At 45.3% G+C, this 276,105-nt stretch overlaps 1 protein-coding gene and 1 pseudogene across 2 annotated transcripts; one reads left to right on the plus strand and one right to left on the minus strand.

Moving 5' to 3' along the window:
* Window positions 1–23,978: 23,978 nt before the first annotated feature.
* On the minus strand, window positions 23,979–203,705 carry Kif13a (kinesin family member 13A). 2 transcript variants are annotated; one of them, XM_051170909.1, is made up of 40 exons: window positions 203,587–203,705; window positions 203,226–203,316; window positions 134,424–134,436; window positions 116,795–116,855; window positions 102,214–102,306; window positions 100,262–100,442; window positions 99,698–99,785; window positions 98,106–98,240; window positions 96,497–96,609; window positions 90,427–90,538; window positions 89,547–89,759; window positions 88,468–88,578; window positions 86,974–87,108; window positions 83,997–84,127; window positions 82,480–82,566; window positions 82,185–82,351; window positions 76,668–76,881; window positions 74,901–75,063; window positions 72,649–72,789; window positions 71,783–71,932; window positions 70,677–70,838; window positions 69,748–69,921; window positions 66,490–66,641; window positions 64,257–64,389; window positions 63,944–64,090; window positions 59,915–59,953; window positions 58,180–58,279; window positions 56,871–56,997; window positions 53,669–53,724; window positions 51,171–51,295; window positions 50,476–50,652; window positions 48,861–48,953; window positions 48,565–48,717; window positions 46,230–46,307; window positions 41,742–41,789; window positions 40,421–40,526; window positions 37,837–37,988; window positions 37,224–37,328; window positions 29,106–29,897; window positions 23,979–24,697 (listed from the first exon to the last, which is right to left on the minus strand). In XM_051170909.1, the coding sequence occupies exons 1-40, from the start codon at window positions 203,639–203,641 to the stop codon at window positions 24,677–24,679; spliced, it is 5,394 nt and encodes a 1,797-aa protein (XP_051026866.1). In that variant the 5' UTR covers window positions 203,642–203,705; the 3' UTR covers window positions 23,979–24,676. The 2 variants fall into 2 exon arrangements, with proteins under 2 accessions (XP_051026866.1, XP_051026869.1); XM_051170912.1 differs by lacking the exons at window positions 37,224–37,328; window positions 59,915–59,953.
* Window positions 30,941–31,074, plus strand: LOC127187340 (uncharacterized; annotated as a pseudogene).
* Window positions 203,706–276,105: the final 72,400 nt, after the last annotated feature.

Below are 276,105 nucleotides of genomic sequence, written 5' to 3' on the forward strand. Positions count from 1 at the left end.
CAAGCACATGGGCTTCTGCTTGATGTGCTGTAATATCCGCACTTGGGAGGCGGGAGGCAGGGGGATGGCTAGTTAGAAGTTAGCCTCTGCTTCACAGTGAGATTCTGTCTCAACAAAAGCAAAACATACAACTTCACTGTTGTTTCATTAGACATGTAAGGGCTTTGTTGCCAACACACACTCCGCTGGCATTCTGACTTGCTTCGCTACCTTACATACTTGACCTCGGATGACTCATTTATTAAATAAGAGCTTTAAAATCCACCTTAAAAAGTTGTGAGGAGCTAGTGCAGTCATTTGTGCAGAGCACTCAGTAGATTTCCTGGTGTACAAGAAATGCAGTAAATTATTGCAATTATAACCTATGCAGTCAACACACATTAAGGATGACTAATATATTCCTAGTAATTGTGTGTTTGCTTCAGCGAGTACTATAGTTAGGAGGGTGAATAAACAATGTACCTTCAAAGGCTAAATCCAGTGTTAAGATGCAGGCGTTAGACAAAAGGTCTGTGTGATCATGTGATCCAGCCTATTCGTTCAATACACTATATAGAAACCAAGAGAATTTAAGGGGCACCATTAAGGATATCAAGTTGGGCACTCAAAGCCAGAACTATAACCCAGTTTTTCCATAACAGCTGAAACAAATAACTAAATAATTATGAAGAAGAATCAATTGAGAGGAATCATAGGCTTCATGTTCCATTAGAGATCGTTGTCCTAAAGTTTATAACAACTACAAAATCAAATAGATTGTTTAAATCTGTCACTTACAAGCTGCGTGGCCTTGGGGAGGTTACTGATCCTTTTTCTAAGCTTCACTTTCCTCATCTGCAAATAGAGGGAACATGGTTCTGTCTAGAATGACTGCTCAGATAGAAAGCCCTTAGTACCAACCAGAAAGCAGCTACCAAAAAGTTATCTCCAGCATCTTTTCCACCAGCCCGCCCCAAAATTGTACAATTCAAATCACTATTGAAATCAAATTAATAAAACAAAACTTACAGTACCATTGAACTTATAATACCTTTCAGCACATAAAAGACCCTGCTGTAACCAGTTGTTCTAGGCTGTCTGACCTTAACCCCGAGACAAGTAACCAAAAATGGCCAAAAGAGTTCACTTCCTCTTCTTCTCTGTCCTCCTTTTGAGATCCACCTACACTCTCCAGGTATGTTTTCTTCCCAGTGCTGCATATGTAAGACAGAACTGTTGGCCAGCACAAGATACCGTCTGTTTCCTGGAAAGGACAATCTTCACAGCCAAGCTGTAAAAAGAAGTAACATCAGACAAATCCTTGCACTCAGGAGATAGGACTGTGAGCTACACAGCAAGACCCTATCTCTCCAACTCTCCAATAAATCAGGAAAGAATAAAGAAATAAAGGTTATGTCAAAGAACTTGAGCAAACTCAGACATAACTTCAAAGTAAAAGATTGGTAGAATTTGAGGAGACATGAAAAAGTCTACATCCCTTTTAGGCTTGATCTCAGTTATTTAATTCATTTCCCAAGTGTTTATTTAGAAAGGGAAAAGGGGGAACAATACCACAATACTCTCACATTTGTGTGATTGGTTCATTGCAGACTGTGGCAGAAAAACAAGGACATCAAACAAGTCCACACTATACCTGGACTGGTTTTTAAAGCCAGAACAATTAATAATACATCAGGGGCCCCGTCAATTCATGAAAAGACAGTTACTGCTAGGTTCTCTCTCTGCCTACAGGGACCCAGTTAAAAGTCGCTCTATTTTCCCATTTAACATGGGAACTCTTTGTCAATAACAAAGCAACAAATAAGATGCTGAACTTTTTATGGTAGATGAAGAATAGCCATTAATTAGTTTTCCCTAAGCTCAACCTGGACTGTAAATTAGTCTTCATTTATTTTTCAAAAGGAAAAAAATAGAAAATTAAGAAATGGCAAATACAAGAAATTATGAAGTTTTATATATTTATTTTACCATCTAAACAAATAAATAAAAGGCCTGAACTATAGTGTCTATTCATGCAAATTATTTCCATCAGATTGTTTTTAGATGGATTACCATGATATTCTGCACACATTTTCATATGGTAATTGCTATCACAAATTTCATTAAATAGAAAGATTTTTTAAAAAGCCAGTCTGGTGGTATACAACTAATACTCTAGCATATGAGAAGTACACACAGAAGGATTAAGAATTTAGGTCCAGCCAGAGCCAGTGAGACCCTGGCTCAAAAAGGAAAAAAGGAAAAAATAAATAAAGAGCAAACATAAAAGAAAATTATGTGGCTGGCTTATTATTCTATGTGCACAAATATTCAAAGTGGTACAGCAGGGCCCAGATTCTAAGATGTTATTGGGTAATGTGTGTGTGTGTGTGTGTGTGTCTGTGTGTGTGTTTCCTGTGTTGGATATTAGGGTAAGAAAGGCAGTAGTGATGGGAAAGTAGTTAAAGATACACGTCACTATACTCTCATTAACTTACCAAGTTCCCTGCCTTTGGGGAATAAAGTAATACTTAAGACTGAATAAATTAACTAGACTATAGTCAGGTTTCAATTAATTATACCTGTCTCATGATTGCAAGATGGCATAAAATTATTTGTCCTCCTAACTCCATATATCAGTGTCTTCCAGGCTGCATTAAATCATGAATTGAATAAACAATATTTTTGTGTGTGGCAATACATTAAAATAAAACTATCTCTCACATTTTAAGAGGCTAGAACTTTTGCTGGACCTCACAGCCAGAGTTAATAGCGCACCCTGGGGTCACTTACGACTTAAGACCGCTGTTGTACTGTGCCCCCGGCCTGTTTATTTAACCTGCCCTTAAGAGAACAATGAAACAACCAACCTGACTTGCCTTAGACTTCCCACGAGTCAACTTTTACAACCCAAGCTAATACATAGCGGTAATCTTAAATCATGTGCTCTTCCATGCCCCTGCCCCAGAACGATGAATTGTGTATCATTTGCTGAAGGCAGGAAATACAGAAGTTGAAAGCAATCTTCAAAAATGAGTATCCACTCATGGATACTGTTTGATAAGCAGTGAGGTTTGTAATACAGTTTGCTATCTGGGTCCATTGGGGTCAGGAGGAGCCAGTGACTTAATCCCTTGTAGGACTCCGTTATAGCTTCCTGTAAAGGGTCGCATTCCTTCCCCAACTGATGTTTTTTTGAGCAGTTCACAGATGCCCTTTGTTAGAAGGAGAAGAGGCACAAGGAACAATTAAAATCAGATCTTGCTCTTGATTAAATGACTCCAAGGGGAGGTATTTTTATTTATTGCCTTAACGTGACACTGATGCATCATTAGTGACTTGGCATTAATCACTAACGTATCTATTCTATGCATATTTTTAATTTTTTCATGGAAATTCAGTTTTAGTAGATGAAAGAATGACCAAACTCACAACACCAATGCCATTCTAACGTTTAAGACAGGTATTGAACCATCAGCTGGGATCAAATCCTCTTAAAATTATTTACTGGGACCGGGGCGATGGCTCATCAGTCAAGAGCAGCTCCTGCTTTTTGCAGATGACACAGGTTCAGTTCCCAGCACCCACATGGCAGCTGACAGCCATCTCTAACCTCAGCTCCAGAATCCAGTGCCCTCTCTGACCTTTGTGGGTGCCAAGCACACATGCGGTACACATGCATACATGTAGCCAAAACACTCGTAAAACAAAATGAATGAATCTAATTTTTAAAAAATAGTTTTTAAAAAGAAAACTTTTGAGAATCTATAGGTTTTTTTTAGTCTTAGCATTTGTTATGCTCATTCATAAAACTGTAAAAACAGCCTCTGTTCACACAGTGCACTGAAACATACCACTTAGCAGAATTCTCTGGAGGCTTAATATTGAGCTGTTATACAACACTAGCATTTAACACTAACCACCTATAAATGCTAACCAGTGTTATGGACTCCATCCCAACTAACAATCACTCTATGGCTCAGTTCAATTTTACTGTTTATAAAATATTAATCATCAGCTATATTTAAAAACTGGACTCATCATTAACATCGGGAGTACAAATCCATATCATTTCCAAATTTCAGTATGTCAACACTAAGGCAGTACCAAGGTTCTTTATTTTGGGGGGGAGGATGCCTAGGTTAAATGCAGTGTAAGCCAGCGTTTTACCAGGGCTATTCCCCAGCCCCAAGAGACCATGTTTAAAATTTTGACTTCTTCTGTATGTGTCTAATGCAGGGAGTGGGTAGAAGGAACAAGTACACCTTACTGAGGAGGGATTTTAATTCAGCAACATGGCTACTCTGTTTGGAATACAGACACCCCCTTAGCACACACCCCTAATCTCTCCACCTAGAATACAGGCAATACCCTTAGTATACATCTTTAATCCCAAGCAATGAAGGTAAAGTTAATTGGTAAAAGGAAGCAGCCATGTTTGAAACTGACGTCTAATTGAGAGGCAGACAAAGTGATGAATCAGAGAAAGATTTGACAGAATAAGATATGCGCAACTCTCACGAGAACAGAGAGTAAAGAGAGGTTACTTAAAAGAGAGCAGTGCAGAGAGAGCCGAGGGGGGAAGGTGGGGACCTGGGAGTGCAGGAAGGGAAGGAGGGAAGAGGCAATTTTCCCCAAAGAGTTTTAAAGAGACAGGTTGAAGAGAGAACAAACTAGATACTGGTGAAGACAGAAACAGCCAGAAGGTTAGAACAGATTGCTAGAGTTAGTTCGAGACCAAGCAGAGCAGTTCAGTCAGAGGCCAAGAGAGAGAAGCCAGTTTGAATCAGTCAGCTTGAAGAGGAGTTTGAACCAGAACAGCTGAGTGAAACCAGCCAGGCAGAGCTCAGAAAAACTAGAAAGTCAGCAGTTAAGTCTAAAAGGCCGAAAGCATTCTAGGTCTAGATTAGATTGTACAGAGGCTAGAAGCTTCCAGGACTAGGCCTAGGTTTGGAGATGGAGGCAGTAAACCTCAGAGATGACAACTACTTAAGGTGACTAAAAGTTACTTTGGGGAGCGGAGCATGTGGTGCACACCTTTAGTTCCCAGCACTTGGGAGAAAGGGGCATGCGGATCTCTGTGAGTTCAAGGCCAGCCTGGTCTACAAAGTGAGTCTAGGATAGCCAAGGCTACACAGAAAAAACCCTATCTCAAAAAATAAATAAATAAATTCATTTACTTTGGGGCTGGAGAGATGGCTCAGAGGTTAAGAGCACTGGCTGCTCTTCCAAAGGTCCTGAGTTCAATTCCCAGAAACCACATGGTGGCTCACAACTATCTATAATGAGATCTGGTGCCCTCTTCTGGTGTGCAGGCATACACTCAGGCAGAACACTGTGTACTAAATAAATAAATCTGTTTTTAAGAAATTACTTTTACACTATAGTGCGCATGTGGAGGTCAGAAAACAACTTTCTGAAGTCACCTCTCTCCTACTACCTCTCCATAGGTTCTGAGATGAAATATGGGCCATCAGGCATGCTTAACAAGTACGTTTAACTCCCAGGCCAGTCGGTGTGACTATTGCGGTTGTTTCATCTTATAAGTTTACAAACTATTTTTGTTTTATTATTTACTTGTTGGGGGTGCCTGTGGAGGCCAGAAGAGGACATCACATTTCCTGACATTAGAGTTATAAGTAGTTGTAAATTGCCCAAAGTAGGTAGGGGCTGTACTTGGGACCTTTGCAAGAGCAGCAAGTGCTCTTAAACCATGCGGTCCCTTATTTTACCTTTAAGACAGTCTGTAATCCCAGCACTCAGCAAGATGAAAGGGGCAGATTCATGATCAAGGCCAGCCTGGGCTACCTTTAGGTGAGAGCCTGTCTTTAAATTAAACACACACACACACACACACACAAACCCGAGGACTTGAGTTCAAGTCCCAGGACCCACATTTGAATTCCCCGCATTGAAGTCCCCCATGACATGCATACGCCCATGTTCATATACAAAAAGTCACACACACACATAAATAAATATGATCTAAAAGCTAATTTTTTTTTCTATAATACACCTACAGTTCTTGGGCTCTTCAGAGGGGAAGCCCACAAAGTTGTAGAACACATACTCAAAAAAGAAAGGAAAGAAGAGAGAAAGAAAGAAAATTATTAAAGGGTTAGTCTACATTTCCCCTTATTTAGGCTAATCATAAGCATGTTTGCTTTTAAGAACACTAAAGAAAACTCCAACATAATGAGATAACAGCATTTCCAAAAGCAGCAGACTTAGGGCGTTTGGCGGCTCATTAACCTCCAATAGCTAAGGGGTACTGGAGGCCAGTAGTACATTGAGGTTCTTTTTTCCTCTTTACTTCCTGTTTGTTAAGTTTCCCCTTTGCAGAGTGAACAGAGATTGAAATTTATCCGGTTTTTTTTTTTTTTTTTTTTTTTTTTTTTTTTTTTTTTTTTTTTTTTTTGGTTTTTCAATACCGTCTCTCTGTGTTAGCCTTGGCTGTCCTGGATTCGCTTTGTAGACCAAGCTGACCTCCAACTCACAACGATGTGCCTGCCTCTGCCTCCCAAGTGCTGGGATTAAAGACTACTTGTATTTTCATTGGCTTCATTTTCCAAAAGAAAATACACAATGGGTTGAGATCAAGTTTGGAGTTAGGGCATTCTTTCATCCCATGGGTGGCACATTGGTTGACTATATCAACTGTCCACACACAACAGCCAATTAAGAGGATCTTTTAAGAGCCAGTTGCAGTGGTGCCTGCCTGTAGTCCCAGCACTCTGGGAGGCAGAAGCAGCGGATCTCTGTTAGTTCGAGGCCAGCCTGGTCTACAAAATGAGTCCAGGACAGGCAGGGCTACACAGAGAAACCTTGCCTCAAAAAACAAAAAACAAAAGAGAGGAGACCGGGCATTTGGTGGCGCATGCCTTTAATCCCAGAACTTGGGAAGCAGAAGCAGGTGGATCTCCATGAGTTCGAGGCCAGCCTGGAACACAGAGGGAGTTCCAGGACAGCCAGAGCTGTTACACAGAGAAATGAGAGAGAGAGAGAGAGAGAGAGAGAGAGAGAGAGAGAGAGAGAGAGAGAGAGGATTTTAAGTCAACACCTATAACTCATGTGTCCTTGGAGCCTCACCATGGCTCATCTTCCTTGGGTCCATTATAAGATCAGCAGGAGATCATGAGCTACCAAAACTATAGTTCTTCGAAATCAAAGAGCAGACCACAGAAAGAACTGTCCAATCCAAAGCAAAGTGGGGTGAAACTATGTGGTCCTGGACTCAGTGTTAAGCAGGTATTCCCAGTGTTACCCGGCCGACTAAAGGCAACTAGAGCCTCTGAGAAAATTTATGTGAACACCCTATCCATAATGGGGCGAGGTTTCTACACATCAAAGCAAGGGCCCACCACACATGCACAGAAAACAAACAAACAAAAAAAAAAAAAAAAAAAAAAGGAAAAACACCCAAGCACTGGGGTGTGGTGGCTCACACCTTTAATCCCAGCACTCAGGGAGGCAAAGGCATCTGGTCTCTGTAAATTCGAGGCCAGCCTGGTTTACAAAGTAAGTCCAGCACAACTAAGGCTCCACAGAGAAACCTGTCAAGAAGAAAACAACAACAACAACAACAACAAAAACAAAAACAAAAACAAAATCCCCAAACCAACTAAACAAATACCTAAGCAGACAGAGGCTCCATGACACCACAGACACTTCCTACCAAATGCAATTAAGCCCAGCCCATACCTTAAATGCTTTAAAGCAAACACCTAGGTCTTGTTTTCACGTGCTTGGCTGTAAAATGTCACCCCTCGGTGAGTCAGCAGTGGTTTGTAAGGCTTCCCCAGAAGAAACACATAAGCACCTGCTGTAGGTCAACCCGTTGAGTTGACATGCTGATAGCGAGAGCTGAATTTAGCTCCGTGCTTGCTAATACCTGAGTATGGTTTCTGTACTCAGCCGTACTCCAGAGTCTGAGCCAAGTGGCACTGTTTCTACAAAGATGCAGTGACCTGTGCCCAAGACTGAAGGGGCAGCTTTGCAAAAGGCACCAGGAGGTCACCAGGGCGGGGCTCCACTGTGTCTCCCTGAGCGCCTCAGCAGGCGGGTCTGCCGACTGCAGCTGTGTTCCCTCAGAAACCAGCCTTGCTCCTTCTCCCAAGGTTTGGTTTGGACTTCTGCACTTCCTCTATCACCAACTTTAGTACAAGGTCGTTTGAAGAAGTATTTTAAGAAAACGAAACAGAGAAAAAGGCACCCTTTCTGAGAGCTTTCTGTAGTGGCTGCAAGCTAACAACAACACAGCGAGGTGATTCTGCCACAGATCCACACCACAGAGGTTGTTGGCTCATTCGGTTAAGTGTCTCTGCCAATTTTTTTTGGCTGAAATCTTCTTCTGTACGCAAGCAACACAGAAATGCGTATGGTGTGATGAAAGAGAACAGAAAAGAAGGCTGAGGCGAAAAAAACTGAATTCTGACAGAGCTACTGGGCCATTCTGAAAACACAAGCCACAACTGTGCCAGGTCCTCACCCCCTGACTCACCGTTGGTGTGTTCTCCCTCCATAAGTCAGTCCTGGCAGTCCAGGTTGGCTGCTTGCTGACCCAGACTCAAAAGCTGCGGAGCAAACAAATGGAAGAGGAGTGAAGTGCTGCAGCCATGGTGTCCAGAAGGCTGGGTGTCGCTTACGAGTTTCATAAATAATGAAGGGTTGATAAATAATCCATTGCAAACAAAGGACCCTCCTTACTGTTACTTTAGGGTTCCTAGCATTTTACATCCATGGTTCCAGACACAGACTGCATAAATTAATTAATTTGAGGATTTCATTTTGTTTACATTTACTTTTTTTTGACTATTTATCGTGTGTGTGTGTGTGTGTGTGTGTGTGTGTGTGTGTGTGTGTGTGTGTGTGTACACATGGCAAGGCACCCACGTAGAAGCCAGAGGACAACTTCCAGACTGAAGTCTTCTACAGTGTAGGTCCAGCCATTGAACTCAGCGGCAAGCTCCTGCAGCCTGTCCCCCTGGCCCATACGTAGCTATTGAATGGATGGATCTATATTTATATGGAAGTGTTATGTTTGCTTATTTCCCAGCACAAGTTTTATTTGCTTATTTATTTCCTTCATTTTGTTTTTCTCTCTTTTTGGTTTTTTGAGATGGGGTTTCTCTGTGAGCCTTGGCTATCCTAGAACTCAATCCATAGACCAGGCTGGCCTGAACTCAGAGAGTGTTGGGATCAAAGGCATGCACCACCACCACAGGGCTGGCCTGGTATTCTTTTTGTAGCCCAGGCTAGTTTCCAAACTTAACACCAACCCCGCTGCCCAAGCTTCCTGAGTGCTGACTTTACATACGTGAGCTGCCTTGCCTGGATTCACAGGTGTTATATGAAGCATTTTTTTTCCTGTGCATTTTGAAAGATAATTCAAAATAAAATGTGTTAAAATGATCTTTTTGTTTGTTTGTTTTGAGACAGGGTTTCTCTGTGTAGCTTTGATTGTCCTGGACTTGCTTTGTAGACGAGGTTGGCCTTGAACTCATAGCGATCCACCTGCCTCTACCCCCCCCCCCCCCCCCCCCCCAGTGCTGGACTAAAGGTGTACGCCACCACGCCCGGCTTTAAAATGATCTTTTATTGTTAAGAGATTTTAATATTTGAATCCCTCTTACATATATGCCCACACACATGAACACACACACGAACACACACACATACACACTTGTTCACACATGGCACTAGGGTACAAATGCAGGGCCTTGTACATACAAGGCAAGTCCTATAGTACTGAGCTACACCCTTACTACCACCCTTTCCTCTTAAACACAATTGTCCCCAGACTGTGTACTAATTGCTGTGTCAGTGGCAAACTGTAAGTCCATCCCCCTCTTCCTTTGTAATCAGCTCAACACTGCTTTCCCTGAGTGATTACGCCACAGTGAGAACTGAAAACTAAAGCCAGAAAGGTATAGACACTACCTTGACTACATAGCTTGAGGCAGGTGATAACTTAATAGTATCATGCTTGGCTAGCTTGCACAGGGCCCCAGGTTTAACTCATTAGTGACACATATACATAAGGTTGGTACAACATAGACTTTCTTTTGTTTGTTTGGTTGTTTTTTTTGTTTTTTTTTCAAGACAGGGTTTCTCTGTGTTAGTCTTGGCTGTCCTGGACTCTCTTTCTAGACCAGGCTGGCCTCGAACTCACAGCAATCCGCTTGCCTCTGCCTCCGGAGTGCTGGGATTAAAGGCGTGTGCCACTATCGTGCAACACCATACCCAGCCTGCAACATAGACCTTCAAAACAGCATTCCACACATATTTACTATGTCCCAGCCATGTGTTCTACATGTAGAAACACAATGAAAGCTTAGGTCCTTCTGCTTATGGCAAAGGGTCATACTGTTAACATTATTACTACTTTGATTAAATACTTAAACACAAATTCCTTGTAGAAATAAATATATGGCTTCATGCATACATTCTCCATTTTTATAATTTAAAAAGATTTAATATTTATTTTTCCAGGACAGCCAGTGCTACATATGGATACCCTGTCTCTCAAACAACAACAAAGATTTATTTATTTTATTTCAAATTATATGTATGAGTGTTTTGCCTGCATCTCTTTCTGCATACCACATGCATGCCTCATGGCCACAGAGGTTAGAAAGGAGCATCAGATCTTGCAACTAAAGTCACAGACAACTGTGAGCCACCCTGCGCTGCTATGGAGGAGATATCCATCTTTGTTGTTGTTGTGTTTGCTGTTTTGTTTTTAATATTTTAGATTTATATGTTTTATCTTATGCATATGAATGCCTTGCTGGCATGTATGTCTGTGTACCATATGTACACCACGTGTGTGTCTACAGAGTCAGAAGAGGGCATTGGATGCCCTTGAACTGGAGTTACAGATGATTGTAAGATACCATGTGGGAACTGGAAATGAAAGCAGGGTTCTCTGCAAGAGCGACTAATGTGTGCTGGGCATGCTGGGAGTGATGGCACACATCTTTAGTCCCAGCACTCGGGAGGCAGGGGCAGGTGGATCGCTGTGAGTTCAAGGCCAGCCTGATCTACAAAGCGAGTCCAGGACATTCAAGGCTACACAGAGAAACCCTGTCTCAAAAACAACAACAACAACAACAAAAAATACAAAAACAAAACAAAAAACAAGAAAAAAAAGAGCAACCAGTGCTTCTTTCCCACTGAGCCATCACTCCAGCCCCTCTGCCTTGTGTTTTGAGACAAAATATCTTACTGAACTATGGTACACCAATTTGCCTACCCTGGTACCCCACTAAGTGGGGTCTTGTTTCTGTGGCTCTTTTCTCTATTTCTTTTCTCTCTCTCTCTCTCTCTCTCTCTCTCTCTTTTTTTTTTTTTTTTCTTATTTGTCCTGGGGATTGAACTACGGCCCTTGTGCTTATGAGACAGACACTTTACCAAATGAGCCACCTTGCTAGCTCCAAGAGATCTCTCTTTTAACAAACCTTTAGCATTTTTTTTCTCATGTACTCAGTTTCCCCTTGTCCTCTGGCCTCCTGGGTACAAATCCCAGAAGTCTCCCTTCTTTTTCCTAGCCTCTGTCTTTTCTGTCTTTTACTCTTTCTTTCCTTCCTTCATTCCTTCCCCTGAGTGGTCACATCCAGGAAAAGATTCCGTGAATGGGACCAAAAATCCTGAGTGGTCTGTTTCCATCTTTTAAAGGGAGGATAACTCAGATCAAACGAATGTGGACAGACTTGGCTATTATTAGCTGGTTTTTTTTTTTTTTGTTTTTTGTTTTTTTTTTAGTCCCAATTATATCATCCCTTAGTTTCCTGTCTGTGTTCCAAGGGCATCACATTTTAAATTGTGGGTGTATGTGTGCATGTGTACATACCTTGGAACAGGTATAAAGGTCAGAGGTCAATTTGTGGTATTAGTTCTGTCCACCATGTGACTTCTGGCAATCAAACCTAGGTTGGTAGGCTTGGCACAGATCACTTTCACCCATTGAGTGGTCTCACCGGTCCCCACTGTGTATGTGTTTGTGTGTAGTGTATGTGTGTGTGTGTGTGTGTGTGTGTGTGTGTGTTAGCACATGTATATGCAGTTATCCTCTGTTGCTCTCTACCTTATTTATTTATTGGTTTTTTGAGACAGGATTTTTCTATGAAGCCTTGGCTGTCCTGGACTAATTTTGTAGACCAGGCTGGCCTCGAACTAACAGTGATCTGCCTCCCTACCTTATTTTTAAAGACAGGCTTTTCTCAGAATATGGACTCATTGATCAGAAGACTAGCTAGCTAGCCCAGGCTCCTCCCATCTCTCTTCCCAGAGCTAGGATTATGGATGTAGGCCACCACTCTTGGCTTGTTACATGGCAGCCTGGGATCCAAATTCAGTGTCTTCTCAGCTCCTCTTTGACTTTTCATTTTGAGACAGGCTCTCAGTGACTCCCCAGGCTGGCCTTGAACTTGCTGTGTAGCCCAGATAAACCTTGAACTTGAACTTGCTGGTCATCCTCATACACCGCTGAGAGTATAGATATGTGCCACCATGTCTGGCTCCCTGAGCCAAATATGAATATTACCCATGTCCCATCACACAAAGACTATCCCAAGAACCTACATCAAATATGAAATTATTTTCTAGAGACAGAAACAATGCTTTCATTCCTGAGAAAAGTATACACGTATACACACACACACACACACACACACACGTCCACACAAATATATCTATGTTCCAATTACTCCAAGTTTAAAACCACCTAAAGAGAAATGAGTCTAGCAAATAATATATGTACCCAAAGTCGCTAAATTATGAAGTATGACTGTGTTTTAGATTCCTTGTGTTAAATTGCTTGAGTTTGTGACAGCACTCCTCAGTTTGAGCCCACGGGTCTCCTGGAACTTCAGCTAAGGTATTCCAGGTTGGCCATGTCTCCTCTCCCACATCCCCTGTTTTTCTCAAAAGGAGGTTGGGCGTTCTGTTCTTCTTTGGAACCCACAGAAGTCCATCTAGACTGACACTGGCTACGCGAACTGAAAACCCTTCACAAGCCGTGGCTGGGAAGACTCACCCTAGGGATGTGGTTGATGACATTGACGGAGATCCGTGTGTCTATTGACTTGACTCAGCACTTCAGGTAGTGTGATTGTGACATCAGAATACTTTGTGCCATTAAACAAAGCCAAGGGGGAGAGAAAAGAGAAGGACAGGCTGAGTGGGAGGTGGAGGTGAGGACGTGGGCTACTGCCTTCCTATATTTGAAGAACTGTTTGGCTCTGGGCTTATTTAAGCTGTTGGGAACTGGGTCTTTTTCTTTAACACAGATACAGCTCAGTCCCTTGACTGATTGGGAAGTGTCATGACTGATGCCAGCTGTTTACAGAGCACTCTGCTAAGTGTCATAAATAAAAGCATCCTCCTAATCAGAATGCCATGGTTTTTCTCTCTCTGAAAGGCCAGTAAAGAGATGAAGGTACCAAAGAAATCATAGACTTGACAGGTTAAAAGGCGTGGTGAAGTTCTCTAAGGCCAGCTCCGGGCCTACCTTAGAGCCTCTTCACTTCCCCTCTAAGTGAGCATGCCCTTTGGGATTTATTCCCCCTGTAAATGGAGATATTTGATCCTTAAATTGTGATAAGAGATGTGTGTGTGTGTGTGTGTGTGTGTGTGTGTGTGTGTGTGTGTGTGTATGTAAACCCTGTTACCTGCTACTTTGGGATACTACTTCCTGGTGAAGCTGGGGCCTGATCCAGCCTCCAGGAATTTCTACTTCAGGGAGTTCAGGAAGATTTTATCAGCAGAGCTCACCCAGTGAGCCCTTGGCTAGAAATTGTGCTGTTTTAGTTCTCTCTGTCTCTCTCCTCTCTGTCTCTCTTTCTCTCTGTCTTTGTAGAGACCAAAAGACAGACAACCTTGGGTTGTTCTTTGAGACAAGCTCTCTCACTGGCCTAGAATTCATCATTTCTCTGGCCCACTTTTTTTTTTTTTTTTTTTTTTTAAGTGTGGATTTTGGGAATCAGACCCAGGGTAAAGAAAGAACTTTACCCACTAAGCTCTACCCCCAGCTCTGACTTAGACATTTCTAGTTTACATGACAGTTCTTGTTCTGAGGCTGGAGAGATGGATGGCTCAGAGCACCAGCTGCTTTCTCCTGAGGACCCAGGTTTGGTTCGTAACACCCACATGGTGACTCACAGTTGCCTGCATCTCCAGTTCCAGGGGATCTGATGCCCACTGCTGGCACCAAGCACCAGATGAAGAGATCATGTTAAAAGTTGTCAGACTCCATTTTGTTAGAAACAGCCTAACTCCATCACCAAAGACGACCAACTCTGGGAAAATTCCCTGCCAAGAGGTCAAGCTGGCCTTATACTAGGCTATACTCTGTCTGCACCCTTGTTATCCAGGATTCAATGGTGTCCTAATTCATAATTTGCTATCTCCATACTTGGTTACACTTTGGATGAACCCTGAACACTGCCAGGCACACTTTCAAGGTTAGCTAAAACTGCCTGCTTGCAAAATAACTTGAGTCAGAGCTGACACCCTGTTCCACCATCAACCCCACTGTATGAGCTTTGTGGTTTTCACCACTTAAATATGCAATACAACTTCCCCTCAAGGATGAGGTTCAGATCCTGAACTAGCCACCTCCCTGAGCTCAGAAAATAAAACTTTCGTTTTCAGCTTCTGTGTCTAAAGTGAGTTTTCTTGCCTTCTACCCCAAACGTAACACATGCACGAAAGAGGCACACAGACATAGATGCAGGCAAAACACTCACTCACATTTAAAAAAAAAAAAAAAAGAAGTAAAGCTGGGTGTGGTGGCACACTCTTTTAATCCCAGCACTCGGAAGGCAGAGGCAGTTGGATCTTTGTGAGTTCAAGGCCAGCTTGGTCTACAAAGCAAGTTCAGGTCAGCCAGGGCTACACAGACAAACCCTGTCTGGAAAAACACACACACACAAAGTCTTTGTTCTTTGAGATTGACGTATCCAGTTGGAAATCATGATTTCCTGTTTCTCAATCACTAATTCACTTATTAAATTTCTATTTAGTCATTACTGTGTCTCATCCTAGGAAATTAAGACCCAGAGATCTCAGGCTATGTCCTCAAAGTCAAAATTCGGTGACTCAATCAGTGGATATCATCTGACTAAAATTCCAGTATTTAAAAAAACCGAATATATTTTATTTGTGTATATGTATGTGATTGTATGTACACATGATTCGCATGCAAAGGTCAGAAGAGGACACTGGGTCCCCTGGAACTGCCATTATAGATAGTTTTAAGCTGTCATGTGGGTGCAGTTCGTCTGGAAGAGCAGTAAGTGCTCTTAACCTTTGAGCCATCTCTCCAGTCTCCAGGATGTGTTTTTATTTTGTTTGCTTTGAGAAGCTTGTAGAACTCTTACTATTTGGGACCAGAGAGATGGCTCAGCTGCTGAGTGCTTGCTGCTTTCCCAGAGGACCTGAGTTCAGATCCTGACACCCACTTTGGGCAGTTCATAGCTACCTCCAAGGGATCTAGTTCTTCAGGTTTATGAGGACCCTGCAGCCCCCTTTACAAATCTACACACAGACACATACATTTAAAAAAATAGACTCCCATCTAGGCATGGTGGTGTACATCTTTAATCCAAGTCTGAAAGGAGGAGGCAGAGGCACTCAGATCTCTGGAAGTTCTATGCCATCCTGGTGTACAAAGAGAGTTCTAGGCCAGCCAGAGCTATATAATGAAACCCTGTCTTTAAAACAAATTATTTTTCTTAAATATTTATTTATTTATTATGCATACAGTGTTCTGCCTGCATGTAATTCCTGCACACCAGAAGAGGGTACCAGATCTCATTATAGATGGTTATGAGTTATCATGTGGTTGCCAGGAATTGAACTCAGGACCTTTGGAAGAACAGCCAGTGCTCTTAACCTCTGAGTCATCTCTCCAGCCCAACAAATTATTATTATTATTGTTGTTGTTGTTGTTTATTTGTTTGTTTTTTGAGATAGGGTTTCTCTGTATAGCCTTTGCGGTCCTGGACTCACTTTGTAGACCAGGCTGGCCACGAACTCACAATGATCTGCCTGCCTCTGCCTCTTGAGTTCTGGGATTAAAGGCGTGCGCCACCATGCCCAGCTCCAACAAATTATTTTTTAATGAAAAAAAAATTTCCTTTCTAAAGTAGCAGCCCAAATGTCTATAACTTAATTCTCTTAGTTGTTGTTGTTGTTTGGTTTGTTTTTCTTTTTCAAGACAAGGTATCTCTTTGTAGCCTTGTCTGTCCTGGACTCACTTTGTAGACCAGGCTGGCCTCGAACTCACAGAGATCCACCTGCCTCTGCCTCCCGAGTGCTGGGATTAAAGGCAAGCGCCACCATGCCCAGCTATGACTTCATTCTGGGTTTTTAACCTACTAGAACCTGAAGTGCAGGTGGATACTCTTCCACGTTTCCTTTTCTCCTTCGGTGTCTATTCTGTTATATTACATCCATTCAGTGTTTGGATGGATTTTCACTTTTGGCTCTGTTTCGGAGTATGGCTTGGCAACAGCTAAAAGCTAAACCACCCATGGAGAAATGTGTGTCATTTACACCAGAAGCGGGAAACCACAGGACAGCACCCTATCCGACATCAGCAAGCACCTGCATTTTCATAGTGGCTATATTCTCAGCCCAAGGGATTTCAAATGCATAGTCCTCAGAGGTGGGTGCTGTCTTCAGCCGCACTTAGCAGGGAGGGAAACTGACGTTTAGGCTAAATATCCATCAACGTAGGAGAGAAATACAATGGTGGGACAGGGGTTTCAAAAGTCTGTCTTCATTAGACTGTTAGCCACGCCCTGCCATGATATGACTCTGCAGGTAAGGGTGCCAAGACTTAAGACCTGAGTTCAATTTCTCAAACCCACAGGGTACAAAAACAAGAGGATCCACTCTGTAAAGTCCAGAATTTACCATGTAGACCAGGCTGGCCTTGATCTCACAGAGATTTGCCTGCCTTTGCCTTCCAAGTGCTGGTATTAGAAGTGTGCACCACTACGCCTGACATTTTCTTATTGATATCTCCTTGGTCTTTCATGGGAATGTGGTTTTCCTTCCCACCCTGGACTTCAAGAATGAAAGTCTTAGCCGGGTGGTGGTGGTGGCAGCAGTGGCGTTGGCGGCAGCGGTGGCACATGCCTTTAATCCCAGCACTCTGGAGGCAGAGGTGGGCGGATGTCTGTGAATTCAAGGTCAGCCTGGTCTACAGAGTGAGTTCCAGGACAGCCAGGGCTACATAGAGAAACCCTGTCTGGAAAAACTAAGAAAAAGAAAGTCTTAGGAGTGGGACTCACACTTACTTTATAGATTTCAGTGAGCTTTGTTTTACCCCAGCTTTCCAGCAATGTAATTTCATTGGTGGCGGCTTTAAACTGTCTACAGATCCTTTGAAGTCTTCAAAGGCAGAGTTCACGTGTCTTCATCAGCAGCGGCAGACTTAAGAACTTCACCTCTAATCAGGAGTGTCATCAGTGTGGGTGGGCCATCCTAAAAGTGGATCCTAGCTGGGTGAGGTGGCGCACACTTGTAATCCCAGCACTCAAGGAGACAGAGGCTGGTGGATCTTTGTGAGTTCGAGGCCAGCCTTGGCTACAAAGTGAGTCCAGGACAGCCAAAGCTACACAGAGAAACCCTGCCTCAGAAAACAAAAACAAAAACAACCAAAAGAAGTGGATCCTCCTCCTCCCACACAATCCTTCAGAAAACTGAAGCTGACTGTAGCCTCGTGAGACTGGAGTCAGAGCTTCTCACATGTCTCTGAATTCTAGATCCACAGAAACTGTGAGGAGAGGGTGGGTAAAGAATCGAGCTTGCATAACATATGTGATGCCTGGGTCAGATCCCCACAGACACAGGAGGTGGTGGCACGTGTCTGTAATTCCAGCACTTGGGAGGTGGGGGCAGGAGGATCAGAGAAATTCAGGATCATCCTTGGCTACACAGCGAGTTTGGAGCCAGCCTAGGGTACATAAGACCTTGTTTCAAACAAACTAAATTACACAAGATGATGCTAATTGTTACACTGAGCCAATAACTTAAGATAATCCCCCACACCACAGCTGCTAGTATACTACAGTGGTTACAGATGTATAACACAGCGCACACAAGGACTAGCAGAAAAGGTGCGCGAATTGGCACCTCTGTAACAAGGCAGCTCCTAGGGCAAGTGGTAGGGAAGACAGCTTTCATATCCTCATTGCTAGGCAGTTTCTCTTGGCTTTGGCAGTCGCTGCGGCTTAATATTCTACCTCTGGTGTTAACTAAGCAGCCTTGACTCACTTGTGGTTAACCACAGGCTGCAAAGAACATGCCGATTCAATGAGAGTTAGTTTAAGCAATCACACAGACCTGTAGCTTTATTTGTTCACTATTATTATTGTTATTATTATTGTTATTATCATTATTATTATTATTATTATTATTATTATTATTATTATTATTATTATTATATTAAAACCCCAGGAAATGGGCGAGGGCACTGGTGATGCATGCCTTTAATCCCAGCACTCCGGAGGCAGAGGCGGGTGGATCTCTGAGTTCAAGACCAGCCTGCTCTATGGAGCAAGTTCCAAGGCAGCTAGGGCCATACAGAGAAAACCTGTCTTGAAAAACAAACAGGGCTGGAGAGAAAGCTCAGAGGTTAAGAGCCCTGGCTGCCCTTCTAGAGGCCATGAGTTCAATTCCCAGCAACCACATGGTGGCTCCCAACCATCTATAATGAGATCTGGTGCCCCCTTCTGCATGCAGGGGTACATGCAGGCAGAATAATGTACACAGAAAAAATAAATCTTTTTTTTTTTTTTTTAAGAGTAGCATGGTTTTAAAAAAAAAGAAAAGAAAAACAAACAAACAAACAAACAAACACAAAAACTCAAAAAAAACCAAAACAAACAAAACTCCAGGAAATTGGTTCTGTTCATCCTCAGACTCACTTCTGGACTAGGAAGCCCTTCGTACAGTAAACTCGGATCCGCTAGCCTTTGCCTCCTGAGTGCTGAGATGAAAAGTGTGTGTCACCACACTGGCTTTTTTCTTTTCTTGAGACAAGGTCTCACTCTGTAGCCCTAGCCCACCTGGAACTCATATGTACCTCAAACTGACCTACAGCTCACAGCACTTTTTCTACCTCAGTCTTTCAGATGTAAGGATCACAAGCACATGCCATGATGCCTGGCTTATAGAGATTTTTCAGAAAACTCTCAGGCAAGTAAGCAGGCTCAGTGCGTAAAGAAAGGCATTCGTCACCAAGACCGAGGACCCGGAGTCTGAGCCCAGAACCCAAATGGTAGAAGGAGAAAAGTGAGACCTGTAAGTTGTTCTCAGACTTCCACACATGTGCTGTGGCATACACGTGTGTGCGCGCACACACACACACAAATATTAAAACAGTATCTCCATGACTTAGCTTGGGCAGAAGTTTAGGAGACAAAGCTACAGTTAACTTCTTACAGTTATCATAAGCACCATTTCCAGGTGTTAAGACCTAAGTAGCTCACTGGGCATGGTGGTGCACACCTGTAATCTCAAGGGAGGCAGATGTAGAAGGACCTGTGAGTTGCAAGACAGCCAGGACTACAGAGAAAGACCCTGTTTCAAACAAAACAAAAAAACCTAAATAGCTCAAGGCATTAGGGGTACTGCGAGGGCAGCTGGTGGTTAAGATTATGATAACTCCAAACCAATTTTGTGGTTGCCAAGTCAACCTTATATCAATCTCTCAGAAACTCTACCTTTTGGGGTTTTTTGTTTTGTTTTGTTTTTTGTTTGAGACAGGGTTTCTCTGTGTAGCCTTGACTGCCCTGGACGCAGGCTGGCTTTGAACTCATGAAGATCCACCTGCCTCTGCCTTCTAGGTGCTGGGATTATAGGTGTGTGCCACCACCCCTGGCTGAAACTCTTCCCATTTAGGCATTCCTTTTTACAAGTACGATTGAGGAATCCTAACAAAGTCCGAAGGGCTGATCAGAACTTCAGTGCTGTGGAGAGACTGGAATGTCGCAGGTCCAAAGGCTGGTCCCTTATCTTGGGCTGGTTGCTAATCCTCTGGATCAGCCATTCCTTGCCCACCTTGGAGTCTGAGCAAACATCCTGTGAATAATAGATAAAACCTTTTCAAAACCTATTAGCAGCCCACTAGCCTCCACCAACCCGGAAGCTAAGAATGTCATGAGATAACATCTTGGGCCTACAGGAAAAGCTTCCACCATCTTGTAGTACCTGTCTCTCTGCGCTGCGACCACAGATGTATTTTAAACTTACCTTGATTTACGGCTTTCTCTGTTCTGGAAAACTTCACAACATGCCTTTCATGCTGGAATGTGGAATTTGGGGGTAACCTAAGTCTGTGTTCCCAGGCCATGGTCACTTAAATGGCCCCCGAATAAACTAGCCCTTATTCCCCTTAAGATGAGAGCTGTCTTTTTTTTTTCCATCAGTACAACATGCACTGCCCTATCAATTAGTGTCCCACATCTTCACGAACAGGGCCCATGAGGCGTTCCAGAGTTCCTTTCTCAGCGTGAGGAAACCTCCAAGATGGCAGTTACCGACTGCGGGCTCGGGTTATAATGACTGAGGCACAGCCTGTCACCTGGAAGCTACAGTCTTCTGAGGACAGTTTGCAAGGATATAGGCACCCAGTGAGCCTCCAGGTGGGAAAGAATTGTTTGACCAAGAACACACAGTGAGTGGGTGAGTGTCTCAGAACACAGAGTGTGTGTATGTGCGCGTGTGTGCGTAAGTGCATGCATGCATCTGTGCATGCATGTGCGTGTGTGTGTGTGTGTGTGTGTGTGTGTGTGTATGTGTAGAAGTTAGATCACACCTGTACAGATTTTATACTGGTAACAATTGGTCCTCAAACCTGTATTCCCCTTTTCCTCCCCTCAGAGGATTGGAGACAAATGACAGGCAGGTTAAAATTTAGACTTTGGGTTTCTGTTTTCACTCAGACCAGGGTCTACAAAAGAGCAGATCTTGCCTCCTGCTCTTCCCTGTCACCTTCTGGATTCGGGTCCCCATGGGTGAGAGGAGCCGGTAACCTGCAGGGCTGCAGCCAAAGCAGCTGCTGCTGTTGGAACTGGCTAGAAGAAAACCTGCCTCAAACTGCGTATGCTGCAGATTTAGTGTTTGGTTTTGAGTTTTGACACGCGGTCTCACTAGGTGGTCCTCCTGCCTCGGCATCCCGAGTGCTAGGATTATGCGCATGTGTCTCTAGGCCTGTTTTAGCTTTTTCTTTGGTTGTTAATCTGGGAGATGAGCTGTACATACAGAAAGGTGTGCGTGTTGCTGATAGTGTAGGAATTTGGGGCGGAGTGAATAATAAAAGCTTCTTATCCAACCGTGTGCCAGATTCATGCTCCTGTTGGCATTTACTCCAAAGTGCAGTAAAAACTCTCATATTCAATTACAGCTTCTCTCAAGATCCTTTCACTGCAGGGAGCAGAACGCTTTCCTCTTTAAATAAAGTTTAATCACATACATACATAGGTTATTAGTCATGTCCTCAGTGTTGCTCTAAGGCTTGAATAGCCTTTCAAAATAATTATTGCTCGGGGCAGTATAATTTAGAAGATAGTGTCTGCCCTTAGTGAACCTTAAGGTTTTGTTTTTTTGTTTTTAAGACAGGGTTTCTCTGTGTAACCTTGGTTGGTCTGGATTCTCTTTGTAGACCAGGCTGGCCTTGAACTCACAGAGATCCACTTGATTCTGCTGCCTGAGTGTTCGGATTAAAGTCATGCATCACCATGCCTGGCCCTCTTAAAGGTATTTTTATAAACAAGTGTTTTCCATAAGTCAATGCTGCTGTGCCCAACCTTTTATGGGAATGTTGGAAACCTGAACTCTGGTCTTCACGCTTCCACAGCGAGAAGTTACCAAGTGAGCCGCCTCCCCAAGCCCTTGGCCTGTTTGAGTTATCACTGCTTACATAGGAGTTGGAGAGATGGCTCAGAGGTTAAGAGCACTGGCTGCTCTTCCAGAGGTCCTGAGTTCAATACCCAGCAACCACAACCACCTATAATGTAATCTGATGCCCTCTTCTTGCAGTCAGTGTACAGGCAGGCAGAGCACTGTATAATAATGAATAAATCTTTAAAAAAAAAAAAAAAAGCTCACATAGCTGCTTTCGTCCCTCAGCTTATTGTATAAAATATAAGTGAGTTTCCTGTTCCCTCGGTCTATATTTTCTTCCAAAAGGGACTCGCTAGTGGAGAGAGTGCTGGCTTCTTTTCCTGGAAACTTCAAAACAGCGGCTTTCTTACAAAAGACTCTGCAAGGGCATCTTTAGCGCTGGTCCTCAGGTCCGAGATTTGTTTAGAGTCAATCCAGGCCCTACCTGCTCAATAGTCTCCTGGGTTGCTGGTTAGTCGGCAGCCTGTTGTATCACACCACCACGCTGCTGCTTCCTATAACTTTTCTCTTCAAGTAGAGGAGCCCTTCCAGGTCATGCTGCCAGGCCGAACACAGAGGGAAGAGAAGAGGCCAGCAGAAATGGGGCTGAAGCCCGGCTTTGCCACAACTCCATCGTCAGTCTCTCTGCCTTGGCTCTCGATGCCCATCAGATGAGATCAAAGTAAACTTCAAACGTGGTCAGGATGGTGCCTGGCTGACACTTTACCCTCAATAAATCAATTAGCAGCCTACTTACACTATAGCTTTGTGTATGCACACAAATACAGTAAACCAGAACAGAACCTAAGTATGTGGTCCACAGGACAACATTGGTGTCATCCCTCAGACACTGTTCACCTTGCTTTTTGAGAGACAATCTCTCATTGGTCTGGATCCACTGATTAGACTAAGCTGGCTGGTCAGTGAGTCCAAGGACCTAGCTATCTCTACCTCCCCACAGCTGAGATTACAAGCATCTACCACCATACACAGCTTTTTTTTTCCCCTTTTAGCTTGCACACTTTATCCACTGAACTGTGATTCCCATCCCCATGGTAATATTATTAAGAACTGACAATCAGGGCCGGAGAGATGGCTCAGTGGCTAAGAGCACTGGCTGTTCTTCCAGAGGTCCTAAGTTCAATTCCTAGCACCCACATGACAGCTCATAACTGTCATAATTCCTGCTCCAGGGAATTTGACAACCCCAGACAAACATGTACGCAGGCCAAATACTAATGCACACGAAATACAAATTTTTTAAAATTCAAAAAAGGAACAGTCAATGCTTTAAAATCTGAATTAGACAGTTTATATTCTAAAACACACACAAATCTGTACCAATTTAAATACAATAAACTTGAAAGGGAATATAAATTACAGTTTTTCTTTTTGTTTTAAACAGATGATAGTAAAATACTACAGTCAGCTCACTATACACACAAAACAGCAGCTTTTCAATAAAATCTCCCATATCTCCCTCACCAATGCTAAGAACTTAAAAAGAGTACAGCAGGCTGCACACATGCTCTCTCACTTGCTCTCACAACACACGTGTAGCTGTACACAGAGGTCCATTGTACAGGCATCTACAGAATAAGTACATAAAATATTTTTGTAAAAATCTCCACACACCATCCTACAACGTCTCTGCTTGCAGGAGACTTAGGGAAAAAAAAAAGGCGACAGAGCGGTCCGTATTCAATCCCCCTCAAACAAGGTGACGTGCAACAGCTCAGTCCAGCTCTTCAGCATTTCCCAGAATCAAGCAAAACGGCAGAACCACACCACAATGGGATCTAGCAATCTGAAACAAATTGATAAAGAAGCCCCAAATCAAGACTCCTCCCTCCCCCCCCTCCCCCCCCCCCCCAGTGCCCTTTCCCACTCTCAATTACAATACTGCCCTGCACATTCCACTTGCTGGGATGGGCTGAACAGGATACAGGCAATGCTGGGGTGGAGGAGGAGCCCCAGTCATTGTCAGTGGTCAGTATCAGGTCAGCAGGCCTCAGGCTAGGTGGAAGACCAAAGGTTATAGCTGTGGGAGTCCTCAGTGTGCTTAGGAAACGGGACAGGGCAGCACACGGCTCCTAAGCCGAGGGAAGTATGGCACCAGACTGGGACTGAGGATTATATACTCACACGAAACAGGAGTGGACAGCAAAGACTCATGGTTCAGTCTCAGAAGTTCTTTGGTTATAAAGAACAGCGCCTGCAGCGTTTTCTATAAAGAGGGACTTAGAAGCTCATTCTTACATAATAAAACATGTTTCTCATCTGCTCGCGTCAAAGCAGTCATCCAGGTCGCTTTGCAACAGAGTCCAGTACCTTGTGATTTTTGACAAATCACTTATCTGCATTTTAATGTGCAGATATGTCTCTGAACAGACATACCACAGATACACAATTCATATACATAATATATATTATTTATAAAAAAATCAGAGCATTGACTCCAGAGTCTGCAGTAAGAACTGATTTAAAAATGTACAAGAATAAAGTTTGAGTCTGTGGAGGTCTTTACACAGTGGGGGCATATAGGAAGTGCAGACGAAAATACTGCCACGTAGGTAAGCCGAGATTTTGATTCTTGTCCTTTCTGAAAGGAGCAGGGGCTGTGATTTGCCGTGGGACAGAGTGTGGCTTCTCCCACTGGGGAGGGGAAGTGCAGGGCTCCCCCATGCTGGTCTGAGGTCGAGCTGGGTCACAGCTGTCTGAAGATGGAGCACATACTGTCCCAGGGTGGGACGGGTGAACAAAGCTGCCGAGCTGTGGCCTGCAGGTGCATGGCTGCCTCTTACCGAGTGGCTGTGGCTTCCTGGAATACAGAGACTGGTGAGTCTAAACTCCTGGTCCCCACTTCCCCACCCCCACATAGGGCCCACCCTCCAAGAGGCTTTCTGGAGGGTCAGACCAGACTGAATTCATTATGGAATCTCAGAGAATAGGTGAAGCTTCTGTGGAGAAAAGCCCATGTTCTGAGAAGAAAAAAGAAGTAGAAGAAAAAGTTCCCAAACTGACTTTTGGTCTCCTTTCACATCCCCTAAGTACTGGGAATTGAACCTAGGACCCCATGCATGCTAGGCGAACACTATACCACTGAGCTACATTCTCAGCCCCTCAAACAGCTGTTACTGGGTATGTGTATTTGTGGGGTAGTGCGTATACACACATGTACTTCATTTGTCTGTGCATGAGGAAGCCAGAAGAGAACATTCAGTGACCTACTTTATTACTCTTTGATTGATTTATTCCCCTGAGACAGGTGAACTTGAAGCCCACCAATTCAGACAGGCTGGCTGGCCAGCAAACTCCAGGATCCTCCTGTCTCGACCCCTCAGCACTGGTTTTCCAGACCTACATGGTCACACCCAGATTTTATACAGGTGCTGGGGATTCTAGCTCCAATACTCATGCTTTCACCCTCCGAGCCGCATCTCCAGCTCTCAAATAGACTTGTATTGTCAGAACAACTTATTAAAATCAACACACGGGCTGGGCGTGGTGGCGCACGCCTTTAATCCCAGCATTCAGGAGGCAGAGGCAGGTGGATCGCTATGAGTTCGAGGCCAGCCTGGTCTACAAAGTGAGTCTAAGACAGCCAAGGCTACACAGAGAAACCCTGTCTCGGAAAAAAAAAAATCAACACACCAACTAGGGTTGTAGTTTATGGGTTGACCTAGCATCCAAGAGGCCCTACGTCCAATTCCTAGCACTGCAAATACAGCTAACTCCAGTCCAGCAGAAACCCTAATGTAAGATACTTTCTGTTCTTGCGTGGTATATGCACACGCATTTGTGAGGGAGGGTGTATCCATGTATGCAGTTGTGTGCGGGGCGGGGGTGCAGGGGGGTGGGGAGGGGGCAAGAGTTTGGTGCCCTGTGTCTTTCTCAGTAGAACTGCACCCTCTTTTTTTTCAGACACAATCTCAGTGTACAGCCCTCGCTGGTCTGGAACTCAATAGGTAGACCAGGCAGGCCTCCAACTCACAAGAGATCTGCCTGACTCTGCCCCCAGAGTGCCGGAGTCAAAGGTGTGTGCTTCCGTGTCTGGCCTTATAAGTGGGTGCTGGTGACTGTAAGCCAGTTCCTCCTGCCTGTCCAGCAGGCACTTTACCTGCTGGGCCATCTCCCCAGAGACACAAAATTCTTTTTGAAGAAGAACTGCCAGTCAAGTGTGTGCGGGGAGTGTACTTTTAGTTCCAGAGCTTGGGAGCAGATGCAGGTGGATCTTTGTGAGTTTGAGGTCAGCCTGATCAACATAGTGAGCTCCAAGACACACAGGGCTAGGTAGAGAGACCCTATCTTTATAAAAAAAAAAATTGCTATAATGCTACTATTTGAATGCAGCCAACATTTCTGTACATTATTTACTTTAGAATTTTGAGGACAGGGTCTCACTCTGTAGTCCTGGCTGGTCTTGGACCTTAGGCAGTCTGCCTCAGCCTCCTGAGTAGTGGGGTTACAGATATGGGCCACCACCTCTGGTTTATATTACACATTTAAACCAAGCTCTTGGGGGCCGGGTGTGGTGGCACATGCCTTTAATCCCAGCACTTGGGAGGCAGAGGCAGGTGGATCACTGTGAGTTCAAGGCCAGCCTGGTCTACAAGTGAGTCTAGGACAGCCAAAGCTACACAGAGAAACCTTGTCTCGGAAAACAAACAAACAAAAAACAAAACAACAACAAAAAAAAACTAAACCAAGCTCTCTGGCATGGACTTAATGTTCTATGATCTTTCACAACAAAATAAGGAAGACAACATCCTCTCCTCTTCAACAGGCCAGGCTTCTCACAATGTGACCCTCCTTTTACACTACCCCTGGGGTTAGTGAAAACGTCCTGTCCCCCACTCTACACTAATTCATCTGAACCCTGGGGGTGAGCAATTTCTGACGGGTTCACTTGGCTTCGCCACAGTCCCTTGGCGAGTACTGAGGGGTGAAAAGAGACCCTAATTCAAATCTAACAAATTCATCAACACCAACAAGGCTGGGGGATGGAGCACCGTTGGCAGAGTGACCACCTAGCATGCTTGATGCCCTGGGTTCCACCTCTAGCATATGTCTGAATGGTAGGTGGGAGGGCATGCCTGTAATCCCGGCATGGGACAGGTGGAGGCAGGGGGATCAGAAGTGTGAGGTTATCCTCCAGTCCAGGGAGTTTAAGACTAGCCTGGGCTAGAGACTGTCTCAAAAACAAACAAACAAACAACAACAACAAACCCAAAACAAGCAAAAACAAAAACAAAACCCAAAATAAAACAAAGAAGGAAAATATCAGACCAGCTTCGAGATCAGTGAAGGACCTGGAATAAACTCACCTTTACTTGCAAGAACAAAAGTCAACAATGAGTTGCTCAGTCTGTGTTCCTAGCTGCTAGCATTCTTACACTGGGGAAGCCCTTTTCTATCTTTAACGACCCCCTTCTCCAGCATGGGGCTTCTAGATTATAATCTAGTACTCTGGAGGCAGAAGCGGGAAGTCTCTGAACTCCAGACTTGCAGGCCGGTCTGAGCCACACAGCTTCTCTCCCTGTACTGTCTGAGGCTTGGTTCAGAAGGCACGGACAGTGACAGCCAGTGACAGCAGTCTCAGCAGAACTGGGAGCGGCACCATGGGTGTGGCTGTTCTATCTTCCTTCACTAAGTGCTGGTGCTCCTGTCCTGTCTGGTAAACTGTTTGTTTTTGCTGAGCTCTGATGGCCCTGTAGCTTACACAGGTGTGGGATTAAAAAGGAAATGTAAACGGGAAGGAATGGAGATTCTTGGGAATGGAATGTTTAGAAGTTGAAAATCTATCTCCGTAATTCACTTTTCCTTAGTGAAGCCCATTTTCTCCCAGGATGAAAATTAAACAACATAGTAAGCCATCAATGGGAAACATGCAAAGCCCAAGGTTCAACTGCGCTCCGCACATCTCCACCTAGGGGCACCAATAGTTGAGACAGGATCTCACTATGTAGACCAGGCTGGCCTCGAACTCACAGAGATCCATTTGCCTCTGCCTCCGGAGTGCTGAGAGTAAAGGCTTGCGCTAGTAGTCCAGCAGGGCACCAATTTCAAAAAGATCAATTCCATCCTGAAAAGTTGTGTTTTGTGGTGCTGGCGACACAACCCAAAGCCTTGGACATGCTAGCTAAATGCTCTACCCCTGAGCTATACTAACCCAGCCCACTGTTGTGTGTGTGTACGTACACCTGTGAATGCCACTCAGAAGGTAGAGGTCATGTGAGCCTTCCTCTATCCCTACCCGCTACCTTATTTTGTTTGGTTGTTTTGAGACAGGGTCTTAATATGTAGCCTTGGCTGTCCTAGAACTCCATATGTAGATCAGGTTGGCCTTGAATTTACAAGGATCCACACATCTCTACCTCTAGAGTGCTGAGATTAATGGCTAGCCACATTCATTTTCGAGATAGGACCTCAGTGAACTAGGAGCTTGGATGCTGCTTTTCTTTTCCTTCTTTCCTTTGTTCCTTCCTTCTTGTTGGTGTTTTTCGAGACAAAGTTTCTCCATGTAATGGAGCCCTGGCTGTCCTGGAACTCACTCTGTAGACCAGGCTGGCTTCGAACTCACAGAGCTCTGCCTGCCCCAAATGCTGGGATTAAAGGCATGCAAAGTCACCGTGCCTGCCAAGCTGGAATGTTTCTAAACTGATCAGCCATCAAACTCCCATGATCTATCTCTCTGCTCCACTTTCCACTTCCCTGCCAAGAACTGGAGCTACAGAGGCAAATCGCTATCCTTGGCTTTTATGTGGGTGCTGTAGACTTGAACTCCGGTCTTTGTGATATGAAACTAATGGTGACTATGATAACAAAAGGAATCACAGATTTGATGAAATACAGTAGATGGCTACCAGACTGCTTTGAGTTAGCCAATAAACAAACACGGGAGGGAGCAAACATAAAGATTAGCCGCTCGTCTGCTTGAGTCTAACACTGACTCCACCTTTCAACTAACCCATTTTCCAATTAAAGCAACAACAAAACCCAACAACTAGGGAACTGCTTTGATTCCCAAAGCAAAGCCCTTCTCCCTCAGCAGGTGAGCAGGCCATCTATGAGCTTGCTCTGCACTGGCCATCTCGCTAATCACAAATATCAGATGAACCTCTCCTGCACATCTCACTTGTAACGAGAAGCTCTAGTGAGCTGGTGTCCAGTAAGCTGTGCTCACTGAGAACATGGAACACACAGGGGCTGCCTCTGGGAGTGTTTACCTGGTTATTCTCTATCTTGGAATGCAGCTGGCCAGCATCTGGGGCTCCTTCTGGGTCACTGTTAAGGTTTGTTTCATTTGCTAGGTCCCTCTTACCAGAGGGCTCTCCAACAGAACAATCTGTCAAACCATCAAAGTCTTTGCCGTCAGACACACCCATGAACTCTGTGAAGGAATGGTCCTCCAAAATGTTTGTAGTGTGTTCTATAGTCACCTCTCCTGGGCAGAATTCTCTGGCTGGTTGGCCATTTTTGCTGGGGCCAGCATCCAGTTCTGAACATGAGGCAGTCCTGCACGGCATTCTGGAATTTTCCTCAGGGATGCTTTGGGGTGATGGGCTCCCCTTGGGTAAGGCACTGTTTTCCTCCAGTGGCACGGTGATTGTCTTATCCTTCCCCAAGCCCCTTTCTACTTCTGGAGGCTCTTGACTTGAAGCTGGTCTAAACTCAGGCGCAAGTGATGGCGCCGAGTGCTCGCTGCACTCGGCCTCCTTTGTTGAGATGGCTAGCTGGTCTGAGCTGTCGCTGGAAGGGACTGCCATGTCAGACAGTGTGGCATTGGAGGCACTATGGGAGAAGTAGCCACTGGTGAGGCTGCTGGTGGTAGGGCTCCGAGACACTGCTTTCTCCGAGGCTCTTGGGTCTGAAAGGTCTGCTTTAGACGAAGACCACTCCCTGTTCTCCAAGCTGGCATTGTAAATACTGAAGTCAGCAAACTCCACAGGCACATAAGGCTGTGCGTGCATCAGCTTCCTGCTGAGAGCTTCCAGCTCATGTTCCTCCTCTTCGGAGTCCTACAGAAATGAAGCCAAAGTCGGCCATTAGCTCCTTATAGCAACTGTCTGATTGAGACATATTTCACTCTGCTAGTAAAGGCATTCTCATATCCATGTTCCTTTCTTCCTTCCTTCCTTCCTTCCTTCCTTCCCTCCCTCCCTCCTTCCCTCCCATTTGTTTCATGTAGTTCAGGCTGGCTTTGGATTCCTTAGGGAGACAGGCCTTGATTGTCTGACCCTCGTCCCTCCCTCCACCTTTGAGAACAGGGGATTATGGGTACGCATCAGGAGCCTCTCTTTCTTAAGTCTGGTCAGATCTTGTCATCTATGGCAGTGTCTCATTCTCAGAAATGTGGGCATATGAACCCACTGTAGCCTGGCAGGAATGTGTTCATTTCCTCAGTGCTCGCTCAGTGCTCATTAGAAGGCCACGCACCCCTGGGCTAAGAAACCTTACTGGGTTGAAGGGCTGGTGTCAGCTGTGACATTTCCCCTCCTCTCAGTCAGGGAGCGGAGGCATGGCCTGCCTGAGGCAGAGGAGTGGGCTCCTTTGTTAGGTCTGACAATCTTTAACACAGGGAAGAACAGTGCGGGAGTGCCGGGTCATCTCTGCATGTTTCTGAACTCCTTTGTGAGGCTAGGGGAGTGAAAAGTGCAGAACTCTACACTCAGTGTTTGACTACCCCCTGCAACACTGAGACATGCTAATGATTCATCGACTACTGCTTTCCTGGGTCTGCAAGAAGCAGGCAGAGGTCTGCCTGGAGAGCCAGGAAGGAAGAGTGACCATAGAGAGACTTCTCCAGCATTTTGAGTGGAGAGTGAGATCTGACTCTCACACGAACTCTGATGCCCCTTCTCTGACCTGGATGGGGAGGTGGCACTCAGAGGAAGGATAGCAAGTTACCAAGAAGAGACTCGATACTCTAAGAGCATATACAGGGGGAGGAGGTCTCCCTCAATCACAGACATAGGGGAGGGGAGAAGGGGGGAAGTGGGAGGGAGGGAGGAATAGGAGGATACAAGGGAAGGGATAACAATTGAGATATAATATGAATAAATTAATAAAAAAATGAAAAAAATTAGTAAAAATAAAAAAGAGGCTTGGGAGCTTGGCAAAGGTTGGTGAATATGCCGATTAGCATGGCCTCTGCACAAGGATGACACGCAAATTCGTGAAGCGTTCCATATTTTTGATGGAATATTCATGAATGTGAGTCATTATGTAGCCGTCGTACATTGAGCAAAATAAACTTACAGATCTGATGTCAAAAAAAAAAAAAAAAGAGAGAGAGAAAAGAATTCCCTTTTATAAATATTTAAAACTTGTTTGTTTAGATCTATTTTACACAGATGAGTGTTTTATGTATGCCTGCAAGTATATCTGTGTACCACGTGAGTGCTTGCTGCCTGAGGAAGCCAGAAGGGGACACAGAAGCCCCTGGAACTAGAGTTGTAGATGGTTGTGAGCTGGCAAATGGGAACTGAACTTGGAACTTCTGCATGAGCAACTAGTGCTCTTAACTGCTGAACCATCTCTCCAGCCCTGTATTTTATAAATATTGTTAAGGACATTTAAAAAGCATTATTTATTAATGTATTGTGTGTGTGCACATATATATATATATATATATATATATATATATATATATATATATATATATATATATATGAAGAGAGAGAGAGAGAGAGAGAGAGAGAGAGAGAGAGTGTGTGTGTCTGCTTTGTGTTTGTACTTGCATGCCACAGCTCATAAGTGGAAGTCAGAGGACAACTTGTGGAAGTTGCTTTTCTCTTTCTACAGTGAGTCCCAGGGATTGAACTCAGGTTGTCAGGCTTCACAATGAGCACCTCACCTGTTGAGCCCTCTATCCAGCCTGATACATTTTTTTTAAAATATGGGGTGGAAAAATAATTGACATTTGTCTAATAATCCTTTTTTTTTTTTTTTTTTTTGAGACAGGGTGTCCTGGCTGTACTGAAACCCATTCTGTAGACCACACTGGCCTCAAACTCACAGAGATCTATCTGCCTGCCTCTGCCTCCTAAGTGCTGGAACTAAAAGTGTGTACCACCACTGCCCAGCCTTAATCTAATAATTTTAAACTAATCTCCTACATATCCAGCAACACAGCAGATATCACTTTTATTAAAAATAAACACACACACACACACACACACACACACACACAATTAGGTTTTGGAGACCAGGTCTTACCCCATAGCCAGATTGGCCCTAGAATTCACTGTTTCCCACCCTGTCTTCCTCTGGCCCTAGCCTCTTGAATGCCGAGACTATAGGTGGGAGCCACCGTGCCATCAAGCAATACTTTTAAGATGTGACTTTTATTTAAGGACTATCGAACAAGCTCCTCCTGCATGACTGTCATTGTCCCGAGGGCTGGGAATACCAGCGCTACATAACAAGAGACATGGTCCCTTCCTTGGCAAGGTACACCTTTGAATCCTTATTTTAAGAACAGTCCTCGCCTTCCTCAAAATGTCTGCAATTGTAACAACTAGATGACTGTAGAGACCCAGAACCAAACATCTGCCTTCCCCACTAAGGATACATAAGGGGGCGGTATATTATTTAGATGAGAAAAAGGGGAAGTTGGCCGGGTGTGGTGGCGCACGCCTTTAATCCCAGCACTTGGGAGGCAGAGGCAGGCAGATCGCTGTGAGTTCGGGGCCAGCCTGGTCTGCAAAGTGAGTCCAGGATAGCCAAGGCTACACAGAGAAACTCTGTCTCGAAACAAAACAAAACAAAACAAAAAACAAAGAAAAAGGGGAGGTCATCAATATGTAGCAGATGGCTATTCATAAATAAATATGAATCTCATCTGTTAAATTTTATAGTAATATTTTCTTTTGTATCTCATAATCTTATGAGATTTAGGTATCTCAAAAAAAAGTTTAAAAGGGCTGAGGGTGTTGTTCAGTTAATAGAGTGCTGGCCCAGCATGAGTCTGATCTCCAGCAGAGCACAAATCAGGCTTGGTGGCGCACACCTATGCTTGAAGCACTCAGAGGTTGGGAGGTTAGAAGACCACAAGTAAAAGGTCATCCTCAGAGATATAGTGAGTCTGAGACCAGCCTGGGCTACACAGTGAGTCTGTGACCAGCCTGAGCTACATGGTGAGTCTGAGACCAACCAGGGTTACACAGTGACTACAGACCAGCCTGGGCTACATAGTGAGTCTGAGACCAACCAGGGTTACACAGTGACTAGAGACCAGCCTGGGCTACATAGTGAGTCTGAGACCAGCCAGGGTTATACAGTGATTCAACACCATCCTGGGCTACATGAGACTCTAGCTCCAAAAAATTAATTTTTAAAGTTAGAGCATTTAACTGGGAGCCAGAGGTACATTTGGTGACACATGCTTAGGGCATGCAAGGCCCTAGGTTCAATCTTTAGAACTCTTCCAAAGGGGGGGTGGTGAGTGTACATTAGTTGTGGAATCGCCAATCTTAATTCCTTGGCTCCTAAAAGATAAGTCTCAAACATCAATGATAAAGTTTTTGAAATTAACAAAAGAAAATTTTTGGAAGGAAATACTCGCCTTGTCCTTGTATCTTTTTTTATTCTGTTTTGTTTTGAAACAGGTTTCATTGCGCAGCCCAGGCTGGCCTGGAAGTTGCTAGTAGACCAGGCTAGTCTTGAATTCACAGAGATCAGACTGCCTCTACTTCCCTAAGAATGAGATTAAAGGTGTGTGCCAGCAGGCTCAGCTAATTGTTAGTTGCTTTTTAAATTAAGTAACTCTTTTCTTTCTCTCTCTCTTTTTTCTTTTTTTAAAGTAGAGGCAGTGAGCTGGCTCAGTGTGTAAGGTGCTTACCGTCAAGCCTGAGGACCGGACTTCAATCCTAGGAACTCACAAGGTGAAGAGAGAGACCTAATTCCTGCAAGTTGTCCTCTGACCTCCACACATACGTTGTGGCGCATGTAAATCACACATATGCATGCGTACACAACTAAATACATGTAATAAAAACTTATTTTAAAAAGCAGGTGGTGGTAATTTGAATGAATTGGTAGTTTAAAAAAAAAAGCTGTGTTGCAGTATGAATGAGAATGGGGGCAGTAGCCTCATATGGCTGGATACTTGGGCCTCAGTTGGTGGAACTATTTGGGAAGGATTGGGGGCGTGGCTCAGTGGAGGGGGTGTGTCGCCAGGGCTTACTCTGAGGTTTCAAAAGGCTCACGGCATTTCAAGCTAGTTCTCTCTGCCTCGTGCTTGGGGTCTGAGCTGGAAACAGTCAGCTCTTCCTGCCAGATGTCTTCACGCTGCCGTTACAGGTCCCAGCTCTCTAAAACTGTAAGCCCAGTTAAATGCTTTCATTTATAAGTTGCCTTGGCCATGTTCTTTACCACAGCAATAGAAAAGTAACTAATACAGGCTGTGGGGGTGGGGGAGTGTAGCTCTCTTGGTAAAGCACTCATCAGAATACACAAGGGTTTGACCACTAGCATTGTGGAAAAAACACCAAAAAAACCTAAAACAAACCAACCTGCCCTCAAATGTATATGGGATGTCCTTATCCTGGGCAATGACGTTGATAAGAGGACAGAGACTAAACAGACAGTCTTGACCATCCACTCTTTTCTGTATTTTCAGATTCTGTATTCATCATATTTAGACTGAACATTGAATTTCAACTTTTGTTTCTCTCTCTCTCTCTCTCTCTCTTTTTGTTTTTGTTTTTGAGACAAGGTTTCTCTGTGTAGCCTTGGCCATCCTGGACTCACTTTGTAGACCAGGCTGGCCTCGAACTCACAGAGATCCACTTGCCTCTGCCTCCCGAGTGCTGGGATTAAAGGCGTGCACCACCACGCCCGGCTCTCTCTCTTTTTTAAAATTTAAACTCACAAAATAATGTAATTCTCCAAACTCAAGAGTACCCAATACGCTGGGTGGTGGTGGTGCACGCCTTTAATCCCAGCACTCGGGAGGCAGAGGCAAATGGATCTCTGTGAGTTCGAGGCCAGCCTGGTCTACAAAGCGAGTCCAGGAAAGCCAAGGCTACACAGAGAAACCCTGTCTCAAAAAACCAAAAAGAAAAACAACAACAAAAAAATTGTTTCCCAACATTTAAAAGGAGGTTAAAAGTTTGCTGGAGAAATGCCTTCAAGGAGGGGAAAAAAAAGTTTTCTTGATCACAATGCACGTGGGGACTTTAGTTAGACAGAATATACCGAAGTGTCATTTACTACCATATCTTAAAGGGCACTGAAATGAGTGTCCTTCCTACATGTAGCATGCAGTCAAACTCCCAGGCTCCTCTGTAGCTATCATCTTTGTGATTTGATGTTTTCCCCACTTAACTTATAAAAGTGTTATTTAGCTACAGACAAAACACTTTGACTGAAAAAGAGGGACTAGGGCTGGAGAGATGGCTCAGAGGTTAAGAGCACTGGCTGCTCTTCCCAACGTCCTGAGACAGGATCTCACAAAACAAAACAACAAAAAGGGAAGAAAATATCTAACAGTAGCTGTTTCTCTCAGGACAGCAGAGGCAGCTTTCTCAAGTCAGATCTTCGCAACAAAAATGGTACCATTCAACCTGCTCAACATCCATACATGATGCATTTGGTCATACAGAGCCTAAGAGATGTCCTGGGTTAGGAGAATCTGGTGCGGTCCTCCACTCTGCCTGCTGAGAGGGGCTTTGTTTTAAGCTTTTTAAAGCAAAGCGAAGAAAGTAACCATGGGGTGGGCTGTGTAAAGTGCTCATCTGTGTGCTGAGCAGCATCAGAAGGGGCACCTGGCAGTCTCGGGAGGGTATTAGAGCAAAACAAACGGCTTTAATTTTGTGTCTATATAGCCCACAGATGAGAGTCAATGCCAGCCGACAGAAAGACAGCCAGACAACCTGAGAGGTGCAGGCACAGCCTCTGGCCCTTTTAGTGCACCCGGTGAATGAGTCTCCTGCACTGGCGAGGGGATGGTGAGGTAAGTCGGGGATGGCTCTTTAAGATCCACGGAGGTAAAAGAGGAGTCCCTGGCATGCACCATTTTTCCATGAGAAGCTCGAGCAGACAAACAGTGCTGAGAAACAGCAGTGGATAAGGAAGAGTGTGTCTTTTCTTCCTTCCCTCTGTCAGGCACGAGGAGCCATTGCTTTATGACCCAGTAGCAGCTCGGCATGCAGATGAGTGGCCCGCTGCAGCACCACCTGAAGATGCAGTTAGTGGCTGCGCAGTGTGTGGCAACAGCTAATGGATCTCACACTGAGGCACCTGTGAAAATGGGGCTGACCCTGCTTAGCTGGGAATGAGCCTCCGCACACTGCTCACCACAGCAGACCACGGGCAGCAGCAAACATCCAATGGCCTGCCTTGACCCCATGCTCCTCCCTGCCAGCCCAAGCCTAAGGAAGCCACAGGAGAGTAAAAGGAGAGAAAATTATTTCTTCCCAGACTTCCAAACTTATGGGCTTAAAAAAACAAAACAAAACAAAACAAAAAAAAACCCCAACTTTTAAAATTGAGGCATAACACATAATCAAAAGTATCAGGGATAACAGTGTTTGAAAAATAGTATCTCATATGTTTTATTTTATTGTATTCATTTATTTGGAGGCAGGCGCTCACTCTATAGCCCAGGCTGGCCTTGAACTTGTGATCGCAGGTGTGAGCCATCTGTCCCAGCACTCTGAATGTGCAGCTTTGGAACCCTGCTGGAAAATTAAGGTTTTGCAGGCCGAATTCTACCTTGCTTGTGAGTAACACAGGGAAGTCACTCTAAAAGCCAGGCTGAGAACAATCCGGTTGGACTGTATTTTGCTGGGTAGGAAACAAAAGCTACTGGTGCTGGAGGGCTGGGGCTGGATGCTGATGGTCGCAGAGCAGCTACAAACCACACAGATATCTTGGTAGCAGCAACACAATAAAGCTTTCAAACACACCCACAGCTAAGTGCACGATTACTTACGCCAAGTAAATGCAATTCCTCTAGGTAGATTAACTTCAGAATCTGGGCAATATGCACAGACATATTAGAGAGATTTGGGTATTAGTTCAGCTGATCTTGTTATGCTTCCCTTTATAATGACCAGAGCCTTCAAAGGTACCTTCCCCCGCCCCCTTTAGCTAAAGAAACTTAAGATGCCGTGAAAACAAGTTAAATAAAATAGGAAGAACACTTAGGAAAGAAAAAAAAAAATCACAGGTCAAGGTTATATTCATGCAAAAAACAGCATTACCAAGAGCCATATTTTCATGTGTAAAGTCAGGACTCAACACGCATCTTAATATCTTGGAAAGCATTTGGAAGGCAGATTGTGAAAGGGCTTCCAACCCACCACCAGGCAACATGACAGGAACATTCCAGAACTTACAATCTTCTTCTCGGGTTTGCTACTGTGTTCTACTGGCATGCTGCTGCCATTGCTTCCTGGGGACACAATGCAGCCAGGGTTATGTGCCTGAGATGGAGGCATGCTCTGTAAAGGTTAAGACACATAGATGCATCACACACAAGAGACGATCACAGCCAAAATATCTACTAAGTACATGCATGTTAGAAACAGCGGCAACAACACTCTCATTATGTGTGAGTAACGGTAGCAGCCGGTGTTAAACTACTGGCGAAACCTGATGGGAAGGCACGTGCTCTGTGGCAAGACGCATCATTAGTTCTATCAACAAGTGAATACAAAAAGGCCTGTCACGTTTTCAAGATACACATAGGGCATCTCTTTCTCTCTTGAAAGATAAGAAAGACCAAACAGCCACCGATGCAGAAAAGTAAAAGCATGGCAATGAAAATTGAGACTTCCTACCACGGCCTTGCATGCTGGAGAAAAAGGCTTCTGCAAATGGGCTCCACGGAGTGACGTAACCCACGCATGCGTACATGCAGCGTCCAACACGCGACCGCAAAACACCGCTCTCCTAAGACAGCACCGTTCTGCCCCATTTGGCTCAGTTAACGAGAAGGCAAACGTTTACCTCTTGGCTGAGGAGAGGCCTCGCTTCCAGGGCCATCCTTTTCTTATGCTCCTCTTTTACAGGCATTAGGGGCTTGAAAAACTTTGGTGGCTGAGGAGAGAATGCTTTAAAAGGGCTGGCTGCTAAGGCGTGAGGATTCTCTGGTGGACAACCTGAGGGATGCAAAAAGGACATGAGTTTACGGAGAGCAGAGCGTGTTCACGGGCGCACAGGAGGCCATTACCCAGTGTTGGGTTCCCATCTTAAGGACATACTGAGAAGTGACTGCGTCTTGATGTTGAAGAGCTGAGCTGGAGGAAGCGGGGGTCACTGAAGCATGCCTCTAAGGGTGTATTTTGCTGCTGGTTTCCCCTCCCTCCCTTGTTTCTTGAGGTGCAAACTGTTCACCATCACAGCCCCTTCCTACTATGATGTTCTGTTCTGCCTCTGCTCCGTGCAGCCATCAGACCCTGGATTGAAACCTTTGAAACCGTGAGCCCAAATAAACCTTTCCTCCTTTAAATTAATCTTGCTCAGGTAGTTTGTCACAGCATTGGAAAATTAACACCACCACCACCCCAGCCGTGGTAATATTTGATATAACAGCAAAAGAAATATGCAAACATTGGTTCAGCATCCCAACAGATGAAGCAAGAAACCAAACCTGACAACCCGACTTTAATCCCTGGGACCTACACAGTGGAAGAGGGAATCGACTTCCCCATACTGTTCTGTTACCTTGACATGTGTACTGGTGACATAGTCACATCTCCAATTCCCCTCACACTCATGCAATATAAGCAAAATAAATGTGATTACAATGAAATAAAATAAAGACAAACCTTGCAGTTACAAAGACTTATTAAAGAGCTGATCACTTAGAAGGAATCAGAAATAAAAAATTTAAGCCCTCTTTTCTTAAAAAAAAAACAATTAACTAGCTAATTATTTAATTTTATGCCTACTGGTGTTTGTTGGCATGAATGTCTGTGCACGCTTAGGAAGGCCAGAAAAGGGTGTGAAAGCCCCTGGGATTAGTTTCCAATGGCTTTAAGCGGCCACATGGGTGCCGGCAATCAAACCTGGGCCCTCTACAACACAGCCAGTGCTCTTAACCCCTAAGCTGTCTCTCTAGCCCTTCAGCTCTTTCAGAATCCAGGAGTTCAACTTAACAGTCTAATAGGCCCCACTTGTTAGACTGATCCCAGCTCAAACTGACTCTCAACTTCTGAATTCCAAAGATCTTTATTATCTTCTGTATATATTTTAATATTTATCACTGAATGTTGTACTTGTTATATATTATTTACATAGCATTATATAGATATATGTACATATATACACACACATATATACATATATACATACATATGTGTGTGTATATATATATATATACATAAATTTTTTTCCCCTTTGAGACAGGACTTTCTCTGTGTAGCCCGATAGACCAAACCGGCCTTGAACTCAGAGATCTACCTGTATGCCATGATTAAAGGTATGCACCACCTCACCCAGTTCCCACAGCTATATTTTAAAAGCACACAGAAGCTCTTTAGGTATATTCAGTGAATGACTATTAGATACATTTTCTTATATTTCCCCTTTTCCTCAGGGTACTCAGCTCTGTGGGACTCTACCGATTTCTTAGCTTGCTTGGCCTTTGTCTCCTTCTGTTCTCTTTCCAATTCCTGCTACACCAATTCTTGCTCTTCTCGTTGTACTGGGAGATTGTGTGTTTATAGAATAAGGCTGCCATTGACCAAATTCATTTCTGCTTTCATTTCTGAGCCTGTGTTAGGCATTAGTCAGGTTTCCTTCAACATTTCAGTAGAAAAAGATGGGAGAGGTAAATTCTCTATTGGTTAAGAAAATTGAATGAGGGGGCTGGAGAGATGGCTCAGAGGTTAAGAGCCCTGTCTGCTCTTCCAGAGGTCCTGAGTTCAATTCCCAGCAACCACATGGTGGCTCACAACCATCTAGAATGAGATCTGGTGCCCTCTTCTGGCCTGCAGGTGTACCACCGTATACATAAATCTTAAAAAATAAATAAATAAATAAAAAGAAAGAAAATTGAATGAGAATCATGTGTGTTTCAGAACAAGGTCAGAACATGAACTGAAAAGTGATTTGGAGAATTCTATTTTTATTTTTTTAAAAAAACAGTTTATTGTTTTTTTTATTTTACCTGCATTGGTGCTCTGCCTGCTTGTATATGTGTGAGGGTGTCAGATCCCTTGGAACTGGATTTACAGACAGTTGTGAGCTGCCATGTGGGCGATGGGAATTGAACCTGGGTCCCTTGGAAGAACAGCCAGTGCTCTTAACCGTGGAGCCACCTCTCCAGCCCAATTTGGAGAATTTTAAATCCACACAAAAGGAATTCTTGCTGAGTGTGCCGGAGGCTCTTGCTTTGGGCCCCAGCACCATAGATGCACACCCACAACTATTATTTTGATATGTTAGACACACAGCAAAAAGAAATCCAGCAAGTGAACACTGGGTATTCTAATTAGGAAGATGGTTTCTGAGCATCTGCGTAAGTGGGATTTGGTTTCACAGCCAAGGTTAAAAGGAATATCACCAAAAGCAATCTTGCTACCACTACCTTCTTTGCTCCTGCGAGGCGAGTCCCTGGGTAAAGTCCCGTAGCATGCAACATCTTGGTAACTGGAGATGTAGTCAGACACGTCTAACTGGTTCTCAGGCCAGCCCTGCAAAGTAAAAATATAGGTCACCTGCGATGAAGTCACTCTAAAAACATGTGAAAAGAAGCCTGGATCTCAGTTTCTTTTTTTCTCTTCCCTCTCCTTCCCTTTTCCCTCTCCTCTTCTTCACTTATTTTTCTTTCTTTCTTTCCTTTTTTTTTTTTTTTTTTGAGACAGTCTGGTTATGTAGCCCTTGTTGGCCTTGAACTCACAGAGATCCATATACCTTTGCCTCCCAAGTGTGGCATTAAAGGCATGTACCACTGTACTCAACTCTTATAATTTTTTAAAGTGGCAGTAGGTGTCCCTCCCTTTAACTTCTATTGCAAAAAATGTCAAACATATGTGACAATGATTATAAAAGGAATAGCTGCAGACAATGGTGCTAAGAGGGGAAACTCATACCTCACAGGAACTCAGTCCACCTTCTCAGGAGTTGCTAAAGTTTAAGTTTCTAGAGTTTGTAAACAGTATGTAAACAGAAATTATAAGCATAGGGGCTGGAGAGATGGCTTAGTGGTTAAAAGCTGCAAAAGCCACTTCTGCTCTTCAGAGGACTTGGGTTCTGTTCCCCACACCCGAGAGTAGGCTCACAACCACCTGTCACTCCATTCCTCCCCATGCCCCTGTTTCAGGGGGCTCCAGTGCCCTCTTCTGGGCTCTGTGGGCACTGTATGCAAACACTACATAGATATACATGTAGGCAAACACGCACTTAAAATAAAATCCTCTTGACACATGCACATACTTGTACACACAGGGAAGAATTTAGGAGGTAGCCAGGCGTGGTGGCGCACGCCTTTAATTCCAGCACTCAGGAGGCAGAAGCAGGTGGATTTTTGTGAGTTCGAGGCCAGATGGTTTACAAGGGGAGTTCAGGACAGCCAAGGCTACACAGAAAAACCCTGTCTCAAAAACAAAAACAAAAAACAAAACAAAACAAAAAAATAACTTAGAAGGTAAGTAGTGGTGATGCACACCTTTAATCCCAGCACTTGGGAGGCAGAGGCAGGAGCATCTCTGAGAGTTTGAGGCTAGCCTGGTCTACAGGTAGAGTGCCAGGGCTACACAGAGAAACTCTGTCTTGAAAAACCAAAACCAAAACCAAACCCAAACAAAACAAAACAAAACAAAAACAAAAAACCCCAAAACAACAACAACAACAACCAACCAAACCTAGGTGCTATAAGCGATCTAAGCTAGCTCACCCTGTATACAGACCTTATCATCTTCATCAAAGCCAGAGAGATCCGGCCGGCTAGAGGAGACCTGTGAGAGACGAACATTTTTACCAAAATGATGATTCATATATCTAATAATTATCTGGTTTTTCTGAGAATGGGTTTCACTACGGCCTTTGCTATCCTGGGACTTACACAGTCTTCCTCCTGAGTGCTGGGATTAAAGGCATGGACCACGTACACGGATTGTTAAAGGATTACTAATATTTAGTATTGCTTTATTCTTTAAAAGAATAAATCAGCAGTTGCTCCTTAACCAGTTATATACCCAAATAACCACACAGAGAGACTAAGACCTATTTGCTTAGCCTAGAGCACAACGCTGCACAGAATTACCCCATCCGAAGCCTCCAAACTAGTATAGTTTCCTCCCATTCAGATGTCTCACTTTATACTTGCTTTTTACTCATATCCTAGGCGTGGCTCATTCCTCTTGATGTTTTCCTGGTCCTCTCTATGTGCATCCCTCCTATCCTTCCTGCTCCCCCACTACTGGACCAGGATGTCCTAGCCTAGTCTCTGTTTTGCCCAGTATTGGCTCTTCCTGGCAATGCAGAGAACAAAGTGTGACATGTTTACATAAACTTGAGACAGGGGATACTTAGCGTAAACACCACAATGCAGTGTCTAGATTGAAACCAGATAGTGGGGTAGGGAAATCAGCATTTGAATGAACAAGGGTAAACTGTACACAGTCCACAAGAACATTATGCCAACAGCTATTAATTTTCTTTTTATTTTATAAATATATTTGTGCAGATATGGCTAGAGCCTTGTGATCGCTCACCAGGCATCATGATTACTCTCAAACTGGGGTTTATTACTTTCACACATATTTCTACAATTACATGTGGACATATACTGATAAATAATAAATGGTACTAATTTGCATATTTTATACTTTGTTGGTGCTCTATTACTATGTATTCTATTTTATAAAAGTGTAATGACTTGGTCCCATTCCTCTACAGATGGCTATAGGGGCTACTTCTAATATTGAAAAACTTTTTATTTAAAGTGTGTGTGTGTGTGTGTGTGTGTGTGTGTGTTTCTGTGTGTACCATGGCAAGGCTGAGGACATATTAAAGGAATGCGCTCTCTCCTTTCATCCTATGAGTCCTGGGATTGATCTCAGGTTGCCAGGCAGCAAGTGCCCTTATCTGCTGAGCCATCTTCATGTCCTGCTTTTCTTTCTTTTTGTTTTTTTTTTTTTTTTTTTTTTAAGAAAGGGTTTCTGTGTAGTCTTGGCTATCCTGGAACTCACTCTGTAGACCAGGCTGGCCTCGAACTCACAGAGATCCACTTGCCTCTGCCTCCTGAGTGCTGGGATTAAAGGCGTGCGCCACCACACCTGGCTGGTTTTGCCTTTTAAAGTTCATTTGCTAGACTGTTAAGTTGCTTCTCTCTGGTAATACTTTTCCTGTAAAGTTTTCCACATTTGGGACTTTGCTGTTTGAATCTCTACAGTCTCATTTAGTAGTTCTTTTCTTTTCTTTCTTTTTTTCTTTTTCTTTTTTTTTTTTTTTTGAGACAGGGTTTCTCTGTGTAGCCTTGGCTTTCCTGGAACTCTCTCTGTAGACCAGGCTCACAGGGATTCACCTGCCTCTGCCTCTGAGTGCTGGGATTAAAGCGTGCGCCACCACCACTCTGCTTAGTATTTCCGTTTTTGTGTATGGGGGTATTCTTTTTAAATACTATTATCTAAAGCTGGAGCCTTGATCAGATGCAGACTCAGCACTTGAAAAAAATAGCTTTATGCATTTTTTTTCTTTATTTTATGTGTTGCTTCAGGGGAACATGTACATCTAACAAATGTCCTACACTTGATCAAGATGTCCCTTCCTCTCTTATTTTAGACTTCTACATAGCCCTGGCTGGCCTCGAACTCATAACTCTCCTAACTTAGCTCACTGGGTGTTGTGATTACAGATGTGCACCACTGTTCCCAGATCTTTTTTTTTTTTTTTTAAGTTTTATTTGTTATGTATACAGTGTTCTGCCTACATGTTTTAAGAGGGTATCAGATCATATAGATGGTTGTGAGCCACCATGTGGTTGCTGGGAATTAAACTCAGGGCCTCTTGGAAGAGCAGCCAGTGCTCTTAATCTCTGAGCCATCTCTCCAGCCCCCAAATCTATTTTTAAACTTTCTTAATATGTAATATAAATTTCTTAAAATTTTTACTACATTTATTTGTGTGTGTGATGTGTGTGTGTGTGTGTGTGTGTGTGGGTTGTGTAGTTCAGGAAATAACTTGCAGGAATTGATATTCTCTTTCCACCATGTAGGTCCCAGGAATAAAACTCAGGTTATTAGGTGACAGGTGTTTTTCCCTGCCGAGCCATCTCAAAAGTCCTCTGGACAACTATGTTTTTATGACTTACTCATTTTATTTTATGTGCATTGGTGCATGTACATCTCTGTGAAGGTGCCAGATCCCTTGGAATGTGAGTTACATTGCCATATAGGTCCTGGGAATTGAACCTACGTCCTCTGGAAGAGTGTCAAGTGCTCTTAACTGTGAAGCCATCTCTTCAGCCTTTATGTTTCTTAATAATAGTTCTTGCTCCTTCATTTTTTTATACTGTCTAGAATTCTCACTGGCAAGTGGCATTTTAATGATTTCCATTTAAGTACGTTCCATAAGAATTGATTTGTGTATATTTTTATCAGTTATATATATGCGCGTGCACACACATACACACACATACACAGTTGTATTATGAGCTCTTCCTTGATAAATAAGTCCAGAGATTGTCTTTCGAAAATAACTTTGGCTGGGTGTGGTGGTGCACACCTTTAATCCCAGCACTCAGGAGGCAGAGGCAGGCGGATCACTGTGAGTTTGAGGCCAGCCTGGTCTACAAAGCGGGTCCAGGGCAGCCAGGGCTACACAGAAAAGCCTTGTCTTGAAAAAAACCAAACCAAACCAAAACAAAAAACCCAACTTCAATTAGACAGGTGTGGTGGTGCACACCCTTAGGCCCAGTACTTAGGTGGTAAAGGCAGGTGATCTCTGTGAGTTTGAGACTAGCTGGGGCTACATAACAACAGAACTCTATTCCAAAGCAAAACACCTAAAAAGACAAAATCTTGTGTGTGTGTGTGTGCCTGGTTATGCTCATCCACATAGAGGGCAGAGTTTAACTTCAGAGTTTAACTTCAGGTGCCTTTTTCTATTGCTTCACACAGGGTCTTTTTGTTTTGTTTTGTTTTGCTTTTAATGTGTAAGTGCTCTATCTGCATGTACACCTGCAGGCCAGAAGAGGGCACTACATCACATTATAGCCACCATGTGGTTTCTGGGAACTGAACTCATGACCTCTGGAAGAAGAGCAGATTGTGCTCTTAACCACTGAGCCATCTCTCCAGTCCTTTACACAGGGTCTTTAATTGAACTCAAAGCTAGCCATCTGTAGTGCGTCTGGCTAGTCTGCACATTCTGGGGTTCTGCCTGTCTTTGCACCCCTGTTACTGGGGTTGTAAGAGCACACCACCATGTCTGGCTTTTTATTTGTATTTATTTAGTTAGGTTTTTTTTTTGTTTGTCTTTGGGTTTTTGTTTATTTGTTTGTTTTTGAGACAGAATTTCTCTGTGTGTAGCCCTGGCTGTCCCAGAACTTGCTTGTAGACCAGGCTGGACTTGAACTCACAGAGACCTACCTGCCTCCACGTCCAGCTTTTATATGGATGCCAGAGATCTCAACTCAGGTCCTCAGGCTTGTGTGACACAGTGGTTCTTAGCCTGTGGGTTGGGACCCCTTTTGGGGGTTGCAGGACCTTTTCACAGGGGTTGGGAATCAGATATCCTGCATATCAGATATTTACTTTACAAGTCACACCGGTAGCAAGATTACAGGTATGAAGTAGCAATGAAAATAATTTTATGGCTGGGGGTCACCACAATATGAGGAACTGTATCAAAGGACCGTAGCACCAGGAAGGTTGAGAACCGCTGCTCTAAGGCATCCCCCAGCCCCTCAGTATCTGCTTCTGATGTTTGCATCGCGTTCAGAAGGAAGTACAGTAGCGAGTGTGGCTCCTTTCTTCTCTGTGGCCTATTCTGAGACAGCTGTTAAGGTTTAAGTCCCTTTTGGACAGTTCTTTGGATTGAGGAAGGGGAGGAGTCCCGGGCTTTCCTTCACTCTGCTGCCCCTGGGAAGAGACAGCTGTGACTCGGTCTGGACCCTAGTCTACCCTTGCGTCCCTGCTGCTAGAAGTCATTCGTCAGGGGAACCTTTACATGAAGGGGTTGAGAAAGATTATCAGTGCAGGCAAATCTCTATGGGAGCCTGGCTGTCTGCTGCATGCCGAGGAGAAAGTCAGGCTCAGCACTTTGGGGTACCTCTCCAGGACTGTGTGCCTGTTCCTACCACTTAAGCTCTAACCTCATGTTGTCCCAGATCCTCCACCCTCAAATCCTCAGTAAGTCACATGAGCAGCAGGTCCCCGGCAGCGGGCACTCACATTGTGAACGTTCGGTGTACTCAGACTTCTCCGAATGTGCCGGGCTTTGGTAGAGAGTGCTTCCTTGACGGTGACGGCCTGCAAACACAGCAACACAACGGTGATAGCTGTGACTGTCTCCTCGGACTAGAAACTGAATGTATGTTTACTTTAGAAGATGCAGAAAACAGGAATGTAAAAACCACTTCAACTGTATGCACACTAATCAGTATTTATAAGACTTGTGCTGTGACCACATGTGTTTAAAACAAAACAAAACAAACAAACAAACAAAGAAAAAAAAAAACCATACCAAACCCAATCTTCCAAAAACATTAAAAATTCAAAACGCAAACCCGGAAAGCTGCTGAGCAGAAGACATGCTCTGAACTGATGCAAGTGTGCAGAAAAACAAACAAAGATACCCCTAAGAGGTGATGCTGTTGGGTTTTCTTGTGTTCTGATTTCAGTATATTTTACAGTAAAAGGAGATTATTTTGAAAAACACCAATTGCATCTCTCTAGTCACCCAGCACATTGTCAAGTCAGATTCGGTTTCGAAAGAGTGCACATACATTACACATCTGTCTTAGCACCACCACCGATTGCAGAATTTTATACTGTTGTTATTACTTATTATATGTTCGGACACGGAGAACCTCGTGTAGCCTAGGATGGTCTTGGACTCAATATGCAGCCAAAGCTAACTGACCTCCTGAGCCTCCTGCCTCCACCTCACAAATGCTGAGATTACAAGTGTATCCCACCACCACGCCTAGTTTATGCAGCATTGCAGTCCAAACCCAGGTATCCAAGCATACCAGGCCAACACGCGGCCAACTCTGAGGGCATTGCTTTGGGTTACAGGTCATACTGGCAACTTAGAAGCCTAAATACTTGGAAAATAGTGCAAGTGTGGTTCAGCATGAGGACTTCAGAGTCGATCTGCTTGGGCGCTCCATGGCTTTATAGCACTGCCTCGTTGTGCTGCTTCTGGCCTCCAATTCTCTTTGAAAAAATGGATTACAACAGTACTGACCGCCAAGGGGAATCTTGACCATGAAGTCATAAAATGTACTTACATCATTTGAGCATTGTGCTTAGGGGCTGAGTGTGGCAGCACACATCTTAATCTTGAGAGGCAGAGGCAGGAGGACAGCCACAAGTGAGAGACCAGACTAGTATACATATTGAGTTCTAAGCCAGGCAGGCCTCCAGGGCAAGATCTTATATCAAAACAAACAAGCACACACACAGACACACACATGTACAACACAGACACATATAACATACCCACTGCACACAGCACACGTACACATGTACAACACACAACATTTAACATACTAACATGCACACCACATAATATACAAACACATACCACACAAACACACACACACACACCACACCATACACACACACACATGTACACAACAGACATGTACAACACACATAACACACATACTACAGACCACACACACACAACATACAATATACACACAGCACACATAACACAAACACATAGCACAACACACACAACATATAACACACAAATACACACATACCACCACACACAAACACATGCATGCACATCACACACACATAAATTACCACAACACACATATACACCACGTACACATATACACCACACACAATACACAAACACACACAGAACACATTAACACACATACACATGTACAACACACAACACGTAACACACACACTGTGTTATTAATTAATTGATTAATTTTCTTTGTATCCCTATAGCCGTTTCCCCGCCCTCCTCGCCTTCTGGTCCTTCCCCACAACAAACTCCCCGCCTCCTACCCATTCCTCCATTTCTCTTCAGAAAAGGGCAGGCTTACCATGGATATCAACCAGCCCTGGCATACCAAGTTGCAGTCAGACTAGGCTCATCTTCTCTTGAGGCTAGACAAGGCAGCCCAGTGGGAGGAAAGGGTCAGCCTGAGCCCATGGGCGCTCACAGAGACTGAACTGCCAACGGGGGAGCACGCATGGCACTGACCTAGGCCCTCGGCTCATACCTTACAACTATGTGGCTTGGCCTTCATGCGAGTCTCCTAATGGTGGGAGCAGGGCTGTCTCTGACACACACTTCCTTTCACTAAGGAAATGGCTACCAAGCATCCCTTCTGGCGAACTCTGAGAGGCGTTTGCTTCATCTTTGTGCACAACTGGGGAAGGCTGGCGACCACACCCTCAGGACCACGCAGCCGCTCACCTGCCACAGCTGCACCCATAGGTCCACACAGCTGCTCACCTGCCACAGCTGCACCCACAGGACCACGCAGTCGCTCACCTGCCACAGCCCCACCCTTAGAACCACACAGCCGCTCACCTGCCGCAGCCGCTCCAGGCTCAGGATGTTCTCGACCTGCAGCACGCCCCGCGTGTACTTCTCGATGTAAGTCTCTCCGTCCGGAGCGTCCTCGCTCTCACTGCGCGCTGCCAGGAGGGCCAGTGTTTCCCGGTCCTCGATCTCCTCGGTCGCCTACAGGCACAGAAAGGAGGCGACTGTTTTTCTATGAATGGCATTTTTTCTAAGGGTTGCGATGTGCTTTGAAAGCACAGTGAACCAACACTCCCCTTACACGCTCACATACTGACATGGAAGAGGCAGCAAGCGTTCGTTACCTTTGGTATATTGGACACTATCTCATAGGTCACGCCGCACGAGTAACATATATTTATCAGTGATATTCTTCTCTTCAAACTCTGGGTGAAACTCTGGTAGAAAAGGGAAGGAAAGCTGGATTAAATTGTGTGACTAAGCCAAGGCAAACACTTTATACTCTGCAAGCTGGAAAAATACTACAAATAATTTAAGTAGTACAGATAATTTCAACAAAACAGAAAGCAAGCGAGCAAGCAAGCAAGACCCTAAAGTTAAAAAAGCGGGGCATGGTAGCTCACATCTAAAACCCCAGTACGTGAAAGCCTGAGGCAGGAGGATTGGTCATCAGTTTCAAAGCTAGTCTGGGTCACATGGTGAACACAATGGGTTCAAGGCCAGTCTGTGCTCCTGAATGAGAGCAAGTCTCAAGTGACTAAGTAAGATAAGAAAAGGCAAAGAGCAGAAAACGACCAAACCAAACCAAACATTAAACCTAAAACTCCCGTCTCTGGTTGGCTGGATGGCTTAAGCAGAGGCATTGGTCTCCATGCTTGGAGACCTGGTTTGAGCCCAGGGACCCACATTGTGGATAAGTGTACTGACTCCTATAAGGAGTCCCCCGACCTCTGCACAGGCTTTGTAGCACACAAGTGCAAACACACACACTGAATAAAAATATAAACGTAAAAAAAAACCCCTCTCTTTTAAAACACCTTCTCTGCCCAGTGTAGTGATGCACACCTTTAATCTCAGCACCCAGGAGGCAGAGACAGGACCATTTTTGTGAGCTCAAGGCTCTCTGTGAGCCTGGGCTATACAGTGAGTTCCAGCCAAGAGCAAAAGCCCAACTGTGTGTATGTGGGCTTGTGTGGAAGTGTGTGTGTGTGTGTGTGTGTGTGTGCGTGCGTGCGTGCGTGCGTGCGTGCGTGTGTGTGTGTGTGTGTGTGTGTGTGTGGTCACACAGGCAGGGGCACGGCATGCCCGGGGTTCTGTGATTTTTTTCTGTTTCCCCTCTGCCAACTGCCCTTCACCTTTCCAGGGTCTAGCCGGCTCTCCTGGGCCAATCTGAGGCACACAGGGAGGTCACTTTCACTCACAGCACCTCTGCCATGGTGTTTGGCAAAACAATAAAAGTCTGCTTTGTCACTAACATGATGGGGCCATGTCATGTATCAGCTGTTACCAACATAGTTAGCTATAGCTGCTGCCTGCAAGTATCAAGTATTAATAGTTCTTTAAAAAAAAAGTTTATCTGAGTTATGTGTGTGTGCGTGCGGTGTGAGCATGTGTGTCAGGATATCGAAGGAGGACAGAAGAGGACATTGGATCCCATGGAGCTCAAGTTACAGTCCAGTGTGAATCGCCTAAATTCGGGCGCTGGGAACCAAACTCAAATTCTCTAGATGGGCAGCAAGCACTCTTAATTGTCACGCAGTGTCTCCAGCCTGAAAGACTGTGAGTATCCTGTCCAGTGAATGTGGTAAGGTTTGTGCGTTTGGGGCTAGCATTTCCTTCTGTGGCCAACTTCATTATGGGTTCCACTACCACTGTTTACCAGTGTTACAAAACATGATATGATGCAGAGGAGAGAATTGTGCCCTTGTACACATGATGGCAAGCCAGTCCCGCCACTACCTGCTTGTTATAAATATTGGCTGCAATCCGCTTCCTCAACACCAGCTCCATAGCTGCCGGGTGGCTGAGCTGAACCGTGGTCTTCACAATCAGGTAGATTCTCTCACTCTGTGGTGTGACCCGATTCAAGTGAACAGAGTCGTGCACGGAGGAGTCCCAGGAGGCTGTGGCAGAAACCTGGGAGTAGCAGAATGTTGGGGGGTGGGGTGGGCAGTATGTCAGGCAGAGCAGTTTTACGAGACATCCCAGAGAAAGAAAATCAATTCTACTTCCCGTTATCAAATAGATTTCTTCCCTCATCTATTTTGAAAGGTGACACAGACGGGATTCTGTCAAGTGCCCCTGGTCCCCTTTCCCAAAGCTGACCACAGCAGTTTATCAGGCTGACAGGGATCCTGTACTCATGTGAAGATCTCAAGAGAGGCCTGGGTGTAACCTGTGCTAATGTAAAGATCTCAAGAGAGCCCTGGGAGTAACCTGTGCTCATGTGAAGGGCCCCGGGGTAACCTGTGCTCATGTGAAGGGCCCCGGGGTAACCTATGCTCACGTGAAGGGCCCCGGGGGTAACCTATGCTCACGTGAAGGGCCCCGGAGGTAAGCTGTGCTCACGTGAAGGGCCCCGGGGGTAAGCTGTGCTCACGTGAAGGGCTCCAGGGGTAAGCTGTGCTCACGTGAAGGGCCTTGGGGTAAGTTACCTCGTCATCACCGTGCTTTATGATGGGCAGGTAGAAGAACTGACTGCCGTGCTCCTTGGGCAGGATGGAGTTCACACCCGATGCATGGGGACCCACCAGCTGCTCATTGGCACTGAGGTCATCCGCTGACCAAGTCCAAGGCACAAGATAAAAATAGAGCAAAGAAAGTCAGCTTTTAAGCAAACAGCAACATTTAAAAAAATATACCTTTTAAATGTATTTTTCCACTTTATACCTTTTTTAAAAAAATTAATTAAAAAAAAAAAAAAGTCAGCCCCCGGCATGGTGGTGCAAGCCTGTAATCCCAGCACTTGGGGAGGCAGAGGCAGGTGGATTTCTGTGAGTTTGAGGGCAGCCTTGTCTAGAAAACGAGTCCAGGACAGCCAAGGCTACACAGAGAATTCCTAACTTGAAAAACCAAACCAAAACTAAACTAAAAAGTAATGAGTTTCATGACAGCATTTTCTCCTGTGACCTCTCTTGTTGGCTCCCTTCTCCCCTGCTGCCACGTCACGTGTGGTCCATGACCCTCTCCAGCTCTCCCTACCTTGAGATCTCTCCTCTTCATGACCCTCTTTCTAGCTCCTGCCCCTCACCTCTGTACCTCACATAATCAGATTTTTAAAAACTTGATGGTTCAAGGACTGAACCTAGGAACCTCTGCAAACTAAACCCATGCTGTGCCACTGAGCTACATCCTAGCCCAAAATACACTTCTGGTGGGTAAAGTGCACTCATAGTTTTGTTTACTCTTTTTATTCCATATCCTGCACTTGAAATAGATACTCAAAAATTCACAACAGCTATTCTTTTTCTTTTTTTCTTTGTTTTTTTGGTCAGGGTTTCTCTGTGTAGCCTCAGCTGTCCTGGATCTTACTTCGTGGACCAGGCTGACCTCAAACTCACAGAGATCTGCCTGCCTCTGCCTCCTGAGTGTTGGCATTAACAGCGTGTGCCACCACACCCAGCAGCTATTATTGTTTTAAAATACAACTGAATTAGTCAAAAAGTTGCCTTGCCAGCTTCCCATAAGATAGATTGAATACCTTCCATGTGTAGTATTATTGTGTTCTTACCACCTAAATACTTTCTCTAAACATGCTGCAGATTTCTTTTCTAGTTTCATATATTAAGTTTGTTGTCCTACTTAGACTCACATTAAATGTATGTATGTATGTATGTATGTATGCATGCATGTATCTATCTATCTATCTATCTATCTATCTATCTATCTATCTATCTATCTTTGAGACAAGGTCTATATAGCCCTGGCTGTATGTATGTATGTATGTATGTATGTATGTATGTATGTATGTATGTATCTACCTTTGAGACAAGGTCTATATAGCCCTGGCTGTATGTATGTATGTATGTATGTATGTATGTATGTATCTATCTATCTATCTATCTTTGAGACAAGGTCTATATAGGCCTGGCTGTCCTGGAACTTCCTATGCAGAGCAGGCTGGCCTCAGACTGATAGAGATCCTGTTGCCTCTGCCTCCTGAGTGCTGGAACTAGAAGTGTATGCTACTGCATCTGCCAGACTTGTGGACCTACTGAAGAGGTCATATATAAGGGATTTTGCTTCTAGAGCACACTGAAAACCACTGCACCTAAGTGTCACACTCAAGAACAACTGCTACTCTTTTCACTCTTGGAGGTGGAGCCATACTAGGCAAGTCCTCTGCCACTAAGCTATATACCCACCCCATTTCATTAAAAGTCTGTTCATCTGTGTACAAGCCTGTGTCTAAGTGCCGGTTTGCGTGTGACACCGCACACGTGTGGAGGTCAGAGGACACCTCTTGAGGGTTACTTCTTTCCTTCTCCTGTGAGGCATCTTGGGACAAATGCAGACAGTCACCTCCCAGGCCTCGCCCCACACATACACACAGCGCTTTTTACTTTGAGACAAGCTCTAACTAAGTTACTCTGGCTGGCCCTGACATTTTTTATCTTCTTGCCTCAGCTTTCCAAGTAGCTTGGAGGATGCCAGGCCCTACAACTATATTGGGTGGTGGTGGGGAACAGTCTGAACTTACGGCCTTATGCTCCATCACTGAGCTATATCCTCAGCCACAGGAAAACTGTCAGTGCAAAGGGAGAGCACAGTCACTTATGGTACCTGAGCTGCTGGGGGTTGAGGGCTGAGGGCACCAGTCAGACACCTGACCCTCAGCCCTTGCCAAGCCTGACACAGAATCTCCAGGGCCACTCCTTTTGTAGGTCCTATCGGCCACTAATATCTCAGAGCAGAAGATTTGCGTTCTTGATTGCAGTTTTCAATGTCCTGGGTGCTTTGTGTGAGGTTAGACCCACATGTCTCCTCCAGTGACCATATGTCATGCTTATGCAAGTGACAAGAGCCAAACTGTCACCTAGTGTGCCATATCAGTAATTACCAAAGAGATTTACGCTTCAAATAATACAAGACTGCAGAAATGATGGTTCTCAGCTGATTTGGATGATGCTGGGATGGGTAGGTACCTACTTACCATTCAGATCCAAGAAGAGAACTGGTATGTGTGTTTCCATCCCGGGAGGCGGGACCCTAAATTCAACAGCAAAGTTTTCTCATTAGAACATGTGTGGTTTATATTTGGTTAATTAACAGAACACTGCAGAGCCACAGAAACAGAAGGGACCTACAGTGGGGTTGTTGAACCTTCAGATGTACCGTCATGCTTGTTTATTTTATTGTGTTTGTGTCTCACACGCACCATGGCAGAGGACAATCTACAGAGTCAGTTCTCTCCTTTTACCAAGCGAGCCGGGGATTAAACTCAGGTTGCCAGACTTCATAGCAAGGGCCACTAAGTCGTATCTCCAGTGCCCATCATTTTTAATTTGTAATTTCTTAACGTAACCTTTGTTATAAAAACACGTCATGTTTTTATAACTCCCATGTTGACACAAGTCATGGGAATTACTGTAATGTATAAAAGAACTGCCAGGCATATGCACTGCATGTGATTAACTAAAACAAAGATTTATCGAAGCCTTTCAATTCAATTCAATTGAGCTCAAGGGGCTAAAGAGATAGCTCAACAGTCAGAGTACTTGCTCGTCTTTCAGATAACTCAGGTTCAGTCCCCGCATCCCACCATGACTCACAATTCTCCACAACTCTACTTCCAGGGGGTCTGACACTCTCTCCTGGCCTCCTCAGGCACCCGGCATGCATGCACGCACACAATATGCACGCAGACAAAACATTCATACACCTGAGGGGGGAAAAAAAAGAAAAGAAAAGAAAGAACAGAAGAAGTAAACAAAAGGGAAAATAGCACTGAAAACTCCAAGGAGTGGAGCACAAGCCGAGGCAGGAGGTGCTGTGTGCAGCAGAGAGCAGGCAAGTGCATTGTGCAGACTGGCCCAGCTTCATCTGAATCATCTTACAGGGCTCTTAAAGGTCCCTGGTCATATCCTTCCTCCTCTTCTTTTTTGATTTATTAAGTATTCAGTGTTTTGCCTGCATGTATACCTACATGCCAGAAGAGGGCACCAGATCTCATTATAGATGGTTGTGAGCTATGTGGTTGCTGGGAATTGATCTTGGGACCTTTATGGAGCACTCGGGAGGCAGAGGCAGGCGGATCGCTGTGAGTTCGAGGCCAGCCTGGACTACAAAGCGAGTCTAGGACAGCCAAGACTACACAGAGAAACCTTGTCTCAAAAAAAAAAAAAAAAAAAAAAAAAAAAAGAAGAAGAAGAAGAAGAGCGGACAGTGCTCTTAACCTCTGAGCCATCGCTCCGGCCCATATCCTTCCTCTTCTTAGTCACATCTAGGGTGGGACAGAGGTTGATATTCTATGAACGTTTGAGATGACAAGAGGGTAAGGTGAGGAGGAGGACTGACTAGGGAGGATTCTGAGGGACAATAAGGTTGGAATGAGCTGACTGCTCACAGGGAGCAGCCTGCAGAGAGTCGGCACACTACATACAAGGTCCAAACACAAAGGCAGAAACTGCAAGGAGAAACAGCAGGCTGACAGTTCTGTGCTTACAGACTCAGATTAGCCCATCCACTCAGAAATACCATGACACTGGTTCCCTTCCATTATCAAAAGTAGTGGGGCACCGGGCAGCAGTGGCACATGCCTATAATCCCAGCACTTGGGAGGCAGAGGCCAGCAGATCACCGTGAGTTCAAGGCCAGCCTCGTCTACATAGCAAGTCCAGAACAGCCAAGGCTACACAGAGAAACCATGTCTTGGAAAAAATAAAAAAATAAAAATAGGGCTGGGCAGTGGTGGCACATGCCTTTAATCTCAGCACTTGGGAGGCAGAGGCAGGCAGATTACTGTGAGTTCCAGGCTAGTCTGGTCTACAAAGTGAGTCCAGCCCAGCCAAGGCTACACAGAGAAACCCTGTCTCAAAAAAACCAAAAAAAAAAAAAAAATAAATAAATAAATAAAAAAAAAATAGTGGGTTGTTTTTTTTTTTTCGGGCTTTGGTTTTTCTGTGCAGCCTTCGCTTTCCTGAACTTGCTTTGTAGACCAGGCTGGCCCCAAATTCTGCCTCCCTGAGTGCTGGAGTTACAGGCATGTGCTACCCTGCCCAGCTCAGGACATATTTTTATAGTAAGAATGAGAATTAGAAGCAACAGAGCCACCATTAAATAAATATACACAAAAGACACTTTCTATGTATAATATGCATTATAATGTAGACTATATTCAAATGAACAAGCCTCTTTGTATATGTAATAGCTCTAAGTCTTACAACAGTACACAAACAGTTCTACTTACATATCAGGAATAAAAGCAAAAGAGTTCAAGACGTACAACAATGGGACTATGGCTATGTTGGCAGAGTACTTGCCTAGCGTGCACCAATCCCTGGGTTTAATCCACAGAGCTGTATAATCGGTGTGGTGGTGCATACCTGTCACCCCAGCACTTGGGGGGTAAAGGCTGAATCAGAAATTAAGGGATCAGAAGTTAAGGCCACCCTTGGTTACAGATCAAGGTTGAGGCTACATGGGAAACAAGAGACCCTGTCTCTGTACCCACTCAAAACAAACAAGGGCTGAACCTTGACACTAATCCAGGCCCTTTATTTCACCCTCGACTTGAGGACAGGCAGCAGGCTGCTTCTTAAGAGCAGACCAAGTAGTAGCTAGGTGCTCAGCTCACTGATGACATCATGTTTGAGCATGAACCAGAGGTTTCCAGCCTGTGGGTCACACCCATTGCAAATCTCTATCTCCAAAAGATTTACATTACGACTCATAACAGCAGCAACATTACAGTTATGAAGTAGCAACGAAAATAATTCTATGGTTGTGGGTCACCACAACACAAGGAGCTGCATTAAAGGGTCGCAGCATTAGGATGGTTGAGAACCACTGCCCTACACCATCGATAGCGGGCAAATTAACCACGTGCCAGGGCAAATAAGATCTTTTTCTGTTTTTTTTCCAGTATCCTTTTAAACTTCCTTTCTCAGTTAGGGGCCAAATTGCTTATTCAGAGGAAGAGGGGAAAGTAGCCTTTTACTCACTCCCCGTCAGGTCACCTTTGGACGGAGCTGCCTGTGATAGGAAAGTTACAAAAGGAGGTCAGAATGCTGGAGGCAGTTGGCCCTCCCCTCAGCTGCAGCTAGCTGTTGACCCTGGGAAGCCATCTGCATGGCTTTTGACACAGGACATGGCTCAGCACCTTGCCAGAGCTGTGTAGAGAAAGGTGGCCTTACCAGTCAGCAGGTGCACCAGGGATGCCGCTGCCAGGGGCAGGGACCAGCACTGCATTCCTCTCCTCCGTCAGCCCCACCCACTGCTCTACCAGCCTGGCTTCCCGTTCCACGTCATCTTCTGTTTTCTCTGCAGAATGACAGGAGGACATGAATGACAGCAAAAGAGAAGGGACAACTGCTACATTTAACATAGCCAGATTTTCACCTGGGGACATCCAAAATGGTTGATACTACATTCCAAAGAGGGAACTGTGGTTCTGAAGACCAAGCATGGGCATTTAGACTGAGATAGGATGTGACACCAGCTTCAGCGAGCAGAGGCCAGAAGGCGGGTGGTGTACTCCTGGCACTGTGTCTGGGGAAGGGTTAGGAATACACACCATATCTACTTTATACACTTGCTGGAACGATCCAGTTCATTAATGGGTGTGATGTGGCTTAGAAAATGACAAGCCATGTCACAAAGACAGAGGACTTAAATGTTTCCCATATGGCGCTCTGTACAAACTTTTTATTTTCCTTCATGTTCATGGTGAAAAGGATTTTACTAGATACATTTTTAAATGTTCATTCTCCTAACTCAATTCTGGGATTCCCTAGGTAGACTCATTGAATTTTCACCAGTGAACTAGGCACACACACAAACCTATACCACAGGCTGGACTAAGATGGTTTACCAAGGAGAATTTTGTTGACATGAAACGGAATGACACCCACATGTACTGGTACAGTGGTAAGTGCCCTGAATAACCATGAAATTAAACTGAGAGCACAAGGTTGTTTAGTTGGCTGCTGGCTGGCTGGCTATTTATCTATCCATCCATCCACCCACCCACCTATCCATCTATCCATCCATCTAGCTCTCTCCCTCATTTAGACAGGAGTTTCACTATGCAGCCCTGGCTGGTCTGAAACTCACTATGATGTAGACCATGCTCAACTTGAGCTCACAGAGATCCACCTGTCTCTCACGCAAAAGCTGGGATTAAAGGTATGAGCCACCACACTTGGATCACAAGGATTTTTTTTCAATTTTTTCAATTTTTTTATTTTTTGCCCACTGTATAATGCTGAAAAAGCTACTCCTGGAAGAGTTTAATCCCACGTACATTTTTTTTAAAGCATTTATTTATTTTGTGTGGGAAATGGGACAAGCATATCACAGCAGATGTGGACACGAGAGGACAGCCTGTGAGAGTCGGTTCTCTCCTTTTACCTTGTGGGTTCTGGGGGACTGAACTCGTGGTACCAGGCTTGGTGGCACATGCCTTCACCTGCTGAGCCATCCCGTGTGAACCCCATCACGTACCTTTTTTATTGCTGACTTTTTTTATCTGTTCATCTAAGTATTCCCGTCGTTTGATGAGCGCCTCTGACCATCTCTCTCTCACACAATTCAAGTCTTCTTCCTGACAACAACAGAGGGAAGGGTTCCTTTCTCTATGGAATATGTAGACAGTGACTCATGTTGTATAAGAAAGGTATTTAAATAGACTGGGGAACTTTGCATTAGGAAAGGCCATCGAATGCCACAGTGGTTAATCAACATGTGAGAAAGCAGAGGTCAAAGAATGCTCCATGCTGACCAAGGATGCTGGTACCCAGAAATCAGAGCCCCTGGATCTTCAGAAGGATAATTGCAGTGAAAGGCAAGACAAGCTCAAGCGATGCTAGGACGGGTTGATTTTTTTTTTTTTTTAACGCTGCAAGGTTTTTATGCTGTATGTGGGCACACCCACGTCTGTGTGCATGTACACGGTGGCAATTCATTGACAGATGTGTGTCTTCAAGCAGAAGGACATCATAAGCAAAGCTTAAAGCACAGACCATCAAACGGTGGGGAGAGTGACAGGCATTTATGTAGTCCATAGTTCAATGGCCTTATTATTTATGCATGATTTTTTCTGAAATGGAAAGAACGGGTCGGCAGAAAACCTTCTGAACTTGCTGAAAAGATTTTCACAGCCAACCGCCACCATAAGGATAAACAGAATTCTCCCATGCAAAGACTCCACATGCAGTCAGCCATGCTCCAAGAAACCCCAGAAGCAGCCGCTGGACTCCACTGTGAACACGGCAGGAAGCACGCCCAAAGCCGTAAGACGTTAGTGGACGGCACAGCTGAGACCTAAGAGGATGCTGACCTCCCCGCAAGACCTGCTTTTGTTCACTTTCATCCTCTCTTCGTAAAATGAGTAGGGAAGGAAAAACCATCAGTTCTTTCGCAGATACCCCTTGGCCTAATTCTCCTAATGAGGACGACCTGAGGCTAAGAGTAGATGGAGGGAATGCTGGAGCTTTTCCTACAATGTCCCCACAGCTGACATACAAGACGGCTCATTGAGGACCCAACCTTTCAACCTGGGAAAGTGGGATAGCAGTACAGAGACCAGAAAGTCACAGCATCCCAGCTGACTGCTTGGACCACGAGCCCACCATCACCCATGGTTGACAGGCTAGCTGAGGCTGGCTGGGTTTATGCACCACAACGGCTAATCCTCCCTTTCTCCCTTTCCAACAAGAGAAAGCTGCTCTAAATTCGCAACATGATGAACTAAGCTTGACCCCGATGAGAGGGGAAACTGGTTAAATAAAACAAAACAAAAGTCTGTGCACTGTCTCCAAGCCTTTTGCCCATTGCAAGTGTTTGTAGCCAAATAGCATTTAGAGTAACATTAATCTTCCAGAACTGAGAGGCAAAGTACAGTTTAGTAGAGGAAAGACAAGAGTGGACGAGAAGACTGTGAGCGACAGCAGCGTGCTTTCTGAGGTCATTCATCTTACGACAGCCACTGGGGTCTCATTCAGCAAGGCTTTACTAGCTGCTCACTGGAGCCGCCATAGTGCAGTGTCTGCTTACAGATTTGAAACTTACAGGAAAATCGAGAGAAATAACATTGTGCCCTTGATCACATACAAAGCAAATCAAAAGCAAGTGAGAAACTCTGCTGGCCCTGTTTCCGCCTCCCTGCCCTCTGCTTTGCGAAGGCTGGCGATTAGCGAGAGCTGTGCCCCATGCTCGGCATTGGCAGCGGTGGCAATACCTGATAACTATCCATGTCATTGCCATCCTCCTCATCTCTCTGGTGGGGAGAAAATAAACATAAAGGACACGCATTTTTGTTTTCTCAAACAGCATACGGGGGAAAATGATTTAACACATGTTACAATGGACGCCTCGTACAACATTAGCACTGTAAAGCCCTTCACTGAATCCCAAAAGGTTGGGAAGGATTAAATTCATCCATCCCTCTCTCTGTCTGTCTGTTTCTCGCTCTCTCTCTCTCTGCCTTCTGTGCTGTGTGTGTGTGAATGAGAGAGAGAGAAAGAGAGGACAATTCACAAGAATCATTTTTCCTTCCACCATCTGGGTTCTGGGGCTCACATGCAGGATGTCAGGCTTGGAGCCAAGTGCCTTTCCCACTGAGTCATTTTAACACCCCAAGATTTTTTTTTTTTAAGTAAGGAAAACAAATATTTTGAAAGAGAATTCTCTCAGAAACAATAGAAAGCAACACTCCTGGGCCACTGTCCTTGGTGACATGTATTCCGGGTAGTCGCTCCAAGATTCGGGTTGGTCTCAGTGGGACAGAGAAAGGCTCATCTACAAAGGACTTAGAGATTCCCTTCTCACTGAGACCCTGGCGGATGAGACGATTAATCCAAGGTTCACCCAGATGATGGCCACTCAGGACAGAAGCTGGGACTCTAGTCTCCAACCCTAGCAGCCATTCTATGGAGTTCATCACTCATGGGTAAAGGTGTCCCAGGGATACCTGGGAGGTGGGGGGGTCCCCTAAGGCTAAGGGCACATGAGGTTCTGGATTGGCTCCTGCAGGGGAAGCTGAACCACTGGAACGCACTGGTTATCAGTGTCCACTGTGGATGGACCACAGCTGCCCCAAAGGCATGGCTGCATTTCACAATAGTTACACAAAGTAACAATTTTGGTAAAAACATTAGGCAAGACAAAGAACCACGCTGAAAATTAGAGTTTGGGTTGAGACAATTTTCCTTAGAAAGGAGACTAGATACCCTGGGTTCATCATCATCATCACCATCATCATCATCATCACCATCACTACCATCATCATCATCATCACCATCACTACCACTACTTTACAGATTGGGTCTCACTATGCAATCCTGGTTGGCCTGAAACTCACTATGTAGATCAGGCTGGTCTTGGAACTGCAGTGGTCCTCCTGCTTCTGTCTCCCAAATTCTGGCATTACAGGATGCTCCCTCCACTTTGCGCAGTGAAAGCATTTATTTAAATTTATAGCAATCTTTTTCTTAGTGAGGGTATATTAGAATCATTAAAATCTAGTTATAGCTACTTTCACACGCACACTTCAAAATACATGACTGTGAAAGTCTGCTGCTATCACTGGCAGCTGTGAGTTGAACGTATGAAGAAGTGGTAGCCGAACACTGAAAGAATTGATCTTGAACTGATTTCCTTTATGAACATCAAAGAACAGACCACCGTGACACAACATTACATCTTAGACTAAAAAGGTACTTTCATCAACCAAAGCCCAGCCTGAGCTCTCAGGCTATAAGGTCTGTACCCTGTATTGGCTTCAGCAAGTAGGACAGAATACCTATATCGAACCAACAACAATCTGTAGCTATGACCTTGACCGTGGTAACAAAGGTAAAGTGATCACAGCGTGATTCTGTATGGCTGGTTCAACCTTTTCTCCTGAGGTGCTGAGGACTGAGCCCAGGATCTCACATATGTAAGTTTGTATCTTACCATCCAACCACCACTACCCCTAGCCTGAGCAGTATGCTCTTAAGATAGCAAGCAGCACTGGGCTACAGTTAACTTTTTCAAATCCACATTTTTAATAAACCATCAGTTCTTCTGTTGTTTAATTATGTTCAGGGCCGCAATGTCCCCACGGCTTGCCTGGAATTGGCTGTGTAGACCAGGGTGGCCTTGAACCTACAGAAGAGATCTGACTGCCTCTGCTCCCCAGAGTTGTGTGCCACCATACCCAGGCACTCCCCCATCCCCCACCCAAATTAGCCAAATTAGTTTTAAACTACAAATAGGGGCTGGAGAGATGGCTCAGTGGTTAAGAGCATTTGCTGCTCTTCCAGAGGTCCCAGGTTTGATTCCCAGCACCCACATGGTGGCTCACAACCACCTGTAACTCCAGTTCCAGGTGACTTGAAAACCTTTTCTGGTCTCCATGGGTACCAAGCATGCACGTTCTTCTCTCTCTCTCTCTCTCTCTCTCTCTCTCTCTCTCTCTCTCTCTCTCTCTCTCTCTCTCTCTGACACACACACACACTCACACACACACACACACACACACAAAACACTCATACACATAAAATCTTAAAAATGAAAAAAAAATTCTTATAAGCTCTTGAAGTGGGAATATTTAGCACAGCTGATGATTTTGTTATAGAAGTCAAGCTTAAGTTATACAAACTCCATGTTTTATCTGACCCTGGAGCTTGATTGAGCCAAAAGAGTCTTTGAGAATCATTGAGTCTACTTTATCATTTTTGGACAAGAAAGAAAGAATTCAATGTTTAAATGAACCAGTAAGTGAGTAGAGAATTTGGGTCTCCCGACTGTTAAGCTCGTGCTCACCCCAACTACGAAGTTAATTCCTACAGCCACTCTAGAAGTTGCTGGCTCTGTGAGGGCCTGGTCCGGAGTGAGGATGCGCAGGATTCAATTCCTTACCCACATGCCACAGACACATGGGTGTGGTAGAGAAGCACCCCCCCCCCCCCGCCCCTCCGAGTTCTCCTTCTCCTTTGCTTTTGCTCTGAAGGAAGCACGCAGACTGCGCTGCAGGGAAGCTTGGCGGGAAAGGAGGGGGGAGTGTCTAACAAGCCCCAGGATGCTGTCATGAGCTCCAGCTTCCATGAAACCAAGGGGGAACCACGGTAGAAGATGAACCGGGTCTCAGGATTGGCTGGGCTGCTACCCAGACTCCTCAGAGAAATGGAGGGAGGCGTCGTCTGTCTGGCAAGGCAGAGAGATGCCCTCTGTCACACGTGACAACTGTGCCCAGTGCCCTGGAGTGCATACATCCTTCCAAGCTTCAGCAGGAAGACAGATATTAAAGTTTACTCTCCCAGGGCACAGACTAGCTTTCTGCACTGCCCATCCTCCACAGTGTCTCATGTAGCCCAGGCTAGCCCCAAACTCACTATGTAGTTGAAGCCGAGCATGAGCCTGGACTACAGTTCTAAGTGTTGGGATGACAGGCATGTGCCACGGTACCCAGCATCTTTTCATTTCTTACTGAGAACAACAGACTTTGGGGAGGGGATTTAATGGACAAAACGATCATGATATTATAATAACAAAAAAGAACAGTAAAGATTAGTTTAATGTTTAATACAGCAACAAGTTTCTGATAACAATGCAAGTGGGTCAGGCCAGCAATAACCTTCACATACATTGGGCCAGATGTAAAAATAAAAGCATCCCCAAAGCAGATGACTACTAGAGCTTTAAGAAGTACACATTACTAGGCAATACTAAACAGATACAGCATTTTGTATTTATAAAAAGGCAACAAATGGAGATGAGATTTGGGGGAAGTTACACAGTTAAGTTTTTTGTACTCCCAAATCAGACTTTCATTGTATATCAATTTTTTTACTTTTACAGTGACTTTTATTTAACTATTTATTTTTAAATTAATATGTTGTATTTTTAACTGTATGTATGTATGTATGTATGTATGTATGTATGTATGTATGTATGTATGTATGTCTGGGTGTGGGTATGCACACGTGAGTGCAGATGCCCTTGGAGGCCAGCAGAGGGTGCTAGATCCCCTGGAGATGGAGTTATAGATGGTTATAAGATGTCTAATATGACTGCTGAATTAAATTTGAGTTCTCTGTAAAAGCGGTATGCATTTTTAATGGATGAGCCATCATCCCTGTAGTCTTTAAAAAAAAATTTTTTTTTTTTTAAATTTCTGCAGTACTGGGTATAGAGCCCAGTGCTTTGGGCATGCTCAGTAAGTGCTCTCAACCAAGCTATTCCCCCAGACTTTGGTACATAATACCTCAGACCTGTGTCTTACCTGGTAACTGTCCAGTCCTCTTTGCAGCTTGGTGGACCTGGCAGTCACGCAGCCAATGGATACTGACAAGATGGCTTCAACCATGAGTGGCAGTGTCCCAGAATGCTGTACAGGCTTTACTGTGACCTGCACTCGACGGGAGTGACCCTGCAGAGGTGAAGGCAGTGTAGATGCCAGGAATAGGGGTAGGGACGGAGGAAGGAAGCAAGGGAAAATAATTTGAGAACAGAAATGCAAGCAATTAGGGTGTTCCTAGAAACTCTAAGAGTGGAGTAGGGAGGGGACGTGAAAAGCAAACAAACACTTCACACGCCTGTCTGAGTTGAAAGACACCTCCAGTGTTGACATCCTTCGCCTGGTGCAGCTCCACTGCAGCATATTCCCCTAGCTCGTTCAGTTCCAGTATGGAAATCCACATTTCTATCCTTCGAGTTACTTCATTCCACCTGCAAAGACCACACCCCAACAGAGACGTGTCACCCAGGGCCACCATCACATCCATCATAAATGTCCACTCGTTGAGCACACACTTAGTGGGAGGCACTGTGCAGGGCCGTCCTGCAGATCCCCTCTTCAGCTCTCACACAACCCTGTGGTGTGGACTTAGGCTGCTTGACTGAACCATGCCTCACACTTCATGATGCACAAGGATTGGGGGTAGATTCCATGGGCTTCAACAAACTCAAGTTAGCTCTGCCTGTTTTTAAATGTCATAAACTTGCAACTATGTGGTGTGGACTCTTGAGTCTGGTTTATTTAATTTAGCACAGTGGATGAATGGGTCTTTTTCTGACAGGGTCTCCCTATATAATCCTAGCTAGTCTTGAACTCACAGAGATCTGTTGTCTGTCTCCTGAGTGCTGTGACTCATAAAGGCATGAGCTACTATGCCTGGTACCAATTCTTTTCTTTTCTTTCTTTCTTTCTTTCTTTCTTTCTTTCTTTTTTTTTTTTTAGGCAGGGTTTCTTTGTGTGGCCCTGGCTGTCCTGGAACTCAATCTGTAGACCAGGCCAGCCTTGAACTCACAGAGGCCTGCCTGCTTCTGCTGGGATTAAAGATGTGTGCTACCACCACCTGCCCAGCCAATTCTTTTATTTATTTTAATGTTGACTAATGTGTTCTTAGGTGGCTAATCCAGTAATTTGTTTATCCACCTGCTGAAAAATAATGTGGGTTAAGTTGCCATGAACACTATTTGTGGACTTAAAATTTAATTTCTCTCAAGTAAACGCCTGGGTGTGGGTTGTTGGGTCACAGACGAGGCAAATGATGAACTTTATATAAAACTGCCAATTTTAGGGTTGGGACTGGGGCTTGCAGGCCTTTTCCCTGTCTCCAGAAATGCTGGAAAGAGGGAAATAAGATTGAGAGCTTTCTTTTATATTATGGTTTCTCGTTTCCTTTCTTTCTTTTATTTTATGGTTTTTTGTTTTTTTTTTTTTGGTTTTCAAGACAAGGTTTCTCTGTGTAGCCCTGGCTGTCTTGGACTTGCTTTGCAGACCAGAAGCTGGTCTCGAACTCACAGAGATTCACCTGCTTCTGCCTCTACAGTACTGGTATTACAGTCGTGTGTTTCCGTGCCAGACTTGCTTGTTTATTTTCATAGTTATGTCTTTAATGCAGACTTAAGTTTTCCCTGCTATGGTTATCATGGCCTGAGAACCCATGACCATCTCAAATCTGTAACAATACCCCACTCCCAAATCCAGGCAGCATGGTACACATTAATAATCCTAGCACTTGCTGAGGCAGGAGGATTATAAATAGGGTTATATGGTTAAGCACTTACTTAAAACATCATCATCAACAACAACAACAAATACTCAACATGGAAGTTCAATACTTGGGATGTTGAGGCAGGAGACTGCCATAAATGAGGGCAGCCTAGCCTATACCCAAATCATGTCTCAAAAAATAAATTTATTTACAATAAAAAATTTGTAAAAAGGGATTTTTTTTTTTTTTACTATTTTCTACTTAGTAGTAGATATTTTCTAGTATTTTTCTCCTGCCAGATTTACAGATTTTACTTTCCATTTAAGCTTATGATTTGGGTCAACAAAATAGCCCAGTAAGTAAAGGGCTTGCTTTCAAACCAGATGACCTGAATTTAATCCCTGGGAACTAAATGGTAAAAGTCAGTAACAGACTCTTACAAGCTGTTCTCTGACCTGCACCTACACAGGCACATGAGCCTATGCGCGCGCATGCGCACACAGACACACACACAAATAATGCAATAAAAACTTTAAAAATAAACATGATTATATCGTAGTAATTTTTGTGTATGATGTGAAGGAAAGCCAAGGATTTTTCCTCACATAAATACAGCAATTACTTCAGTCTACTTGCTTGCAATGAGTCACTATCCACAGTGCCTTTTGATGCTTGGTGGCTCCTTCTAGCATTCTAATTTTACAAAGGAGGAAGTGGGTTCAAAGGTGGAGCAACCTGTTCGAAGCCCCAGGGTTTGAAGCCTGCACTCTCACTAACAGCCACAAGCTGGCCCTGACCCCTGGGCCTAACGCTCGCAGCAGGAACAAACCTGTCATGCAGCGTTCTTGTCTTCGCATGGAGTGAGTCAACCTCCCAGATGGAGCTTCCATTCCCGGCACACCTGTGGCCCCACACTTCAATCGCCAGCGCACCGTCGGAAATGAACTCCAGGAACTCTTCGCTGACAGTCACCACATAGTCCTGGGACAAGAAGTAGGCAGGAGAACAACACCCTGAGAGTCAGACACAATGGTACCCACTTCTCCGCTCCCACACTTACAGCCCGTCTCTTGTGTTTTGTAGGAAGTCGTGACGAAGCACAGGATGTCCGATCTGGAAGGGATCTAGGAGGTGACTCGACTCTAATGAAGAAAGCAACCTGTCTGAGTTCACTCTTCCGGCTGCAGGTGCAGAGCTGGGATCTGCACTCTTTTACCTTGGCTCAGGGTGCGTCCCCTGAACCACTCTGACCTCTGGCTGACCCTTGCTGCACTTTGAGACTTACTAACGGACTACCACTATCTGATTCCTTCATGGTCTAGGCTCTCACTCTAAAAAACAAACCAGAGACTGTGGAAATTCACAGGGTTCCCTGAGAACGGTGGTAGGTCACCCAGAACATTCAGTAGGCCCAAAGCCAAGCCACTTTCCTTCCCATCAGCCCCCTGGGGAGCCCAAGCAGAGACTCAGGTGCAGTTAGTGTCTGTGACTCATTTCAAGAAACAGCTATTAAGTTGACCAAACCGTATACTATCTATGTTCTTATTTCAGCTGGAAGCAGACCCAGAATTTTAGAAGGAAAACAAATATAGTGGTCAATTAGTTCAATTTACATACTTTAGAAGTGAAAAGCAAAACAAAACAAAACAAAAATCCCACAACCTCTAAAGTCGAACTGCTAACACACGGGCTTTGGGGGCCTTATGTATCTAAACAGTTGGTAAACGGCACTTAAAATCCAGTCCTTGTCTCCTGATACGAACAGCCCTGTGGATCCAAAGACGGATGAGGAACATTGAAAAGACTCTTAGGAAAACAACACCAACAACAAAAATGGGGGGAACATTACTTAGGAGGAGAAAGAAACCAGTACATTGTAGAGGGAAGAGTACGGGAGACGGCAGTAATTGCAGAGGGGGGTGAATTAGAACACGGTATAAGGACTCATAAATATGAAAATGCCATAATTGCCAGGTGGTGGCGGTACGCGCCTTTAATCTCAGCACTTGAGAGGCAGAGGCAGGCAGATCTCTATGAGTCTGAGGCCAGCCTGGTCTACAGAGTGAGTTCCAGGACCTCCAAGGCTATACAAAGAAACCCCGTCTCAAAAACAAAAACAACAACAACAAAACCCCAAAAACCAATACATAAGTAAAGAGACAGGGAGAGAGAGACAGAGACAGAGAGAGAGACTTAAAAAAAAATTCAGGCATGCCGGCCCACGCCTTTAATCTCTGCACTTGGGAGGAGGCAGAGGTAGGCAGATCTCTTAAGTTCAAGGCCAGCCTGGTCTACAAAGCCAGGGCTATACACAGAAAAAGAAAAAGAAATTGCCATAATAAGGCCTATTACTTTGTTTGCTAACTTACGTAATATTGCAGGTAAAAATTGTAATTAAAGATTTTGAGAATGTGGTTTGGCAAACACAGGTCAAGAAATGTAGGTGTGGGGCTGGAGAGATGGCTTGATGGTTTAGAGCACTTGCTCTTCCTCCTGACGACCCCAGTTTGGTTCCCAGCACCCACATGGCTCTTACAACTACCTGTAACTCTAGCTCCAGAGGTTCTGACACCCTCTTCTGGTCTCTAGGAGCACTAGGCACATGCATGGCACACATACAGACACATAGGCAAAAATAATCCTATACACTGAATAAGTAAATAAACAAATCTTAATTAAAAACAGGAAACAAAAAAAACAAACAGCCGGGTATAGTGGCACAGGCCTTTAATCCCAGCATTTGGGAGGCAGAGCAGGCGTATCTCTGTGAGTTTGAGGCCAGCCTGCTGGTCTACAAAGTGAGTCTAGGATAGCCAAGGGTACACAGAGAAACCCTATCTCAAAGAAAAAAAATGTTGGATATTCATTTTCAGAAAAAAAAAAAAAAAAAAAAAAAAAAGAAAGAAAGATCCAACAATCTTGCACATGTGACATTTTACAGGAATTTGTTCCCTAAGTTAGAGCCAGAAAGAAGAGATACAATTTACAGAGAAGCCGTCTGGACAGGTCATCCAGGGGAAGCCTCGTCACAGAGGGCAGAGTCCATCTTTGAGAAATCACTAGGTGACGGTAGCAAGTGAAAACGAGAAAGGCAAGGCTAGAACACAGAAAATAGCTTATTAAAATACGTGGCAGGGCACACAGAATGTTCAACTGATGTCTCAGCTACTCAGAGGGATACGACAGGCCCATGAGTTCAAGGCCAGCATGGGTAATATGGAAAGACTCTACCTTGGAAAATAAAATAAGATAAAAATAACAGTAATGCATTCAAAAGAGAAACATCCTGGTGGTTATATCTTTGTGAGTAAGACTGTATGTTGAGATTTTTCAGATTTCAGTTTATATAATCCCAAAGTATTTGAATCTGTAAGGAAGAACATTTGAGCTTTGGAGGACAGAATAGGCTACGGAGTGAGTCCTAGGCCTGCTGGAGCTATAGAGGACTCCTGTAAGCTGACAGATTTGGGGAGAAGGTTGCCATTTTCTTCCCTGGTGTAGCTAACGGTAAGCTGCCGATGTGACAGCCTATAGCCTCCCACCCACGCTGAGGCAAGACACTCTGAACTCAGTGGGCGACACACCAAGAGAGGGTGTGAATCTAGGAGGGTCACTGGAAAGAAGGGTTCAGTGTGAGGGGGAGGGGGTGAGAAAGGGAACTGAGCGTGAAAATGACTAAAATTCTAAAACTGCAAGATAATAATAAAAACATTTTTCTTTTAATTAATGAGGGATCTCTGAAAACAAAACACTCAAGAAGGTGGGAAAAAAAAGCTCCACACAGTTGGAAGGCAAACTGGTCAAACACCAGAACTACATGTAATGTTGTGAAGTTCACGGCAAAAAAACCAAACAAACTAAAGCAAAGCAAAAAAATCCCACAAACATTTTATTCTTTATTTTAAAAAAGCGAGAAAAAAAAAAAAAGATTTAAAAAAGAGTGTGCCCAATTTCATAGGGCCATCACACAGCTGATGTTGACTCTGTTGTGGTCATTTTTGGTGCTGGAGACTAACCCACTCAGCACACATCTCACTACCGAGTGTCACCCCTGGCCTGGTACCTCACTTTGTAATTGCATCCATACCTTACAGTGAGAGAAGGTCACCGTGTACTGGGCATCCTTGGACTGTGGGGAAGGCACATCTGGGTCAACCACTGGGGCAGCCACTGTAGACTCGCATTGGTCCCAGAATGTATACTGACAGAAGACGAAATTTGAGAGGCTTAAGGGTAGACCAGTTGCCTCTTTAATTATCACCTGAAGAGATTTAAATAATAAATTATACTTCTCATAAAAGAAATACTAAACTACATACCTTTCTGTACTTTAGTCATCTCTAAGAGGGAATCAAATCAGGGAGCCAATTCAAGGACAGCCAGGGCTACGTAACTGAGTCATCATTTGAACGTATCTGAGATCATTCATTGCTATCTACCTACCTATCTTTTTTTCCAGTGAACTCAGGGCCTCACACAGACTGAGCTGTATTCCCAGCCCATCGTTTTTTAAAAACTACAAACCACTGAGGCCTCAAACTCACAAAGATCTGCCTGCTTCTGCCTCCTAAGTACCAGGACTAAAGACGTGTGCCACCACCACCAGGCTATTAAAAAAACAAAACAAAACAAAACAAAAAAACCTAGGACTGTGGTGAAACAAGTATTGGTAGAGACTATTGGCAGCACACTCCATTTTATTCCATGGCAATTATTTAAAGTGTGTAGGAGGACATAGACAACACGCACACGCAGGCCCCCGCTGTGCACAAGGGACTTGAGTGCCACGTGGCTTTGGGTATGCGGAGAGCATCATGAAACCACGTTTGCCTAGATACTGAAGGCAGAATGTCCACGTCTGGGGAATTTCAAACAATTGCCATGAGAGATTTATTCTAGAAAAGGTGCTGCTCACAGCTGCATCTCTTGTCAGACAGCTTAACTTTCATTGTGCTGGATGGAAAACTCCTATCACCTTGTGCGTGTAGTTTGAACGTCACATCACTGTCCGCTCACCCGGCACGTCAGCTTTTTGACTCGGTGGATGACTTCCCCGCTGCTGTCCACCACTTCAAGACTCCCACTTTCACTAGAGTTCTCTGAAGAGTCATCCTCTGACACGCGCTCTGGAACGGTTCCTGTGACACGCATCACCTCCACATGGAGACGTCCAGCAACCTAGGACAGGGAACAGGGGCATCTCAGGGTGCACAGGCATACCCCGGGCAACACTGGCTCTGGCTGGCCACCTCCAGCAGTGTGAGACCCTCCTTCTCACGCCACTTCCAGGAGGGAGACTCAAGCCCCACCCTGTCAGAGATGTGCCCATCCCCTGCAACCTTCTTTTCTTACTCTGGGCCAAATTTGTCCCTTCCCAACCTGCTTTCTAGAACCATCCTGAGGTGTATCCACTTTCCTCAACTCAAGAAGCAAGGAACAGCTTCAAGGGAGCTAACATATTCTACTGGAACAGTTAGTCTTATGTTTGTTTATATAGTTATATATGCATTTATTTGATCCGGTGCTTTGGTATTCTAGTCACTTCTAGTCACTCCATCATTGACCTACCCTCAGGGACACCAAAAAAAAAAAAAAAAAAAAAAGAATGCGCTCTGCTGCCAGTGAACTCAAGGCCAAGTGCGGAAAGACAGAACTCAGAAGCAGTAACTAGGCAAAGCAGTTGGCACAAGAGAAAGGCATAGGTATTGAGTGTGTTTGGATAAATGTGTGCTCATGCATGCAGTGAGTATTCCCCGAGAACTGGTGGGCACAGGAATTTGCCAAGCACCATGCTTCCAACACTGCACCAGGCAGACATGGTGCCTACAGGGCTTAAGGAGAGATGATGGCATGTAGCTGTGTGGAAACGGGCTCTGTGGGCTGGCAACAGGCTTTTATTCCAGAAAGAATCACATGAACAAGGCAGATGGGCATGGGAAAACAAAAGAGGATCAACACACACACACACAAACACACACATACACAAACATACACACACACAAACACACACACACACATACACACACGCACGGATACATGCACATGAGTTTCTTGATATTCCTCAAAGCAGAGATTAATACAATTTCATGCCTGTCTTTTTCCAGGGACTGGTGTGTCCTCACCTCCCCCTGCTGGCTGATAATGGGTACTGCATATTGAAGTTTCACATCACAGAAGAGACATTCCAAAAACACATTAGCCACACCGATGAGGTTGTGATTCTCCTGAGCTTCATAAAAAGGGTCTCCCCGCTTCCCATAGAGCCTCTTGGCCTGAGAAGTAGGATAGGTCATTGGGTGAGAGGTCAGGAAACAAAGCACCAACTTAAATCAAGCTATTTCAAACTAGCACTAAAAATACTTTTCGTGCAAGCCTTTATAGAAATAAACAATAAGTAAAATCAGAATCATGCCCACACTAGACCCAGCACATGAGTGGAGCGTGTTTCCTAGCGGCCGCTCATGCAGAGGAGCCTCAGCTTCACTCACCCCACACCCGCAGCCTGTGCCCGATAGCCTGTTTCATGTCGTGCCCTGGAACTTGCCCCAACTCCATCACCAAACTTTCCTTTATATTACTAACATCAAATGTTAAAAACAAAACAAATCATTACATGCACTACAATTACATTTAGAACTCTACCCAGCCCTGAGCAGAGCTGGGAGCACACACAGCTAGGGGCACATGTGTACATGTGGATGAAGATGACGTCCACAGTGGCTTCCGCTGGTCTGATTTCTCGGCACACAGGACTGACAGCAAGGAGGGGCTTCTTTCCTCCTCCTTTCACTTGAGATAGAGTGAAAACAGAGCAAAATGACACCGACTGGTGTCCCCGGACTCTGCGTGCACCTGTCTGAGTTACATGTGAGTGTGCCGTGCTTGGCACTCCTTAAAGATCACACTTTATCTCCCTGGTGTAAATGACCAAACACTATGCCTGTGGTTTTCGTAAAGACAAATGTCCTTTATGCTTTGCTCCACTTACCTCAGGGACATTTTCTTTCCATTCTTGGTAAAGCTCTCTCATATCAATTAACTTGTTCTCCAACTTCTCAATGGTCCACACCTGGGTGCTCTTCCCTTTTCGCCTGGCTTGGATGGCTGGCTCACTCACTATTGCTCCTCGCTGTACAACGAAGCAAAGCCAAGCAGACATGAGTCTGGCTTCCTTTTCCACAGCTAAAGACTGCATGTGTTGTGGTGAGGTTGTAAGTTTACAAAGATGGCCAAACTTTACCACCTGGGGAACATTCTGCTCTTTTTCTCTCTCCTACATAAAGCCACGTAACACATTTTTAAAAAAATTTAAATTGCAACAAGCCCCTATAAACACATAATTACATATCCCAAATCCTCTCCAGTTTTTATATCACAGTAAATTCCTTATTGAATACTCTTCATGATCTTGGTTTTTTTGTTTTGTTTTGTTTTGTTTTTTGCCTTTTCAAGACAGGGTTTCTCTGTGTAGCCTTGGCTGTCCTGGACTCACTTTGTAGACCAGACTGGCCTTGAACTCACAGTGATCAGCCTGCTTCTGCCTCCCGAGTGCTGGGATTAAAGGTGTGCGCCACCACGCTCAGCTTGTGATCCTGTTTTTTCATAGTAACATAGGAATTCGTCATACAGATTTATCACACTCTGACTAATTATTGTTCAATTGCAAGGGTACTTCAAGTTTCTGTTACATAAAGGCCACCCTGGGGGTTGGGGCGGTGGCTCAGCTGGCAGAATGCATGCCCAGCACAAAGCCCTGGGTTACACCCCAGTTCCACCTAAAACAGATGTGGCAGTGCATGCCTGTAATGACAGCATCTGGGAGGTGAGGACAGGAGGGTCAGAGGCCCAAGGTTAGCTTTAGATACATAGTAAGTTTGAGGGCAGCGTGGAATCGTGAGACTCTAAATCAATCAGTCAATCAATATTAAAGAATAAAGGGAGCCAGGCGGGGGTGGCGCATGCCTTTAATCCCAGCACTTGGGAGGCAGAGGCAGGCAGATTGCTGTGAGTTCAAGGCCAGCCTGGTCTGCAGAGTGAGTTCCAGGACAGCCAAGGCTACACAGAGAAACCCTACCTTGAAAAACAAAAACAACAAAACAAAACAAAATCTCAAAACCAAAATAGAATAAAGGGGCACAGCCTGAGTGTATGCACATGTCTATGTCTGTGGGCTTAGACCTCCAAAACCAGTAAGACACTCCCTATCTTGCCTTCTTAAATTTAAAAAAAAAAAAAAAAAAAAATATGTACGTATGTGTTTTGCCTGTATGCATGTATGTGCACCATGTGTGTGCCCGGTGCCCTCAGACCTAGAAGAGGATATTGGATTCCCTGGAACTGGAGTTACAGATAATCATGAGCCACCAAGTGTGCACTAGGACCCAAACCTGGGTCCCTCAAAGCACCCAGTGGATAACTGAGTGAGCCCTTTCTACTCTGCAGACACAACTTCCTTGCTGTCAGGTCAGGAAAAAAAAATAGATAAAACATTATTTTCTCTCTTACAGCAAAGTTTCTTTTTAAAAAAAAAATTATTTATTATTTACCTATTTATATGAGTGTTTTATTTGCATGTATGTCAGAAGAGGGCACCAAACCCCATTATAAATGGTTGTGAACCACCATGTGGTTGCTGGGAATTGAACTCAGGACCTCTGGAAGAGCAGCCAGTGGTCTTAACCTCTGAGCCATCTCTCCATCCCCACTGTGTATGTGTTTAATGTGTGAATGTGGGAGGGCAGGTGTGAGCACAGTGAGCCTCTGGGGGCCAGAGGACAACTTGTGGAGTCAGCTGACTCATTCCACTCTTACATGGGACCTAGGAATCAAACCCAGGTCACCAAGCTTGTGAGCGGAACCATCTTCTGAGACCCAAATTTAAGTCTTTTGATGAAAACAATTAAGCCATTCAGTCCTTTGGCCATCAAATTCTGCTTCCATACTTTCATTTTTATTTTTCCCTCTCGAGACAGGGTTTCTCTGTGTAGCCTTGGCTGTCCTGGAACTCACTCTGTAGACCAGCGTTCTACCTGCCTCTGCCTCCTGAGTCATCACCTCCCACCCTTCTGCTTCCATCCTCTCTAAGGGCATTCTTACCAGCATGCTTACCCATGGGGTATATCCCAACTTGAAGGCTTACAGAGCCTGCACCCTGCTTCCCCTTAGGATGTGCTCACAGAGATGACCTCTAGAGTCCAGTCTACTATGCCATGTTCTCCCACTCTGCAGGGCCACGCCTACCTTCCTGTTGGCACTGAGGTTGGCCGCAGGGATCTGAAGCGTCACCTGGTAGTCAGTGAGCTTGCTCATTTCCTCAGCTAGGAAGTTAGCTTCCCTCACCAGGGTGTTCGCCTTCACCAGCTGCTCTCGAAGCTTGGCCAAGCTCTGCCTAAAGAGTTCATCCCTGCAGCGTCGAGGGAAAGAACACACATAGAGGTGGAAGTAAACTAGAATGGCAGGGCTGTCTGAAGGTGGTAACCAAATTAGCAACAACAACAAAACTCCTTTTAGGAAGCCATCTCCCCTGTCCACAGGTAGGTCACGAGAACTACTGTTGGGGGCAGACCTGAGGGGTTGGAGGTTGATGTTCAACGAACAAACCCTGGCAATGAATATGGTGGTATGGCTTTAATTTTAGGCCTTAGACAGCAGAGGCATATCTCTGTGAGTTCAAGGCCAGCCTGGTTTACATCAGCAGTTCTAGGCCAGCCAGGGTTGCCACAAATTTTTATTCCCTTCCTTCTTCCTTCCTTCCTTCCTTCCTTCCTTCCTTCCTTCCTTCCTTATTAAGACCCAGCGGCTAAATGACAGTCCTTATAAATACTAGACTTCCAAGATCCCTGGTTGTCATCTCTCACAGGCCTTGGTTGTTGTCTCTCACAAGCCCTGGTTGTTGTCTCTCACAGGCCCTGGTTGCTGTCTCTCACACATCCTGGTTGTTGTCTCTCACAGGCCCTGGTTATTGTCTCTCATGGGCCCTGGTTGTCGTCTCTCACAGGCCTTGGTTGTTGTCTCTTACAGGCCCTGGTTGTCGTCTCTCACAGGCCTTGGTTGTTGTCTCTTACAGGCCCTGGTTGTCGTCTCTCACGGGCCCTGGTTGTCGTCTCTCATGGGCCCTGGTTGTCATCTCTCACGGGCCCTGGTTGTTGTCTCTCACAGGCCCTGGTTGTTGTCTCTCACAGGCCCTGGTTGTTGTCTCTCACAGGCCCTGGTTGTTGTCTCTCACAATCTAACGCTTAGACTGAATTCTTTTTTTAAAATAAACTTTCTTTTTAAAAATATTTACTTATTATTATGTATATGTATATATTATTATGTACATCTGCAGGCCAGAAGAAGGCATCAGATTACATTATAGATGTCTGTGAGCCACCATGTGGTTGCTGGGAATTGAACTCAGGACCTCTGGAGGAGCAGTCAGTACCCTTAACCTCTGAGCCATCTTTCCAGCCCTAGTCTAAATTCTTTTGACCCCTCTGTAAGTCACTTCCAGACTCAACAAAACAGTTGCTCACAAGCTTCCAAACACACCTTACTTTCCCTTGTGCTCTCTGTTTCTGCTAAGCCACCCATCAGCAACCCTGAGGCTAGGGCTGTTCTTAGTATCATCTGACAAAATTAGCAAAGGGAAAGGTCTGGCTTTAAGCACCGAAACCTCCTTCTGAAAGAAAAAGCAAACAAGCCATCCAACAAACACCTCCCTACCGTCTGTCTGCATCTTTAACAGCGATCTTTAATCGATGTTAAACAATCATTCACACTTCTGCTGTCTCAAGGCCCACCAATCTAAGCCCACTACTTTGGCACTATTTTTTCCCAAAGGGTAAAGGATTAGGGATCTGGGGAGAGGGGTGGTCTGTGGTAGCTGACATTACTCTGACACACTTAGGATGGGTGATATCTCTAAAATAAAACACGGAAGGCCAAATTAGAAATGGGCCTGCAAACTCCCTTTTCCAGGGCTCTCTAGCCCCACAGCCCCCATGCCTGACTCGGGTCCATTCTTACCTCTCCTCAGCCCACTGGGTCACCTTCTGCTGGGCCGTCTGGCTGCTATAAGCCAGGCGGTCAGAGGCGCTGCTCGGTGGCTGCCTCTCCGGGGAGAGCTGCTGGCGGAGATGCTCCAGCTCCCGCTCGTACATGAGCCGTTGCTCCTCCAGGGCCGTCCTCTTCTCTTCCAGGTACTGCTGCTCCAGGACCTGGACCACATTTTGAACTGGATCTGGGGAGCCAAGAGATGAGGCAAGAGGTTGTAAGCAGCTGATAAAGGTGGGAGTCCACACGGGTGCCAGTCAGCGCTTCTCCCAGCAAGAAACGATCCCCGCCTCAGAATCTAGCCTGGTTTTGAGCTCTCTGAGACAGGCCTGATGGCTCACAGAGGAATCCTCCTGGCGTGCTTCCGGGTAACACTTGAGCTAACTGTAAACTTCCCCACCGTTACCTTCTTCAGCAGGATGAGCGTATGCTCGTGTGCTTGTACGATTCACAAACCTCCCAGCGTTTGATGGGGAGGAACTGGCTGTGGAACCATTGTGAAAACCAGGGCAGCACCGGGTTAGGAGCATGAATGAGTTGACCTTTACAGCACATGACTTCTACACACATTTAACAAGGCGTTTGTGTGTGACAGACAGGCTTCTAATTGCTCACCACAAGCTTCCCTACTCCTGAACTTCTCTACATGGGGTGGAAATAATCACAGCATACGTTTGAAAATTGAACATGTTGATTAGGTATGAGGCACAAAACTCTCTCAGGTGTTAATGCCTAAGAAGACATTTAACTTTCAGATAGAGCGGGGGGGGGGGGGGGGGGGGAAGGACAGGGGGAGAGAGAGAGACACGGACATGTCTTTGGCGGCAATTTAGTGGTCCAGGGATCTAGAACTTGCAATTGGGCGAGCAGGTACAGACAACACCTTAGCACCTCTGTGACTGGCTGTAGTGTATGCAGGTGGGACCTGACTCTGAGGAGCCACTTAGCTGGGCAGGGCACTAGTGTAGCTGGATGCCAGATCCAGGCTATTGTACATGAACAACCCCAAGTGAGCAGCCGGCAAAGAAGGAATCCGCCTGACAACCACGTGGTGAAGGGGAGAACTGTCTGTCACAGTGAGCATCTCCCAGAAATCCTGACTACCTGTGCTATAGCCCTGGTCAACTGTTCCCAGAGTTTAATTTCCAGAAAGAATTTGCAAATTGTGGAGTTTTTAAAATCACACGATCATGGTTATTGACAGATTCTTCCAAAATAGCCAATCAATTTGTACTATAAACCTAAACAGTACTCTTTCTATATTAGCATGTAAGAGAATATATTAGCCTTAAAAATAAAGTTAACAAAACAAAGCAAAAACCAAGCACTTTCATATAATTACAAGACTCTGTGAGTTGTTTTAATAAGAAATGACAGCTACCATGCCAACAGTGACTCTCCCGCCTTATCTCAGGTGCAGGGACCAGACTGACATTGCATGCATCATCTCCAAAGAACCCTGCAGCTCCCCCAGCTCCACTGGGGCTCAGAAGAACCATATAGATGACCAAGGTCACGTAGCAACCAGTGACAGCACCACGTTTTGAGCTCAGATTGGAAGCTGGCTAGTCAGCGAGGGCAAGACATCAACTTGATGAACAGGTTGATACAATGCAGCTATCCACAAAGTCACTCTGTGTTAGCACTCATCAAAGAACAGGGTCTTCAAAACCAACAAGCAGGCTGCTCCAGATTCATTACTTCAAAGCAGCATCAGTTTCCATCGTTTAGAAATTGTTTTATAGGGTTTTGTGACACAATCCTGAATGACATACTGGGGACTGAACCTTGGACCTTGTTCAAGCTCAGCGAGAACTAATGCTATTGAGTTTTACTGCCCAGGTCCAGAAGAATGTGTTTATTTATTTTATTGTATAATAATAATAACAACAATAATAAATATAACACACAAATAATAATAATAATAATAATAATAATAATAATAATAATAATAATAATAATAGTTTGGTTTTTAATATAGGGTTTCTCTGTGAAATAGCCCCGGCTGCCCTGGAACTTTCTTTGTCTCTTTGCAGACCAGGCTGGCCTCGAACTCACAATCCACCTGTCTCTGCCTCCCAAGTGCTGGGATTAAAGGATGTGCCACCATGCCTGGCTCAGAAGAACATATTTAATTCACATTCCTGCTTGCTATGCTGCAGAAACACATGTGGCCCCAGTGGCTGACACAGCAGGATCTCTAGCCAGGTTATTTGTCAAACAAGAGACCGAGTGACTGAGGCTGCTTAAAACTGCACCAGCAGCCAAAGGGACACAGCAAGAGTGCCAATCAGAGCCTCTGCTGGGGCCATAGACCAAGATGCAGATACAGGGAAGAGAGCAACTCAGTCCCTCACCTGGGCCTCCCAGGCAGGGCTCCTAGGTGGCCTCCTGCGGCTCCTCACACACAGCTCTGCTCAGAGGATAGGCTCCTTTACCTCTGATCCTCTCTCTGATTTTTTTTTTTTTTTTACATTTTATTTTGATTTTTTAAAAATGAGTATGCATATATGTGTACATGCATGTTTGTGTGTGTGGGAGCATGTGCAGAGGTGTGCATGTGAAGGCCAGAGGTCAATCTTGGGTGCCATTCCTCAGTGCTGGAGGGGGAAAAAGAAAAAGAGTGGTGGGGGAATTAAGATGGCAGACCCCAGTTATTTGGTTGTGTCATTAGAGATCAGGTTTTGTCCTGGGGCATCTCAGAGGCAAATTACATTACTAATTAGAATCTATTTTATTCATTTTTTTCATTTTTAATAAAAGTAAGAGATACTTTATTCTGGAGCTATTTTGAATGACTGTGACACAAGGACGCACATGTAGGTCACCCCAAATTCCATGTTCCAACATGGGAGCAGTTTTATCATTTTACAGAACAGAGAACGCCATAAATCAAGGCAAGTTTGAAATACATCAGTGGGTACATCAAAGAGGCAGGAACAGCAAGATGGAGGAAGCTCTTCTATAGGCCCAGGCTGCTATCTGATGCTATGCTTAGATCTGAGGTTGATGGACACTAGTGGTCTGTTAAGTTAATGATGGCAAAGGGTTTTTTTTATCTATTTAGCCACAGGATAACTTCTATTTAGACATAGAGGTTAGCAAGGGATGGCTGTTCCAGAGGGCTAGCACCAGCCAAAGGCCTGCAACATCCCAGTCTCTCCACAGCCCTGAAATTCTAATCAGTGGATCAGTCTCTGCAGGACCAGCATCTTTTTCAGGAGCTCTGTTTGACCGGGCCTCCGCTGGTCAACCATCACATTTTGTGTATGGAGGAGTGGGGCATATATTATTTATTAAATATTGTAATCTCCCTTGTAGCTAGAAATCTCATTCCTACTAATGGGCAGGACAGCAGTCTTCAGGAGAGAGGAAAAGCAAGTGAAGGGGCACACCAGGCAACCATTTCACCACTGAGCTATAGCCCCACCCCCTTCACTTGCCTTTTCTCAAGTGAACCACTTCAAAATTCAGTGACTCTGGTGTCTACAGCCAGGATACCAAAGAGTGAAGTGCCCCAGGACAGAGAGAAGATCCCATTGTTGGGGATATAGAGCCAACTCTTAGCTAGTTTACTCTGTTCCCAGCAGGCAGACATGAAAGGAGACTAGACTAATACCACCCCAAGCACGGAGTGGACAGTTCAGGAGTGCTGGCAGAGGGCATCAGAAAGGCGTTAGAAATGTGTCGTACTGGGGTTTGAAGGGAAGCCCATCTTCATGGGGGAAAAAAGTTTCTAATTTTAGATGTTGGAAACTGGCTCATGACTTTTGCCAGTCCCTAACAGTCTTTATTTTATAGCTGGCTACAGAAGAAATTGGGGAAGGAGATTAGCGTTTGATATCTATTTGCAGCCCTTGGGGGAAAGCCACCGTTGTTCATAGCTAGATTTTCTTTTACTTTACTTACTTACTTATTTATTTATTTATTTATTTATTTATTACTTTATTCATTTATTTATTTGTTGCATTTCTATGACTGTGTACATGTGTGCATGAATGTTCAGAGGCACATGGGGGTGCATACATGGGTATATGCATGTGGAGGCCTGAGGCTGACATGGAGTATTCTCCTCTATGGCTCTCTACTTTATGCATGAATGCAGGTCTCTCGCTCAAACTCAGAGCTCACCAAGGCAGCCAGTCTAGCTGTTTCAAGGGTTCTGTTTCCACCTCCCCACAGGCTGGATGACAGGAGGGCTGCCACGCCCACCCAGCTTTTACTTGGGCTCTATGGCCCGGCAGGCTGGTCCTCAAGCTCGCACAGCAAGCACTTGACTTGCTGAGCCATTTTCCCAGCTCCCCTTTTACATCTACATTCAGATGAGCTGGGTTTTACGTCAGTACTTACTCCAGTGATTCTAGCTGATTACTGAGATGATGGAGGCTACATTTGGAAGCACCATTTCCCTGAACTGTCATGCTCTCTGCAGTAATGAAGCCATTAGTAACAGCAGCAGCAGCAGCACCGAGGACACTGTCCTATGCTGCTGGGTGTGCAGGGAAGAAAAGGACAGCAGGGAGGTAACAGGGCTGGAATACAGCTGGGGTGTCATTTTTGGAAAGAAACATTCCTCACTCATGATCAAGAAGCATGTCTGTCAGGCAGAAAACCTTGGCTTCATTTCAATGCTGCCGTTAGATTTTGCCAAAGCTCACAGCACGCAACACCAATCAGCGGCCGTGCTAAAAGCCAGCCGGGCTTCCCACATGCTAAGGCAGCAGCGGTAGCTTAGAACCTCTCTCCCAGTGTTGGTGGACCAGCTTCGTCTGAAACCACAAGAGAGGGAAGAGGATCTTCAAGTAGGACCACCACGGGGACGACCACCAGGCAGACAGGCTTATGGTTGGGAAGCCACCTAGCAGAAGACGGAATTCTGAGGCCACCAGCTGATCTGCAGGGTATCAGGGTGTGTGTGTGTGTGTGTGTGTGTGTGTGTGTGTACGCGTGTGTGTGAGTGTGTGAGCACCTCGGGAGAAGCATCACTCAGGTGACTGGGGGAGGAAGGGAGGCACTGTTCTACTCGGGTAAACAGTCTGGAGAATGGTTCACTTTAAGCATCGTGTTTACCAAGGGTACCTGAGCCTATTTTGTTAAGTAAGATTCTTTGGAGGTCTAATTTCTGACTGAGTTTATAGCAAACGTTACCTTTTGTACCTGTTAGATTCTATTCAAAATTCCTGCATCCACATTTTCTCGGGGACCTTTTCTCTCTCGCAAAAATGATAAGATCAATGTTGGAAATTTTGATTAAAAGAAAATCCACTTAGTAAATATTTCCAGTCAATGGAAATGCTATCATAATTTGCTCAGAAACAAGAGGTCACTAACAGGGGCCATCTGCATACTTCCTGGCTCTACCTGAGTTCTCTCTGTAGTATTGAGGCTGTTCCTTGCTGATGGCCTCTGTGTGAAGACCCTGCTTATGTATCGGTGTCCCTCATGGGATGGTGTAGGTAGGCGCTACTGCCCCTGGAGCTCACGTCTTACCGTTGCTGTTCAGGGTCTTCATGATGACCTCCATCTGCGCAAACTCATAGTTATAGTCTGGTTCTGAGGAAGCCTCACTCGCGGCATCCAGATCATGCTCTGCAGGACTCGTCTCTCTTTCAAAGTCTTTCAGCCAATCCCGCCGCTTTCTCTTAGGTAAGTTAATTCTGTGTGTGTGTAGGAGGATTTCATCATTAGATTAAAAAAAAAAGAAAAAAAAAGCAGCCTGATTTATACTTAAATAGACAACAGAAACAAATGAAAATGAAAACACTAGAGAGCATGAAGTCACTACCTAAAAAAGTGGTTATTTCCCCATAAGATTCTGTCACCGTGCCACAGCTGGGTAGTACAGCAGACGAGGGTGCCATTTACACAGGACCTGATGGAACACAAAAGAAGATGCCAGGTGAGCGGAAGCCAGTAGCCTTGAGACTCAAAGAAGTGACCGAAACATTCTCCTAATGGGATGCATTCTGGGAAACACTTGAAGGAGTATGAGAAACAGGGTCTCTGCAATGAGCCAAGGCCAGCCAAGTCCAGCCACTGTCACCAGCAGGACAGTTTGCCAGCATTTACAAACTGGGGCTGGGGAGAGGTCTCATTGGCAAAGCTAGTGTGAGGACCCGAATTCAGACTCCCAGAACGCATGTAAAGCTGGGGGTAGTGACACACAGCTGTGCTCTTATCATATCCATGAAGACAAGGAAGGGAGAGACAGAATCACTAGATGCTCCCAGGCCAGCTAGCTCAGCGTACACAGGAGACTCCACCTTAGACAAGGTAAGTTGAAGACTGACACCTGTGGCTGTCCTCTGATCTCTACTCCGTAACACACACACACACACACACACACACACACACACACACACACACGAACACAAACACAACAGAAAGAGAGGGAGTACAGCATTACAAAACCAAAAATACACATATTTAACAGCTCATTCAAAAAAAAAAAAAAAAGTTTGCTGGTAACTCAGAAACAAAATGGGTGTGGGAAGGTAGCTAGTTAAAAGTAAATTCCCTAAAGAATTGTGAGGGAAATCTGATGACAAAATGTGGCAGATATTTTCTTTACTGTTAGTCACTTTTTAATACAATTTCTAATTAGGAAAGTCCTGGTCTCGACAGGACTCTGAAACCTGAAGTTTTGAAATTCATGCATGAAAGCATATACCACTTCAGTGTGCTAGTTTAGTCTTGGCTACTAAGGCTTTGATGTGATAGCGCTAATAAGTGAGCTATTACTCCTCAAAGTTAATATATTGTTATGATTTGAGTATGCAATATCCCCCAGTGGGTGGTGCTGTATCCAAAGGTTACGGAATTTGGGAGGTGGAGGCCCACTGGAGGAAGTGGGTCATTGGGGGCGGGCTTTAGGAGATAAAGCTACCCTGTGTCTACATAGATCCGTAGATCCGTTACTCTCTGCTTCCTGACGTCAGATGCGGTAGTGCCAGCTGTTTCATGCCCTCAGTGTCACTCCCATGAGTCATGCCTGCCGCCATGACTTCCTCGTCATATGGACTGTATCCTTTCAAACTGTGAGCCAAAATAAGGCCCTCCCTTGGTTTTTTGTTTGCTTGTTTTGGTTATGGTTATGGCAACGAGAATGGTAACTAATACACCCTCTGTAATCAGAAAGTAAATCCTCTAGGGTACCCAGTGTATCCTTAACTCTGACACAACTGAAGCAAGGGAAGAGAAAGGGCCAGTTTCCTTCTGAGAACAAGGGATAGGGGTAAGCCCCCTCCCCTCCTTCTCCCCCCCTCCAAGCCCCCCCCTCCCGCCGACCCAGGCACCACCTACCTTGCATTTTCTTTGGGCGTGAGAGTGATGTCTCCATCTGTGGCGATGTCGATCTCACAGTGCTCAGGCTGAATCCCTATTCCAAAGAGCTGGATGTCCTGAGAGGTGTCGGCACCCACCCGGGTGTGATCCTAGAACATGGAATCGAAGAGAGGAAACCAAGTTCACAAGTAACTCAACCAGAGACACCCACGAGCAACTGGAATAAATCGGTAGTGTACATAGGCCGATATGAAATGAATTACACAGGCGGTCCAGAGCATCCGAAGCCAAGGCTGGGCTGGTGTGATGGTTCAGCGGATAGTGGAATTCATCACCGAGCCTAATGACCTGAGTCTAACACCCACGAAGGAATATGGTCTTCTAGCCTCTACTCACACATAGATAGATAGATAGATAGATAGATAGATAGATAGATAAACACATGCGATAATATTTTTAAAGCCAAAAGCTTACCTGACACAATTTTTTTAAGTGCTTATTTAAACTCTACCAAACCTGCTCTTAGCCAGTGTGGTGGCACACGCCTTTAATCCCAGCATTTGAGAGGCAGAGGCAGGTGGATCGCTGTGAGTTCAAGGCCAGCCTGGTCTACAAAGCAAGTCCAGGACAGCCAAGGTTACACAGAGAAACCCTGTCTTGAAAAACCAAAAACCAATCAACCGAACAAAAAACCCAAAATAAAAATCCTTCTCCTGGATCAACAATAACTAGGTATCATTTTAAAACAAAAAAGAAATGGGTTTAACAGTAGCAGACACTGAGTTCTCATTCTGGATTAAATATTTGCAATTTAAGTGGATACCACCATGGCATTTCTTTCTTTTTTTTTTTTTTTTTAATTATTTTTATTTTATATGCATTGGTGTTTTGCCAATGTGTATCTGAAAGTGTCAAAACCCCTGGAACTGGAATCACAGAAGATGTGAGCTGCCATGTGGGTGCTGGGAATTGAACCCAGATCCTCTGGAAGAGCTGCCAGTGCTCTTAACCACTGAGTGACGTCTCCAGCCCCCCAGCATGACATTTCATCCTAAGTACCAGTTTCTCTTTCGCTCCTCTTTTCTCACGTTCTCTTTCTTTTTTTCTCTCTCTCTCTCAGCAAAACTAAGACAATATTATTTATATTATTTATTCAGCTTATTTGACTTGATTCCTTTTGAAAGATGGGTATTTCAGAACCACTAAGAAGCAGTCTTGTGCAGAGTTTTATCTCAGTATCACTCTCTCCTACCTCAGGGTTGAGACCACAGCTCAGTTGGTAAAGAGGACCCTGGTATCTATCCATACACAACGCCAGACATGGCAGTGTCTGCCTGTAAGAGACATGGGGATTCCCAGGGGCTTTCTGGCCAGCCAGTACAGCTGAGAGACCCCATCCCAAAAACTAAGGTGGAGAGTGATTGAGGAAGACATGACAGCAATCTCTGACCTCCACATGCGCACGCGTGTTTCTAATGCCAATATTCCATAGAGTAGTGAGGGCTGTGGGTTATATGACGGACAGACGCAGACCCATGTAGTTTTAATTATCTTGAGTCTCAGACATGAGGTGGGAAACTCTTCGAGACTCAATTACTATACGTCCCTGCTCATTCACGGAGTGGCTTTCAATATTGCTGTACAAAGTGTTGCTGTGCAGGTGTTACTTCTGTTTGCAATGGAGAAAATGTAAAGCTTGGTCTTTCAAATGAAGATGCCTGTGGTTGGAGATACAGCCCTGTGGCACGGTGCTTGCCTACTACACACCGGACCCTGGGTTCACAGGCCCCCCGGTCCAGAAACAATTCCTTCTCCCCAAATAACAACCCTAAGTTGACTCGTGGAATGTGAGTAGGTCAAGGGCTAGCTGTATCATGTTTCTACCTCTGAAAGAGGTGGAAAGAAAAAGATCTGCTTTGATTCTAGTTTATTCTCCATTGCGTGTTATACACCCCCAGGGCATCAAAATCCTCAACAAGGTGTTTATTTAGCTTCCAAAGAGAGTAAGTCCTGTGCTTTGGTAGGATAGGGTCCCACACAGCCCAGGCTAGCCCTTAACTTGCTATGTAGGGGGATGAGCCTAAACTCTCAATCCTTCTAGCCTACACTTTCCAAATACTGATATTACAAGTGTTTACTACCATACCTGGCTCTGATGTCCCATTTTGTGCTTAATAAAATTGTACAGTAGTTTTACAAATATAGCCCAAAAAAACTCCCTAACATCTCCTGCTATTTCAGGAGATCCATGAGGTCAACACTGCTTCGGGACAAACATGCTGTCCATCCCCGCTTTCTCGTGGTATCATGCAGGAATGGCAGGGCTTCTGTTGGCACCAGATCCGTGATAACATAGCGCTGCAAACTGACAGCTGTGTGCTTGCTCTTCAGTGCCGCCAGCCTTAATGCCACTCATATAGATGGCTGCAACACAGAACCTAGGCCCAACACAAAAGTGCACTGGGAAGCTGGAAAACCACTGTGGAGATCTCCCAGCTCGGTCAGTGCACACTGAGGCCACTATGGCAATGCTAAAAGGCCATTCATGAAGGGTGATCACAGGACAGAAGTCCTTTCCAGATGACAGGGTCAGAGCTAAGACAGACTTGGAGCTTTGCTCTTGACTCTCGCCCGGGGTCTGCCTAGGCTTGTGTGGGACTTCAGATCTTTTTAGAGTTACAATGAGGGATCTCCAAGGCCCCTTGGAATCACTGCAGTTGGATCCCAGGCACCTCATAACTCTGTCACCTTATACTTGGGTCCATCTCCTTACAGGCGTACCCTGCGTTGTCCCCTCTGCAGCCTGCCCTTGAGGGCATCATGGGAAACAAAAGCTGTTTCTCATGAGCAGTGGTGAGGGACAATACCACCCACTGTCTTACTTCTATTGAGGGTGAGGCTGGACACAAAAGGCAAAAATGCTCAGAAGCAGGCATCCAGGCCCTGCTGGGGTGATTCAAGACCAGAGCAGTCTGTCTCTCATGTGCCTTCTCACCTTTAAGTAGTAAACCAGAAGCTCGTTGAGGGCGGGGTCTGCGTTCAGGTTGACGAGGTAGCACTTGTCATCCCCCACCTTGATTCCGGAGGTCTCCAGGGAGATCCCCATGCTCTCTAGCTGCCGCTGTCGCTCCTGGTCAGGGAAACAGACAAAAGCAGAGATGCTTTATTGTTCTACTCACAAGACGTATCCATGGAAAGAGTAAGTCACTGTTCCTGGGGACAATGCCAAAGAGATGACACATTCTCGTCGGCTCAACCGAGTTTACTAAGAGCCTGCAGGACATGACAGTGCCACAGGGCACCAAGGGTGAATCACACACAATGTCAAGCTGGTAAGATACTGAAAGTCTGGGAGAGAGGACAAGACCACATAACTAGAACACAAAACAGAGTGTCAGTGTGCCATGGAGGGCTACAAAGGGCTGCATGGGTTCCTAGAAGGGGCATCATGGTGGGTTGAGAGAACATGGCAGACTGAGATTATGTGTGAGATAGATCTTGGGGCATTTGAATGAAACAACAGCAAGGAGCAAGGTCAGTTGTTTGAGCAGTGGTCACAGCAGAGCAGTCAGACTCTGGGCACAGGGCACAGATTCGGGGCAAAGGGGGAAAACAGTGAGAGATGGGGTTGGAAGAGCAGGCAGAGACCCTGCAATGATAGGCCTGCCTGTCCATGTAAGACTTACGCAATAGAGTCTAGCATGTGGCGGGGCCTGATCTAGGGCTGAGAACGTAGTAGCTAATAAAACAAAGTCCTGGTCTCATGAAAACATACATACTTGTGAGAAGACACAAGAGGTGGCTATGCTCATGAGATGCACGGTGTGGAGTGATGGAGTGATTCCAAACTCCTGCTGTATTAGCCTTTGTGACATAATCCTGTAAATGCTCACACAGCATCTTCTCATGAGTACAAAGAATCAAATGGTAAAAAAAAAAAAACACTACTGTGCTGTACATTAAAACAATTTCCACCAATCAGAGCTTTCAATGCCATACTTTGTCAAGAGATCTTTAAAACCAACAACAAAAACAATCATAATGCAGACTCTTGTTCCAAGGAGAAGCAGAAAGGAGGAAAGAAATTCTCCCCAGCATTGCTTCCTCGATGGAGTATTTCAGCAGCACAGGACCACACCCAGACTGCTGAAAGATGTGAAGCTGGTGCTTTAAAATGAGCTCGGCAGAGAGAGAGAGCAAGGCCCCAGGGCGGTGCTTCTCAACCTTGTGGGGGGGGGGGGGGCCAAAGGACCCTTTCACAATGAAATATTCTGCCTATAAGATATTATATTATGGTTCATTACAGTAGTGAAATTACAGTTATGAAGTAGCCATGAAAATAATTTCATAGTTGGGGGGTCACCACAGCATGAGGAGCTGTATTAAAGGGTCGCAGCCTTAGGAAGGGTTTTGGAGGAGGCAGGTGTCCGTCCAGGGGAGACACCAGGTGGCAGAGACTACAGTGTTTTAAGCCAACCCGTCAGCGCACCTGTGCGATTTCTTCCGTTTTCCTCAGCTTCTCTTCCCACGTAACTGTCAGCTCTTTTATCAGTTTTTCAGACTCTTCCAGCTTCTCCTTCAGCTCGGGGGCCTTCATGGCCTTTAAATTAAACCACAGATGTCAAGCTTCACAGTCCTCCCAGCATTATGCATTTATAATGGTGGCCTTGTCTGTGGTACTGCGGTGTGAACACGGTGCCCTGCACATCCTGTATCCCGCTATATGTGCAAAACATACACAGTGGTAGCTTTGTCTGTGGTACTGGGGTTTGAACACGGCGCCCTGCACATCCTGTATCCCGCTATATGCATGCTCTACATAGTTCTGAGCTACACCTCAGCATCCTTATGTCCTTCCTTGGCAAATATTAATGGTCCTTCCAAAGCAAGTCACACACTGTCAGCATGGGCCTTGGACATCTGCTCATCAAAGCAAATGGAAGAGGACATGGTTGTTCTTCTTTAAAGAAGAGGCGGGGGGCAGGGGGGGAAAGGCCAGTATCTGGAGGAAAAAAGCGATAAAGGCTGACCGGTGTTTCATTTAAAGACTGAAAAAAAAATGTTAAAGTTTAATTTTAAGCAGATTTGTTTGCCAATAAGACAGAAATCAACAGTGTCATCCATAAATGTCCCGTAGCTACAGTAACCACTTAGGAAGCTTTCTATCAACAAGACCCAAGCTCCAAGAGTAAGGAAAGGACAGCTAACCTCTATGAAAGTCTTGTGGAAACAATCTACAATGCTAGTTAGAACAAAAAACAAAACACCGACAACACGCTGTTCTTAGAATTTCCCACTGGAAGGACAAGGGCCAAGTGACGGACTGAAGCAAACGGTTAGGGAGTGTCAGGAATGACATCATTTCCCTCCTTGTCTGTAAGCTGCTAGGGCAGGAGTCAGTGTTAGTCATGTTGTTCTTTACGATGTCTCTTAGCCCAGAGCAGACACCAGCACACACTGAAATGTTGAATCACACAGATTTGACCTAGGGCTGCAAGGCAGTGTACCCTGACCCATCAGACACCCAAGTCAAGCGACTTCAGGAACAGGGCACGGCAGATGGGTTACCTCAGCCTGCGAGAGCTGCTCTCTCAGTTTCTCCACTTCCTCTCGCAGCTCTCGGATGACTTTGGCATTGGGGTCCTCATTCACCACAGCATGGTTCACGATCCTCTTGGCTCGATCTGCGTATCTTAGCGTGGACAACGTCTCCTCGTAGTTGTCTGCAGCCGGGCTGATGGTCGCTATCATAGAAGTCTGGCTGTTCCCTCCTAAATTGTCCTGTAAAGAATTTCAAATAGCACCTTGCTGAATACCACTTCATGACAGCACGTGACAAAAAGCAGGACCTAGCCACACGTGACTTAAAAAAAAAATGTAAAGTGAGAGTGCGTTAAAATTTTGCACATAATTTTATAAAAAGATGAAATGTGGCCTGTCTATATTTATAGCAATAAGTAGTACCTGTCAAAGGACATTGTAACAGAATAAAACACTACAAAGTAGTGTTAATTTGTGTCTGTATGCTGTTGTGTGGCACGTGCATATGAGTGTGCAGGCGTGTGTGCGTGGGCATGCACATAAAGAGGAGAAGAAAGATAACGATGTCTTTCTCTGTCACTTTTAATCCCCCGAGATAGTGTGTGTCACTGACCCTGAAGCTGGGTGTCTCAGCAAGGCTGGGGTTCTGGAGCTCCACTCCTCTCCATGCTCAGCTGTTTACATGGATGCTGGGGATTCGAACTCAGGTATTAAAGCTTACCCAAGCAAGCGGTCTTACCTGCTGAGCCATCCCCACCCGCCCTACAAAATAGCTTCACTGTGCATCATTAAGGATCAGGATGACAGTGCTGTGTGCTTGGGTAGCCCTGCCCACTTCTTTATAGCTGTCACCCTGGACACAGCGAAGTGTAGACAAATACGAATCCTAGGTCAACACATTCATTACCTTAAGAAGCCAAGTGAGGACCGAATCTCGATAAGGCACAAATTTGTTTTTGCCTTTGCCAGCGGCCTGGTCTGCCAGCGATGATATCACCAACCCCAAGGTTGTAAGTGATCTGTTACAAGAGCAATGAAAAGTAAGCTTTGCTGAATGTTTGTTTTCATAGAACAATAATCCTTAGGAAAACAAGAATAAAACACGCAGAATAGTTCAATCAACAGTCGGGTTAAGTCTTCCATAATATTCCCAGAAGCCAAGAACAAAGAAGAAAAGTAACCCATTAACATAAAATGACAAATTTAGAATTTCTATAAGAAAATATTATGTTTTATTATAGATTTTATAAAGTGTATATTTTAGAACCTCGAAATATGTAATTTCAAAAAATCATACTAGGAAGCACTAATTCATTCCAAATATTAAAGTCGGGATTAGTCAATCTTCAGGTCAACTTTGCACCACTCAGGCCTCTGCTCTTGCACCTGGCAGAACCTAGCGCTTAGAGCTGGGGACGTGATTCAGGATAGGGCTGACAAGGACAGCTTCACAAGAGTGAAGAGGTGCCAAACAGAAGATAACGCCGGGCTTTGCTTTCAAACTCTGCTAGTCAGAGGAGCATGTGTAACACCCAAGGGCTTTTAAGAAAATCACAGAGGCCTCTCCAGACCGACTAAATCAGATAAAGGTCTCTCAGGGTCTCTCTCTCTCTCTCTCTCTCTCTCTCTCTCTCTCTCTCTCTCTCTCTCTCTCTCTCTCTCTCTCTCTCTCTCACACACACACACACACACACACACACACACACACAAAATCTTGAGAACTTGCAGTTGACAGTACCCAAGGATGGGTCTATGCCACTTTACCACAACAGAAGCGACAGAAACAAGACGAGGAATCAATCGCCTCAAGTGGCCACTATTTTCGTCTAAGGAGTGGCCAAGGCTAGGAATACAAGGGAAGCATGGTCCATACCTGGGAGCCTTAGGGAGGGCGCTCTGCGAACTAAACCAGTGCATAGAGAAACCGAGGCAGCCAGAGCCCAGTGGTGGGGAAACGGCTCCTCCGTCTTACTTTCACCACACAGGTGGAGCTGTAGCCTGGTGTGAGGGTGGACAACTTCTCACCCTGCCTCCCCAGGAAGAGTGACTGCAGTTGACCAACATCCCACACATTCCTGGGCAGCTGCAGCTACCCAGTGCCTTGAAAGGAGTGCCCCGTGCTTTAAAGCACTTAAGAGCTTTGGGAGAGATGAAACCCCTAAATCTGCAGCCCATTAGGCAGATACTGAAGTCATGCGAAGCTGCTGACAGGTCTGCTCGGGAAGATTATTAGTGCTGCAGATGAAAAAGCCGGCCTGGGAGGCTGGGAGCACATTTAGGAAACACATCAGCGGTTTCTTTAGCTTCAGTCATTTGTGTGACTACGAACAGTTTCGTCTTATTAACATTGTTTGCTGGCGCTCAGCTTCCTGGGTGCCTGCCCCTGCCCCGTGCATCTTACAAGAAACCACTGGCTGTATCTTCACAGTAAGCGTTGCTGACTGACAGCTCCCTTAGTTGCATTTTACAGAGGAGGAAGCTAAGGGAAGGTCACAGAGCCAGTTTGGAGTTTGGAAATTGCAAGGTCTCCTCTAGGAAGCCCATTTTGACCCCAACCCCAGCTGCCAGTCACCTCTGCTAGGTTCTCATTGTTCTTCACATGTTTCCATGGCAACCTAAGTACCAACACATCAGCTCTTCCTGCTATCCCTCGAGCCCAGGGTTCCAACTTACTCAGTCGTGTGTTCTAATCAATATCCATCACACACTTGCTAGAATGGGTCTTCAAAGTTCAAGCTTGCACCTCTCATCTGAGATCTTGGAGTACACATGTGCCTTGAAACTCGGACTCTTTTAGAATTTTGTATTTGTTATATATACTACTATGGGACCCCTGGAGGGATCTTGGGCATTTCCATAATAAATATGAAGATATCCGTGGTGTGAGTAGAGATGATCAATGTAGCAACAGTAAGACCAGTGGTTCTCCATCTTCCTAATGCTGCGACCCTTGAATACAGTCCCTCATATTGTGGTGACCCCCAACCCTTGAATTGTTTCGTTGCTACTTCATAACTGTAATTTTGCTACTGTTATGAATTGTAACATAAATATATGATATGCAGGATATCTGATATGAGACCTCCAAAGGGGTTGCGACCCACAGACTGAGAACCACTGGTCTAGAGCAAGTCTGGAGGTGACCTCATGAAACTGGAGTGCTTGTGATTTTGCTTAGTCAAGAAAATTCCTGTGCCTCCTGCTTCTGGAGTGGTGATGACCCAGAGGCTCCCTCCAGGGTCACCATCCTGCTGTGGACATATTATCACAGATGTCGCGGCTTGACTCCAACAGCTTTATAATCTTATAGCCCTGGATGTCAGAATCCTCCAGACTGTATAGCACTGGACTAAAGCCAAGGCTGCATTCCTGGGGGCGGGGGCTCTAGGGAGCTGCTGTGCTCCATTTTCTCCTACCTCCCACAGGTCATCCTCATTCCTGACGCATGGTCCTCTCCTCCATCTCCCCTTGCTGTGCCTCAGGCTCACCTACATCCCTTCCATCTGTAAGAGGCCTTTGACACATTTGGTCAACATGGATAATCTCTACACCTCAAAGACCCAAACCTAATTATACCTGCAAAATCCTTTTGCCTTATAACATATATGCAGGTTTACAGCTTGGAGCCATTTGGTATTGTCCTGGCTCTCACAGTGTTTCAGGTCCTTTCGTGTTCCCAGCATCCACTACACCGTGTTTGCAGGACTCATGTTTGATGGGCCTTCATTTATGTAACATTTCCAAATGTCAAGTTTATTGGTACTTGAGCTACCTTTTATATCAGCAGACACAAAATGACCCATTCTGTGCCCTATACAAAATGATGCAAGCGAAAGCACCTGAAAGCTACAGAGAACACTAAACACAGAAGTCCCACCCCACAGAGCAGCAGGAAGGTATCCACACACCATTTGTCAGGGACCTTGGTACGTAAGTCAGAAAAAGAGTAAGATGCTAGGAGAATTCATAAGTCATGGTAGGAAGTTGCTTGGGGGATCTAGATTGTGTTACCACATAGCCTTGAGGCGATCCAGTCCAGTCCAGTCCAGTCAGAGAATTCTAAACAATAGTATCCAAACATGAGGAGGCATCACTGATACCCACGCTAGGACCAAAGGATCAGCCTCAGCTAGGCAGGCAGCACACAGTCCCTCAGGAGCTGCCTTGGACTCTGGTGCTCTCTGACTTGGCTACTGTCCGCCTGGATTTTCTCATGGGCCAGAGGAAGATACAGAATCCCTCTTATGATGCTGATGGTGGGCTGGGGCTGAAGAGATGGCTCAGAGGTGAAGACACTGGCTGCTCTACTAGAGAACCAGGGTGGAATTCCCAGCACACACAGGCGGCTCACAGTTGCCTGTAACTTTAACTCCAGGGGACACTCTTCTGGCCTTCCAGGTCATATGAACACACATGAACAGGTAACACACACACACACACACACACACAAATAAATTTTAAAAAATAATGCTGATGTGAAGATCAGATGAGCTATTATGTATAGAAAACTCAGAGCAGTGTCTGTCATCAAAGAGAACTCATCAAAGAGACAGACAAAGAAAGAAAGAAAGGAAGGAAGGAAGAAAGAAAGAAAGAAAGAAAGAAAGAAAGAAAGAAAAGTAGGCCAGCACCAGTTTCATCAAGACCACTGTGGTGGTTTGAATAGGTATATATGGTCTCCGTAGATTCATGTGTTTGAATGCTTGGCCACAGGGCGTGACATTATTTCGAGGTATGGCCTTGTTAGACAAACTGTCACTGTGGAGGCAGGGCTTTGAGGACTTAACTGCTCAAGCTACGCCTAGTGTGAAATGCATCTAGTCTCCTCCTGGCTGCCTGTTGATCAATATGTAGACCTCTCAGCTCCTCCAGCACCATGTCTGGCCCAGCACACTGCCCATGATGACAAATGGACTGAACCTCTGAAGCTATAAGCCAGCCGCAATGAAATGTTTTTCTTTATAAGAGTTGCCTTGGCCATGGTGTCTCTTCACAGCAAATGGAATCCCCAAGACAGCCATATACACGCACTCTAGACTCTCGTTTACTCTTGTGTTGCCTCACAGGCCTGTCTGCAGAGGGAGATTTGAGGGAACAGCATCAGCAAATAAATTCCTAATAAAGTGATGATCTTTGCTTTGGTGCCTTGCCCCGCCCTGCTCTGTGCTCCCAGCTCTGCTTTCCCACCCTTTCCTGGATTCTAGGGAAGCAGAGCTGCAGGACCCCCTAAAAAGGAGAGACTTTCCCAGTGTGTACTTCTGATAAAGGGGGTGATGCTTCGCACCTTACTTTTTGAACTTCCATATGCTAAGATGATTCTGTGACAATATTATGTTAAAACATCAAGCTGCACAAACATGCATGCTGAATATATTTCCCCTGGTCACATTCCGTTCAAGACAAGACCTCAGATTACAATTAATCAACAGAAAAGAGATAGCAACTGTAAGCTATTTTCTGTGGAACTTGGAATAATGATAGCAATTATGCTGATTAGAAAAACAGTCGTGATGTAATTAGTATTCATTCAGTGCAAACCACACAGCAGGCATTGTTCCAGATGCATGATGGCATTTAATCTTCGGCAATCTAAGGAAGCAGCTACTGCTCACCCTCCCCTTCACAGGCGAGGAAGCTGAGGCAGGGTGGCTAAGTCACTTGCTCATGATACAGAAGCAATGGGTGCAGGATGAACCCTGCACCGCTGCTCCTTGAACAATACTTTTGGATACAAAACTTCTTCCCTCTCAATTTGGAGAGGAGAGGGACTTCCTCCTGCTGCTCAGAAGTCATCGGAGTCCTACAGACTGAGCCCTCCTATTTGGTTCCTTTTTGTTTCTCTGGAAAACTCCAATCCCTTTTCCACCACTACAGTTTATCTCAGACTTTACCAAAGCATGGAATGCACGCACGCACGCACGCACGCACGCACACACGCACGCGCGCACATACTCCAGGCAACCAGTGAGACTCCAGGGTGGTATTTCCTCAGTAACCGTTTTACTCATCTACATTATTAATACATAAATAGCATCAGCTTTAACAAAGGAATTTAAGGCAGCCTTTTCTGTTGATACGATCTGCCATATAACACTGTGGCTTCAAGTTCACCTAAGACTGTATTGCAAGTGCTCCTTGACTTACAGTGAGGCTAGCTCCAGATAAAGCTACCTACCCTCCACAAAAACACTGTGAGTCAAGAGCCTGCCCTAGCCAGCATCTCTCTTAGCAATACAACACACTGCAGAGTGCTGGATGGACCCCTCCGGTGAGCTGTGGTTTGTCATCACTACCCATCCTGGTGGTATAGATTAATCCTGAGTTGAACCACTATCAGGGCCTGAATGTGCTTGGATATTTGGCCCCCAGCTGGTGGCTCGGTGGTGGGAGGTTGTGGAACATTTAGGGGGTGGAGCCTAGGGGGGTTGGATCCCTGAGGATTAGGCCTTGAGGTTTAAGGCAGTGTTCTGCCTCTGGTCCACTCTTCCAAAGGCTTCCTGTTCCACTCATTTCAAAGAGAGCCAGGTCCCATAGCCACCAACCTCTCCTGACCCCCATGCCTTCTGTCATGGTGGACTTTTCAACTGTGGGCCCACATATAATCTTTCCTCTCTTCAATTGTTTCAGCCAGTTATAGTCAGAGTGACAATAAAAGTAACTTCTACTACAGGCCCCCCTGAGCTGAAGACCACCTGTCCACATGACAACACACACAGACACTGTACCGCTTGGGGCAGGGAGGGTGCTGTGGCAGGGCAGGGCTCTATATTACAGGACTTTACTGCTATAAATGTCATTCACTGGAACAATAGCTGACTGCCGTTTGCCTTCTTTGTGGCTTACCCAAGGTACAGATGCTTTAAGCCATCTTGCGTTAGGACCACCATAACGTGGTGAGCACCGCCCCCTGGCCCCACCGCCACCACCCTCAAATGCAAAGCAAACTTAAGTCACCCAGGTCGCTCCAGTCACCTTACTTGTTAATGTTGCTGCCTTCTTTCAGCCGCTCACCCGCAGCTCCTGTCTTCGACACTCTCTCACTCCCCGCCAGGTCTACCAGGCTCACCTTACTGACTTTCTCCCCCGAGTTCTAACCGTAGGAAATAAGAGAGAAATGGCACACATGTAAGAAACCCCAGAGGGACAATGACACATTTATCAACACCGTAATCCACAACCTCATAAAGTGCTCAGGGTCTTGATCGGTTCACGGTTATTTGAGCCAGCAAATCATTTCCTATAAAGCTATTTTTAAAGGCTTTGTACATGGTTAGCGTACATGTGTATGCATGCCTGTGTTTGTGTGTGTGAGTGCCAGATGGTAACTTCAGTGACGGTCCTCATCTTCTGCCTTCCTTGTTAGCCACAGTAATCCAGGCTAGCTGGCCCACAGGCTTCTGGGGGATTCTCTTGTGTCTGTTCTCTCCTCTCATTTCACTACAGGAATGCTGGGATTACAGATGTGCACCGCCATATTTGACCTGATGAGGTTTATGGGGATCCAAATGCAGGTCCCCGTGTTTGTGTGGAATGGGCTTTACCCACTAAGGCATCTTCTGAGACCCTAAGACATAGTTTAGGATGGTGCAGAGATCTAACACTCCACTCTGCAGCCAGGTGAGCATCCAGGGCAGTCAGAAGTTAGACGTTTCATGGACTTTGGAGGAAACACGGGCACATGAAGCTCCTCTGCATTTGGGTCAAATTCTGCCCTTTTGAGATATGAGTTTTAGAATGAATGTTGTTAGGGTTGGTTTTTTCTCCCTCCCAACATTGTGTTAGGGGAAATTTAGTGAGAAAGAACATACATTTGAAAGTTGAGGCCAGGCATGGTGGCTCATGCCTTTAATCCCAGCACTCGAGAGGCTGAGGCAGGTGGATGTCTGTGAGTTCAAGGCTAGCCTGATCTACAAAATGAGTCCAGGATGGCCAAGGCTACACAGAGAAACTCTGTCTTGAAAAAGCAAAAACAACAACAATAAAAAAACAACAAAAGAAGATGACATCATGCTAGTTCAGATCTTTACGTATAATATTCTTTTTTTTTTTTTTTTTTTCCAGAGAAGGTCTCAAAAAGTAGAGGATGGCTGGATGTTGCGGTGCACGCCTGTAATTCCAGTACTCTGGGAGGCAGAGGCAGGTGGATCTCTGTGAGTTTGAGGCCAGCTTGGTCCATAAAGTGAGTCCAGGACAACCAACACTACACAGAGAAACCCTGTCTTGAAAAACAAACAAAAACAAAAACAAAACAACAACAACAAAAAGTAGAGGATGGCCTTGAACTTCTAATCTTCCTGCCTCTGTGTTTTTTGCAGCATTAGGGAATCTGACTCAGGGCTTCATGCAGGCTAGGCAAGCACTTTACCAACTGAACTATATCCCCAGCCCTGAAAAATCCAATTTAAAAATGCCACTATAAAAGGAGGGTCTAAGAAACTAAGTGATTTAAGTAGCACAAATGGTGAAATGACAACTGACAGTTCTCTGCCTCTGATTCCAATAATGAAATATCCCCCCTCTCCTTTCCCCCCTCCCCCCTTACGCTCCGAGCTCCCCAACCCCAAAAGGTCCTGCCTTGCCCCTCACCCCGGACTGCAGGTCATACAGCGTCTGTGTGATGATGATGTTGAACACAGCATGAGAGCGGCTGCTCTCCTCATTCATGTTGGTCGCAGCTACCGTTCGAGACTTATTTCCCTCAGACATTAATGACTCGATGTCCTAGAGCCAGTAAGACCAAAGAAAGCACAATGAGCGAACACAGAGGGGCAGCCCCACACCCCAGGGGTGAGTTCAGTACACCCTCCCACACCTTGGCCATACCCTTCGGTAGATATGGCTAGCGTCTTTTCCACACAGCACGGCTTGAGTCTCCCTCACACTTGGAGCTTTCCTCTCTCTCTCTCTCTCTGCCCTAGTTCTCTCGCCACTAACATCCAGCTCGTTCCTCTCTCGCCGCCCTATCTCTTTTCAACCTGCTAATGTCCCGTTTGCTCCTTCCTAAGTTCCCAGAAGAGGAGACGCTTACTGGGCACTTTGCACACTCAAGAGCAGCCGTTAGCTCATTTGATACTAACTCCTGTGCCTGTCACCCTGGTATGGCTGCCTATCCCCTGCTGTCTGCTTCCCTCTCTGTTGACAGCTGTGGCTCTGCAAGAGAAGGAAGCGTTCTCTGTTGTCTTTGCACCCTCCTTCCTAGTCCACACACCTGGAATGCACGGGCCCCTAGAAAACGCTTGCCGAGTGAGTGTAATGAAAAAAGCTCTCACACCGAGCTGCTGAAGTTCATGGAGGCCGCCATCTAAGAGACAGCACTCAAGGACAAATGGAGTTTCCTCGCTGTTACTAGTAAGTGACCCGATGGTGGGGGCTGAGCTCCATCACCACTTGCTGGGAAGCAGGCTTAGTCAAAGTACTGACTGACACCTTTGACTCGTAACGGCTGCTTATTCATACCAGAACCTCGGTGCACTTAAAGCGACAAGTCTTGATCTCACAGTAGCTGGATGCGCTGCTCCTCAGATTAAATTTAGCTCTATTAAGTCTTAGATGATGATAGTGTGTCTCCTCCATCTCATATCACAAGTAAATATGATTCCCTGGCATCCTTCAGCTAAAGAACTAGAAATCTGAGTTGTAAGACTTCCAAGGTAATGACTGTAAGAAATAACAGCAGGACATTCTGTCTGGGTATAAAAGCGAAGGCATGGAAAATGGATCAATCCTTGGATAAAGGGCTGATTCAGAAAAAGAGGGGAGCCAGCAGAGTGGAGAGTGCTAGAAATCAAGGCAGGCCCTTTGCCCGCAAGAAGGGGATGAGTTAACTACAGAGCAAACTACCAGATTGTGCCCAAGGACATCACTGGCCACCGTGAGGATTGGGCCCAAGGACATCACTGGCCACCGTGAGGAGGCATTTTAATGGTGACAAGAGGGAAAGTCTCAGCAACCTGAGCTCACTGGACCTTTTGGACTCACTGGGACCTTGTCACAATGATGCAGCCAGAACTGTGACTGAAGGACAATTTCCATGAGTGTGCTGGTCTGTATGCGTGAGGCTGTGAATGGCATCGATATGCCATCACATATCCACATGAAAACATGCTCAGTATCACTTATTCTGACTTAATGCTTTTTATTCTCCCTTTTATGCCACTAAAAAAGGAAATGACTCTTACCTCAAAGCTGGTGACAGCCAGCTGAGACAGACCATCTACATATGGCCCCAGGACCTTATGCTCTCGGACTTTAAGCGACTGCCTGCTCCTACAGGAGGAGGAGGAAAAAGAATCAAAGCGAATGAATCTTACCACACTTGGAAGCTTTTCCTTTTTCGTAAGCACTTAGAAACTCAGATTACAATTTAAGAAGGACCTTTTAGTGATTAGGAGGTGTAGAAGAAGTGCCTTAGACACTGATCTCAAACATTGATACTATTCTGTCTCTCTCTCATCCCAAGGAAAACCAGAGCACCCCAACTTTTTGAGAGAGACAGGGTTTCTCTATGTAGCCTCGGCTATCCTGGACTCACTTTGTAGACCAGGCTGGCCTGAAACTCATATTAGTCTGGGATTAAAGGCGTGTGCCACAACGCCTAGCAAGCTCCTCAGTTGTAGTACATGAACCAACATCAGACCAGCGACCAATGGCCCAAATATATAGATAACCTTTCCATTTTAATTTTAAGACCATTTAAAATTATGCTTCCCTTTTTTCAAGGTTTATTTCAAGCACTTGCTTACCCTTTGGGGTCCAAGAGGTCCCGGACCTTCTCATTATAAATTTCCATATACGACACTTCAACTTTAAAGGTCTGTGACTCATTTTGCTCCAGAGCGATCCTTTTAAAGAGAGCACAGCAGAGCCTTGGGATGAGGCCTAGCTGCTCAGCATGGCCCATCATGGAGAAGGACTTTCCGGAGCCTGGAAAAGAGGAAGTAGAGAGATGGAAGGGCAGGAGGGAAAGCAAGCGGAGTGCTTCAGCAATACAAGGTGCTCTCACTGACACTGAAAGACACACATACACACACACAATGGGGCACACTTGAGTTCGAAGATCCCTGAGCAACACAGTTACTCTTCTCTCCTTCTGCAAGGTTGGTACAGTCTATGTGTGTCTCTAGGAATGCATTGCTAAAAATGCTAGCCTGATAAATCCCACCTGTTCACTATGTAGTACGGAAAGTGTCGTGTGTGTGTATGTGTGTGTGTGTGTGTGTGTGCACATATGCGTGGAGAGCAGAGGCCAATTTAAGATGTCACTCCTTTTCTGCTGCCCTCGTTATTTGAGGCAGGGTCTCTCTCTGGCCCCAGAGCTTGGCAGGTACACAAGACTGACTGACTGGCCAGTGAACCCCATGGGTCTTCTTGCCCCTGTATCTGCAGCACAGGATTGCAAGCGCATGCCACCAGATCTAGCATTTCTATACAGGTTCTGGTGATTTAAAGTGAAGTCCACATGCCTACATGGCAAGCCTTTTCTAAGACGAGCCATTTCCTGACTTCTTGGCAGAGTCTTGCTAGGATATACATTGCATGCGTGGAAAAACCCCAGCATCACTAAGGAACACAAACAGCATGCCATGCTGTCTGGACCACACGTTATGCTGCCTGGGCTCTCTTACTGCATCCTTGTGGCTATGGGACGCAGTAGGAGGCAGCATTATTAGGAATCATTATTTATTACCACTTTGAAAGAGCAACAGTTCAGAGGAATAATAGCTGGGCCAAAACTATTTTTTGATTTGCCTGCTTTACTCCACCTGCCATCATCCTCTGGGTGCCCAAGTGGAAGTCTTAGGGAGTAGGGGAATTCTGAAAATGTTTGCATTGGTTCGACTACAACATTCACACTGAGAAGCTGGTGATTACTTTGCCAGTTCAAATGCAGGTTAAAACTATAATTTGAGAAAATGACGCTTAATAGTCTGGAGCTAGCTACACTCGTTAACACTGAAATTAGGCAATTACCAGAATTGATGCACTTTCAAAAAGCGAGATACTGTTGACTGTATGAGTCAGTTTAGCTCAAAACATCCGGAGAATTTCTCTGGGCCCGCCCCCCTCGCCTTTTAAATGTTAGGAAATTGCATATTTTTTAAGATATGGCAGCTCGGTCTCCATATGGGTCCCCCAGTAAGGGGAGCAGGGGCTGTCCATGCCATGGACTCTGTTACCTGCACTTTGATCACTTTCCCCTGGTGCGATGCCTTATCAGGCCACAGAGGAAGAGGATGCAGGCAGTCCTGATGAGGCTTGATAGGCTGGGGTCAGTTAGTAAGGGGAGAAGGGCTCCCCGTCTCTGGGGACTAGGGGAGGGTAGGAGAGGGAGAAGAGGGAGAGAGGGTGGAACTGGGAGGAGACGAGGGACAGGGCTATGATTCAGATTTAAAGTAAATAAAATTAAAAAAATAAATTTAAATTAAAAAATACTGAACAACAACAACAAAAAGACATGCATGTAGCTCAGTGTACACAATTCATGCTTGCCACACAGGAGGTATGGGGTTCAATCCCTGGCGCCAGAAACAAACAAAACAACGAGAAAGAAACATTTATTCATTTAGTATTTTCATTTAAGCGCCATGGGTTAAATCCAGGATTTTGCACGTATTGGGCAAGCATTTGTACAGTGAACTACATCCTTTTAAACACTTGTTTCATATCATTAACTGTAATGAAGGTGACCTCTTACCTGTCTGGCCATATGCAAAAATGCAAGCATTGTATCCCTGAAAAGCTTTCTCAAGAATTCCTTCCCCAAGGCACTTGAAAACAACTTCTTGACCTAGAAAACAAAGCAAACATTTAAGACTTATTAGTTTCATGTGCACGTCTGGGCACCCACAGAAGCCAGAAGAGGGTATTGGATTCCCCGGAGCTGGAGTTGCAGGTTGCAGTGAGCCACCTGCTGTGGACATGGTCCTCCTGAGAACAGCAAGCATTCCTAACTGCGGAGCCATTTCTCTAGCTCCCAAACAGATGTTTAAAAGTAAAATAAAAAGGATGATTTGTGTGGAGGTGTGTGTTTTATTTAAAGAGACATATTCTTATTTTATGTGTATGAGTATTTAGCTTGCATGCGTGGATGGATGGATGGATGGATGGATGGATGGATGGGTGGGTGGGCAGGTATATACCACATATGCAGTGCCCTCAGAGGCCAGAAGAGGGCATTGTATCCCTGGAACTTAAGTTACAGACAGTTAAGGCACTGTGAGAGCTCTGGGAACTGAACCTGGGTCCTCTGCAAGAGCAGTAAGTAGTCTTAACAGTTGGGCCATCTCTCTAACCCTCTAATAAATGTATTAATAACAACCTTCTCTTGGTTCCCTCCTCTCAAAATTTAAAAGTATACGGAATGCAAATACATATTACAGTTATATATCAGAGTTTAACAAATGTAGTTCCACGCAGATAGGGCCTTGCTGTGTGCCCAGGTTGATCTCAAACTCACAAGACCCAGTGACCCTGCTTCCCCTAGCCTGCTCAGGACCTGAGACTACAGGCACAGATCGCCACAGCTGGCCTGCAACCGCAGTGCTGCTCCTAAACTACAGCTGAATACCTGGATAAATTCATGGTTCTATATCAGAAAAAAAAAAAAAAATTCTCCAAATTCACACGGCGTTACTTCTTCATTTCTAACACCTACCATCGAGTACACGGCTTACTCAAAACACGTTGGTAGAACACACAGATTTTTTTTAAGCAAATAGAATCGTAACAGCTTTTTCTAAGCACACAGTGTGTTGTAAAACGTGTGTGCACATTGCTCTCCAACTGCAAATGAAACACTCTCTTAAGTCAAAGTCAACTACGAGACTCTCGGGCTCTTTTCATACCCATCAGTATCTCCTATTGCTTTCAAAGGCCCTTCCTGACTCTATACGCACTCTGGACCCCACTTCAAAAGACAGGCCGGGCCTTAGTCTGAAGCTCAGGCTTGACTAGGGAGGATGCAGAAGAGGAAGCTTGGCTGTGTGCAGGCTTGGTAGAATGTGGTCCTCAACCAGTCGCCAGCCCACTCTAAATCTTTCTCTGCCCAAGCAGCTGATCACAGCAATCCTGTTTGCCAGGAAGGGGTGGGAGACAGTGGAACAGGAGATCTAGCTACCTGGCCATAATTCACAAGTTCAATTCATCTAGCTTGGGGTAAAAAAAAAAAATCAAGAGTGTAGGGGCTGGAGATATGGCTCAGAGGTTAAGAGCACTGGATGTTCTTCCAAAGGTCCTGAGTTCAATTCCAAAAACTACATGGTGGCTCATAACCATCTATAATGAGATCTGATGCCCTCTTCTGGCCTGCAGGTGTACATGCAGGCAGAGCATTGTATACATAATAAATCTGTTTTTAGGTCTAGATAGGTGTTCTAAGTTGATAATGACAATATGTTATGGAGAGTGATTTACATTCAGAAATTTAGATGCACCAAAATAGGAAAGATGTCTTCTTCAAGGCTGTCAAATATAAACAGCCAAAACACTAAGAATGTAACATTTACATAATTCCTGATTGTGTTATGGTTCTTCTTGCTATAGGTAATCTATTGGTTATATGTGTAATAATATAAATGTATATATAAAAAATAAAAATAAATAACAAAAATAAAAAACAAACCAAGAATACTATGTTGGTTCATATTCATTGTCAACTTGATGGGATTTGAACTACCATGGAAACACACTTCTGGGCGTGTCTATGAGGGTGTTCCCAGGACAGTGTAACTGAGGAGGAAAGGCCCACCTTGAGCTTAGGTGGCATCATCTTCTGGGTTGAGTTAAAAGAAGCAAGCAAGCTGTGCGTAGCACTCATCTCTCCCTGCTCCCTGACTTCAGGCACAATATGACCAGTGTCCTCATCCCTCCTGACACCATGCCTTTCCCACCACAAAGAATAGCCCCTCAAAATGCAAGACAAATAAACACCCATTCCTTCTGGTGGCTTTCTGTCAGGTATTTGGTCACACAAGCAGCTGCTGGGGTGAACTTTTTTGAGCAATGGGTAAAGACTTCCTTGTATTATTCAAATGCTGAATTCTGTACCCAGAGAGGTGAGTATAGGCCAGACATTGGCACTGTCATTTTTATTAAGCTTCTCTTGCCTCAGTATTTTGTAAATATTCTCCAACACTGTCTGATTAGTTTTCATAAAGAGCTGAACGCCTCTAGCAAAGCCAAGAGAAGAGGGCAGGACATGCAGGCAGAGAGTGAACTCAGGGGGAAGAGTTTCTTCAGGCAGGAGCAGAGAAAGTTAGATGTATGAGGAGAGGTAATGAGCCACGTGGCAGAATGGAGATTGATATAAAGTCTCTGTGTCATTACTTGGGAAGGTGGAAGTCCAAGAAATTCCCATTATAGCAAACAAAGGAAGTGAGACAGGTGCAAGGGCCAACGCGTGTCCTCAACATTCGCTGGTTGGAAAGTGGCTCCTCAGAGCAAGTGTCAAGAGGCGGGCCCTTTAAGAGAAGACTAGGTACGCCACCAGGGCTCTGTCTTCCTGAATGGGGAAATGCTGTGATAGAATGTGGAGTTTGTATCACAGGAGTCAGTCTGTGCTAAAGCCTAGGATGGCCCTTGTCACCCTCCCATGACCTGGTGCCTTCTACAGCAAGGAGACCCTCAGCAGACGCCGCCCCTTAATTCTGAATGTCTCAGCCTTCACAACGAAGTCACAATAAATCTGTGTTTATAAACTACCCAGATTCAGGGATTCCTTTATAGCAGCACAGAAAAGATTGAGACAGTTTGAGCTAAGGAACGGACTCGGAGCAACATCTCCAAGTCATTAATAGATCAGCAACTTCAATCTCTTCCAGGACCAGGTAGTGAAATGTAACACTTCTGAATTTTGCTCCTGATGCTGAATAGGCTGGACTTGGGGCGGGGGAGGGTAACTAAGTGTTTTCTTTCTTTCTTTTGAAAGATTTATTTATTTATTAATTACGTATACACTGTTCTGCCTACATGTACACCCGCTGGCCGGAAGAGGGCACCAGATCTCATTATAGATGGTTGTGAGCTACCATGTGGTTGCTGGGAATTTAACTCAGGACCTTTGGAAGACCAGGCACTACACTTAACCTCTGAACCATCTCTCCAGCCCCGACATTAAGTGCTTTTAAGGGCAAATGACAATATCTTTTCTGTGGCTGAAACAGAAATTAAAGCTAAAGATAAATAGCTGGAAAAACATCCAATAAACAGGATGTGTACACTAAAATGACATGAAAAAAATAACCAAAGAATTCCCTGGTATATAAAGATACAAGAGCAACTGTATTTTGCTATGTATTTTTTATTTTCTTTTTTGATACAGGTAGCCTTGAACTTCTGATCTTACTGCTTCTATTAACTCAAGAGTAAATTTAAGGCCAGGCATATGCCTCGGCACTTGAGTGGAGGCAGGCTGAATAGGAGTCCAGGGTCATTCTTGGCTACAAAGCAACTCTAAGGCCGATGTGGGATACATGAGACCCTGCCGCTAAAGCAGCAGCAGTAGCAACAATAACGGCAACGAGCAAAAGGGAGTGAATTTCAGAGTAAGCTATGTCCCAACTCTAGATAATACTAAACCAGACAGGAACCAATTACTACTTCATATTTATGCAGCTAAGAAGAAGGAAGAGACGGATTACCCATCTACTGTCTTCTCTGTAGTCACACTTTATAGATTTCTATCATTGGACCCTCACACTACACAGGTAGAACAGGTGTATATATGATGGCAGGTCACCAGGGTCTGACAACTTGTCCTCTAACGAGACCTCATTGCTGGCGAGTATAAGTAGATGTTTGCCCACAGTCAGGAACGCATATTGTAGACACTGGTAATCAGTCAGAGGCTCCCACCTTTGTTCTCCACGGTAGGTCATAAACTCTCAGAGTTTATCTGGAGCTTTATTTGCTTGTTTATTTGTCAGTCTGGCTTCAACTACTGGACTGTGATGGCAGGTTCACTAAACCTCTGCAGAGTGTAAGGCATGCAGCAGGCATTACTATTTGCTGAATTACCCCTGGGTTGATACAACTGCTCTCAGACTTATGTATTTCTAACTAAGGTCCCTTGCCTCGTCAATGATAATTGTCATTGCGAGACTATTCTTTAAGCTTAGGAAGAAATAATACATTGTAACCGTATACACTTTGGTCGAAGTATGATTGATTCTGACATTTCCATAAGTCCCAAGGGACGAGAGTCAACTACTGGCACACGCGAGACGGTTAGGAACAGATAGGCCAATAGAGCATGTTTGGACAATTTCAATCATTTTGATTTTAAAACTTACCATTCAGGCTGGAAAGACGGCTTAGCAGGTGAAAGTGCTGGATGCACAAGCCTAGCAATCTGTGTTCAAGACCCATGGCCCGCATAAAAGTGGAGGCAGAAAAGCAACCTCGGGAAGCTGTCCTCTGGCCTCTAGCTGTGCTCTGTGGCACATGCAAAGGCACACATCACACACATGACTATAAATAAAAGTTTAAAGTACAAATTATTTTTTTCTGATGCAGTCATCACCTAGGCATCACAGTAATAAACCCACAGAGAAAATATTACCTAGTCAGAGTTCTACTAAATATATGTATATGATTTTAGGGAACAGTTACGTGGCTTAGGCTTTCATGCTTGATAACAGAATACAACTCAAGCTTGTGACATTTACATTTACTTATTTTGTGTATGTGTGGATGCACATGTGGAGTCAGAGGAGACGGTTCTCTCCCTTTCCCATCACGTGAGTCCCAGGAATTAAGTTCGGGCCACAGGCTTGGCAGCAATCACCTTTACCTGTTGAGCCATCCCATCAGCTCCGCGGCTTGTCATATTTAATAGAGCTTCATCCATGCTCTTAATGCGCAGTAAGTGGACTGCCTGAGCCCCATGTCCCTTTGTAAGCCAGTTGGTGCACCTTCCCTTGCTTCTTTTCTTACTGCACGCTAAAGACATCAACCGTTGGTCTATCGTACACGTTGCAAACATCTTTTGCCACTTCGTCATGAAACATTTTTTGATATCTCATATTTAAGCTAGGTGGCTGTAGCAAAAGACTTTGGTGATAGCAGGTAATTTCTACATGTGTACACGTACACAATGTAATAAAAATAAAATCTTTACACCCCCCCCCCCCGCCACCAAGACTGGGTTTCTACATGAACTCACTTTGTAGACCAGGCTGGCCTCGAACTCAGAGATTTGCCTGCCTCTGCCTCCCCAAGTTCTATTTTTTTGTTTTGTTTTGTTTTGTTTTGTTTTTCGAGACAGGGTCTCTCTATTTTAGCCTCGGCTGTCCTAGACTCACTTTGTAGACCAGGCTGGCCTTGAACTCACAGCAATCCACCTGCCTCTGCCTCCCAAGTGCTGGGATTAAAGGCGTGCGCCACCACACCTGGCTCCCTGATTTCTAGAAGTAAAGGTGTGAGCCACCACTGCCCAGCCCTAAATACAAAATTCGTAGTACCCAAATCCTTTCTCTTTCCTTTGCAGTTTTTGCTCACAGTCTCTACACCCAGATTACACAGGCGTTCACTCACAGGTTCTTTTAGTTGTGAGTGCCGCCTCTCGCCAGCTGAGTGGCCTTGGGAAGCCCTATTGTCATCAGTGGCAAACCCTGAGCACTCCCCCACCTGACGAGGTTGCCAGGATGGTTACAGAGGCAGCAGCCACAGAGCCAAGCCAGTGCAAAGGTGCAAAGCCTGGGGTGTATTGTAGCCAGTACCTATAATGAATATCATCCTGCCGTTAGTTTGGTGCAAACAAAGAAGTCACCGGCTAACCAGCGTTCCTTCCATCTTTGCAAGAGTTCTGTGTGGTTTCATAGTTTTAAGGGTGAGAGAAGACAAGACGCGGTCCTTAGGAAGGAATCATCTGCTGCCATTTCCCCCTCCCCTCGCTTTATTTGTGGTCCCTCTAGTAAAGTACCATTGACAAATGTAAGGGAGAGTGTTTCTCATGTTGGGGGGGGGGGGCGGTGCACATCGCGTACCTAGGGATGACAAGAAAACAGGACATAATTTAGGTGAGAGCGTGCTAAGGCTCACGATCGAGTACAGGCAAACTCGGTCCCGTTCTTTTGTAACATGAGGACAGAAGGTTGCATGGGGGAAAGAACACAGCGTAATGAACAGCATCGGCAGCGTGGTGAATGGGACCGCTTCTATAGACTTCTCATTATTTTCCCACCCTGAGGCTGTGTGAACGCACGAACCCTGGCCTGCAGTTATGCTCAACCAATTCCTTTGTTCAGTGACCTTCAGGGAACCACTATTACAGGAAGAACAGCTGTGAGAGCGGCTGAGGTCCAAACCATTAAGCAAATCTTCAAAGCGCATCGTCACGTATCCGTGGTGCGGCCCCTGTCCTCAGCAGCCGCAGACTCTGCAGGCAGCACAGGGATGGCTTCATGTCACTCTGCCTTCGAACACTGGACATTCCAAAGAGCCACACAAAGACCATGGTTGACCCAGATGAATGAAGGGCTTTCTTCTCTCTCTGCAGTACTGGGGACTAAACGCAGGGTCTGGCACATGCTAGGTAAGCATTCTACCATTCAGCTATATCTCCAGCTGTGAGGTTTTTAAACTTTTGAACAAACATTTTGTTTTGTTCACATCTATGTATTTTTTTTTAACCTAATAGTCTTTCTCAGTCTTATTCACTGCCTTTTGAACCTTGGCTCATTAAAAAAAAAAAAAAAAAGCATCTGTTTATGCTGCCTGGTGGGAACCAGGGAATTCAAACATTGCCTGGGCAGAACTCATAAAAGACACAACATCCCCACCCTGGATATTTCCCAATTACAGTTTACAGTTTATACTCAAGCAGAATGGAGTGCTGTTTGTGTAGGGGAAAGCCTACAGGGAAGTTCAGAAGCCCTGTGGGAAACAGAAGGATCTATGGGTATTTGTTCCCAACCCAGACAAACAGAGCAAAGCCACAACACTGTCCAACCCAAGAGGCCTATGGTTTCTCAGCAGAACCAGTGTCAGGGAGGCCCCTCTGGAGACTCGGCTTCACATGCCTGGTGTGCTGAGTGCACAGGGCATGCCGCGTCTGACCTCACTGTTAATAAGCATGGCCACTGATGCCAGTTTCCTTCAGGGTTTATAATCAGACCTCCTATGACCATGTGGGCAAGTCATAAAACACGGGCATGCCCAGTGAGACCTGTAACAATGTCAGAGCAATAAAAGGAGCTCCTGTGTGGGATTTCTGCGAGGAGACTCACAGTCTGAGTCACCCAACACTGAGTCATGTATGATTCGGATCTTTGAAGAGCCAACACCACTGGGTCTCTGTATGTGGACATCACCTGATGCCTTGGGAAACACCAGCAATACAAGGTAACCATGCAAGGGTCCCAGGCAATGCTCTTTACAAAGCAGGGTCCTGATAGCAAAGCGCTGGAGGAGATAACTGAGAATGAAGGGGAAAGAGCAGTGTATTAGGCCTGTGGCCAACATCTGCCTGCTGACTGGGCACCGGACCGAACATGATGGGCTGGGGCCTAGAAAGGGGCAGGATGAGAAGAAGGGGTATGACCCACGCGGTTCATGATCCCCATCTTAAAAAGCAGATACACAGACACACCACAGTCAATACAACACGGAAACAGGGTGCAGCACAGTCTAGACTTACACAAACAGAACATTCGTCTACACAGGACAGGACAGTACCTAAGATTGGAGCAATGCCACAGCTTAGGTCTTCAGGGTCCCCAAAGGCCCACAAGTTTAAGATTGCTGTCCACGGCAGTACTGGTGGGGGGTGGTAGAATCCTTAAAAGGCGAGAACCTAAATGGGTCCTTGGATTATTGGGGTGGTGGTGAAGCTTGGCGAGTATATGGAACCTCAGTTTCTCCCTCTTCTTGACCTTGAGGTTAGAGGTTTTATTTCACCTCACAGTCTAGTCATTATATGTGGTCTCAGAAGTGAGGCACTGGGGTCAAGCAGTCATGACTGGGGGTGGGCAGGGCGGGGGGCCCTCCAAAGCTTTCCTATTATAAATTGTGACTTCAGGTTCCCTGTAGCTATAGAAGCTAACCAATACAAACACAGTCCAGGATCTAACTGGTCTCTCAAGCCCCTTCGCTTCTCCATCTCTCTTCTCTTTGGAGATGGAGGGGGCAGGGCGGGGAGCCTGGCTATGGTATCTGTGAGCGGCCATTCCTGGGCCAGGTTCTTTAGGAAGGTGGTGTTCTCTCCACACAGGGCTGACAGCCACAATAATTTTGATGAGTCTGGACTTGGCAGGGGCCCAGCTCCAGCCCAGAGCACCTGGCGAGAGGGCAAGAACAGACAGGTCTTGCTTGTGCACCTCAAAAGGAGGAGGGCCTAATTTGGATGAGGTTTAAGGAAATTCCTTTGTCAAAAGCCTTTGGTGTGTGGAGTGTAGCTCACAAAACTTCTCACCTTCAGAGACTTCAGGCCATATTTAAGCTAAATGAACCCAAACTACCGTTCAGAAAAAGGAACAAAGACTTAAGGCAAAATTTAATTCTCAACCCACTTCAGAAGTTTACCATGAAGGGGCCCAGTAAAGGGAACTTGAGAAACTGGGCCACGAAGTGAAAGGAAACCACAGGGCATTTTCCAGCGTGGCATCCAAGGGCTATCAGAATTGCAGTCCAGGCAAGTGTCACTTGTACCATTGCAGGGAGTGACTTACTCAGACAATGTTTCTAAGCCTGCTTGGGACACTGCTTGGGCCGGGCATGAGCTGGCTCTTTTTGTGTTGTTGTTGCTGGATAAAGTGGCTGACTCACAGGGGAGGAGGGCAAGGAGGCTGCAACCCGGGCACCGGTGCCAAGGATGAAAATAAGAAAACAAAGCAAGCTCGACTGGGAAGCCTGTCTCCACACGAACGGCTGCAGACAGAGAAGCGTCCTTTGTCTCTGACAGCATTTTACACTGCCTCTCTCCAGTAAGGTAGCAGGCTCAAGCCTACTGCCACCTCTAGAACTATGGTGGTCACAGCTCTTGGGGGAATGTTTAAACAAAGCTCAACCAAGCACAGGAGCTCAGGAATTTGGATAACAGCTGTCTGGAGGGAGATGCGATTACTAACTCTCCCAGCTCAGCTCCTCACCAGGGCTTCTTAACAAAACTCAGCCAAGGCTGAGGGGGATGAGAAGTGTCCAGGACAGGGGTCGAATCCGTAAGCCATCAGTAGCGTGCATCACTGTTTTTTGACTCAATCTACATTGGTCACTGCGTTCACCTCTAAAAGGTAGCAGGACCTTCCTGAACCTCTATTTTCCTTTCTATTAAATGCAGACTACAGCATTTCCTATCTAACTGTATGATCTGGTCATTATACCCCCTCCTACATGTAAAAGGCTTAGCACCGTGCTGGGAACGTGGAGTATAGACTGTACTTTATATCACGGTTATTATTATCTGACCCTCCAAACACAGCTAAGTTAAACAGTGTTTCTGGGTGCCAGCAAATACTCATAGGACTAGATATGGTGAGAAAAAGGAAACCATGAAAGAGGTGGGGTGGGGCAGGATTAAAAAGGGGTATCTGGAGGCTGGGCTGCAGCTCAGTCAGTACAGTGTGTGCATGGTGTGCACAAGGCCCTGGGTCCCAGCTCCAGTACAGGCGATAATCCAACTCTTGGGAGGATAGAAGCAAGATGGTTAAAAGTTCAAGGTCATCCTAGCTTCAAACACAGCAAGTCTGAAGTCAGCCTGGGATACACAAGACCCCGTCCAAAAAAATTAAAAAGGGACCTGAGGGTGGGGTAGACACTAGAGGTAAGAAAAAGACACAGGTATAATAAGCACACACTATAAATGTAAATATACATATGTATTGACTTTTCAAAAGTTCGTAAGATTAGCTTGCTTGTTTACATTGTGGGCATCTTTACCAACTAAGTTTTGCAGAATTGAACTGCACATGGGATTCACAAACATCCATCACCTGCATTGATACGGGTTCACTGCAAGCTAGACCCTAACAGCCTCCGCCAGTTGGGGTATGTTTTATAAAGGGTCAGTTGATTTGGCTTCCAAGCCAGTTTATGTCGAAATGGAGGTCTATGCAATTATATACTTGAATTAAACAAATGCAAAAGAGAGTTTCTGGGCCACTGAGATAGCTCAGCAGACAAAGGTGCTAGCTGCCAAGCTGGACAAACTAAGTGCCACATGGTGGAAAGAGAGACCTGAGCAAGCTGTCCTCTCCCCTCTCCTGTCCCCTCCCTCTCTCTCTCCCCTCCTCCCTGTTTCCCTCCCTCCCTTTTCCCCTCAATTACAAATGCAATGAAACATTCAAAAGAATTGCTGATCTTAATAAAACTTAGAATGCTCTAGAACAACTTGATAAAGGTGAGTCACTAAGAGGTGGTCATGTTCGTAAGACAATTTATGAAATACTAGGAATGGGAAAAAAAAAATCAAACCTGGAAAGAGTTTGTACTCAAGTTTTTCATTTGGTTAGTGGCTTTCAGAACAGCAGGCACCATGCATAATACATGTCTACTTTAATAATGTTTAAACAGCCAACCTCAGTGTTCCTGGTGACCGCACGAAGAGCTTTTACAGCGCCGTGAAACCGCTAATAATGACCAGCCATTTCCTGGATGCACAGACTTTGCTGAGGCTCTCCATTCATCCTCAGATTCATAATAATGAAGCTCTGTTCGGACTCCTACCATTTGGGCCCAAGGAGCCTGAATCCAAGAGCCTGTGCCTTCTCCAAGTAGTCACCCAACAGAACACTCCACCAGTCAAACTCACAGTGTGCTGTTCCGCTGACAATTTGCTGCAATTTAGCAATCGCTAGCTCTTAGAATGCTAATTCTGGTGCAAACCATCTCTGTTGCCTTACTATTCTTGCTTCCCTTAAGCAAAGAAGTAAGTCATTTCTACCTCTGAGCACATAAAGGCCCCGGGATGGGGCATGCAGCTCAGCCCTTCGCCTGGAGGCACTTCTTTAACCTGACCCAGCATGAGCAACGTGAGAGGAGCCAGAGTCAGCAGCCCACCTTTTCTTCCAGGTTGTAGGGTATCAACAGATGCCCAAGAACACATGGTTTCAGCAAATTTGAGCAACACACCATATGGCCAATGTTCGGACTCTTCCAGGCTAGCGAATGCCATCCACACTGACGCCTGCATAGACCACCTGCCTACTGGTCCTTCTTCCCTTTAAAAGATGTCTGCTCTTAGTTTCATTTGCATATTATGTGTTTGTGTGCTGCACCACATGTGCTGGTGCCTGAAGAAGCCAGAAGAGGACGTCAGATCCTCGAGTCACAGGAGATTGCGAGCTACCCATGTGGGCACTGGGAACCAAATTTGTGTCCCCTGGAAGAGCATCAAGTGTTCTTAACCAGTGAGCCATCTCACCAGCCCCCCAGCCTGCTTTTCAGACCTTCAGCAAGATTTAAAGATAAGCAGGCAGGATATAGATGACGAAGCTATTGGAAATCACTTTTCTACCGGCAGGGCTCATTTTAGGAAATGAGATTTTTAATATATTGATTTCCTCATCAAGAAGGCCTTAATTTCTGTTAGTATGGTGTAACTATTTACTAAGATGGCTCAAGTTTATCACTATTGACTCTAACATGGTCACTTTCTACTTTTTTAATGAGATCTATGTGTGGTTGCCTGCTGAGGTTGGGGAAGAGATGTGTTCATGCAGAGAGGCCAGGTTTGAGGCATCTAAGCAGTCTATTGACTCGTTTGTCTCCTCTTCCCAGTTAATCCCACCACAAAGACTTTTGCTTCTGACTCGAAAATACCTGCCAGAGATTTATTATGCCAGCCTATCAAGAGGGCAAAAGGAGGAAGAGATGCTTGAAGTGCACAAGGCTCCAAGCACGCTTCGCTTCCACGCAATGCAGATGGCTGAACAAACCAGCCTTTGATTTGTCACAGAAGTCGCCACAGCTGTGCTGCCCGCACAGAATGGATGATTCAGCCTTATGGGAGCCATGGCTGCAGTCCCTCCTTTACCTCATCCTGTCCACAGACGAGGAGAAAGGTTATCTTTATCTCACCAAAGCCTAGCAGCTTGTAGCGAAACCAGGTGCCATAAATCCCAGCCTGGTGCGTTTTCTTGCCAAGGTACTGATGCCACTCGCTGTACTGACCGTCATCACAGTGAGACAATGAGACACATGAGGAGTCATCTTTCATGGGACAAGTACTAGGTAAAAGGTATAGTAACACACACAGTGCAAAGGTGGGGGCCAAGCATCAGAACCCCATAGTCTGATATAAGAGCCCACATTCCTTAGGCACTCCACCCAAGCCCTGAGGTGCAGTTCCAGGGGAACTTCCCAGTTTCATGTTGAAAAGCCAGAGGGTGGAGCATCTTGCAATAGCTTTTAATAAACAGAAAAACTTGACTGGGAACTTAATGCTCTGACGTAGCACACAGCACTTGAGGGCCCTGGCATCCTTGGCTCGCTCAACCCATGCATTGACCAACCCCCACTCAGCCTGCCAGACCCCAGTTTTGAGAGCTGCTTTGAGCACTCAGACTCAGTCTCAATGAAGCCATTATTCATGGGGCCTGACAAATAGGTTGGTTTCAGGAAATCTGTGCTTTCCTCTCCCCATTTCCCTTATTTCTCACCAGAGAATAAGCGCTCCCATCTTAATGTTTCTATTCACAGTTAAGAATTGCTGTTTCTTTTAAGTGAAGAAAACAGAAATCACATTAGTACGGAAACAAAAAATTTCATTTCCAAGCAATGCATTTTTTTTTAACCCAGATTCTGTATAACATTCAAACACCCAGGAGAACAGCAACCCTTTGCTAAGAGTTATGTAATAATGAAGATCTCTACAGAATAAGAAAAATGCTTCTCCTCCCCTCAGCATTGTAAAGACGCTTTGTTCTATGAATCAAGAGACCTTATTTCAAGGTTAGCTGAAACATACAAGTTGAATTGATTGTGCAACCAAAAACTGTGCCAATGTTAGGCTACCAGTACATTAAAAATCATTTTTTTATCTACTTATAATTCTAACCATAGTGTTTATCAGATCCTAAATTCCATAGATATCTTCTCATCTGGATCCAATGAAGTTGTGCTTGGCTAAAAAGAAAGTTTGTGGGCCCTGAGGGCTACAGTACACAGTGGTATCTGCAGGCAGTAATGGAAGACATGTGCTGAGGGGATAGGGAGGGAGGAAAACGGTCTCTCCCACACATTGGCTTAAGCAGGCCAGGCCAACAGCTTCAGTTTTTCAGCACACTGGCCTCTACTTCTTAGCTTGGCTTTGAGAATTTCCTGTCACCACAGCCCCACTGCACTCTCTGCTCAGGCCCCTGCTAGCACCATGCCCAGCCCCCTCCCTACAGGAAACTCCAATGGAGTAACACTTAGAGGCATCTATGGTTCTAGTCAACCCATATGGAATAGGTACATAAGAGCTGCCATTGCCATTTTATAGAAAGCACAATGAAACACAGAGAAGTTAAGCACTTATCCCAAAGAGTCAAGGCAGGGTCCTGCGGTTTTAACTCAGACCTGATGTCAAGGTCCGCTGACTTGCCTTGGTACCATGACACTTCATGTCGGGACACCTCCTGCGTTCCTCTTTAGACCATATGTTCAACTTACTGTTGTTTTTTTCTTTTTTAAAATCAGCAATTAAAACTGGTATTTATGGTGTTACATACACACTTGAACATATGTATATATTTTGGAATAGCTAAATCAGGTGAATACACCTACCCTCAATACTTACATTTTCCCCATCTAGGCTTAATTTATATGTTCACTTTCAATGCCATCTCTATGATATCTCCCTCAGCAACTGTAGCTGGTCCACGCTGTTGACTCAGGGTTTCTACAGCGCTTAAAACCTGTAAAGTTTAGGCTTGACCTGGGTGTACCCCTGAGGCTATTGATAGCCTTAAGAGGTGAACACTAAAAGCTTAAAGGGGTTTTGAAATGTTGGTGGTATGGGGGGCACCGCCAGGGTCTTGCTACTTACACTTAGCACTGCCTGGCCTAACGCAGGCTATGTAGGTCAGCCTTGAACTAGAGGTAGGTCCTCTTGCCTTAGCCGCCTCAGTGCTGGAACCACAAGTGTACACTGCTACCTCTACCCCTCGGCTGAGGTTTTCAAACTGAGTCTAAGGCTGCTTGGCCAGAAAATGGCAGAGCCAGATCACCGCCTTTCCAAATCCACCTACCAGAATGGCAGAGTGGGCTTGAGACACGTGGGAAAATGAAAACTCCAGAATAATTAGAGAAAATACACCTAATGCAAAAGGCCAGAAGCCCAAATGAAATAGTCAACTTACCAGCATATTTTGTTGTGTTTGATTCATCCATGGACCAAAAACAATAATCAAAGGCAAACACCTGAATGAAAGAAGAAAATATTAAGGTTAAGAATTAACTCCAGAATTAGACTCAGGCCAGGAAAATACTCAAGATAAGAGGATACTTTCTATTGTCTTGGTTTTTTTGTTTTTTGTTTTTGTTTGTTTGTTTGTTTGTTTTTGTTTTTTGGTCTGTTTTTTGAGACAGGGTTTCTCTGCAGCCCTCACTGTCCTAGACTCGCTTTGTAGACCTTGAACTCCCTGAGACCTGCCTGCCTCTGCTTCCCAAGTGCTGGGATTAAAGGCGTGCATCACTACTGTCCAGCAGGTCACTATTTTCTAAGGAGGAAAACTGAGGTGGTTTGGATGCAGTTTCCCTACAATAGGGAATTCATATGAAAACTACTATTTACCCAGAATTCTAACAAGCAGACCATATCAACCAGGTATTTGATTTAAAAATATTCTTCCTAGGAACCTCCAAGTCTAGCAGCATGCGTGCTCTGGAACCTTCCGGCTTGCTCTCCCACACCTTGTTAAGTAATGTTATACAGGTAGGTGCTTACTCACACCAGTTCCTCTCTTAGCCATCCGCCACGCATACTGCCATCTCTAGCACAGTGAAGGTCACCCCCTTCACATTCTGGGGTTCCCTTTTCCCCTCACTGTTCCAACATGCAATCCCTGGCTGATTATTTCTGATGACTCCACCATCTGTTCTTGCAGGCACTAACCCTCCATAGAGCTACAGAATGCTGACCAGGCTCTTTCTACACAAACACTACTACCTGTGCCATTACTGTCAAATGTATTTAAAACAAAACAAAACAAACAAAACAACAACAACAACAAAAAAAAAAACAATACTGCCCAGTGCGTGTGCCCCTGGACAGCCCACGGAAGAAGATGAGATCGCACTGGAAACCGCACAGTTCCGATTCCCAGGGGGAAAGCTTTTCAAATTCCTCCTTTCAGCAACCATTTAAATGTCTGGCCTTCTCAGTTCTTGTCCTCCTTGGAGGGCGCTTACTAACAAATAATGTTAGCTTGCAAACTCCCACCTCTCAGGGCGGCCTCTTTCTGGAGCTGCACACTGGGGTTTTTCCCACCTGTGCAGGGATCCCCCATGTCTTCAACAGGCACTGGAAGGGACAGGCACTGAGCAAACCCAGCGGGGCAGTCCAGACTGGACATCACCAGCTCCGTGCCAAATGCTTCCGCTGCTCTTGCCAGCCCTAGTGGAGCATGGACAAGTCACACACCCACTCTATTTTCATTTTCTTCTTTACTTCCACCCTTCAAAATGCTTTATACTGAAGGCCCAGGACAATGCATTTTCTTCCAGAAAACATAGCTTGATTACAACCAAAGCCCCCCCCCCCCACCTCCTCTGAAGTCTCACAGAAATGCTTAATCCTTTTCTATGCTTTTTTTCTCAATTTATTTTTCTATTCACATGACACAAGTGGGCTCAACCTTTTGATATGTCACATGCCACTGTCATCGACACACATGGTGGGTCGAATTCATAGCGACCCTGGCAGACTGGCCTGAGGGCTGCAGACTGGACTGGACAGAGGTGGGTGATCTGTGAATGTCTTATCTCCACTTGTACCCTAAGTTCCCTGAAGACACAACCAGAGCTAGTATATATTTGAATCCTGCAATATCTATATTCATTGCTTTGGAGTTATTTATTAAATGATTAATGGCATTGGAATTTTGCAAGGAAGTAGGTACTTTTATATATATAAAAGTCTTAGATGTGCTGGGGAGATGGTTCAGTAGGTATTGAGTGCTTGCTGCACAATTATGAAGACCTGAGTCCAAATATCCAGAACCGCAGGGGACTGTGGGGCACTCCTTTAATCTCTGTACTCGGGAGGCAGAGGCAGGGAGCTCTCTGTGAGTTCAAGGCCTGCTTGGTCTACAAAGAGAGTTCCAGGACAGTCAGGTCTATTTCACAGAGAGACCCTGTCTTGAAAAACAAAAACAAAATGCCCAGAACCTATGCAAAAAGCCAGATGTGATCACGTGTACCCGTAACCCCAGCAATGAAGGAGGGGTGCAGAGTCAGGAGGATTTCTGGAGCTACCAGCCTAGCTCTAGGTCCAGTGAAAGACCCTGTCTCAAGGAGTAAGGGAGAGTGAAATACCACAACTCACGTACCTATGTCTAGCCCATCCCCTCTCTCTCCCCCTCGTTCTCTCTCCTTCCTGCCTCACTCTCAAACATACCACAAATAGAAGAAAAACAGAAGACTCCCAATGCCTACAATAGTTCCATCAGAACACACAGATCCGGGCATATGCGGTACACACAACTTAAACCATTAATTCCAGATTCAAATTTGATAGTGACATACCCACAAAAACCAGCCTTCTAATGAACAGCTACGAGACAATAGTTTCAGCCATAAAGTAAAGAACGTTTACTGCCCGCAAGGGTTTTTTCAATGACTCAAAAGACCACACAGGCATAAATCCCCATAATCCTCCTGCCTTTGGGCAGGACTGAACTCCAACACTGCTCCCAAGAGATCTGTGTTGCTTTACAACATTTCCAGAACTGGAGATTCTATTATCTCCCCCTGCCTCTCATGAAATCGGGTAATATTTATCTCTCATCCTCAGGGCATCTGTCTCTGTCTTTCACCTAAGGCAGCTCCCCAACCTTACTGTAAATGGTCAGTGTGGGCTATTTTCCAATTTTTAAATATCTTCCCTAGTGTCCTCTGGATCACAATGAGGCTCTTCACTAGTGCCTACATAGAGTGGCAGTCACACCCACCGCACACTGATTTTCACAGTTTGCTCTCTTGTATACTGTGGTCATCACTCTACTGGTTTCTGTATGCAGCGCCACTCCTCGAAATGAAATCCAGCCCAAGCTGCGGCATGCACCTGCCAGTTACACTCACTGCCCGTTCTGCAGTACTTTCTAACAGTTAAGTATTTGAAGCTGTTTCTACTAAAAAGAAAAAAAACCTACAAAATTAATTTTCCATATTTCTCCTTTAAGTTCTAGACAAATATGAAAATGCTACCAAGGGTAAAGGGGCTCTGAAGGCATTAAGAGATAGAGGGGTTCTTTGCTTGTCAAGCACAGACCTCTCCTTTAGCTGTGTGATGTCCTGAATTTCACAATTGTTGGTCTTGGGCACGTTAGGATAGTGATCCCTCAAGCCAAATATGAAGTATAGTGTTGAAGTTTTATATATATATAAATAACAGTGGCTGGTTCTCTTAGCTTATTTCTTAACCTGGCTATCATACAAGTAATTGAGACTCTTTTATAATACAAGGCTTCACAACACAATCTGAGCAGTTTAAGTCTGTTTTTAATACTCTGTTTTTGAGCAGAACTAAGAAACTTCTCTGTAGTTTTATTTTATTTTATTTTTTTATAAAAGTTCTTGCTAGGTTACTGTAAATTCTGTCCCTTGTTGGATGCCATTTGTGAGGTAGGATCACCTGGGCTACTTGTCTCGGTTTTTTGTTTGTTTGTTTGTTTGGGTTTTTTGTTTGTTTGTTTTGTTGTTGCTGTTTTTTTGTGGCTCAACCTCTTAGTCTGTAAAATTTATAAACTTTCAAAGTTTTATATATATTTTTATTAATATATGTATGGGCTATGCACTGAGCACAGTTCAGTTAAAGATGATTCTTTGTAAAACACATTTTTATCCATGCCATTTCAAAGGATGACATCATAAGTCCTGAGGAATCTGTAGCTGCAGATCTTTGGCCGTGCACCGTTGAAGTCCTGGCTGGAGCCATTTTCTTGTCGCAGTCAGTCTCTGAGCTGTTCCCATGTGGAGAGATCAGCCAATTATGTTACCTGATTGTTTTGCAGTTTGAAATCATGTAAGTTTAGACTGATAAAATTTAGCAGTATCCTTTTTACCTATGTCTTTTATTTTGATGCCTCTCAAAGGTGATGTATATTACCATTATCATATTGAAATTAAAGCAAGGTTTTATAGATCTTAATAGCCTCTTCTGGGCTCCCTGGCACCTGTTGTATTAGGCCAAGCCGCTACCTGTCATTGGTGAGAAAAACCTCACATTTAAAGAAACAAGCCAGTTGCCTGCCATCTTACCTAATAATTTTCAAAATTGTTATTTACATATAGTTTGTTACTGTAAGAAAAGAGGGAAATGTAGGCATAAGGTTATTGTGTAGTTTACATTCTGATTTACTGTCTAAATGTGTAAACTCCATTCCCCAATTGTCCCCCTGTTACGTCAATAAAGCTGCTTATGGTCAAGTGATGAGCAGGAGAGAGACTAGGGCTGGAGTTCTTGCCAGCCAGGGGTAGGGGTGAGGGTGGGGTGAGGGAATGGGGGGGTGGGAGGGAGGGTTAGGAGAGGAAGCAGAGGAGGAGCCACAGGGAGCAGTCCAAGGAGAAAGGAGACCTGTTGTCTTCAGCAAAATCCCACTCTTACCTCTTAGCCCTGCGTGTGTAAGATGCACGCCAGCACCAACTTCCTAGCAGCCTGCTATACACCTGCTCCAGCTCCATCAGGCTCCTTAAAAAACGTTAGCTCTGCATTTCTGTGAAAATGCTGAGCGCACAGTGAAGCTGCTGGGGCTGTTTTTAATAAGACAAACCCACTGAGCGACATATATCTTGAAGTAAGGAGGCTCCACAATTGGTGAGCAGCATGCCATACAAAATCTCTGCTTATTGAGAAGTGTGATCTCTGATGGCATTTCAGCAAAACTCAATTGTGCTTATAAAAGAAAAGAAAGGAACGAAGGAAGGAAGGAAGAAAGAAAGAAAGAAACAAAGAAGGAAAGAAAGAAAGAAAGAAGCATCATACATGCTCCAAGGAGGAGCAGAAGGCATCAGGGTTCTGAGAAATGTGGTCTGCAACTGTTTTCCTAATCCATTAAAAACAAAAACAAAAACAAAAAACAGATTTGGTGGTACAAGACTGTAATCCTAGCACTTGGGAGGCTGAGGTAGGAGGGTCAAGAATTTGAGGCCAGCCTGGGCTACACAGAGAGATCAAGAACCCAAATCAATAAAATAACAAAAGGCAAGCATGAAGGTACTTCAACTGTATGGATTCAACTGTATGTATTCTGTGGCTTTCTTCATTTCCTTCCCTTTTTTTTTCAAATCAATGTATTTTTTATTTTACATGCATGACTGTCTTGCCTACACCATGCACATGGGTAGAGCAGAAGAGGGCATCAGGTTTTCCCTGGAACTGGAATTACAGGCAGTTGTAAGCTGCCTGACATGAGTGCTGGGAACTGACTGACTGCAGAACCTGGGTCTTCTTGCAAGAGTAGCGAGTACTTTTAGCCCCCAAGCCATCTCTATAGTCCGTCTGTGGCCTTCTTTGATCCTGTCTAGTTTTGTGCCTTCATTAAAGTCTCTACCCACAATTAATCACACTGCATTTACTTCAGGGAGCAGTCACTAAAGACCTTCCACTAAAGAACTGCCACTCTCAGTTTGAGCTGCAAATACTTGTCAGTTATATTTTCTGTCCTGTAGTTGCATAAATCTAGTTAAAAATATCAAACAGCTGGGCATAGTGGTGCACTCCTGAAACCCCAGGACTTTAAGCTTGAGGCAAGAGGATCAGTCGTTCAAGACCAGCTTCACCTTGGGGATACGAGACCCCATATACCCACTCTCAAAAAAGACAAAACAGAAAATAATTATTACTTTAAAAAATGCATGTATTGTTTTAAAAAAATAATTTTAACGTGCCTTTAATCTAAGGCTTATTATGACACAATAATTTAATTTTACATGAAGAAAAGCTTGGAAAACAAACCTCCATTTCTGCAACCTGAGTCAAAGCATGTTTCAATTTTCCTTAAATTTTTCAATGTTATCTTAAATGTCATTCCTTTATGAAATCTTGACTATGGATACTTCTTTTTGAAAAATTCTTCTTCTTATGATGATGTGTATATATGATACGTGTGTGCAGGCCCTTGTACTACATAGCACACATATGGGAGCCGGAGAACAACTGTAGGACTCAGTGCCTTTACCTGGGTCCCAGAAATTACACTCATATCATCAGGCTTGGCAGCAAGCAGCGTTACCCCTGGAGCCTTGAGCAACTTCAGAATATTTTAATTCCTCTGAACTCCATGCCTGCCTAATCACATTTGTGCACATGTAGACACATATCTCCACTCATGTATGGTTCCCTTTGCTTTGCTATATTATTAATTATTAAGAGGTCAAGGGCTTTGCTCTCACGCTTTATGACTCATCAAACAAAAAGACCATGAACATTTGCATTTTAGTCTATAACGGCTTCTTGGCAAATATACTGGTTAGTTTTATGTCAACTTAACACAAGCTAGAGTCATCAAAAAGGAGGGAACCTCAATTTTAAAAAAATGCTTCCGTGAAATGGGGCTGGAGGCAAGCCTGTAGGGTACTTTCCTAGTTAGTGATGGATGGGGGAGGGCCCAGCCCATTGTGGTGGTGGTACTAGGCCTGGGATGGTGGTGGTCCTGGGTTCTGTAGTAAAGCAGGCTGAGCAAGCCATGAGAAAGCAGGTCAGTAAGCTCCATCCCCCATGGCCTCTGCGTCAGCTCCTGTCTCTAGGTTGGTACCCTGTTTGAGTTCCTGCCCTGACGTCCTTCAGTGATGGACTACAATGTGGAAGCATAAGCCAAATAAACCCTTTCTTTCCCAAGTTGCTTTTGGTCCTGGTGTTTCATCACAGCCATAGTGACCCTGACCAAAACCGTGAACTATCTCTTCACTGAACAATCTTGCGAATCTGTATTTTCACATATAATGGCTACTTAGATGTTATTTTTGTCTTTATGAACTCTCCCTTCTTTCCCAAACAGATGGTGCCATTTTACTTATTCATTTGTCTATTCTGGTTAGGGCTGGCCACCTCCTCTGCTCTGCAGTCTCCACCAATGACCCAGGAAGCTTCTGGTACTGCACAGTGTGAAGCCCAGGGTCAAAGAAGGAGGAGGAGGAGGAGGAGGAGAAGAAAAGAGGAGGAGGAGGAAGAAACTGAGTGAACTTTTCTGTTGTGGATAGAAGGAAAAATGCTCCCTACAGGCTTACATGTTTTCACACTTGGTCCTCAGCTGACGGCAATTTTAGAAGGTTGTGGAAGCTTGCCAGAGGAAGTGGGTCACTGTGGGCAGGCACTGTGTTCTTATTCCAGCTCCATTCCTTCTCTGCTTCCTGACTTCGGACACATATGACCAGCCTCCTGTCACTAAACCTTCTCTGCTATGATGGACTCTAGGCCCTCAAACTATAACCTCAAGTAAATCCTTCTTGCTGAAGTACCTTCCTCCTCTCAGACCGGTGAACTGTACCAATCTTTACCCAGGTCGGCTTCTACTGTTTCCCTGACTTCCTCCTAGTAAAGCAAATCTTCCCTCCACTGGGTTTTCTAAGTCAGCAGCTCCACCTCTCAGGTACCCAGTATCTACCAGCAGAATGGCCGCCGACAGAACGCCAAGAGTATCATAGGACATGGCAGCCATGGTTATCACTGTTGGCATCATCTACGGACAAGCTGCCACCTAGTACGAATACAATGTGTAGAATGTTGGTTATGGACCAGGCACCCAGTTCCCTGCTTTGTATCCTCATATCATTTCTTTCTCCCTTCCTAGGGAAGGCACATGCTCAGAGTTCACGTAAGTTCATGTGCAGAAGTGCTGCTGCTCTGTACATAAAACACTAGTGCAAAGCACATGACTTCCTAGCTCCCAAATCTAAAGTGCTTAAGAAGTCTGCTCCATGTGGAGTCCTTCTGTTCTGGATGAGGGAGTGGATCTCTCTCCTCTCCTCTGGCCTCACTGCCTCTATGAGCCATGAACCCTGGGTTCACATCTGTAGACCCAGCTGCCCATCCTGTATGCTCTCAAATCTGTGCCCAAGATCACATTGCAAACCTCCATTTCTCCAGCTGTAGGAATACAGGCCTGCTGGCATTCTTTTTCCTTCCTTCCTTCCTTCTTTCCTTTTCTTAACTTTGTAGTTTGCAAGATGACAATAAGAGAGATGTTTCCGGTCTGCCCATGTTTTACCATGTGATGCTATGAAACTGAGTCACACCAAAACACAAGGAATGTTCTATATTCCATTTCATGTTGACATTGTCAATGTTTCTTTTTTTCTCTGTCCTATCATCAAAATTATTATAAAAAGTTACCCATCATATGTGTAACTAATATATGTGAGTTATGTTGTTTTTGCATTAACCCTCACTTAGAAATCCCAGACTGCAACTGCACAGGAAGTCTGTTGATCCCAGGACCGCCATTGCTGATGCTATCTGTAGAAGTCACTAGACCATGCACAAAGTTCAGCCTGTGTCTGAACACAGCTGCCACAGGCCAGGGAGACGAGTACCAGAGCCTTACCACTGAGTTCTGTTGACAGCCTGTTTAAAAGTCTGTCAGGTCATTGCTGCCTTTTCACAGTGTAATTAATCATTTCCTTCACACACACTTGTAACTACACAGCAAACAATGTCTTGGGTTACACAGTCAGTTGCTGCCTGCCTGAAGATTTCAAAGCAGCTATCAGCACCTGCTACACACCCACAACAAATAGAGCATTGCCCCCAAGCTCAGGGGCCTCATCATATCCAGCACAGGAGGAAACTATGCTCTCTGGCAAGTACTATCATAGACAGGGACTCAACATTCCAAGCGGGAAGAGGGAAGATGTCTCTTTTAGGAACCCACCCATATTGTCATCCAATTAAAGAGGAAATTTGAAAACAGGAACTAATTAGTTTCTCCCAAACCTTGTGCCAAGACTTTAACAGCAGCACAGGGCTTCCACTTAACACCCACCGGGTGTATGTAAACTGATGGTGCATACTCAGTGATCCATGAATTCAGTCCCAACTCCTTCGAATACTGTTCAGTTCATGTTTATGACTTTATCAGCCTCTCCCAACCTCCAGGGTCGCTGGCTGTTGAGTGGAGGGGGAAAGAGACATCACTTCCTCCCCCTATGTGCTCTTTACTGGTTCTCTCACAGCCCGCTTAAACTTCTCCAACAATGCATGCAAAAAGGCAAAGTGGGCATTTGGTAAACATGAGCTATTCCTTTAACGAACACCTGATCTTGAAGTCTACAGCCCATCCGCCATCTTGACAAATGGCTGCTGCCTATCACAAAAGAATAAACCACCTCACTCTGACATCAATTGCCACAGGAGGGATTTGGACCTTGTCCCAAAGAACTCACCTAATGTGCTTTCCACACTCTGTGGGATAAAGCCCACTAGGTACTCCCAGAGAGAAGAGGAAGCTAACTGGCTTCAAGGCACCAGGTCCTCAGGTCCAAGAGCCTGAGGCAGCCCAGTGGTTGCAGAGTCAGGAGAAGACTGAGGGAGGTTTGCTTCTGAAGATGTCAAGGCAGGATTCTGGAGGCTGTCTCTGGTCCCAGAGGCTTTCATAGTTCTGGAGAGCAAGCTGGACCATGGCCGAGATACATGGGAGATAAAGATTTTCTCTTTGGGGGCTGAGAAGTGTGCAGCCTGGTACCTTACCACCTGCATCTACAGGCATCCTTGGGCACAGAACACAGTGACAATAACTGGCTCTCAATAAGGCCAGGCACAAAAGGGACGAGAGGTAAATAAGTGCTGAAGAAAAGTCAAGACAAAAATACAGTAACGTGTTTCTGAAGGTTTTTGGAAAAAAATTAAAAAATGAGCCAGAATGACAATGTGTGATAGAATGTTTCAAACAACTCCCTGGCCTCCTTGAAAGGGTTCCGTGTTCCCACTATGGCCTTGTTACCACCTGGACCTGCAAAGAGGAATGTAATCCCTGATCCCACTAACACCAGGTTGGCCACTGACAGCAGGCTCTGGGGAGCCGCCGGGATTGTGAGCCTCTGCCGCAGCATCGTAAGTCCCAGGTGAGTCAAACCCTTCAGATTAGAGGCCAGACTGAAGCCACAGCTGACCTGGGCTGACACCTGAAACTTTACGGAGACAGACAGTTGTTGTCTCAAGGCACTGAGCATTTAAGGGCGTCACTGCTGCTGCGTCACCCGGCACGAGCAGACCGACACAGGGCAGCTGCAGTGCAATAGACCGGCTCTACATTCCACGCTGTGTTCTCCATTCCCAGTGTATCACGCATCTGCAGCTAAGTCAATTTCTTGCAGGCATGCTACTGCTTACATAACCCGAGTACATGAAAATCCTAAATGACCTTTCTCACCTACCAGATCAAGATCTGACTCTAAGATTTTCTATAAGCTACCTTTCCCGTTGGTTTTTTAACGCACAACTAACCAGAGCGTGTGCAACTCAAGACACCTTCTCTCTCCCCACGCGATCCCCCCAGCCCCCCATCCCTAACCCCAGCACTGGTAACTGAACCCAGGGACTCATGCACACTAGACAGGGCCTCTCCCCACTGAGTTACACTCCCAGCCCTTATTGCTTCCTAACGTACCAACCGCTTCCTTATTTCTGTGTCTATCTACATCACCATCCCTACCCCAACGCTCTGACTCGGGAAACCTTGCACACACCTGCATGTCATCGCGAGGCTCCGTGTTCAGCTCTGAGCTTTTCTTTCTGTGAAGTCAGGAAGACTGAAGTGGTGACAGATGGTGTGTAGGAGAGCCCATCATCTGTTACTTAAAAATACCTAAAAATACCATGCGTGTCTGATCATTCACGCTACGCTGAGTTCTAGAGAGCAGAGTCCGGCCCTCCGACCACTCTGGCGGGGATATAGGTAGATGGGGAAGGGTAGGCTGCCATTGAGACATGACAGCAGGACCCCAAGACCCAGACACAAGGGCAGAAGTTTAACCAGGAAGGACACCCGCAAAAGCTAAGACCAGGTGCTTGTGGCTGAGATGTAACTACGAAGCCATGTGTTTGTTGGAGCAACGCAGCCCAACAAGGCGGCAATGGAGCCACATATGTAATTCAAACTGTTTTCATAACATATTTTTAAGCAAAAGAGAAGACAAAGTTGTTTTAGTAACATATTTTAGTTAACCTAGTACATCCAAAATATTTATGCTACATTTTTTTCCTCTTTCACCCTTGAAATCTGCTGTGTATTTTATACTTACCACATAGCTCAAACCCCAACAGCTACACAGTGCATGCTCAGAAGCCTGGCCCAATACTTTGTTCTCAGAAGAGGCAGCAGGAGGCCACCACAGAATCAAAGACCAGACTGAACAAAATCAAATCTCAGATGGTAGAGCTGTGCAGGTTCCCTCCTTGCTGAGAAGCATTTATAAAGACAGCTTTTAGTGCACTTACCAACATCCCTTTGTTTTTGGAAGACAGGGTCTTACTGTGTAGCCCAGGCTAGCTTCAAACTCTAGATCTCCTGCCGTGGCCCCCAAGTACTGGTATAACATACACATACCACCAAGCAGGGTTGTCAGTGAGCTCCTTTAAACAATATGGGCTTTGAAAAGTAACTCTTTGAGCAGGGGCACAGCTCACAGCTAACACGTTTGCCTAGCATGTGCAAAGCCCTGCGTTTGAGCCTCTTCACAATTTTTTTCAACTGAAAATTTTAATTCATACGATTAAAATATTAAAATAAATCATACAGTAAACTGTAAGGTATTGTTGCTCACAAATTTATAATTAGCAAATTGACTAAAACCAGATATCACTAAATGACTGGAAGGTATTTTTATTTCTTCCCAAATGCTTCCTTTTTATTGTCCTGCCCAATCAAACACAATGGATAAAATAACCTTTCTTTTCCATGTGCACCAGTGCTCAACAAAATCCAGTTTATCAAAAGATGGCTCAGCCAACAAGCAACTGCAATGCTGACTTTGGACTATGACAGGCAGACATCTCTCGTACCCTGACGCTTATAGACAAAGTCCCTCTTCTTCTTAGTCTACAGACATATAAGCCAGCGTCTCCATTTTGTCTAAAGGGCTAATGCTCTGCAAGGAAACAGACCTCACTCCCCTGCAGAGTGTTCATCAGGCCGGAGGATCAACGGGCAGGTATCTGAGATAAATGCTTCTCCACTCAGAACAACTTATAAAATCCGATGCTTACTAGACAGAGAACACCAGAACATTAGTCACATAGCAATTGCTATTTGGGGGCTTGTTCTCTGTCTGTGGCTGTCTGTCCATCAGCAAGTTAGCAAGCCCTGCTCCAGATGACTTGTCTGTCTTTCCTTGCTTCACTCAGTAGTGTGTATGAGCCATGGGCACTGTCCAGAGGAACCACTGTCTTTGTTACTGGCATGTAGCTTCGCCCACTCCAGAATATCCTGGATTAATGACTGAATGGTAGAGCATCCAGCTTCTCCCATTGGCGTCTTCTACTTCTTAATATGCACTGGAGGTTCCGCTGTGCCTTTCTGTGGGTGGATAGCTCATTTCTCTTGCCCTTGAAAGATACTGTATCAAGAGACCGAATCAGGATGCATTATCCACTCTCCTGCTGGAGATCATCCTTGCTTTAGTGTTTGGCAACCATGAATCAAACTGCCATAAACACTTGTGCGCAGTGATACAAACTTTCAGTTGGCTTGATCACTGGGGTCGTGTGGTAAGAATATAATTAGGTTTTTCAGGAGCTGTGGGCCATCTTCCAGAATGCCTGCACCATCTGCCTCATTTTGCCAGCAACAGTAGAGTTCCTGCTGTTTCACGGCCTTCCTTTTGGTTCTGTCAGGCCTGGAGATGGTAGGTTCCTAAGGGTGTGCCGTGGTATCTAGTTGTGTCAATGTAGATCCTCTAATGACATGACGGCACCTTTAGTCATGTATTCGTTTGTTTGTTTGTTTAATACCTGTGCATCCTCTTTGGGAAAATGTCTATTTGGATATTTTTGTCCATTTTTAAACTGAGTTTTCTTTTCTTTTCCTGAGTGTAAGAGATTTTTGTATAATTTGGAAACAGTTCCTTTATTGGGTATTTTCTAAACATTTGTCCAGCATAGAGCTTTTCTTTTTACTTAACGTTATCACTGGCAGAGGAGAAGATTGCATCTTTTTTTCTCTTATGTCATGCTTTCAGCTTTGTCTTTGGAATGTCACCCCAGAGCCGCGGTCACATCCTCCCCTGTTTACCTTATGAAAGCATTCCAGAGTTGTATTTTACATTGAGGCCTATGATCCATTTTGAATGAATTTTTTTTCCTGAAGAATGGAAGCTCTCAGTTTATGTCTCAAAAAAAAAAAAAAAAAAAAAAAAAAAAAAAGAAAGAAAGAAAGAAAGAAAGAAAAGAAAAGAGAAGAAAAAAAGGGATCTTCGGTTGTTTCCACATCTTTTGTCTCTTTATCATCTCATTTTAATATTATCTACTAACTTATCTTCCAGTTCTGTCAGCCTCTGTTTTCCGCTTCATCTAATTTGCTATGGAATCTTAATACAAAATTTCCAATTTCGGTTTTGCACTTTTGAGACTGAGAATTTTTAGTGAGTTATTGATTTCTTGAGTTATCTACTATCCACTTCTTGCTAACATTTTTTATTTTTACTGAATTAATTAATTAATTAATTAATTATTTTTTGGTTTTTCAAGACAAGGGTTCTCTGTGTAGCCTTGGCTGTCCTAGACTTGCTTTGTAGACCTGTCTGGCCTCAAACCCACAGTGATCTGCCTGCCTCTGCCTCCTGAGTGCTGGGATTAAAGGTGTGCGCCACCACGCCTGGCTATTGCAAACATTTTTTTTTTTCAAACATTTTTCAATCTGAGTTTTTTTTTTTTAATCTCCTTGAACATAACAAATGCGTTTAAAGTTTGGGCCTGATAATTTGATATCAGAAGCATCTGTGAATCTATTTCTTGCTTTTATTTCTGCTGGTTCTTATTCCTTATTTTGTGTGTACTTTCTTGATCTTGGAATATTTGTTTTATTCTGTGTGTTTGCTTTGCATCGCTAAGGTTGAACCTGGGACCTTGTGCACACTAGGTTAGTGCTCTGCCGCTGAGACACAACCGCTGCAATGGACAGTTTTTAAAGATGGCTGTGGAATCCCAAGAGACATGGGGTCACATCTGTTTCTTCCTGCAGTTTCTAGGCACCTGGATTCTGGGATTGCTTTATTATGACATCAGGCCTTGAGGTTTCCTGGACCGTGCAGTGATTTGGTATGACTTATTTGTTTTAGTTAGTGTTTTTTGTTAAGTTTGTTTGTTTCTGAGACAGGGTCAGGGTCTTATCAAGTAACCCTGGCTGGTCTAGACCGGCTATGTAGACCAGGGTAGCTCTGAATTTGTGGCAATCCTGCTGCCTCTGTCTTCTGAGTGCTGGCATTACAGGCTTTGCTCTGTCCTAGTCAGAGTCTCACTGTGTAGCCCAGGTTATCTGGCCTCAGCCTCCTGAGTGTTGGGATTACAGGAAGGTGCCACCACGCCGTAACCCTATGACTTTAGACCTGACAACAACCACCTGCGGCTGACTCCTGTTTGTTTTTCCTTCACGTGCCACCTAAGGCCTGGTCTCAACCTACACGGACTACAGCACAGAGAATTTAGCAGGGCGTCAGCTCTGGCAAGGTCTGTATGAACCCCTACACCTTTCCTGTCCTACAAAGCTGCCAGCAACTCTGCTCTGCCTCGAAGCTGAGTACTGCACCTGAAACACTAGACTTGTCTCTCCAAATTTCTGAGGGTTTTTTGGAACCTTAGTCTAGTAACCCCTCACTACCTCTGATATATCTCTAGTTCCTTCAAGTACAGGATTTATTTATTTATTTATTTATTTATGAGATAGGGTTTCTCTGTGTAGCCTTGGCTGTCCTGGACTCGCTTCATAGACTAGGCTGGTCTCGAACTCACAGAGATCCACCTGCCTCTGCCTCCCTGAGTGCTGGGATTACAGGTGTGCATTGCCGTGCCAGACTCAATCACCAGCTTTAAAAACATAATCACATTTATGTACCTGTGTATGTATGTGTGTGAGTGGGTACATGAATGCCAGGGTGTATGTGTGAAGGTCAGAGGACAACTTTGGGGAGTCCAATTTTTTCTTCCATTGCACAGATGGGTCCTGGGGCTTGAACTTACATCTGCACCCCAAAGACAGACTTTAAGTGTTTCAGATGAACTCAATGGATTCCCTGGAGTGTCATTTCTGACCACAAGGTCAAAACGGGAACTTCATCCTGCGAACTTCACACACTTGGCTCCTGAGGTCCCAGCACAACTGACTTCACATTGCACACGTACTTAGCTCCCCACCATCACAGTGCCAAGACCAAGCCTGCTGAACATACAAGTTGCGCTTCCCTGAAATGCTTTGTTAAAAGGAATCACCCCATCTGCCCTGAGGCCCCTGATCCCTGGTAGCCCAAACCCTGTCATCTTATAGAGTTAAAAGTGCCTTTGTTTTTCTCACTTATCTTTAATGCATACATACCTTAATCCACTTCTGCGTCTTTAATATATTTTACTCTATTTTATCCCTTATTTGGCTTTAGGCCAATCTTTAGGCTTCCCAGATGTTCTTCACGGAGTGGATACCGGCTAGTCAGTGTTTCAATGTTATGTTCTTCACATGATGGTTAACACTAATGTGAGTTCTGTGAATTCCATGGGTCATCTTGGGAATAACAACCTTTAGTATACACTATGTATTCAGGTGCGAATGCAACCAGAATGTTCTGCGTGGAAGGCAGTAGAGAGTGTTAAACATGCTTTTGTGCCTTGCCGGCATCAGTTGCTTTTCCTTCAGTGGGCGGCCGCAGGTGGAATGGCTCCAGTAACACACTGGCTTTTTTGTGGGAACCAAGTTTACTCCTTACCAGGATGAATATGTGCTTTGAGACCTCTGGGAGTAAAGGAAAGAAACAGACAACTAAAGGAGCACACATCCCCCAGGAGCAGAACACCTTGCAGACTGTGAATTTAGGGATGGCGATCTCTTCAGGGAGCACTCAGTGAGCACTCAGGGAGGATGGTCGTGATCCTCCAGATCTGGCCATGATGAACAGTGCAGCTCACACTAGCTACCGCCTCTTTCTGAAGACAACCCCTAATTTTTATTCAGGGCATGCCTCCCTTGCTGGAGTTCAAACTCTCAGTGCCAGAGATAATAGGAATGACGCCTTCAATAAATACAAAGCACGAAATAACATTTTATCAGTTTTCCATAATCCAAGAGCTACATTAGAGTTTTCTTCACAGCCCCAGGGGAAGTAAGTCTGTCTCATCACTCTTCCACATTCCCATATGTCCTAGATTCTGACCATATGGAGAAGGAGTTTGCCCTGATCCTATCTTACGTAAGATGGCTATAATTAGTGTCACTAGCCGGGGTTGGTCAAATTTCTGTTGGCCGGAGGTACTGAACATCTCTCTTACACTTAGCAACAGGCTCCCTGGTGATAAAATACACTTTCTCTTACTTAGGCCTGGTCACTCAAATACCTCCGCATGCCTACTCCATGTACTCTTGAACTTTTGGGGTTTCCATCAGTAAAAAAGTGTCATCAAAAGTTGGCCAAGGCAGCAGGGCAGCTCTAACTAGCGGTCATTGTAATGAGCTAGGAACCCTGACAGAACATACAGAATCAGGGTGGGGATGGATCATCTTTATCTGAATGTGCGGAGGACCATTCCAAAGATATTAATTCTTCTCAGCAGGACAGAAGATTGTCTGAGCAATTTACTGAATTTCCTTCTGGAGAAGCTATTTCCACTCTTCTGATTGTCTTGGTCACAACTGTAGTAAACCGCTATAACCCAAAGCAGCATGGGAGGAAGGAGTTTATTTCAGCTCATACCCTGAAGTCTATGATCCAGGGAAGTCAGGACACAAGGACTCGGAGGCAGGAGCTGATGCAGAGGCCAGGGAGAGATGCTGCTTACTGCTTGCTCCTCATGGCTTGTTTAGCCAGCTTTCATTTCTTGTCTTGTCTTTTCTTTCTTTCTTTCTTTAAATCAGTTTTCTTTTTCTTTTTTGAGACAAGATTTTTGCCGTGTAATAGCCCTGACTGTCCTGGAACTCTCTTTGTAGAGCAGGCTGGCCTCAAACTCACAACGATCCGCCTGCCTCTGCTTCCTGAGTGCTGGGATTAAAGGCATGCGCCACCATGCCCAGGTCAGCCAGCCTTCTTATAGAATCAGGACCACCAACCAGCCCCGGGGTGGCACCACCCACAGTGGGCCAGGCCTTCCCACATCAATCACTAATTAAGAAAATGTCCTACAGAGCTGACTACAGGTGGGTCTTACAGGGGCATGTTCTCAATTGAGAGCCCCTCTTCTCAAACGACTCTAGCTTGAGTCAAGCTGACATTGAACTAGCCAGAACAGTTACACCAACCACCTCGGTTCTCTACCCTCAGCCTATGAGCCAACAACTACTTCTCCTTCTTGTCCCTTTCCATAAGGACAGGACAGAACCAATCACCTGGCAGGCAGCTCTACAGAGTCCAGCACCTTCTAAGACTAACAGTGGGTGCCAGTATTTTGCGAGCGTAGAGTAACGTGCTGACTTTACATCAGGGCCTGCATAAACTGCTGGCTCAGGCTTAGCTTTCAAAACTAGAATGTTAGTCTTAGTTCCTAGGTGGTCAGGACTTAGCCATGGGTTCCTGTGGTGAGTTAGGCTCCTAAATGCATACTAAGTCAGTACTGATGCCCAGTTCCATGCCAGTACTTACCTTGGGAGGTTTTCTTCGTGATGAAAAGAAAAAAATTCAATAGCCGAGATACAGAAGGTTGTCAACACAATGGCCACATCAGAGGGAAACAATGAAAGAGAGAAAAGAAAAGGAAAAAAAAAAAACAAAAACAAATTCAGCAACTTTGTAATGGGATCTGGAAAAAAAGTCACACGTCACTAGCTGTCTACGGTGACAAAAGCTCTCGGTGTAACTCGGAATCTGCGCACACATAATAAACGTCTGCCCTGGTCTTACAGAACAGATGTGGACATTCGTTGACAGGATTTAACAGTCCTAGGAAATGGTAGTGAAGGAACATGGGGTTACAGAGACACTACAACCATTACTGCACATAGCTAAATTCTTTTAAACCAGCTTTCCATGTAAATTTTTCTTCCTGGCTCCCACCTTATTTCTTTGAGACAAGGTGTCATGCAACCCAGGCTGGCCTTAAACAAGGAATGACAGAGGATGACCTTGAATTTATGACCCTCTTGTCTCTGCCACCTGAGTGCTAGAATTACAGGCAGGTACCACTCTAGCTGAGTCCTGTGGGGTCAGGGATCAGACTAAGGGCTTCACACATGATAGGCAAGCACTCTTACCACCTCAGTTATGTCAAGGGCCAAACCACCCTCAACACATCCCATCTCCTCCATCCCAACTAAGTTACATTCCAACCGTATGTTTGAACTTTTGTATGTTAGTGCTGAAATATACACTTATTTTCCATTGTTAGGCACATATACTCTGATATATATGAACCATGGCGCTAGATGGTAAGTTTTAGGTAAGGTTGGCCTACGTTAGGAAATTACTCTATCTCTGAGCCACATCACCAGCTCTGCAGCGTTCATTTTTTCTTGCTAACAACTCAGAAACGATTACAATTACACTCAAACAAAATACTGAAAAGCGAAGGTTTCAAAGTAAGGTGATATAAGGTTGGTGTGCTTTGTAAATACTGTCCTTATGCATAAAACTCAGAACGTGAATTTTGATTTTTAGGGTGTGTATTCCTAAGACAGTTCTCGGATTTCCTGATCATACTCTTGCCTAACTGTCAAGGAATGGGGACTTTCTCTATGCCTTCACTGCAGTCAGAACCACGGCATCAGAGAACTAAGCTGAGGTGTGATGGTGCACACCCCCACGCCCATACCCAAGTCTGTGAGCAGCACAGAGGCAGGAGGGTTGCCACACATTTGAGACAAGCCTGTTCTACGCAAATTCCAGAGGGACCAGGACTACAGAGCAAGGTTATGTCTCACAAAGGGGGGTTAATTTAATTTAAATTCAAGGCAAGAGACACGTGAATCAAACAGGGGGGAGGGGTAAAATGGCACTGGGTTTTCTCCAGCACTAGGTTCAACCATCTCCATAGAACTCCAAGGGCCCCCTAAAAAGTCCCGCTCAGAAGTGAGGGAAGAAAGCCCATGGGTAAAGACAGCTGGACAGCTCTATACGTCTGACTGCACGCAAAGAAAATCACGGCGCTCCACTGAGGTTGAGGCTGAGGCTTCCTTTTCTTGGAATTTCATGAATCAGCCACAAGGAAATCAGCCTGTGTGCTTGCCTACCTCGGGCAGTGGGGATTCGATATTTGGCTTCTAGTTTTTGTCTGGTCTAACTGGTACCCAGGCTGTTACTAAGCTGAACAAATGAGTGAGTCTAGCCATCCAACCAAGACAGGTCCTGAGGATGGCGCAATGAAAACGCACAGGTGTTTTTAATTCTAACCAGGCCAGAAGTTTCACTCTATACTCAGAGCTTGAGTTTTCTGCAAAGAACGTTCTCTTAAGACTCATCTGGACACATCTGCTTTGTGCAAGAAGAGGAACGGAGGTCTAATGCCCTGCACTTTTAATGAAGCCTCTTGCTTTACTTTGTAATTTTATTTGATTTTTTACATTTTTGAGCCACTGCCTTATTTGACAAAGGAAAGGCACTTGAGTTATGTTAGGGAATAACAAGAAACAGCATGTGCTGAGTTAATAAAATTCTGCCATCCCTGAGCATCCATGGGGATAGACCCCCAAATCCATGGACACTCAGTTACCTCATATAGAATGTTATAGAACTCACATATAATCTATGTTCACCTTCCTATGTATTTAAACCATCTCTAGGTAAGTAGGCATAGCGCTGGACTGTTAAGGGAGTAATCAAAGTATCTGCCAGTCCGTACAGGCCCTTTTAATTTTTGAATATTTGTGATCTGTAGTTGGTTGAATCAAAGGACACAGAATCTACACAGAGGACCCGCCATACAACTTTCCATTTTAACTAGAGTGATCCAATTACACGAGATAGGCTAAAGGGAGCCTCAAAGAGCGCTCCAGGGTCATGACAGCATAACTTCCACTACAATCCCACAATGCTCGTGGCTAGCAGCAAGGAATCAGTGTTTTGGTCTGTAGCCAGTGGTACATTTCCCCATGTAACCAGCCAGAAATTCCACTCTCCTCTCTTCACTGACATTCCAAGAGGATTTTTTTCCCCCATGCCTCTTGGGGGGAGAAAAAAAAAAAATCAATCCCATGTCAGCTTTTTAGGTGCTTTGAAAAGTGCACCCTGTCACTTGGGAAGACAGAAACTCACCTTGGGAAAACAACATAACTCAGCTACTTTTGTCTGTGCTGTGATGAAGAACGGCTCAGGGGTGGATGTGAGGCTACCCTCACACACTCAGTATTTGGTCTACAAAGCAGGAAAGCACTCTTCTAACATATAACAGTCAAGCTCTTTAGAAGGTGGGAATTAGCAAGGGGCAGCCGAGATGCCAGATAGATCTCCAGAGGTCATGAGACAAACTGGAGGGGCGCAAGTCTCCCTGGGCAGTTAGGTACTGCTAGCACGTTGTTAAGCCCTGTTAGATCACTCATCTTGCTTTCTTGTGCACACAATATTCCCAATGGCTTTTTTTTAAATTAGTTTTTATTTTTGTTTTAATTTATGTATTGTTTTTATTTTATGTGTTTGTGTGGACCTGAGTATATGTATGTGCCTCAAAGCACAAGTACAGCAGCAGTGGCCAGGGAAAAAGAATGAGACCAGTGCCCTAGGGCCAGAGTTATTGGTGGTTTTGAGTGCAGATATGGGTGCTGGCGACTGAACTCTGGTCTATGTACTCTTAACCGCTGAGCCAGCAGCTTAAGGACTCAACCTGGCTAGTAATGCCTGTATGTCACTCATCTATGGTTATGAACAAACACTTTCGTTTTCTTTTTGAGACAAGATTTTACTATGTAGACCAGGCTGGTCTTGAACTCACAAGGGATCTGCCTGCCTCTGCCTCTCGAGTGCTGGGATTAAAGGCGTGCACCACCACACTGGCTTTATTTTTTAGAGAGTGTGTATGTGTGTGTGTGTGTAAATCTGTGTACATATGTGTATGCGTGTATGTGAGTCTACACATGTATATGAGTGTGATTTATTTATTTGGGAGTGGTCCAGAAGCTTGGAGTGTGGGAGTTGGCTCTCCTTTCACATGTAAGTCCCAAGGACTGCACCCAGCTCATCTGGCTTTGCAGCGATCGCCTTTACCTGCTGAGCCACCTCAGCAACCAAGAGGCTCCTTTTTTGAGCTTTATGTCTTATATTGGAGTGCTCCTTTTCCATCTCTGAATTTGTGTGTTAAAATATCTTACAGCTACAGACAGCTGGGATGAAAGGTGGAACAGAAGGAAAGTGACGTGCATCAGAATCACGCAGAGGTGCTGCATCCCTACTTCCTAGGCCATCCTGCCCACTTTGCCCACACAGCCAGGACCCGGAAAACACACTGACGGTGAAGGACAATTCCTACCATTTCTCCTTTTGGGGACTATTACACAACTTTAGACCACCTTACATCTCTTTTCCCTCCATCTTGAAGTTTCAGGGTAAACTGAGGTTGGGACTCTGACCTCAGAACAGAAAGGGCAGGTGGGAGCAGGGAGCTAGAGGAAGCTGATGTCAGGACAGATTTCTGGAAAACCCCACACATTTTTTCAAACCCCAAATTTAGAGAGTTATTGTAAACTAACTCCACAGACAGTGGGCTCTTCATACCTAAGGGACTTCCCCTCTAAGTGGACTTTGATATTTTTAATATAACACTGCAGTGATGGGCGCTTTACATGGTCCTTACTCTTAGAGCAGTGAGCAACACATAACTGGAGACTGTTCAGTCAAGCGCACACAGGAAGACAGCACTCACTTTGCCCAAAGTTCCACCCGGAGGAGACAGATGTGGGAGAAGAGGGACTGCTCTGCGGCAGGCGAGAACAAACAGCTGCCTGCGTCTCCATTATCAGGTTCCAGCTCAAAGAACCAGAGGGAGGATTCAGCTGGGTCTCAGGAGACGGAGTGTGGAAGGGTGTGTTGGCCCCAGAGGGGAACGGTGACGTGTTGGGCAAAACCAAAAAGGGCTCAGCCCCTATCCTGGACTGGTTGAGCCAGCTGTTAGCAATCTGCTGGAGCTGAAGAAATAGCCACAGGGGCTGATACTGATACAGACAAACCCGGACAGAAAGGAGGAACAGGGAGGCCAATCTAGAGGAAATCTTGACATGCTGCCTAGTGCAGTGTGAGTGACAGGACAGGAGCATCCCTGAATCCCTTCCTTCCCACTGGCCACTCTCTGCTGTCTGTCATGGGTGAATTGCCACAGTGACACACGCACACACACACACACACACACACACACACACACACACACACACACACACACAAACATCCTCCTCTCAAACCTTCTCAATTATCAGGTCACGACTGACCTGGATTAAAAGGCAGAGAGAAACAGCCTGTTGCAGACTCTTTCTGAAGCACCGAGCAGAAGGCCGTTTCCCACTTTTGGAAGTTCAAGGCTTACCTGTGCCATAGCAGAAGTTCAAGATGAGTGTGGACAACTCAAAGTTAAAAGAGGGTGGGGCCAGAGGTCATGGGTAGAGCATTTGTCTAGTGTGTGTGGAGGTCCTAGGTTCAAACTCCAACACCAAAAAAGGAAAAAAGAAAGAACTAAACAAGCCTCAAATATCTGGGACTGAATGAATGGTAAAATAGACTTTAACAACATTTTATATATAGTGAAACTTATTTTATACCAAAAAGCAGCATTTTTTTTTCCTTCTGAAACTTTTTGTTGTTGTTTGCTTTTAATTGCTAAGTAAAATTGCTCAGAAGTTCATTTTCCTGTGTTCAGGTGATTAATAAAGTTTACTGTGAAGTATAAAACTTGGATGACTTTGTATGAATACATCCATATGCTATTAGCCTAAAATAATGATGGCCATGCTGTCTTCTCTGTACTCTTCCAAAATTGAACTGGGTCCACAAAACACACAGAATCTTCTAGAACCACATGACGTCGTTTTGTGTAATGGCTATCCGTCAAGACTGGCTTCTCTGCCTTGTTCCCAAATGTTATTATCAATGTGGGGCAACACCCAAATCAGTCCTCAGACAGCACAGTTGGGATCACAGACGCCAGGTAAGCCCACGTGCAAGGCCAGGACTGTCTCTGTGGAGCATCTCTTTGATGCGTTCACCAACAACTTCCCAGGTCTGGCTCCTGATCACTATGGCTACGACTCCCCAAGGATGGAGACACCTAGCGAGAAGTCACACTGGGCTTAACCAAAGCAAAACGAAGCAGAGAGGAAAAAAACAATGGGTCTTGGGCAGTTTTCTTGTCCTGTCTGCAAAAGCATGCCACAGTGCTGTTTGCCAAACACGACAGCATAGAGCACATGGACTGGACTCAAATGCCAGAAGTGAGCTGGGTGTGTTGGGCCCTGCAGTTCCGATTACTCAGAAGGCTGCGGCAGAAGGAGTACTTGAGTTAAAAAAAAAAAAAAAAAAAAAAATACCATATCAAAACCATGGCAAGTCTAGAGTGAGGCATTCTATGAGGTCAACCTCAGAATACAATGTGTCTCTGTCTAATTGAGCCTTTTGGGAGGGGTCAGTGCTTCTTAATTTTCTGTTATTACTTTTATTACCAAATTAACTTTCCAGTCATGTGAAATCTTGTACCACTTATCTATGATACCATAGCGATAATATTTTTTCCTTTTTCCAGTCCTGGGGATCAAAACCAAGGCCCTCACACATTCAAGGAGAAGCACTCTGCCAGTGAATGACATTTGACTTTCCTATATTAAGGAGCCGGAAACTAACTCCAGGCTCCGTGCAACAGCTCCTGAAGGTCTAAGTGAAGGCCCACAGTGGCCTTCTGTGAGAGCCTATCGCAGCAGCATGGCGGTTACAGGCGTAGATGCTAATGCTGAGCCTCACCCAATCTCACACCACTACCATGTAGCAAGGTGGCACTGGACATGATGTTTGAACTTTCAGTGCCTCGGCTCTCCCAGCTGTCACGCAAAAGGTGTGGCGAAGGTTAGCTGAATATTCATGAAGCCTTTGGAGGAAATCAGAGTAACACACAGGCTGCAAGAGCCTCCACTCTCAGCCGCTTCTTTTACCCACAATGCCTTCTCTGCACCTGGCACCTGCCGTTCTGACGCCAGATGTCTGTTAACACTGACAGCCTGCAGGACAGGCCACTTGAGGGCTCCACACCAAGAGGCCCCTGACTCAGCAGCCCACTCACGCTGCAAGGCATCTGTGCAGAGCTATCTACTTTCAAGGTCACATTGAGTTGAGTCACCAAGGCTGGAAATTATGCCTATTACAAAATGAGATCTTAGGAGGCATACGACGGGCATCCATCCCGTTTCCAACACAGACCTGGGAACCGCATATGAAGGTACCAATGATATACGTGTGACAGAAACCACACTGGTAGCATTTAAAGCAATGCCTTCCTCTAGGTTACAATGTACATGACTTTAAAAAATCAAGACAACACAACAGGAATAAAAATCCTTGGTTTTTAAACAAAACAAAACAAAACAAACAAACAAAAAGATTCAAAACAGTTAAGAAGAGATCCATAGATCTATTTTAAAGTCCATCTACTCTGCACCCAGGGGTCACAAGCAGGCCAGTCTGAGGCCAGTTTGCAAAGGTTTAGCATCACTACAAGGCAGTTGTAGATTTCTCTTCCTGCTATGCCAGACACCGCGCAACACCAGCTGTGACACCCACGGCCTTTTCATTACTTCCATATGAATTACAAGCATCTCATTTGCACGTGCTATTTATGTGGTCAAAAACAGACAAACACATCATTTGCCCATTAGGCAAGCTGCCAACAGGAACCCAAAGAAAGCCTTCCTGACAGAATTCCTCAGGCCCTGGAAAGTCCAGCCCCAAATCCATGATTTGGGCATGTTCTGGGGGAGGGGAGGGAAGAGGAGGGGAGGGAAGAGGAGGGGAGGGGAGGGGAGGGGAGGGGAAAGGAGGAGTGGGGAACTCAGAACTGGTAATCCACACAAACTCCCAGGTGAGGCATGGTCTGACTGAGCCTGAGGTATGAACAAGAGGCCTGAAGCTAAGCGGTTTTCCCTCTGCTGTGACCAGAGCTGCTTGTCTGCAAACAGGCAACAAACAGCCTGCACCGCAACTTCCACCCTACCTTAGAAAGCAGCAAGAGAAAGGGAAGATTGTTAAATGCTCTAAATTGACAATCTGGATTATAAAGGCACCAGCACCACTCCAAAACTAGAAAAGGCCAAATCAACTTCAAAGATAAAAAATAAAAAGGAAAAAGGAAAAAAAAAAGTGAAGCCATAACTTTACGGAGCTGCCAGTGGGGCCTGTGTGGCCACCAGAGGCTCTGCTGTGTATCCATGACAACCAAAAGCTTTCCTCACACTCCCTCACCATCTCTGAGAGACAGACACTGACGTTATGGAGCATATGCTATATGCTACAAATCATTCTTGACACCTTATCTATGAGTCCTGCCTTGACCAAGAGGTAGAAATTACTGTCTCGTTTTCTCAGATGAGTAAGCACATGGGGGCCCGCAGGATGACTCAGCAGGTAAAAGCACTTGCTGCCAAGCCCAAAGATCTGAGTTCAAATCCCTGGGACCTACATGGAGGAATTAAAAAACAACTCCCGCTAGTTGTCATCTGACCTCTACCCATACATGGTGTACACACACACACACACACACACACACACACACACACACACACACACACACACACACACGATGTTGAAAAAAAAAGTTTCCTTTACAAAATAAACTAAGAGTGATCGCAGGCAAGGCAGTAATGAAAACCTAGTTCAGACCTTTTGGGGCTACCCTTCTACTCAGAATGTCTTTCTACTACTGTTCTCTTGGCTTGAAACCCTGTAACAGCTTCTTATTCTTACAGGGGAATGGACAGACAAATCTCTGACTGTGTCCACAGAATGCGGTCCCCCATTCTTACCAACCAAGCGCTCATCAGACCCTCCCTCTGCCAGCAACCGCCACCCCTACCCCTCTACCCCACACTGCCTCCCTCCGCCTTAGCATAGGACCCTCCCTTGAGACCTTCCCCCAGCCCCCCATCCTGGGCTCTGACTTGATTATTGCTCCTTCTTTGGCCCTTTCTCCGCTTTGCAGCAAGCTGCTCCAGAGTGATGACCAGGTCCTTCTGGCTCACTTTCGTCTATGGCCAGCTTCTAGAATTGTGGGTCACGACCTCATATGTGGTTACGTACATAACATGGGGGGAAGGGGGTCACAAAAAGCTTGACAATGGCAAATGATTAAACATGCAATGACTAAACATGCACTCAAATCACATGTGTGATGAACCTGGGTTTTTCCAGGCTTGCTCGGTTTGCATCCTGACTTTACTGCTGGGTGCACGAGCATACCAGGTGATGCTTATGTACTCTGCCTGAAACACTGCGGCCCAAATTTAAAACTACCATGTGTCAGGCATCAGAGTGTCTTTACTGTACATGTAACTGTCCAAACCAAGCTTCGCGCTCTGTCCTTGCTGCCGTCCCTCAGCATCTAACAACAGATGAATCTATCTTTGTTGGATGGTACCATGTTAGAAGGCTTGGCTTAAAAATTGCTGTTTGAGCTACTGGCGTGAATTTCAGGGTGTTTTGGGTTTTTTTTTTTTTCCTTTTAAAAAATCATTAAATAAATTTTGGCTTGGAATTAGAAGAGAATTTCAAATAAGTTCTGAAACGGCTCCAAACATTCATCTGCTAATCTGTATTGTGTGTTTATGAGGAGCAGTGTTCTCATCACTGACAATTATAAAATCAAAATATTGATCAACTCTGAAAATCAATGAAATTGCTTGACTCCCTGAGTCAAATATTCAGCCAGGAATTCATTCTTTAAATATAAAAAAGACAAACACATCGATTTCATTGGTGCACAAATTTGCTTTCATCTTTAATAAAAAAAAAATAAGTACAATGGAAAAACTGTTTGAATGTAAGCTTCACTCTCAGTGACTGACTTCTATGGCTGTGCTATATACCCATATACCCAGGTCACATGAACACACAAACACTTCTTGGACAAGGTCTAAGAAGCTCATGGTTGGCACTGCTTGCTTCACTCTTCTTTCTCCAGACAAGGTTGGCTGGCACTCGTCCTGGGCTCTCACCTGTCAGGTCTGACAGTGCCTGGGTATAGGAGAGTATGTTCACAGAAAACAAACACACAAGCAATAGGAATCTGGGAACTGTGTATGAGAAGGATTCGGCTATTTATGACTGGTAACACTTGAAAGCGGTCTATGTTTATATAAAATATATTTACTACTGCAGGAAAAAATTTCTTTTATTTTGGTCAACCACCCATTTCAGTCTTTTGGAAATTTTATAAAGAATTACTCTTTTACAATGTCATAGATAGGTGATAGGTAGGTAGGTAGATGATAGATAGATAGATAGATAGATAGATAGATAGATAGATAGATGACAGCACTTTGATCATATACACACTCACATTATCCTGGCTTATTCTCCAACTTCTTCCCTACAAGTTCCCCCCCCCCCCCCCCCCCCCCCCCGCCCTTACTAAAAGTCTTTTCTCTAAGGATCTGCTTGCTGGCTTACCTAGATTATCCCATTGTCATTAGGCACCAGGTAGCAGACAATGGCAGTCCTTGCCCTCAGTGGGCTTGTGCGTCCCACGAACTAAATGGACCTCATGCCCTTTGGAGCTGACCTGATACTGGGAGACGACAATTATGCCACGGGTGTCTGTTTGTGAGACATCTTCCATCTGCCTTCAGGGCCTTCCCCAAAGTCTGTTCTCCCCTCCTCAAGCCGTAACCCTCTAGGGGAGCCTTCCGCAGTGTGCCGCCTCTATCCCCACCAGTCCTGTCCTTCGCTTTCATGTTATTGTACTCAGTTTTCTTTAAACCACCTGAAGCCTCTTCACTGCATCTTTTTTGGTTACCCAACTACAGAGCACCCAAAAGCTATCGGAGCCACGGAAGGAGGAGTTTCAACTATCTTGTTCCCTGCTGCCAGGCGGAGGGTCTCACGTCTGCCATCCAAGTTGAAGCAGAGAGTCCAAAGGAGGCAAGTCACAAGTTCTAAGCCACCCTGGGCTACACAAAAAGTTTGAGACCAGCCTGAGCTATATAAGCGTAAGTGTGTGTGTGTGTGTGTGTGTGTGTGTGTGTGTGTGTGTGTGTGTGTGTGTACACAGCTGGAGAGTGACTTGATAAGCTGAGAACAAGCTCCTCTCCAGCCTTTCCAACAGGAGGTGGTCAGTCCTGTAGAGTACAGTCCACGAACAGGGCTGATCTAAGGCTGCTTGAGAATTTCAAATGCTTTGTCAATGGGAGGAAACTGGTAGGTCACACTTTCCCAAGGTCTAAGTCTTACCGCTTTGATGAGTAACTGCTTCTTTTCCAAGGCCTTCACCCATTCTGCATCTTGAAGTAAGCGTCTCTGAGTACCAAAAACATGTGTTCCACAGCCCCCACTGCTGATACAGAGAGCTGCTATGCCCGCTCCACCTGCCCATCACCTCACTTTCCAGCACACACAGCACAGGAGATGGCCAGGGAGGAGCAGGGCAGGCAGAGGTGCCACCTGACTTCCCGACAGAGGAACGAGAGACAGAAGCTGAAAGCCCCTGCTCTGGAAACCTCCAGCATCAGATGTGTCAGAATGGCAAACTGGGTGAGAACTGGTGTTGGAAGGAATACACTTCAGTTATTTGGAAAATCAGTTTACATCAAATTGCTTCTGGGCAGGGAAACATGAACAGCTTATGCAGGTGGAAAAGGTCTGGTTGGGAGTAAGAGTAAAGATAGCAGACCATTTTCAATTGCTCAGGATGGAGCTGTTTGGGTTCGTATTTGAGTATTTGGGGCAAAAAGTGTGCCCACACAGGTTTTACCTCAGCTTCAGACTCTACTACAGGTCCAAGGATCAAGAAAATGTACAAAAATATCCAACAGAAAAAAAAATATGAGGCACAAAATAAAAGTATGTGATCTAATATACCCAAATCACCAGACTTTGAATATGCTGCTAGCATGTTTTCAAAAACAACAATAAACAGGACAACTCAGGGCTGAGGGTAGCTCAGAGGACTGGTGTTAGGATTGTTAGCACCACATAAAATGCCAAGTGTGGCAGGGGATGTGTGCCTGCAACCCCAGCGTTGAGGGCATGGAGACAAGTGGGTCCCCAGAGTTCCCTGGCCACACAACCTAGACAATTAGTGAGCTTGAGGTTCCATGAGAGAACCTGCCTCAAAAAAATAAGGTATAAGAGTGACAGAGAATCCAGGTGCCATTGGCACACACATGTAATCCCAGCATCAGGGAGGCAGAGGTAGGCGAATTGCTGTGAATTCAAGACCAGCCTGGTCTACAAAGTGAGTCCAGAACAGCCATGGCTACATAGGGAAACTGTCTTTTAAAAAAAAAAAAAAAGTGACAGAGCGTCTGGCCTCAACATACACACACATGGACAAGTACTTCCAACCACAACCCCACTCCCAGCCCCCACACAAAATCATAAGAAGAGTCATCTTCCATTTTTTCATGCACAGAATCTCTCTCTCTGGAGATAATCACAAAATTTTTAAAAAATGAGTTAATTTTTATGCTCCTTCTATATTTGTGAGAATAGCAGTCCAAAAAGAATGAATATTTAAAGATTTATTGTTTTGCTTATGTGGATGTACTGCACACCACATATGTGCCTAGTGCCCACAGAGGCCAGAAGAGGGTGTCCGATCTCCTAGAACTAGAGTTATAGCTGTTTGTGGGTGCTGGCAACAACATCTGGGTTCTTCGGGACAGCAGTAAGCACTCTTAACCTTAAGCCATCTCCCCACCCCTGAATATTCTGTAAAAGCCAAAACTTCATTCTCTTCATCAATATGTAAAACCATGTCTTCGCTCTACTCCCATTTAAAGGTAAAATACTGCTTAAAATAAATATTCTAAGTCAAACCTGGACTAAATACAGCCTACTCTGAAAGGCCTTTGTCACATTCTCCTGAGACAAGTGAATAGGGAAATTACTAGAAAATTTTCAGGTAATCCTGAGGCCTGGCCCGAGGGAACCAATGTGAATAACAGAAAACATATTTCTGTTGCAAGGCAACTTCAGAGGAGGGCCCTGCAAGGGATGCTAGGAGTGGCAGGAAGGTTGGGTGGTGGTGGTGGTGGTGGTGGTGGTGGGTGGGGCTTCAGTAAACAGACAGGTTTTTAAACCCCTGGCTCTAATTGTCCCCTACTGAAGCATTCATAGTTTGACGGTATGTGGAGGACTCTGGGAGGCTCTGCAGTAAGCAAACTGATTTCATTTTATTGTACCTTAAAGCCATCTCCCCCTCTACAGTATGGAGTCACATCCAGCACAAGGAAAGTTGAACAGAGCCAGATAATACAGAAAAATATATTCCGCATCTTTGCTTTATAAAGAAGAAGAAGAAAAAAAACCTTATGCACAGAACTACTTTTTAACAGTGATTCAAGTAACCCCTTCATGTAATCCTTTTGGAATTTTCTAAATTTGAAAATAAACGCAAACAGCTGAGCGTTTTACTAGTGCTGTGGCCACTCGCATAGGGGTATTTTAAAAATGAAACACTGGGTGTGCCCATTTGCTGGCTCCCTCAGAAAGGACACAATGGAAGGGAACATCTGCCAAGACCTAGGAGAAACAAGGTGGAGAGAGGAAGGGAGGAGAGGCCAGCAAGGCAAGCTCAGGAAGCAAAACTCCACTGTCTTCCTGCGCACTGAACACCAGGCTGAGGCTCTGGGGTGCCTAGCTGGCCCCTAACCACCTTAAACTTATAACTAAGTAATAGCCCTAGAAGGAATGCCGTAAAAGGGAAGGGCTTGGGCTGGCAAGACTGCTCAGGACATGAAGCCTCCATCCCCAAAAACCACGTTTAACAACATCTGGGTGGGGGAGGGCCTGTGAAATGGCTCAGCAGAGAAAGGCACTTGCCATGAAGCCTGGTGGTCCGAGTTGGATGGACCAGGTGGATCGCACATGGTGGAACTGATTCCCACAAGTTGCCCTCTGACCTTCCACATGGGCTTTGTGGCATGCACACCCACACGTGCACTGAATATTTTTTATCTAGGTATGGTATCACCCAGTTGTAATTCCAGTGTGGGGAGGCAGAGGAGAGAGAGCAAGATTACCAGCCACCCCGCCTAGCCTATTGGCAAGCCCCATGCCAGTGAGAGAACTTGTCTCAAAAAATAAAGTGCATGGTAAGGTTACGCATACACACATGTACACATAACCCTGTACACACATGTGCACATATGCCTGTACACACATGCACAATACACCTGCACACACATGTGCACATATGCCTGTACACAAACATGTGCGCTCACACGTATACACACACATATACAGACTAGAAAGAGAGGAAGAGAAGGAGAAAAGCCCATCTGTCCAGTTTTGCAGAAATAAGGCATTTCTTTCAGACTGAGGAGAATCAAGTCAAGAGCTGGAGATAATCCCTAAAAGGCCTTTCTCTAAAAAGTAAAAAAATAAAAAATGTCCATGGTTATAGTAATGGAATTCCCACCCTGGGCTCCAGATCTGGCCATAGAGAAAGCAACTGCCTGAAGGTTTAAGAGGCCAAGGGATGTGAAAGATTCTGAGTCATATTGTTCACCACAAAACTATTAAAAAGGCAAATCTGAGAACAGAAAAATAGTCCCACACACAACCTAATCCTTTACAGCTTGGCTCCTCGTCTACCGTGACAAGAGGCCCACAACCGCACGTTGAAAGAAGTCTTTGACTAACATATTAAGTATGGTTCCATTTACATTAGACTTACTTCAAAAAACAAAACAAAAAGGTCAAAACTAAAAATAAATCGCTTGGTGGTGGGGAGATCATGGTTAAATGTAAAACCACTTTGCTGAGAACAAGAAAGACACATGATGAAAACAAAATTGGCAGGGCCAAGTAGGGGTACAGATTAGTGTCCACCCATTTCCTGAGGACTGGCTCTGTTTCTTCGGCTGGACACAGGGTACCATGGGTGCATGTTTGAGCTGTCATTCTTGAGTTACGCATAGCTCAGATACTTTCAAAGATAATGTGCTAAATAGTTTTTAAGTGACTCTTCCTCAGTCTTCAGGAGAAAACAGGATGAACCAGGAGAATTCAAGTAGTAAGAGATTTCTCAAGCCCAGAGCTGCCAAGAATGGCCCAGGAGTTTAGTTAAGTCTTCACAATTAAGACAAGAAATTCTATTAAGTTTCCCGTGGTCCAAAAAGCAGGAGGGTGCCACACCCTGGTGTCTGGGATTGTGGTGGCGGTAGGCAGTCTATATTTGTTTTGTTTTGTTTTGTTTTGTTTTGTTTTTTTCCAGGCAGGAGAAAGACAACACATGATGCTGATTGATCCTCTTCACAGTGACTCCAGGAAAGAACACGGGTTCTCTAACAAACTGCCCCAACTACCCGGGCCACCATAAGACAATAGGTGCAGTCTCTTCCCAGGCTCTATGGATTCCACACAAGCCCCTTAACACTTTCCTAAAGCCCCCCAAATCTCCAGTCAGCTGTTTACCACATTTGAACTGCAAACATGATAGAAGTCTTTGCTTCTTACTCCGGCATCAGTAAAGATGGAACTCCCCAGTCACTAGGATGCACCCAGCTTAGATGCCCCAGTAGAATAACTTCCAGTATCCGAAAAGTAAGCTCTCTCAGACCCAGGCCATGTCACAAGCCTTCAACACCTGAAGCACCAATGTGCAAAACACACTTTATTTTAATGTCTGATTCTGGAACTTTAAAATCATTTTTATTTAAACCTTTTCCCCTCAGTACCAGCATCACTGGATGGTGAAAACTATAAGGTACCATGGGCAGAGACACTAATTACACATTTGAGATATTATTTCTTAGGATGCTGAGAAACGTCACATACTCAGGTAGACACAGGACCCAGTCTTAATTTGAAATGTTTTCCTGACAACCAATTACAAAACTAGTTACAGCCGGGTGGTGGCAGCGCACGCCTTTAATCCCAGCACTTGGGAGACAGAGGCAGGTGGATCCCTGTGAGTTCGAGGCCAGCCCGGTCTACAAAGTGTGTCTAGGACAGCCAAGACTACACAGAGAAACTCTGTCTCGAAAAACCAGAAAAAAAAAAAAAAAGAGAAGAAAAAAAGGCAAAACTAGTTACAGCTGCTTCAGGTTGAGGCTCTTTCTGCACAGTGTGGATCTAGGATGTGCCCATGGGATATTTTGAACTCTGTTGACTCGAAGTATAGCTATGACCTTTGTCTGATATAATAGCAGACATTTCTCCTTGGATTAATCGATAGAAGTTCTTTTGGAAGTAAACGCTGCAGTAATAGGACCTGACAGGTCAAATGAAATATCTATAACAGTAAATAAAATTCCCACCAACGGCAGTCCCTCTTAAGTGAAGTTCGTGCTGATGGTGGACAATATTTATGCTTTTCCCCAATGGTTACCAACACTACTGAGCAAGGACAAAGACCTCTGGGAAGGACAGCATTAACAGCTTGGAAGAAGTGGATCAGAAGGGGCAAAACACAGCAGAGTGTGACATCACACACCTGTAACCCAAGCACTCAGGAGGCTAAGGCAGGAGGATTGTTGTGAGTTCAAGGCTAGCCTAGGCTCTGGTGAGGTCCAGATTTTTTTCTGACTGCTGGCTGGAGTTGCGTATGAAGTAAAAGCTTATCTGGTTCAGAAGGGACAGCAGCAACAAATCCTTACCTAAACCTAGCCTGTCTGTTCTGCCTGTACCTAACATCACACAGCTCCCAAGAAAGTAGATATAAGAACACCTACACATCCACGTCTAATTCAAATTATCCTCCTGCCTTCATCCAGACATACTCTTCAGAAGAGAGGAACCGATACCCAAGTGGGAGGAGCCTCTGAGTGGAAACAGAGGCCAGCACGTGGCCTCAGGAGATGAGAAAACACAGTGATGCCAGAGATGTGCAAGGCTAGAGCTAACAGACTTGCTGGTGAACTAACGAGAAGTGGGCAGGTGCAAGAAGAACCAATGAAGTTGGACATTAGTGGCTCATGTCTACAGTCCCAGCACCTATGGGACAGGGGCTGAAAGGGTGCCATAAACGTCAGGCTATCTTAGCTACATGGTGAGTTACAAGTCTGTCTGAGCTACAGAGTAAGAGCTTGTCTCAGAAGATAAAAATAAGAAATCAGGCGGTGGTGGCGCATGCCTTTAATCCCAGCACTTGGGAGGCAGAGGCAGGTAGATCGCTGTGAGTTCGAGGCCAGCCTGGTCTACAAAGTGAGTCCAGGACAGCCAAGGCTATACAGAGAAACCCTGTCTTGAAAAACAAAAACAAACAAAAAAATCATTTGTTTTTCCTGAATGAAGAATAGAGTTGTCTTTTACTAAAACTTGAGGCTCCTGGTGAGAGAGGGCTTAATAGGGGAAAAGGGGCATTTGGCTACATAAGCACTAAGTCTGAGATGATGAAGGAGGCAGCCAGGATAGGTACACAAGAAGTCAAAATTAAAATGTGTAAGGCCCGGAATCTGAATGAAAGTGGCCTAGTCTACCAGATAGCATAAGGCAAGCACATGCACAGGGGCTTCTTCACAGTCACTCTGAAGAGACCGAGCCTCTCTGGCATGCTGCCAAGAGAAAGCAATTCTCTTTTCTGCATGCTTGCTTAATTAGGAGATAATATAACAACAACTTCACGGGAAAGAGCAGGTTATTTATGGTGTGTGTGTGTGTGTGTCCGTGTGTGTGCGTGTGTGTGTGCCCATGTGTGTATATGCCCATGTGTGTGTGTGCCTGTGTTGTGTGCCCATGTGTGTGTGTGCCTGTATTGTTTGCCCATGTATGTGTGCCCATGTTGTGTGCCCATGTATCTGTTTGTGTGTGTGTGTGTGTGTGTGTGTGTGTGCAGATGCATGAGAATGCACATGTACACTGAATTTAAACAATGTTTTCCACCACAATAATTAAGGAACACATTCGATTAATAGTGTTCGCTCACTCAGAATAAAGCAGGCACTAACATAACAATAAAGGTTAAGACACACCAGAATGTCAGACCTGGAAATTAGTTATTAATGACGAAGATACATTGGAAGAAGAGAAGCAAGCGGACAAAAAAGGCTGTGCAGCCATACAAATGGCTATGTTTATTAAACCCATCACTCATTCCTCTCCTGCCCCCAACTGACTGACACAGCACCACAAGAGGCTGCCAAACTCCCAGCCTGTGTAAACCAATCATCTTGTGCTAAAGGCGGCAGGACTGAGCGCGTGTGAATCAGTCTTCATGTCAGGCCACTGTTAATTCTGGGCAGAAAGCATTTATCGTTGGCTAACAGACGCTGTGGCTGAAATATTTGGCTCCATGACATTCTCACGTGTCCGTGTGTCTCCGTAGCTCAGGTGGTTGTGTGAACAAACTCCACAATGAAGTTTAAAGAACTCCTGACTCCTTCTGAGTCCTTCTGGCCAGAAGAGACCACAGGAGAGAACCAGCATTTCTAGGAGACACCACACTGCTCAGGACCTGGGGACACCATTTTGCCACGTCAGGCGCCATCACCAAAGGCCACAGAAGCCATGATGAGCCACACTTCACTGACCAAAGCAGTTTTCAGGACAGATCGGGGAAGAGAAAATCTAGAATTTATTTTGCACTGCTCCACCTTGTACACTAGAAGCAGACTGGAGAGGAACACTGGACCTCCCTACCAACACCTGCTCTCCGCTGTCTGCATCATGGTGCCCATGACACGGTGACATCAGAACATCAGGGTAAGAAAGGTCTCCTCCAGCTCTGGGGAAGGCCGAGTATGTCAAACAGCACCACAAAGAGAACCATTCAAAAAATTATCATGTTTAAGCCAGGTGGTCGTGGCGCATGGCTTTAATCCCAACATTTGGAGGCAGCGGTAGGTGGATCTCTGAGTCTGAGGGCAGCCTGATCTACATAGGGAACTCTAGGAGAGCCAGGGCTATGCAGAGAGAAACCCTATCTCAAAAAAAGAAAAAAAGAAAAAAAAAAATTCATGTTCAAAAGGACATTTGCAAAAACAAATGGCCAAGGTCACAGCAGATCCTGAAGGTCAACTTCAGAATGACCTGGGTCACACTAACCACTCGGTGTGACTTTAGAAATTCTGGCAGATAACAGAAATGTGAAGGAATGTTACATAAGAGCATGGACACTAAACATAACACAGACGCTAAGCAAAAGACTAGGAGCCAGGCCTGGAGAAACGGCTCAGCAGGTGACGGTGCTTGTCCCCCACGCCTGCCACCTGAGTTTAAGCCTTGTTAAGCATGATGGGAGAAAAAAGACAACTCCCAAGAGTTCGTCTCTGACTGCTACATGTGCACGCATAACATACAGACACATTAAATAAAACATAATACGAAAGATTATGAACACATCCTACCTCCAGTGACCCACTTCTCCCAAAAAGCCTCTGTCTCCTTCCACAACCTCCCAAACCAAGTGTACCAACATGTAATCCTGTCTTAGTCACTGTCCTACTGCTGTGAAGAGATGCCATGATCAAGGTAACTCCTATGAAAGAAAGCATTTAATCGGGGGGGGTTGCTTACAGCTTCAGAGGGTCCGTCTGTTATCATCCTAGTGAAGAGTATGGCAGCATACACAGTAGCAGGCTTGGTGCTAGGACAGTAGCCAAGGGCCACGTCCTGATGTGTAGGCAGCAGACAGAAAGAAACACTGGACCTGGTGTGAGCTTTTGAAACCTCCAATCCCACCCCTCAGTGGATGTACTTCCTCCAACAAGGCCACACCTCCTAATCCTTCTCAAATAGTTCCACTTTCTGGTGACTAGAGCCTATGGAGATCACTGTGTGATTCAAACCACCACAGAGGCCATAGGGGACAGTTCATATTTAAACCTCAACGTCCATTTCTAGACAAAACTGAATCCAGGACCTGGTCTTACCTTCTTGTCCTGTTTATCAGTAATGAGGCCTCACACTGAGGTTGACCTGCACATAATTACACCGTTGTGATGACCAACAGCCATCAAAGGCACACGGGAAAAAGACAGGTGACTATAAGGTAACTGCTACATGAGACTCTAAAAAAACCCTAAGTCAAAGAATACGAAGAAAGGGGGAGCTACACTCACCTGCAATGCTTAAAGCTTTAATGTGTGGCCTGGGTGAGCCTTCTGGCCTATGAAGGCTGGAATGAATGGCCTGCCACCCTAGTTATGATGTGTGCAATGGAAGCCAGGGCAAAAGTAGCAATTTGTCTTTAAACTTTCATCCATACTCATCAAGCCACTGTGGGGCATTAACTTGGGAAGTCAATGAATTGTCAGCTTGCCTGGGACTCTAAGATCCTGTAAAGACGGATCACAAAATGCCTAGGCCCTTGGCTTCCTCATGCAGCCAGTGAGTGAGGAAATGACAAACATTCCCTAGGTGAGGGAACAGACTCAGGGATTTCCAGGGTTCCAGGGAGACGGTAAGTACTTTAACTTCCTGGAGACCGGGTTAGGGAAAGAATTTAGTGCTGTCAAGAAAAACACGACTCAGAGGCTACCTCGCTTTTCCTCCAGTTGCCTGACCTCATTGTCCTTCCCCAGCCAATGCCTCTGCCGAGCAGGCCGCGTGGAGTGGAGAACAGACCAACACCGGAGACCTGCCAAGCTTTGCCAGAACCTTCCTCAGGACTGGAGATGGGGGTGGAGTGTAAATAAGTTTCTATGAAGGGGGTGGCAGTGGTGCTGATTCTGCTGCTGGTGTCACTCTGGGGCTTTAGGGGTCAGGAGGCTTGCCATGCTGCTAGCCAGCCTTCTCCACAGCATTTGCAAAGCTGACATGTCCATTTACAGACAAGGGCCCGATCCCAGAGGTCAGTCGGCTGGCCTGAAATTTGATAGACTCAAATGCACATGCGCAGCTACTCCTCTGGGCTCTAAGCCCTGTGTTTTCTACACTAGTTGACAGCAATGCTTATTTTCAACCAAGAAGAGGCCTTTCTAAAAATATTAGCAAGATACATGCATATACACAGCTTATGGGAGACTCTTGAGGTGTCCTCACATGCAGTGTGGTGCACATGCAAATCCTGAGACCCCAGGGCCAAACTTCCTGTGACGCAGTGTGTTTTCTGGTGCTAGGGTTTTGTGTTGGCTCACTGGTTACTGGCTTATTCTGAGACCAAAGGTAGAATTATCATGTTGGTCGTGACTACTTTACTACCTTAGACAAAATCATCTCTCTTCTTTCATGTCCTCCCAAAGGGCTACTAAAGACAATTCAAGCGCATGAAACAGCCTCATGGAGAAGCATGGGGCATGGCCTAAGAAGCCATTCTAAGTGGAATTAGTAAGCACCTACTGGATGCATGTGCTCACAAATAACTGATGCACGAGATCCCTGGGAGAGATAAGGTCCCTTTAAAAAAAAGATTTATTTTTATTTTTAAGGGTGTGCACCTAGGTGTAAATAGGTGTACCACGTGCACCCAGGAGTCCACAGAGGTCAGAATCGGGCACTAGATCCTCTAGACCTGAAGTTAAAGGTGGCTGGAGCCACCATGTGGGTGCTAGGAACCAAACCAGGGTCCTTTACAACAGCAATAAGTTTTCTTAACCACAAGGCCATCACTCTAAGGCCTCAACTAAAGCCCTCCTATATGGCTATATTGTGGAAACACCAGGGACAATACGCTGCACTGCGGAGTATTTGGTTTTATAATGCCAATATGATAAGACTGCACAGAAAAGGACAATAAACACTGCACGTGCCCATGAAAAGTCAAAAAAAAAAAAAAAAAGAAAGCCTCAAAATAAGTACAATACTTCTGCTGATGATAAGAGCCACACCCTGTCATCAGAAACAACAAACTCAGAAAAGTGCAAAGGCAAAATAAGAAGCCTAGACATGAACAACTACTGGTGACACAAAGGCGGATTCTCCTTCCAGACTCTTCCCCACGATGCTTTTCAGACAGGTGACCAGGCTGAACTGTATCAGCATCAACTGCAAACTTCCTTCAATGACACCTCTGCCCACTGCGGGCCTACTCGACAAGACAGTCTAGGAGCGAGACATGGCCAGGTACTTCAACAAGTCCTCAAGGTTATGACACTGTGGTGTGTTGTACTCTTTGCTCACATGTACACACACGCACGCACACACGCATGCAACTCCCCTCTCTCCAGAACGAGAACGTGGAGCACACAGTGTTTAAAATTTAAAGTTCACACTTGGCGTCAAGTTCCTATTTTGAAAGCTGCCTAAATATTGCATAAACACTTTACCGTGTGCCTCAATGCCTTGCACACGGGCCGGCAGTACTGCAAAATGGTTCATATAGCAAATGCAATTAAACACCAAGAGCCAGCCAGACCAAAACACTGTTGGCTGAATATCCGAGTCATCTAGCAACGCCAGGGCCCAATGAAACCCACTTTAGCCCATCTGAGCGGTTACATAAGGCGCTTGAATTATTTCTGAAACAAGGAGCATCTGCATTAGCTGCTGTGCATCCTGCCCATGGATCTATTTTTGGTTCCTTAGAAACTTGATTTGTTGTTCAACATTTTAGCACCGAACAAACATTTCTTGGCTCATCAATGTGACATGTGGGAACTATCTCCTAAACGCTTTGGTTGTGCCCCACTCCCCAAGCACAACAGAGAACCTCTGCACAGTCCTGGGACGGGGCTCACACACTACCCCATAGGACTATGCCACAGGAGATGTAGGAAGGAGGGTGCCTGAGACCACAAAGGAAGAAAATGGGCTGGGAGGGAGCAGGGCTTGGCCTGGCCAAATTATTTCTCCAGTTCTAGAAAATGGGCTGGGAGGGAACAGGGCTTGGCCTGGCCAAATTATTTCTCCAGTTCTAGAATACAAAGTCCTCTAAAAGTTTTTCACAAACTCTAGAAAAACCACAATTCAGTAAAACTGAAGAGAGGGTCCAGTTTGTTTGTTTTTCCCCCTCACATTCACCAGTTATCTTAACTGGAGAACAAAAATCAATTCATAGGAAAACTCAAGTATGTCATTGCTAGTTTACAAGAACACAAAACAAAACCAGTGACTACAAAACCAAAAGCAACCCAAGCCGTGTTACCTTGACCTTGTCATTAAACCTTTTGGGGCCTCAGTTTCCTTTCATTAAGAAATGGAGCCAGGTGTGGTGGTGCATACCTTTAATCCCAGCCCTCAGGAGGCAGAGGCAGGCGGGATCGCTGTGAGTTTGGGGCCTACAAAGCGAGTCCAGGACAGCCAGGACTACAACAGAGAAACCCTGTCTTGAAAAAAAAAAAAAAAAAGTGGAGTCGACTGCGGTGGTACATACCAGTATTCCAGTTATTCAGGAGACAGTCTGGAGAATTACAAGTTCAAGGCTAACGGGGCCATAGTGTAAGACCCCAGTAACAGTACACATACTGTACAGTGCAATGCCACACAGGGGGCAAGAACAAGGAGGAAATGCCAGGTACGGTGGTACATAGTGTAAATCTCATCATTTGGGATACTAAGGCAAGAGGATTACTAGTTCAAATCCAGCCTGGGCTGCAATATCATGGCCTTGTGAGCTGCTTTAAGAGTTGCCTGGATGGGACCTGTATAGCATGTGCCAGTGAGCAATTTTTTTCTCTTTGACAAACAAAAAGAGGGCATTCCAACTGCACCCATCTGCGTCAGCAATCCCAAAGCAGCACAACACAGCGGGGCAGACCCCACAGGAAGGCACTCTAGGTGAACCCTCAGCAGAGCCCCAGAACCGGGACTGCTAAAGCTGACCACACTACTTTACAGCTGAAGACATGGCTAACTCCCAAACCCCACTGAGCCCAGTCTCCCCATCTGGTGGGTTTCCCAGAGCATTGAGGGGCAAACCAACTGCACGAACATCTTGGAGCAATGGCTTATCTATGCACGCAAGAGTCCTCATATCATTGGGAGGGCGAGAGGTTCCCACCTAAGAAACAAGAGCTAGAGGGTGGCCAAGGTCTGGGGCAGAACATTTTCTTGGCATGTTATTAGGTCCTGGCTTTTATCTCCAGCAGCAAACAAATGCCTGCAAGCATCACTAGTATTCTAGAAACCGTGAAATACACCTACATGACCAGGACCTGGCGTCGCCAGAAAGGCAGTTTAGGCTAAATGAGAATTGGGCAAGCAAGATGGCGTAGGCTGACTGTGTGAGCCTAATGACCTGAGTTCTATCCACATGGTGGACAGAGAGAACTCCATCTACCGAGTTGTCTTCGGATCCCCACATGTACAATGGAACGTGTGCACAACACACACACACACACACACACACACACACACACACACACACACACACTTGTGGGGGCAGATACTGGAGTTCACATCTATGCTTTGATGGCAAGATGGAAGGAGGCAGAGGCAGAGGCAGAGTAATCACCAGGAAGCTGTGTGGCCAGCCAGCCTGGCATACACAACACAGTCGAAACAAAAGACCCTGCTCAACAAGGCAAAAGAGAACTGACTAAAGCTTTTCCTTCGATCTGTACACACAGAGTGAGAACTAAGCATGCAAACCAGTCCCAAATCCTAGCAGTGAGTGACGACCACAGTGAGTATTGCAGCAGGCTCTCTCTAGGAAAAGCAGCCAGGACCAAGGACTCAAAGCAGCTCAAATGAAAGCCATGTCGTTATGGGCCATAATAGAATCTGAGTTCAAAGCAGTCCCTCCGCCAAGCTATGTCGCCTCTAGTTATTTAAGCATGTCTGCCATGCCAGCAATCGGGAGGGTCAGATGTCCTAGGCCATCCTCCATCACACAGTGAGATAGGGGCTAACCTGGGATACACGGACCCTGACTCGAAAATGAAAAACATTTTTTTTTTTTTTTTTTTTTGGTCAAAGTGCACAGTAACTGATGAAAACAAACACCCCAACCAATACAAAGAGGAGAAATATAAACCTAAGACCGCTCAACTTCAAAGTCTCCAGTACCATTCTTTGCATAAAGAAAATAATTAGATGAATGAGAGAGAAAGCAGAAACAGAAATCAAAATAATGCAACAATTGGAATTTTCACACGTTTACAGTTTATTGAGCCAAGGTGGAGTCAAATGGAATCCAGACAAGTACTGCCAATCAGCAGTCGTAAGTTTCCCACCCATCGCCTAAGTCAGAGGATGGGATTCCTCCCCCCTTTCCCTGGTTTTGGGACTCCCCTAACGACCCTGATTGCGACACTTTTGCAGGGAACAGGGACTGACTGCTGAGTCTTCCCTTCTGGTTGATGTAAATGTTCCTGTCATCCTTGCCAACCTACATCGGAACCCTTCATCTAGGACATTCTCCCTTGGGTGAGACCTCCCTCTACCAGCACAGTTCCATCTCCCTCCCCTCTTGTTCTTGTTTGAAACCCTAGCACTAGGTAGCCGCGTCTGCTCTCAGGCCATGCCCTTGGATTCAGTCCAGCGCTGAAGAGCTGCTGGAACAGTTGCGTGAATCTCATCAAGTTAAACCTTGCTCAGGGGACGCCCTGACAGGTCACTGACTTCTACTCTCCCCATGGGAACAGCCCATTCGTAGTCCCTTCGGGTGACTTCTGGGATGACTTCTGGAGAATTTCAAATCCTTATGCCCACATAAAGGACTGCTAAGGTTACACACCTCTGCAACCAGACTTAGACAGATCCAAAGATCCAAAGCAAAACTTTTAATTACCGCCAGCAATGGGGTAAAATGGAAGGAGGCTCCTGATTTTCAAGCCTTTTCTTTCCTTTGTTCTCCCAAACATTTCAAATGTACATGTAAAGGGAATGTTCTCCCTAACCTACTAACTTTGACTTCCACATACATCTTCCAGAATGCTGCCAGATTTCCTACATCTGAGACATCGTCAAAGCAACTACCCACAGGCGCTCTAGTCCAGCCCCACAGATCATGTCAGCTGGGCCTGCATGGTCCCTTCCAGCCACAGAGGTTCTCAGACCCTGGATTGCAAATACAACAGCCTGCCTTTTCTGGACCTGGCCAACATTTCAGCCTTTTAAACCCCAGTTGCCCCACTGTCAGCAGAAAGCAGTCAGAGACATTGATTTCTTCATCCCTTACCCACTTACAAAAGGCTGGAATGGTGTGCTCCAGACCCGGGACAAACAGCTCCAGGTTCTCCCAGCATTCCTCAGTCGCTGTCTGCTGCAGGACATGGCTGGCATACCCTGCCCTCTACCCTGAACTTTGCAGGGCAGAGCTTTTCCTTCCACTTCACCTGAACATTTTGTTGCTCTTGCTCTTTTCTCTCTCTTTCCCTTGCTTGGCATCCAAAACCTGCTTCCAATGAACCTATATTTATATACTTTAAATTACCTTACATGAAAAGCAATCCAATGTCCTCTTTTTTTTTGTTTTGTTTTGTTTTTCAAGACAGGGTTTCTTTGTGTAGCCTTGGCTGTCCTGGACTCACTTTGTAGATCAGGCCGGCCTCAAACTCACAATGATCTGCCTGACTCTGCCTCCTGAGTGCTAGGACAAAGGCATGTGCCAGCACCGCCCAGCCTCCTCATTTTTAATTATAGGAAAAGGGAGGATTATTAGCATACTGCTCCACTCTGCTTAGCAACCAATGATGTCATTACCTACCTACCACTAGGTGTGGCCCTCCCCCAAGCTTATAAAAAGGCAAACCCATCTCTGTCTCTGTCTCTCTCTTCTTCCTCTCTTGCTGTCTCTAGCTCTCTGTCTTTCTCTCTGTCCCTCTGGTTTTCCCCCATTTCTTCTCCCCCCCCCCCATGCTCCTACAATAAATCTTATGCCATGTATGTTGAGTGGCGGAGATTTTATTTTTCATATGTAAAAGTAGTCCTACAGGAAATGGCTCAGCAGGTGTGGTCTTAGGTATTAGTAAGCCCCAGGGCAGAAGCAATGGCATCTGCTCCCTTCACCTGTCTTTACTTGCAACACAAAGCATCAGACAAGCTTTTCTCCTGGTGGAAAATTCTGACTAGTTCACCCCATGGGCCAGCTCAGCAGTACTGCTTAAGAGCCACAGGCCCCTCCCAGGGTTCATCAAGTGCCTTTCTGACATATCACTCTGCCCTGTTTTATGGAAGGACAATGCAGTGTAACTATGGCAACACAGCATTGGGAGTTTTATTTTCTCTTGGAAACCAAGAGCTGTCTTTTGTTATTCAATTTCATCTATACTATGTCATTCGGGAGGGTTGAGACTATTTATTTATTTATTTATAATAGGGAAAAGTAAGCATTTAAGTGAGAACGATAAAAGGAAGCATTCTGGGGGAAACCCAGGAAGATTTTCTGCATTATGACAAAGAAAGGTATAGTTGATCTCTTCCACTACTGACTACTGGGCACAGGGAACTGGCCTGAAGTGACCTTGTGAGGTGGGGGTGTGGCATGCATGCAATACTTACATGCCCTTTGGCAAGGACGATGCCTTTGCCAGAGTTCGGGTGTGGAAAAGAGGCTGAACAACACCCTAATCCTAAAGAGGAGCTTCTGTAGTGCTTGCAGCTAAACTCAGGGCTCCCTGCCTGCTGGGCAAGTGGTCCAGCACCAAGCTAGGTAGGTCCCCTGCTCTTTGGTCAGGAGCTTGGAACCCTCCCTGCTCTCTATGCTGAAAACTAGAGGTCAGAGGAAATGTTCCAGCAGGTAGCATTCTTCCCACATAAACAGACTTAAAAAGACAATGAAAGCAATAACTTTCATGCTGGCGGAATGTCAATGCCATCCAATGTAATGTGTGACTCGGGTTTTTAATCAGCAATTTCCACATATAAAGACTGTATTGTAAGGATCCAGGAAGGAGTGCAGTTGTTCTAAAGCAAGATATTTGTGTTCCTCTCTTCAGTTACCCCACAGCTGAAGCAACAGGAATTCCCCCAGGATACCGGGAAAGCCTGAAGCCTGGTGTCAACCCGACTAGCAACTTGGGTCCCAGAACAAGATTTCGTGATTTAACAACTTACCAGGCCATCCTGCAAGATAAGCAAGCCCATACAATGATGGGCCGATGGCAGGAAGGACCACATCTTGACCAGCATGGCTTAGTTATACCTGCCTCTTGCCCTCGATTTAAACCTAAACTTGATGTGATAACTTTCCCAGAATCCACGTGGGGGTCATTAGCCTTCCACTTGCCCCTCACCCCAACGTGGCCACACTGAGCAAATCTCCTTTATCTGCTGACTTCCTCCCTCCCCTGTCCCCTCCCCACCACAGCTGGCACTAGTGGGGACAGGTGGCCCTATCTGCCTTGTTAGGGCTGCTGGGCTGGGCTTGGACCTTCAAAACCTTCAAATAAAATAATCTGAGGCTTCCAGTGCTCCCTCGCCTTGCAAGCAGGACCTCTCAGAGTACAAACTCCTTGACAGCTGGGCCACAGCCGGCAGGCCACCTTAGGAAGGCCTGCAGCAACTATACTTGTCAATCCCAGATAAATAATCAACAAATCAAGTGGATTTGTGGCTGTCTTAGCTATCTTAATCATTGACCCAAGTAAGGTCAAATTGTTAGTGGTGATTCTCTTTGAATGAGGTCAGATTGGAACTATTTTATTTCTTTTAATCTATGCTATTCCATAACTCTCAAGTTCTCGAACATAAATCTTTTAGTGTTTTTGTAAACTTTCTCTTTCTTTCCCTTCTTTTTCCTATCCTCCTCCTCCTCTTCATCTTCCCCTCTCTTGGTTGCTCATTCCCTCTCGCACATTAGCTGCTGTCTTAAGGAAATGTCACAGCCAGGTTGAAGCTCCAGCTCTGGGTCAGTGCTGCTGAGCCCTCCTCCCACGCCACCCATGCACACAGTCATGCCACTGGGGGAAGTTCAGTGCCAGGACCCCCTGCATCAGCTGACTCTGCTGTGGGTGGGTACCACTCTCCTTTAAACAGATGCTTGTGTAGCCTCTTCTGGCCCCAGCTGCTGGACAGCTCAGTTCAGAGGAAGCAGCCCGCTCTCCACTGCCCTCCCCAGTGCTCAGAGATTAAGGGGATCTGTGTGTGGCATCTACACAAGCTGATGGAGCAGGTCACATCTCTCTAATTGGTCAACCCATATCTTCACATCTGATGGCATCTCCCCGGAAGTCCAGAGACTGGCTTCCTCCAAATCCCCCTTGTTTACCTTATTAGAATCCTCCCAAACCCATCAAGACAAACAACTGTCCTCCAATCTCCTTACTGAGCATCCCTAGGGTAGGAGGGTTATCCTGCCACCGGAAGATTCCAGCATCACTCCCGGAACTCAGAGGGATTCACTCCAAGCCATTGCCTGCTCTCTAAGACACACAAACACACACACAAACACACACACACACACACACACACACACACCCTGTTACTCCTTCCCCTAATAAGAATATATTATGCCTTATCCATCTGGTTTTTGATTTTCACACTTCATATGACTTGTGTGCACATTAATAAATGAATGTTTTCTCCTCTCAACTAGTTTTTTTTTTTTTTTAATCAATTACTAAACCTTCAGAGAGAAAAGTGTGAACATCTTGGAAGCTTCCAATGTCCAGCCCTAGCTAGTCTGTAACTTATATGCTCCACGAAGAGTAAAGGGGTCAGGGCTGACAAGATGGCTCAGTGGGCACTTGCTACCAGGCCTGATGACCTGAGTTCAAATCCTGGGACCCACATGGTGGAAGGAAAGAACCAACTCCCACAAGTTGTCCTTTGGCCTTCACATAATGTTTCACAGCACACATGACCCCCAATAAATACATAAATGAAAAGAATTAAAGTAAAGGGATACTGGCATATCTTGCAAGAGCCAAAGAAGCAGAAGCAACACCACAAGTTCAAGGCCAGCCTGGCTACATAGAGAGACCCTGCCTCGGGAAAGAAAATTCAACTCTCTTAAAATCCAGCGCTCTTTTCCTACATGTAAGAGATAAAGTGGGGCTGGGGTGAGCCCCTTTATAGTCACATGACTGTTGTCTAATAAACAAAAATGTTCGGACATTAATCAGGCATATAACCAAAAGCCAATTTATCCTATACTGATTACTGCAAATGAAGCCTTTTAGGATAAATTACCCAGTTCCAGCCAAATTAGAATGCGGATAAAATCTGAGAGTTTAACTAGCTAGAAAGATGCCAGGCTCAGTGGTGCATGCCTGTAATCCCAGCACTCAGGCAGATTTCTGTGAGTTGGAGGCCAGCCTGGACTCCAAAGTCCAGGACAGCCAAAGCCAAAATCCTGTCTTGAAATAAATAAACAAAACAAAACAAAAATACTAGCTTGAAAGAGACCCTTAAGAAATGAGCATGGGGGACTGGAGAGATGGCTCAGTGGTTAAGAGCACTGGCTACTCTTCCAGAGGGCCCGAGTTTAATTTCCAGCACCCACCTGGCTGCTCACAACTATCTCTAATTCCAGATGGTGGCCCATGCCTATGATCCCCACACTAGGGAAGATGAGGCAGAAAAATCACTACCAGTTCAAGGCCAACCTGAGCTACACAGCTGAACTCTATCTCAAAACAACAACAACAAAACAAAAACAAGAAACAAACAAACAAAAACTAAGGGAGGGGAGGGAGAGGGGGACTTTAAAATTATAGTTCTCCTGCTCTTTAAACCTTATCTGCTTTTTTAAAAAAGATTTTATTTATTATGTATACAGTGCTCGAAGGCCAGAAGAAGGCATCAGATCACATTATAGATGGTTGTGAGCCACCATGTGGTTGCTGGGAATTGAACTCAGGACCTTTGGAAGAGCAGCAGAATAGTCAGTGCTCTTAACCTCTGAGCCATCTCTCCAGCCCCAACCTTATCTGCTTTTATTTTATACTGACTACACAGGGGATGTTTGTTAATGGGGGGAGTTCTCAGTGAGAACACACACACATGTACCCACATGCATGTGCACACTTGAGCACACATGTACACAGACACACACACACACAGACACACACACACCCGACCCCTCAGATCTCAAACACATTGATGCATCATAGTTCCAAGCAATTCTGCAAGAGAAAAAGGAAGTAGGGAAGAGAGGGAGTTGTAGGTTGTATGCAGGCTGGTGCCAAGTACCCACACCTGCCATTTCACGAAATCACAGAATTCTATAATACGGCTGTTATTACCCCAATTTATAGATGAGATTCGGTGAGACAGGACACAGCTCAGGGGCAGAGTGCTTGCCTAGCATGCATGATGCCTTGGGGTTGATTCCCAGTATCATACAAACACAACAAATAAAAGCTGGAGTCTTGTGAGGCTCAGAGAAACAAACACCCTGAAAAGTACCAATGTGACAAAGCCAAATGCTGGACTCAAGTAACATCAATAAGTATAATTCTTAAGACCCATGGCATACTTCTGATAGCCACATGTCTTTCCATGCAGCAAATACATGTGCCATACGTAAGGGAGTGCTTCCCCTCAGAGCAAATGAACAGCAGTGCCCAGGGAGCTGTTAGGTAAAAGTAGGAACTGGGCTGGGCGCGGTGGCGCACACCTTTAATCCCAGCACTTGGGAGGCAGAGGCAGGCGATCACTGTGAGTTCGAGGCCAGCCTGGTCTACAAAGCAAGTCCAGGACAGCCAAGACTACACAGAGAAACCCTGTTTCGAACTCCCCCGCCCCCCAAAAAAAGTAGGAACTGGCTATTGACCATCCAGTGTGGAAAACAGCAACCAAAAGGTCTGGTAATTGCAAGAGTAGTCACTGCCAGTCAGGTCAGAAAGCCAGGGGACAGCACACTGTGACCACAGAACAGACTGGTGAACAGAGCCGGCTTTGGGAGTGACTGCAAGCTTGGCCCTATGCTTCTTGCAACTTCTGAGCCAAGACTGCTCATCCCATAGTCCTCAAGACATGGTGAATCCGAATGAGCCACTTGGATAATGTGACAAACCGTCTCTCCATGGAGACCCGGGAAGAAGTCTTAGACACAGAGCCCTGGGAGATTCAGCTTGAGAGGCAGAACTGGAGACTGACAGTGACGGGCATCTGTGCTCAGACACTGCTGCTTTAATATACTCACTGTAACTAAAGGAGGTGACACACCATCACGGAGCACGGGGACTGACAGAATTAAATGCCCAACAAAGACACCCAAGACCTGAATGGATGGATGGATGGAGGAAGGGATAGTAAAGAAGCATGCATCCAAAATGGTGAGAGTGAACACAGAGAAAGGCATGCTGTCTTCCCGAAGCTCAGAGGGTGGAGACAGAGGATGGGAGTTCAGAGCCCTGCAGCCACCTGTCAGCAGGCTACAAAATCCTGTAACTCCAGCTCCAAGGATCCAGCACACAATATCCTCTTCTGACCTCCAGGGCCAACCTCCTCCAACACACACTTCTTGCTTTACACACACACACACACACACACACACACACACACGTAAAAATTAAATTAAATCTTTAAAGACTTCACAAATAAAGAGAACCACCTGTCCACTCTTTTATATTTTATATAGTGGTCATTTGAGCTTATAATGTATATAATATGGCAGCCTTGAGATGTGTGTGTATGACTTGGACCTAAAACTAAATTCATACGAAGAATGAGGAAAAAAACAAAACAAAACACCAAAATTCTCTGTCCTTCACTCTCTCATCATATGCAGAAGCTTCCCTTCAGTCAGCTTAGAACAGAAAGCCTTAGGAACCTGAGGTCCCTTTGGAACCTGCATCTGCTAAATAAATAATAAATAAATGGCTACTTTATAGGCAGGGTGGATGCAGTTAATTTTTATTTACTCATTGCATAAAGCCAGTTCAACGCAGCCAACCCATCTCATGAAATTTTATAGCCCAGCATGGCAAAACTCCCATGAAGACAAGGACATGGGTCATTTAACTCTAATATAAACACAATTGTTAGGCAATCAAATTGGCACAAACTACTTCTTTAAGATGCCTATTAATTTGTTCCAATTAAGAAAAGAGACACGATTTACATCTTGGGAAAAAAATGTAAGATGCACTAGAACGCTGGGCCCTCTCAACTCCCTGGTCCCAGGCATCTGCTACAAGTATTAACGGTGTAACAACAGAAGCTGTCTGCAGACAGCATTTCCTGCAAGGAAGACAGAAGACATTCTGGGCTTATTTTATAACAGATGTTTCAATTTCTGAAATCCAGTATTTAGCAAAGTGGTGGGGATGTACTTCAGGGAACACAACGGGGAAATGTGTTACATTTAATGTGTTTGTATTTATAACGGCCCCTTGAGGCCGTTCTATTCAGGCTGATTACTCCTTCAACATTTGCTGTCACTGAACAGATCTTAAAAGTCTGAGAGTGCAACTGTTGGAAATGGAAACAGGTCTCACAGAGGTGTGTTTCTGTGGGGGGAGTGGGGAGGGGTACTCTACACATTCACAGGTAGAACACTAACAATCTCACCACTGGATTTTCTTCACGTGTGCATGACATCTCACCTTATCACCACTAGTCAGAGGCCAGCTGGGCAAGCTCCTCTAGAGCCCAGACTTGGGGACTAGCAGTAGCTGCCACCCCAGTACGACCAAGGCTCTCTTGGTAAGAACACAATGGCTTCCATGGAACAAGAAAGTCCTTACTAAGTCCTAGATCCTGAGCACTGCTGAGAGAATTCTTCCTCTGGGAGACGAAATTTCCCAACAAACCAATGTCTGATTGCACCGAAGCCCAACTTGGGAAAGCAGTGAGTTTACTGGGCTTACTTCCAGAGCATGGGTACCCCAAGGCAGCCACACCACTCAGCACGGATGTTGACTTCCCCATAACTGCGGGGATGGAGTACCCTCTTCTGTTAACTTTCTGCAGTCCACACACTTAAACACCTCCTTCCAACTACGTGATCTCATACAATTAGGGCAGAAGGACATACAAATGGCCAAGAGGCGCAGGAGGAGTGGCCAAGATCTCAGGTGAGGTGTTCCAATGACCCTCTTCATCTCCTTCTGTGAGGAATGCCTCATTAACAAGTCTATCTTGGGGGGATCTTGATGAAGATGAAGGCTGTTTTATGAACAAGACAGTGTTCCACAACACTCCATGGACTCTTCCTACATTCCTTCCTCCCTGTTATGTGTGATATTTCCTAAGCCTTGGAGGAGGTGACACAGATGGCTGATTATGCTCTTTCATCTTTGGCCAGGCACTGGACTACCATGCCACACATTCTCAGTCATCTGATCTCAGGAGCTCAACTTGCTATGAGTCTCTGGAGAGGCTCACTGTGATAAGCAGCTTCCCTAGCCAAGGCTGATAGCAATAAACAAATATTTAGAAGATAATCCAACAGACATATCATATTCACTTAACAAAACAATAGCAGGTGATTCCTCACAGGGACCTATGGCCTCCTGAGCCATTAGTTTTATGCCGAGCTCATAGTACCACGTGTGAATTCCCCCTTCAGAGTGCGCCTTAAAGTTAATCAGGAGGTTAGTTACATCCGTAACAGTCTGTGCCACTATTATACTGGCTGGCACACCTTGCCTTGCGCTTCTATAACGCAGACCCAGAGTCCTCCTCTGTGCAGGACTTCAGGTCCAGCCTGATTTCTCCAGGTCCTGCAACTAAAGGGTGCGAGGCCATCAGCAACAAGGCCTCCACCACCAAAACCTGGCATGCACCCAACAGCAACAGCAGCAATAACCTTTATTGTTTTGGAGAGCTCTAAGATCTCCTTGGCCAACTAGTCACAGAACCAAGCCACCCTTAGTACTGGGACTCCCATTTAAGCTCTGTATGGCTTCTGGGAGTGCCTTTCTCCACCCAAACAGGGTGACACTGCTTTCCGGCTCTCTCGCCACTGCTTCAACCATTTACAGCCACCGGGGTGTTGCAGAGTTTCATCAGTCCCCCTGCTGAGTACCATCTGTGTCTTACCCAACCATAAAACCCCTGAGAATCCCACAGTTGTGCCTGGCCCTTGCATCTCTGCAAACTGATACGCTCCTTCAAGTGCAGAATAAATGTGCAAAGCATTCAGAGGTCAGGATTATATTATCTGCATAACGGAATCCTTTTATGAAGGAAGAGAAGGATAACAAAGCAAGGTGTGAGGCCACCATCCCATGACAAACAGCGGAGCTGTGAAGGCAACCTTGGAGACGTCTCTGAATGTACCTATTTATCTATTCCAAGTGACTAAAACTTGGTCTTGGAGTTCAACAGTGAAGGAGATAGATACTAAAGAAAAAAAACAAAAACAAAAACAAAAACAAAAAACAAAAAAACATTTAACAAGATCCAAAAACTCATGAAAAAGATTCCATCCTTTGTAGCAACTATTTTGTCAAAAGGAAAATGCTGGCTACCGGAGCATGAATGGGTACCTTACTTAGCTTTCTGTAATCCATGGTCACTTTTCCTGAACTGCCCTGCTTTCCTGATTCTGGGATGGGACCACAGGGTCTCCCTGTATCTTTGCACCCTCCATGGGCTCACTGGGCAGGCTCATACTCAGCCCTGCCCAAGGCCAATGGGAAATGAGGCTGCATTCACCCCTCACCCGTACTGTACTTGCTGCTCAGGCTGGTTTACTGGGTCTGAGAGGCCCTAAGGTGGCACTGTAGCAGTACCCACCGCTGTTTCTGCTCTACCAGCCACACCTGGCTGTTCCGGGAAGCCTGGGCTGGTCACACAGTTTCTACCTCAGCAGACATTTTTAAGACGAGCCCTCCTAACCTAGGAGGGCTAACTGCCCACTCCTGGGAGAGACTTGATCTTCTCCTGTATCTTTTTTTTTGGTTTTGCTTTTTTCAATCACTGATGCCTTCCGTGAACACCCCACACTAATGGGTGGCCAAAACCACTGAAGTTTAGTTCCCATCTCAAGGTCCTTGCTGAATAAGGTTTGTCTGTCCTGAGAATTTGTCTCCCATGAGAGGTGACACAGCCCCTGTGCCACCAAGTCAATTGGGCACCACCTGAGACATCTCTCATTCGAAGTCCTTTGCTGTGTCAGGGACGGCACCACTTGCTCCAAACCTTCAGCCATTCCCCGGGTGTCTCTGTACCTATGCAGCGGTCATCACTTACCAAGCAGTTGGGCTACTTCACAGCACATAGGAAAGAACTTCCCTGGAGTTTCCCCAACAGAAATCCCACCTCTTGAGGGCTTGTGTCTTAGTTACAGGGCTAGCTAGCCACTCACAGCAAAGGCAATGCTATGGCCACTACAGTAAGGAAGCTCACTGTTCCTCGTATACCCCCCAACCCCCTATACCCCCCACCCCCCATGTTGCATAGGCAAGGATGGCTGTGTCAGGATCCTCCCTACAGAGCCTCTGTCCTCAGCAGGTACAGCTCAGCCCTCACAGCAGGGGCAAAGCCATTGATTTTTTTTTTTTGTCAAACTCATCTTTGGGATCGACTGTGCCAAATGTTTCAAGAAGTCCTTCCCTGGGGAGAAATGATCATTTATCCTTTCCTCGAAAGGTCCCAACCACCAGAGCAGGGTTCACCAAAGCTCATCTTGGGGAAATCAATGAGTTTATCAGGCTCACTTGCAGAGCATCGATGAAGGGTTAACTTATGGGTGCTCGGGGTGACCTTAGTATTACCTGAGAGAGTCACCCCAGCATGGATGCTGACTTCCTCATACACGGAATCTCTTTTTCCTTAACTTTTCAGTTTATGTACCTGAATTCTTACACTCATGCACACACACACACACACACACACACACTTAAAAAAAAATATTTTTTTAATGCATAGCTGGGTATGGTGGTGCACTTCTTTAATCCCAGCACTCAGGGAGGCAGAGCGAGGTGGTTTGATGTGAGCTGGAAGCCAACCTGGTCTACAAAGTGAGTCCAGGACAACCAAGGCTACACAGAGAAACCCTGTATCAAAAAAAAAAAAAATAATAAAATAAAATAAAATCCACCGTAGGTATGTTTTCTGAAAGAACGATTAAAAAGCTGGAGAGATGGCTCAGTGGATAAGAGCAGTGGCTGCTCTTCCAGAGGTTGTGAGCTCAACTCCTCACACCCACATGGCAACTCCCCCTGTCTATAACTCCAGTTCCAGATGACCTGACACCCTCCTCACAGGCATATACATATACCTGTATATGTATATGTGTATATATATGCAAAACACCAATGCAAACAAAAGATTAAATTATTAAAACAACAACAACAACCAAGCTGGCCTGGTGGCCCACACCTGTCACCTGTAATCCCAAGCACTCCAGATGTGGAAGCAAAAGGATCACAAGTTCAAAGCCAGGCCCATCTAGCAGCCAGTTCACAGCTAGCCAGGGCCACATGAGACCCCGTCTCCAAAAAGCAAAAAGAACAAGACAACAACAGAGAGCATGGCTTAAGCCGCTGCTATCTCGGAACCCGAGCTGCTGCGCTTCCCGAATGGAGGACGAAGACAGGCTGCTCTGGACTGTGTCAAAATACTGAGTTTTAACTAAGCACCCCTGCTGTGGGGCCTAAGCACCTACAAGTTCTAATGAGCTCCCAAAGAGGGCCACTCCGGCAGGTTTGTAAAACCCCCTGAGTGGCAAGGGATGAGAGCACGGAAAGTATTTGTTATGGACAAAGTGTGACTGCCCAGCTGATTTTACACTGGGGAGGAAATGCTGTGGGTGAACCTGCAGAACAACCCCAGAGAGGTCTAAGAGCAACCGCACAGCCTTTCTCCTCCCAATCCCTGTCCCCCCCCCACCACCACCAAGATCCACCTGCAGAACAAAGATAAACACCTCTTTCCCACTTCCAGACTCGGTGGATGGTTTTTCCAGAACAGACTCGCAGCAGGCTGTGTGGATAGGGTTTGTTTATAGGCACATAATTAGCTTGACAGCAAGCAACAAGTATTTACATCCCAAGTCTCTCTAACAAGAATTCTTGTCGTTTTTAATGATCAACTTTTTAATTGGCTACGGCTTAGCCTATGTAATTGTGCAGCAAGCTTTAAATTAGCATCTCCAGGAATGGAATCCATTAGGCAACTCAAGTATATTATTCTCATAAACCCATTAAAAAGCTGGTTCACTCCTGCTGCATTTCAGCCAGCCTGACCCACCAACTCCGTTCTAATTACAGTAAAGAAAGTGGAAACAACATTCAAACCGCACATATAAGTGAGTCTAGCGAGGTCAGGCGGGTTGAAAGCTAATTTAAGTAAATACTTGTTCAAGAAGAAGGTTGGGCAAACAAGTGGAAGTGTTAAGAGTACATGTTCATTTAAGAGTACATGTTCATTTAAGAGTACATGTTCATTCATTTTTTTTTTTTTTAAGAGATAAATCAGAGGCTGAGGAAATGACTCGGTGGCTAAGGGCAAAAATGTGAGTTCTGATCCCCGTACCCACATAAAGATAGGTGGGGGGGGGGCGCGGTCAGAGAGACGAGAGTGGCTATGGCTTAGCTGGCCACCAGCCCCTCAGAGAGGCACTCATGGGGTTAAGGCTGCGTCCAATAGAGGTCACCCCACAACTTTCTCACCTCCGTGTATTTGCACCCATACATGCACAACACACAAAAATCAAACCCAAGTCAGGGGTGGCATGGCAGGGCAAGTAAAGCGCTGAGGACCTGAGTTATGATCCTAGAACCCACATAAAGCTAGAAAAAGAGACAGTTTTACAAAGCTGTTCTTTGACCACCACGCATGCACCATGGCATGGAAGCCCACACATGCACATATATCACATATACACGCACACACACACACACACACACACACACACACACACACACACACACCACACGCACCTGTTTAAAACAAATGTACAAACTACGCACCCTTGTATCAGACCACGGCAAATACTCCTCCTGGGGCAGTGTAACAAGTCTCAGTGTTCTAAGGTCACAATGACAAGCCAATGTGGGATTTCACCAAACTTCACCCAGGGGACCAGTGAGTTTGTTGGGGTTATTAACAGAGCAGGAAATGAGACATTACTGGCAAGAGGAGGGGCGGCTGGCTACACTGACGCAGCTACATTTGAAGGTCTGCACCCAACAGGGATGATGACTTCCTATCGCCGTGTAGATGAAGCCCCTCCCCTCAACCTTCCCCATCTGTATCTTCTGGCTCCTCTCCGAGCTCACAGAGCCACATGCAATTAGGGCAAAACTGCATACAACTGATTGGGAGAGGTGGCTGGGCACTACCACCCTACCCCTATTCCCTCCGAAGAGGGAAGACAAGTAAGCAACAGGCCCAGGAGGGAGCTGTGGTTAGCAGTGAGTGTTAGTCTTGGCAGTGTGTGGCACTGAGTGTAGCCCTGTACAATAAAAGATAAACACTATTACAAAAAGCTTTAAAATAAAGGAAACTGAAACTTAAACACTTCCATATTTACGAGATCAACACAAAGGGAACAAAACTTAAAACCAGCTAAGGTTATCTATTTTGACTCGGTTTTGTGTTTCTTCTTAGCTTCAAAGTTCCAAAAATTTAGCTGTTCTTTGAATTGTCTGTATTTGATAACATTCTTAGGAAATACACACTTATATTTTAACTACTGCAGAACCTGATATGTTTAATCTGTTCTCCAAGAGAGTGCTGGGATGGCTAAACCAAAGCAGGTACAAGGAACCCTGTAGGGAATGCATAGGTCTTTGTTTTGATCCAAGTGTGGGATGGGGAACGGACTTGTGAGAGAACAGGTGATGCTCATCCACTAGAAGACACACCACCTCATGCCGGGGTTTGGGTTTTGCCAGCTGAAACACATCTTAGTACAGACTCTGAGAGGAGATATACATATGAGCCCAAACCGGGACAACTAGGCTTTTTCGGTCTTGGTATTGTTTGGCTGTTCATCGATCCACTTCAAGACACTTCTAGAGAGACTGCTCCAAAGAACGCTTCAGGGCTCCAGTCTCCGGCTGCAGTTCCAGATTCCTGTAGCAACTTTGGTAGAATTGCTGGTCTGCTGAAATCCTGCCAACTATGCCAGGGGAATCGCTCCCAGGTACTGAATCCAAAAGTCTACTTCTGTTCCCATTAACCCTCTTTTCTCTCCTATCTAGGGTAGGTGGGTTGGAAGGGAGATATAAGCATTAAAGAACCTCAAATAAAGTAGCCTACAGGACCCCACTCCAAGAAACTCATTATTAAAACAGCCTGGGTTAAATTTTCTATCTAGGATGCACGTGGCCTCAGAAGTCACCACACAGGTCCACAAATTCCTGATTAAAAAAGGAATTGTTTTTTGCTTGGAACAGGAAATGCAAAGGATCAAATATCTCAACCACACGTCTGTGTGTCAGGGGAGACGACGAGAACCAACGGACTCAATCTACAACGTAGGTTTTTCACAGTTAGGGAACGCTGTGTGTAAGAGACAGCCCCGGTGCTGACTCAGGACTGATCATGAATTGTCTTTGCTTCTTTTGTAGCATATTAAGGCTTGACAGGAGCAGATGAGAGTGTGAGTTCTTTGAAAGGTGAAAGTGTGGGTTCTTCAAACTCCACAATGCGGCATTTTTCAACAGTAACTCTGGGATTTCTTTTTCTTTTTCTTTCTTTCTTTTTTTTTTTTGAGACAAGGTTTCCCACCATATCCTAGGCTGCCTTTACTTAGACTTGGAACTCACTATTTAACCCAGGCTGGCCTCAAACTCATAGTAATCCTCCTGCCTCAGTCTCCCAAGCGTGGGCTTCACAGTCACAAGCCACCAGTCCTAGCTTCTTGCTCCCTTTACAACAGTACAATCAGTGTGAATACACAAGTCACATATACATCCCAGCCTGAGGGATGAGTGAAGAAGACACACACCAAGAAGATCCTCCATACACCACAGCTCATTAAAAATTTACGTTAGTCTCCCCTGGGTCAAAAAAGTACTTTGCATAGAAAAATTGATCGTGCTCAGGATTGCTCTAAGTATAAATCTTTATGGGAAAAGCCACCAGCGTGTACCATCACTCACTGGTACGTTAATTACTAGTGAGACAGATCATATACCAACAGCTTTGGGAAGCCTCCACTTGTATTTATTGCAGTACACAAAGAGGCCTTTCTGCTATGAGTTAAAGCCACCCACAGCATTTTAATTCTGGCCAAGGAGAAACCACAGACATAATAGGTAACTACGCATACATCCCAGCACTATTAATATAAACAACTGATAGTCTGGAGACCTCAACTGGAGCCAGGGGTCTCTAAATATACTTTGGGTTTCAGTGCATGCCTCCTAAGGAAGATAGTGAGGCTAAGGATAGAAAAAATGTGTGTCTAAGCACAACCATAAAATACTCTTGACACTAGTATTCTTTCTTTTCTAGATTTGTGGGAACTTCTGGGACCCTGACAAATGCATATGAACTCTCCTCCTTGGAAAACACATGCACACAAACGTGTCACTTTGTAAGTGTAAAAAGCGAGCCTTTCGATGCCTACAGAATGGCAAGCTAGTGGGCCAAGATGAGTCGGAGTTGAGAGGCAGCGAGGTCACTGCCATCGGGTTTTGATACTGATAATTATAATGGCTTTTATAGTCTACTGTCATGATACATTTCCTACAAAGTGCCTTCACAAATTTACTCTGGCTAGCTCTCTTCTTCAACCAAGCCTTGCACTAAGACAATTATTAATTCCAACCAATTTACTGTCCATTCATAACTAAAGCATCTACTAAGAATGAAAATGGGGGTGACCCAAATAGTTCCCCGGGGTACAGTCAGCAAGCAGCCTGGCTGTAGTCTATAGGGAAGCTGTAGTCTGCAGCTACTGTCCCAATTGCTTCCCTTCATCTTCGTCCCTTTGTAATCCCTTTTCACATGTAAATTACATCTGGCAGAGGCTCCCAGAGCAGCGTATGGGCTCTTTTCTCTTTAGCTCAGTAAACATAAAATTGAAAATCTTTGCTCCCTCACATTAAGTACAAGAAAAGCCTAGAGCAAGCTGATTCAGTTCCTACGAGTGAGAGGGGATTTGAACGGATCTGAAGGCAAACTTTTGCGTTTGGTTAGAGGGACAGAAGATTAAAAATAGAACTCCTGAAAAGCATGTGCTGCGATAAAGCGAATTGCTAATGGCTTACCAGAGAAAGCACGGCGATTACGGCTCTCACTGGTCAAATTTACTTTCCGATACTCTGGCAGGGGCAGGCAGCAGACCCTGCGCACCTTCCTTTCCTATGTGTTACCTGCTAGAGGACAGCTCACAGAACTCTATGCCTTTATTTATTAATTAAAGATGTAATTTGTGTGTGTGTGTGTGTGTGTGTGAGAGAGAGAGAGAGAGAGAGAGAGAGAGAGAGAGAGAGAGAGAGAGAGAGAGAGAGAGAGAGAGAGAGAGAGAATACAGGTGCCTGCAGAGGCCAGAGAAGGTGTCAAGATTTCCTGGAACTGGACTTACAGGTGGTTAACTGTAAGCCACCTGAGGCTGAATGTAGGTTCTCTGGAAGAGCAGCAAGTGCTCTGAACTGCTGAGCATCTCTCTAGCCCCTCCTCCACAGAATTCTAACAAATGCTTTCTTTATTCCACGGCTGGGAGCATGAGGAATTACAGTGGACTAACTGCCTCTCATTATTTACCTAGGACCTTCTCAAACATGCGCTTTCCTTTTTGTGTTTTGGGATCCCTTGGCTCAGTCACTGTTAGTTAAACCAAAGATACTGTATGCTAAGTCCCTGTCATGCTAAGTCCCCATTGTAACACTTTCCTAAGTCCCTAGATCAGCCTGGAGAAACCAATGCCATTTGCTTTCTGAGACTAACCTAAAAGGTTAATTTATGCCAATTAGGTGTTCATGCTTCCTCGTTGCTGCATGAATCCTATCAAATTTAATCATCTCATCAGCCACTATGTTTTATATTTAATGATAATGCTACAAAGCCTGGCGCTGTGGCGCACCCCTGTAATACCAGCACTCTGGGTGGCAGAGACAGGCTGATCTCTGTGAGTTCGAGGCCAGCCTGGTCTACAAAGTGAGTCCAGGACAGCCAAGGCTACACAGAGAAACCCTGTCTCGAAACCCACCCCAAAAAAAGAAATGCTACAGACAAACACGCTGTCCCCTTTGACAGGCTTGCTTGGTGTCCGTATTTCCAGGGCCTAGCCACAGTGCATTCAGTTTCTTCACACTGCCTGGAGGGTGCTGGTGAGCAGACGGAGCTCACTTGCTGCTGGCACCGGGCTCTACTCCAAGCACTGGAGCACTGACACTCATCTACCCTTTGCAGCCATGTGCACATCTTCCTTTACAAATGAAACTGAGGCTGGGTGAGGGCAAGCAACCTGCCCAGAGTCACACCACATCCAAATGTCAGTCTTGGGCTTGCACAATTTGCTTGCGGGCGCCTCTGATTTAACCGCTGCTTTGTTCTGCCTTTAAAACAGATCAACAGTCAAGACCCCTATGTAGGAGGGCCTCAAAGAGGCTGCCTTTTCACAAATTTAGTAGGAGAAAGCCTTACCCATTTTCTTTGTCCCTAGCCTTGAAAGAGCAGCCAAGATGGAAATAAGAAATCTATAGTATGGTTCCAATATGCAAAAACCTTAGCATGCTAATAAGGAAGGGGAGTTATTCCTCTGTAATATTGGGAAAGTTCTATTTATCACAGCAGGTGTGGCCAGGATGCATGCGGAAGTCAATACAACAGCCGGATATTGTGACTTAGTGCCCCACCCCGACCCCATGCTTGCCCTCTTCAATGCTGCCTTGAAGTGGAACATCACAGTAGTCTCAGAAGCACAGCCTGAGGTCCACAGGCCCCGCCTCCATCCAGAAGACATTTCCAAAGGTGGGATATCTCTACAGGCTATCACCAAACCCTGCTACAGAAGCTCCTTCTGTCCAGTGACCCAACAGGGACACAGAAGACATAGAATGCTCTTCTTGTAACGGATACCAGCCTCAGCAGAGCCTGCGGCTTCTGTCGTTACACTTCAGCCTCTCCCACGGTGAAAGTCAACCAGGCCATAGTCCCCAACCACGATCGTCCACCACCGATCCTTGCCCTCCAACTCCCGAAGGAGCTTGTTTCCAAAAACTTTTCTGCATTGTTTTTCCCCCTCTGTTCTTGCATTCCATTTAGCAAAAGAGGTTGTTCAAAAACCTTTTAAGAAGTCTATATTTGGGGACAGATGGCTCACCAGTTGAAAGCGTACACTGCTCTTGCAGAGGACTGGGACGCAGTTCCTAGCACCTACAATGGGCAGCTCACGACACCTATAATTTCAATTCCAGGAGGATCTGATGCCCTCTTGTGGCCACGGTCGGGCAGGGCAGGTATGTGCATACAACCCTTCCCCTACTCATAAACATATTTTTTACAAAAAAGTTTAAAGACTGTCTATCTATATTGGGGGCTAACAAGATGGCTCAGTGGGTTAAAATGCCTGTCACCCAGCATGACAACCTGTGTTGATTCCACCCAGGTGCCTCCTACAAGTTGTCCTCTGACTTCTCCATGCAGGCTCCCCCTCCAAAACAAGAAAGGAATTTTAATATTAGAAGACTTGGGTCGGGCGTGGTGGCGCATGCCTTTAATCCCAGCACTTGGGAGGCAGAGGCAGGTGGATTGCTGTGAGTTCAAGGCCAGCCCGGTCCACAAAGTGAGTCCAGGACAGCCTAGGCTACACAGAGAAACCCTGTCTTGAAAAAAAACAAAACAAAACAAAACAGAAGACATGGAACAGTATCTCAGGAAGAAGGCCTCCAACTGTACATATCTACTACCTAAAACCCTAGATATTATGAAAGCTTTGAGTATCTGAAATTGTTAAATAAAACACCTACAAATACTCAAATACATAGTTGTTGCTTACAACAGTAGTTCACAATCTATAAATAGTAAAGTATTTTCTATAAATATAGAACAGCTGTTACTTGAATTTTGAAAGGCAAGGACTACATTTAGGTAGTCTAATAATACTTGATTTTTTTAAAATCAACTATTCTTGTATTTCAGAGAATTTAATTCCATCCCTTTAGCTTTACTTTCAATATACAATGTGACAATCCAATTCATTCTTCTTGTGCAACTTATTCTCACACTGTAACTTCATTTATTTCATCTCATCATTCAGTTTTTTTATTTCCCCAAACACTAAACTTATTGTAACCAATTACTGACACGCTTCAATATATTCACAATGTAATTTTAAAAATCCAGTTATAACATTCTATGAACAATTCTAACATTTTTGTGTCACTTACATCTAAATTAAAAAAAAACTCTATCCAGGCACAATAGCATACACTCTTAATCCCAGAAGGTGGAATTTTGGAATTAAAACTTATCCTTAGCTCCCCAGCAAACTGAAAGCCAATTTAGCCTTCGTTACACCCTGTTTAAGAAAATATAAAAAATAGCCAGGCAATGGTGGCACAAACATTTAATCCCAGCCCTTGGGAAGCAGAGGCAGGAGGCTCTCTGTAAGCCTGAGGCCAGCCTGGTCTACAGAGCAAGTCCCAGGATAGCCAGGGCTACACAGAGGAACCCTGACTAGAAAATAAAAATAGAAAAAATTACTGTCAGTGAGCAACAGACTTTACCAGTCCATTATACAGGTCGCTATATAAACAAAATAAGGACCTAGAGAGGTGGCTCTGAGATCAAGGGCCTGCACACTCTTTCAGAGGACCTAGGTTCGTTTCTAGCATCCCTATCTGGTGGTCCCTGCCCCTTGTAACTCAGCTCTGCCCTCTGCTGGTCTCCAGGGACACTGCACTCAGATGCACAAACTCCTACATATACTCATGCACATAAAAAATAAAACTAAAAAAAAAAATTACTATGGCAGCACATTTTATTGCATCATTATGTCATTTTCCAAGGTCACTGTGTAAGGAGCAGTAAATTCTTTATCATGCATTCGGTGCTGACTGAACACCTTGGTACTAGGCATAGGAAGACAAGCCAAAGTGGCAGACAGCCAGAAACCTCCTAAGAGGGTCTAAGATACTATCATTTGTGTTCACACAGCCATACAGGAAGCTCGGCCACACCCTTAACTCAGTCAGGCCTCTTCTGTCCATCTGCTGAACTCCATCCATCATCCTGTCTTATATCTGGAGATAATACACAAAACGTTCTGTGAAATATTCAACTGCCACCAAAAATAAAATTCTCGGAATACCAGATGTTTCTCTGTATAAGCACATGAGAGTTGAGGGTTGGAAGGCAGGAGAGGAAAGAATGTATTCTTAGAAAAATAAACTGGCTGGAAACAGGCAGACGGAGTTAACAACCCCAAACAAGCCGGTCTCAGCGAGGTCTGTTTAGGCAACCAGAACTCATATGGAGTCGGGAAGGCCACTTTTAACTGACTTCACTATGCCTCACCTTAACTCGAAAATCAGTGCGGACCTCAGAGGCATCTGCTGCATGTCCTTGTTGGATAAAAGCCCTCTGTTACCACCAGTCAACTCACTCCCCAACAGGATCTGACAGGAGTTAGCCACAGTAAGAAAACCTTGCTAAGAAAACCTCACCCCCAAAAGGTAACTTTTCTGCTTTCTATAAGTGCGCTTTCTAAGTGGGATTTGGCTAGCCAACAGACAAATGGCCATTTTAGAGAAATAACCTTCGGAGGTTTTAGCTGAAGGAGCATCAGTTACAGTTGGGGTGGGGTACGGAACTCCCTGCCTTTCCCCAGTGGCTATGTTAGACAGCTGGAGAGATGGCTCAGAGTTAAAAGCAATCACTGCTCTTGCAGAGGACCCAGGCTTGTCTCCCAGCATCCACATGTTGCCTCAAAGCCATCTGTAACTCCAGTTCCAGAGGATCCAACCCCTTTTCCGGCCTCCACCAGCCCCAAGCAGGTGTAGAGCACTTATATACATAAAGGCAAAACACTCATACCCATAAAATAAAAATAAGTAAAACTTTAAATTATTGTTTTCAGGGAGTGGGGATTAAACCAAGGCCTCATGCATCTGGGTGGGTGCTCTGCCCCTGAGCTACACCCTGCCCTGAGAGACATTTCCACTTAACCACTCTAAGAGACAGTCCAAGGAATGTTAAGTGAAACACAGAACTGTGCATCCATCCTACAACCGTGGAGTAGAAACAGCAAAGGAAAAGGGGCAGAAGCTAAGGGGTCCTCACTGACATCATCCCCAGCGGATAAGTTCAGAGTACCAGCTGAGCAATCCCTAACGCAAAATCTGAAATTCTCCAAAAAACCCAAGCTGTTTCCACTTTAGTTTGTTCCCCACTAGGGATTAAAAACTCCAGGACTTATGCGTGCAAAACGCCCGTCCTATAAGAGGGCTGTATTGTCCAGCTTCAAGTACCCGGCCTCATGGGATATAAGTCACAGGCATAATGCAAGCCCATGGCCAGGGCTGGAGCCCAGGAAGTGGGCGCTTGCCTCACACAGGCGAAGCCCTGGCTTCAATGCCTAGTTCCAACCCTGCCAGGGCAACACAGTGAGACTCTGCCCTTTAAAAAAAAAAAAAAAAAAAAAAAGCATAAAATTGCCTTCAGGGTATATGTATAAGATACATGTAAATATGAATGAGTTTCATATTTAGACATGGCTCCCATCCCTATCTCATTTTGTATACAAGCAAACATCTAAAGGTCTGGGGAAAAAAAAAATCCCCAAATCGAGAATATTTCTGGTCCTAAGCATTTAAAGACTCCTAAAACTCAGCTGGCATTATCTTTTTCTTCTGCCCCATAACAGCGTGGAAACAGTATGCATCTAACAGTTAAGACAGTTCAATGGTCCACTGGCAAGGTCTTCCTTCCTTTGTAGGACCTAGATACTGACGCCTTATCAATATGGCAATAAATTGGAGAGCAGGTTTCAAATAGCCACCAATGTCATGTTTGTCCTAGAAATGCCGAGAAGACATTAGGAGAGGCAACAAGTGAGCAAGGGAACCAGGGCTCTCCTTGATGAGATGAGCCAGCCAGAAGGAGGCGTAAAGATCTGAATCTGAGGGGGGTGGGTCAGGACACCCCCTAGCACCACCCAGCCCTGGGAACAAGCATGCTGGGAAAGGAGTGAACTACATGCCTGCCTCAGTCTGTGTGTGCGATTCAGGGAACCGTGAGGAAAACCCCATGGTCCTCTCTGCCCCCTCTTTCACTTAGAAGAAAAGCACAGCGGCCCCTGCGGCTGTCCACCTCAACTGGACTCATGCTCCGGCATAACTCACATTTGATTTCCTCCATTAGTTTGGGCTTATTGATGACTATGTGGTTAATGGAATGAGGCTTGTGTTATCTGCCAGCCCCAAAGCTTCTTATATGGGCGCATTGCTTATTTGGACTGCAGAGCTCACCATCCCTTTGCCCGCTAACCTGCTCAGTGCGCACAAAGACAATAGGTATCCCACAGAGTCTAATTACATAACCAGGAAGTCTAGAGAACAAAGAGTTTGCTTCCTGTGGCAAGCTGAGACCAAGAGAAATGGGAGGGTGCAACAGTGTGTATCTGGAACCTCAGGACTGGCAAGTAGAGGTGCAAGGGTCAGGAGTTCAAGGCCAGCTTGGTACACAAAGTGAGGTTAAGGCCAGATATATAATGACTTAAAGTCCAACCCGAAATACATGGAATCCTGTCCAAAAAGGGGGGGAAGAGTAGAGGGAGGGGGTGGGAAGAAAATAGGAAAAAGGCTGGGGTTGCAGCTCAATTGTAAAGTGCATCCTGGATGTGCAAGCTGCTGGATTCAGCCCCCAACACGACAAGAGAGAAAGTGGGTGAGCACAAGACCAAGTGAGCATGCTCAGGAAAGAAAGCATGAGAGAGCAGAGACTTTTTTACATGGCAGATGATTGGCCAGTGACTCACACAGGTCCCAGAAACCATCTGGGTGATGGCAGCATTCAATACCCTGATGCTGGTGGTGTCTACAGGGTACCTCCAAGAAGGCCACCCTTGAACGAGTGTGTTTTATCTTAGGTAAATTATACCTTAATAAGGGTGGGCTGAAAGTCATCTGTTATGCAGAACCAAACTATTTAGGTTAAGGCAAGTCAGCTCCATTAACTTCTTTCATTCTGTTTACACTGCCTGCGTTGTAGCTGTTCCATTACTTCTCATAGAACATAAAACTTTTTTTAAAAAGTGTCAATGTTATTCGGGTAAGTCCAGTTTTCTAGTTTTCACATGATGTGATCATTTACTAGTCTGAAAAGGTAGCCTAATAAATTTTATCTGTGGCTCTTAGAAGATGACATCATCAGCTGAGGGTGCAGCTCACTATACCTTACTCTGTACTACAGGAAAATGATAAAATAATGAGGAGGAGGAGGAAGAGGAGGAGAATTACTACTGAGTGAGCCACTACAGTAAAAGGAAGACAAGTGTATAAAAATCATGGAAAATGTCAGTTATTATAAGAAATAAAATATGGGGTTGGCACTGTTCCACAGAGATAGAGCAATGTTGCTTTCTCGAATGGAAAACAGTATTTTCAGGGATTTGGTGGGAAATAAACAGAAGCAGAAATGATACTCTAGGTAAAATTTACACGCACGCAGGTCACACTGGATCTGTACAGCTCCAGGTTTGGCTCAATCTAAATGTGTTTTAGGATCCTAAGAAGTAGAGGGACATCCACTGATGCTCGTGTGCCCTAAATGAAAGGCCACGGGCTTCCTAGGCTCCTCAGTCAACTTGCTCTAGTACTTCTTAATGCTGCTCTGGATATATCTAAGGCATGCTGAATCTTTAGACATTTAGACAAATATAACCTGGTGATAAAGAAATGTCGTTTTTGTCATCCTGATGGTGCACTCGGACGATCTCAAGCCTTGGGAGGCTGAGGAAGGAGGGGTATACGTTCAAGGAGAGTATGGGTAATTCAGTGAGATTCTGTCCAAAGTTAAAAATCAACCAATCAATCAATCAAACAAGAGGACTCACAAGCACAATGTTGCTGGAGCATCCATCATCTCTTCTTTATCCCTCATACTGAAAAAGGAAGGAAGGAAGGAAGGGAGAAAGGTAGAGGAGAAAAAAAATGTTGCCACCAAGGCCAGGCATACAAACCCTCTGAAACTTGACTGTCCAAGAACAGCTTTCAAATGTGACAATCAAATGCGGGGAGAATGGAGCTCTTGTCTCTTGTCACATCGCCAACAGGCCATTTCAATGGCCAACCATTTCAGCAATTATTGAGAGAACCCAGCCTTCAAATGCAGAAACTGGTTTCTGGTCTTTGCAAAATTTCACAGAGCTCTCACTGAGTCAAAAGTTCCGTTCTCTTTTTAGCAGCAGGAAAGGGGGAAAATATTACAAGTGACTCAAAACAAAGCAATTTGACTGTGCATCGTTTAGCGGGTGTTTCCAGGGCGACTGAAGATGCCTGTGTTGTTAGCTCTCAGGACGGGCCCAGCACGGAGCTTGACTTCGTTCATGTCTGTTAGATTCACTTTTATAGTAACAGATACATTTTTTTCAACAATAACTTTAAATTAGTCCAATAGCCACAAACTCAACAAATTAAAAGCTACGTATCTGAGCCCAGAGAAATGGCTCCTCAGGATAAGGCACCTGTTGCCAAGCCTGACACATATTTAACCCCTGAGATCCACATGGTGCCAGTTGTCCTCTAACCTCCACAGGTGTGACACAGTATGAAAGCACCTTTACACACACACACACACACACACACACACACACACACACACACCACACATAAATAGATAATGTAATTTTGTTTAAAGTACTAGTTTGGAATAGGGTTAAAATTTTTGAACGTATGTGGGTTAAAAAAAAAAGAGGTGAAGCTAAAATAAAAACCATCAATGTTAACTCATCAAAGTTATGCTATATTTTTCATTTCCTCTAAGGTGGTCCCACAGAGCAACTTAAGTACACATGGGAAACGGCCTGTTTTTCCTATTTAGAGTTTGTTTCTAAATTTTTTCCACTAAAAGGATATATATTTTTTGAAACAGTAAGTATTCAGAATTTTGGAGTGTGTTTTTTACAGTGAACAAATAAAAAAATTCTGAGGACTAGCTAAAGGACCACAAATAAGAAGACTCTCACACTGGGCATAGTAGGGTGCACCTGTATCCGAGCACTTGGGAGATTCATGAGTTCAAGATTATTCTTAGCTATACAGTGAGTTCAAGGCCAGCCTGGGCTCTATGAGAACCTGTCTCAAAAAGGAGGACAAGGAGAAGAGGAGGAGGGAGGAAGAGAGAAAGGAAGAGGGAGAGGGGGGAGGGCAATGAGAGGGAGAGAACAGGAAGAGAGGAAGGAGGGGAAGAAGGAGAAGAAAGAAAATGACAAAAAAAAATTCTTGTGGGTCAAGTATGGCAACCTGTGCATAAACAGAGAGAGAGAGAGAGAGAGAGAGAGAGAGAAAGAGAGAGAGAGAGAGGATGACTAATAAACAGAGCATCCTGGGAGTTTCTGCATGGACCAGGCACAGAATCAGCTAACTGCATCTTCCAACCCGGTAACTGTGAGAAGTTATTTCAAAGAATTTTTGCTCCCAATGACTGTACTACTTGTGTGTCATTCCTCTGTCTTGTGCTCTGGTTCCCACTAAAACAGCGAACACCGAGCACTTTATCTGGCTGGTAACACCACCGTGAGTGGCAGCAGTTCACCCAAGGTCACCCAGATTTATAAGGTTAAGTAGCAAGAGGCAAACCTACGTGGGCAATGAGTTCCTGGCTAGTGTTCTAGCACGGCTTCACTAAGGGGCAAAAGAAAATCCTGAATAATTTGTCAGGACCTAGGCTGGCTCTGTGGTGCAGGGACCCCCGGTGGTATGAGTGCTTCCTCAGAAGCAAAGTCATCTGAGGAAGAAAAGTTTGTAGAAAGGAGATGCTAAGGAAAGAGTGAGAGAAAACTTCAAGGAGATGGAACTGGGGCTCAGAGGAAATGTGTGATGCAGCTAAACACTGTTGCTACCTAGAGGCTGTACACAGCGGCCACTCCTGGAGCTTGAAGAGGAGTTCTGCATCCCAGCGGTAAAAGTGACTACACACCTGCCACGGAATGCATTCAACTGCTGACGGTCTGGTAAAGTATTTTATCTCTAACCTGTGTTTCCTAAGTTTCCAGAGGTGAATAGATGCCATGTTTAGAACGAGAACTAACGGCATTAAAAACAAAGTTACCTGAGCTTAAAAAAAAAAAAAAAAGGAGGGGGGGATAGGTGCCAACACAGGCAGATGTTAGCTGTGAGTTCCTGAAAAGCCATTCAGGCATTGTTAGGATTAAGCATCGTCGTCGCCATCATCATCATCATCATCATCATCATCATCATCATCATCATCCTAGGAGACTGGAGTTGTGGTTTAAAGAGAGATTATTTCTTAGCATGCAAGAAGCCATGGTTTGATCCCCAACCCCACAAACAACAACAACGAACGATGACAGAACTAGAACCTCTTCATCCAGTGCTTTGACGTTTGAAAAGTTCCGGGGAGAAGGGAAAACAACCCCACTCACACTCAACCACCGAGAAAAAATAAAAAATAAAAATAAAAAATAAAAAGGAAAAAAATTATTTGTCTCAGCCATAAAGGAACAATCAAAACTTTGTAACAAAGACTGATCCCAGGAGCCAAGTCACCTGTTTAGTCTCCAGGGTTATGAAGCATGCCAGCATCCAGGCTGCCACAGGCCACCATTTCCCAGCTAGTTTTACTTCCGACACTCTCTGCGTGGTTTCCTGCTCTCAGCTGGCCAGCCGTGTTCTTCTGCCCTCCTACTGAGACTTCTGGCCACGGGACTCTGCTCATGTTTGGTAACCAGTGTATGATGTATCACCAGCAACTTACTGGCCAAGAGCTTGTTAAATAAAAATGGAAAGCTTGGCTTGGCCATCTCTGTAAAGTATTACTAAAGACCTGCTAACATCTACCAATGGCTTTCTTTACAATACGAACACAGATTCTAAGTTATCCCTGCAACATGCCATTCTCATGTAACTTCCACGCCAAGGTCCGCATGTTGAGAGAATGCCAAGAATGCCGTGTGGAGTGACAAATCAGGAGCATCACCGGTGCGCATGCTCCAGACAGGACCATAAAGCTTTGACGTGCTTGCTTTGCAAATACATCAATAGGCAGCATAGATCCAACTGCCACTTGGGAGCTGTAGGGTGAGACCTATCTAGAGATGCCCTCAGCCCTCAGGAGGAAGATGAGTAGTGGGCATGACATTCACCGGCAATGACTCCAGCTGGAGCTGGCTGGAGATGCTGACGACTGGCCATTGGCTCTCCTTCCTCTCAATTCTTTCCTCTCTTCCCACAGCGAGGGAGGCTCACAGGAATGTCCAAGCTGGAGCTGTGTAGTCCCGTGCCCCACCAAGTCTGAGACCACGCACCACGCCACAACATAGACTCGGGGGCCTTTCTGGAAATGAACTCCTGGTTCCATGACTTTGCCTAAAGCACAATTCTCTCTCATTAGTTCCTGTATAAACCCCAAGCTAAGGCTGCTAGGCAGACTGTGCAGTCAGTAATCCTTTACAATGGGAACTCCTGCCAAATACTGGGTGACCTTTTGGCTGAGTAACCATCCCTTATGTCATGGAGTGCTAAGCAGTGGCAGCCTCTGCCTGTCAGCCCAAAGCAGCGACCATCAACGGGATTCAGCTCTGGAGCTGCGCTTGGACAGCCCTGCTCCAGCCAGCGCAGTGGTGGAGAGCTTGCCAAACATGCACACAGCCCTGGGTCCAAGCCCCAGTACTGCAGAAGGCTCAGGAAGGCACAGCTACCCGCCTTCCATACTGCTGTGATCCCAAAAGCCACACAATAGCACAGAGCCCACTATTATGTAATAACCTAATGCAGAAATTAGAGGCCTCAGAAGGCCCACACTCAAGTGAAGAACCGCAAGCAACAGGACAGTCTGCGGATCATCCCAGCGCAGACCTGTGGCCCCAGGCACAGCATCCGCGAGGCTTACTGTACTCCATCTCAAAGCGTCTAGAAAAGGCACCTGCTACGCATGCGCAGGTCTCAATTGCTGGGGGAAAGAACAGCAGAAGAGATTCTGCCTGCGATTCCTCTCTCTTAACCCATGAACTCTGCTGCCAGTGCTGCGATCCTTCCCTCACAGTACGATTTACTGTGTTTTATTCAAGGCAAAAGGGCTTGGCTATGTGGCTGGAGGAGAGGTGCAGTGATGCTTAAACAAACGAGTCTATGGATTTTTAGTGACTCTACCTATCTGCTCACTATCCCCCGTGAGCCTATTGCTGACATGACTAGAAAGAATTCAGCAAATGAGAGGCTTCAGGGAGCGGGGGATTCCCTGTCACTAACCTCCCAGGCCACAGCTATCAACCATCCAACTGTGTGAAGTCAGAGATTGCCGTTTGATTAATTTCTTTTTAAAAGCCAGTCATCAAAGCAGACAAACTGCAGTTGGTATATAATCTATCAGACTCATTTATTTCCACACCACCATTGGATCGCCTCTCAGAATCTGGCCACGCAAACATAGCCATGCTCTCTGTGTCGTGCCTGGAACAGTTTCTGACAGGCTCTGATTAGCTGCTAATTAGTAAAGATAACTGCACATGTTTAAGGCTTTCTCTTTCTGATTTGAGGCCCAAGGTGACCTAAGGCATACTGCAGACTCCTTACCCTGCTCAGCGGCAGGACCAGGCGCGGTTAACCGGACCTCGCCTCCCAGAGCCCAGCCTGCTGTGGTTTCTAGAAGGCAGCTTTCAGTGTGGTCTGGAGAGTCAATTTCCTCTAGGCTCATACCTCTTCTCTCCCTTCCTTGCTCTCCTTTCCATATTCTACCTTCTACTCTGATCCCCCATTGTGTTCTTTCTTTGCTTCCAAGGTGAGCCTGAGGAGTGACAGCTCGGTGGGAGAGAGGAGGGGCAAAGCGAAGAGCGAGACATCTGTTCTTTCATTAGGTGTCTACTGCTGTGATAAAGCCATGCACTGAGCCAGCTTGGGGAGGAAAGGGTTTATTTCTGTTTACAGCTAACAGTCCCTCAGGAAGGACAGCCAGGACAAGAACCTGGAGGCAGGCACTGCTGAGCAGAGGCCACTGAGGAATGCTGCTTACAGGCTTGCTCCTCCTCCTCATGGCTTGCTCAGCCTGCTTTCTTATAACCTCCCGGGACCACATGCCCAAGGGCAGCACCTCCCCCAGTGGGCCTGGCCCTCCCACATCAATCATTAAGCAAGAAAATTCCCCTACAGACTTGCCCCAAGCCAATCTGATGGAAGCATTTTTCTCAGGCGAGCTTCCCTCTTCCCAGATGATCCTACTTTTTTATCAAGTTACCAAAACAAAAACAAACAAACAAAAGCCTAGCTACACACCTGCGCTTCTCCTTTTCATAGCCACGAAGCTTGAACGCAGCCAAGATGATGCACATGGCAGAGGGAAGGAAAGGCCACGCATGCACGTGTGGCCTCCTCTGCACACCAGACAGGCTGCAATACGCGGAAATTTCCCCTCCACCTTCTGCCTCTTTGGTGCAGCACCCCTAGGCCCCAGGCCCCAGCTTCATTCTTTATGCACACGCGCTCTTCCTCAGGAAGTCTTCCTCCCCGCGGGTAATTCACATTGCACAGATTCTAAACACAAATTCTTCGCCTAAATGAATAACTGCCAACTGCCCAAGGGACAAAGGGCGACCAATAAATAAGGAGGTTCCCTCTCCACAGAACACACTGTGCCCATCTGAGAGAGTAGTGTGCCTGGTATCCTGTCAGCTAAGAAGTGGGGTGTGCCTGATTGGAGACCCCGACAGGAAATCATTAAAATGCATGCTGTGTGCTAGGGAGAAGTCTGGGTGGCTAAGTCACACCTGGTAGCTAACACTCACCCGTTCTCAGCTCCAAGGGGACCAATGCCCATAGCATCCACAGGCACCATCACTCAGTTGGCATATTCCCATACACATAATTAAAAATAATAAAACAAAAAAAATTTTTAAATGTATGCCTCATTTAAATAAAAGGTTGTCAGAAAACCGTAAGACTTAGAGATAAAATTGTGAGACTTGCTTTATTCACTTGTTTGAGGTAGGGTCTCTTGGTGAGAGACCCTGAAGGGGCAGGAGCTCCCTGGCCTTCATTTCTAGGATTATAGGAGTGAGCCACACTATATTTCCCTAAGATTTCCTTCCTTCCTTCCTTCCTTCCTTCCTTCCTTCCTTCCCTCCTTCCTTCCTTTTCTCCCTGTCTTTTTTTTTTTTTCCTAAACTGCTATTTTTAGGTACCAGACAGGAACTTCCTTGTTGAAAGTTAAAATGAATAAGAAGCCACAGGGGAAGCAAAGCCAGTCGGCCATCCTCACGTGTCCCAGGGTAGTAAAAATAGAACTGTCAACACCTGCCTGCCTCACAGCCCTTTACTGTCTGTATTTCTATCACTACACTCAGCTGTGGAAACTGAGGCACTGTGCGCCAAGCTAAGGGTCCGTCCTGGATTTTCCAGCTAGAAAGTGGTAGAATCAGACTCCAAGAAGCAGTTTGTCTCCCTAGTCCACTGCACCCGGACAGCTAGCTGTGTATGGCAAGGATGCCTCTGAATGTGGTCCAACTCAGAGCTGCAAAGATGCTTTTTTCTGTATGAGTATTTTTTATAACTATTGTGTGGTTCTCAAGAGTTAAATTTGTACATGACAGCCTTACCACACAACGACAAAAGCTTGGACATGGCTCCAGGGTCTAGGCCGACACACAACCACATCACACACACACGACACACATGCCTGAGGCATTACACAAAGCTGGTTCCTTACGTGCCACTGATCTCTACAGAAACACCGCAAAAGGCAAACACGGAGTTTCTCCACGTCGAGTGAAAGCTGTGGTTCAGAAGCAGATTAAGTGGCTCTAAATCTGAAAGTCTAAACTCCTAAATATCCTAAAACACGAAACTTCTTGAGGGCAGCTATGTCCCAGATAGGAAATTCCATACCTGAGCTCTTGAGATATGTCACAGGCAGAACACGAGTGCACCGTATACATTGCATGAAGTCACCTGCAGGCTAGGTGTATAAAGTATAGATGAAACAACTTGGCCCTTAGCCCCATGATGCCTCATTATGTGCACACAAATACTTCGCAGTTTGACTAAGTCAGAAGGCTGAAATACTTCTAGTCCCAAGCATTTCCAACAAGGGACATTCAACCTGCCCAGGGTAGCTTACAATAACTTAAAAAAAAAAAAAAAAAAAAAATCCTGCATAGGCTAACTACTAATGGTGGATTAGCTCAGTATGTCCCATTACAGACAGACAGACATAGCCTGCCACTTAGAAAACCCAGGGTTAGGCTGAAGAGACAGCTCAGGGGGCAGAGGTGCTCACCAAGTCACTATCAGGCCTGATGACCATGGAAAGAGAGCAGCGACTCCCTCACACTGTTCTTTGTCCTCTATAACCACACAGCACTATGGCCACATACACAAAACAAACAAGGAAAGGTAAAATTTTTAAAGAAAATTCAATATAGATCAGAATAAAGGCAACTCCTTGGCCATTTTTATTTTATTTTTATTTTTTTGGTCTACTCTAACTTCTGGGCTCTAGCCATCCTCCTGTCTCAGCCTCCTAGTAGCTGGAACTACAGACACTCGCTATCACACCCTACTGGCCAGTGTTTTAAGGTGGTGAAATCCTATAACCATCTGTGCTCTGCAGTAACCGAAGACCCAAAAAGCCCAGGAAACTCAAATTCTTCTTCCGGTAGACAAAGCAGACATCAGGGAAATCCAACTGCATACCACTGTCCGGGGCCAACTATATTAATATCCCTTCAGTCTCCAGGAGAGGAGAAAATGAACGTGTCAATTTTTCAATAAAAAGAGCTGAGCACAGTATTATAGCACACACCTTTAATCCCAGCACGTGGGAGGCAGAGGCAGATGATCTCTGAGTTCAAGGCCAGCCTGGTCTATACACTGAGTTCCAGGACAGCCAGGACTATGGAGAGAAACCCTGTTTCAAAAAACAAACAAACAAACAAACCAAGAATAAGAAAAAAATTTAAATTTAAAAATCCAAAAGTAAAATTGGCTAGTGTTAAATTCTGAGGTTACCCCTTCCCTGGCTCTTTTTGTGGCTCTTTTTGTCTTCCTGCTGCTTGCTTGGAACAAGTTAAGGGAAGTTGGGAAACTCTAGGTTTTCTTTCTAGAAGTGTAAGGTTGTTTTTTGTTTGTTTGTTTTGATTTGTTTTCATTCTCAGGTCTGAAATCCAAGGGATAGCTGTATGTTAGTCTTTGAGGAGAAAATAACTGACTAAATAACAGCACGGCTAGAGAGGATTAAACAAGAAAAACATTGTTAGGATAACGGCAGCACAACAATTCCAGAAAAGCCACTGACATCGTGGATCACATGACAACGATGTAGACCGGTGAATACTAACTAACCGACCATCAAAGCCAGCAATGCCTCAAGGCTCCAAGACAACCTGAGAAGCAGGCACCACCATGCTGAAGTTCCCCCACTTGCTCTCTCTTTGTAACTCTATAGCAAAGCTTCAGATGTTTAACTGGATCCACGCTGCTTAACTGAACACCACTATCTTGATAAGCCCTCCCTACCGCCACTCTCCGCGCAATGACCTCAATAGGAGTAGTTTCTCAGGACCTTCCTCAACGGTGACAACATCGCCATGCAACCATTCTACCTTCCCATTCCGGTTTGAACCATGAGGCCTACACGTCAGTGAACTACATAAAGAGAGGCAGTTAAGGGTAGAAAATGAAAAGGGAAAATATCAAAACCTCATTCCACTTAAAACCTCCCATCACATCCTCAGATACAAATCATTCAGGTTTTAGTGTTTTTAAATTTATGTACATGGGCTGTTGTGGGCATGTGCGTATGTGTGCAGGTGCCTGTAGAGGCCAGAAGAGGGCGTCAGATCACCTAGACTAGAGTCACAGGTAGTTGTGAGCCATCCAATGTGGATTGTAGGAATGGGATTCTGACCTGCAGGAACAGCAATCAGCAAGCAATCTTCACTGCTGAGCTGTCTCTGCAGCCCTCAGCTACAAATCGTGAACATTCCCCCACCCCCACCCCACCCCACTCCACCCCCGAAGCCGAGCAAGGTAGGCGGGCAGGAAGAGCACCCACTGCTGACTGATTCACTAAACTCCAGGCTAGAATGTTTAGTGTTTTTAAAGACTTATTTACCTTTTGCCACAAACTGCACAAAGCTCTGTGGCTACATCCAGAGCTCAGGGTGACTTTGTGCATAAAACCATTCAAAACAGAATATGCCTGCATAGTTCACCAGCATTCTCCCCTTTCCCCCCGCCTGCTTCTCCTCTGAGTCTCCCAGCTTGAGAGCTGTGAATGTCTGTGGGCACTGGTGATGGCTGGGTAGTCCAGGGAGTGTCTCTCAGAGCCAGCACAAAAAGCTGACTGAGAAGGGCTAAGCTTCCCTTTCCTCAGAAGCTTCCTTCCGGTTCCATGTCTTAAAAAAAAAGAAAAAAGAAAGAAAGAAAGAAAAACCAAAGGCCCAGAACTTGCTTCCTTCCTCACAGAATGGCAAACAGATGCCTTCCTTGAGCTTGACAGCAGCAAAGCTCATCACACCTGCAGTCCAGACTCATAAAGGCTACAGGGAGCCAAATCTCCATCCTGCTTATGAAGAAAAAGGACAAAGCTGTAATTCCAGCTCTCCGGAAGTGGAGGCTGTAGGCTCTGACATTCAAGCCAGCTGTGGCTACATAGAAAGCTCAAGGCTAGCCTGGGTCATGTAAAGCACTGCCCTGACCTCAAAAGAAGGGGTTACTCTGCTTTTGGGCTGAGGTCAAGTGTAGAAGTCTTAGGGAGAAACTACAGTTTGATAGGCTGTAACAAAACCCTCAGAAACAAGTCAAGCCAGAGTTAGTGAAAGCACAGACTGCTCTTGCAGAGGACCTGACTTTTACTACCAGCAGCCATTTCGGCGAACTGACAACCACCTATAACTCCAGGTCCAGGGCACATCTGACGCCCTCTTTTGGCTTCCTCGGGTACCTGCACTCACAGTTGCACAGACCACCCCACACATTCAATATAAAAATGGAAAACTTATTTAAAAAAAAAAAAAGAAAAAGAAAAGAGGTGGTAGTGGTGGCCTGAAATTTAAATGCCAGCACTTAGGAGGCAGAAGATCTCTGTGAGCTGAGACCAGCCTAGTCTATACAGTAAGTTTCAGGCCAGACAGCTACACAGTAAGACCTTGTCTCAGGGACTGGGGGCAGCTCACCAGCCAGGCAGAGAACATGAGCCTCCCCAGAAAGCTTTATGCTAACAGCTCTGGGTATGTCATTTAGTCCACCCTATATGATGTTTCATGCTTTGCTGCACAAAACAGCTATACACACACACACACACACACACACACACACACACACACACACCCCTCACACCTGTACAAGATGGCATCTAATTAGAAGGTTCCAATCAAAAGGTTTTTATAATGTCCCGTAGGCACAGCGGAAAGCCACCTTTCTAGCTGAGGAAAGAGAGCAAGTATCTGCAAGCTCCCTGGGCCCCAGCCAGCTAGTTGATAAGAACCTCCATGTCTGGAGCTAGCGCTGTCTTATTTCACTTGACACCTTCAAGCCTCAAGTCAGCTACCGCACACCAGCCAAGCCTCCCACCAACGGTCTCCCTTGTCCTCTCCACAGCTCCTGACACTCGGACAAGACGTAAATTAAAAGGCAGCCCATTTCAGCCGCTTTGTCTGCTGCCTACTTTGTCTGACTCGGCTCTGTATTTAAGTATCGTATGTGGGTAAATCTGAATTTTAGAATTTGGGGGAAAACAAAAAGACCTTACAGATGATCTAATCCAGATATCAATTGTACCAATGAAGGAACTTAAGAGGCAAAAGTGCTCTACAGATGGCTAGCTCAGAGATACAGGTTGTATCCGCAGCAGTGCTAGGCACCACCCGGAACTCTCACTTCGGCACAGTGCACACCTAACCACGGGTCCCCCACTGGGAATACCAAAGACCTGAAACAGGAAACTGGGGCCCATGAGCCTGGAAAAAAGAGCCTCAGCCTCCTCACAACATAGCATCCAGCAAGTTCACGGTACCCAGGAGACTTCACTGATTCCTTCCACCTTCTCCTCAATTCAAGGAAGAACAGACACTGAGGGTTTTAATCAGGCACACCTGGCGGGAGAGCCCTTGGGTTGTAAAACTGGGCTTAAAGCTTAGCTTGTTAAACTAATAGTTTGCAACAGTGGCTACCCATGAGAAGCAAGCGTCAAGTTCCTGAGTTAAGAGCAGTGCAATTTAATTGGGCTTTTTTTTTTTTTTTTAATTGAAGATAGTTTTGAAGCTGTTAATTTTCTTGGAACATTCGACTGGTTTATCAATGACTCTGAGCAATTACCCAGTCTCATGGTAACAAGATATCATTCCTGGATTCAATCAAATGAAGGGCCTTGGAGCGCTGACTCTCAGATTCTGGAGCCCAGATGCTATTGGAGTAAGTTGGCCACAAAAGGCCAATACTTGAGAGCTGGGGTAAGAAGGAATCAGGGTTATTCAAGAGCTGGTGATCTTGAGAAGAAAGCAGCTCGGTGTGAAAGCTCCATCTTGGGGGCTGATGGAGCAATAAGAGCTTGTGTGGGGAGAGAAAGGAAGACGATTTACTTGTGGAGATTCAGGAAGCTTTGAGGTCATAACCCAGCCCCTGGCGCCGGCCGCACTCCCTCTGTCAGGAACTCTGCCATGCCTTCCTTGCCACACGGACGGAGACCTTCAGAAACCGTTACACAACATAAACATCTTCTCCCTTAGGCTGTCCGTGCCAGGCATTTTGTTCATAGCAACGACACAGGGGTGGTTAATACAAAGTGCTTGGAGAGCCAGCTCTTCAGCTTGAATAAGCCCGAGTTGACCATGACTCAAAGGCCAGTATTTGGGAGACTTAAATTGGTCTGAAAGAATCAGGCTTATTTCAGGGCTGGTAAACTTGCCCTGAGTTCTGTTGAGTCTAAAGAAAGAGTAGCTGCTAACATTTTCACCGTTTAGGTGGGGCTTCTATTTAGAACTTAGAATTGATGGTGCTGGGCCAAAGAGGACAGAAGGATCCGGGAGGGATGACAATATCCAAGCAAGGCAAAAGGAGTGATTATCTCAAGAGAAGGGCTACACGGACCATCCGCTTTCCCTTCTGAATCTCACATCGACAAATACAAGAATTACTTTTTCCAAATGAAATTTTAGAGAAACATATGAAAACCTGAACTCTGCGTGTGCTACTATCTTGTTGCCAGGTGTTGATGCCTGAAATGTTTCATATTGTGACCTTCTTCTGAAAGCCTGTTGATGAATCTCATAGGTCAACCCATTTGTCTATTTGTTTAAAATTATTTTGAAGTGTATTTTTGGGAGAAGGTTCTTGTGTAACTCCTCATCTCCCTGCCTCCAAGTCCAGAGCCCTGGGATTATAGCATGCACCACCACTCCTCCTAAGTCAGTTCTAGATTGTTGAAAACTGCGTACACACGTTAGCACATTTCCCTACTGACTGCTTTGCTGTCCAGCTCTCGTTAATTTCTTATTTTGTTGAGGTTCAAAGTGATCTGAGTGTTTCTATGTGTCCTGGTCATTTCTCAGCTATTTTGTTTCCTGTGCTGAGAATGTTCTGGAGACAGCTTTAAATTCTAAACACACAAACACCGTCTCTGCTCTGGTTCCCCAGAAGACCTGGAGAAAGGCAACATGAATGTGAGGAGCCTTGATGTCTCTGGGATGCCCACCATTGCAGTTAACTTATTTCTGTAAGTTTTCTTTAAGGTACGAGTCCATGGCATGTGTAATTTTTACTACCAGTTGAAAACAATCCTCCAAGTTTTCCATTTATCTCTCAATTTTGCCAGAAGCGGCTAACTGGTAGAATAATACACTAGCCAGCTGGTATCATTCGGATTGTCTTAGGGCCTTAAAAAAAAAAAAAGAAAGAAAGAAAAGAAAAAAGTCCAACAGGAGTATGTCTCTTAAATTAGCAGGGATAAAACAATTTCTTAATGAAATGTTTGCAATACAAACACAAAAATATGATTAAAAGAGGTTTCCTTCCCTAGCACTTTGTCCTAAGCACAACTAAGGCTTGTCATAACAGTAGTGGAAAGCTGTCACAGCCACGGTGTGCAATTTTAGCCTTTACCTGTGCTCTTGCTTCCAGTTTTCTAGTTGTACTTTAAGCAGAAAGGGGGGCTAACCAAAGCTTTTAGTAATAAATAATCACACCAGCGGAGAGAGTTTACAAAGTGCGTTCTGTGTGCTGGGAATGAAGCAGGTAAGCACTGAAAACAAAGACCACATCTACATCCTGCCCCACAGAAGCCAGAGACCAGAGAGGTAAGGCTGCAGATGTGTCTGACAGGAGGGATGAAAACAAACAAAATGATGAGCTCTGTGTGTGTGTGTGTGTGTGTGTGTTTAGTATCCTCAGAGAAATTCCACAACAAACAAACAAGAGGCTATTTTTAAAAATACACCAAAAGAAAGGGGATCTTGGAAATTATGTAATTGCAGAAAAGAAAAAAAAAAAATAAGCCTAACTTTTGGAAGACAAGTGGAAGAATCTCCCAGCAGGCAGTGCGGCACACTCAGCGCTGTGGAAGCAGAAAGAACATGAAGGAGTTCAAGCCAACTGGGCTTCATGGTCCAAGCCAGCCTGGGCTGTTACACAGCAAGAACGTCTCACAAACAAAACAAAGAGAGGGTAGGGGAACGGTCCAGGAGAAGCAGTGTAAAAATTAAAAAATAAATATCAGAGCCTACAATCTTAATAAAGCTGTGTTTTGTTACAAATTATATGTTTGTGACTCATTAGTGAGTTGTCGGGGGGGGGGGGGGGGGGGGGGGGGGGGGGGAGCTCAGAAAGTCCCAACCACCATTTTTAAATGAATTAGAAGAGAAATAAAATGGCCATTGCACATTAAGAGTATACTTACATGAACCCTTATAATACATGTTTATACACACACATTCAAATTATAAATTTAGTCTGAAGTGTCACCACAATAAAATTGGGTGGGGAGCAGTAGGGATTGAACCCAATTTGTGGCTTCACAAATGCTAAGCAAATGCTCTACCACTGGGCCACATACCTAGCCATTATTTAGGGGGGGGGTTGTTTTTGTTTTTGTTTCAAGACGGGGTTTCTCTGTGTAGTCTTGACTGTCCTGGACTCACTTTGTAGACCAGGCTGGCCTGAAACTCACAGAGATCTGCGTGTTCTGCCTCCCTGAGTACTGGGATTACAGGCACGCACCACCACACCTGGTTTATTTAGGTTGTTTTATTGGTGGAATCTCACCTTAGACCAGCCTGGCGGGGGCTCACTCTGTAATCCTCAACTGCCTGGAATGCAAGGTGATTCTTCCTTTGCATCCTAGGTGCTGGGATCAGTTAAGAACCACCATCCCCAGTTCCTCCAAATCATTTTAAAATCACTTTATGCCAGATAATAATTGCTTTTAGTCTTCCTTCTAAAAGACTTAGACTAAGATTACCATGTCTATAATCCCAGCACTCGGGAGGCAGAGGCAGGCAGAGCTCTGTAAGTTCGAGGCCAGCCTGGTCTACAAAGTGAGTCCAGGACAGGCAAGGCTACACAGAATAACCTTGTCTCAAAAAACAAAAACAAAGAAACAACAACAAAAATGAGACTTCAACGAACCTTTATTTTGAAACAAATTAGAAATGCCGGCAGCTAATGAAAATATTCCACTGTCAAGCTCCTTCAAACTCCAGTATCATGTAGGAAGACTATGCTCTCCTTCCTGTACTAGTAAAACCTAAACTTTACCATGTACCCTAATAACCAACTCAGTAATAAAGCCAGAGAGAGAGGTACCAACACACAATAGACCAAACCTCCGGCCCACAACCTGATTTCATAACGTGGCATGCCGCTCACTCTTAGCGTCTATCTTGCTAATTAATACTTTAATTTTCTTGAACAGAGGAACCATTCTAGAAACATCCGTGATACGATGTGTAAACTGGAAAACACACTGCAGTGGTGCAGTAGCATTCTGCCTAGGCCTCCTCCATATATTTTCCATGGTCCACTGTGTGTGTGCAAGGTGAAAAGAATGGGTATACAAAATGAACAACTTCAATGCCTCTTGCTAAGTAAGAGCCTGTACTCTACCCAGAATGCTTTTTTTCTTTCTTTCTTTCTTTTTGTTTGTGTTTGTTTGTTTGTTTGTTTGTTTGAAAATGGATTTCTCAGTCCACGGCCTTACCACGCTGAACATGCCCAATCTCATCTGAAAATGGATTTCTCTGTGTAATAGCCCTGGCTGTCCTTGAACTTGCTCTATGATCAGGTTGGCCTGAAACTCACAGAGATCCTCCTGCCTAAACGTGTATGCCACCATGCCTGGTTTTTGTTGTTGTTTGGTTTTTTATTTTGTTTTGTTTTTGTTTTTTGACAGAATCTCATCATTAGCCCTGGATAGCCTAGGACTCACTATATAAACCACGCTAGCCTCAGGGTCTAAAGATTCACACACACACACCCTTCCGCCTCTGGTTTCCAAGGGCTGGGATTAAAGGCCCAGATAGTATACCCTTTTCCTCCTGGACTAGGAATAGATATGAACTTCACTGTGATGTATAATTTCCAATTTACTGACATAAAATTGTAACAATACCTCCTAAGGAACATAAGTTTATCATATTATTTTACTGATATATAAGAATCAGATCCATGTCACAAAGATCTGTATCTTTAAAAAAAAAAAAAAAACATTACTGTCATCCAGGATAGAGAGAAAGCAAAAAATATTTATTTTAATATATATAAGCAAGATACATGCTTCTCTGTGTATATACAGATATATTCCTATACCTTCAGAAAACTGAATAATAAATAAATGAGGAAAGAACCAGATGTGGTGACACAGGCCTGTAACCCAGCACTTGGAAAACACAGGCAAGAGGGTTCAGAGTTCAAAGACAGCCTCCACTACTTAGCATGTTCAAGGCTAGCATGAGCTACATGAGATCTTGTCACATAAAAACCAAAGAAATAAAATAAGTAAGGAAAGAGGGTAGGAAGGGATGCTGCCCGCAGGGGTGAGAAGACAACCCTGCCTGACGTATTCCATTCATATGGACAAACCTGGAGCTGTCATTCACTCTGTACCCAGGGCTAACTGCCTGGTCACTACATCCCACTCCTCACCCCACATTCCTACACAAAGAATTGCCTGGAAGTAATCTGTGGCTGGAATGTTTTCACTTTCCTTAACAAAAGACTTTGACCTCATCTTGCAAAGTGAACCTGCATCTGAGCAGCCTGAAGCCAGCTGCCTCAGCAGACTACCTACCCTGAGCGGCAGCTACAGCCTTTCATGCTTTTGTCACATAGCAGCTATCATGTGCCAGGTGCTGTGTGGAGCCTTGGGCACAAGGGGAACCAGCACAAGGCGCCTGCCTTCAGGGAGCGCACAGCCTCCAGCAAAACAGAAGTGGGGAGTTTACAAACAATACAGTGTACACAAAGGCAAAGATACACCTCTGCAATTACTATGGTGCATTTAAAATATTTTTTCCTTTTTCTTCCCACAATTCTCAAAGGTGAGGGCCCCTGGCATAAGTGCTCGTCTGCAGCTGTCCTTGGTTCCAGTGGGTCAAGCCTGGTACTGGCAGAAAACTTTGTAAGTGTGGCCCTGATAACAACGCTGTGGCATTACAAGAAACAAGTCGTATAGGTCTTAGCGTTGTAGACTGACGAACTGTAGGCTGGCCAGCAATTAGCCTGGACCTGTGCAGTGTTATAATGCTGGAATTTCAGCCTCAAAACAAACCCTTCTCAGACCCTTAGTCTGAGAAGTTCTCTGATCTTTTGGTCATTAATAATGCAGTCCCATAAAAGAAGATATGAAAGAAAGTGAAGCCTGTTTCTTTTCCTAAAAGTCAATGTCTTTATCTCCCTTATTCTTACTGGTAACACTGAAAACTTTGACCCAGTAACTAACTCTGAGCTTCTATGAATGCGTGGGTAATCTTTTGTAACCTCAGAAACCACTACTTCTCAATCTGACAAGCTGCCAGTATTTATTTAAGGACCTCTCACTTTTCAAACCTGGGAATTCCCAGAAGGTTGCATTACACTCTCGGTATTCCACCCACTCACCCTTGTCTTGCTCTGAGCTCTATCCAAAATAACGATTGACACAAATGAATTGCAAATATACCATAAAGCACAGTTGTGATTACCCAGCCACAGCCCAAGGGAAGAATTGTTTCTATTTTTAAAGGCGCTGTTGCTTTAAGGGGAAGTTCCTCGAAGAAATATGAAACCAAGCTGCAGAGTGGACATCAAAATGTACTTGGTGTCTTCCTTCCTGCAACAACCGACCATCATCCTAACCTGAGCGGAGAAGCTTTGTGTGGACTTCTCGGGTCTAGAAACTGAACAGCCAGTAAGGACATGGGCAGACCCAGAAAGGGCCCATCAGCCACACAGTCGCACCTGTCTGCCCAGAACAAGAGATCACCCCACAGTTCAGCTGGCTTCTTACAGCTTCAGATAAGGGTCTACCCAAGTCAGTATGCCAGTAGATACATGTCCAGGCCCCAATCCACAGATCCTAACTTAAAAAATCTAACCCAGTGGCCCTAAGAATGACCAAGTCAGATCATAGCATTTACCACCAACTATGCAGAGTTATCAATTCTCTTCAAGGCTTCCCTTCATTCAACAGTAGACAACAGTAGCATCATCAGGGTTTAGGAATGGCGACAAGAGCTGGTGACAGTGGTTAGGAACACATGCCTAGCGTGCCTACCAATCTTGGCTCCATCCCCACCACCTCAGAGTGAATGAGCACGCATACTCTCACACACATACATACATACACACACACACACACACACACACACACAGCTACAAGTATTAAAAGAAAAGGGAAGGGTGATACGTCGATACCAAGCCAGGGAAACCGAAGCCTTGGCTTCCTAAGAGAAGCTAAACAGTCCACCTGTTTCCCAGGCTGCCTTAAAGAACTGAAGCCAAAGAAGTGGTCTTCTGAAATAATATTATAAAGATCCAGTTTTGAAAGGAAAAAAAAAAAAAAAAAAGCAGTGACATGACATAGGCATCTATTTAATCTGTAAATAGTTTGCTCAACAGATCTACTTGTGCCACCATAAAATATACCATCTACACTGCTATCCATACTTCTAAAAACACTGTAAAGGATTTTAACGTGTCTAAAAAATACTGTCCAAAGATACATCCACTTCTATAAAAGTAAAATAACTTAGCCATTAAATGTCACTATAAGAATCTGCTAGGAGCCGGGCGTGGTGGCGCATGCCTTTAATCTCAGCACTCGGGAGGCAGAGGCAGGAGGATCACTGTGAGTTCAAGGCCAGCCTGGTCTACAAAGTGAGTCCAGGACAGCCAAGGCTACACAGAGAGACCCCGTCTCAGAAAAAAAAAATCTACTAGGAAATGCAGAATGTTTTGCAAAGGGAATGGAACACTCTAGGTTCAACGCAAAAAGGTTAGAATGCCCAGTCTTATCCCTCACAACAATCCCACCCCCAAATTTAGCAAGGCTGACCTGCCATGGGCCTTGATTGTAGAAGGAAGCAGCTGCCACAGTTAGCAATAAAGTAGCAAACCCCACTTCACAGTCTGTCTTCAGGGAAACTCTAAAGAGCGGAATCCACGCGTTATGTGTAGCTCATCAGTCAACAGGTGACATTCAGGGACCAACTCATACTCATTTCCAAGCTGACTGTGAATCTCAGTTTTCTTTTCTATTTTTACGAGCTCCTACAAAGCCATACCGAATGAATCCCAACTAATTCCTTCTCAGGGGCTTACTAGAAAATGTCAAATATTCAGATTATTTTGGGGGCATTTTCCCCTACCACTGCATGGAACACAGCAGAATTAATAAGGATCCCACAGTTACGACTTTTCAAATGCAAATGCCTTGCCATCTAGAAAATGCAACCCCTTTTAGACGTCCCCCATCCCAGTGTCTAAATAGCTCCAGGTCAGGGCTCTATTTGTTTCCTTCCAAAGCAAAATTCCCGCATTACTTCTCTGGACACCATCCCAACTCACCACTTCCAACAACCTAAAGATTTTAAACGATTAGGCCATGAACTAAGTAAGGTGTTTGCTTTATAGGCTCCCAGCACCCATTTCGCATACAACATCCCTAAGCAGTTCCGCTAAAGGGGACAAACAGGACAGCGTTAAGAATCGCGGGAGCTGGACTCCATCAATAAAGGCCTTGGGTTGGTCATTTGCACACTTCAGACACCGGCTTATCTATCTGTAAAATGTGGCCTGAGCTACACATTTCCAGGGCTCCATCCGGTCCCTTCACGTTCTAGGAGCTTGGAAACCGGAGTACTGACTCTGGCCAGGGTTCCCTGCCTGGGAGACAGCGCTCTGGATAAGAGGGGACAAGTAGAGGTGGGCACGGAGAGAGAAGGGGACCCTGCACTTGCAAGCGCTTCCCATATGAGCTTGGGACAAACTTAAAAGCCACCATCGCTAACAATGGGAGAGCGCGCTCGGGTTTTCCGGGCTCAAACTTGGCAGGAGCCGGCGGGGTGGGATTTACCTTTCTCCCTGCTTGGTGTTGGAAGGAGGAGGGTGCAGGACCGTCTGGTTCCCTTCCATCTCCACCACGCACTTGGTGTTCAGTTCCAGCTCTGAAAGCACAGGGGCAGGGCGATGTTGCAAAGTGGAGCATCCGTGTCCGCAGCCGGCGCGCGTGGCTCGGTACGGACAAGCAGGGAGACGGCGCCCCGGGCACAGAGTGGCCGCGGCCAGAGCCTGGGCGCCGCCTCCACCCGGAGCCACTCCGAGCCACCCGGTGTCCCCGACCCCCGCCGCCCTACAGTTTGCAAAGTTGCCCCCCACCCCCACCCCCGCCCTCAGCCGGAGCAGAAATGCAAAGAAAGCTGGGGAAAGCTGCTCACCTCTTCGGTTCATGGGCCGGACCCGGACGGCAACTTTTACCTTCGTATCCGACATGTTGGCGGCGCCCTGCTCCGCCCGACGCGGCCCCTTCAAGCGCCGCGCCGCCGCAGCCGCAGCCGCAGCCGCGCGCCCCTCGAGCGCGGCCGCCGCCGCTCCGCCGAGAGCTCCGAGACGCAGCGCCGAGGCGCGCGGGCCATCCCGGGGGAGCGCGACGCGGGGTACGGCCGGGCCCGGGGAGGGGCGGGCGCGGGGCGGGGCGGGGCGCGGCGTCAGGAGGAGGCCGCGGGCCCAGGCGCCGCTCTAGCCGCTCGAGCCGGGCCGTGCGCGCAGCACCGCGGCCCCTCGCGGCCGCCGCGGGCCGGGCAGCGTCGCCATCTTCCGCTCCGGGGGCCGCGCCCGGGATGTAAGGCCGCTGCAAACTGGGAGCTGGGAGCCGAGGAGGGACGATTTACAAAGGCCCTGGATTCCCGGTAGCTGGGAACCGGGAAGGAGCGCTTTGCAAAGGCATTCGGCTCCGGGCTCTGGGCTCCGGGCAGCTGGGACCCAGGAAGGGGCGCCCAGCAAAGGCTGCCTTGGGCTCCCGGCAGCTGGGCCTAGAGAAGGGGGGGCAGGGGGGGGGGAATCTTTGCTTTCCCTACTCCAGAGCCTGCGGGCACCTCGCGGACACCGCCTCTAGCTCGAGTCACCTTCAGGGGCCGCTGTCACCCTCACAGCCAAGAGCCCTGGGGCGGTATTGAGGGGCTTTGCACAGAGTGCTGGGTGCGCAGGCCTAATACACGCCATTCTTATGCCTCCCACGAAATCCACAGCGCGCCGCCCCTCGGCGCCCTACACCGAGCTCTGCAGTTGTATTTTAAACTCTTTGTGGTGAGCCGAGACTAGAAATGAATTTGAAATGGACCACCAGAACCGAGTGTTTGTAAATACTGCGCTTTTTTTCTTTCCCTTGCGCCCTTGTAATGGGAGGAGTATAGAGAGCAGGGAGGATTCATTAACTCTTACGTAAGAATGTAACAGCAACACATTCTGTGCTTCTGCCAAAGCCAGACCTCCCTGCCTGGGCGGAACTGAGCGAAGCAGATTTACTCTGTTTGGTTCAACAAGTGCTTGAGGGCGGCGCTTACTTTGTGCCAGGCGTTTTGAAACGCGCTCCAGCCTAACAGACTTTGGATCCGGGGAAATCTCGATTTTGCGTGAATGTCCAAATTCACTCATTCATCGACTACTTTATGGACAATTTTATTGAGTTCGTACTGTGTGCGGTGCTATAGAGACCACACAAGCAAGAACAGCTTTGTTCGTCCTGTTCTCCAGAGGCCACGCTGAGGGCGGAGAGATACTTATTATGGTAAACCACATGTGGCAGGTGGTCTAAATATGAGGGATTCAGTCTGTCACCAACGGGTGCCCTGTGATGCGACTGACTTGCATATGCGGTCTACCGCTGTACCGCTGAGTCAGATCTCCAGCTCCCAGGAAGCCTGACATTAAGCAATGCTTTACTGTTATTCCTTAGTCACGCCCGCCTTGTTTCAGAACCTACTAATTCAGGCCACCGAGGAGGGTCTTACTGCAGTTTGCCTCCCCCCCCCCCCCCCCCCATTCCTAGTGCTACACGCCTACTCTGTCCCTCCACTCAGCTCTTCAACAAATCACACACATACAAACACTGCGCGCCAGACACTTTTGTAGGCTCTTGGCTACAGGCCCTCGGCTATTTCTGTAACAGGATTCACAGCCCCTGAGGCTCACAGTCTAGCCCCACATGGCGCTTCTCACCATTGGGTTACGGAGGCATTCTCCTCACTAAACTTCCTAGCTTTGCTTCCTATATGCTGTCCTGTATCCAGCTGCCAGGAAATTAAAATTCTATTCTGTGATTATGAATGTTCTGGGGTTTATTGTTTTGTTTTGTTTTTAATCCCTCTGTCTGGCCCTATGGGATATGACCTCCTGTTAGTCTCAAAATTGTTCACATCTTCCAGCGCTATTCAATAAGCAAGATACCTTCCCTACGTTAAGTGCTGCTGTGGCGTTTTCCAACAGTGGCAGTTTTACAGTGTTGAGCATGTTAAACGATACACCCAGGGCTGGAAAGATGGCTCAGCAGTTAAGAGCGATGGCTACTCTTCCAGAGGACCTGGGTTCCATTTCCAGCGCCTACATGACATGGCATCTCACTGAAGCGGTTTGTGTTCTGTAACTCCAGTCCCTGAAGATTCTGTACCCTCTACTGGCCTCTGAAGGCACTGCACACAGCTGGTCCACAGGCATACATGCAGCCAAAATACCCTTTCACATAAAGTAAAAATTAAAATCTTAAAAAAACGATAATAACACAAAACAAAACCACACATCCAAGAGACTGAGAGGCAGTGCAGGAGTTGAGGATACTCGCTGCTCTTTTGGGAAAACCGACCCCCAGCTGCTCTCAACGTTTTGTTAACCCAAGTTCCAAGGGATCCTATGCTGTCTTCTGGCCTCCTCGGGTGTACATGCAAGCAAACACTCATACAAATAAATAAGTCCTTAATTTAAAGTAGGCATTGAAGTCTTATCCCTCAGAGCCTGCAAGACCTTAAAAGAAGTTAAGATGCATTCGTACTGGGTTAGAATTAATTCTGAACCCAATAACTGGTGCCATTGTGAAAGCGGGAGGGGGCCCCAGGCCCAGGCATACACAGCAGAAGGCAGGGAGAGATGAAGACAAGACTAGACAGATGCATCTAGAAGCCAAGACATGCAGAGGACTGCTAGGAGCCACCAGAAGCTAGGAAAAGGCAAGGAGGAATTCTTCCCTGGAACCTTCAGGAGAAGTATGATTTTACTAGCATCTTGGATTTGGAGGTCTAGGCCCCTAGGTCTGGAAAATAATATATTTCTGTTTGTTTTATACCACAATGTTCATAGTAACATATTGTGGCAATCTTAAGAAACTTAAGTGCAAGAAGCCAGACGTGGTAGGTGCTATAACCAGAACTCCAGACACTAAGGCAGGCGGATCACCAAGAGTTCCCAGGCAGCCTGAGCTGCAGAGGGAGGGTCCATCTCAGAAAGAAAGAAGAGAGAGAGAGAGAGATTCCTCCTTGTCCATTTCTATCTTTCTCTTTCTCTACTAGTAGAGTCTTTAGCGATGCTGGGAACCGAACCCAGGACCTTCGTCATATTGGCCACATCATCAGTGTCTCTAGCGCTTGAGAAACTGTCTCTGTTCTAAATGAAGGAAGTGAAGATTCGGAGTTTGAAACCAGGCACCGCCACACCAGGGGCCATCTCCTTAGGGAGCTCATTTGCAGCCTTTTCTCCACGGAGAGGACTGTTGCAGGCTTCCAGGCGAGAAGCCACAAGTGGAGCAGAAGAAACAGAGGCAGGGCACTTACCGTGGAGATGAAAGTAGCATGATTTAGCAAGCCATGGGATGTGAGGCGTGAAGGAAGCGAAGGAATGCGCAATTAGGAAAGGACCCTAAGTGGCTAAGGAGAGGTCTTAAGGTGAGAGAGAGGGTGTGACGTAAGTGTTCCTGGTTAAACCATTCCACTGTGAGAGCCCCTTCCTACTTTTCCAGCCTTCTTGGACCTGAACGGCCATCTACTCTTTACTCCTTCTAAGAGTTGACTAAATATGTGCCCTTCAGAATCAGTTTATCTTCACGTATTAAAATTTTTGTTGCCTGGCGTGGTGGCGCACGCCTTTAATCCCAGCACTTGGGAGGCAGAAGCAGGCAGGATCTCTGTGAATTTGAGACCAGCCTGGTCTACAGGCTGTCCAGGACAGTTACATAGAGAAAACTTGTCTTGGGGGGTGGGGGGGGATATGTCTTAGGGCCTGGAGAGCTGGCTCAGTAGTTATGAGCACTTGTTGCTCTTGCAGAGGACCTAGGTTTAATTCACAACACCCACATGATGACTGGCATCTGTAACTCCAGTCCAGGGGATTGGATATATTCTCTTCTGAACTCTCCAGGAACCTGGCATTCACATGGCACACCTATGTACATGCAGGCAAAATACTTATACACACAAAATAAAATTTGAATATCTTTAAAAAAAAATTTTGTACCTTGGGCCAATAAAATAACTCACTAGGTAAAGATGCCTGCAGCCAAGCTTGAAAACCTGGATACAGGCTCCGGGACCTAATTGGTGGAATGAGAAAATTGATTTTGCTGGCTGTCACATGTGCCTATACACACTAAAAAATAACTATGGCTTTTTTATTTTGGGTTTTGGTGTTTTGGGTTTTTCTTTTTTCTTATTTTGGTTTTTCAAGACAAGGTTTCTCTGTGTAGCCCTAGCTGTCCTGGAACTCACTATGTATAATTGTGACTTTTACAAGCTACAATGTATCTTTAGAAATCTTCTAGGCTCTTCTTCCATATCCCCCCAAAGTTGCAGTCCACCGTCCACTTGAAACTCCAGTTTCAAGCATGCCATCAAGTGACTCGTTTGAAAGTTCTGTCCTCAGAGGAGACCTCTGTGAGGAACCAAATTTGTGCCCTGAAAATCCTAGCCTGAGTTCTCAATGCTGCCTGTTTCACTCCAAGCCTACCTCCTGTACATATCAAATCCTTCAGATACTCACAAGTGACATTTGTTTCCCTCTGGAGACCTCTGGAGCTCAGCGTATGCTGTTATATAATAGACCTGCCCCCACCCAATAGCCCTTGCAGTTCCAATGAGTCATGAACTTGAGGGGGTCTGCCTCAGGTTTTACCATCAGTGCATTTGGATGGAGCTCGGACAGCGGGCGACAGGAGCAACTGAGCTGAACAGCCACTTCTCGCCTCACACTCTCTATGGGCTCTCTGCATGGGTATAGAGCTTAGATCTTGAATGGCTTCCAAACCCCATGTGTTGAAGGCTTGGTCCCCTGCTGGTGGTGAGGTTGGGACCTGATGGGAAATGTTCAGTAGTAGAGACTAGTGGAAAGAAGTCAAAGCACTGTGGATGTGATTACATAGAATTGTCCTTCTTCCTTCCATTTGGCTCTGTGGCCACCACTGGGTGAGAAGCTTTGGTCTGCCACACTATCCCAATCATGGTGGTTGCCTTCCTGGAGACTCAAAAGCAAGGAAGCCAGCACCTCTCAAACTGTAAGACCTCCTTATAGGTTGTTTACCTCAGATATTTTGTTGACTACGACAGAAGGCTAACGACACAGCAGGCTGTGCTCCAAGGGTAAGCAAGCATTTGAAGTTCCCCGGGGAATCTCTCTTACCTTTTCTGACCCAACCGCAGAAATCCTATGGTAGCTTATCTGCTGTCAGCACAGGGCACTTAGATTCAAGCAGAGGACCAAAGCCCATTATCTCCATGAGGAAATGTCAAGTTATACTTGAAGAGGAACACGGAGAACAGGAGCTATTTGTTCAGCCTTTTTTGTTTGGTTTGGTTTGTTTTGAAAAGTGCCATGCCAGCACAATGTGTCCTCCCACTGTTGCAGCCATTCTCCCTGGACAGCTGTGGAAGTGGTGTCTTATCTCACTCACCACTAGCACAGAGCCAGCGTACTCTCCGGTTGGCTCATGAACAACGAGTAGGGAATCTGGACTCCCACCACACGTGAAGTGGAAGATTCCATTCTGAGAACTGCTGTTGCTCCCTCCCCCACCCTCCACCCATCGGCTCCTTGAACGGCTGTGCTTGAGCTGTGCGAGCCACACCTGCTCAGTACAGTAATTCTTGCCTCACGATGTGCCTGTTAGACTCTTCCCTCTGGGAATCCGAGATTCTGATGGTGGCGAGTGATGGTGGAACTCACAGATGCAGGAAGTCAGGTATGAAGTCAGAAACCTCCCTGTGTGGACCAGCAGATCTGGATGGGCTCTTCTAAACCCCGGCTCCCTCATTTGAAGCAATGGGATGGGGAGATGGTGGTAGTGAAAGTGTCTACTTCTCGGGGCCACAGGGATAAGATCAGCTGATGTCTGTGAAGATCTCGTCACAGACTGTGAACAGCTGGTCCCTCCTGAAAGTCATCCTGAAGGCTACTGAGTGGATGTATTGTCATTCTCGCTAGCAGGCCACGAAGAAAAACTGCTCTGGAAGAGGACAGTGGGGCGGTTGCCCAGGGATATTTAGAGAAAAGAGGACTCTCTGGACTTGTGCAAACCATGCAGCCTTCAAATCCAGACCCTGCGATGGTTCATTTTAACTGTCAGCTTGATTGGATTAAGGCATGCCTAGTGCATTAGGAGGCGTGCATTTTGGCGTGTCTGTGAGGGCATTTACAAAGAGGATTAGCTAAATGTGAGCAGAGGCAACAAAGTCTGGGGGCCCAGACCAAATACAAAGGAAAGCTAGAGAAGGCTGGATGGCACCAGCATTGGCCATGTTCACCAGTATTGGCCATGTTCACCAGCATTGGCCATTTTCTGCTTCCTGATTGCTGGCACGATGTGACCTCACTTTCCAGCCATGATAGACCTGTATTGGTCAGGTATTTTTTCACAGCAATAAGAGTAGAGACCCCACCAAGAATGAGCTGTGTCCCCACCTCCAGATTCTTTATGGGGAGGGTGGAATTAACATGGGAAAGAGGAGACCTGGGATGCTGGGGGGGGCAGCAAATGGTACACAGAAAGGGTCAATAAATCCCATAGGCTGGTGCTGACCCCGCCCTTCCACCCTGAGCTCAGTTCTCCTCCGATGAGCCCCTTTCAGAGAGGGGAGAAGCAAAGCTGGATACATGCATGATAAACACAATGGCACATGGAAGACACCAAGATCAGGAAGGGAAAGAGTTCACTGAGGGGTCACGCAATCCAGATTTACACTCCAGCTTGGGCATGGGCAAATCGTGTGACCTGGCCCAATGTCTGATCTCTAAAATAGTGGTGCTTATGTTACGGAACCACACTCACCTAGGGCAGTAACATGTGGTAAGGGTTAAATACCAAATAATGTCATCAGCACAGTCATTAGCACTATCATCACCATTATATTTATTACCACCACCATCATCATCATCATCACATCTACTATATTTTTTAAAGATTTTTTAAAAATTCCATATGTGTGTTTTACTTGCATGGATATAAGCAACTACATGTATGCAGTGCTTACAGAGGCCAGACAAGTTACAACTGTGTGTGCTGAGAATAAAGCCCCAGTGCCCCGCAAGAGCTGTGAGTGTTCTTGACAGGTGAGGCATCCATCCAGCCCCAACGTCAACTATTATTCACTGATCCAGGATCCTTTCCTTCTGGGAGCATAGATTACTCATAGGAGATGTGCCACCTACCACGTTTCTCAAGTTCCCAATATATCCCATGCTGCCCACCATACTGAGAGCCCCTCAGAACAGCCGATTATCCATTGGAGGCCACAGACAAACCTCTTGTCCAGCTAAGAAGGCTCTTTAAACTTCTTTGATTGTAAAAAAGCTAAGGTATGTGTCTCCACCCCACCCCACCCCCAATCAAAAGTCCTCAAAGACAGCTGGAAGCATAAATCCAAGTAGTTGTCTAAGAAGGCCACAGAACCTAACTGAGTGGACTTTCAACAGAGAACCTGGAACTCTCTCATTTGATTTGTTCTCTCTCTCTCTCTCTCTCTCTCTCTCTCTCTCTCTCTCTCTCTCTCTCTCTCTCTCTCTCTCTCTCTCTTTCATTTTTTTATCAGCACAGAAACAACAACAACAACAAAAGGGTTCAAGGGCAGCGATTCTCAACCTGTGGATCACAATGATCCTTTCCCAGGGGTGGCCTAAGACTATCAGAAAACACAGAAATTTACAATATGATTCATAATAGTAGCAAAATTACAGTTATGAGGTAGCATAACTCATGGGAGGGGGTCACCACAACATGAGGAACTGTATTAAAGAGTAACACATTAGGCAGGCTGAGGACCACTGCTCTAGGGGTTGGACAGACAGTAGTTTATTCTGAGTCTGAGGAAAGGACCCTGAAATAAAGTAGTAGCTTGAGCTCACGAGCTTCTGTGTAGGAGAGAGGCAGTCTTCCCTGGAAAGAAGCTCTAGACTCGGGGTAGGCTATGGGACAGATAGTGACTGCTCCCTACAACACAGCCTGGCCCAAACATTCCTCAAACTCACTTTTGCATTTCCTAAAGACCACCATGACCAACCACTGAGGCCTTTGTGAGCTAGAAAGTTCTAGCTGCCTCAGCTTTCCTAGAGAAACTGGAAAGCCCTGGTTTCCAAAGACAGCGATCATGGGGCACTCCCGCATCACCTGGTTTCTGTGAGACTAAGTCCAAAAGCTGTTCCAGTCAGTGGTAGGCTGTCAGGATGACCTAAAAAATGTTAATGGCTTAAGTCATCAGAGAATCAAGAGGTAATCCCAGGGCCAGCAAATACTTCCTAAGAGGCTTTCTATAAATCTAGCTTAAGCAACGGCATCCCTCAGTCTGCGCTGCAATTTCCATGGTGACCAGCCTCTTCCAAAGCTCAGTACCTCCTTCCGGTGAATATCCATCACCGCAGGGTATGGCTCTGCTCTCATCCCTTGCATTCTGAGTCCCAGGATGACAAGTCAGTCTTTAGTTGAGACAGAGCTGGCTGTGACACAGACGGAAAGGAAAAGGTCCCCCAACTGCTCTTCATGTTGTACCGACAACAGAGATTTTAGCATTTTCCTTTTCTTTTTTAAAAATTTTAGCAACTAATATCCCTCTGTACTTTATTCAACAAATGTTGCCATCACCAATAACATAAATTTAATTTATGTCATGAGAATTATTGAAACTCAACTTCCTGATGCCATCGTTTCCCGCCTCATGCTGACGTCCATATCACGGCCACAGAGGTAAATGCAGAACTGTCCGTCGGCTGCAAGTCTTCACTGAACTCTCTTCCCTTTTATTCCTGAACATTGAAAACTTTATTTACTTACTGGCCTCTACAAGATTTGAAAATGTAGTGGAAGTTTTTGTTTTAACCCCAAGTGTGGAATATGGAGCTGCTTTTAGTTGGTTCACAGATGGTAACAGTCTGGGGGGCTTGGAGAGGGGGATGGTCTTTGCAGGCTGCAGTTAGTTTAATTCTGAGGACTCTGAGAGGGTATAAATATCAGAGCCCAGAGAGAGGAAGGCTGCTTTGAGGAGACAGACAGAGAAAGAAGAAAGCTGCTGGTTCTGCTGGACTGCTAGGTATCCTGATGACTGAGATCAGTATTTTCCCAAAGAACCCAATGACCCTAACCAGCGGAACTAAGTCTATGGTGATCTACATGCCTTGTCCCTTCTAACCTTCTTTCTCTCCTACCTAGGGTCGGGGATTTACAAGGGAGGTAGAGGCATTAAGGAACACCAAATAAAATGGAGTTTAAAAAACTAGTGACTACAGAAAGTCTCTTTATTAGGCATGCCATTTTTGAAAGTATATTTTTTCATACAATATACTCTGATCACAGTTCCCTGTTCTCCATCTCCTCCGAGTTCCTCCCAACTCCCCATCTCTCTATCTACCCATCCATACCATTCTCTCTCTCTTTCTCTCTCTTTCTCTCTCTCTCTCTCTCTCTCTCTATGTTTTTTTTCCAAGACAGAGTTTCTGTGTGTAGCCTTGGCTGTCCAGGACTTGCTTTGTAGACCAGGCTAATCTTGAACCTGCCTCTGCCTCCCAAGTACTAGGATTACTTACAGGCATGTCCCATCACACTTGGCTGTTTCTCTCTATTTAAAAAACAAGCAAAGAAAATCAGAATTAAAAAGAAAAAGCACAAGAAACACACACACACAAAACCCATAAAAACTCAAAATTAGAAACCATAACATACAAGCAAAAGACCAGTAAGATAAAAAGTGCCCAATCAAACCAATATGAAACAAAGAAAAATCTACATAAATACCATTCAGTTCATTTTGTGTTGGCCATCAACTGTTAGACATGGAGCCTTGCCCTTAAGTGTGGTGTTTATGTGCCGTGGTACTCCACTGAAAAAAACTAAGTGATCTTTTGCCAGCAATTGGAGATAGTTTCTTGGTTAGAGATGAGAGGTTGTGTATGGCTTGGACCTGTGCAGACCCTGTGCATGCTACCACAGCATCTGTGAATTCATATATGTGTCAGTCTTGTTTCCTTGGTATCATCCATGCCCTCTGGCTCTTACAAACTCAGGCAGGAGGAAGTTCCTCTGACAATGGCTGATTGAGACACTGATCTATCGGTATAGCAGAATGTCACTAGAAATCCTTCTATTGCTATATTCCTTTAGCAGAACAATAGTATTTTGTTTTCCCCTAGGCCATGGCTTATCTAATTTCAGGTTCTTGGCCACCTGAACAGTGTCAGGGATGGGTTTCATCTTGTGGAGTGGGGCTTAAATCCATGCAGATAGGGATTGGTTACTTCTACAACATTTATGCCACTATTATACCAGCATTTCATGCAGGCAGATCACCATTGTAGGTTGCAGGTTTTGTAGTTGGGTTGGTGGTCACTTTTCTCCTCTGGTAGTATGCAGAGTACTTTCCAGCACCATGAACATTTGTCAGTGGGAGATGATGTGTGTGTGTGTAAGCTCTAGTTAGACACAGGCTCAACTTCTTCGTGTTAAATGAGTTGTGTGGGTGTTTTCTTCAGCAATTCAATCTGTGGAAAGCCTTGGCAATAGTTTGTTTTGCTTCAAGGTTTTCCATGAGGCTTCAATGGCCAACAACTCAACTAGATGTGACCCATTACTGGCACTGGAAGTTTCACCTTGTAGTAAAACATGTCTAGTTGGGACATTGTCTCCCCTGTTATTTGGTGACTCCACTTAGTTTCCTTTTGTGTGTGTGTGTGTATATATATATATATATATATATATATATATATATATATATATATATATATATATGCTTTACTGTAGTAGAATTCCATATGATTCCTTCAAATGGCCCTTAGTGTTAGACGTTCCTCCCCATATGCCCTCTCTTAGCTCTCTCTTCTCTCTCCATTTAATCCTTACATTCCAGTCTTCCCCTGTCTCTCCATAATTATATGTTGTATTTCCCATTTCTAGTTCTATCTCGGCCTGCCCCAGTCCCTTACTCTATACCTAACATCTATGGTTATATGGATTACAGCATGCCTATCAACGGCTTAGAAGCTAACATTCACAATTAAGCTAGTACACATTGTCTTTAGGGGTCTATGTTACCTTACTCAGGATAATTTTTTTCCTAGCTTCATCCATTTACCTGTGAATTTTATGACTTCATTTAAAAAAAAATAGCTGAATTCCATTGTGTTAACCTGCATATCTTCATTATCTACCCATCTGTTGATAGACATCTAGGCTGTCTCCAGCTGCTGGCTGTGAACATGGTTGATCAAATGGATGTAGAGCCCTTTGGATATATGAGAGTGGTAGAGCTGGATCTTGATGTCGATCTGTTGTGTGACAAAACTTTTCCTGGGGAGAAAACACATTCCTCTACTTACTCCAGTCAGGGAACCTATGACAGACCAAAGTATGGACACCACTAAAGTCCAATTTGGTGAAGCAATGAGTTTCATTGTGGTTACTCACAGGAGTGTGGGTGAGGGGTTACTTACAGGAGAGGTGACTTATCAAGGCTCACACGAGCATGAGTGACAGCTCGCAAAAGATGGGAAATGGGACACTGCACAACCTGTAGACAGATCAAAGGGTTGGAGGGTGACCTTTTCAGGTGCCTCAGTTGGTTTAAGTGTCTTTCAGGCAGCTTGCTGGTTTTTGCTTCTGCTGGGCAGCTGATCTGGTCTCAGGCTCTCAGCTTTTATTATTTAGTGTGCCAGGAAGAGACCTAGTGAACATCGTCAGTTTCAGGAACTCCCTGAGTTGTTTGATTTGTTTACCTTCTTACTTAGGTGCCTCCCTTGAGGATGGGGAAGTTTTGGTCTCAGAGGAAACTGTTACACAAGATATATTCCCAGCTTTCTGAGGAACTGATTTCCCTAGTGGCTCCAGACTTTATAATTTTCAATGGATAAGGTAAGTCACATGATTTATCTAAGCAAAATAAGGGAAGAATAATTCTCGCCTAGAAAATAACTTACCACCACCAAACTTATATATTATAATAGTTAACAATAGAGAACATCCCTTAAGCTTTGACTGTCCACCGAGCACAATTCCATTATTTGATCTTCACAATAACCCTATAAAATGCACATGCTTATTAGTATCCTTTATCCTCCATATGCGTTGAAAAGAAAGAGAAAGTGGGGGCATGATGGCACATGATGGTAACCCCGGCACTTGGAAGGAGGAGCTAGGAGTGTGAAGACCAGAGAAAGGAAAAAAGTACCCTGTCTCCCGGCTTGACCGTGAACTCTGGAGGCTTGGAACCAACACCCCCATACACACCTCTTCACCCCCAACTCACTAACAATGTCCACTGAAGACCAACCATCCACAATGTACTTTTCCACTCCCTCACTGCACATGCTCCAAAAACATATAAAAGCCCTCCCCCTTTCCCCCAGCCCTCTGCTGTCTCTCTTGCTGTTCACAGGCAGCTGCCACTCTGTTCTCCCCAGTAAGTCCCTTGTGTGAGGTTTGTTGCATGGTGTGACTTTGTGGTATTCCTTGGCTTCCAACTTGCAAGATACCCTTGCTCTAGAAAAATCTTTACAAGGAGGATCAGAAATTCAAGGCCATCCTTGCCTATGGGTGAGTGAGAAGAAGAAAAAAGGCCCAAACAAAACAGTCCTTTCTTGCAGGACTTATCCTGATCTGAAGACTAGAGGTTGGGAATTGCATGGATGGAGGAACAAGAGTTAGAGGGCAGCTTGGACTCCATAGTGAGACTCTGGGGAGAGAGGCAGGCAGAGTAAAGAAGAAACAATAGCAGCAGTACGGAAATCGATTAAGAATGAGAGTAAACCCATATTTGACCACCTCCCCTTGGTGGGGAAACCTGATGGCACTCAAAGAAAGAATAAGCAGGCTACCAAGATGCGACTTGATAGCCTATGACCATACACTGGGGGAGGAGGTCCCCCTTGGTCAAAAACCTAGGGGTGGACAATAGAGTGAAAGCAGGAGAGAGGGGGGAACAGGAGGATACAAGTGATGGGAGTTGTAATCTGAATAAATTAATTAAATAAAAAAAATCCCATTCAAACTGAAAAAAAAAAAGAATGATGGTAAAATGCTGTGGGGACTCCCCTTAGTATTAAGAGCTTAAAGGGAGATGGTGTCTCTGTAAACATCAAAAGGATTACAATATCTGACATAATCAAAACTGCCTAAAGCACAGTAGATGTGTTACAATGAGCAGGTGGCCAAGTATTTGCCCCAGGTCTGTATCGCTGCTGATATAGACTTGGCTCTTTGCATGTACACTACTGAGAGGTAACCTCTTCTCACTGGTGATGTCTCAAGTTCATCTGAAACCTCCAGACTGCCCGTTCCCTTGCCAGACGCTGTGTATTTCATGTCCAAACATAACTGCTTGCCATGGGCTGAAGAACTGACACATTGGTGTTGGGGCCATTATCAGCCATAGCTACAACACCTCCAACATGGTGGCCCAGATGATGTCACTCCCTCTTCTGGTACCCGAGGGATCTCTTGTTTGAACCATGAGAGTCTTGATACTTCTAGGAAATAGAAAGCTGTTATAGCAATTGCGGGCATAAAAAGCCCGAGGATACTCCATGTTCTGAGCATCTGTGCAGAGACTCCTGTATGGATGCCTCCCATCTTTCTATGAAATGTGACAAACCTCTTTCCTTCTTGACGGTTTCAGGAATTAATGTAAACTTCTCAAAGGCCCACAGTGCAAAGGTTGCAAATGAGTTTCTAGTCATTCTTCACTCTGATGTTCTAGAAATCCTCCCATCAGTCCAAAATGTCACTGGTATCCCATGAACTGAGAAGGCATCCACTTAGAGCTCAGAGTGCATTTGAAGACATGAACGAAGGGAGTTCATACCATTGCTCCACTCTTACCTCCTTCAGTTAGCGCTGCTGCCAAGACCCACATGTGAAAACAAAGGGGATCTAGAAATGACCACACTGGGAGTTTAAGGGAGCTTGCAAAAGCAAGAACAGGCCCAGCTTTATCTTTATCAGGAATTGCTGGCTCACAAACCATAGTGGCTAACTCAAGCTGGCAGGTGCTAGGAGAACGCATCTCTTTGACTGGGGGCTGTAGCCAGGAACTGGACAGCTGGAAATTTCAGTTACCGCCCTCTATTCATATAGCCATGTGGGCCTTTATTCCATTCTCTGCATATTTAATTCCGTCTCTCTCTAGATGGGTTTGGCCATTTTAATGAAACCCAGATGCCTTGGGGTCTGTGTATTTGACCTTCTTGTTCTGCTTCCTGGTAACAGCTGATCGGGGATTGTATCATATACTGAAGAGGCTGGCCCAGTATGGCACCTTCAGTTTTTGCCTTGCCCTTCTCCCCCATCCCATCTAACACCCCCCCCCCCGCAAAAAACCCATTAGACTACATTCCTAAAGCTAGCCACCAAGGTCTAATTCACTTATTTGGCCACTTCCTCCTCCTGAGGCTGACTACCAAGATCCAGCTATCAAAGTATTGAACTCCAGAAATCAAAAGCCCCTTTGGCTCACCTAATTAACATGTCCAATTAAAATTAAACACTGCGTCCTAATATGGGTTTTCCCCTTGTGCTTTTTATAAACTGCCATTTGCCTGTAGGCCATGTCTGTTTTCTCTCAATCCCAAAGCAGGCCTTTGTCCTCCAGGCAAATAGCCCTTCCCCCTCTCCTTTCCTCCCTCTCCTATGTTCCTCTTCCCTTCTCCCTAGTCCTCTGCTTCAATCTTTGTCCCTTTTGGGCAAATAAATCTCCTTTGTGCTGAGAACTTGGTCTTGGGGTATCTTGTACAGAGGCCAGTCCTTTCAGTTCCATGGGGATCTGGTTCTGCAAACCCCTGAAGACACCAAAATCTCTAGGTGCTGACATCGCTTATCTAAAATAACAGAATTTGCATATAACCTTCACATATCCTCCCACACACTTTTATTTTTAGTTTCTATGTATATGTGTGCGGTACTCATATATGTGAATTTGTATGTGTGTGGGTACATGCATATGGGGAGGTGTATGTGCACATGTGAATGAACCCAGAGCTGCCCAGTTCCTGCTAGTTTAGCAGCCTTCCAATCCCCCACTTTCCCAGCCTGGGACATCCCTGTGTGCGCTCCCATGTGCTTCTCCGGTGCTGAGATCACAGTGTCTGCCATATCTGTCTGGCTTTTACATGGATACTAGGGACCCAGACTTCAGCTGATGCTCGTGTGGCAAGAACGTTAAGAACTAAGCTCATCTTCCCATACCCTCCTATACACTGGTAATCGAACATTACCCAACATAATGTACATTCTATCTAAGCCGTTGCTATACTGTCTTGTTTAGGTAATAATGAGAAGAAAAAAACATCTGTATGTATTCAGCACAGATGCAGTTTTTAGAATGTGTCAACACACTGTTGATTGAATGCACAGATGGAGACCATATGAGTACAAAAGGCCAACTGACATATCTTGTCTTCTAAATGAATTTGGGTCAGTTAAAGTCACAATTGTACAGGTGAGAATGTGGGGTCAGGGTTAGTGACAAAGGCAGCCGAAACAGAGGAACCAAAATATTAGTAACACTGAGTCTGTGGCCATAAGAAATGAGCATTTAGGGCTTGAGACATGGCTCAGAGGTGAAGAGCACTGCCTGCTCTTCCAGAGGTCCTGAGTTTAATTCCCAGCAACCACATGGTGGCTCGCAACCAGCTATAATGTGATCTGATGCCCTCTTCTGCCATGTAGGTGTACATGTAGCTAGATCACTGTATACATAAAATAAATAAATAAATCTATCTGAAAGAAAGAAAGGAATAAATAAGTAAAACAAATGAGCATACACTCAGATGGTGCACACCTTAATTCCCAGCACACAGGAAGTAGAAGCAGTTGGCTATCGGAGTTGAGGTCAGCCTGGTCTACAAAGCGAGTCCAGGACAGTCAGGGCTACACAGAGAAACCCTGTCTCAGAATACAGACAAACAAACAAAAAGAGGGAAGGAAAGAAGGAAGGAAGGAAGGAAGGAAGGAAGGAGGAAGGAAGGAAGGACTGGGGACAGACCTGGGGACAACTGGCTAAGATGCCTTTTTAACCAAGCGGACTTGGCCTCCAGGCTCTCCCAGCATCCTTCAGTCCCTACCTGTACAGGGCATGGCTGGCATAACCAGCTCTCTACCCTAACTTTCCAGCCCAGGACTTCTTCTCCCCCAGAGGCATTTCCTCTCTCCTCCCTCCCTCCCTCCCTCCCACCTTCTCTCCCTCCCTCCCTCCCCTCCCCCTTTCCCTGTTCATATGTTTTCTCTCTCTACCCACCCCTCTCCCCTGCTTTTCTCTTTCCCTCTGCAAGGTTGGTGAACTCACCCAAGAGCTGCCACCAATAAACCTGCATTCTACTTTCATTTGGCTTGAACTGGCTTATTTCATAGTTGAAAATAACTTCTCAGGAAGGAAGGAAGGAAGGAAAGAAGGAAAGAAGGGAGGGAGGGAAGGAGGGAGGGAGAAGAGAGCAAGCATCAAGGAAGTGGATAAGCAGGTTATGTCTGTAGCCAGAGGGCTAGAGTGAGGCACTGAGGGTTCCTAGGAAAGACAGAGACCGCAGGTTGAGGATTGAGACCCTGTATGTGGTATCAGTAGGGAGTTAATTTCCTTAGCCAAGCTCTACTAGTCTACTGCTGAATTCATTGAGAAAGGTTAATTTATTCATTTGGTAGAAAAACAAAAGCACACCCTCACACGATATTCAAGCATTATCCAGGGCCTCCTGCTCCTGGGATCCTGCCTGCTGTCTCCTTTCTAGGTGGGAACCATGTCTAAACAACACAGGAAGTGGCTCATGTGAAAAGAGGAGCCCTGGAGCCAATGGGGAAGGAAAGGGAATCCACTGCTGCCTCAGAACCTCTGCCTGTTTTAAAAAGCGTTGTCCAGGGAACTGGGTGAGGGAAGAGCTGCTGATAAAAAAGACATGGCCAGACAGCACTTGGGAGACTGAGGCAGGAGGATAAGGCTAAGGCCAGCTTGGGATGCATGAGCTCAAGACTGCCCCAGGCTACAGAGTAAAGCAATGGCTTAATATACCATCGAAGAAAGAAAGAGGGGAAAAAAGGAAGGAAGGAGGAACGAAGGGAGGGAGTCTGGAAAACATGAGGCTAAGCAATGGAGGGCCTCTCACTGTCTTGTCACTCACTGGTCACAAACAAAATGTTGTGACCTCAGAAGTCCAGAACCTTAACTCAATGCAATGGAAGAAAGGACAAGTGGTCCTGGCTTAGAGTGTCTGTCTTTGAGGCTGTCATCATCGTCACATGCCCTGGGCCGTTCTAGATTCCCAGCTGCCCGTGCTCCCTTCTTCAGGGACTCCTACTTGATTTTCCACTCGTGAACAGAGAGTCCTGTGACTCTCCAATACGGTTCAAATCCCTGCTGGTGTAGAAGGATCTAGCAATCTTCATTCCTGCTATCACCGACCAGGAACAGCCACCATTTGTTTGTTTGTGATATGTTTGTCTTGTTATGTACCCAAGGATGACTTTCAATTTCATGTGTGTGTGTGTGTGCGCGCACACACACACATTTAAAGTCCAGAAGTCAATGTCAGGTGTTTTTCTCAATATTTTTCTCCACCTTAATATTTAAGACAATGCCTCTCACTGAGCCTGGGACACACTGATGTGCCTATACTGGCTGGCCAGCAAGCACCAGGGAGCCTGCCTTCCCAGTGCTGCAACTACAGCCACACAATAATGTACCAGGCTTTTATGTTGGTATTACAAATCAAAATCATGTCCTCATTGTTTGTACAGCAAGAACTTTGCCCAACTGGGCTGCTGCCCCACCCCTCAACCCCTTTTTAAATGACCGAAGATCGCTGAATATCCCAGATTGCCTGGGAGGTATTTTTTTGTTTTGTTTTGTTTTATATTAAGTTATTTAGTGTGGTGGTGTGGGCGGGTACAAACATGCCATAGCATTTGTGTGAAGGTCAGAGAACAACCCGTGGGAGTTCTTCAGTTCTCTTCTCCCATGTGGAGTTCAGGGCTCACACTTAGGTCATCTGGCTTTGTGGTTAACATCCTTTCCTACTGCCCTACTCCATCAACCTTCTTTATTTGGAATATGATCATGTGTATGTCCGACTGGCTTCAAGCTTGCTATATGGCCAAAGATGAGTTTGAAGTTGTGATCCTCTTGCTCCCACCCCCCAACTGCTATAATTATGTGCATGCATGCAGCACCGTGCTTCATTCTTGGGGTGCTGGGTATGGAATCTAGGGCCTTACACATGCTAAGCAAGCAAGCACTCTACAGATTTAGCTACAATTTTAGCATTATCTATGTACCTGCTGGGTGACCTTGGGTAAGTTGGGTAACTTGTCTGTCTTAATTCCTCACCTACAAAATGTCCCTAGTAATAAGACTGCCTTGCAGAATGATTATAAAGACGAAATGAGATAAAGTCAGGGCTCTCCAGAGAACAAGACCAGTGGAATTAAAGAAGTCTGTTTTAAGGGGCTGGTTGCTGTGGTGATGGGAATTAAGAGGTCCATGACGTGCTCTGTGCAAGCTGGAGACCCAGGAAAGTATCTCCCAAGTGTGAGGATCTGAGAACAGGGAGCTAGGGTCAGTGAGAGGACAGATGACAAGGGCCCAGCCTTGCAACAGAGGGAACACAGTCAACCTCCTTGCCTTTTGTTCTATTTGGACTCTCAGTGGATTGGTTGGTGCATGCACATATTAGGGAAGGCTGCCTGCTTTATTCCACCTACCAGTCCAGATATTAGTCCCCTTTAGAAACAGTTGTAGAGACATCCAGAAATGTCTGCTAAAATACAAAGGCTCTATGTGACCCAGTCAGGTTGACACAAGAAATTAACCATGACTCACTATAAGGTACCTCGCTTCACATCTTCCCATAGTGAACATTTGGTGATTGTTAGCACTCCATATCAGGGCCCATTGTAATAGAGTGATTTAATTGTATCTTAGCTTGGACTCTGAGCTCTTTAAGGAATTAGAGTTCAATATAACTTAACAGGAAAAAAAAAAAAAAGAAAGAATTCAAATGACCTGACTTAAATCCAAACGACCTGACTAATGAATGCACAAAGGGTTCTAAACAGCAAAAACAATTCAATACTGGATCAACTTCAAAAAGGACATTTTCTTTGAATTTCACTAGGACTGTGTTTCAGGTGAGTCAAAGTCCTGATTGTGAATGAGCTCAGCAGCACTAGAAATATCGACTTGAGGGACAAGTCTTAGCAAGTAGGCAAGTTTGTAAAAACGAAGGCTGCAAAATTAGGACTGACTCACAGGTGGTGATGGCGCATGCCTTTAATCCCAGCACTCAGGAGGCAGAGGCAGGTGGATCTCTTTGAGTTACAGGCCAGCCTGGTCTACAATGCAAGTCCAAGACAGCCAAGGCTACATAGAGAAACCCTGTCTTGAAAAAAACAGAAAAGAAAGAAAGAAAGAAAAAGGACCAGAGTAGACAGTTCTAAAAGACCAGTGGCCAAAATGCTGGGTGTGGTGGCGCATGCTTTTAATCCCTTTAATCCTTTAATCAGAAGGCAGAGGTAGGCAGATCACTTGAGTTTGAGGCCAGCTGGATCTACAAAGCCAAGTCCAGGATAGCCAAGGCTACACAGAGAGACCCTGTCTTGAAATGCCCCCCCTTCCCCGGAAAAAAGACCAGTGGCCAACAGACCCTTGGGAAGGTGTTGGGCATCACTAACAGTGAGATGAACATTAGCCAAAACCATAATGACACAGCACACCTCACCCACTAAGGTGCCTTTTGTCAGGTAGATCAGAGTTAGCAGGCATTACAGAACACATAAAGAAAAGTCTGCAACTTGTTAGTGGGAAGGTAAAGTGATGTTACCATTGTGAGAAACAGTGTGGAGTTCCCTCCAAAACCAGAGCTATAACACATACACACATACTACCACCACCCGTGTGTGTGTGTGTGTGTGTGTGTGTGTGTGTGTGTGTGTGTGTGTGTAAAATCGGTTAGAGGCCTGCTCTACAGGAGAGAACCATTCGTGATACCTGGTACTGTAAGCCTTGTCAAAAGCTTATGGCTCAGGAGGTTCGAGGTCCTAGGGGAAACCCACCAGGGCTGGTTGGCAAAATGTTCATGTTAAACTGACTTCTAAATATTTATGTTATATCTATAGGTTAGTGTTGCTCTCAGCCCTGGCCAGAGAAGCTGGTTCTGTCTGCATGAGTAGCAGTTAATTCAGACAATCCTATCTGGCCAATGTGCTGAAAATATGTGACTATTGAGTAGTCAACCCTAAATGGGACATGTATAATAAGCCACCAGCACCAAGGCTCAGGGAACATGGTAGAATAGGGGGTGGAAAGACTGTGAAAGCCAGAGGATGGGGAACAGCACTGTGAAAAGGCTGTCTTCTGGGCCTCACGTGACTACTGCCCTCATGGGTTCGTAGCCAGCTGTGCTCACTGGTACAATGTGTAATCATCAAGATCAGCCAACACTGCAACACAGGCAACACTAACTGGGCTCAGAAAGGCAAGCCAAAACTTTTGTCAGCCAGCGTCTGCCTCCAGTCAGCCCAGCTGGATGTTCAGCCATCATGGTGGTCTTTGCAGTGAAGTACTAAAATCTGTGTTTGCATCCAAAGCAGCTGCAACCAAACCAGCAAAAAGAGCCTTTTGCTTCCCTCAGATGAGTCTGCCTCTGAACTCAAAACCCTAAGCCCCCAGGGCTCCTTAAACACTCCTGCGCATTCTTATCCACACCACTGTAGTCATTGTGTAGTCTTTTGGATGAAAGGAACTCAAAAATCTGCAAAAAGTTTTCTCCAGGTTTCCCTCCCAGAGAAGGGGAGGCAGTCAGCTTTCCGCACCAGGCCCTTGTGGTGGTTTTCTTTGGGAACGCCGCAGGTACGGCTTTGTAATTTTAGAATGTGTCGCTGCGGGGGCCCTGCCAAAATTTTGAGATGAATGGAAGGAATATAACTCTAAAATATGGATTTTTTTTTTCCTCTTTAGAAGACGGAAATCCCACACTACAGTGAAGGAAGACGTGGGTGCATGATAGTGGCAGCCTGCAGACGTGTCCCTAAAAATAGACAGGAAGGAGGCATGTGTGAGACTGCGGAGACTCTCCTTGGTTGTGTGAATGGCTTTCTCACAGTGAGAAAAATGAAGTACAAACATCTATTGATCTTCAAAAGGCTGTAGCTACTTAGATAGATTAATTGCTTCCACGCTTTACAAGGCTGTTACCTAAGAGGTCGAAACGCTTCCATATTTTTGAATAAGAGAGAGATGAGTGACAGGTTTCCTGCAAGAACTTGCAGTACAAAGCTCAGTGGAATGGACTGTGTGGAACACTGGGCCCTGGGTCAAACACACCCACTGAGGGTAGATACTTGGGGACCAGTAGGAAAACTTTCAGTACAGACTAAGTATGTGACCTTGGTTAAGGAACTGGTGTGGATTTTTGTGACATGTGATTTTGTGCATTTTGGTTGTGTAATTAAATGTCTCACCTTAGGAAGATGTTCACTCACGCAGTTAAAGGCAAGTACCATAACACCTAAGGCTCGTCTGCCTCTCCTTAGCAAAAGGGCATAAAAATTAGATTAAAGATTTGGGCCGGTAGATGCACATGCCTTTAAACTCAGCACTCGGGAGGCAGAGGAAGGTGGATCTCTGTGAGTTCCAGACTAGCCTGGTCTACATAGTGAGTTCTAGGACATCCAAGGCTACACAGAGAAACTGTGTCTGGAAAAATCAAACCAAACAAACAAAACTTAGATGAAAATGCGAAGTGTCAGTTATAAATGTAACAAATTGCTCTCTTGGAGTGTTTTATTTTTTATGAAGAGAAATTTGTAAATGTTTTTAGATATTGTAAAAATATTCTAAAAACAAACACAAATCTGCATCTCAAAGAGAAGCTTCAATCCCAAATCAGCAATCAGTGCACAAGGAATAGATGCCTTCTGTGCATTAAAAGTCTGGGCGACGAGCCTGAAGTAGGTCGTGTGTAAGCCCAGTGCAGAGCAAATTAAGTTTTAAAGAGAATGTTGTCAATAATTCACGATCAGACACGAGTCAGTAGTTAACACATGCCCATGGCCGTGGCAAAGGATTCGGAAGGCTCAGCTGAAACGCTTCGCCCACAGGAATCCCCAAAATGTACTTTGAGATCAGAGAAAAGGAGGCCCGAATTGTGTCTTTGTATGCCTTTGGTGATTTGTAACAAAAATTGTTCTTGTGTATGTACATAAACTATAATCCTACGCTCCTGGATTTTTAAAAAGGATGTGTGAAAGGCACAGGCTCTTTATGTTGGTGACCCTCCGCACAAACGATAGGAATCCCGGGGTCCTTACAAATCAGGAGTGGGACTGCTTCATCTGTGTCTGACACTGTGACAGAGGACTCTTCCCCCCAACAGAGCTGTGTGTGTGTGTGACAAGGGCCACCTTGTCTCTCAAGATGCTATTAAAGGAAGATGGCTCCCACCTGGTGAGTCCGCAGCCCTGGTGGACGCTCTGCGTAGATGGAGCTGTTGTGCAGCGCCAGCTTGCTCACAGCCTGACTGAGGCTGCTCTGAGAATGGGCACAGGTAGCCCGTTTGCTGCAAGATGGACTGGAGGGCAGGACGTGCACATGAGGGGAAGCTGAAGAGCCTCGTGGACCAGAGCCCTTTCTCCAGAGAAGACAGAATCCATACACCTCTAATCTCAGCACACAGGAGGCAGAATCCCACTAGGAGGACCCAAAGTTTGATGCCGGCCTGGAACACTGCACTAGTTAACTTTTCTTGTTGCTATGATAAAACACCTGACAAAATGCAACTTAAGGGAGGAACCACTTATTTTTGACTCAAGGTTGAGTATAAAGTCCACCATGGCGAGTGAGGCATGATGGTAGGATTAGGAGGCAACTGGTCACTCGGCATCTGAAGTCGGGGGGACAGGTGAAAGCTGGCGCTCAGTTTGCTTTCTTCTTTTTCTTTAGTTTGTGGTGGTCCTGCGCACCTGCAAAGTGAGTCTCCTCTCCTCAGTTACATGTTTCTGAGAATGCCCCTTCCAAACACCCCGACAGGTATGTTTCCCTTGTGATTGTAGAGCCACCGCCAAGCTATTGACAAAGATGAACTTCCCAGCTGCCTCTCCTAAGACTCTGACTCAAAAACACAAGCAAAAAGGGACTAGTTGTGGCATGGTGGTGATCCCAGAGACAAAGCAAAGGGCTCAGAGAGATGGGGGTAACTTGAGAAGAATTTGGGAGCCTTCTACAAAACCTCAGGGAACCCCAGGGACAGTCAGAATCTGGGAGATCTCAGCACACTGCGTATTCCAGAAGACAGACCCGAAATCCAAGGTTGTCCTTGGCTACAGAGGAACTTGGAGGCCAGCCTGGACTACCTGAGACTCTGTCTCAAAACAAAAACAAACAGGGGTGAGGGATGGGGGATAGCTCGGTCAGCAGAATGCTTGTCAAACAAGCATGAGGAACTGAGTTCAAATCCATGACTTCATAACTTTTAAAAATTATGCACAAAGTTGAGCATTTTAATCTGTGAGAGCCTTTTTATTTTCTCTTGTATCTGTCTATCTCCTTTACCTTTTTCTTGGATTTGATTAATGTCTTTTCTTATGGATTTGTAGGTTTTCATTCTGTTTTAGGGAAGTCAGATTTTACCAACAGGAATTGCAAACTTTCTTTCACAGTTTATTTTTCTACTTCTGATTAAGGTATTTTCCCATGCGTCAGTGAACTTTTAAAATCAAATTAATTTTTTGATCTTTTCCTGGCATCTGAAGTTTGCTTTACATTTTAGAAGTACTTCCCAGCTGCCTTGTGCTTACAATTTTCTGTCAGCTCTTTTATTTGTTTTTTAAATGATGAGTTTATTTATTTTATGTATATGAGTGTTTTGCCTGCAGATGTGTACACTATGTTTGTGCTTGCTACTCTCAGAGGACAGAAGAGGGCCTCTGATCTCTTGGAACTGGAGTTACAGATGTTTGTGAGCCACCATGTGGGTGCTGGAAAGAGATGTCAGGTCCTCTGGAAGAGCGGCATGTGCTTTTACTACTGAGCCATCCCTCCAGCCACCAAGTTCTCTCTTCCCCGCTTCTCTCTTTAAAGTATTTTATAATTTATTTATTTTACTTGTACGAGTATTTTCTTGTATGTATGTATCTATGTATGTATGCATGCATGTATGTATATACACCATGTGCATTCCTGGTGCCTGCTAGGGTCAGAAGAGGTCATTGGACCCTGGGATCTGGAGGGTTGTGAACCACCGTCCTCTGCAAGAGCAACAAGTGCTTTTAACCTCTGAGCACGCTCCTTGCCCCCAAGTTCTTTTATTTTTAACATCCAGATCTTTAATCCATCCTAAATAGATTCTGATATAACTTCTTAGGTAAAAATTCAAAAAAAAAATTTCACCAAATGGCAACCAGTTAACATAATTTATAAAATGACTTTTTCCCTACTAATTGGAAAATGCCATATTTATCAAGTAGTGAATTTCCATTAGTGTTTGATTTTCTACAGATCAATTTTGGTCAGAGTTTGGCTTGTATTTTTGTTAGTGGAATATTATAAAAATTAATAGGCAGATACCCAGGACTTTCACACGAATTTACCCACACTCCACTCAGAGCAACATAGCCAACAGATGAATGGTTCTTTGGGAAGAAATATTATAAAATCCCCCATCTGCTAAAGTCTGAGTCTCTTCTTATGTTGGGGCTGAGGTCCAAACTGTAGCCATTACCAGCCTTGGAAGCAATTTTGACGACTGGGGAGAAGTGGCCAATGAGAGGCTTTGCTTGGCTCTGTGTGCTGAGTCAGCACAAGGGTGGACTAAGCTCACAGGTAGGGTATGAACTGTCAATCACTGCCCGTCTCTCTCCTCACTGTTAGAATATAAGCCCCACCCTCCAGCGCTAGGCAAGAGCCCAATCACTGAGCTATATTCTCAGTCTTTTTGATGTTGCTGCTGTCTGGGGGCTATGGTTTCCTCGGATGACATCCACTATTTAGCCTAGCTGGCCTGTAACTGTCTTACATGTACCTCTCCCGTAATTCATGACCCTCCTGCCACAGTCTCCAAAGTGCTAGAATTACAGGTCTTTGCTCCCATACCCAGCTCTGCTCCCCTTCTTCTGAGAGAAACCCCATAACACATCTCTCTTTGTGGCTTTTGTTTCTCACCAGCCACCAATATAAATTTAGTTTGTATGGTAGCCACACGCTGCCCTATTCTTAGTTCCGGTGGCATTTTGATTCGTAGGCTGCTCTGAGGCAACCACAAGACCATGCCTCACAGACCTCCAACCTGGGGAACTGCACCTGACCAGGGAACCCAGCAGGTAGGCTCGGAAATCTATTGTTTATGTATGCTGAGAGGTATGTCTCCAGGGCTCCCACTCCCAGGCGGTGACAGGGGAACATCAAGCCAGTTCTAAATGGCAGGGATGTCTCTCTAGCTGTCTGGCCTTCCTGAACCTTCCTTCCTGCTCTGATACCCCTTCTCCTCCCCTCCCCTCCCCTCCCCTCCCTCTCCTCTCCTCTCCTCTCCTCTCCTCTCCTCTCCTCTCCTCTCCCTTCCCCTCCCCCCTCTCTCTCCTCCCTTATTGTTTCTTCTTTCTCACTAAAAAGCCCAGGCTGGCTTGGACTTAGCCCAGTCCAGCCTCATACTCACATCAGTGCTCCTGCCTCAGCCGCCCAAGCGCTCCATTACAGGTGTGACCTCACAAGTCACGAGCCTTCCTTTAAGGACACCAGAGCACTTCCGCACAGCCTCCCCTCTCTCCTCAGGGTCGTAGTCATGCTGTGAGGGTTCTTCCAGCCTCTCTCTAGTTTCCCTTCCTTATCTCTCACATGCGCCTTCCCCCAATACAATCCATGCATGGTTCATCTCAGCTTCACATCTCTTTCTTGGGTCTGAGTTAGGGCAAGCTCCCTGCCCCCTACAGGCATGCAATGCATCCATTGGGAAGTTCGCTCACACAACCACCTGTAACAGCACTGGTGATACGTTGGCTCCTGGGCTCTTCAGCCTATTAGGAATGGCTTTTTCTGGGCTGAATAATGGCTCCTACCTCCCCAATGCCAAGATGCAATCAATGATGATTAAGTGTGTTTTGCAGTAGGTCAGAACTTCTAGTCTAGCGGTCACGTGTCACAGATGGAGTATTCATCTTAAGAACAATAGTGTCTGACTAATAATTCAAAGAGGTCATTTCGACCTGAATACCACAGGGAGGTACCCAGACACCAGGGCTGCTCCCTAGGCAGACAGTCTACGTTGGCCTGTAGGTGAAACAGGATTACCTGATGACTGATGATGACTGATAAATAGATACACCCTTGAGTTAGGTACACATTCACTCTTGTCTTGTTTTCAATGCTGGGATTTAGCTGTCATGTCCCTCTTCCCACCTCTAGGAATTCAGATGCTCTGGAGAAATCAGGTGTTAGCTGAGAGTTGAAATTCAGTTTTTGAGTTCGTTCTTGGAGCTCAGGGTAATGCCACGCATTTGAGCCTGCGATGCTTCCAAGAGGCGTTGATGGATGACGCTGGACCGATCTTTTCATGTCGCGGCGTGTAGGGTGCACAGTCCTCTTGGAATGTTTCTTGGATGACAGATGAGTCAGGCTGACAAGTCTTTCCGTTGAGTGTCTCCGGGCTAGATCTGTCATGTCCACTTCATCGCTGATGGGATGTTTGTGTGCAAAAGAATTCTTGAAACGTTTACTTAACAGCTCTGATTAACACTTGAGTGTTCTGGTCCTAACGTGTCAGTTACAGACATTTAATCTCTGATCCTTAAAAAATGCTTGCTTCACTCACTGGGTATTGAGAGATATTTATAAGCCACATGGGTGGATCTGATCCCACAAAGAATTTAGGGAGGGGAAAATTACATAATCAGTAATCATTTTTAGGGAGAGCCTGACTCAACCTCTATGAGTCTTGCCTTGGTCTGCACAGCAGTCCCTGCCTGCTTATTGACCATTCCAGTGTCATATTAGAGCTCAAATCATGTGCAGTGTGGTCCTATTTTCTTCTGACCCTTCATCCTCCAGTGGCAATGAGATGGACCCACCTCAGGCTAAATTCTGTACCACACCACTCTTTAGATGGGGCTTTTTGGGGAGGCTGGCACTGTCCTTCTCCGTGCTGAGTCTGCACATTGGAGCAGACTCTCGAGGACCATAGCTATCATGTGCTCCTGCAGTGGTCGGTGCTGCCAAGGCCCATAGCGATGGGCCCAAATGCGGATGGACTGTAAGTCAAAGCAAGTCTTTCCTTCCTGTACACTATTTATATCAAGTGATTTGTTAGCGTAGCAGAGAGCTGATGAACACTTGGCCAGTTTGAGGTAATTTGATTCCCCCGCCCCCTTTTTGGTGGGAAATGGGAAGCTTCAAAAATCCTCTCTCCTTATGTCTCCATAATATATACCCATATAATACATAATGAATCGTTGTGACCTCTCATCATCCTACTGTGGTCTGGCACATCACAATATATTCCTTACATGTAACTGTGCTTTGATACCCTTCATCCAGCTCACCCTATTCCTTATTTATCCTTTCTAGGAGCTAGTGGCCACTATTGCTTCTTCCTTCCCACTTGTCGTTCTGAGGACTAAACCTAGGGCTTTGTGCTTGCTAGGCAATCACTCTACCTACCTCTAAGTAACATCCCCCAACTCCATTCTGCTATCATGCACACAGCTTACTAGAGGCCAGAAGAAGGCATCAGGTGCCCTGGAGCTGGAGTCACAGAAGGTTGTGGACTGCCTAACATGGGTGCTGGGAACTGGACTTGGGATCTCTGCCAGAGCAGCAAGTGATCTTAATTGAAGAGCCGTTCTCTAGCCCTCTCAGCAGGTTCCTTTTGAGAGAGATTGGGATCAACCTGAACTTAGGTTCACTATATATAAATTTATAGTGTTATATAAAGTTATATATAGTGACAGAGGAACTCATGTCAGGGGAGTCGGTATGAGGAAGTAAACTGTGAGTAGGTTTGAATTTGTTTCTTTCATAGTCCTAGGCCTCAAGAATGCAAGTCAAATATTCTACCACTGAGCTACACCCAAGCCCAAACTTGATTTTTAGACCCAGAAAGACAAGAGTTGAAACCTCAGATCTGCTTTTTAAGGCAGTATGTCCTTAGTCAAACCACAAATCCTTTCTCAGTCCTGGGAAGTGCTGTCTTAACTATTGATAATAAAGAAACCAGCTATGTGTTACTTAGCTGTCCATTGCTATGACAAAATACTAGAATTGATCAACTTATAAGGAGGAAAGGTTTATTTTAGGCTATAGTTTTTTTGAGGTTTCAGTCCATGCATAGTTGGCCTGTTGATGTAGGGCCTGTGGTGTCTTAGAACCTCATGCTGGCAACACACAGCAGAGTATCCTGCTCACCTCAAAGTGGCCAAGAAACAGAAAGATGAAAGGGTGGGATACCAGTTGTTCTATTTAAGGGATAAGTGAGCTAACGTCTTTCCACTAAGCCCCACTCCCTACATACTCCATTGTCTCCCAGTTTTTGATCTAGGGACCACACCTTTAACCCATGAGCCTTGGGCGAGGGCCACATTCAAACAGTAGCAAGTTATAACCACCATTCATCCGCATTTCTTAGAGACCACATTTCACGTTGTATTACTTTTCCTTGGGGTCTCTTTCTATTCACCCCCCAGACACAGAGGACGATGATGGACAGAGACATGGTTCTGCCCAGGTCCAGCTTGGCGAAGCACTGAGTTCATTGGAGTCACTTACAGAAACATGAATGACTTACAGGCAGCGGCATCACTGCAAAGCCCACCCTGGCACACATGATGACTCGCAATAGCTGCATGCATGGAACTCATTGGGCAACTTGCTGTTAGCTGCACTTCTGAAATGTCTCCTCTCCCCAGCAACTGCCTACTGCTCACATCATGCCCAGAATGGTACTCGTCAGCTTTCTGGTTCTCACGTTTCTCTTGTGAACTTCATGAGCCTCTTTCTTGACACCTCCCCACCCCCAAGTCCGCATGTCTTTCATGTGTGACACCATTGAATATCCTTCACAGGAGAAAATTTTGGGAAAGGGTAAACTTGGTCCACCCACTCTCCTTCCTCCAGACAAGGAATTTTAAAGCAGTTTCAGATACAGTAACATTTGGAATTGTCGAAATTACAAAGACATAAATCCCATGGCAATGTCATGAGGGCTGACTATACTTGCTTTATTTGGTCACTATTCCTTGGAATTTGGGTCACCTGTTTCTCCTTCCTGTAACACCTGAGCTGTACCCTGGAGAGGGAAAACACCTTCCAGTCAGATGCCCTGGCTCAGTGACGTGACAAGCTGAGGACTGCTTGCCTTGAAGTCATACTGAAGTCATACTTGAGGTCCCTAAGCCACTAGAAGAAGTCTGCTTTTTCTTACCCATGAACTTGAGATAAGGCCTTCTCTCTTGAGTCCTTCACATAAATGAATCCCTTTGTCAAAAATTTTGCCATTTTAATACTCTTTCTAAATCAAAATTTGATACAATTGCATAGTCAGTCTTGAACTCAGGGCTTCACATGGGCTAAGCATGCTCTTTACCAGTGACCTGTGAACTGCATTCCTGGCCTCTATATTCTCTTGCTTAAAGAAGCCCCAGTGGGCCATTGAGACTGAAGAGGACATCCTCTAACTAGATGAGACTTCTAATGGAGGAAGAACACCAATCCACCTACAAACACTTTTATTCAAAACTTACCCTGTCTATAAGACATGCAGGAATAAAGATAGAACAGATAGAGCAGAGATTGAGGGAATGTCCAACCAATGCCTGGCCCAAGCCAAGTCCCACCCCATGAAATAGAGCCAATCTCTGACTATTAATGACACTATGCATAATGTCCTGTCAGAGAACAACTCTGATAGCCTCCACCCAGCAGCAGATTGAAACAGATGATGAGACTCACAGCCAAACACTGGGCAAAGCATAAAGAGTCTAGTGGCAAAGTGGGGGTAGGGCAGGATAAAAGGACCTAGGGGTGTCAAGAGCTCCACAAGAAGACCAAAAGAGCCAACTAACCCAGAGCCCACAGGAGCTTGTGGAGTCTGAAGCACCAATCAAGGACCATGCATGGACTGGACCTAGGTCCCCTACATAGATGTAGCTGATGGGCAGCTCAGGCTTCATGTGGGTCCACTAGGAAGGGGAGCAGGGTCAGTCTCGGACATGGACTCTGTTGCCTGCTTTTGATCACTTCCCACTGATGGAACTTCTTTGCCAGGCCACAGGGGAAGAAGATGAACTCAGTCCTGCTAAGACTTAATAGGCTGGTGTGGGTAGGTAGGGGGGCTCCCCTTTTCCAAGGAATAACAGAGGAGGGATAGGGAGGGGAGGGTGGGCCTGGGAGGAGAGGAGGGAGGGGGCTAAGATCGGGATGTAAAGTGAATACATTAATTAATTTATAAAAAATATGGGAGAAACCCAACCACACAAAAAGAAGGCCCCGGTGGGTCCCATACTCTTTGGCATGGGAAGTCACCTGAAAGACTGGTAAGAACAAGAATCTGCCTGCCACATCCCTCTACCCTGCCACATACCATCCCCAGCCTTGCTGCCTAGGGATTGGAGCACAGTAAACACTTGTTGAGGATTGGGTACTTAAAGGTATGCACAGCAAGCACTTGGGAGCAGTCCTTCTTGAGCAGAGTTTAAATGAATGAGAAGGCAGAGGGGCAGAGAGGGAAAAGCACCGCCCTCAGACGGGTGTACACAGGCGCGCGCAGGATGGGCTTGGTTTTGAACCTATTCTCAATACCTCAGCCGGCGTCACTGGAACAAAGTGAGCTGTTTACTGTGGTTTGTCGGCTGACAGTGACAGCTCTTTTCTGCAAGAGCATGACAAAGGGAGCTCAGGTGTAAGTTCATCCCAACCTGAGTTCTCAGCACTGCAGGTGACAGCAAATACTGCCTGGCATTCCTTCAGAGAATTTCTAAATTCAGTGATGGCTGCCATTGCTTCTGGTGATGTTGGAGAAAATGGAGGCCTCTGAAGAAGCCAGTCAGGAGGCACCTGAAGTAGAAATGGTGTGTGTGTGTGTGTGTGTGTGTGTGTGTGTGTGTGTGTGTGTGTGTGTGTACATACATGCACTCTTTATTACAGTTGCATTAGCACAAGGAAAACCAGCCCGATCCTGTGGGAACCAAGATGCACAGCCGCCATCACTGTTGAGCCATCAGTGCAGATGACACCGGGAAGGAGGGGCTGGATCCTCCTTTCCCTTGCTTTCTCCAGAATCCCTCCTTGATGGAGATCATCTAGCTCCTTCTTGTTATAAAGAATGGCTGGAGTGCAGGATGACCGGAAGTATCCTCTGCCTGCTTATCATTTGGATCTTAAATACGGCTCCAGGCTAGTCCTAGTTGGGAGGACAGCACAGCTTAGGAACACTGGGACAGAATGTCAATGTCACCATCGGCTCCTTGGAACGCTGTTCTGTTTATCACAGGAGCCCATCTGTTCAGGTCAAGGGGACTGTGGTGTTTGAAGAGAAAAGGAAGGCTGGCTATCAATATCCCATAGTGTTTTCATTGGCGTATGACGAATAATAGCCTTTCAAATGAAAGACACCTTTATACTCCAACTGAGTTATGAACCTCAGCGTAAGGAGGCTGTGATTTATTCCCTGCATTACTCATGCCTCCAGACCTATCCTTTGAGACTTCTGTTCTCTTAATGAATTTCCTGAATCTGGTAATTTTTTTTTTTATGCCAAAGATGGGGGAAGGGAGGGCGAGGGGGAGGTTTGGCTTATTTTATGGGGAGTAGAATTTAAAGGGGAAAGGACAGAAAAAATATCGTGGCTTTAGATGAAAGACAATAACATTTGCAGAAAATGTGTCTGTGGCCATCTCACCCCAGAGAAGGGAATGTCTTTGAGGATGGCTTTGCACTCTTTGGTTTTATGAAAATACAGGACAATGTTCTTTGGTGTGCCGTATTGTTACCACCACCGTCATCACCACCACCACCACCACCACCACCACGATCATCGGCAACATTATTACCATCTTCTTTGTTACTATATCGAGGGGTGTGTGAGTGTGTAAGTGTTTATGCGCACACATATACCTGACTGTGGAGGCTAGAAGTCCTTGAACCTGAAACTCACCTGTATGAGAATTTTAGCAGAGCCATTGTATCTGGCATGAGTTCCATCCAGAGTGATGGCACCCAGGCTTTGAAGTAGCCTGTCTGAAGGCACACCACCTGCATCAGAATGGAGGCTTCAGTGTGCGGGAACTGACTTGCTGAAGGTGCCTCTGAAAAGCAGCTCAAGTTCAGGCCTTCAGAGGCTGATATGCTGCTGCTGAGAAGCCGAAACTCATCCTCTGCAGAGACCTTGTCCTTCCCTCAGAACCCAGAGCAGGACACTCACCAATTAGTTAAGGCCACCAGGCCAGCCCTGGGGACCCAACTATCTTCACCCTGACACCCAGCATTTCATGCAGGTCCTAGGGCTGGAACTTAGGCCTGAATGCTTGTGCGACAAGCACTTTTGTGGCCACGCCAACTCCCCAGCCTCTTCCTTGCCACACTAGGATTCTGAGCTCCCTGTATGACGTGCCTGCACTGTAGTTCTGGGCAGCACTGCTTCGTTATTGCGTAGACATGTCCTTCTTCCTTCCCGCCCTCTTTGGATTTTGAGCTTCCCAGAATCATTCTCCAGTTTTCTTATTTTCTACCACTGTTCTCAGTCCTGGGAGATTTCAGTCAACATTAGCGTTTGACATTTCTATTGACTATCTAAGTGTTGTTAGCCTGTTCTGTTTTGTAAACTTTATTTGTATACTTATGTATTTGTGTGTGTGTGTGTGTGTGTATGTGTGTGTGTGTGTGTGTGTGTGTGTGTGTGCGTGCGCGCGCATATGCCTTGGCACCAGTATAGATAGATGTCAGTGGACAATTTGTGGGAGCTGGCTCTCCCTTCCCACCAAGTGAGTCCTGAGGGTGAGCGCAAGTGGCCATGCTTGACAGCCAGCACCATTGCCCACTGAGCCAAATCACTCTCTTCTTGTTGTTACAATTATTTTACTTTCCAGGATTCTTTTCCTAAATTTCTTCTCCTTCTTTTTTAATTATATCTTGCTCTTGTTTTCTCTAGTTGATCTGAAGTCATTAGCTACACTTTTGTTTTTTACAATGTTCCTTTTGTTCTTTTCATTGTTTTCATTTATGTAAGGTCATTCTGGGTTTTGATACTCTTCTGTGGCCCAAATCATTAGCCACTACCTATTCTGGATATAGATTTCCCCCTCCTCTGAAAACCTCACTTTGAAACCAAAAGAAACAACTGGGTGCCTTGTTTGAGCTCTTGCCTATTCACAGGTGTCTTCTTTCTTCTCTCAGCCCACCCCGGAGAGGAGTGCACCACACCACTGAAGACATTGGTGCCAGCATATTGTATCCAAACCACCGAAGAAGAATCTTTGCCTCTTTCTCCTCCTTTTTCCTCCTCCGTCACCCCCCTACTCTTCTTCATCCTTTTATTTCCTCTTCTTCAGTCCTCTGCTTCTTAAGAATGCCAGTAAGGCCTTAGGTAGAGGTCAATGAATGGATAACAAATGCTGGGGCTGAGCAGAACTTGGGGATTAAAAAGGTACAGGACCTAAAGCATTTTAATAATATTCTTAAGGTCTATCTTATCTATCTAGCCTTTGTATTTAAAAATATAGAGAGAGCCGGGCATGGTGGCACATGTCTCCCAGCACTGGGAAGGCAGAGGCTGGTAAAAAAAAAAAAAAAAAAAAAAAAAAAAAAATATATATATATATATATATATATATATATATATATATATATATATATGGAGAGAGAGAGAGAGAGAGAGAGAGAGAGAGAGAGAGAGAGAGAGAGAGGGAGAGGGAGAGGGAGAAGCCATGCAACAGATCTGATATAAAGAGATTTATTTGGAGAAAGGAGTCAGGGCCTGAGTAGACCATGAAGATAGAGACAGAGACAGAGAGACAATGGAAGAGAGAGAGAGGTGGGGATGGGGGGAGGAGACACCCCAGACACAGGGATGAAGAGAGAAACCGAGAAAGAGAGAGAGAGAGAGAGAGAGAGAGAGAGAGAGAGAGATCTTGAGCGTGTGTGAATGCAGCAACAGATTGGTCCTTTAACATCTGGAGCACAGCTGAAAGTCTGGCACACACCCAGCAACAGGTGATACATTAGAGGTTGCTAAGCAACCCAGAGGCAGGCTAGTGGAGCTGCCTCCACTATGTTAACATTGGTCCCATTTGATGATGGCAGTGGTACGTGCCAAAACTTTTTCTGGGGAGATGGCAACACACACATCTACTCATCCCAGGTAGGGAACCCACAACAAATCAAAGCATGCATTCCACCAACGTCCAACTTTGTGAACCAATGAGTTTTGTTGGGGTTACTTACATGAGCAGAAATGACTCAAAGACAGCTGCATCACCAAGACCTACCCAGGCCAGCAGGGGTGTGCCAGCTCATGAAGCTGGGAACCTGGAGCACTTTGCACAGCTTGCAGGCAAGTCGGCAGGTTAGAGAATTGTCCCTTCTGAGTGACTGAATTGGTCCAAATCTCGCTTGGCTGGTTTTTGCTTTTTCCAGGCAGCTGGCCCGGTTAATGAGTCTTCTCTGCAGCTTGGCTCTGCTCTTCTGAGAGGGCCTCTTGGCTTTTATTGCTTACTCTGGCGGGGAGGGGGGGTCTAGTGAATCTGATCAGCTTCAGGAACTTCCAAAAGCTGTTTTGTTTTCATTACCTTCTTGCTTAAGGAGCTTCACTGAGAATGGGATATTTCCATCTCCTAGGAAAGTGTTATAGAACAGGTAGACATGCCATGTTGTGTAACCCACCCCCACCCTGGCTCACTTTCTCTAGAGTCAGTCAGTTGTCTTCTGAGTGAAACTTCTTTACTCAGGAATGGGAGCACACAGCTGAAATCACCTGAGATCCCAGCACATGGAAGAAAGTGGCTGGAGCATCAGGGTCATCCTCAATGAATCTGAGACCATCCTAGCCTACTCAGCTAAAAAAGAAAAGAAAAGAAAAGAAAAAAAAAAAGAGCTGGGAAAGGAATGAATGAATTAAAGAATTTCTTCCTGGGATAAAATCATTTTTTCTCTGTTGTGTTTCTGGCATGACTAAAGCATACATAAATACATGTTATTACCTCAGAACCAATAGATCTCATATTAAGATATGAATCATGATATATAATACGGTTTGTTGTAATTTGTTCCTGGCTTATAACTCCTTCCCAAAGATGAGTCGTAGACACTCTAAATTTTCCCTGCTTACAGAGGGTGAAATAGTTGGTTTTCTCATTACGGGGACAAAATGCCTGACAAAAGCAGTTTAAGGAAGGAAGGGGGTTGTTTTGGCTCAAAGATTGGGGGTAGAGTTCATCAGTGTGGGACAGGCTTGGTGACTCCATCTGTAGTGGCAGGAGTGGGAGGCAGCTGAGTCACATTACGCTGGGAATCAGGCAGCAGAGAGGGATGGAGGCTCAGGCTGAGCTTGCCTTTTCCCCCTCATTCCTTTTAATTAGTCTGGATTCTACCCATGGGGTGGTGCCATTTGTGTTTAGTTTTCCTTCCTCAGTTAAGTTGCTTAGGAAACAGCCTCACAGGCATGCGTGCCTGTACTTGTGTCTATACATGATTCTAAGTCTATTCAAGTTGACAATGAAGATCGGTCATGACAAATCTACCTGTTGCCAACTTGACATCCCAGAACATCACTTTTAAATTATAATGTTTCATGCTTGGCTGCCAAAGGGACATATCATGACACAAAATGCACTTAGTTCATCTTTAAGAGCCCCTCGGATCTTAATGGCCCTAACATTGCTCAGAGGCCCCAAAGTCCAGAGTCTCTTCTGAGTTTCAGGACATTCTCCTAACTATGAGTCCCTGGAAGAGCAAAAGTTCAGTTTCTACCTTTCAATATATCATGAAAACATAGTCGTTTAAAAAGGGAAGGATGGGAGGATAGGAAGGGAAGATTTACTGGAGTAAGCCCAAAACATGCTATGGCAAATAGCGAACCATGCAGCTTCATGTCTGGCATCTGGGGCTGGTTGTAGCCTCATCTGTGCTCCATCCTTATGGCTTTGCTGCCTGTAACATGCATGTCCTCTCTCTTGAACCATTCTATTCTGTACCTACAGTTTTCATCAGTAGATGTCCCAAGGGCCTGTCATATCTAATATACTTATTTTCCATTTCAATTTGTGCTTGGTTTTCATAGAACTATGCAATGGCCTCTTAGACAAGCGGAACCTGCCATATGCTGGCTGACCTCAGTGAATGTCTATAATCTAATCTTGATGCAAGCCCTATGTCCCTACAACAGTTACATTTTGCACAGTTGCAAAACCAGTATCATGTGGATGGCATTGCCAGGTTCTGCTGCCTGCCCAATATGCAATAAGGTCCCCTTCTGCCAAATCTGTAGAGGCCCCCGTGTTCCTTGCTGGCTGAGCTTGGAAAAACCCTTGTCTAGGTGGTTGGTTTTGATCAGGTAGATTCTTCAGTGGCATTCTCAACACAGGCTATCTTTCACATGAATATCCGTTTTCACAAGCTAGAGTCTTCAGTGGGTGTGATTTTGCCCTCAGTGCACCTTTCCCATTTTCTTTACAATTACAGCTATATGTTCAGTACCCACCTTGTCTACATCTTTGAACCCATTCCTTCTCTTCTCCTTGCCAAACTCTTGCTCGCCTCCGGGGACCTCCAGGGGTTTGGCTCTCTGGAAGCTTGCTGACCCCATCTGCTCTTGGGTTTCTGCAGTAACATATTTTATTGTGTAGATATGAGTGCTGATAGAAACCAGGCAAGGCCCACCTGGCCGAATTCTTTCTGGCATCTCTGTGTATGTGCAAAGTTGACTGTTTGCTTGCTAATTTAGAAAAATCTTCCTCTTCTGGGATAGACTCACTTACATGGTTTCTTTCTATGTAGAAACCCCTTGGGCTAATGAGGGATAAACAATTTAGGTGGGCTTTGCTCAAGTCCTTGGATTAAATAGATCTTTTTATTAGCGTTGTGTGCTTTTCTTCAGGCATGTCTCTCCCTGTCTGTCCTGGCTACCCAAACATTGAGGTTTAATGTGTTGACATGAAAATAACAGCTCAGAACAGGGGTGAAAAATGAATTTCAACTTCCCTGTAACTCTCATTTTTTTTGTAGTTACTTCAAGAGCTGCTTCCCCCACCCTCATCCCCAGTTACGTTTATTTGTGTGTGTGTGTGTGTGTGTGTGTGTGTGTGTGTGTGTGTGTGCGTGCTCGAGCGCGCGTGCCACAGCTTATGTATGTTCAGAGGACAACTTGTGGCAGTTGGTTCTCTCTGTCAGACATGTGGAGCCCTGGGGAACTGAATCCAGGTTGGTAGGCATTCAGCAGGTACCATCCTCCATCGAGCCATCTCCCTCATCTTCAAGAGCTGTTTTGAGAAAGACTCTTAAGATTTATCAAAGCCCAGTCTCCAAAGGTAGGTAATATGTCCAGCTTGTAACACGCTCTGCTATGGTCACTCTTCAGGGATGAAGACTCAGAATGGTTTGCAGAGACATTGTCTTGAGGGGGGAAAAAGTGTGGAAAGAAATGACGGAAGAAGAAGGCTAAGACGCTGCAGTGGCCACAAAAGTCTCCTTAGCGTCTCTGAAGTTGGGTCTTCCAAAAGAGGCAAAGGTGCCGAGCCATGCACGGGGCCTCGCCCTCCCTCACTCTCATCAGCATTGACTGTGAAGAGCTGTGCCTGTGGGGAAGAAAGGTGCCGTTTGTACTAATTCCCTCACCTCCTCCGTGTCCCTTAATGAACTCATAGACCTGCCCACTTGGATGGTTTTTCTATGCTTGGACCCCTTCTCACCAGCAGGAATTTCTTCTTTTTTTGTTTATTTTCTCTCTAGTAAATTGCTGGTTGAATGTTCTGTGTCCAGAGTCTGTGAGCTTCATTCTGCACAGCGTGCAGGCACGATCAGTTCCAGGCCAGAGTACATCATCTGGGGGCAAATCAAGGAAGGAGCCTGAGACAGCTGGTCACACCACACCCACAGTCAGCATCAGAGAGAAATGAGCACAGCAGTGCTACCTGCTTTCCTTCATTCAGACTTAAGTCAAGAATAAACCCTTTTCTCACTTATGACTAAAGAACAAATGAGCCAGGTTTGGTGGCTTATACCTGAAAAATATCAACCATCAGGAAGTGGAGGCAGAAGGCTTGCCAAGAGTTCAAGGCCAGCCTGAGAGATAAAGAGTGGACTCTGTCTCAAAAAACACAGTACGACAAACTAAGTAATGACTGCAAACTTAAATGTGAAAGAAAAGACTCCAGAGATTCTAGGAGAAAACAAAACAGAATATAGGGTAGGAAGCATTTCTCCAGTGACTTATAAAATGCAAAGAAGACAGTTTTGGAAATTGAGCCTGATCAGAATGAATGGTCTGGGCTCATCAGGGGACACAATGAAGAAAACAGACAAACAAACAAACAAACAAAATGTAGGTGTTAGCACACAGGTGATTCAGCTGGCTTGCAATTACTTACGTCATCATCTGCTGCCAACAAGTGTGTCAGATGTGTGCTGGAAATAAGGACTCCTCGACCCCAGCTCTTAATCTCTGTTCCAGCTCTCTCTCCTCCTTCCTGTTCTCTCTGCCCCCGCCCCCTCCTTCTCTGCCCTCACGGCTCTATTCTTGTCTGTCTGCCCACATGGCTCACTGCTATGTAACTGGGCTATGTTTCCTATGCTTTTTTTTTAATCATTATTTGGATATATACCCTCTGCAGAGAAAAAGAAAAGTTTACATTTTTTGTTTGTTTGAGATTTATTTATTTTTATTTTATGTGCATGTGTGCATGCCTGCATGTGTGTATACACATGATGTGTGTTCCTAGTGCCCACAGAGGCCAGAATTAAGAAGTGAGTGTTGGATTCCCTGGAGCAGGAGCTACAGATGCTTGTGAGCCACCACATAGGTATTGGTAACTGAACCCTGGTCCTTTTCAAGGGCAGCAAATGCTCTTACCTCCTGAGCTATCTCTCCAGACCCAAGTTTCATGTTTTATGTACCAGCCTTCTATGTCTGATGTTACCTCATCTCCGATTGCACAAACAAGTCGTCTGCTATGAGCCAAAACTTAACCCTTCCTCCTTAAGAATTCTATGTTTAAAAAAAAAAAAAAAGACCATACTTTCAGTGAATGTACAATACTTGCTCTGTCAGCCACAACTGGTGTAGCATTTGGAGAGCATTGTAAACTGCGGAGGCTTTAATTTCTAACGTGTAAAGCAAGCTTGGGCTAAATCAGGCCCATGTGGAAGACAGGTGGCTCTGACCTATGAAATCTCTTCCCTGCTGGGCCAGCACAAGGCTCCAGGCAGCACTGGCAATGACAGACTTGGCCAGGCAGAAATCCGTGTTCTTTCCCGCATCTCCAAATCTCCTAGGTTATTCCCAGCTTTGCAGGAGCAATAACACATTACATCATCACATTCTTCAGACGGGCAGTGGGATTAGAAACTCTGTTAATAAAGAATGACCTGTGTGTGGCCCTGTACCTGAAATGATGTAGGCAAATTCCCCCATTGGGGGATTTGATTATATAACAAGAGATTCCACAAAGTCGAAGTATAAACAGCAGTCAGCACCGAGGGATGAAAATGACAGTAACTAAGATAGTTCTGATGTACATGGTGGATCACACCTGAAATCCCAGCGTGTGCGGATAGATGCAAGAGGATTATGAGTTAGAGGCCAGCCTTGGCTACACAGGGTGAGGGCCAGCCTGAGGTATATTAGGAAACGGATTCAAAAAGCCAATCCTCAGCCAGGCGGTGGTGGCGCACACGTTTAATCCCAGCACTTGGGAGGCAGAGGCAGGTGGATCACTGTGAGTTCGAGGCCAGCCTGGTCTACAAAGTGAATCCAGGACAGCCAAGGCTACACAGAGAAACCATGTCTTGAAAAACAAACCAACCAACCAAAAAACGCCAGTCCTCAAATGTCCAGCAAGAAGCAGCTTTAAGGAGGAAGGTTTTGTTTGGTTTTAGAGTTTAAGAAGGGATTCAATTGCTGGGTGGTAGTGGCTCACCCCTTTAATCCCAGCACTCAAGAGGCACAGGCAGCTGGAGCTCTGGGAGTCTGAAGCCATCCTTGTCTACCTAGTAAGACCCTGTCTCAAAGAAACCAAGAAGGAGCACAAGGAAACTCACTGTGCCCTTCCCCACCCCCACTCCCTTTCTTCACCCAGGCTCCACCTCCTGAAGTGTCTGCAGCTTTCCAAAACACCGCTGCCAGCTGCAGACCGGTTGTTCAAACAGGTGACCAACGGGAGACAGTTCGCGTTCAAACTATAACAAAACGGAACCAATAGCTGGGGTGACGAGGAGGAAAGTGAAATGATAGAGATGCGTGAAGATGTTGTAACAAAGCCCATTATTTTATGTATTAATTAGTCCCAGGTATGGCAGTGCATGCTAATAACCCCAGTACTCAGAGTAGGAACACACAGAGGCAGGAGGATTGCTACAAGTTTGAGGCCAGTCTAGTCTATCTAGTGAGCTCCAGGCCAGCTAGGTCTACATAGTGAAACCCGGTCTCAATAACAGTAACAACAGGCCAGGCACTGGTGGCGCACGCTTTTAATCCCAGCACTTGGGAGACAGAGGCGCACAGGTCTCTATGAGTTTGAGGCCAGCCTGGTCTACAGAGCAAGTTTTAAGATAGCCAAGGCTACCCAGAGAAACCCTGTCTCAAAAAACCCCAAAATCACAATAGTACTACTAATAGTAGTAGTAACAATAATGATAATTGTAACAAAGTTTGTATACTTATATTTGATATGCCTTTGAATGAGTTTTCTTTTTTATATTGAATTTATTTGTGTGTGTGTGTGTGTGTGTGTGTATGTGTGCGTGTGTGTGTGTGTGCGTGTGTGTACTTGTGGAATCTGTTGTCTCCTTCCATCATGTGTGTCCTGGTGATTGATCTCAGGTCATCAGGCTTGGCAATAAAATGCTTTACTTCCTGAGGACCCATCTTGCTGGCCCATCTCTGTAGCCCTACAAGCAAAGAGCATGAGCTCTTTTTTCCTCTTTCTTCCTTCCACTCCCGTTTGAAAACTGGTGCTGAAGAAAATCCACACTAGCATCAGTATAGACAAAGTATTGGCAGGAGCAGCCCATTCTATTCGTGCCTTGTGCAGTCACTGGGAAGTGATGTTGTCAGACAGGGTGTGAAATGGAGACAGCACAGGAGCCCCACATTCTGATTCCAAATGAGAGAAAACATGGTAAAGAAAAACATCAGGAGGTAGTGCTACGGGTGGCAAGATCTTTCTTCCTCATGACCCCAGCACATCCTTGCCTCACCAGCCTTGTAGAGCAGCTCGGGACTTCCAGGGCTAGGTTTTCAGCATAGGTGTCCTGGCAGCTTGGTAAGCACAGTAGTTTTCCAGAAGGGTGGGGATTCAAGACACTTCCTGTTCTGGTTATAATTTAACATCTCAAGTGTTTTCTGGCCAGAAGTGTGGGCTGAACAAAGAAAGCATAATTCAACATGTCATAGAGTGGGGAAAAGATTATTCTAGCTTGGATATTTTGGATACTGAAAGACCCAGTAAATTTGTATTGAGAAAGGTTTTAAGCCAAGATGGGTGGTGCAAGCCGGTAATCTCAGCATTTGGGAGGTGGAGGCAAAAGGAAAAAGAGTTCAAGACCAGCCACAGCTATATAGTGAGTTCAAGGACGTCCTGGCCTGTGTGGGAACCCTGTCTCAACAAAACAACACACACACACACACACACACACACACACACGAAGGATAATGCTAAGTTCTAGACCTGGAATTAGCTCCAGGAACTTGATTGCTCTTTGCATCTCGTATGGACTGGGGATCTTCTTCTTCTTGTAGCTCTTTCTCTTATCATTTTTTCTTATCATTACTCATAGTTTCCCCTCCTCTTCATCTGTAGTTGTAATAACATGGACACAATCCCACTTTGACATCAGTCTCCTCTTATGGCTCTCCCTCCTCCCCACCTTCCTTCCCCTTCCCCTCTCCCCCTCCTCCCCACCCTCCTTTCCCCTCCCCTCTCCCCCTCCTCCTTTTTCCGCACTTCTACTACTAAACAACTTCTTTTCTTCCAACTCTGCAGCTTGAATTACTGACAGAGGAACTGTCTGGCCACATTCAGGCTCTGTAAGTAAGTCATGTCCAACCCATGTGGAGTCTACGTCTGTTCGGGTCCTGTCCTGTTCTGTTTTGGTTACTTTTCTCACTGTATGACCAATACTTAGCAAGCAGCACTTGGAGGAAGAAGGGAGGACGATTTGTTCTGGCTCACAGCTTGAGGCGAGGAAGGCGAGAGGGTTCTTGGTTGCAGTAGCAAGTCTGTTGCTGGGGAAAAAGGCAGCATACCATGTTTTCAAGGAGTGTAGAAGACTTTGGAACTTTGGGCTAGAAATGCTGTAAGCTTAATGGGTGAGTCTAGGGGGATCCTAGAAGGGAAGTGCTAAGAGTAATGTAATGTGTACAGTGGAGACCCAGCCTGTGAGGTTTCAAAGGGGAGCAAGGCCTCTTTAGCAACTGGGCTAGAGACCATAAACGTGATATTTTGGTAAAATCCCAACTGCCTTTGTCCCATGCTTGGAGAACTTACTTGGGGCTGAATTTAAAGGGAATGAATTAATTTTCTTGGCAGGGGAGCTTTCAAGACAACATAATATTGAGTCTATAGCATGGCTATTATTGACCACTTGTATTCAGGTCTTTAAAAAAAAAAGAGCAACAAGAGAGGCAGAAATAAATGAAAAAGCACAATTTGGTGAGGAAAAAGAACACTAGGAAGCTTAGGTCAGGTCATGTGCTGAAAAAGACACTGTAATTGTTAAGATTAGCACCTTTGAAGAAAGGCTTCCTAGTCTGCACTGGAAAGATAGAAAAGGCGCCCTCGGGCAAGGCCCCACCCAGCTAAGCCTCCAGTGTATGCAAGAGAGCCTAAGCAGTTGCTTGTGCCTAAAAGCAACTGTGTCCCCACAGAGAAGCTGCTGCTACGGCAGTCAAGCGAGGAGGGTGTACCCTAAGCTAGCAGATACACATGGTAGTGCCATGACACGATACTGATTTTGGAGACAAGAAAGATGTGTCAGATGGAGGGGGAGCATAGACTCTTCTTCCACAGCTACCCAGAGATGCCAAGGCCAGACAACAGGTGACAAGGTCAGAGTCCCTGTGAGAAAGCTCGGAGAGGCCATTGAGTGAAGCAATGGACGGTAAATCCTCAGTCACAGGCAGTGAAGCTGGAGGGGCTGGAGTTGGCTAAGTCCTTTGACATTGAAGCTTCAGACACTGAACATGGAACTACGGGATTTGGCTGGTGTTTGTCCTGCTTTCATGTTGGTTTGACTAGGTTTGCCCCCTCCCCCTAAACTCACCCATTTGAATGCTTGGCCATAGGGAGTGGCACCATTGGAGGGTGTGACCTTATTGGAGGAGGTGCGTCACCATTGGGGGTGGGCTCTGAGGCTTCCTATGCATAAGCTCTGCCCAGGGTGGCACACAGATAAAGATGTACACAACTCTTGGCAACTTCAACACCATGTCTGCCTGCACGATGCCACGCTTCCCACCACAATGATAATAGACTGAACCTCTGAAACTGCAAGCCAGCCCCAACGAAACGTTAGCCTTTAGAAGAGTTGCCTTGGCCATGTTGTCCCGTCACAGCAATGAAACCCTAACTAAGACAGCTTTGGTCCAGCATTTCGCCATTATGGCCCCATCCCTTCCTTTTGGAGTAGGAATACATATTCTGTGCCATTATATGTTTAATTTGTTGTTGTTGTTGTTGTTTTAACAGATGGGTCACAGTTAAGAGATTGCCTTAAGCCTCAGAAGAGACTTCAGGTTGTGAAACAGTGTTGAGACTATTAAAGCCTATGGGGATTTTAAACGTTGGGCTAAGCGTATTTTTCATTATGACATGGCCATGAGCCTTTGTGGGTCGGGGGTCAATGTGGTGGTTCAAGTGAGAAATATCTTGAAAAGGTTCATGTATTTGAATGCCTAGTTGGTGTGGTTCTGGGAGGTAATTTTGGCATCTTTAGGAGACTCAGCCTTGCTGATGGAAGTATTTCACCGGATATGGGCTGTCAGAGTTCTGCTCCTGCCACTATGCCATGCCTTCACCATGAGGGACTCTGTCCCTCTAGAACAGCGGTTCTCACCCTGTGGGTGGTGACTCCTTTGGGGTGAAACAGCCTTTTCACAGGGGTCACACATCAGATATCCTGCACATCAGTTATTTGCATTACAATTCATAATAGTAGCAAAATTACAGTTATGGTTGGGGGTCACCAGAGCATGAGGAGCTCTATTAAAGGGTCGCAGCATAAGGAAGGTTCAGAACTGTCGCTCTAGAACCATAAGCCAAAGCCAACCCTTTCTTCCTTAAGTTGCTTTTGATCAGAGTGTTTTCTCACAGCAGCAGGAAAGTAACTAATACACCTAGACACCTGGCACGCACCCAGACCCCCATCTCCTTCCTGGCCATTTCTAGCCATAGGAAGAATATGGAAGAGGAAGAAATTTAAATCTTCTTTGCTCCTTCCCTTAATCTCAGGATTTAAGAGGCAAAGGCAGGAGGATCCTGGTGTGCACAATGAGTTCTGGAGTCCCATGCTACACAGAAAAATCCTGTCTAGGGTGCTGGAGAGATGGCTCAGCGCTTAAGAGCACTGTCTGTTCTTTCAGAGATCCTGAGTTCAATCCCCGGCAACCATCTGTAACGGAATCTGATTTCCTTTTCCAGTGTGCATGAAAACAGAGCACTCATATACATAAAACAAATAAATAAATAATTTTTTTAAAGGAAGAAAGAAAAACCCTGTCTAAGAGAGAGAGGAAACAACACAGTTGGGGGCACAGAATGAACAGCATACATGATATGCCAAAAAGTATATTGAATGGGGTCTTCAAATAGACTCTTCCATTTCCTAACCCCAAGAATCTATGGCTATAACCCTAACTGGGAAAACAGTCTGTACAGATGTACTTAGCTCAATCATCTTGAGGTAATGTCCTGAGTTATCTGGACAGCAATCCATTGATGGCTGTTTTGCATTTGTTTATTTGTTTGTTTGTTTTTCATTTTTTTGAGACAAGGTTTCACACGGTAGCCTTGGCTATCCTCCTGCCTCAGCCTCCCAAGGCCTGAAATGGTTGCGCGTGTACAAGCGATCTTCTGAGAGGTAGAAGAAAGGGGACGCACCAAGGAGAAGGCCGCGTAGCCGTAGAACAAGCACTGGGATGGAACAGTACAAGCCAAGGTTCAGAGCCAGCAGAAACAGGGAAAGCGAGGAAGACTCAATGGCTACATCCCTCAGAAGAGGTGGCCTTGTGAGAGCTGGAGTTCACACCGCTGGCTTCCAGATGTGTGAAAGATTAAACTAATATTGCTTAAGCTGCCAAATTTGGAGTAATTTGTTGTAATGTCCTCAGGGAACAAATAATTTGTGTGTGTGTGTGTGTGTGTGTGTGTGTGTGTGTGTGTGTGTGTGTGTGTGTACACCACCAAATTAAAAATCACAATGGTTCATATCTTCACCTGTTTTCTTAATTTTTTCCTTCCTGTTTTTCCCTTCTTCCTTATCTTTTTTTTTCTTCTGAAGTATTTATTTACTTATGTATTACTTATGTATTTACTTATGTATGTATGTAGATGTGTATTTATTTTTAAAACATGGTCTCATGTAGCCCAGGCTGGCCTGATTCTCACTATGTAGCTTAGGGTAACCTTGAACTCCTGACTCTCCTGCCTTTTCCTCCCACTAACTGCTATAAACTGTGTGCCTATACAGTACATTCTGCCTTCACCTTCCCTGTGCTGGAAGGGAAGAAAATACTATCAGGAAAGGAAAGTTGGGAGGTGCTTATAGACTCCACCAAAAGCAAGCTGCATAACAAGAGTTTCAAAGCCTAGGGGAGGCAGAGGCAGGTGGCTCTGTGTGAGTTCAAGGCCAGCCTGGCTTACAAAGCAAGTTCCAGGACAGCCAGGGCTGTTATACAGAGAAACCCAGTCTTGAAAAAACAAAGAAAGAAATCAGGAGTCAGATAGACAGTGTGGCCTACCTGGAACAGAAGCTTCTACAGCAGGTGGGAGGTGAGGAACAGACCAGAGACACTCTGTGTTCCCCTCTACTGTCTCCTCACGCATCTGTGGAGTTTGTTTTCCAAGACTCCACACTTTCTCAAGATGAAGACCTAAGAAAAATCCCTAATATCCTGGTAGCAGGAATGAGAAAGTAATGTTCAAGGTTTTAAAATTATGCAAAAAACACGACAAGAAATATTTTAAAGGCACAATCTAAAAAGAGAAACATTAGATATGACATAGATTCTGGAATTATGAGATAATGTGTATAAATTACTATGCATGCAAGAATAGATGAAGAATAAGTTGAAAAACAGGAAATCTAAGTAAAAACCAAAAGGAAATAATAGCAATCAAAACCACCAATAGGGGCTGGAGAGATGGCTCAGTGGTTAAGAGCGCCACCTGCTCTTCTAGAGGTCCTGAGTTCAATTCCCAGCAATCACATGGTGGCTCAAAACCATCTATAATGTGATCTGATGTGCTCTTCTGCAGATAAAGCGCTCATATACAATAAATAAATAAATCTTAAAAAGAAAAACAACCAATAGATGCAAAGAAAGCATAGATGGACTTAGCTATAGACTAGACATGGCCAGAGAAAGGATCAGTGAACTGAAAGATACACCAGTGAAAGTTTCTCAAACTGAAATGCCAAGAGAAAAGAAATGAGAACAAACAAACAAATCCAACAGGACACAGTATGTAGTCAGTGTGAAGAAGTTGCTATGAAGATGACGTAAAATACATGTACCTGGAAGTGCAGATGGAGAACTTTAAAAGGGCAAAGAAACAATAGAAGTAACGATGGTTAAAGTGTTTCCAAAATTAGTGATGGACACCAAATCACAGATCCACAGAGGGTTGAAGAAACACACACACACCACACTCTCACACACTTATAAAATATTCAAAGTGCAGAAAATAAAATACACAAAAAAATCTTGAACAATACAGAGAAGAAACAGTGGCCATATAAGATGAATAAGAATAAGAATTACAGGTACTAGAGAGATGGCTCAGCAGTTACAAGCACTGGCTGCTCTCCCAGAGGACCTGGGTTCGATTCCTGGCACCCACATGGCATCTCACAACTGTCTATAACTCCAGTTCCAGGGACTCTGACACCCCCACTTAGACATACATGCAAGCAAAACACCAATGCACATTAAAAAAATTTTTGATCATTTTTTAAAGGAATAAGAATTACATGATACTTCCCATAGAAAGCCCATGCAAGCCACAGGCTTTGTTCACAAACATAAAGAAATCACTCTGGAACTGGACTGGAACTTTCCTCCCTTCTGGAGGCCCCGTGGTGTCAGCAGACGGGCTGCTTCAGCCTGTCATCAGCAGTCTTACCACAGCAGTCACAGGGACAGCTGTGAGCCCTATGTGCATCAATGAGGCCTTGATTGGCATGGATGCCCACACACAGGAAGGAACTCACATCTGGTATTGTAAACCAGTTAGAGCCAGTGGGTAGGGAAGTCATAGGATAGGCCTTAGTGGAAAAAGCAACTGCTGATGTTTGGCTGAATTGCCACGATGCGTCCATAAAATGGCCTTCTAATTAACTATGTTTATGCCCATAGATCAGAAGAATTTCTTTTTTCAGTGGCCACTGCAAAGATTCGTAACTGCTCAAAGTACTGAGAATAAATAAATGTCCAGCCATAAGGGAGAGAGCTATATCACAGCCTCCAAGGCACAGGAAACTTACCCAAAAAGAAGGGGGGGGGGGATTTTAAAAAAAAGTATGAGCAGGAGAAGCTGGGGAAGACCTGTGGAACGCTGACTTGCAGGTATGATGTGGGTGTTGCACTCTTGAACTAGCAATAGCTGTGATTACCTGGCCAAGATCCATACAAAACGGAGCCTGTCAACACCGAGTCACAGAAGGAGGAGGGGCCATGGAGCCCATCTATCCCTAAATATTTATACAAAGTTAATAGATGGCAGAAGAAGAAATGTTTTCCTACTCAAGTAGCCACTTACTACAGGCAAGGTGCCCATGGTCCTGTAAGCAACCTTAAGGAAACTAGTTGGAGTACACACACACACATACACCCCAAACCAATGTTAACTAACTAAATAATTTATGAAGGTATACCAGGCTAATACTATCAAAGAATAAACTAGAGTGGTTATATTTATTTCAGACAAAGTAGACTTGGGAGCCAGGAGAATTATTATTCAGAGGAACATAATAGTGATAGAAAGGTCATTTAGGGGCTGGGGAGATGGTTCAGTGGTTAAGAGAACTTACTACCGAAGGGCTAGAGTTCAAATCCCAGCACCCACAGCGTGCAGCTCACAAATGCTCCAAGGAATCCAACAGCCCCTTCTGACCTCTGTGATCACCTGCACACATAAGTGTGCATTCACACAATCAGACATAGACATGTAAATTATGTATTTTTTTTAAAGGTCGATTATTTAAGAAACAGCATGAGTTGTAATGCATGTGCCTCCCAACAGCGCTTAGTCAAATGCGAAGCCAAAAAACTCACAGAACTGCAAGGAAAAACAAGTGAACTCCCTTCAGCCCCCCTCAGCAGTGGTTAACACACAGACCCCAGAGAAACCAGGTGAATTCCAAGCAGAGGCTGCTTGAACAATGTAGGGACTGCTACCGAACCCGTGACTCTGAGGCAGGGGTCCTCCCTCCATACACATATGTGCCTCCCCTCCTTTCTTCTTGCTTTTTTGATTATTTGCTCATTTCCTTCATTTGTTTTTATTGTTGTTTTGTTCTGTTTGACACAGGGTCTTATTTTGTGGCCCAGGCTTAGCTTTGAACCTGTGACCCTCCTACTTCAGCCTCGAGACTGCTGGGCTTGGAGGCCGGAGCTCTACTCCACACAGGAGCCAATCTCTTTATTGCTTCCATCCTGTCCTTGTAGGCCAGTGGTTCTCAACCTCCCTAATGCTGCGACCCTTTAATACGGTTCCTCGGGTTGTGGTGACACCCCTCCCCCCACATGCACACCATAAATTTATTTCCATTGCTATTTGCTACTGTTATGAATCGTAATGTAAGTATCTGCGTTTTCCGGTGGTCTTAGGTGTCCCCTGTGAAAGGGCCACTCGATCTCCAAAGGGGTCACAACGCCCAGGTTGCGAACACATTGTTTTCATTTGATTATATTCTTTCCCACACTTTTTAAAATCTTCAGCAAGCACTAGACACAGGAATAATGCATTACCCTACCTTTCCGTGTGTTTTTATGATTCCGTAATCACCAAATAGAAAACAGAATCCTCCTCGGTACCAATTTAAGAGTCAAAAGGTCTGGGCTTGAGTCCTGTGTTTGCCTGTGTGGCCTAGGGCCAGTCATCTGATCCCTCTGAGGCTCAACTCCTCTGTAAGACAGGACTGATCTCTGCTTTATCTATCACAGCGTTTGTATTTATGTGGGGCACATGGACAGTTATGTGTGCAGACGTCACTCTAAAGACAACTGCAGATGCAAGTCGCTATTAAAAGGCTGTAACGAACTCAGCTCAACGTTTGCTTATGTGTATAATCCAAATGCCACAGAAATAGTAACTAGGGGCAGGACCTGGCTCTTAACTACAGCCATTTAAAAAAGAAAAAAAAGGTCAGAAGGAAAAAAAAAAATCAAAGGCCTCTTATTCAACACAGAATACTTTCAAAGGAGACTCAGTGCTTGCCAAGGACATGCTTGGTGAGGCAAGTTCAGAGGGCGGAGGGGGCTTCTCAGAGCCGGAACAGGACGGGCTGTGATGTATCAACTTCCTCCTCCACCCTGAGCTGCCTTGCTTGGAATTCCTTATCTAATCAACTGGAGACTCAATCCTAACGGCCAAACTATAAAAATGGGGTGTTAGGTAAGTATGGATCCTTACACAGGCCAAAACTAGTATGCTGGCTAAGTCGATGTCGTCCCGTGAGGAACTGGATGCCACTTTGGCTTTCAAGGGGACAAGGAAAAGGACTTCTCTTGAGTTCATGTCCTGTGGTTAAGGCTAGCCACAGAGATTAGCAAAAATGCTAAGTTCATGGTCAACCTACCTGCCACACTTGGGCTGGGATGGAGGTGGGGGTGGGCTGGGGAGGGGAGCTCCGCAGGTGAAGGTGCTTACAGCTAAGCTTGAGGACCAGAGTTGATCACACAGAAGGAGAAGAGAACCGACTCCCTTGAGTTGATCTCTGATCTCCACACACTCCTGTGTGCACATATGCACACACACTCATACAAATAAGTAACATTTTAAAATGTAAAATGATTTTTTTTTTTAAAAAAAGAGTGTATTTTTACTCATTCCTTCCTTTTACTGGCTTAGACTCCCACAGCTTAGAAGTGTTAGGACTTGTTCTAGAAAAGTTTTATCCGGGAATTCAGTGGGAGTGGGCTGGGCATGCAGACTGAGACAGTTGGAGGGAGAAGCAGGGAAGGGAATTGACAGAATAACGCTTAACTTAAAAACAACAAAGACTAAGGGTTATCCTAGTAGGGTTTCTCCTGTAGCGTGAGAAATGCCTCATACAGTACTTGTGGTCTTGCTTGTTCATAGGACTCTTTCTTGGGCCCATAGTTTCCCAACTATGAGACAGTTAACTATGAAAGACTCAATAATTTCCTCCTCCTCCTCCTCCTCTTCCTCCTCCTCTTCCTCCTCCTCTTTCTCTTCCTCCCTGTCCTTCTCCTCCTCCTCCTCCCTGCCTATTTCCCTCGCCTTCTTCTGACACTTGGCATATGCTACATACAGACTCATAGCATGTGAAAGGAAAGTGTATGACTTGAGCTCATATGGGGTGCCAGCATGTGAGAGGTAGATCTGGCCTTAGATGGTTCTGAAAGTAGATTGTTTGAAGAACACGATTCCAAAGATCTCTGTGCAGTTAGCATCAGCTGAGAAAAGGCTGCCTTGGGAAATCTTGACCGTCAGTGACCTTGATGGACAGTGAGGGCATCACATGTGAAATCCCTTCAATAAAAATTTATGACTTAAAAGCAAATAAGAAGCACCACAAAGAACGTCTTGCACCTGTTAACACTACTACTATAAAAACAAACCAAATACCCTCGCCCCACATAACAAGTCCCAGGAGGAGGTGGAAAAACTAACACTTGAACAGAGTTGGTAGGATAAGACGACAGAACCACTGTGAAAATGAGATTCTGTTGGGTAGAAAAGTAAAAATGTACATATCATTTGCGCCAGAAAGTCCATTTCTGGGTACATGGATCCTCTCTGGCTGATGATAAGGGGGCATTCTGACTACTCTTAGGTTTGTTTGTTCTGAAATAGGGTGTCCTGTAGCCCAGGCTGGCCTCCAATTCACTGATGAGCAAAGGATGACCTTGAACTCCTTCTCTTCCTGCCTCTATCTCCCAAGTGCTTTGATTACAAGTATGCACCACCCTGCCCAGCTAAGTCTGAGGTTAGTCAAAACTGCATTCAATTCAAGGCACCTAACCCACCCAGGACCCAGGCTTAGCTGCAGTCAATTCAAGGCACCTGACCTATCTAGAATCCAGGCTTAGCCACCCAACACACTGAAGAGTAGAGGCTGTCCCTCATCTTGATCACAGGGCTCTCTGAGAGCTCCTGATTCCTGTCGCTGCCCAGTGTTGCGAAACAGTGTTGCATTATATACATCAATAGCTTGGTAAAAGGTCAAAATTCAAAGTACAGTTTCTGCTGAATGTGTGCCATTCACGCCCTTGCCAAGTCCAGAAGCTGTAAGTCAAGCTGTCATAGGATGAAGGAGTGCCTGCTGATAAAAGCGTGGGGGCTGGGGATGCCTGAGGGAGAGAGTGTGTGAAAGCGTGCAGAAGTCCTTGGGTCTGGTATCCAGAACCAACTAGCCAGACAAAAGAGGGGATGCAAGCAAGGAAAGAGGAACGGAGGGTGGGAGGGAGGGAGGGAGGGAAGGAGGGAGGGAGGAAGGGAGGGAAAAAGGAAGGAAGACAGGGAAGGATTACAGGGAGTAAGTCAAGCTCTCAGCTATTTGAATATTCATGTTCATTACAGCGTTATAGCAACTCAGGTGTCTATGAATGGATAAGCAAAGGGCGGTGTTACTTATCATATTAATCGGTCGCAGGCCAGAACACACAGACCTTGCTGGTCTTACGCTGAGTGAAATAAGCCACTCACAAACACACAAATGTTTCCTGACTCCACTTATAGGAACTATCTAAAAATTTCAAAGTCATAGAGACAGGAAGCAGCACGGAGATTGACTGGCAGGTTGCCCGCTGCGGCTGTTTAGTTTGGGTTTTCTGGACGGCGTGTGGGAGATCCGTGGCACAGCAGTGTAAGGCACTGATAACATCCGTGAGATGACTGGACCAATTTTTATGTTATGTGTTTTGGGTTTGTTGTTGTTGTTGTTGTTTTGTATGTGTGTGTGTGTGTGTGTGTGTGTGTGTATATATATATATATATATATATATATATATATATATATATATATATATATATATATATATATTTTTTTTTTTTTTTTTTATGAAAAAAGAAAAAATCCCGAGTAAGAGGGCATTGTCCAGGTTAACTCCTTAAAAGAGCACCATGTAGCTTCCCGGCGGGAGTGTAAATGACACACCGATCAGGCTCACCCCTGCCACCCGTCGCCAGCTCTGGGGTTGGTTCTGGTTCTTTCTGAGGGATCATCTTAAGTGCCAGCTCACACAGGGCTCTCTCTGTAAAGGCTCCTTTCGTCTCATCATTTCATTTGATCTCTAGGTTCATTCTATGTTCCAGAAAGCCTTGCGCCTCAGAGGCGGTGCCACTCCCCTGTGCTGGGTTGGAGGTTAGTAATTCATCCTGTGTTCTGTTTGTGGACACCTCGTCACATAGGAAGTCACCCCCCCCCCCCCAGGTACTGTTGACACCCTAAGGGCATCAACAATCAATAACTGTTCCACAGGAGGCACAGGGTGGCCATCCATCTGCTGAGGCTCCAGAACAAAGGTTTCGGAGGACTGTGGCCAGCCATCCCTACCTCTGCATTTTAAGGTCCCGCTCGCTGCTTCTCCATCCATCCCAGCAGCCCTTCCTCCTTGTTTCCTGGTTGTACTCTCCTGCTGGAGCTTTTAAGTCTCATTCCCTGTTCAGAATGCCTCTCTCTTGGATCTCTACTCAGTTCACTCCCTTACTTTCTCCAGATCTTCTTTAAAAATTGTCAGAATTGCAGACCAGTTCCAACCTCCCTTGCCCTTTCCTTCCTCTCTCCCGCCTTTCTTTCCATCATCACCATCATCATTACCACCACCATCATCATCATCACCACCACCATCATCAACACCATCACCACCACCATCATCATCACCATCATCACCATCATACCAAGGATTGAAAACATGACCTTGTACATACTAGGCAAACACTCTACTATTGAGCTATACCCCTGGTCCTAGTTCATTTATTTAACATCGTCTTAGCTAGCGTTTTGTTATGTGAAGAAACACCATAACCATCGCAACTCTCATAAAAGAAATCATTTAATTGGGACTTGCTTACAATTTCAGAGGGTTAGTTCATTATCATCACGGCCGCACACAGGCAGACATGGTATTGGAACAGTAGCTAAGGGTCTCCATCAGGATCCACAAGTGAGAGTCACTGGGACTGGTTTGGGATTTTGAAACTAACAAGGCCACACCTCCTAATCACTACAAAGTAGTGACACTCCCTAACGATCAAGCATTCAAAGCCTTTGACGAGCAATCTTTTTTGTTTGTTTGTTTTGTTTTTTAGTTTTTTGAGACAAGGTTTCTTTGTGTAGCCCTGGCTGACCTGGAACTAGCTTTGTAGCCCAGGCTGGCCTCAAACTCAAATAGATCCATCTGCCTTTGCCTCCCAAGTGCTGGGATTAAAGACATGTACCAACATCCCTGGTAATACGGGACATTCTTATTCAAACGACCACAAATATTGTGTGTGCATGGCATGTGTATATGCATGGGAAGGGGGCCTGCAAGATTCTCAACAGCTGTCTTCCTCTACTCTCTCTACCTTATTTTTTGAGACAGGGTCCATCACTGAACGTGGAGCTCACCAAGTCATTGAGCCTGGCTGGCCCTCAAGCCCAGTGATGATGCTGCCTCCGCCTCCCCTAGACTGTAACCACAGGCACAGGTCACCTCACCTTTTTTAAAGACATCTTTTTTTTTTTTTTTTTTTTTAAGATTTATTTGTTATTTATACAGTATTCTGCCCACATGTGCGCCTGCCCGCCCCAAGAAGGCACTGGATCTCATGACAGATGGTTGTGAGCCACCATGTGGTTGCTGAGAATTGAACTCCAGAACTTTGAAAGAGCAGCCAGTGCTCTTAACCTCTGAGCCATCTTTGCAGCCCCTCACCTCACCTTTTTACGTGGATGTTAAGGACCAAAGTTAGGCCCCCATGCATATGCACTTTACTCACTGAGCCAGTTCCCAGCCCTCTATTAATTTTGAAATGCTTATGCTTTATGTGGTAACGGCTTATAATGAACTTTTAATAAGTAGTTGCTCCATTACTAAATAATTGAGTGATCACAGCACTCACTGCCAATTATTGAAACCTTTGCCACACAAGCCTATCTTAAATCTTCATTCCGCAGAATTAACCTGATTGACGGATCAATGCGATCCTGTTGGCACACACTGGAATCATTTCCTGTAACAAACTAAAGCAAAGGTTGTGAGATAAGCACCCCACTGGGTCTGTAAAAAGGGTGACATGTAATCAGCTGTACTGGTCTGCTTGCGCCGCTAGCTCTCACGAGGCCCTAGGACTTGCCACAGTGCTGGACATGCACAGCCCCTGCCCGCTTGTTACCAGTGTCTCAGCTCAGCTCCTCAGCTCCCAACAAATTAGTCCCGTTCTGTAGATGCTCCTGCAGTAATTCAGGTGCTTGCTTCAGCCCTCAGCCACCTACCCACAAAGATGAAACATATCTTGTAAGCATTCCTATAGCTATTTTTAGTTAAGTCTCTTCCCCCCACCTCAAATTGTGATTCTGTGTGTGTGAGGACAAAGACCAAAAACTGCTTACAAAGCCATGTGTGGTGGCATATGCCTTTAATCCCAGCACTCCAGCGCAGAGGCAGGCAGATCTCTGAGTTCCAGGCCAGCCTGATCTACAGGACAGCCAGGGTTACACAGAGAAACCCTGTCTCAGAAAAACAAAGCAAAACAAACAACAACAAGAACAACAAAAACAAACCAACAACAATAAATAACTGCTTCCAAAACTGTTTTGTTTTGTGCATGTGAGAGTCACAATTTGTATCCTTCTATCTGGTGGGCCCCAGGGATCGAACTCTGGTCATCAGCTGTAAAATGTGGGCTTTTCTATGCCCCCTCTTGCTCCTAAATGATGACACAGAGACATATTATATGTGCTAATTAGCCTCAAGCACTATACCTAGGCAGATACTGAGCTATTCTAACCCGTCTACTTTGGTCCGGCCTGTTTCCCAGCCACATGCCCCATTTCCTGCCATCTTACTCTTGCCCTGGCTGCTCCATCCGTGTCCTCATGGCAACTCGCTCATGACCATCTTCTTCACCTCTCTCTCCCTCTCCGTCCTCCCTCTGCCCTCCTCTCCCCTTCCCTCCTCCTTTCTCCCTCCCTCCCTCTCTCTTCCACCTGAGACCCTCCCCTCCATAGGATCAGAAGTCCCACCCTAACCCTTCTGTCCCACTACAGGCTGTTCAGCTTTTTATTAACCAATCAAAGATAATGGAGAACAATGTTTACACAACATCGAGACAGTAGACACTTCAAAAAAAATAATCACTATGCCAACATCCGGACTGCAACCAGATATCAGACGGTCAGGGTTGTGGGCAAGCACCTTTACCTCCTGAGCCATGTCCTCAGCCTCACAAGTTGTGTCTCTCATCTTTCTCTGTCTCTGTCTCTCCCTCTTTTTTTCTTCCCATCTCTTTCCCGCATTCCTTTTGCCCTCCCTCTCTTTTATCATCTCTTCTCTCTTCTCTTCCCCTCTTCTTCGTTTCCCCTTTCTCCTCCTTTGCTGCCTCTCCTTCTTCCCCTCCCCCCAGTTCTCTCTCCTCTCTACTTCTTACCAGAGACTGATATGCAAGTCAGGCTTAGCAACTATGGGACCCGTAACCCTCAGCTTCCCAGCCTCTGCGACTGTGAGAAAGAAATTCTTGTCTCTATTCATCGCTCAGCCTCAGCTACTCTGTTACAGTAGCACAAAGCACAGACTAAAATGCTTATCTTTAGCTTCTAATGTTACTAAAATGGGTCACAGCAAGGAACTCTGGGTAATGATGTTCAGCCTGGCTGTGCTTTTACACATACCATTTTCTCAGCCCTGTCCCCTGATTGGCTGTGGTTGCGGATCATCTATTCATGAATTATAAACCATAAACTTAAAAGATGCATCATAACCCCTGCTAGGAAATAATTCAATATACATTTCTCTGAGTGAGATGTATGCACAGGCTAGCAGGAACGGCAGCACTTTGTAACTACTTAGTGCATTCGGACATTGAAAATGTCTAGAGGCCTTTTACAGAGTCCATGTGCAGTGCAGTTCATCCTCAAGCTCAGCTGAAAGCCCAGTGAGTGCTACGACCACATTCCTGTGATAGTTGCTAGGGTGACAATCACAAGCAAAACAAAAATTCCTGCCCCTGAGTAGGAATGCAGCTATGCAAACAGAAAATACAAGTGTAGAAGAAGACTCTGAAGGTAGCGAGCCTGAGAGAGATGAAACTGTGAGAGTTGGTAAGACTTTCAACCTGAGCTGAGCATGGTGGCGCACGCCTATAATCCCAGCACTTGGAAGGCAGAGGCACGGGGAATCTCTGTGAGTTTGAGGCCATCCTGGTCTATAAAGTGTGTCCAGGACAGCCAAAGATACACAGAGAAACTCTGTCCTGGGGGAAGGGGGACAGAAAGAAAGAAAAGAGGAAAAGAAAGAAGAAGACTTTCAACTTGAATCCAGCCTTGCTCCCTGCATAGGAGCTGAGCTAGGTCACCACTGACCTGGGCCAGTCAGCAAGATGGGAGCCTGAAAGAACATTGTAGAAGGGAAATGGTATGTATAAAGATGAGAGAGATCACGACATGTTGGAAGATGGGCAAGTGAGGTCAAAAGGTAGAAGTGGAAGAATAAAATGGAGCCAAGGAAAGTACTAGAACATGGATGTTGTGTTAAGTTTTCCAGCCTTTATCCAAGATGTTGGTGTTCTTCAAAGGGGAGCCAAGGTTAGGAATTTATATTTTTTTAATCTTGTAGTTTTGAGGGTTTCCAGCTTTATGCTGTTTGTAGTTTGTTGGTATTTTAGGTTTTGAGTTTTGACAAGGTCTCACTATGTAGTCATAGCTGGCCTGGAACTTGCTATGTAGACCAGGTTGGCCTCGAACTCCTAGAGTTCCACCCACCATTCATTCTCTTTTGAGTGTTATGATTAAAGATGTGCATCACCTTGCCTGGTTTTGTTGGTATTTTTGAGACACTGTCTTGGGATGTAGGTCAGGCTGGATACGAACCTCACAGTTCTCCTGCTTCACCTTCCTGAGTGATGGGATTACAGGTATGTGCCTGCTTGTACAAATGTACATATGCATTCCTTGTACAGTAACTCTGTGTGTGTGTGTGTGTGTGTGTGTGTGTGTGTGTGTGTGTGTGTGTAACATGTTTATATGGTTCTCTCAAAGGGTTACAGTCCAATGAGACGGGAAAGGTTGATATCCTCACAATGGTGTTTTACAAGTATTCCTTGGTATGGCGGTATCTGCAGCTGTTTTCATTGTTTTGCATTGTTGGTATTTGAGACAGGCTTTGCTGTGTATCCCAGGCTGACCTTTAATGAGGCATCCATGCTTGCCTTCTGCCTTGGCCTCTCAAATGCTGGATTACAGGCACAGTTGATCAAGCCCGGCCAGGTAAGATTTCCCTCCCATTGTTTCTAATGTCCTATGATCCTCTAGCCCATGAGGATTCTCAATGAACAGAATTTTTATGCCAGGCAGGGAAGAGGAGAGGTCCCGGGAAGGGACAGGCCTGAGGCACATGACTGTGGTAGAGGTGAGCTGCCTGGGTTCCTGTCAACACAACACACTGTGTGTGGGGAGAGTGAATGGCTGTCAGCCCGCCTGTAGGTAGGTCTATTGCAGCGCTCATGTCCAGCCGTGTGCCCCTAAGTCCCTTCTGAGTGTGACCAGGGTATTAGAGCCAGGAGGGAGGACTTCTCTAACAAGCAGCAGTCTCTCAGGGGCTGCCAGACAGGTGAGACAGAGGGAAGTTGTCCTACCCTGTCCTTCTGTTTCTCTTAATCCCCGGAAGTCCTACTTGCACTGTACCCGGATTACCCTCTCCCCCACCACCTCCTCTATCTTTTCCTGAGCGCGCACTACAACACCCCCCATCATAGATCTTTACTTATTGCATTCGCCCATTGTCCTACCATGACCAAGTGTCACAGGCAGCTTAGCTTAGCTTCAACAAAAAACATTGTCTTGAGGTTCCGGAAGCTGGAACTCTCAGGTCAAGATGTCTGACGTGTTAGTGTCTTGTGAAGCCTCTTTCCTGGGTTGCAGATGGCTGACCTCTCCCTGTGCATTCTGTTGGTCTCTGTGTATATTTGCTCTCATATAAGGACGTCATCATATTGGATGAGGGCCTGCACTAATGACCTCTTTTTAAAACCAATTTCAACTTTAAATACTATTTCCAAAGAGAATGGTTTCCTGAGGTGATAGGAATTAGGACTTCCACATTCCCACTTTGGACACACACAACTCAGTACCGAATACCCATGTCATCCTGTTGTGGCATTTACACTTCAGAGGCCAGTCTAACCCAAAAGACACAATTAATAAGGAGCTCAGCATGACTGACCAGTAACTCATTTGTCCTTAGCCCAACTCAATAACCCTTATTACAAAAGCAGTAACAAATATACAGAAATAAAAGCTACGTTTGTGGTATTGGAGATGGAACCTAGGGCCTTGCATATGCTAGGCTAGTGCTCAACCCCTGAGCTATACCCGGTGTTTTAAGTATGAAGTAAGTTTCTGGTTTCTTGGGCAATCAGTAATTCCTCTGAAATCTACTAACAGGATATTAACACAGACATTATCAGCAAAGCTGGGCAGAGTCGTGGACATCTGTCATCCTAGTACTTGGGAGGTGGAGACAGGAGGACCAGGAGTTCAAAACCAGTCTTAACTATAGAGTGAGTGAGCTTGGAGCCAGCCTGGGCTACATGAGACCTGCCTTAGAATTGTAACAGTGAAAAATCGGTGTACATCAAGAGAAAATAAGGGCGTCATGGTTAGTGACCCCCTCCTGGATCAGATGACCCTCAATACATCAAGGGTGACGGGCATGAGGCCTCAGAAGGTCTTCAAGCCAACACTGGATCCCAGGGCCAGCATGAGAACTGTCTTCAGCAGGCAAGATGGAGATGAAACATTCAAAGCGCAGGTGCAGGCAAGAGCACACATGAAAATAGACACTAATGGGTTTGGTGGTCTTGTTATTTGTTGGCTGGCATCTAATAGCACTGGCAGTGTCTAGGCAGAGATTGTTTTAATGACTAAGAAAAAAAATGCTTTAATTTACGTCTTTCATTTTTAATTTTACCATTCATGCCCATGGAATATTCTAACGGCTTCCATCTTCATAGTTTCTAGGGGCGTTGGCAGTACACCAGGCCAGCGGCTGTTTTGATGGAGAAAAATATCTTCTGTCACTCAGCAAACACATTTTGTAATTTGAAGAAGAGTGCTTCCGGCAGCACTTTGTGGTGAGTGTTAGTGGGGTGCTTACAACTGAAGGTCAGCCCCTTATGAATATGTTCATCAGGCCAGCAAGATGGTTCTGGTAAAGACACTTGCTATGCACCCACGATGACCTGAGTTCTCCAGAACCCCTCATTGGTGCCATGAGGGAACGTTGGTGGCATCTGTGCTGGCTAATCTTATGTCAACTTGACACCCAAACTAAATTTCTCTGAAAGAAGGAAACCTTAATTGTAAAAAATGGCTCCATAAAATTCATCTGTAAGACATTTTCTTAATTAATGACCAATGGGAGAGGAGAATGGTGCCATCCCTGGCTGGTGGTCCTGGGTTCTGTAAGAAAGCAGGCTAAGCAAACCATGTAAAGCAAGCCAGTAAGCAGCGCCCTCCATGGCCTCCGCATTTGCTCCTGCCTCCAGGTTCCTGCCCTGTTTGAGTTTCTGTCCTGACTTCCTTCAGTGATGGACTATGATGCAGAAGTGTAAGCCAAGTAAATGCTTTCCTCCCAAACTTGCCTTTTGGTCGTGGTGTTTCATGGCGCCAACAGAGACCTTGCCTAAGACAGTATCACTTGTTGAGACCTTAGGGGGTGGGAAGGGATTTGAGTAATAGCATGGAACTCGAGGCCTTGTGCACACTAGGTAAGAACAGTGGAATTGTGCTACACTCCCAGCTGGCTTTCTTTCTTTTCATGGTTGAATAATATTCCTTTGCATGCATATACCACATTTTATGTATCCAGCCATCTACAGGTTGACATCTGGATAGTTTACAGTTTCAGGCTATTCTGTGCAATTATCTATCTGAGACCCTGTTTTCACTTCTGAGCATATGTCTAGAAGGGTAACTGTTAACCTCTATAGCAATTCTACATTTTATCTTTTGGGGAATCACCAACAGCAACAACATTTTACGTCCTTATAGGTAATGTTTAAGGGTCTCCAGTCTAAATTTTTCATCAATATTTATTTTCTGTTTTCTTTAGTTTTATACCAATTGTTATGAGTATAAAATGGGATCTCATCATTTTGATGAGTATTTTTGTTCCTTTTCTAAAATTACCATTCATTCATTTATTCATCCATCCATCCGTCCATTCATTCATTTTGAGACACGGTCTGGTGTAGCCCAGGCTGGCCTCAAACTCTCACTGTTGCTGAAAGTGTCCATTTTTTTTTTCTTTGCTCCTCCTGCCTCATATCTAGGGTGTTAGAATTAGAAGTATGCACCACCATGCTCAGTTCCACACAGCACAGGGAATTGAACCCAGGGCTTTGTGCCTACTGGGCAAGCACTCTACCAACTGAGCTACATCTGGCCCCTTGGTTTACATTTTCCTAATGACAGTGTCATTGAGCTTCTTAGCATATACATGTATGTTTTTGTGTGTGCTGTGTGTGTGTGTATGCATATCTAAATGTGTGTGCATGCATGTAGAGGCCAGAGGTTGACCATATCAAAGCTCCAGGCTTACAGAAAAAGAGATTAAAGCATGCAGACGATTTAATAATGCCAGGAAGTTTCTTCACCTCTGGCTTTGAAGTTGGGGGTGGTCACAAGCCAAGGGCCTGTAAGCAACCTCTCTAAGCAATTCTCAGTCAACAGCCAAGAAGAACGTAGGCACCTAGGTCCTATGGCAACTTGAAACCCAGCTCCTTTGTCTTTGCAGCCAACAACTTAATGAGGTTGGAAGTGAATTCTTCCTTAGCTAAGCTCAGGCTTGAGTCAAGGATTCAGCCCGTGCACCTCTTGACTTCTGCCTCACGAGGACCGGAGGAGACAATGCAGGCATCCTATGCCTGGGACTTCGGGCTGAGAGACAATAAACATGTTATTTTAAGCCACGAAACTTATCATAATCTATGATGGGACAAGCTAGCAGTGACTCTAGAGACTGGCAAGACTGCCAGTAAAATGCTTGCCATGCAGGCATGACAGACCTGAGTTTGATGCCACAAGCCCCTTTAGAAAGGCCAGGAATGGTGGTGTATGTTTGTAATCCCAGTGCAACAGAGGCAGAGATAGGCAGAGCCCTGTGACTCACTAGTCAACCAGCCAAGCCAACTCAGAAAACTTCAGGTAAAAGTGAGAGACCCTGTCTCAGAAAAACAAGGACATCAGAGATTGACCTCTGCCCCCTACATGCACACACATACATATGCACAAGCACCTCCATGCATAAAGATATGGACACATGCATATCTACACACACACACACACACACACACACACACACACTCAAATAATGGAAATGAAAAAAAAATAAAGTATCATGTCTAGAGAACAAAGAGCACATAGAAAGCACCAGGACAAGTGACAAGTGTTGCCTTTGAATGACAAAGTGTAGGCACAGAGCTTTAAGGAGATTTAAGTGACTGCACCTGATGTACCCACCCATCGCTTTGCCATCTGATCATGTTTTACTGGAAGTTCTTCAGAGGGTGCTTACAGCCTTGGACCTGACATTCACTCTTTACTGCCCTCAGCACCACTTCCTGTGGCAAGAGTCTCCACTCCAGACTGTTGTTAACGTGAGAGCTGAGCAAAACCCCCAGGCTTCAGATGGTCTTTTGATCAGTCACTTCACACCAGCCTCAAGCCAACAGCATAGCAGAATCATTGCAACGGAGATGAGCCACAGGAAGGCAAACTTTTCTGCTCTGGTGTTCGTCCACTGATGATGTTAAGATGCAGAAACGCAGACATTTCAGATGCCCGTGACTTAGTTGCTAAAACAATCAATGGATTCCTGTTTCATATTCCAAGTCAGATCCTTAGATGGTCTGATGTGGAAGGAGATGGAATGGTGACAGGAGTGGGTCCCAGCTGTGGCAGCAGGTGCAGAAGGCTGCCTGTGAACATCTGGTCAACCAAAGCAGAGGGAGGGGAGTGCCTGGTAATGCAAAGCTTCCACAGTACGATCTCAATGCCTTTCCAAAATAGCAGCCCGTGACATTTCTTCCCTTACATTGCTTCTTGTCAGGCGTTTGGTCACAGAAACTAGAGGTCTATTTCATTTTCATTATGTGTGTGGTGGTGGTGGGGGGGTGGTATTGCACATGAGTGTAAGTGTCCAAGGAGGCCAGAGGCATTGGACTCCCATGGATCTGGAGTTGTAGGTAGTTGTAAGATCCCCTATGTGGTTGCTGGAAACTGCCAGGTCCTCCGCAAAGGCAGTAGACACACTTTACTGTTGAACCATCTCTTGTGCCCCAAGTTCATAGCAACTAGAAAAGTAACTAACACAAAGGGGTTACAGGGAGTAGGTGGCAATATTGTTGAGCTACTGGCTGGATGCACTTTGGAACCATCCTGCCCCTGGCGTGATGACGTAAGAGTGAATGTCCTCAGGTAGCTTGAGTTTGGTTCCTGATTGCTTGTCAAAGCTACCCACTGGTACCCTGGCTAGGAGTGGGAATTTTAATCCGGCTGTCCTCCGGTTAGCTGTTCTGATAGAAGAAGAGGCATTGCTTTGTCTAGCCGGAATCCCTCAGACACATGTGAAAATCTGTGGCCCTACTCTGCAAGGCTTTGAGGTTCCGTTCAGAATCCAGGTGAGCCCGGAAGCTATCAGGACAGTTGGACAGCCTGGGTGGCTACCACAGCTGCACAGAGCGGGAGGCATTCTGAAGTGAGCCCCAGTCTCTGCTTCAGCCTGCCTGTCAGCTCAAGCTATGTCCTGAAATCTGGGTCAGTCACAGGCTCTGGATGCAATGTGACAAGGGAAAGAAGTTATGTGCATGAGAATATTCTAAGCCCAAACCTTGTAAGTCTTTATCTATTGCCTTTACCACTGGGTTAAAGTATAGCTGAAGCCAAACAGTCAACTTTCTTAAACAAGTGGACAGCCAGGATGCGCTTACCCGGTTACCCGACACTCAGTGCTCAGGTTAGCCTCCTCCTTCCTGGGAGAGGTCTGGGTGTTATCAGAGCACCCTTCATCTCTATTCTAGTTTCCTTCAGTTACACCTGAGAGGGGCATTCTGGGTAGGCAATGGGTATCATCTTTAGTGAGTCTTAAGGTAAGGCTGGGTGAGGAACCTGAAGGGTATTCTGTTGGTTGGGTACAGTCCTCTTTCAGTATGCCAAGGAGACAGAGGTTTGGGACATAGACATCTCAAGATAAACCAGAATGTTTACAAATGTATCATGACATGGGCTGGAGTGATGGCTAAACAGTTAAGAGTACATCTCAGTTGGATTCCTAGCACTCACATCAGATGGCTCAAAACTGCCTATAACTTCAGCTTGGTGGGATCTGAAGCCCCACCCTCCCCGGCCTGCATTCTGTAGACACCTGCACTCATATATGCACACACACACACACACACACACACACACACACACACACACACACACACACACGCCTAGAAATTTAAAAAATACATTGAAAAATATGTAATGACAAGTGGCCAGCTCCTTAGTTAATAGGGATGTTTGACAGCAGCCATCCATAGATGGGCTTTGGCTCCATATAAACTATTGAAGGACCGTGCATGTGTCCAGGAGTGCTGCTGAAGTAGCTAAAAACAACATTATGTTCAGCCTTTGAGACTCTGTTTTGGGGTCTTGGCAGTATTGGAAATGGAGCTGACGCCAATGAGCGCTTGCAAAGTCTTTCCAGATCTGCCTGTGTCAGCAGATCTTACCTGGCCTGTAAATTTCCTGCCTGGCTTTAACACCAATATCCTTCATCAATGTTCCCGAAACTCTGTAAAAGACAGACTTGTACAAAATGCCTCTGAGTTTTAGGAGGGGCAAATAAGGCATAGGTAATGTTCCAAAAGGAGCATAAGTCCCGTGACAAAACAAATAAACTGTTTAAAAAAATGATTTTACTCCAATTGCTTCAACAGTGCTGTCGACTCCAGTGCCCTGTTGTATGTAAGCATCCATGTGATGCCTGCAGCTAGGATAAGACTCTGGGTCTCGCAGATTTAAATAACGAACACACCCTGCCCACTGCGCAGAGCGTGCTCACAAAGACGGGTAGAATTCTGAAGCACAAGAAAGAAAATGCAGACAATACAGAATGCTTCAGAAAGAGCTGCTATGGCGGTGCACATCTGTAAACCCCCAGGACTCCAGAGGTGAAGGCAGAAAAAAAAAAAAAAAGGCTAGCCTTGGCCACATAGATGCATTTGAGGCCATCCCAGGCTTCATAAGACCTTATCTCAAAACAAAACGCAAGCTAACTAAGTACTTGTGAAAGAGAAGACAGCACATACGTAGGGATCGTTGCCACAGATCTTACAAAGGAAAATGATTCTAGTCAGAATACAAATCTTACCTTAGGCCAGAGGAGACGCTGAGCTGAGTCTGTCTTGCCTGTGACATACTGGCAATCAGGACAGGATTTTATGAATTTTCAGAGACCTTTCTGTCATGCTCATGGCTGGGAGTGAGCCTGAATGGCGACAGTGACCTTCATGGCTCTTGTAGACATCTGAAGGCATGGGTACAGGCCCTTTCCCACAGGAGGCAGGAGCCTATTGATATATAGTTAAGTCAGGGTTGCTTCTTTCAGAGTGGGCCATGCCAATCACTGCTCCTTGACTAAAATCTGCCAGAGACATTGGCTCAGTGGGCCTCTTTAGCCACAGAATAAAACTTTCACACCCAGCAGTCATAACAAGAGAACTATTGAGTATATGGGTTGAAAAAAAAAAATACAGATGTCTGCAGGGGACTGAGAACTGAAGAATGGAGCTATCCAGAAAGAACGCCAGAGAAAAAGGTGTGGTAGCTCATCTCAGGCTGAGAGGCTGAGACAGGCTTGCCATGAGTTCAAGCCCAGTCTGGGTTACAGAGTGAGACCCTGTCTCAAAGGAAGGAAGAAGGAAAGGAGGGAGGGAGGGAGGAAGGGAGGAAGGAAGGAAGGAAGGAAAAAGAAAAAGAAATGGGGAAAGACAGGTTGAATCATTAAGACAGGTGGTTGCTCAGCTTTAGGGGAATGTGTAAATTCTTGCCTCCACTAAGGTGTTCCTGGTGCTAGACTTGTGACATGGTGGCTTTGTAAAGCATTGTAGCCCATGTGCAACCCTGATTATGAAGCAAAACTACTTACCAATGGCACAGAGTACTGAAGTACTCCAGGAAGAAAGAAATCCACTTACCTCATAAATATATTTAAATACATAACCTCTTTTCTTAAGCAACTACATTCTACTATTTTCTATATAGCTATGATTCCACAACTATGCATAGGTTATCTTTGCCATGTTCCCCCTTGGGATTTATTTGGCTTACACTTACATATCACAGCCTGTCATCAGAGGAAGTGAGGGCAGGACCTGAAGGCAGGAACCTGGAAACAGGAACTGAAGCAGAAGCCATAGAGGATGTGATTGCTCCCCCAGGGTACTCAGCCTGCTTTATTACACACCCAAGACCATCTATCTGCCTAGGAACAGCACCATTTGATTGTCCCACTGACGTCAATCATTAATTAAGAAGAAAAAAAAAAAAAGAACCCACAGGCCAATCTGGTGGGGGCATTTTTTTTCAACTGAAGTTCCCTCTTCCCAAATGACTCTAGCCTGTGTCAAGCTGACATAAAACTAGCCAGCACGGGTATTCACCCTGTAGTAGCATTAGATTAACAAAAACATATCACAGTGGATGTTTGATTTGAACTGGATCGTTACCTAGTAAGAGTGCAAGGGTTCTGCCACCTGAGCTACCCAAGTTGGGCAAGCTGGAACAGAAGCGGCGGCCCTCGTGGTCAAAGTGTCTACTTTATATAACCTTGACCCAGTAGAGCCTGTTGGTAGGGCTGAGGCACCACAATGTAGCAAAAGCAGAGGAGACAGCAGGGGGTCACCTCCAATGAAGATGACTGTGTCTGTTATGTCAGTTTGGGACTGAGAGTAGGACAGAGTCAGAGCTGTCAGCCAGCCTAGTCGGGGGGCCAGGGACAAGCCTACGCACTGGATGGCACATCCCAGTTGAAAATCTTTTAACAAAAGCCCCTGATTAAACGAGGGACCTGAAAACTGAGGGACCAGAGGAACCAGCTTTAAGAGTGTGCCAGCGGGAGAGCACTGGGGGTCAGCCCAGTCTCCCCAGGAGGGAGATGGTAATGAGTTCAACTTGGCTGGAAGAGAGAGTATGGAACCCAGGTGAAGGTCATATCCTCACAGGAAGTCTTTCATTGATGGCGAGCCCATGAAGGGATGGCACTAAATACTATTCATAAATTATTGGCAAGCTTCACCACAAAGATAGCAAGTGCCTCATAGAAAATGTAATATATAAGCTGGCAACAAATACCTCTAAAACTGGACTGCGAGATAGCCCGTGAAATCAGTGCATCATTGTAGTGGTTGAATTGTGAGACATTTCTCAATTTCCCAACTAACTGATGAGTGTCTGGCATCAAACTCTCCTCAGGCTCCCTGCCCTGCTCCCTGTTAGCCAGGGCTGTAGACCTCCTTTAAGATGATTCCCAACCTAGAGGGGACATTTTTGATCCCCATCTTTTTGCCCCTCCGTGTTCCCTCAGTAAATGCACAGGGGCCACGCCACCTGAACTACTGGAGCTGGGGAGCACAGAGAACTTAAGAAACACCCTCCCTCTGATTAAAGTGCCTGCCAGAGGCCTGCCCAACAGTGAGCATTGGCAACAAGATACTCAGTGCCAAGAAGATGGCAGACAACTAGCTAGGAACAAGGAAAACTGTGTTATGTCAAGTTGACTCCTTTCATAAGAAATCTCTGTTGGTCTCGGTGAGAGGAGAGAGTTGAAGATGGGAATGAGTCATAAAATGTCATGGGAACTATTCTATTGTAACACATGCAAGCTTTGTTCAAATGGACACATGTGATGTAGGCTGGTGCTAAAATAGCTATTCCTGTTGTGTTGGCTTAATGCCATAATAGAATTAGGATAGACATCACGATGAAGCAGAATAGCTCCTTCCTGCCCTGGACCTGTAATTCAGTTGGTTGAGGGCTCATCCATCATGCACAAAGCCCTGGGCCTGACATACAACACTCAGAAGCTGGCTGTGGTATCACAAACCCATAATCCTAGCATGCAGGAAGAGATGAGGCAGGAGGATCAGAAGTTCAAGGTCATTCTTGGCTGTGTAGCGAGTTAGAGGCTTCCCTGTGCGAATCTCCTTCCCAGCCTCTGGCTGCCGGAAGTTCGTGGAAATGGAACCAGACTATACCTCTCATTAGGAGCTTGCAGACTCAGAGGTAGCGGTTGCCTGTATGGATGGGTGCTTGGATGGATGAATACTACTATGTCTTATCGTCTGGGGTCCCCACTGACCTGGCAGAATCCACTTACCCCTCACTTTCTCCAAAGAAGACGGGGTCCGCCAATGTGTTCCCAAATAACTCTCAAACGAAGGCAAGAAACCTAGCGGAGAAGCGCCCAAGGGTTAACACCTTGTTACTCCACAAATCCTGCAACATGGACACTGGGTCATCGCTCTGCAGAAACAATGTGGAGGTTGCTGGGTTTGCTAAAGTTTGACCAAGAGATTCAAGGAAGCCAAAGAAAAACACTGGGAACAGATTGTGAATGATGGAGTCACTCCTTTTACGGCTGAATGAATATATCAGGAGCCCCTGACAGTCAGAATGATGGGTGTGTAGAATTTCACAATGCATGAGCTGAACAAGGGCAGAATTATAAGGAAAGTGACACGCGACAGTTTCAAGAGCATGTGGGCAGCATACACTCCATGAATAAGCCATATGTGTGAAGATAGCTCCATAAGGTTACAAAGCCACTGGAAAATCCGTTATTGGGTGACACTGGGTGCTTGTAAGATCAGAGTGTGGTGGTGAGTTCCTCGTGTTTCTGGTGATGTAGGTGGAAACAGACCACGGTGCTGTCAATCATACAGAAGTATAGCACATACAATCATAGAGAGTGTGTAAAACCCAACCTTAATAGTAAATGGTTGTGTTGCATTTATAGACTTACTGTGCTTCTTCTTGGTATTTTTAGGGTATGTTCCTCTTACTTGTACAAACAGTAGTTTGCAGGCCAAGCATGGGGGTGTACACTCAAAATCGCATCATCCAAGAGGCTGATGCTGGTGGACAGCTGGAGTTCAAGGCCAGCCTAGCAAAACACACATTTCAAAAAAAGGAAAATTTCCTATGAAAATGTATTCCGTGTTAAACTGCAGCCTCTTCTGACAGTGTCTTGATCTCATCAAGAGGCCACATCAGGGCTGCAGATATAATACCGTGGGCTAAGTGCATGCCTGCTGGGGGGTGGTCTGATGTATTTTGATGCTAATTACTGCTTGCTGTGTGTGACTGACCTTTTACTTAATAAAAAGCCATCCCACCTGGGCAGGGCAAAGGAGATAGGTGGGGCTAGGAGAGAGAGGAATTCTGGGAAGAAGAAGGACCACCACCAGGAGGAAGGAGAGACCTAAAGTGAAGAGAGGAAGGCTGCCATGGGTTAGCTGGCGGAGAAGCACATGCCAGGCGGCGTGGATGGAGAATCCGGATGAAGAACACCAGCAAGTATTTGGGGTTATGGACGGGAGGTAGCTTGATAGAAGTTATTGGAAACAGATGGCATGGGATTGAGGCAAGGATCCCATGCCTGCCACACTATGGGAGGTAGTTTAGAGGATAGATATCTGCCCCGCCCCAGGTTAACTAAGGCTATTTTAAAATATAACAAGTGTCTGTGTCTTAGTTGATTACTAGCTGGGCCTACAGGTAATACAGATAATTTTTAAAAACAATACATACCTAGCCTCCAGGAAGTTGTGGGTTCAGGCCTCAGCATGGTATAAGCAAGGAATGGTACCTCACACCTGAAATCCTAGAATGGGGGGCAGGGGCAGGAGGCTCAGAAGTTCGAGGTCGTCCTCAGCTGTATGGGCACATCATATGATGTAACTTAAAAAAAAAAAGTTTCTTTTTAAAATGATGGACCTAAGTTTGTGTGGGTACACTGTGCGTTGTTTAAACATGAACAGAATCCCCTAATGATGCATTACTCAGACTGTGTCTCCATCACTAAGTAATGTGCAGCTGCATTTAAGGGACATTGAGAAGTGCAGGCTGTGCATTCCTTCCAGTGTATAGGCTAAGTTGATGACGATAGAGCTCAGGCTGAATCATAAAGCATATTTAAAAAATTTTTTTTCGAAACAGGGTTTCTCTGTGTAGCCTTGGCTGTCGTGGATTCACTTTGTAGACCAGGCTGGCCTAGAACTCACAGAGCTCTTCGTGCCTCTGCTTCCAAAGTGCTGGGATTTCAGGCATGGGCCACCATGCTCGGCTTGTAAAGCATATTTTAACACATTGAAAATGATTTTAAAAATCATACAATCTAATTACTACATTAGAAGTGAATAAAATTCATAGGGAAGTTGCAAATATTTATAGATTAAGTAACATTTTGAAATAGTCTGTTCAAGAGAATTGACAAAAGAGGTGTGCTACCTCTACCATTCTCTGCTAAAAGTTGCTTTTAAGATTTCTTTTGGAGGCAGGAGGACCAGGAGTTCAAATACAGCCTCAGCTACAAGTTTAAGGCTGGCCAAGGTTGCATCTGACACTGTCTCAAAACACAAAAGTCAAAGGACAAACAAAATCAAGTAAAAGCTTTTGAATAAAATATTTATCAAGGTTGGTGGGATGCTGATGAACCACCCCAAGAGGGGATTTCTGGGCTGAGGAAAGAGCACACGGTCTGTGAGGTGCCTCCACACAAGCTTGAAGACCTGAGTTCAAGTCCCCAGGACCCACTAAGGAAGTTGGATGCAATGGTGCTTGCTTATAATCCTAGCTCTGGGGAGACAGAGGCAACTGGATCCTTGGGACTGTCTGGCCAGCCAGCCTCACCTATGTGGTAATCTCCAGGCCACTGAAAGACACTGTCTCAAAACACTGTCCATCAGGACCAAAAATGACTTGGAGGAGGAAAAGGTTCTTTAGCTTTCATTTCCTCATCATAGTCCACCATCGAGGGAAGCCAGGGCAGGAACTCAAGCAGAAACTGAGGCAGAGACCATGGAAGAACGTAGCTTACTGGCTTGATCATCTCACTTTCTTACACCACCCAGGACTACCTGCCCAGGAGTGGCACTGCCCATCGTACCAAGAAAATGCCCCACAGACATGCCTATGGTCAATACAATGGAAGCATTCCCTCAACTAAGGTTCCTCTCCCCAGGCGATGCTAGCCTGTGTCATGATGACAAGGGACGAATTAAACAAATACCCAAATCATTCTAACGAGAACACCTACATATGCACCTTCTGCACATGAACATATATGCATGCATGTATATATACAACATGAATAAGAGCTCCTGCACACATACATAGACATGTACATACATACATGCATGCACACATACACATACATATTATAGCACATCATGAAAAAAAGCTCTAGTCAGTGACCTAATGCTTAAGAAGCAGGAAAGCTGCACTGGGGAGGTGGCTCAGTGGCTAACGGAGCTTCCTGTCAAGCCTGGTGCCCTGAGATTGATTCCTGGAACCCATGTAACTGAAGACGATAACAACCCCTGAAAGCTGTTCTTTCATTTCCACACATGACCCAAGGCACACATAAACACACATATGTGTGTTATGGCACACATAAATGCACACACAAAGTAAATATATGCAATAAGACCTTTTTGAAAAGAAACTGTGAAGTTAGCACAGAATATCTTAAGTATAAGAAACATAAGAAGCCAGGTGGTGATGGCGTACCCCTTTAATCCCAGCACTCAGGCGTCAGGGGCAGGTGGATCTCTGTGAGTTCGAGACTAGCCTGGACTACAGAGAGAGTTCCAGAGAAACCCTGAAGGAAATTAACAAAGCTAAAACCCACTATTTGAAATTAACACAACCAGTAAAGTCCTTATTAGACAGATCAGGAAAAATAAAGGAAATATATATCAGCAATTTTGGGATGAGAGAAGAGTCAGGACTGCAGGTCCTACAGAATTTTAAATGATGAAAGGGGTATATTGTGAGCATCTTTATTAGCAACAAATGAAACAATTTGGTTTAACTAGACCTTTTTTTTTTTTTTTTAAATACTCCTTATAAAACAAAAATAACATGAAGCCAAAACTATCTTGATTCCCCGCGTAGTAACGAAATTAAATTCATTATTAAACAAAATCTTGGAAACAAGAGAATTCCTGACTGCATGAGTTCACTAGTGACTTCTACCAAACACTGAGGAAAACAGTAATAATAATGCTGCTCTAATTATTTTGGAAATTAAAGGGAGAGACATTTTCTGACTCATTTGATTGGACCAGTACAGATAGCTCTAATGGCTGAGAACTCCATAGAGGACAAAGGGTTGCACTTGATTGTCCTCATCTTCCTTCCCCATGCATACTTCTAGTAGATTTACCAAGTAAATATTGTCAGACTTTTCATTTGACAGAAGAGATTCTTATTTTGGTGTCTGTGAGGAAACACTAGTTATGGCCATGTAGAAATTAACTCCAAAATGTCATGGAATTAGCTTTCTGTGTCGCCCTTTCTAAGCCTGGGTATATCAGTTAGTGGTTTGATGGCACAGAGTGGCATATCTCA

The sequence above is a fragment of the Acomys russatus genome, chromosome 3 (assembly GCF_903995435.1).
Source record: "Acomys russatus chromosome 3, mAcoRus1.1, whole genome shotgun sequence".
Taxonomy (NCBI): domain Eukaryota; kingdom Metazoa; phylum Chordata; class Mammalia; order Rodentia; family Muridae; genus Acomys; species Acomys russatus.

What these genes read in the sequence shown, in the direction of transcription:
- Kif13a (XM_051170909.1), bottom strand. Translation starts at nt 203,641, where the DNA reads ATGTCGGATACGAAGGTAAAAGTTGCCGTCCGGGTCCGGCCCATGAAC. An exon ending in TTTTGCATATGGCCAGACAG is followed by an intron (nt 100,443 to 102,213) that starts GTAAGAGGTCAC and finishes CCTCTTTTCCAG; the next exon opens with GCTCCGGAAAGTCCTTCTCC. An exon ending in TCAAAAAGCTGACGTGCCGG is followed by an intron (nt 69,922 to 70,676) that starts GTGAGCGGACAG and finishes AAATCTCTTCAG; the next exon opens with GTGATAATTAAAGAGGCAAC.